General features: G+C 39.1%; 1 protein-coding gene across 1 annotated transcript; it reads left to right on the top strand.

Annotated features, from left to right (window-relative positions):
* The first annotated feature begins 12454 nt into the window (after positions 1-12454).
* Positions 12455-186942, top strand: PTCHD4 (patched domain containing 4). Its single transcript, XM_040643568.1, has 3 exons — positions 12455-12880; positions 63029-63509; positions 185309-186942. Exons 1-3 carry the CDS (start codon positions 12455-12457, stop codon positions 186940-186942), a joined length of 2541 nt encoding a protein of 846 aa, XP_040499502.1.
* The last annotated feature ends 57024 nt before the right edge of the window (positions 186943-243966 follow it).

The raw sequence follows: 243966 nt of genomic DNA, 5'->3' as shown, positions 1-243966 counted from the left end.
CGTCGTGGTGGGAATGTTCCTGTATTTCTAGATGTGTGATGTTTTTCTCCACATTCTCAGTTTCTTGATTTGACACTTTCCCTCCACTAAAGTAAGAAAACATCCAAATGTCACTTTTCATTTACATTATTCTAGTGCCCCCAACTCATACTAGACACAGAATTTAGTTTATTAGTTTGTTTGCAAGCAGACTTGCCCTGAGAAAGAAGTGTATGTGTCTTTTCCTTTCACCTCCACAGTCCCTATTCTTCCCTACTATTTCCCACTGAAATAAATCATAAAAAGACAGAGATGGTGAATATATTGTGGTTTCAGCGTATCTGAAAATTCTGATTTTCTTATTAAAACATATTCTTGTAGCATGGGCGTCTGCAAACTTCACCCCAAAGGCCAAACCCAGACTTCTCTCTGTTTTCATATAGATTATGAGCTAAGAATGAGTTTTTCCTTTTTAAATGAGTTTTTTTTTTTAAGATTTTATTTATTTATTTGAGAGAGAGAGAGACAGTGAGAGAGGGAACACAAGCAGGGGCAGTGGGAGAGGGAGAAGCAGGCTTCCCGCCGAGCAGGGAGCCCGATGCAGGGCTCGATCCCAGAACCCTGGGATCATGACCTGAGCCGAAGGCAGACACTTAATGACTGAGCCACCCAGGCACCCCTGAGTTTTTCCTTTTTAAACTGTTGAAGTAAAATCAAAAGAAAAGTAGTAATCTACAGCCTGTGAAAATTATTTGACACTTAAATGCTAGATTAAAGTTTTATTAGAACATAGCCATGCTCGTTCATTTACACATTGCCTGGGGCTGCTTTTGTGCTCCAACAGCAGAGTTGAGCGGTTGTGATGCAGACCATATGTTGCATGCTCACTGCTTTGCACAGCTTCTTGGTTCCCTACAAATGACAGTTACAATTCTACAACCTTTCTGGGGCTATGCCTATCACGGTACCACATTTGTTTTATTACTCTTGTATGTGATATACAAAGTAGGGAAAAAAGTGGACTTTGAATAATTCAGTCTTAAGGTGCAGTGGAGTGTGGATTATTTCATTATCAAATTAGATAGCAAAATATATTTGTATTAAGCAAGGACACTATAACAACGCTAAGTAAGTGTTGATATTTCCACACTATGCACTTACGTCTCCCAAATCATGGGGAAACAACAATCAGAAAAAAAGTAGAAAAATGTAAATAAAATGTCTCACTGCAACAGAATTTCTTCACAAAAATAAGAAACAAAAATGCACTATTTGATTTTACTTTGATAAAAGTATAAAAGTATGGAAATTACATATGTGTATTGGTTTATTTTATTTTTTTAAAGAATTATTTATTTATTCACTTTACAGAGAGAGAGTGAGCACCAGTCGGGGGGAGGGACAGAGGGAGAGAGAGACAAGCAGACTCCCAGTTCAGCAGGGAGCCCCACGTGGGGGCTCGGTCCCTGGACCTTGAGATCATGACCTGAGCCGAAACCAAGGGTTGGAGGCTTTAACCAACTGAGCCACCCAGATCTCCCCAATTTTACTTTGATAAAAGTGTAAAAATATGGAATTTATGCATGTGTATAAGTGTATGTGTTTTATTTTTTTAAAGAAATATATGCTGGAGGCTGTCTTTTCATCAGGAAAGCATTATTCTCCATAAAACAAGAAATGACTGAGAAATGGAGAGTAGAACTAATTACTAAGTTTGCTCCCTTTGACCAAACAGACCAGCCCGTAAATGAATGAAATGTACATTGAATGAAATCTCACAGGACCTGAAAACAATATTTTGTAGGTCATGTTTTTCTTTTTGAGTCTCCTGTTCTAATGTCTTCCTCTTACATTTATTTCCTGAAGAGACCTTTCAATTCTGCTGGTTATAGAAAGCCTTCCCTTCCCACTTAGGGAAGGGAAATACTTTAAGCAAAGGCCTTTTTCTCCTGAGGCAAATCTGACATAGGCAAGTGGAAAATTTTCCCTGGATACATGAATAGGCAAAGTAAAAAAAGTCAATAGGTAGACAATTTTTTATAACAAGGAAATATCCAAGATATGCTAAGAACACAGAAATGCAGAGCAGCCTGAATATCTGAATGAAGAGGGGCTTTGAAGGAGGCAGGCCTGCTTTCAAATTCCAGTAATTCCTAATCCTCTGAACCCCAGTTCTAGTATTTATAATAGTGAGTAAGAGATATTTATGTCAAGGATTCCTTAGTGATTAATGAATTAATAAATATAAAATAATAAGCATAGTATGTAGCTTACACTAAACATTCAACAAAGCTATTTCTCTGCCTGTTATTGTAAATTTCTCCAAACTATATCCCTTTTAGTGTCTATAATCATATGAATAATATCTAAAGATATCTATATATACTTAGGTACAGCTTTTAAATATATGCAAATTATTTTAAGTTAATTATCTATGTTTTACTTTTAAGTAATTATGTACTTCCTTTCGTTTTAGCTATTTTGAAAGTAAGAAGCACATCTAATAATTCTTATATAACCCCATATAATATGTGTCCTGCTTCTATTAATGTATTTGAATATTTACATTCAGTATCCCGCTTAATCCACACAATCATCTGCAAGGGGTGAGCTTTTCTTTTTTTTTCTTTTCTTTTTTTTTTTTTTAAAGATTTTACTTATTTATTTGACAGAGAGAGAGACAGCCAGCGAGAGAGGGAACACAAGCAGCGGGAGTGGGAGAGGAAGAAGCAGGCTCATAGCGGAGGAGCCTGATGTGGGGCTCGATCCCAGAATGCCGGGATCACGCCCTGAGCCGAAGGCAGACGTTTAACCGCTGTGCCACCCAGGCGCCCGTGGTGAGCTTTTCTTATCCCGCGATTACAGATGAGAAGACTAAAGTGTACAGTGGTTAAATAAATTGGCCAAGCTATTACCACTCGAAGGTGACAGAGTAGGGATTTGAGAGACTTGAACCTGGATGTGTCTGCGTCCAGAGTCCAGATATCTATTATGCTGTATTGCCATCACCCCTAAAAGAGAGCAGAAATGTTATTGTCATTGCTTTCTTGCTTATCTTTGAAGGCGCATTCAGGGGGTACACTATCTGTTTTTAGCATCCGCATCTGCATTGACTCCATCAGCAGATCATTTCTGTTTTCACTTGTAGGTAACTCACAAATACTTTCATTCTCCACCATCCCTGTCCGTAGGACGCTGGTCCAGGCTGCTCTTGTCATGCCTCGAACGACTGTTTCAGCCTCCTGCAGGGTCTTCAGTCTTACACTCTCTAGGTCATGCTCCACACCAGAGCCCAGCTGTATTCTAAAACCCCATCTGTTCTTGTAACAACACTTCAGTAACTCCACATACCTCTGAGGAAAATGCTCCAACTCTTTAACGCCCCCTACCACATAAGCTCCATGAAAGTAGCAACTCTGTGCACGGGGCATACGAGGGGTCTGCACATTTTGGTTATTCAGGAAGTCTCTGTTTGGTCAGCGTGTTGGAGGAAACTGATTTCCAGGCTTCTTTATATTCGTGCACCTGTTCATTCTTTCAGCCTCATCTTTGGCTCTTCCTGCCCTTGAATATACTCTCCAGCTATAATAAACTTTGTTTATGTCTTGAAAGTCATCAAGAAAAGAAACAGTTCTCAGATCCCCACGGTGCTGAGAATGAGAAAGGTCAGCTCCAAGATGCAGACAATCTGATAATACCGGGAGGGCTGAGTCTGGTGACGGGACAGCTAGAAGGGCCACGGACATACTCAGGAACAACAACAAAAAGACAACGGAAACAAGGCAAATGGTAGTACAGACCCATGTCGTCAACCACAAGAACTAAACCTCTGGCTCAGAAGTAACTTGTTGTGTCTTATCCTCAGCGACATTTTTACTTCTCCCACCTTCCTTAGTTTTTTGGGTTTTTTACATTTTTTTTAATATTTCTCTCACATTAGGAGAGCCACTCGGGGATGACTTAAGCAGCTACTGTGCTATTGTGTCTTTACTGTGGGAGGTTTCCTTCTAGAAACTGAAGGTAAGAGACCAGAGGGTAACAGGCATTGCCCTCGTGAAGACTGCAGTCTGTGTAGGAGGGAGACATAGATTCTTTCAAGACAACAGAATAAAGGCTGCCCGAAGTTTCACAGCTGCTCAGCAAAAGAGGGCCACTTTGCCAAAGACGAAGGCCCACAGAAAGGTTTCGCTGCAGTTTCTATAAATGCCTATTGATTTTGCCTATGTCGACAAGATAACTAAATCTCCAGATGCTTAGTCTACATGTGTTCTACAGACGTGTTGTTTATGTATAAATGTGAGTGGTCACAGGAAACATTTTTGTTTATTTTTTCCATTTGAATATTAACTCGTTTTGTTTATACCAATTTTCCTGGCTAAAAGGCTGAAAATTTCCCAAAGGTCACAGTGGAATTCCTCACCTAGTTTGACAGGCTGAAGACCAACTTTTTGAATGTCAAACACGCTTATAAATAGGCTGGGTTTGTCTGTTGTCTAATGCCATTTCACTTACATTTTTTCTGAAGAAACCTGTTTTCCTCAGCAAGAGAACTCTATTTGGAATTAAGTCATATGCAGGCCCTGCTACATCAGGGGTCAGGCCTTTCCATTTCTCTCCCCTCAATTTTGATACCATTCTGGGTGGGAGTGAGGGGGTCGTCATAAGGGGCAGGCGTTACAATCATAGGAGCGGAGCAACTCAGTCTTTCGTATTGTGATTCCATATTGACTGCAAACCTACTTCAATCTTTTCAGCAACATGCAGAACTGGATATGCAGGGTGGGAAGCTGCTCAGAAGTCACAGTTGCAAGGAGTGAGACCAGTGGTGTACCAAGCGTGGGAGAGGGCAGGGCGGTAGAAGAACCCTACCTCATGTGTACGCAGTAATGGCATTAGCTGTAGAAAATTTAAAGAAATGATAAAACTGACTCAAATATGGTCTGCTTTTTATTATCACCATGCATTGTCATTTTAACAATGTCAGTGGTACAGTCCTCCTCCCTGCTGAGATAGACCATGCTTTATGTGACCCTTCTGCCTCCTCCCCAAGTCCTCTTCTTGGTACTTATATATCTCTTTCTTTCTGACCCTAAGGGGCAAAGACTGCTGTTACCAGAGCTAGGGAGTGTTATCTTCTCTTGCTGTCTGTCATGATATCAATGTTGGCATCTGATGATGCAGCAGTAAACGTGGAGTTGTGACACAGGGTGACATCCCTATTGCTTTCCCATTAGAGTAGCTCTTCCACAGGAATCTGATGCTCACTTTCACTCAACGACTGGCTTCATAAAATTCTTTATTTTCCAGGATCTGATGGGAGAGCTGCCTTGTCAGGAAATAGAACGCATTTTCACAGTCAGACCTGGTTATTAATGAGCAACTTGTCCTTTAGGACAAGGTTTCTCTCTGGGTGCAGTAACAGCACCAAAATCCCAGGTCGATCACCACCAACTCGATCTGATTATGAGCACCATAATTTTGGAAAACGTGTAAGTTTATAACAAACAATATGAGAGGAGCATACTACTGAGTTCAACCAGAAGGAAGAGAGATGTTTTTCAGAGTAATTTCAAGAAGGCCTTGCTAGGAACATTGGAGAAAAAAAAAAGAATTACTACTGGAAGGAAGGCAAGAAGGGAAGACAAAAGGGAAGGAACAAAACCGGGGTAAATCCTTTAGGGTTTTTTTATGGAGCCAACTGACTGATCTGTATTATATTTGGATTTAAGAAAAAAATTAAAAGATGATAAAAAAAAAAAAAGTATGATCAGGGCTTGCCTGGGTGGCTCAGTTGGTTAAGCATCTGCCTTTGGCTCAGGTCATGATCCCAGGGTCCTGAGATCAGGCTCCTTGCTCAGCAGGGAGCCTGCTTCTCCCTCTGCCTGCTGCTCCCCCTGCTTGTGCTCTCTCTCTCTCTCTCTGACAAGTAAATAAATAAAATCTTTTTAAAAAGTATGATCTACTTCTTCCCAAATTAGAAAAGTTTTATTTAAGTGATTGAAAATGGAATGTGTACAAAGCAACATGTCATCTTTGTGCATTGTCTAATAAATGTCTGCACCGAACTGTATTTTGGCAGTCAGTTTTTCATCTTCAGTCCAGCTATTTCCCCGTAGCCACAATATTCCAAGTATTTTTCCAGCCTCTCTCTCTTTTCCCAGACCAACACCAAAGCTTGCATTCTCCCGTGTGCTGGGCCACTCCCAACCCTCAGTGACTCTGTTTGATATTATGCAAAGAGTAACTGGGAAAGCAAGGCAGGGACTCCAGCAGGGAATGGAAGTTTGCCCTTGTTAAAGTGTAGCAAACCTGGCAAATGAACCCCATGAACTCAACTTCCAGAACATTATGGAATCATAGCAGAAGGGCAATGTAATGATCACTGAGTCCAATTTTATTACTCTGCCTGAGTTTACAGATGTAAATCTAAGGCACATTGACATGGAATGATTGAACCAAAGGGACACAGAGGTGAAGCAAGAGGAGAATCTAAGTAAAAGTTAAGACAAAAGCAGAACCTTGATTGTTTGAAATCTTCTCCAGAACTTAATCTTAAATTCCACCATAGGAAAATATTAGTTCTGGCAAAAATTTGGTACTGAGGATTTATTTATAAATGGTATAATAATGAATGCCTACACTTTTGTTCCTTTTTTTGGATACACAGTGTGGATATTTTATGATCGGAATGAGAATAGTGTTTGTTTTCTGTTTCAAGCATGCAAGGTGCAACCACATGACAAGAAGACTGAACCTCTAAACCACATTTGATGCACAGTCATATATGATGAATTTTTGGTTATCAATTAAAGCAAATCCTAAATAAACTTCTTACAGCTTTTATTAAATCAAGATATTTGCATAAACTCCTCAGCGATTACCAGTCTGTCATTGCCTACCCATACAGAAATGGTGAGCAGAGATAGCGGATTTTCCCAAAGAAGAATATTTGTACCCCATGGAAATAAAGGTAACTTTTAAAATATCAAATATCATTGGACTTCCTCTGTGTCATATTATAAAGCTATTAACATAAATGGATTACAAATCAGAAAAACAATTCCTTTGTCAGATAATGAGTCTATTTTCCATTCAGAAAGTATGGTCTCCGGAAACCAATTTGCTCCAAGCAGAAAAACTCAACACCCAAGGTTAATGTCAGCTGCCCAACATCCAAACATCCCTGCCATCACATTATGCTTCTTCCTAAAGAAACTTTTGTTCAAAGCAAAACAAAACAAACTAACAAAGTAAACCCCGCATAAATTCCCACATGACAATGTTCTCAGAGAGAAGGCTGGCTCCATTCCCAGCCCCACAGTGAGTCCAGATTGGTCTAAGCCAATTACCGCGTTACCGTTCCTCTCACCAGTGATTGATTTAGACATGGGCATGAGAAATAAGACTTAAGAGGAAATGCACTGGGGGTCTTCTGGGGAAGGCTTCTTCACTCGTAGAAGAAATGCACAGAAAGAGGCAGCTTCTTCTTCCCCGGGGATCTTGTTCTGCCTCGTTGTGTGGTCCGTGGGCAAACGGGCTCATGCTCTGGGGATGGGCAAAGCAAAATGAGGAAGAGGACCTAGGTTCTTAATGACACCCCTGAACCTCTAAATTAACAAGCTCCATAACTACCATTCTTCCGAACATTGTGTTGTGTTAGATAAGACACGTCCTTACTGTGTAAATCAGTTGCAGCTGGAAACATACAAAACGATCAAGACCAAGATGGCCTTTAAAACTGCATCTGTCCAATGTGCCCTTCCTAGATACAACAGGCCCAGCTGAGAGGTACGGGTGGTGCGATGCGAACTCCTTAAAGCTACCACAGAAGAAGTACAAAGAACAGTTTCTTGAAGCCCCAAAGCCAGCATGGCTTGAGATGGCTGTGGTAGAATGAGTTCTGCGTGAAACTGCATTATTCAGCCTCTCTTGCGATGAAATTCTAACCTGAGGATGTAAGAGGAAGTGATGTATGCCATCCCAGACTGAGCCAAAAACACCTCCCCAGTGGGCTCCTCTAGGCTGTTTCCCTCTTGCAGCTGGCTGGCTGGGAAACGACCTCAGGAATGTCCTTGGAAGCCAGAAGTTAAAGGTTGATGAATGACTTGTGGAACCGAGATCTACCTTTTCCTGCTAAGCAGGAAGATCCATAATGGGCCGTTCACCTTGAACAAGATAGAAACTTGCATTGTGTTATGCTGCCAATATTTAGAGGTTAATTTGTTGCACTCGCCAGCATCACAGCATTAGTTAATACAGCAAGAATTAGCGTTTTGGTGAATGGTGATATGAATGAATTGACAAGTGGGTAAAGAACATAACCCAAGTTCATAAATAAGGAAACAGGATCAGAGAGTCAGGTGTCTTGCCCAAAACACCCAGGAAGTAACTTGTGTAACTGGCCTGGAACTCAGCTATTCTGTGTGCAAATTCATGTTCTTCTGGTGTCCTATCCTGCAAAAGGCTAAGTGGATAAATTTCAACTCGGTTCCAAGTCTTGAAAACTGATGTTGACCAACACACACCAGAAAAAAACACATCCTGTATGAACCAAACAGCAAGGAGTTTTGTGTGCTAACTGGCCTCTAAATGCACTGTTTTCAGCTTTATAGTAAACTTGAGTTTAAATCAGGTTTGCTAGAATTATCATGCGATTGATATCCAGTGATATTTTAGTGCAAATTAACTTCCTATAGGTTAATCCGGGATTTGCCAACATTTCCCTTCTCTTAAGCGTATACTTTATCTTTCTAATGAATCCATAATAGATTTGACATTAGCTTTTTACAGTATCAAAATTAAGGAACCATGCTATTCTTCTTTCCCTTATTTGTCTCCAATAAAAATATGTTTTCATTATAGAAAAGCAATTTAAAAATCACCTACTATGCTAGTTTGTCACTGTTGAAGTGAGTGGCAAGCACGGGAAAGAGGCTTCAATGATCCATGTGGCAATAGACTAAAGTCAGAGGACATAAGTATAAACTCATGTTTAGCTTAATATAGATATAGACAGCCATATAAAGAACTATTTATAGATACACATATGCACAGATTAGTATGTAGACAGTCCCCAATTCACAACGGCTCAACATATGATTTTTCAGCCAACTTCATGACGCTGTGCAAGCATTCAGTAGAAACCAGACTTTGAATTTTGCTAGCCATATGCAGTCAGACCATCTCTGGGGAGGCTGGGCAATGGCAGTGAGCCCCAGCTCCCAGTCAGCCAAGCGATCAGGAAGGTAAACAACCGATGCCCTTACTACCATGCTGTTGTTCACTTTCAGCACCCCAGTCAATCAATTTACATGCGATATTCAACACTGCATTATAAAATAGGCTTTATGTGGGGGCGCCTGGGTAGCTCAGTCGGTTGAGAGCCCCACTCTTGACGTCGGCTCAAGTCATGATCTCAGGGTTGTGAGATCAAGCCTGTGGCCAGGCTCCGTATGGACCCTGCTTAAGATTCTCTCTCACCCCCTCACTCTGTGCCCCTGCCCTCCGTACACATGTGCACTCACTCTGTCTAAAAAAATAAAAATAGGCTTCATGTTAAATGACTTTGTCCAACTGTAGGTTAATGTAAGTGTTCTCAACATCTTAAGGAAGGCTAGACTAAGCTGTAATTTTGGTAGGCTAGGCGTATTAAATGCATTTTTGAACTTACAATTATTTTCAACTTACTGTGGGTTTATTAGGACATAACCGCAGCATAAGTTAAGGAAGAGCTGTACAACCATGTATTTCCTTGTTGTCAGTTGAGAAGGCTTAGAAGTGATAACACCACAACAGCAAGTTGCCCATTTAGCACCAAATTTTTGTTCCTAATACCATTGTCTAATAAAACAAACCAGGGCTTCTTAGAGAAATGGCTGATACTGGGGCAGGAAAGGTACAAAACAAGCCTGGAATATCTTACAGTGCAAGAAAGTACGGAATGCTTTTTTTTAAAAAAAGGACCCAATAATAATAATGGGATACGTCAAAGGGAGACAGAAGCCAATGGACAGAGTTGGAACAATTTGAGCAATAAAGTAAATGAAGTGGTATTGAATTATAAACCAAACGCAATAGAAGTATTTATAAATATCCATGAGGCCATACTGATATAAAAGCATTGAGAGGCGCCTGGGTGGGCCAGTTAAGCATCTGCCCTCACATCAGTTCATGATCTCAGGGTCCTGGAATTGAGCCCCATGTTGTCAGACTCCCTGCCCATTGGAGTGTCTGCTTCTCCCTCTCCCTCTGCCCCTCCCACTCATGCTCTCTCTCAAATAAATAAATAAAACATTTTTTAAGAAAAGCATCGAATAAATGGAATGGAATAGAATAGAATAGAATAGAATAGAATAGAATAGAATAGAATAATAGAGTAGAATAGAAAAGAAATCCCATATAGAAGCATGGGCTGTGTGGAGAGCCATCAAGAATATTATAGAAGCCATTCTTGCCCACAGTGGGGATGCAAACTGAATGGTCATCAACGTCACTTTCAGTTTAAAAGGCTGGAATTTTTCTCTAACCTTATATATAACACTACCTTTAAACTATTACTCTTGCTTAATATTTTGAGCTACCTTGCCCTGATTTTGAGCTCTCTGCAATCTCATTGGTCTCCTAAATGAAAAACTGATTCCACTAGCAACAATAAAAGGCATCGTGAAGAGGATGAGTCCTTCAGCTTGTTTGTATGCATAGATGGGCACATCTCTAAGAATGTGAGGAAGAACAGGTCCTTTCACGATGATTAAGAAAGTATGAATGAATCATCTCTTGAAACTCAATCTTCTCTATGAAGTCAATGAAAAAAGAACAAAAGCTTTGGAAGGCAGGTCTCCAGTTCACAACCAAATTTAGAACTTGTCTTCAAGACTTCATATTCTTTCCAGAACATTGGGCCTCGTGAAAGGTCCCATCAGTAAAAAATAAAACACACGCATACACACACACACACACACACACACACACACACACACATTAATATTAAAGCTTTGGAAGTTGATGGGATCTGCAGGTGAGAGTTTCCCACCTTCACAGTGGTGGGTACTGAGGGCTGAACTGTACCTGGCGGGAATTTTCATTCCTCTGTGGTGAAGTAGACTCACTGCTTTACACATCAAATGACTCCAATGTGTTTCCCCCTAGCCAACTAGTCCTTTTTATTCAGGCAAAAATTGTATGATGGGTGTCCCAAAATTTTTGTTTCTGGAATTCCACTCACAAGAGAAAATGAGATAGCCTCTTGGTCCACTTCCTAGCAGAGTAAACCTGACGGAAGGGAGAGTGGAGGATGGCAACTGAAACCAGCTTTAAGAACTTTTTGTCCTAAACTTCACAAGCACAGAAAGTGAACGTAGTATTTAATGGGAAACCACACATTGCCTGTGGATCTTCACTACCAATGCACAGGACACACACACACACACACACACACACACACACACACACCAAGCCCTGGGCGACTGCTATTGGTAAATGCCTCCTCTCCAATCACCTCAGCTAGGAAAGGTTCCCTAGAGCCCCAACGCACCACCAACAGATGGGGTCTCTGGCAGCCCTGGGCTGCAGCCTGCTAGTCTGTGGAATGACAGCGTGGAAGGTGTTGCAAGGAAATCCCTTGCATGCTTTGTGGTATGTTAAAAATGCAGCATCATCCTCTCTGCTCCCTTTTCTCCAGCGGAAAAGCAGAATTCGAGGGCACAGGGAAACTGGAGGGGCAAAAACGCTGCTTGCCTTCAGGAGTTCTCGAGCTCCCTCCCTCCCCGCCCAGCCCCCCACCCCAGGCTCTAATTGCCATTGCTCCAATGGGCCAGCAACACCTTCACCCGTTTCCTCTTCCATTCACTCCAGCGAGGAGGGAAGAGGGAAAACAAAACTCTAAAAATAACTGCCAGCATCTTAAAAAAAGAAAAGCTTAGCTGCCCCCCCCCCACCGCTCCCTCCCTTCTAGTCTCTCTCCTCCCCGCCCCCCCTCCCGCCCCTTCTGGGGCACATGTCTGCTTCTTACAACACCGAGGCACATGGTTCCAGTTAGGCACCGAACCCCATCAGGACGGAGAGGAAATCCACATCTGTGGGACGCTCCGCACGGAACCACCTCCAGCGAGGGAGGCCGGGGGACTGCAGCGCCGAGATGAAGGGCTAGACCGAGGGAACGCTGCTCATGCGGTGAGAGGGGCGCTGGAGGCAGCGAGGGCGCGGGGAGGCCGGGGAGGGGTGGGCCCCGCGGTGCCCCCGCAGCGCCCGCCGCGGGCCCCCACGCGCGCTGTCGATATTTGCCCGCCTTGCTGCAACTTGCTGCAGTGTTTGAAAGAGTAGTAGGAGCGCATGGAGGTGGGGCCGGGGAAAGACCAGGCAGAGTGGTTGGGGGTGAACGCGGAGGCGGCGGGGAGGAGGCGGTGTGAGGAAGGGGGCTGGCCCCGATGGGGTGGGATGGGGGAGTGGGGGGTAGCCCGGCGCTTACACATGTCACATGTGCTTTTTAAGACGGCCGGGAGCGCCTGCGAGCTGGATCTGGTGGAGGATGCTGCGGCAGGTGCTTCGCAGAGGGCTCCAGTCGTTCTGCCACAGGCTGGGCTTGTGCGTGAGCCGGCACCCGGTCTTTTTCCTCACCGTGCCCGCAGTCCTGACCATCACCTTCGGCCTCAGCGCGCTCAACCGCTTCCAGCCCGAGGGCGACCTGGAGCGCCTGGTCGCTCCCAGCCACAGCCTGGCCAAGATCGAGCGCAGCCTGGCCAGCAGCCTTTTCCCCCTGGACCAGTCCAAAAGCCAGCTCTATTCGGACTTACACACTCCTGGGAGGTATGGCAGGGTGATCCTCCTCTCCCCACCCGGGGACAATATTTTGCTCCAGGCTGAGGGGATCCTGCAGACCCACCGAGCCGTGCTGGAAATGAAGGTGAACCACAAGGGCTATAATTATACTTTTTCCCATCTGTGTGTGTTGAAAAATCAGGATAAGAAATGCGTGCTGGATGATATTATTTCAGTGCTAGAGGATCTCAGGCAGGCTGCCGTCTCCAATAAGACAACAGCCAGGGTGCAAGTGAGGTATCCCAACACTAAATTAAAGGTATGCTCCTCCTGCATGCTTCTGCCAATTAAAGAGGCAGCACTTCATTTCTTGCCCTAAACAAGCAAAGAAAATGCAGAGGTCTCATCCTTAAGACTCAGAAGCTAATGCTTCTTTCATTTCTTGGGGGGGAAAGATGGGCAACCGAGTGAAGAAAACAGGCAATGAATGGTATGACTAGATATTGAGAAATTCAAAGCCAAACAAAACAAATGCCAAAAATGAAAAAAAAAAAAGGAAAAAAGTTGTTTCTGAGACCCTGCAATTACATCTTTGTTCAGGGTTAATAAATCAGTGAATGGAAGGGGGAGGGGGAATCCTGAACAGTTTGGGGGATTTCTTTTCATTATGGGGCTCGATGTATTTCTTATTACTGATTACACATCCACCTGGTGCCGTATCCCCCTATTCACATCTTCAGCCTGGCTTGATTTTGACATGCAGAGATTTTGTGTTTTGGTGCCTTGTGAGTGTGTGTCTGAAAGCAGTGGATGTGAATGTAGTAGAGATTCCAGGAATTATGTGTAAGTGTGTTGGCATAGCAAAAGAAGCGGAAATTTTCTATGTGTAAAAATGGGGATATGCAGCTAACTGATGTACTAGTTTACTGAGTCCTGTTATCTTCCTTTTCTATGACAAAATCCAAACCAAACCAAGATCCTTATAATAGCCTGAAAGAAAGAAAGAAAGAAAGAAAGAAAGAAAGAAAGAAAAAGAAAGAAAGAAAGAAAAAGAAAGATCTACGGTCAGCAAAAATTGCAAAAAAAAAAAGATTATTTCAGCATTAAATATATTGTGCTGTTTAAACTCTCAATTCAAATTTTGTTCCTCAAATGAGATTTCTAAACTCATTCTACACTGTCAGGATTGAGCTGCTGCAGGCAATGAGGCATGCAGTCTCCAGGTGACTGAAGTTTCAGGGACAAATGTGACTTCCAAAAGAGTCACTGCACCATTTGTATGCTCGACCCTGTGCATGCTCAGAACCGAGAACTCCCAAGACAGGTGTTTCCCAAGAAGGAGGAATTTTCTTCCTTCTAATGGATATAAGGCTATGCGTGTGCTTCCGTGGAGATAATGGAATAGGAAGGACCTCAGTTTGGGTAAATGGATGGCCTAATATAGGAAATCATTAATACTTCTGTTTATGGATTTGATATAGTCATCATCCCTACATGATTTTTAAAAAACTTTCTCAGGGTTTTGTTTTGTTTGGTTTTTCAATTAAAAGACTGTCTTTTGTACATCAAAGGAGGACTTAATGCACTTAGAAACTAGGGATTCCTCAGAAGGCCTCATAACCTGCCTCCTCTTAACATGTTGTCTTTGTTTAAATGCATCCAGAGGCTGATAGGGTTTCAGTTTTACAAAGCTGAGTAGTCCCTTGGGGTTTGCTGAACCTAGACAGATGATTCATCAGCTTGAAATCTAGGTAAGGGCTTGCCTGCTTCACACTTAGTGAAGGAAGCCTGATGACTTTATGTGGTTGGGCAGCATGCTTTTTGTTACCTGCATCTTTTGCCATCAGCATGATGACTTGCTACAGAAAAGGATGCAGTGGAGAGGTGATCTCCTCGTCTATACTCTTTTACCTGAGTTCTTAGCTAGGCCAGACGTCTGGTGTAAAGAGAGGTTTGAAACTGTTTCATACTTAAGCTTCAATTTGTTTTCCCTATGGAGGCGAGTTTGCAGATTCTTCATATGCATGATTAGTTGGGTCCCTTATTTCTTTATTCAGCAGTACTCTCCAGGTGTAAAAGCTTTGTCCAATCAGCCGCTGTGAATATTTTGTTAACCTGGAAATATCCTTATGACATTTACAGTATAAACCCCTGAGATCTCAGATTCACTCATTTAATAATTGGTTGTGCTCCCATGATTTAGGAGGGGATCTTCTAGGCCCACAAGACAGAATTTGGTGTAAGAAAAGCAAGGTTCTTATTCTCATGGGACTTAAAAGTAATACACGTCAGGATCTTCACCCAGAGTTATCTGTGAGCAGGGACTCTGCACTTTCTGGCTTCCTCATTGAGCCCCCATCACACTAGGCCTATAACTGGTGCTCCATCTAAACTTTTTGGCTGATTGGTTGGTAGATCTACACCTTGGTAGGAGTCAGCGGGTGATCATAGAAGAATGGAGTAATTGATTACAAAGGTCAGTGTAGTAATAGTAAAATTATTCCATTAACCATAAGAAGAACAGGAGAATTAGACATTGGCTCTGTAAACTGTAGACCCTATTCTGCTACATTCTAATGCCAGTGCCTCGTCCAGTGTGCTGGCTGGACGCTCTCCGCATGGCATCAGTGGGAGTTGTAGAAGCTGTTTGAGAAAAGGAATCCTTTGAGTCTCTTTTGAGAACAGTGTCCCCTCTCAAGCATCCAGAGGTAATCTCACCCATGCTAATGAAATATAAAATATAATTTGTGTAGTACCATGGACACCTAGAATCTTATCACAGTGTCTCCAAGGACTTCTAGGTTAAGAACTCCTTGTCACAGAGCACAACGAAGTGGCCTTTTGTTTGGATTACATGTTATTTGGAAATGATTTTGATTTGCGTGTGTCAGTGATTCTCAAAGGGTGTCCCTGCGATGCTGACGCGCGGTAAAGTTTGAGAACCTCTGGCGTAGGCGATTTGAGGGGAGATTTTACACTTACATTTTATGGCTCTGTAATTCATTTTGCTTTCCTCTGTCATACTTGGGTCACCGCCCTTCCCAACTCAATATGGAAAATTTTCATGGCGGAAGATGCTACTGATGGGCCAGGGAAGCAGGGTTGTGGAAAAAATGCAAAATAAATAGCACTGGCTGGATAATGTGAGTAGGAGTTGGCAGTCTCTTGACATGAAAGTAGCAGTAGGTCAGTTCTTGGAGATCCTCTGTGGATGCGTAAACACTGATTGACAGAAAGAAGTGGCCAGAAACCATTTTGACAGTTGGAAGGGCATCTTCCAACTATTATTAAGGCACCCAGGTAGTCCCGAGCACAGAAGGCTTTAGGACTTCTGATAAACATGATTATCTTGACAAGGTGATCCAGAGAAGCAGGGACATAGAAAGTTGGCTGGCACGGAAATCCAAACAGAGGCTCAAACAAATAAAGCTAGTATGAAAAAAGCAGGAGTCAGCTTAGGATACTACAGAAGAAATGAAACACACACACATTTTCAAAAACTGTGAAGATGCCAAAATCTATAATTCCTACACCTCTGTAATATGAGCTCTATAAGTGTACCTGTCAGTAAAATCTTTATATTATTATATCCATTATTATATCCCCAATTAGGCACAAAGGTCATGTCTTATATTCCTTCCATGCGTACGATTTACGTTCCCTTACTCCAACCTAATCCGATTCTTTGTAGATAGTACCCATATCCTTGATTAGCCTATTAATTTGTACACTTGTACTGTGATATCACAAAATTATCACCACTTTTCAACCTTCCGTGGCATGCTTTTATTTTTAAAGGTATTCTCTACATTCTCCAGATTTCTATAAAGTGTTTTTGGTTTAGAGGCCTTTTGTTCTCCACTTGGTAGACCTACATATTGTAAAGTTAATACAATGTGGCCAGACTGAATTTTTAAATGAAATACATAACATATTGCTGAAACCAGGCTCTTGGATAAAATGAATCAGGCACTCAAAATCCTTAAGCAAGGGCTGCTCTGGACTCCAAGGAATGTTTCCATGATTATTCAAGTGGCTCAGGTGTTTGCAGGTGGTATTTCTCAGTGTAGGCCACCATGACCTCACTTTTCCATCTGACTAATTCTAAGAAAGTAACAATTTCCATGTCCCCGGTTCTTTATTTTTACCCCAGTGAAAGGCACAGGTAAAGGAGAATTGGACAAATGCAGTCCATAGCAAATGGCGAGGAAGACATGAAGCAGATTTGATTCCCCTGCAGCCTGTCCTCCCATTAAATTTCATTAATATCACACCTATGAACCGATGTTTAACTGAAGTGTCCGTGCTTCGATACGCCACACTTAAGAACAGGAGCAAAAAAAGACTTTCCCTATTTCTGAATGAGGAGCAGTGTTTCTTTGGGTACATGTCCAGGTTTGGAAGATGTTGCCTTTGACTATTTAGTTCCAATCTCAGTGGAAGGGCAACTTAAGCCAACATGGAGAGTGAGGACCGGCATTATTTGTAGAAATTTCTAAGAAAGGTCATTCTATAGACCTCTTTCCTTAATTTGTCCTAAAATCTTGCAAGACATCCGTGTCAGGATCTTATCTCAGAGGACGTTTTGATTTAAGCTTACTTTCCTGATTCTCTCCCTTAATAGGGGAAAACACTGCTACCTTATTGAATGTTCACATTGCGTACTGTGCGTTACTGGTGCTTTATACACACCGTGTTATTTTTACAAGTTTATGAGTCAGGGGAATATTTTTATTCTCATTTGATAGGTAAAGAAACTAAAGACCAGGAGGTTAAATGGCTTCTGCAAGGTCCCCAAGGTAGTACACGTGGGAGCTGGGATTTAAATCCAAGTCTGCCTGCACCAAAGTTCATATTCTTAATCACAATACTATACTAGGTCCTGTCATACCCTGTGCCATTTCTTGTAGCAACAGGCCTTTGTACTAAGACAAATCTGGTGCCGGAATTCCCAAGCCATCTCAAATCCACATTAAAAGACCACTGCTGATCTTTCACAATAGTGCCCCGGCTCCCTCAGAGTCACCAGTCCATAAGAGGGTGAAATGAAACCTCACTTCTCTTATTCATCCCTAAGGGAATGAAACTCCTAGTCTGGACATGCTCCTACCTTCTGCCTACCGTGGAACCTGCTACAAGTTTTTCAGCAAATTTCTCACTGGCACATGGTTTCATCTTTAATAGCATTTCACATCAACTCAGAGCAAACCATGGTGAGGCTCCAGGATCAATGGCAAGTGGGAAACCTATAAGGTGGCCCCAGGATTTCAGACAGAGGATTTTGTGCCAGACAAGCTTGGGTGTTTTTGTCTTAAATGGGCATCAGGAAAAATGATTGATTAGATAGTAGGGGATAATACAATGCAGACTAAATTGAAACATGTTCAGGATATCTAAGTTCTAAACCCAGTTCTTTCAAGATTTGTGTGACAATGGACAAGTCCCATCATCAGTCTGGGCCTCAAGTTCTAGGATTCTTCTGTAACATTCCACTGTGTAGTAGGTAAATATCATCCCAGTGGATTTGGGAATATACACCAGAATATTTTTTTCCTGTGGAATGAAGTAGATGTGTTTGGTTAGATGTGAACTATGCTATTGAAGGATGTTTATCATAATATCCTAATGAAATTATTGTACATCTATTTCGTAGCCATCATGTCAGGATTAGTTAATTAAATTTTTCTGAGTGCTGGTTTAGAAACTGGTCATCACACAAAGAGGGCAAGGAGAGACCAACGAAAGAAGTAGGCCACTCTAGATTGGAAGGTGGCAGGTGTAATGAGCAAGAGAACTTACCTATGAGACTTGTCTTGGGCAGCCCCAAGATGAGTAGACCTCTATACCTGCCCGCAAGAATCTTAAAAATCTATATAGAGGCCTAACTGGATTCAGTCACATACACCGTCCAGATGGTCTCAACAACACATTGCTCTCTCAGGCCGCATCCTTGAAAACGTCTCCCACTATGAGAACAGTAGACAGAACATACATTCCATGGCCAGGGAAGGGAGTGAGGAGCCTCTGATTGCCCAGGTCCAGCTCGTGGGTCAACTGGCGGTTATGTCCTCTTGATGACCTCCTCCAACACTGAGCATTCAAATGGGCAAAAGACTTGCTTGATATGGGGGTCTATCTCCTTCCCCTTGGCGTTAACAATAAACCTATTTTTAACTAAACTAAATAATTTTCATAATTTTGTTATCCCACATGGCAGAAGCACAGGAGGAACTAAGGCCACTCGCCCCACAAAATGAACCACTCCTTTGCTTCTCCTGCCACTTTAAGCAATAATTAGCTCTAACGGTTGTTTTCTTAATCTTTTCTATGATACACATTATTTAACTGAAACAAGCTATTATATTTTGCTTTTACATTGTGTTTGGAGAGTATTTTCCATTTTAACCCGATAGCTATTACATCATTATTGAACCACATTGCTTTTAATTCAATTTTAGAGTGATCAGCATATGCTCAAACCTATTCTAGATACTTCCAAACACTTCTCTATGTGCTCAGTATAAATATTTTTAAAGAGGAAGTCTGGAAATTCCAAGGTTCTCGATTTGCATAAGACAGCTGTAGATTGGACAGCAGGTCTGTTTCTTCCCTGAGTCAAACAGATCACCCCGGGGCCCCTTCTCCAGGGTGGAGCCCTGGGAGTGACTCATTTCTCTGGATTGTTTCTGCCCTCATGCTGGTGGATGGGGTTACATTCATCACAGCCCTGGCACACAGCAACATTTAGGTAATGCTTCTGGCTTACAAGGGTGCCAAGTTGCATTGTAAACCACAAAATCAATTTCCTTTTGTTTTCTAAGACCTTGCTGCCCAAAGTGTTGCGTATGGACCAGCAGCATCAGTGTCACCTGGGAGCTTATTAAAAATGAAAACTCCTCAGGTCACACCTGACTGGAATCTGCATTTTCACAAGGCCCCAGGATGCCTCGTATGCATTTGAGAGTTTGAGAAGCTCAGGGCTAAGACACAAGATTGACCTACGTATTCCTCATTCATGGCTCAGCTTGAAGTAACATATGTCAATTCAGACCAAAAATACCCATAAGAAAATTGAGTAATTGAGCCTGTAGCCATATCATTGAGTCACGTGATAGAGACATTGAAGAAACGCCTGGAGAATTAGCGAGCAGCTATTCCACACAGAGAAACCCTCGTCCCTATCATCTGTAGTCGGGCCTGTCACCTGGCTAAGCTTAAAGCTGATTACTGTCGTTCAATATTTTCCAAAAATGTTGAAATTAAATCTAACCGTCTCTTTAAAAAAAAGCATCAGCAGCATTTTTCTCAAGCCCCTCTGCAGTTATTTCACAAGAGTAGCAACATTAAGGCCTAGTTAGCCTAATTATGTTAATATAATATGAGAACACAAGGTATAGGAACTATCCATAGGAGCAAGAGTATTTGGGAAAATGAAACACGAAATTACAGTGAAGCATATTTTTAAAGTGGCCTTGCATTCCATGCTTTTCTCAGACAGGATGATTATGGCAGAGCCATTCACGGAAATCAAGGCTTATTCTCTGTCATTCGAGGGAATTCAGGGCCTGTGAAAGGTACCTGATGAGCCGCGCTCAGAATGAATGGACTCTGTTTAGTTATAGGATTTGTGTTAGAACAGCCCATGTTTTCCCTCCAGAGCTACCCTCCCAATGAGGAGAGGCCTCACCTGGGCCGCTCTGACTTTCCTCTGCTGTGTCTCAAAGGCTGAAGGCAGAGTACAGGCTCTGGATTCTGGAAAGCGGAAATATGTTCAAAGGGTTCTCATAGCTTTGGGAGGTCCTGAATGTTCGTGTCAGATGGAGACTTGCCTGGATGGTTCAGGTTCAGCCTCAAAGTTTATACTTCCCTTTGAATGTTCAGGTCTGTGCTTTCACCTCACCAGGTTTCTTAATTACATGGAGGGAGAGTGTTCGGTTCTGATTGTCACTGCAGGTCATGCTAATATGGGCAAGATGCACATTTGATTCAAAAGCCATTGCTGTGCACACTCATTCAGGTAACGATTGTGTCGGCTATGTGCCAGGCTCTGTATTGGGCACTGAATATTCTGTGGGGTACAAAACAGATGTGCATTTGCCCTCCAGGAGCTTGAGCCTCGTAAAAAAGACAAAAGTCACATAAATGCGTAACTACAGATTATGATGGAGGAAAAAACACATGGTGCTATGAGAGTAGAATGAGTGGAATACCAATTCTTGGGGTGTTAGAAATGGTTTTCTTGAGGAGGCAATTGTGAGCCAAAAAATAAGGTGTGAGGAGGTTAACATGCGTGGGTTGGATGGTAGACACAGAGTACAAAAGGGAGGACGTGTACCTTAGAAGCATCGGATGAGAGCCACTGTGGATGGAAGTTTCCAGCAATGATGGGCAGGATGCTGAGGGCCATTGTAAGACTTCCTTGAGGGTCAGTGTAACACAAGTTAGATCCAGGTCTACGGATCTAGATTGTCTGGGTGTCGATCTTTGCTCTGCCCCATTAGCTCTCTGACTCTGTACAAATATTTTCACCTCTTTGTAACTCAGCCCCCTCTTCATAGTCCCTACCTCTTAGCATTGAGTAGGTTAAATGAGTTCATGATACCTAAAAGCAGCGTGTCTCAAGCTCTTGTGGTTACCTGGGGATCTTGTTAAAAATACAGATTCGTTTCTGAGGTCTGGTGTGGGTGACAGTCTGCATTTCTAGCAAGCGATGCTGATGCCACCGGTCCATATAGTGAGCAGGAAAGGTATACAGCAGTAGAACTGCACCCGGTTCATTGTAAATTCTTAACAGCTGCTGGTGGCTGAACTCCTTGAGCACTGATACTCGGCCCTTATCCAGATTGGGTGAAAAGCCCTTTTTGTTTCAATCCTCAAAGCTGAAAAAGCTTTCTGTCATATGGTAGTATCCTTATTTCCTTAGTAGGTACAGTATGAGGGATACAGATCCCTCTGTTTTTTGCACTAAAGACCTTAAGCTGCCTCCAGGGTTATTCTGATTGTGACCTCTCTTTGCTAAGGGTAGTAAAGAGCAGATAAGGAAAGTGTGGGTCCTTGGTTTCTGTGTTCACTGGGTTTGGAAGTATCTCGGAGGTTACATTTTTGTGATATTCTTAGTAGAGCTAGCCTTGACCACTCTCTCCCCTAGTGGCATTTGTGTCGTTCTGGTTCTCCTCCTACGTTTCTGACGGTTCCTTACTTCTTACTGGCTATTTCTTCTTACTACTCCCATATTTATAATGGCCCCTTTTCATTGTCTATTCTCCCAATCTTCTCATTCAAGCCAAACATCTATTTTCTTCTACATCTATGACTCTTTGAATGGCATCTCTATTCTGTCATTTAATCAGACTCAGAATGTCACATAATTAACTCTTTTTTCCCCTACCCCCCAACCAGCCAAGACATATATACACAGTAATAGCTAATTACTGGGTCCTGACACCAGGAATTCTCCTGGCATGGTCCTTGGAACCCATAGCATCCACACCACCTGGAAACATGTTAGAAATATGAATCCTCAGACCTCATTCCAGATCTGCCGAAACTTTAAGAGTGCCACCCAACAAGCCCTGTAGGTTGACTGAATCCTACTGAAGTGGGAGAACGTTCGTTCTACAACAATGGCGTTCAATCTTGCCTGAGTGTAGGAATCATGAGGGGGGCCTTCAAAATACTGATATGTGGGTCTCATCCCCAGAGATTCTGACTTAATAAGTCTGGAAAAGGCATGGGCATCGGGAATTTCAAAATAAACAAACAACAAACAAACAAACAAAAACCCTCCTCTGCTGATTAAAATGGATTACCACAGTTTCAGACCAATGTCTCCTTTTCATTTTTTTTTTTTTCCCTTTTCTTTCTCCTCCCTCCTTCTTGGGCCTTCATTACGCATTACCTATTTTGTGTGATAATCTAATCTCTCTCATAATTTCTCACTTGGAACATAGCCTGTGTAACAGGACTATATGCATCTCTTGATTATATTTTCTTCTAACCAGATCCTGCAGGTGTTTCCCATTGCCCAGAGAAGAAATTACAAATTCTTGACCATGGCCATGGAGAACTTTCCTTGGCCAGGCCCGCAACTCTCCCTGTAGCTTCAGGTTACAGTACATCATGTGCTCTCACCAGACCAAAGTAAGCCCACCCTGAACTTTCCTGTTTTCTTACCTCCATTTATACTGTTCTTTTTGCTTGGAATTTCTTTCACACTCTCAGACTCACCCATACTTCTTACAAGCTGAGACCCCAAAGCCACTTTTTCCATGGAATTTCTCTAAGTGCTTCTAAAGGTAGAAAACACTTGCACACACTTTAGAGGTACTTTGAAGGCAGTTCCCTTAATCACAGTCTAACTGTCATTACAGGTTTGTCACGAGTCTTTGCTAAAATAAAACTGCCTCTTCCTCATGGGCCAGTAGAGCTCGTAGCCTTCACTATAGAAATCGACTTGCTTGGGAGGAGCTAGTCAATAAGGAGATCTGTAGGGCAAGCCCTTGGGGGGAAATTCTAAGAGAACAGGGGAAAAAAGTCCACCCTGGTGAGTCCGACATTCTTAGGCTGTGTCTAAACCCTAAAGATAGACGGCCACAGAAAGACACTGAAAGCTGTTTCTGTGAGTGGTCCTGAGATGTACAAGGCATGAGCAATGTAGCTTTGGGCTAAAGGCCATCAGAAGAGGGAGAGAGAGACATTTTCCCCACCTGTACACAGCATACATGTGACTTTAGCTCAGCAGAGACTGCAGGGATGACGACATGGCTTGGGCACCTGGTAGGGTTGCCAGGTTTAGCAAATAAAAATACAAGGCACCAAGTTAAATTTGAATTTTGGATAAACAAAGGACAATTTTTTTTTAGTATAAGTGTGTCCTATATATATATTGCTTTCTTTACTAATTGGATATTCGGATTTAACTGGGTGTCCGGTATTTTATCTGGCAGCCCGGTAGTATGAAAATTCACAGAATCCCATCTGAAGACCACAGCACTGACTTGAGACAGTCCCAGGGACCAGCACCAGTGCTAACTCACGATAGTGGCAATCAACCAGGGGGCTGGAGAAGACCAGGAAAAGTCTATTTGGGATGTAGTAAAGATAGCAGAAGGACTCCCAGAGATGCATGGGCAAAGTTTTCAGGGGCCAGAGCTCCCGTCTCAAGGTGAGGACACAAGCAAGTGAAATTTAAGTTCTTCTTACTACGACCTTATTTGTGCATTCTGCCCACAGGAAACTCAAATTACATTTATCGTTTTAATAGTTCCAAGTGTTCATTTGCTAGTGAAATGAAAATCGAATGAATAAAAGAAACTTACCTGAACACTACACTGGATAAAGATTCCATTTAGCAGAAATGTCTTTTGTTTTATACTTCATGTATGAGAAGATTAAGAATATTTATACACAAGAGAAAAAATTAAAGAAAGTAAATGATGGGTGTGGATTAGTGAAAATTTGTAGCATGGGAATATCAGCAAACCAAAATTTGAACCCTAGACAGGATAGGTTACCCCTATGAAATGTCGCATTAGAAACAAAGATGAATCATGGTATTAAACGTGCATACAATAGCACGAAGGAGTATATGTGCTATTTAGAATCTGTCTTACTTTCCTTCAAGATTATAAGACTTTTAAGGGCACTGATCTTATCTGGTTCATATTTCTAGCTTTTAAAAAATGCGAGGAAATTCTAGCTTTTCATTTCTCTCTTCCCACGAACCAGGTCTTCCTGCACAGGGCAGTTGGTGGGATAATCTCTTTAGGGCCAATTCCTGGGCGGAGGAGGCAGAGCCTGAGTAATGGAACATGAGGACAGAGATGGTGGGGCACCAGTAAGTGCCCCCAGAGACAGACACACACCCTGCTAGAGCTCCCAGGGGGCTGAGAAGCTCAGGGTCTGAACTAGTTTAATGACCCCTTTTCATAGATGGAGCATATCTCTCTAAGGGAATGGCACATAAAATCAGTATTAGCAACTTGACTTTTATTATCATTTCATTCTTTCCGGCCATTTTTTTTTTTTACTTTGGGGATTATATTTAAGGAACTGGATCCTTTCTAGGCTGAGACATTTTAGACTTTTTTTTTTTAATTAAAATCACATCTTATCAGTATGTCTCTTACTAAACAATGCCCAACTTCATATTTTTAGTTAACTTTTCTCAAAAAGTTATTTATAAACTGATATTATCCTACTTAACTTTTTCCTGACAGAAGAATATTTTGGTTAATTGATAACTAAATTGATAAGAGATCCTCACTTCTCATCTTTGCTTCAGCTTAGTATCCAGAAAATATATTAATGGTGTTAAACATATAGCCTAAAGCAACAAATGTTTTTATTGAAGTGTGTCCTATTTCTTAATGCATTGAGATAGGAGGTGGGGCTCTTACTGATTAAGTCCCTCTTTTAAAATTTTTAAATAAGGATGAAGAGGGTAATAAAAAGGAAACAGACAAATCTTTGAATTCAATTTTGTCATTTACTAGCTCTGTGACTCAGACATGTTACTTAATGTCCTTGTCCTTCAGTTTTTCTGTTAAAAAATCGTATTATTAATATCCATTCTATAGATTTTCAAAATTTCTGGCACTTGGTAGTTTCTTAATAAATTATAGCTATTTTTTATATCAAACCAACAGCATAACAATACCAAGGAAATATTAGGAAACCAAGTGAAAAATCTCTCACAATCCTACTAACCAATTCTAAAACGATTTATTTCTAGTCTTTAACTATAAAATACACAGTTGTTATATACAGTATATGTCTTTTTTGATCCTGTTTATTTTCATTTTTTCATAAGCATTTTCATAATTATAATTTTACCGGTTGCTCAAAAGTTTGGCAAGTGACTGTGACATAATTTACTTAATTGTTCATTTATTGTTATCTTTAAAGTGTTTCTGGGGCAGTGTTTTGGGAACTGATTTTCACTATCTTTCATAGGCATAAGGAAGAAAGCAACATATTCTGGCTTGCAAACAGAAGCTGTAGGAAAAGAGCATTTTCTTACGTGATTTAAAATGTCTCTTTTGTAAGCATAGGCACTTACGAAAGCAAGATACAAATATAGGTCAACAAGTTCCAGGGGAGCAGGTGTGCCAAGAAAAGACCCTGGATAAAAATTAGAAGGACCTGATTTATTTATAGACCAACTCCAAAATGCTGTAAATTACTTTGTTGAGGACCACATCCAAGATTAAGCTTCTAAGAGTAGCTTGTGGCTCACCCTGTTATGAAGTAATTTTTACTGCTTTCCACTTGCTATAGTTCAGTGCTTCTCAAAAGAAACAATTCAGGAACTTTCCAATTTTATGATGCCCTAGAGCCCCTCCCCAGACATTGAATTAGAATCTCTGGGGAAAGGGCCTGAGCATTGGTGTTTTCAAAGTCTTTGTATGATTGCAGTGGATAACCAGATTGAGAAGCACTGAAGGACCTTAGACTAGAAAGATCCCGCCATCCTACCCAGCAACTTTGCAAAGGATGAAAGGATAAGGGGGAAATGCTGTTTCTCCTGAAGCCCATCCTCAAGCCTTGTCTGAGGTCCCAACGGAGAGAGCATTTGCCTTGAAATCACAGTACCATTTCCCCACCAGGTAAACTGCCTCCGTGAAAGCTCTTTAGCTAAACAAACAACTTCATCCTCTCCAATAATTCCTTAATCTCGTGTTGACTGCCCAGAAATATGATGTCTTAATCAATTTGTTATGCTCCAAAGATGTCCTGGATTGCTAGTCATTGGGAAAATATATCCCTTGACACTTCAAAAGGCATGCTTACTTAATACATTTTTGTACGGAGACTAATGAAGAAAACCTGTAGGCACATGATAAATATTATTAGGGTGATAGAGCCAAATATAATATATCATGAGAGTTCAAAGAAGTATAATACTAGGACTTGAAATAAACTTCCACTTTTTATTAAGCTGTTATTAGCTTCTTGATTTTCACCAGGATAACCAAAATGCCTTCACGTCATGAGGTGGTCATTGTTTGCTACCTTGTAACTAATTCATTAATGCTATAGATTGTTAGCCCATCCTTTTGATAAGTGCATAGTAGGAGATAACTATGTGTTGAATGAATGAAAGATCAAGTGAATTAATGATCTTTTAATTGTCACATTTTGAGTATTAAAAGCATGATATTAAAGAATTTCAAGAATATTCCCAGCCTTAGCTTAGCCAAATTTTACTTAACCTTCAGCTAAATTCCAATCTTTTCACTTGTGAAAATAATATTGTACTTCTTTTCTAGACATAAGAGTTCTGAGAAGGTTAACTACTAGTTTTAACAAGCTCGAGACTTCTAACTCATTCATAAACAGATCCCGACTTTCCCAGATCCATGTGGCAAATCAGTCCAGATTAAAACAGTATAAACACCATGTCTAATTAAAGGAAAAGCATGTTCATTAAAGTGCAATGAATATTTAAAGCAGTTCCAACTACATAGGAGCCATAACAATGTAAGTGCCCTTCTTCGGTCAGTAGAGAGCTTTTCCGTTAGCAGCCTAGTGGATTCACAAATCACATACTCCCTCTCTTATTATTTTTAGATGGCAATTATAAATCACTTGACTGAATGAGGTGAAAAGGATGTTTTCCTCGCCCATATGAATGATGCGATGTGTGCCCCTGGCCCCTGAAAACTTGAAATTATGTGTCACAAAAAGAAAGTCAAACATTTGGTACCCCACTCCTATCTTTATATTAAATACTTTATCTTTGGCAGAAACCAAAAACATTCGAGAAAGTTGAATCCATACTCATGTTTGGCAGAGGCCTATACGATAGGGAATCGATTTCTCTTTTATTCACTGTTCTAAAGAACATCCAATAATTGTAGCATGCATGTGTAAAGGAATCTGACGTAGGCATCGTATTGTGTGCATATATTTTCATATGCCTTCATTAAGAGAAATTTTAGAAGGTTATCTAATCTCCACATTTCAGAAAGCCTTGTTTATATAAATTCTTCCAGTAACCTATTCACTACTTAATGTCCCTCTCGAAGAAAATTATTCCTCATATATCTTTAAAAGAGGTATTTTTATTTGTTCTTCCTTCAGTGAAGAAGGAGAACTCTGATCGTAATGATCTTTTGTTGTTGTTTTGTTTGTTTGTTTGTTTGTTTGAACTATCGTCTACCTGTGACCTTGGAAATAGTCATTATATTCTCCTGGCCTTTTCCTCTCCGGCTGCATAATCTCCTATATGTATACTTCATTCTCCACCTCACTGCCTTTTTGTTTTCAGCAGACTTTTAAGTTGGGGAAGTTGATGTGTCTCCTGGGTCTTAAACACATAATGTTCCATTCTTTATAAAGATATGCAAGTATCTTCCGTGATCCAAACTTCCTTCTCTCTGTATCTGCCGGATCTCAATGAATAGCCTTTCTTAATAGAGATGTATTCTGTCTTTACATTGTTTCAGAAACTGCACTAGGCTGGGGCGTTACAGATAAGTTACAGATCCTTTTTTCCAGAAACCTAGTCTAGTGAAGAAGGAAGACAACTAAGTGGGAAGTAATCAGTACAGTGCGGTAACTTGAATCTTAAAGTCCAAAATGATCCAGAGCTTTGAATAATCCAGCTTTGGGGTTATATCAGATTCAGCCTGCTCAGGTGCTCTATTACAAAAAAAAAAAAGAAAGAAAAGAAAAGAAAAATTACTCTTTACTGGTGGGAGAAGTCTTTCAGAGATGCTTGTTTCAATTGGTAATACATGTTTTCTTTTCAAAGTGTATTCATTAAAATTGAGGTCAGTGGAAAGCTGCTCTCCGTAAGGAAGGAAATATTTTGCTATGATCAGTTACTCTGAAGGTTATGAAGTCAGCATAAAATCCCAATAATGTTATAGACTTAAAAAAATGAATACAAAGCAGGAAAATTTTATGGGTATGGACCAAGAAATATCAAAATGAAAAAGCATGAGGGTTATTAATCACAAATAAGACCTGGCCAGAAGATTGTGGAATAGTGGAACTTTCCATGATCCCCCAAATCTTCCCATCTTCAGGTCTTTCCTCCCCGATGCATAATAACTGTCAAGATCATCGTGAGATTATTTAACCAGCAAAAGTGAAGCATATATGCAAATACAAGACATCTTGTAGAAATCGTGAAGCAACGACGACTAAGATGTTGGAATTGTGAAGCAACCACAGCGAAAATGCTGAGCATTTTTAATAATTATAAAGAATAAGGAGTTAATTCCTACCTTTGTTTTAGGTGATACCTGATTTGATAAACATCTCTGACTTAGTGCCCACTGGGGTGGTAAATCAGCATTTTTATTCCCATTAAACAAATTAGTCACTTTTATATCATTAACAAAAGGTCACGTTGAATCTTTCCAGAGCAGAATGGGTAAATACAATCTGCAAAAGATACCTCACACTTTCACTGATCGAAGGATGTTCGATGTGTGCTTCTGAGAGTTAATGTTTATATAGAAATTGTAGGACTCCAGGTCTCCTTGTTGAGAAACATAAAATGGAACTGTGCCTTTTTCCTTTTTCATCAGGATTCTTTGTACTAGCAAAGTGAAGTGCAGCATTAAATAATTGCCCCGTGAATCCAATCTTCATAAATTGAAAACCTAGATATTTTTATCTGACTGTCCTATAGCAACACTTAGCTTTACTTATCCAGCAACGATTTCAGTTCTCTTGGTTTTTATTGTTGTTGTTTGTTTTAATTCAGAGATAGTAAGACCGCAGGGTCAGGAAGTCTCTTTCATCTCTGGAGAACTGAATGTTTTGGAGGCCAGGATGGCCCAAGGCGTGTCTGTTGTAAGTCCCTGGGAGCAGTTCTAGCACGTAATGGGGTTGTGCACCGACAGAGACTGAGTAATTGTCGAAGTCCACTCAGACTGGAGTGGAGCCAGTATTCTTACTGCAGTACCTGCATTGTTACTCCTACACCATTGACCACACATTGACCATATAGGTCCTTCAGTTGTTAGTTCGGCCTCACATAATATTTCTAAAGTTATTCCTGATGGTTTTCATGGGAAACTCAAGATTACAAGTGGAAAAGGATTCGCTGTATCATCAAATTCATCCTCACCCAGAACTAATAAAAGTATATTCCCTACAGCATTTTTTCCAAAGCAATTTAGGCAGTCTGATTAAGTTCAATTTATGTGCGCCTCACTAAATTGATCGAATTTCTGCCACTTTTCTTGGAATACTCCTCTGAAGCCCTAATAAACCTGACTAATATCATGACACTTCTCTATTATAAAACTATTTCTCTTTATTATGATATTCCATTATTCCTTTTTCTATTAACGACATAGAATGATCCTAAATAATTCTTCTTCTTCTAATAAGTCATGCTGATACCTAGTTTTTAGGAAGACCGGAAATCAAAGTCCACATCCTGGCTTTGTAGACTAGGAACCATTGTAAACAGAAACATATTTGATATAATTTTTAAATGATCTCTTCCTGCCCCAATTTAGACTGGGAAAACTGGCAGCCAAAGTCCTTCTAATTTTATTTAATAACTACCACTCTGAGGGTACTCAGAATATATGAAGATACTGAATATTCATCATCATATAATGAATAAACGATTATGGAGTTCTCACTGTGTGCAAGCTGGTAATAGATTATGGGTTTCTGAAGCAGTATCCCTGCCAGTAAGGAATTTACAATTTAGTTGACTTGGTTGGATAAGTTCACAACGTAGTTGCCTTGTCATATATGTACAATAAGTAATGAGGCAGTCATGCCCAATGAGGTATACGAGCACTACTTCCTATAGAAAGGAGTCCAGAGGAGCCATGGATCACCTTTGTCTTTCCCTCAGGCTTTTGGGATGAAGTAGGACTTGAGCTCATTCCAGAAGCAAAGGTTGGAATCAGCTGGAGCAGTAGAGGGAGAGCACCTGGGATGGAAGAAGAACCCGTCTTTAGAGTGCACTCATTTGGGTGGTAAACCAGCATTTTTATTCTCAGTAAACAAACAGGGAGAATTGTTTTATTTCCTAGAACTGGCCTGGGTGGGCTAATTAGAATTACAGAAAGCACTCTAACAGTTAATTATAATATACTAACATTACAAGAGAACTCAAACAATGTGTAAGTTCTCTAGGTCAGGGTTTCTTAACCTTGGCACTGTTGACACTTGGGGCTGGTAATTCTTTGTTGGGAGGGGCTGCCCTGTGCATTATAAAATGTTTCACAGTATCCTTGGCCCCTACCCACGAGACATAGTAGTATATTGCTCCTCTCCCCAGTTTTGGCAACCAAAAACAAATGTGTCCAGACATTGCTGAATGTCCCCTGGGTTGCAAAATTCCTCTCCATCGAGAGAATCTCAGATTCTCTTCTCCTTCTGTAATACCAGCCATCAGGAAAATTGTCTTTGCACTTAACCTAGATCCCTCCTATTGCACGTTATAAATCCTCTTCTTCAGGGGCCTCAGAGTTGTGCTTCCATATAAGGAGTAGTCTGTCCACTTGGCAAGACACTAGCCTACAATCTCTGGAGAATTTCTAAGTGCCCAGGGAAAACCACTAAGAAATGCTCACTAATATCTCTCCTCCACTTAGGAAAAACTCTCTAGTCTTGTTCACTTGTCAAAATTGTAGTCCTCTTTAGATTAGAAACCTATTTCGATTGTAAATCTCATTGGTGGGGGAAGCTCAGCTTTAGGAGAGAGCACAGCTGGTGCTTCCTGGATGTTAAATAATTCATCTTCCTCATTTTGGAGAGTCAGAAACAGCCAAGCCGAGATGCTAAATTCTCAAGGTAATATTGCAAAACCTAGTCCCTGGCACTACAGAGGGAAAAGGCCTGCTAAATCATAGAAGCCACCCTGCACAGCGTTAGGAGAAGCTGTAGAGAGAATGCTGTTTGCTCACCTGATTTTTCCCCATTTTGCTAACACAGGAAGACAGGTTGCTCTGAGAGAATTCTATGAAACTCGGTTAAGAAAAATCAGCCTTTCTACATTTCATATAGTCATGCCTGAGTCACTCATGCCTGTAGTTCATTTTTCAAGTGCAGTATTTTGACTCTTCTAAAAAATACTTCCCCCAGAAATCAAAAGGTAATCATAGAGCTGGGGGCCCACCTGCTCCATTGCAGTTTGTAGAAAATAGATGACATTTCAGCAACTGCTTGACGTTAAATATTTCTCATTAATGGTTCTGTTCTCACACTTGGCTATTTATTGCATAAGCTATTTTAGTCCAAGTTGTCCTAGTACCTGTCCCAGGCTCGTCTTAGATTTTTGTAATACTTTCAAAGCTGCACTAATTCTCCAGAACGTACAGCTTCTAGAACAGGGTTCCATAGTAGTACTAACACGTTTTCAGGGAACTAGTAATCTTAGCACTTTTATTTCTGTGCCCTGAAAGAGGTAACATTCTTAGCAGAAAACCCTTTTTACATCTTAATGGGACACTATTTTTCTTCATATATGATAGGGTCCACATGTGTGTGCTGCACCCGTATGCTCCTCTCAACCACGTTTCTTGATTGTGGGACTCTAATGAGAATCTGTAATGCTCTGTGATTGCAGCAATTTTTATGTTTTAATCTATGCTGCTGGAGTGGTTGACTGCATACGAGATAAGCAATCAAAGCTACAAAACTCCACATTTTTCCATTGGTCAGGCTCGGTAGTTTCGCATTAGCTTCACTGGGTGTAAATACAGACAAAGGCAAAAGACAATCGAAGAAGTCTGCGTGCCACCATTGCAGTTATCAAGACAACACAGATTTCTAAATGACCGTTCAGTTCTTTATCCAGGGGGATCTTCTCAGGGTACATGGATAGACAAAAATTGAATTTTCCAACTGGAAATTGGCCAGATGTAATTTGTAACAGCTATGTTCTTTTGAAAAAGACGTTGTAGTCATTAGAACAGGGGAGACGGGAAGGGAGGGTGAGTTCTATCAAACAAAATCTCAGTTTGGGTTCATTTATTAAAGTCTTTCCTCATGTCATGAGAACAAAGGGAAAAAAGCCATTTTGGTGATTAGACCCATGGGCCAGACAACTGAATGATCAGGCTCTGACTGAACCCAAGACGTCCCAAGCAATATTCGGTTTATGGAAGTGGTGCCAGGAGAGCTTTTATGAAGATCCACACTATTTTTCCCTCCATGATGTTTTCTCCAGAAGTTAGGAATATAACCTGAGCTACTCTAGCTTCCTAATAACACAGCTGGCTTTAATGTACTCTAAACAGGAGCACTTAATTCAAACAAGCCTCCATTCTATTATTGTTCAAAGCTGTCTTCCTCAGGAAACCTCAGTTCTCGTGCATCTTGTTTGATTTGAAAATTGACGACTTATATCATAAATCAGATGTGATGCTACCTGGTAAGACATGTATTATTTCGATAAGTGAAAAGACCTTTTAAAAGTAAGAACAGGGGCACCGGGGTGGGTCAGTGAGTTAAGTGCCTTCGGCTCAGGTCATGATCTCGGGGTCCTAGAATATAGCCCTGGCCTCTGGCTCCCTGCTCAGCAGGCACCTGTTCTCCCTCTCCCTCTGCTCCTCCGCCCTGCTCATGCTCGCTCACTCGCTCTCTCTTTATCTCTCTCTCAAATAAATAAATAATCTTTAAAAAAAATGAAATAAATAAAAGTCAGAACAATTGAGATAGCTGTCCCGTATAAATGTTAATAAGTTCAGAGGTATACAGTGGAAGGGAAGGGGAAATTGCTGGAGACCTTTAAAATAAGGCTCCCTAAAGATAATAACATTACCCCAGTTATAATACTAGTTTATGACTAATATTAAAAGAAAATAGAAATAGAAAATAGAAAATATTCAACCCATCGTATCAATTAAATGTATATTTGCTTAATTTAACATGAAATCATGGTACGAAGAATATGACTAACCCTTTTCATCTGCCTGGATTCCATTCAAAAGAGACTGGGAAAATTCACGCCAAACTGTTTATAGGAATAGGGCTTCCCAACAGAGCCACCTGCATCTGGAATTCTTTTATTTCTGTAAAGGAGCAGTTCCAATAGAAATGAGTGAGCTAAACAAATTTAAATGTGGGTGAATATCTGGGAACCAATAACCCAGCAATCATGAGGGAAGAGATTTGGAAATTAGCTGAGAGATGGTAAGTTTTAGATTTGTTCTCCCAAGTAACTTATATGTACTTGTTCTCTGGTACTATTTAATCTGTAAATGTGAGTATTTGCTCCTCACTTTCCATTTCTCTTGAATGTCTGAGTGGTGTTCAAACCAATTCTGAAGTTATCAGACCGGCTCAGTCACAGCTAAACTAAGACATGGCAACTGCTAAAGATATAGCTAACGTTTCTGCATAGACTTTGACGACCTCATTCAGATTTTGTTTGGTCATTCATTCATTCAACATACATTTTAGTGAGGTTATCCCATATGCCAAAACCTGTGCTGAACTCTGGAGAAACAAAGGCACATTACACTCCATCCCAGCCCTCCAGGCTGTAGAACTCAGTGGGCAACGACCCCATCTCTGGCATCAGACAGCTCGAGGACGTCATCCTGGCCTTGTCACTTACTGTGTGATCCTGGGATAAATGACATTCTCTCTCTAAGCCTTGGCTTCTTCCATTGAAAGTGGGGATAATGAAAGGAACTATCCTATAGGTCACTGGGAGGATTGAAATGAGAAATACTTTTCGGGAACTCTACAAAATAAGCAATGAGTAAAGGTTAGTGTTTATGCTCTACAGGGAAGGAATACTTTTTAAAAAATAAACATGGTCAAATTGTAAGGGTCTCTAAAGTGGGGGCACTGAAGATCTCTTAGCATCTCAAGAACAAAAAGAATGAAAATGAACCATCCATCCTGTGTGGGTGAAGCCATTGCTGAAATAATCAAGACCTGCAATTTTAGACATATTATTACTATTACAAATATTTTTAAATGACATCAAGAGAAGGCTCTCATCTCTGCTGAGTTAGTAGAGGGAAAAGGATTAAACTGCAGTAAATTATTAGGCTTGAGGAAAACTTTCAAATTCTTAAGACTGTTGGTAAAATTTATCACCCCAAAAACGTATTTTTAGAGATACGACATGCAGCATTTTTCTCCAGATGATTTGGATGCAGGGCTGACTGGAACCAGAGCTGTGAGGTCTTGAGGATATTCCTCTCCTCCTACGACTGATGGAGGGATGATATGCAGAGTTGACAACGGATAATAAACTACCATGGCAGAGATGGAAAGGCTATAGTGAGAGGTCAGGAGAAATAGGTAGCCGTTATATTTTTTAATAAGGAATGGGGCATATTCTGCAATTATGGAATCGTGTAGTTTTTTCAAGTTTCAAGGCAGAAATACCAACATATAAATTCAGATTGCAAATTCTGCTTAGAACTGCAGCTTCCAAATCTTAGGGTGCATTGAAACTTGACCGCATTGCAGTTAATAAAATGCTGTTGGACAGGATTTTGAGGACTTTGTCATTCGGAATGTGTGTCGAGAATATTTGGAAATTTTAAACCTGAAAATTCCCAAGTTCGTTTTCAAAATTCATAAGTTACTCATTTCAATAAAAATAAAATTCTAAGCACAATAAAATGTAGGAGGAAATAAAACTAGAGCGTACAGATTCCTGTGTGGCATGTTGTAGATGAGGTGTCAGTACACTTTTCTGTGAAGCTCCAGAAAACGCATATACAAATGCATTCTACTGTGTACCAATAAAACTTTCCTTACAAGGGGCGCCTGGGTGGCACAGCGGTTAAGCGTCTGCCTTCAGGGCGTGATACCGGCGTTTGTGGGATCGAGCCCCACATCAGGCTCCTCCGCTATGAGCCTGCTTCTTCCTCTCCCACTCCCCCTGCTTGTGTTCCCTCTCTCGCTGGCTGTCTCTATCTCTGTCGAATAAATAAATTAAAAAAATCTTTAAAAAAAAAAAAAACTTTCCTTACAAAAACCAGCCAGGGCCAGATTTAGTTGGTGGGCTTTAGTTTGTCAACCCTTAGTTTAGTAATTTTTAAGTCCTTTTTTTCAAAATAATTCATAACATTTTTCTTCCACTGAGTATCAGACACCCTCACTTCAAATTTGGGTTATATAGCTGTGTTTTCATTCAATCTTCAGAATGGAACATCTAAAAAAAAAAAAAAAAAAAAGGAATACAACGTCTAGAACTGCACTTAGATGAGGAAGACTCAAATCTATAAAGAAAATGAGACAAATGTATTACAGATTTGTATTACAAACTTGGATTCAGTTTAGAAAGGATCCCCACACTGAAAGAACAGATGAGAAGCGCCTAGCTCCCGGAGAGGTGGGGATATCTTTGTGGTGTGTTAAAACATTGTGGCAGCAAAGAGAAAAAATGTTATATTCTTCCTCTTCCATATCTAAAATTGCTGCCTTCATGAAAATGCCTCAGGATGCAAGCACAAAAATTAAAATATTAATGAAAATACATAAAACAGCAGCATTAAACTCCCTTTCAGAAAGGCCTCATAAAATAGGGCTACTACAGGGCCCTGCAATCAGGCTCAATCAGGAATATGAGGTTCCCCTTCTTATTCCTTTCCTTCCCCTCAAACCCATGAGTTTTGCATTCTAATTCTACATTGAAGACTAAATTTTACTTTAGATTTGGGATAAAGATCTAAGCCCCAAAACTCTGCTTCTGTCCCCCCGGGGTTAAATAGCATCTCTTCTTTCTATCCCGAAGCATTCAATATAACTGTCGCAATGCACCTGGGAAGATATATCCCCTCGAGGAGGCAGACAGCCTCACTTTTATAAATACTTGGCATTTGGAACCACGTTTTTTCATTTTAATATTGTTATGAGCTCAGCACCTATTTTTGGTGGCATTTCTTAGAGACATTTTACGTAGTGAGAAAAGCAAGCACAAGCTTTTATTTGACTTTAAGGAGTGGTAACACTGGATTTGGGATCATATCCATGGCATGCAGGACAAAGCACGCTTCATGGCAGACCTATAAGGTATCACTCTAATGACTGAAACTAATAATGAAGAAACGGACAGAAAGGGCAAGTGTGTTTGAGGCGGAGCTTTGGAACTAAGATGAACATGGTGAGGAAATAAAATCCTGACATTCCCAGTCCTAGTCTTCTGACTTGGGACTTCAGAAAATGCTGCCTCTTGGCATGAGAAGAATTATTAAATACTATGGGAGGGAATGAATCATATTTCCCTAGCGATTCTGTGAGGTGTATGGCTCAGATTGGCATCTGGACATCACTAATATTGTTATAGTTGCTGAGAAGAACAGCTTGGATCAGAAAATTATAATTGTTAGAAAACCACTCTGGGAAGACTTAGGATTGATATGGAAATTTATTTGAAATGAAAAAACCTTTAAAGACAGAAAGTGCTTGTGCATATGTATCTATATTAAAGATACGTGCATGCCTCCCTAGCAGTGAATACCTTTCATATGTGGGTTTGCTTATACCTTCAGGCTCTTTTGTAAATGTACTCGTGTTTCTCTAATTTGTCCCAGCTGTAGTATCTGCTCCCTCAGTACCTCGGATTTTCTCCTTATTCACTAATACTGTCCCTCAGTTCAGTAGACAGGAGTAGACACTCAACAAGTATATTTGATCCGTTAGCTAAGGAACTAGACCAAACGCCACTGACATTCATCAGAAATCAGAGCAGACAACAATTTGGCAGTCTTCCTTTCTGGCCACTATTCCCTGGATAAAAATTAAGCAAATTAGAAAATACAGGCAACCGTTTGTGGCGCTGGATCTTATTGGCAGTTGTTTCTGATTAATTACTTTATTGATTGATGTCATATTTATTAAGTGTCCACAGTGTCCGATGTCTGCCTAGTGTTTTGACGAAGGCAAGACCTAGAAACTGCAAAATAGAACTGCAGGGTAGAAAAATAGGAAGGAAGAAACTGCAATGCAGTGGCCTGGGGAAGTAGCCTAAAAGTGCGGTCCGGCAAACAGCATCAGAAAAAGAAGATTCGGTCAGTGATTTGGTTGGAAAGGGCAGCCGTGTTCATGCTAGTCAATTTCCATTTCTCAATCCAGAGTGCTAAACTGTTATTTCCATCACACCACTCAGCCCCCGTTGAAGGACTTGTTTTACAAGGAGTAGGGGCCAGTTAGCCCAGACTTAGGTGGGAGCTGATATTTCCCTTGTATTGAATTGCATTTGCATCAGCCATCCTCATTTCAATATCAAATAACTGAGATTCCTGGAAGTAAGTGATTTCTCCAAGGACACAAAACTAAAGAAGAGTGAACTCAAACACAGATCTGGCTCCTGGTTCGCCGTGGTTGTCTCTCTGCACTCTGCCGGATAGGAAACTATATGTGGAGCCATCCTTACTCCCATTTGGGAATCTCCTGTTTGTGGGCCTGGATCTGAGTTTAAAACTGGTCAACATGGGTGGCCGTAGTTGGAGTGACAGCTGTTCTTTTTCTTTTCTTGGAGTTAATCCACAAGAAGAGAAGAAAGTGCTTAGGTAACAACACATCTCTGGCCTCTTGTTAATATCCCCACCATTTGGTGCATGAACTTCAAGAGAGACCGGTTTGTTTGGTTCCCATAGTTACGACCTTGCCCACCAAGATTCTCGTCAATCTGTCAATGTTTCTGTGCACATCTTAAACTATACCAATCAGCAAAGCTATTTTTACAGTGTATTGCTTTTCCCCCCCAGCAATCCAAACACTCTGAGAATTTTTTCTTGTTACAAAAATATTCATAAATAATTTCAAATGGCTTTCAAAAAGATCGAAGAAACAGAATAAAAGAAGAAAATAAAGATATGTTAGCAGTTGTGATCGAATGGTTGCTAAAACTTAAACTTCAAATCCAGATCAGTTTTCTGGATCCCAAAAGATACAACTAAAAAAAGCTTGACCTTCACAGCAGGAAAGATATGGTTTCACCAGTCTTCTCTACCACTGAGTCTTAAAGGATTGATATACTGGACATTTTTGGCAAGCACAGAGAGAAAGTGTATGTAGCTGTGGCTATCAGCAACCTATGATGAAAAATGAGAGCATAACATGAAAACATTTTAATGGTGGAAGTTCTGTGAGCCTGCTAACCCATGGAGGGCCAGGCATGTAGACCTGTTGTGTTCTAACTGGTAGCAAGGAGAGATTTTAACACATTCGACAGTCAGTGGGCAGTGTGTCCCTTATGCAGTCTCCACCAAGTGTTACTTTATTTAGCTAAACATTTGGTAAGAGTTGGATTTCAGAGTGTTTGAAGTTGCATGCTTTGATAGGGAACTGAAGAGCTGATGTCCTACATTACAAAGTATGGGAGGGTGAGCACTTTTGGAAACCAGAGGAGATAGTAGCAGGGCTGATACTCTATTCTGAAAATGGATAGTCTGATTAAACTATAACTGGAAGAGACCCGTTTCCTCTCGGTTGACAGGCATACCTCATTTTATTGTGCCTCGCTGTATCGCATGTTATAGACACTGCGTTTTTTAATAAATTGCAGGTTTCTAGCAACACTTGTTGAGCAAGTCTGTTGGCACCATTTTTTCCGACAGTATTTGCTCACTTGATGTCTTTGTGTCACATTTTGGTATTTCTCACAATATTTCAAACTTTCTTATTATTATTGCATTTGTTATGGTGATCCGTGATCAGTGATTGTGGCTTATTGGAAGGTCAGATGATGGTTAGCATGTTTTAGCAATAAGATATTTTAATTAAGGTACGTCCGTTGTTCTTTGGGCATAACACTATCGCACATTTAATAGACTACAGCATGGTGCTAACATAACTTTTATTGTGCTGGGAAACGAAAAAGTTCATTTGACTCGCTGTATTGTGATATTCTCTTTATTGCAGTGATCAGGAACCAAACCCACAGTGTCTCTGAGATATGCCTTTACTCACGAGATTGGACTCGTCACCGCTAAGTTCCTTAGAAACTACTTTTTAAAACAAAGCTCATCTCACTGTTATCCAGAGAAACTAGTCATTGACTTGTAATGAACTGACATTTGGATTTTCATTAAAAAATGATATTCAGAATGGATACCTGCCATGGTCATCACCATGGATTTGTATATATATTAAAGATGCAGTTTTCAGGATATTTAAAAATAATGGTACCTCTCATCCATGCTTCACCAAAATGAGATTTTGCTTCTTTCTGGGAGCAGCAGTGAAACAGGATGGTGGGCCAAAAGGGACACTGTCTCTGAAGTTAGAAGATTGGATTCAAATCTTGACTCTATCTCTTATGAGATGTGTTGCTCTGGGCAGGCCGCTTGACTTCTCTCTGTAAAATATGAGTAAGACTTATATCCGGAGGCGCCTGGGTGGCACAGCAGTTAAGCGTCTGCCTTCGGCTCAGGGCGTGATCCCGGTGTTGTGGGATTGAGCCCCACATCAGGCTCCTCCGCTGGGAGCCTGCTTCTTCCTCTCCCACTCCCCCTGCCTGTGTTCCCTCTCTCGCTGGCTGTCTCTATCCTGTCAAATAAATAAATAAAATCTTAAAAGAAAAAAAAAAAGACATATCCGTTTCATGGAGTGGCAGAGGGAATTAAAGCCCAGGAAAGCACCTGCCAACTCCTCTGGCATATAGCGCAAACAATAAATATGCTTTATTTTTTTCTTCCTTACTCTAAACCCACTGTTTTCCAAAATATAAAGTTATTCATAAAACAGTCATTGTTCATAATTTAGAACCATCCGATTGACCCTCAAATGTATACCCGATGATTATAACTTGCTCTTTAGGAGAACTAGAAAGCAAGGCACACTTGGTATTTTTCTTCTCGTTCCTGACTCCCATGAGACAAAAAAGACCGACTCCCAGGATGGGTGCCACTGAGGGAGGGAGGGAAGGAATTGCCTGGAGATCATGCTTTCTGCTACTCTGTGTATTATAAGGACAAAGTTAGGAGAAGTACTTGTCAGGGATCCATTATTGCATCTTCAGAACAAATGAAAATAGAGTTATTGTAAATAGAAATGGAAGACAGCAAATTAAAAAGTAAGGAAAATGTGGTAAAAGAGGAAATTAGACTGCTTAAATAAATAAGCCATCCTGATTATCCTGTGAGTGGCATGGTCTTAGTTGTATGAGACTGACCCATGCAAGTTCCTCAATTAAGAATTAGAATCATAGCAAGATTAAGTTTTAGCCTTGGAAAGGACCTTAAAGATTGCCTGTTCTCTAGCTACTTAGAGTGACATCCGCTAACCCACAGCGTCGTCATGATCACTCGGAGCATGCTAGAACAGCCGAAGCTCAGTCAGCCTGACTGAGTCAGGATCTACGTTTCCACAAGCTTCCTGGGTGACTCGTATGTACACAAAAGTCTGAGAAACAATGGCCCGGTCTGTACCCATCCCATTTTCATGCAAGCTTCAAATCTGACATGCGTATCTTATAGTTTCATGAGTCCCTGATAAGAAGTGTTCATTGAAGCAATGAACGAGGTCGAAGACAGAACTCTGCAACATGCCTCTGAAAAATTCTCTCAAGCCTCATCTGATACATACCGAGCTTCTTGCTCAATAATACAAATTCATGGGATTATTGACTCTCATCCTCCAAACCATTTCCTTCATCTTTTTTGCAGTAATACCATGAGAGACATTTTCTCTAGCATTTTAATTGTGTAATAGATCATACGTATGAAAGAATGTATGGGAGATATGTATAGTTAAAGTACAATTATCAAGCAAACACCATGTAAACAGCACCAGGGTAAAAACATAAAGTACTGCCAGCAGCTCAGCATTCCTGAGGCAACTATTTCCAGCCGTGTCCCCTCACCTGGAGTAGTAATAACCACTAAGAGTATGACTTCTATGATACCCTCTTTCTCTTGTTTTCCTTCATAGTTTTCCTACCTAAGTATACATTCTTAAATAATACCATTATTTCACCTGTTTTAAGCATTATATAAATGGAATTCTATGGCATATGTTCCTCGCTAATCTCACTCAAACTTATATTTGTGTGATTTATCCATGTTGATATGTTTAGCTTTGATTAGTGTCTTTTCATTGCTGCATGAGCATACATTTCACTATTTATTCTAATATTCATAAGCGTTGGGATTGTTTGCTCTTTCAGGCCATTATAGCAGTTAGCATCGGTGTACATGCCTCCTGGTTCATGTGTGCAAGTTTTGTCCAGGCTACCTTGCTAGGAGAGGAATCCGAGAGTCATGGAGTCTGCACATCTTCGACTTTACTTAATAATGCCAAAAAGTCTTCCAAAGTAGTTTGAGCAATTTACTGTTTTTAAAGATTTTATTTATTTATTCGACAGAGACAGAGACAGCCAGGGAGAGAGGGAACACAAGCAGGGGGAGTGGGAGAGGAAGAAGCAGGCTCATAGCGGAGGAGCCCGACGTGGGGCTCAATCCCAGAACACCAGGATCGCTCCCTGAGCCAAAGGCAGATGCTTAACAACTGAGCCACCCAGGCGCCCCTTGAGCAATTTACATTTTGAAAGAATAAGTGAGAGTCCTGACACTGCCCGTAAGGACTTTTTCAGAGGCTGCCTTGATGGAGTCCACGGGCACTAGGTCCCCTGCCATTCTCTGATACATCTATCTGTAACTCTTTTAGAAAAAAATAAAAGGGGGGGGCTTTCAAAATCAATCTTTATAGATGTTTTTTTTTTCTTTTTTCAACACAAATTCCATTTGCCCCCTTGCCAAGCTTACAATCCCTCTGTGTTCACTGTGGCTGCGTCGACATCACTGTTGGCAGCTCCGGGTCTCCTTTTCATCAGTTGGAACAGTGGGTAGTAATTCACCCAGGTCAGTAGACAAACAATTTAGAGGCATCATTCAATAATGTGTTTTATCATCTGTTCCATTGTCAGCCCCGTTTCCTACCCCTTCATTCTCACGGAAAGAGAAGACAGAAACTTAGCAGTGGCTTTATTCTCCATTTTTTTTCTTTTTGGTCAGCCACCAAGAGTTACATTACTAGCCCAACACAGAGGGCCTGTTTTTTGTCTGATCTTCTTGGTCCAAACAAAGAAAAACAGAACAAGTCAAATATTCGCAACAAAAAAAGAACTTTTTTCTTGCCCTTAGAGTTTGGTGCCTTATTTTAAATTTAGCCTTCTGAACATTATTCTCATAGATCCATGACGTCCTTTTAAACTATCTTCTTACTTACATATTTGGACGTCTCCTTATAAAAGGTAAACTCATTGGAGAACATTCCTTGCCACCTCATTCCCTGAAGGATCCTCCCCTTTCCCTTCCTCAGTGCAATTATTTCTATTAGTATAGCCTGTGTGATATTTTTAAGATTTTTCCCAGAAACCTTTGAGGTTTCTTTTTCTGTAATGGAGTTACATGTCATAGCTTCTGTCAACTTTTTCCTTGAAACTCTTCAAGTCTCCTTTCTGAAGTTCATAGTGTGTGTCTGACTAAGCCCAAGCTTGATCAGACTGAGATTATTTTTTAAAAGAAGAAAAGGAAAAAAAAGACACAAATTTGTGTAACTTCCTTTATGATAAAAGGCCCCTTGGCATCTAGAGTGCAAGTCCTTCTACATTTCTTCTGTGGGACCATGTTTAAGTGCTTTCCTACTTCCTCATCTTAGCCCTTTGATGTTTTTTCCTGGGTGCCCGTGAGCCTCAATCTGTCTTGTTAGCACAACCTCTTTCTCCTTCCATTTTAATCTCTCTTGATCCCCTTCTTTTACCCATTTTTCTACTAATATACACATACTTAATTTCTTGGAAACCAAAAAAAGAAAAGAAAAATTCAACTTCTTGCCATGTTTCCAGTATAAAATTTGACTCATCGCCATCAAGCTGACATTGCAAGCTCAGGAGATAAAAGTTCTTCCAGGGCTGTGGTTCTCAAGCTTGAGTGCTCATTGGGCTCACCTAAGGGCTTATTAAAACACACATTGCTGGGCCCTACTACCTAAGCTTTTGATTCAGAGAATTTGCAGTTCTCCCAAGTTTTCAGGTGATGTTGACACTGCTGGTTCAGAGAACACACTTTGAAACCACAATGAAATATTAGAATCTTCTGAAGGATTGATTTCCTAATTCGGAGTAACCCAACTTATCCTCATACTCTATTATTATAAATGGTAGAGTTTGAGCTGTTCATGTGGAATCATATGTTGCCCTCTTCCAAATAAGTGTTTCAGGGGTGTATGTAAGAGGAAAAAATCATGATGTTCCAACATGTTTCTCTGCAAAATGAAGAGATTTATTCACCACACAGATAATAAGAAAAAATGATTTGAAGAAGAAAAGTGAAGAAAAAGCAGTTACATTTTGCATTTGATACACATTTTAGGGCACAAGAATAATACAGCATCAGAAAGAAGTGGTTTGACTCTTTGAGAAATAGGTCTTCGCCTTTTTTGCGGGGAGGGTGAATGCAGAGAGTGTGTGACAATTCTTCTGGAAAGGAAGGTGCTTCGTGTCTCTGATAAGGTAGCTCGCTGCCCAGATACCTTTAACTACATCTTATAATTACTCAGTTCTTCACGACGTTTTGTCTTCTAATCATTGTTTAGGGAGTGAGATGAATCAGTGAAAAGTAAAATTTTCATTGACTGCAAAGGGAGTTTATTCTGATAAGAGGTGGTGGTGCCGACAGTAATGAGGGCTTGAGTGATGGATCTGCTGACAGATCTGGAAAAGTGCACAGTGTGCCAACGTTCAGAAGTGAAAGAAACAGCAAAGAATGGAGAACAATTCACCCAAAGACCCTTTTTCTCCTACCCCAACACTCTCCCTGTTACACTTATCAAGTAGTTTTAATATTGCAAACCTCCATTCAAATATGAACAATACTATAATTCTCTGGAACCATAAAAATATATTTTAAAAAACGTCATGCTTTCTGGGGCGCCTGGGTGGCACAGCGGTTGGGCGTCTGCCTTCGGCTCAGGGCATGATCCCGGCGTTATGGGATCGAGCCCCACATCAGGCTCTTCTGCTATGAGCCTGCTTCTTCCTCTCCCACTCCCCCTGCTTGTGTTCCCTCTCTCGCTGGCTGTCTCTATCTCTGTCGAATAAATAAATAAAAAATAAAATCTTAAAAAAAAAAAAAAAAAAGTCATGCTTTCCAACCCTCAGCTTTGTCCTATAAGATGTTAGCCAAAACATCACTGGGTCATCTTCATTTTTCTCAAAGTGCTTTAGAGAATGCAGTACAGCTGACTGATGATCTTTATGTCCAGACCTTAATTCTACTCCCTTTTGATGAGACCCATATCCCAGGTGCTGGGTTCACAGCCACACGTGGTCACCTGGTCATGACTGTCCTTCCACATCTCTCCTTATCCTAAAGTGTCGTCACTGAGGTCAAAACCTGCCTACTAAACACTTGCCATTTTAGGTCATATGCACCTGTGGGGTTATTGTTTTGTTTTATTTGTGTTTCTTTATAAAACAATGACTACTGTGCCTGACACACGAAGGAAATCCCACAACTTATTTTAGTCAGAAGCGTACAGTATGCTTAAGCGGCCTGTTTTTCTCCAACATCCAGTATCCCAGGATTTTCTACAAGATGTAGTACCCTCGTGAGGGGGCCCAGAGTGACACAAGGGGTGCCTCAAAACCTACCTTTTTTTGATGGGTCTGTCTTTCAGGCCCGTGCTCTCTGCTTTCCAAAGTAACAGATTGCTCTTCTGGGCTGACCCGCTAGTGGGAAAGAAACAGCATCCACACTCATCATTCCCATCCAGAATTAATATTCTTTTTTTTTTTTTTAAGATTTTATTTATTTGACAGAGAGAGACACAGCAAGAGAGGGAACACAAGCAGGGGGAGTGGGAAAGGGAGAAGCAGGCTTCCCGCTGAGCAGGGAGCCCAATGCGGGGCTTGATCCCGGGACCCTGGGATCATGACCTGAGCCGAAGGCAGATGCTTAATGACTGAGCCACCCAGGTGCCTCCAGAATTAATATTCTTAAGGCTGATTTTCTGGAGAATGTTGCCCCCACTCCTTTTATTGTCTAACACAGAACAATAGCACCTCATGGTAAGAATTGCAGGCCCAAATAAGAGGTGCAAGCAAGGCTATGGAAATCAATGGAACAGCTATTTGAGAGAAGGCAGAAACCATATAAATACACTTCGGGCTTGTCCAGCCTCCATTCTGACATAAAGAAAAACATGAATTACCTGGATCCCGTCCATCTGTCTGCTACTTTAATGTCTTGCTCTTCTCTACCATTATGATCCAGTATTACAAGTCTCCACACACCTGCAGGAAGAATTTCCGGAAAGCATACTATTTCTTCATGCCCACCATGGCTGCCTGGGCATGGAGAAAGGCCATGCACATGGCCTGGGGTATTGTTTGCAATGTGAGCAAACTAACTTCACACTAAATCTACAGATGAAAAAGGGTGAAGTTCAATATCATCTGTGCAAGTGGTACAAGCAGAACAAAGCTCCTTGAGACGTTTGCTGCTCAAGTTGGATAGAGGCTGACAGTCACATGGCTGATCAGTGACGGAAGAGGAGAGACTTTGGTACAGGACTTCTAAGTTATACGGTCATTTAGTTTTCTTTAGAGTCACAGGCAGAAGAGAGCAGTGGGCTTCAAAGATTAACAGAAAGGATGGAAACAATACAAAGCATCACATTTTTCCAGGGGCCCTTGGGCTTCTCACTCCCAGCTTCCTGCCATGTCCACAAACATATAGTGGTCCCCCCCCACCCCCCCACTTCCCATCCCTGGTCTCACTACTGCAGTTTCCGTATCCCATGGTTTCAGGTCCCTGTAGTCAACCAGTCTGAAAGCAGATGATCCTTCTTCTGACAAATCATCAGAAGGTCAATAGAAGGGGCACCTGGGTGGCTCAGTCTGTTGAATGTCCAACTCTTTGATTTCAGCTCAGGTCATGATCTCAGGGTTGTGAGATTGAGCTCAGGGTGGAGCTCTGTGCTCATCAGGAAGACTGCTTGAGGTTCTCTCCTCTTTCTGTACCCCCCCCCAACTCGTGCTCACGTGTGCTCTCTCTCTCAAATAAATAAATCTTTAAAAAAAGAGAAAAGGTCAATAGCCCCCTGATGTTACATCACAATGCCTGTGTCGTTCCCCTTGCTTCATCTCATCACGAGGGCATGTTATCCTCTTACATCATCATGAGGAGAAGGGTGAGCACGGTACAGTAAGATATTTTGAGGGATAGAGCACATTCACATAACTTTTAGTATAGTATATTGTTATAACTGTTCTATTTTATTATTAGTTGTTGTTGTCGCTCTCTTACTGTACCTAATTTATGAATTAAGCTTTATCATAGGTATTTAAGCATAGGAAAAAACATAGTATATAGAGAGGTCAGTGTTATCTATGGTTTCAGGCATCCACTGGGGGTCTGAGTATGTGTCCCGTGTGGATAAGGCAGACTACTGTAAATGTAAAAGATTATCCTAATTATAACATTCTAGATCCACACAGTTTCCAGCAAATCAGATTTCCCATGATATTGGTGGGAGGTTTAGCTATATAACCTCTGAGAGATGATTAACTATATTGCCTAGAAGCCGATTTCAAACTCTGGAATTCCATATGTAAATTAGACATTTGGTTTCTTTATGTACTCATAACCCTGTCCTTTTCTATTCAGAAAAGATACACAATTCAGAACGAAAAAATTGAACTGGTAAGGCACATACCACTCTTTTTTCAACAGACGATTTTTAAGAAGCTGCTCTATCGTAGGCAATTACAAAACAAAACAAAATAAAAATATTTAACTCTTTATTCTGCCTTCAAGGATTTTCCAATAAAGAAGGGGAGAAACAAAAATAATGAAAATACCATAGAGTGAATAAAAGTGTTATTTGAGAGGGGCGCCTGGGTGGCTCAGTCGTTGGGCATCTGCCTTCGGCTCAGGGCGTGATCCCGGCGTACCGGGATCGAGCCCCACATTGGGCTCCTCCGCTGGGAGCCTGCTTCTTCCTCTCCCACTCCCCCTGCTTGTGTTCCCTCTCTCGCTGGCTGTCTCTCTGTCAAAAGAAATAAATAAAATCTTTAAAAAAAGTGTTATTTGAGAAATCTAGAAAATTCCATAAGACTTCAGAGGAAAGAACTTTCTTCCAGTTTAAGGTTCTTGAAATTTTTGATGTCGATTCTAACTTTCTGTTTACCAAATATAAGAAACTCCCTTGCAGATAAGTTGACATGTCTCAGACAATTCCGAGGTTCCCGCAGAGATATGTCTTTAATGATCATATGGGTCCAACTGGAAAAACTGACCATGTGACTATTTTATTATAAGCAGCAAATGTGTTTAGTTGTTTAAATTCTTCTTAATGCAATGTGCTATTGCTTCACAGATAGGAGATCATTTCATTATTTCTTTGTTATTTAATTTAACGTGTGTCTATCCAAGGTGCTGCTATGCCATATTAGGTTAGAATTTGGGACTCCCCCACCCCTACACACACCAACGCATGCAGCTATTTCCTTGCTTAAAATATACTGCTGACTCAGGTGGCCTTGACGATCAAGCTCCCTTTTACAAATAATTCTTAGCATTTTCAATGACTTAACCTAGCACAACTCTTCATGACTAGTTCTGTCTTCACAAAGGCCTGGCTGTGAAACAGGGAACTTGTAGGGTCACCTCTAAGTATTCTCTTTATATTGCACCCAGCAAAGGAGAGTGTGTGCGTGTGCCTGTGTGTCTGTGTGTGTGTTTTAATACTTGCTTCTTTTAACTATGCCTTTTTTCTTTTAAATGTCTGAGGTAAATTTTCTGGAAGCTGTCATTACTATATGCCACGCACATGGTCCAAAGAAGTCCCTGCTTCTGTAGAGAATAACCAAGTCAAGGACAGAGGGTACATCATTATAATGAAATGCAAATTTCTCATTAAAAGGCAAATCCTTCATCTCAAAAGGTTGAACAGGATGCAACTTCACTTGACTGGTGGGAATTTCCTATTAAAGCACTGAAAAAATATTCCAACTGAAGACTATTCTTTGGATCTGAACCACTTTCATTTCAATGAATTGGAACATTTGAGTGTACTGTAAGCCCATGTCCTACAAAAATTTGTTCTGAGATAATTAAACAAATGTCAGCAAATGGGTTGCCACCCATTATAATTCCTCCTTTCCATAATATATGTTTCCCATCAGGGTTGGTGAAATATTTCATCAACATATGTAGACTCTACAAAAAAGCTTGCTATTTTTCTGCATTGTTTGCCTTTTAATGAATTTTCTTGCCACTATTTTCCTCAGTCTTATGGACTCTTTCCTACACCCCCCCCCCCAGCGTCTTGTCTTCCCACATTGTTCACTCTCTGGACAAGTGTGGACTTAGATCAAGCTCTTAATGTGTATACCTCTGAAGTATTCATCTCTAGCCTCTGTCTTAAGCAATGTGTTCCTTTGTAAGTATCTCCAACTTGATGTTTTTCAGGTACCGAAAACTCAAAATCTAGAGCTCAATTCCAGTTCCCCTAATCCCGCACAAGGAATCTTGGGTTGGTGATTGCCACTGTGGTACACCAGGCTCCTAAGCCACACTGGGGAGTCCTCATTTACTTCTCCCTTCTTTACTTCGTTTCTCACATGGGGTCACTCACCCAGTCCTATGCACTGTACTTCTTAAATATCCCTTTATTAACTCTTTTGCTTCTCTCTGTTGCCACTTGCTCATTTTACGGATTCTTTCTCTCTCACCTGAAAGTATATTGGAACCTCCTCGTCAATCAATGTCAGTCAACACTTGCAAAATCCCAACATGTGCACACACATACACACATGCATTTCAGACTATTCATATTGTCATCAGAGGGGACTTCTAACCTCTATCTCATCAGGTTCCTTCTTTTTTTAAAGATTTTCAATGGCAACCCTTCCAGATTCCTTCAGATGGTACATGAGACCCTTCTGATGTCTCCCTTGGGTTTATCTTCTTTCCTGTTCTGGTTGAGAAATAACAAACTCATTGCTTAAACTGCTGTTGGAGGGAGGGGTAGGCCGCACTGCACTAATCAGTGCTGAGTGCCATTCCATTCCTTTAGAAACTTGCTCAGTATTTCCTTGTAAATAGCTCCCTTGTGGTCCAGACAGCTGCCAGCCCCAATTCTGAGGGAGTGTTGTTTCTGCTGTGTGTTATTATTGTTTTTTTTTTTAACAGTGCCTTGACATAGCAATATGCATTTGAAAAGTCTCCCCTAAATACCTGCTTATGTAACTGATTGCAGTGGCTTCAAATAGCTCTGATCTCTCAGTCAAAGCAGACACCCACTTACCAAGTTAATTGTGCTTCCACTAAGTACCTCCATGTAAATGAAAGATGTTAGACTGTTTTCTTTGCATAAGCCGTGTAAAAAAGAGAGCCTCTCACCTTATTCATAAGGAAGGTGTGACACAGTCGCCTCAAATTCTCTGACTACTTGCAAAATCATAGGGAATGAACCTGTGTGGCTGTAAAGTAGAGTGACGGCGAATGTTCTTTAGGACAATGAACCAGCCTTTCATATGTTTTGCCTGTAAAATAGTTTCATTTGTAGCAGGTGTTCTAAAAAACTGGTTCTGTGTTGGGTGTGTTAAGTTGGAAGCCATGTCTTTGTGTGTCCTTTTTGTATTTGCATTTCTCATTCTGTAGCTTTTTTCCTTCCTTTCACTTTAATATAATCAAGTCATTTGAATGAAAATAGCTGCTATCCTTGAGGGAGATGAAATACACTGGATTGCTATTAACACCGTGATAGACACAGCGTTCTTAGCATCCTCGAATCAGCATCAGTGATGCCTGTGAGATGTTACAGAATATTGGAGAGAGAACATGTAGTTGTAGCAAACACGAAATATTACACTGAAGCAAACATATTAAAATCAAAGTTTGCTGTAAATTATTTTGATGAAATTATATTTCTCTGAACAATCCAGTAGGGTGATAAGATAATGGGTCAACAAACACAAAAGGAAACCACGTGGACGCAAAATCACCTCAACTGGCTTTTGCGTTCTGCCCTTTTATGTATAAAACTTAAAGAGGTGATAAAATAAGGAAACTAGGAGAGGCTCCTTCACCAGGTGCCTTTAGTTACAGACGGACCTTTCTAGTCCCTTAAAGGCAAACTGCTCTTGCCAGCCATGTGGCCTGTGATACCTCTAGAATGCCTTATATATGTTGAAGAATGGGCAAGAGATCTCAGTTCATTTCTTAACACTTTGAAGGAACTGGTTCAAGAGAATTCTCTATGGTAAAGTTTTGTGCTTTAGAAAGAAAGGTAGTGATTTGTGGAAGAAAAAAAATATATTGATTGTCAGATTATGAGAAATTGGGATGCTGAAGCTTGGCACTATTTTAATAAATTCAGAAGTAAATTGAAACCAAGCTAAAACAGGAGTGCAATTTTGATTAGAAACATTGTCTCCAAACTCCATGAAACAGAGCTAGGTGATTTTAGGGATATTTATGTGTGCCTGGAAGAAGCAGCAATCATGTTTATCGAGTGGAGGCAATTAAACTCCCTAAGGCTAGAATGTGGGTCGGACTGCTTAAAATTGGCCCAATAGTAATAGTAAATTTACAGTGATGATTGCTTTCATAATAATGAGACTGTCTGCCTTAGTATTTTCCCCTATTGCATAAAAATCCCTATTGCATAAAAAATAAATCAGTTGCCAAAACAGTTTGGGAGAATCCATCATATATGCTTTTACTCACTGTAACTCACTACCACCTAACTTATTAAGGTTACCATATGTTCCAAACCAAAAATGGGCATGTGGAGTCAAATAGTGAATCTTACCAATTGAAAAACCTCACACAAGTATAAAATAAAAACACGTATAGTTGAGTGTTCATTGAATTTTCCTGAGTTAGGTAATAAAATAACATGAAATTTTACCTTCCTTTACTAAAACTAGAGTTTACAGTTACTATGCATAACTTAATATGCTTCTGACTTATTTCCTTGCTTAACTTGAGTGGGTTACTTCTTTCCTACGTCAGGCAAGTATTTGTACGTAGACATTTTTATTTAATATTAGCCTTAAAGACAACCAGGAAAGGAGTTCTTTTCCTCCCAAGAAATACAAGCAGAAAATTATTTTCTAAATCTTTCAAGATTTTTGGATAATCTTTTGCAGTGAAATTATCAAGCAAAAAACACACACTTTGGTTTTGAATCAATTTTTTACTCCAGATCTTAAAAATGTTATTAGCTTTTAAAATTTTACCTCCCAAAGGCATCCAGGTGCTCCTTTGCTAGATAACCAAGAATATAGAGTTTGACACAAAGATTAGCACGTGCACTTGAGAAAAATATGTCACATCAACCCAGAAAATGTTAACGCACTTGCAAAGGTGAGCCGTTACACCCTCATCTCCTATGCCAAGAGAAGTAATATTTCACCCACGTGGAGCTTCGTGATAGGAGAGTACTTACTTTCGGAGCTTTATCAAAAGGCTTTCCATTATTTTAATATCTTTAAGGCTGGATCTCTTGGTAGTAGTAAAGAACAATTTCATGGATCTCATTAGAATGTATATCACACATGATACTTTCAAAGCATGTCTGTCCTTTTGGGGATTAAACAGGAAAGGTAATTTAGTGAAGATAAAATGGACTTAAGAAAGCATTGTATTCTTTATCTAGCATTTTACTGACATAGTTCAATAATTATTCCTCACCGTGACTTTGAGGTAGTTGTCTTTCAAATAAAGGCAGGACAGTGATGGGAGGGAGAAGAAGAGGAAAACTGAGAGAAAGGGTCAGAAGGAAGGAGAGAGAGGGGAAAAAGGGCAGGGGAAAGAGGCCAGGAGAGGTAGAGGAGAAAGGAGAGGGAGCAAAGAAGAGGTGAGGAGGAAGTTCATATAAGATGATGAGATAGTAACATCTGCTCAGTCTTCAGTAAACTTGCAAAGGTGTCACTTTTGTTTTATCAAAGGATTAAGACCCAGCTGTGGTGAGCCCACAACTACAAATAAAGGTTACACTCTAGGTTTCTCTTTCTTCCCCAATATGTAAACTCCTCTACCTTTCCTTGAAATATGTGCCCCAAATTCATTTCATTCATTTCCTTTAGCTTAAGAAATAGATCACCTTCATTTTCTAACTTCACTGAACTTGGAAGGCTAACAGAGCAGTAAAACAGGTAACAATGATAAAAGACGGCATGTAGTAATTATCAGTAGAGGCCCCTTTGAATAAATGTTTTTTAATTTTAATGATTTTTTTTTTATTCATTTGTCGGAGAGAGAGCAGGAGCAGGGGGAACGGCGTGCAGAGCAGGCAGAGGGAGAAGCAGGCTCCCTGCTGAGCAAGGAGCCTGATGCGGGACTGGATCCCAGGACCCCGGGATCATGACCTGAGCTGAAGGCAGAGGCTTAACCAACTGACCCACCCAGGCATCCCATTGAATGAAAATTTTATACAATCTTGGAAAACAAAGAAAAATTAAAGTTAGAAGAAATTAGAAAATTGAAGTTCATAAATGGTAATACCATTCCCACACTGCAGAAATTAATGGCATATTTCCTGGAAGTTGGAACCAACCTCATAATCTAGACCTCTGTGATTACAATTACCTGGATAATTCAAGAAAGAAAGAAAGCTTTTGCTTAGAGTGATGTTTTATGTATAGCAAATACTCAAAAAACTTTTGTTTGATTAGTCAATTAATTTGGCTTCTGTTTTCGAGTAAAAAAAATGCATGGGAAGGAACAATACAAAGACAAAAATTAAGAAGAACCTCATGAGGGTCAGTTTGTAACTCAAGTTCAATGGAAGACAAGTGATACTAAGCCACCAAAGTTCTCATGATCTTTTCTTTGAAAAGCCAGTGCCAGTTAGCCAGAGCAAAGTCGGGTCAACTGGAGAGTTAAATGTCACCACTTTACCTTACCCTCACAGCCAGGAAGCTATTTATTTATCTGTAGCTTTAGATAGAATACTGCTGTTCATTACATCTCAAAGGGCAAAACCACAGTCCTTCATGGAGAAGAATGAACCATCATAACTTAAGTTGACTTAGAAGCCACAAGGCAGACTGCTTAGGACTTGAGCCCAGAAACAAGGGAGTCTTGATTCTTGGCCCACCTCCTCTTTCACTGCTTATCTAAGTGCAATTTGATTAACAGTCGAAGCTAATTTATCCTTCCCATTCCTAACTACCCGTCATGCCATTCCCTTAACATATTTATTTTTATTATTTGTGTTGATGAGTCAATAGTGTTTTTTAAAAATATATATAAAATAGCCCAAGTAACCAAGAAAGCAGATGTGACCTATAATTTTATACCAAATAAGAGCCAATGTTAAATGTTGTTGATTTCCTTTGAATATTTATGCGTGCATATTTATTTTTGCATGGTTGAGATCATGCCATATGTATATAATTTTGCAGCCCTCAGCAGTTATTTGCATTCTTCAGCAATGTCTTCAGAGTTGTAATACTCTCTGCTGCTTTATTTTCTCGCCATCTTACAGGCTTTCTTTCTATAATGAAAGTACACACTCTTCCAAGGAAGAGATATTTTTCTTCTGTTTATTTGTCCTTATCTTGTTTTCTACACACACTATCAATTTACCTTCCCAGACACTCAACACATATATTGTTTGGATTTATTAGATTTATGGGAATCATTAGAGTAACTAAATCACTTTTAGCAACTCCTGTGCCTCTAGGAAGGAAGCTTTTCTCCAAGAGTCTTGAGAACTGCAGAAGAGATGTTCTTTGGAAAAAGGCCTAGGTGTGAGGAAAATTTATTTTCCAGAATAGGTTGCATTCCATAAAATCTAAAAAAATAACTAAATAAAAATGATGCTCATATAATCCAGTAGTTCTTGCCTTAAATAAAGCTATGACGAAGGCAAGAAAACCATCCAGTGCCCCCTCTCTAGTGTCTGTCTCCATCCCAAGGCACACCGAAAGTTCATTTTTCACATTGCACTCAAAGAGAGCTTTTGAATAAGCAAATCTCCATATTCACTACCAGTACTCATCTCTGCATCACCTCTCCCCACTGTATATTCCAGTCATTCTCAAAGTCGCAGGAACACAACATGCATATTCTCCTTTCTAGGCCTTTGCACATGCTGTTCCCTCTGCGTAGAAGATCATCCTTCCCCATGTCCACCAACCAATACCCATCTTCACCTGGATAATCGTTACTCATGCTTCAGGTCTCAGCTACGATATCCCCCTTTTAAGAAAGTCTTCTTAGTTCCTGCTAGGCTAGATGATTACTTCTCACTGCTCCCTTAATACTTACATATATATTTTTAAATGCCTTTCTGCTTATTTATTTCCCCCTATCTCTCACTCCACCCCAAAGTCGTAGGCTTTCTGAATATGGAAACTGTAACTGTTCATCATTCTAACCTCGAGAGCTGGCTGACGCAAAGTATGTGTTCACTGACTAGGTCTTCAATGAATGAATGACTCTGTCCTTCTTGACTGTTTCCATCTGTATGTCACGTTCTCGAGTATGCCCAGACTTCACCACACAATGGCCCCATGTAGTTACCTGAATTACCTATGCTTTTGATCCTTCCTCTTTCCCATTTTGATTTCTCAATCAAGGGATTGAGCTCTACCGTAAGTTTGCCTCTGTAGCTTATTACTCTGATCTGCTTTTCCATACAGAGGTGCTAATGACTCAGGTATAGCATGTGGCTGTAAGCTAGAGTATATTTTGGAGAATTTCTTGCCCAAAGGAAAGGCTCTTGTGGAAGGCCTTTCGATCCCTCTCCTGAAGGGGGCACTGTATTTAGGGCCTTTGTACATTCCACAAATGGTCCAGTATGAATGATGGCCAGCTTCCTTTATGGGGAAGAGCATCAAAGATAAATGTCCTTTGATATGGCCTGTGAGTGGTTATATTGATCTCTTTGTGAAAGACTCACTTAAAATAATAATATTGCTTTCAATTGAAATTTTGGGGATATAGGGTTACTAAAACGAATCACAGAAAAACAAAAACTCATTGTTACATGCCTCACATGTAATGTAGATGTTTACTCTATTTCCACACTTCTAAAATAAATTTGCATAAAGATTTGGCATAAGTAAAGGAGAAATTAAATGTATTTATCTAATTATGTGAAAAGTAAACCAATAGAGAGGTCAGGATACTCATGAAATAGAGATCTGTAGAGAAAATGAATTTTACTGTATTAGAAATTAATCCATCTGGCTACTGAGAGATGATTTACATCTAGGTAAAATTGGGCAAATTCTCTATCTTTTTCCATTTGAGAAGAATTCTCTCTGGAAATTATTCAAAGAGAGAGAGAAAAACTACTGGGTCCAGATTTTAAAGAAGATAAAAAGTTTCTTGTTCCTATGGAAATGAACGTAGGTCATCAATATGTTTCTTCTTCCTTCTTATTGCTTTTTCCCTTAAGGTAGATTTCTCTAGCCTACTTTGCAGTGTCTAATGACTTTACCATGGATGAATCATTAAATACAGATCTAATGAAACCTTTAGAAATACTATACGCTAAGCCTTTTATTTTTGAAATGGAGTTGGTGTCCAAAGAACTCAAGCAGCATGCCCTGTCACCTTGTTGTAATAATAACAGAACTGGAAGGTGGAGCCAGATGCCTGGATTCTGTCCCCTGTGTTCTCTCATTACAGATACTTGCTGGGAAATGTAGAAAAATTTAGATGTCTAAGTGAATAAACAGTATCATTCAAATATTTAATTTATGACATATTAGTAAGAATAATATCCAACACTTTCTGATCATTATTCTAAATGCTTTATATACATTCGCACACTTGATCCTCACAATGCCTTACGATTCTTATTTTAACCCCGTAATAAGACTGACATCTAGACAGTTCCACACCTTGCCCATGTTGACACTGGGACTCCTAGTGAGACAGTTGGACTCTTGAGACTATGTACATAACTGCTATCTTATACTTCCTTTCTTTCAAATATATTCATAAATTATTTAAACACGTGCAGTTGTGTTAAGAACATGCCTGTTGGGGCGCCTGGGTGGCGCAGTCATTAAGCATCTGCCTTCGGCTCAGGGCGTGATCCCGGCGTTATGGGATCGAGCCCCACATCGGGCTCCTCTGCTATGAGCCTGCTTCTTCCTCTCCCACTCCCCTGCTGTGTTCCCTCTCTCGCTGACTGTCTCTCTGTCACATAAATAAATAAAACCTTAAAAAAAAAAAAAAAGAACATGCCTGTTGGAGTCAGAAAGAAGAATAAGCAATGGGCTATGCCACTTAGTAGCTGTGTAACCTGACATTACTTCCTCTCCTGAGGTGCCTGTGTCCTCCTTGGTGACCTGAAACTACTCCAACATAGCCCTTCCTCACAGAATGACTGGAGGAGTTACCTAGGGTGATGCAAAGAATGTTCTGAAATCTTGGAACCGAGTCTGCCACATGTGTTAAAAAGGGATATGCTAGAGTGCATTGTTAAACTTATTTTATAGTCTGGTTGGCTTAAGTTTGCATTTCATTTCAACAACATGAAGCTTATTTTTTTAACCGTCCTATTTGAAAAAAATAAAAATACACCACTGCACTCTCTTAGTTGAGTAATGTCACATAAGAAATTCAATATATTCTGTATGAGGACATTTTAATGTTTTAAAGGCTTCATTTTTTAAAAAAGATTTTATTTATTTATTTGAGAGAGAGAGGGAGAGCGTAGGGGGAGACGGAGAGGGAGAAGCAGACTCCCTGCTGAGCAGGGAGCCTGATGTGGGGCTCCCGTTCCAGGACCCTGAGATCGTGACCAGAGCCAAAGGCAGACACTTAACCGACTGAGCCACCACGGCTCCCTAAAGCCTTCATTTTTAAAATAAGTTTCGATTCTTTTTTCTTTAACTAAATACCATGTAGGAACCTGCTTTCTTATTATTTGCTTGTTTCTACTAAACATGAAGCTCTGATGAGGAAATTCAAGATAGTGGTGATTTCATTTAATCGTAGTTTATCCTACAATATTTGATATTGAGAATAACACAAAGGGATATAAGTTAGGAAATAAAGAGGGGGGAAAGTCTTATTTAAACAAAAAACAACAACAAACTTTACCATTCCTTTAGAAATGTCACCGTCTACGATACATAGGAGGATTGTCTTTTCAGCAATAAAAGACGACTGACAATCTAAAAGTTTCCAATATCCTTGCAGTGTCTGCCTCATCAATGAAAGCTGAAATACAATTGTCTTGGACAGAAGCTCTGCAGCTAAATTATCTTGCAATCTCAGAAAGTATCTTAATGGCAACCTAGCACATATATTGAGCAGATATGACACTTACTCCCCTATAATTTCAAAGCATCATTGAATATTTCTTTTCTCTGCACAGTGGTTTATGACATTAATGTCTCTTTCCTCTCCTAGCTCTTGAAGAATTTATTCTTTGATCTTGTCTCTGAGAGTTTTAATTTCCTTTTCCACCGTAAAGCTTCAGATCAGGTGGTAATTTTTAAGAGCTGCAAAATAGTAACTGTAAAAGAGATAAGACTTAAAGAACCCAAGATTTTTTTTTTTCTGGCATCACTGCTCCTGAAGAGAGAGTATGATGCCCTGCTTCCTGGCCATGAGGCAGCCTCATGACCTGTAAATGCAGCAATTCACCTTGGAACCATTCACCTACCACAGACGGCCTCAGCTGACATTTTTTTTCATGCTGCATCAAGAACTCGAAATGCTGCAGGGACTTCCTAATGGAGCTCTTTCCTTTCAAGTCACCCTGACTCCCTAAATCATCTGCCACGGTGCGATGAGCAAGCACTCCAAATAGGAAAGCATGCCGTTCGTTCCCTGCTTAAAACTCACAGTGGTTTCTTACCACAGAACAATTAAACTCCAGCTCCTTAACAAGGCTTTGCTGGTTCTTACTGAAAAGACCCTGCCTTCCTCTCTAGCCTCAGACTTCCTCATTTCCTTCAGTTCCTTGAAGGGACTTTGTCCCCAGGCCACAGTGCCTAGGAACCCTTTTCCAAGTACTCACTGAGTCCCCCTCTCAGCTGACTAGCTTTCTCCACATGTTTGGTATACAATGAAAATGGAAGAGGAAACATATTAGGGGGAAATGTTACACTAGAGTAAAGAGATCGGAAAAAAAAAAAAAAAAACAGTAATATTTGTGTGTGTGTGTGTGTGTGTGTGTGTGTGTTTCTGTACCAGCCTCTAATTTCTATATATACCTTTCTTCATCTGAGGTCTTATTGTCCTCAAACACTTTGAGCTGTCTCTTACTTTTCCTCTTCTTAGCAAAATGGTCTCTGAAAAAATAATGTAAGCTTAGTTATATATACCTCAGGGCGAACTGAATTAAATGTTACGGAATGTTCATTCTATAGCTGGCTGTGTGCTAGGCACAGGGAAATTACCAGTAAGCAAGGTAAGAAAGGTGGCAACTCTCGACAAGTACACAATCTAGTGGAGGGGCAGTTAGTTGGTTAAATAAGATCACTTCAGATAGAAATCTTTTGTAGGAAGAAGACAGCAGAGCATTATGTGACGAAGTGATGGCTGGGAAGGAGGCGCTTAGTTTAGATCATGTGGTTCCAATGGTCCCTTGAAGATAAAACCCCCAGGTGGAAGCAGCCGCGGCCATGGAAGAGTGGAGGAAGGCATTCCAGGCAGAGGGTGTGGCAGTTGCAAAGGCTACCTGGTGAAGATTAACTTGGTATGTTCAAGCAGTAGGAAGAAAGGTGGGAAAGCTGGAACAGGTTCATGGGGAGAAGAGTGCTGGGAGACAAGGTCTGAGGCTCAGCCATCAGTGGGACATGCCGGGCCTTGCAGACCTGGTAAGGAATTCTTCTTTTATTCCTAATGTAAGTGGAAGCCAGTAGGTTTGAAGTGTATAAATGGTGTAATCTCATTTAGAGCTGTGCAAGTGAGCTCTGGCTTTAAGGTGGAGAAATAGACTAAAGAAAAGCAGAAGTGGGCACAAGGATATGAGTTAGGAACTTCAATGAATCCCCTGTTAATGATGCCTGTTCAATTCAGTGAAACACTGAAACAGGAGAGTATTGGAAGTGATGTGTTACCATCTTGTCATATTTTTAAGGTTTATCTTCATGGTGACATAAATGGGATTTCTGCACTTAAAGGGACTTTGGAATTTATGTAGGAGGTTTTATTGAAAAAGGAGGAAGTTGAATCAACATAAATGGTAGGCAGTTGGTTTAGTGGAGAGTAAAATATTGGGAAAAAAGGGATCTACACATGAAATAAGTTTTAATCATAAAGAGCATTTAATGGAGACTAGGACCTAAAGTGGCTTCCCTGAAATCACCCCCATAGGATTCTAGAAAGTTCTGGATTTGGAATTAGAAGATTTGCGTTGGAAGCCTGGGTTCATCACTTTGACTAACAGGTTTCCCTTCTCTGAGCCTCTACGTTTGCTCATCTATTAAACAAAAATATCCTACCTGGCCATTGGTAAGATTGTGTTATGCCATAAAAATAATCAACTCATGGCTCTATTATAATGATATCATTTCTGACATTCAGCTCTCTTCAGAGTAACTTAATAGGTGGTATTTTCATAGAATAATAGAGCTGAAAAATAACTTCAATATTATGTAAACATTTACTCATATATTCATATCTGTTCATTTTAGAGATGATAAAATGGAAACCTACAAGGGGAAATGAACCAGCCAAGCGTTTCTTATCCAGTTAGTGTGAGACGCATGGTGCAACCCAGGTCACGTGACCTTCTGACTCCTGACAGGTCCAGGGAAGTTCTACCCAGAGGATAATTAAAATACATGTTCCATTCATTCTTTGTTTCTCCTACATAGAAGCAGCCATGAATTGGTAAAGTTGGGAATCTCTTCTACCACCCTTTACAAAATAGTAGAATTTTGCCTTAGAAATATTTCTCAGATCTATACTGAGTAGGATGATTGGGCCAATGGCTTGTGCAAAATGTGGACCTTTCAGCAGAGCTTCCTGTTCAAGGACATCTAAAGACCTTGTTTATTTTGTTCTGGTGCATGGAGTAGGCCAGATTAAGACAGAGAAATTCATTCTATTTGTTACATTCATTTCAATATAATGGGATGAAAGCATATCTCTTATGAAGTAATTTTTGTAAGAAATGGAAATTAGACAACTTCAAAATGAGGGTGAGCAGTTAGCCAAACTCAATAAAGATCAGTTATTTAAAAATCTATATATTGCCTTTGGTAGAGTTTTGACTTTTGTCCAGGCACATTATCAGCGCCCTCTTTGATCCACTATAATCTCCAAATGAGGCCTGAGGGACGCATAAATCTTTGTTCCGCTGCTAAAGATCCCTGGGAAATCTTTTTGATGACAGCCATGAGTAAAGACAGATGGAACTGCACATTGTTAAGTGAATAAATATAGCTTTTAAAATACTTTCTCTTTCAAATAATCAAAAGCACAAGTCCACATCACAGACGGGATTTCAAAGAAGTAGAAACAAGGGTGGAGCTAAAAATTATACCAAGCTTAAAACAAAAATAAACAAGCCTAACTGAGGAGCAAGAATAGAGATTATTTAAAGAATGGAAACCATATTCCAGTCTGTCAGTGCTTGGACAGGATCCCCACTCCTTCTTTGAAGCTTTCCTACCTTTTTACCTGCAGTTCATGAGAGAAGCCCACAGGTTTCAAAAGAGAGCATTGGGAACCTCCAGCTGAAATTTCAATTTTTTATATATATATGGAAAAGAAGATTTTACAAAGATGCCTTGGAAGTGGGAGATTTACCAAGCAAAGGGGGAAAAAAACTCAACTTAAATTCTTATTTAGAAATATATTGTTCATTTGGAGTTGATCAGGTTGTATTAAATAGAAAAATTGCTTTTATTGAACATGCAGGGGGAAAATGGGTATGTGAAGTGACTACAAAATTTCTTCCTCACAATTCTTAATGATCCTACTAACACTTGTACTTTCTATAAATGTCTCAAACGTTTTGTGTTTGCAACACGCTCTCGAGTATTATAATTACTTTGGTGTATGTTAAAAATACACGGGAACAAGTACCTCAGATATAGGTTTCTGGACTGAACGAGTTCACCATAACTGTTACACGTGTCTCCTTGAGTATAGAGTGCCTCACAGTTCTGTGAAAATCACCACAGTTATCAGACTGCTGGGTTTGTTGCCCTTCCACACTACCCTTCCAGAAAGGACTGTTTCTTGCTCTGACTCTACACTTTTCTCTCCTCGTGAGATAAAAGCCTTGCTTGCTGTAGCAAATGCAAATTCTCGTTAGAGCATAAATTTACCTTTGTGCCTGCGTGTTAAGCAGTCCCTGCAGCACGTTTTCAATGCTATGCTCCGTCTTGCAACCTGCTATTGGCCTCAGTATCATATCTGAAGAGCATTGCCATGGGAGTAAATGACAACTGTGGCAAAAAAGAAAATACCCGACTTGTTGAAAATTTGGTGATGGCTGCCAGGGATTTCTTTCTGAGTCTTAAGGCCCCACTGGTTGAGAGTTACTGCTCTGAATTAAGCAACTCATCGTCCGCCTCGCGTGTACCATAAAGAGAAGTGATTGCTTCTCTTATAAATATCCAACTCGTATGACCTTGGCTGCTCTGTGTCATGCGAAATTCTGAAATCAAAATGACTTTTGACCACCCCACCTGAAATCTCATCAGTTTCGTTTGGGGGATTTGTCCACTGTGTTCTGTGAGGAAAAGGTCAACCTATGACCAAGGTGGGTGTTTGGAGGGAATTTTGTAATGAGTGAACAGGTGCTCACATCATATTTAGAAAACCTTTCAACACTATTACATTAATTGTAAAACAAACAAACAAACAAACAAACAAAAAACAACCCAGTATCTTCGATTTGTTCTGCAATATACAGTTGTACCTCCAGAGTATGGCTGTTTGTGATGTTTGTGGGTGCGTGTGTTGGTGTAGTGTGTGTGTGTTAACCCTGAAAATGTTAGTGTATATTTATTAAATGAATTATTACTTTAAGTTTTAAAATGTTGTTAACTCATCCCATGCTTCACTTTTGGCTGAGACCAAATCATCAAACCTGATCCCGCGTACAGGAGTTATAACAGTTTGTTACGGAAGGAAACAGTGGGAATGGGGATACGGATGGGATAGATCGAAATAATATTTATGTACATTTTCCTATGCATGTGGAGAATCTTGTCCAGCTTCATAATCCTCTTTGCATCTTTCTAAATCTGATCATCGTGCATGGTATCCCATGACACCCTAAAGGTTGAATATAAACTCCTTCCATGCCATTCCACCCACATCGGTTCCGCAATTGCAAGAGCCTACATCTGCCTTCGTTGTGTTCCTTCATTTAGAGTAAGAATCTGTTGTTTGAAATGTGCATCCCTCCAGTAACTTTAGTCTCCCCTTTTTCTGTCTTCAAGGATGGGAGGAACAGTTTTATTGGACACCAACTGGGCGGGGTAGTGGAAGTGCCAAACAGCAAGGACCAGCGGGTCAAGTCAGCCAGAGCCATTCAAATCACCTACTACCTCCAGACCTATGGCTCTGCCACCCAAGACCTCATAGGGGAGAAGTGGGAGAATGAGTTCTGTAAGCTCATGAGGAAGCTCCAGGAGGAGCACCAGGACCTCCAGCTCTACTCTTTAGCATCCTTTAGCCTCTGGAGAGACTTTCATAAGACCAGCATCCTGGCCAGGAGCAAGGTCCTGGTGAGCCTTGTGCTGATCCTGACCACAGCCACCCTCTCCAGCTCCATGAAGGACTGTTTGCGCAGCAAGCCCTTCCTGGGCCTCCTGGGGGTGCTCACAGTGTGCATCTCCATCGTCACGGCAGCAGGGATCTTCTTCATCACCGATGGAAAGTACAACTCCACCTTGCTGGGAATCCCATTCTTCGCCATGGGTAACTATCCATCCTTGTGGTAATCGGATTCTTACCAATTTGGGGCAAGGTAGTACATTTCTTGAATTCTCAGGCAGAAATCTGTTTTAACTTTTCACTGATGTGTCTGTGTGATTATGTAGGATTTTACTTGGGGTGATGTCCGTTTCACCTTATTGGGCCTTTTGGAAATTTTAGTCTGACCAAGTCATCTTCCCATTTATGTTGGGGAATTTAATGCTGTCAGATATTTTTAAGTTACACAATATTAGAATTCTGTACTCTGCTTCTTCAAATATTATAGGTCAGGGATTATGGAGATCCAAAACTTACTTTGAACAAATTTTGTGGTTCATATTCACGGATATCTTCAAGTTGATGATGGTGAAGAGTGAATAGCATAGGATGAAAATTCAAAGAACTACTGGTATATTCTAATCTCAAAAAACTTCATTAATCTTGGTTTATTAATTCATTTCAAAGTTTTTATAGAGAATATACTCTATTTCCCCACCTCCATATAAACTAAACCTTCCTGCTACCACTTAAAGATGTATCCCCTAATTTCTTTCATCTCTGGTGAAAATAATTAATGAGCATCCTCAATCCCTTCTTGTAAGTTTTCTCCCAGGCATACATAAATGTCTAGAAAATGCTCTACAAGTGTGTGTGTGTGTGTGTGTGTGTATGTGTGTGTGTGTGTGTGTGTTCTTGCAAAAGAGAAGATCAAGTCCGGGAAGAAACGTGAGTGATGGCTCAGCAACAAGACTGATGGAATGTATCAGAAAAGCCATGATAATGGTGATATCTGTGGTTCTACAAAAGAGTTCTGTCAGATGTCTTATAATTCCCTCCATGCAGTGATTTGGAGGATGAGCTGTAATAATGGTCTGTAGGTGGTGAACTGACATGAGCGGGAGAGTCTTCAGCTGTATAGTAATTGCTTTCCACTCCCCATGCTAAAATCAGCTATAAGTTACAGTTTCATTATTAAATAAAAAAGACGCAGGTATGTGGTCAGAAAGTCTTCTAGGTGGTCCGGGCCCTTTTTGTTTTCACGTTAACAAACATCTTTGAGAACACAGCAAAACGGATTTATAGTGTAGGTTGCTGGAGTCCAACTTCTTGATCTGGAAACCCAAGTCCATTGTGGCCCTAGTAAGTTAGTTTATCTTGGTAAGCCTCAGGTTCCTCTTCTATAAAACAAGGATAATAATTTTATCACTTTGAAAGAATTGGTTTTTGAGCATAATAGAATATACCTAAAGCTTATATAGCATATAGTAAATGCTCAATAAGTGTCAACAAGCTTTAAGTGCACTGGATTCAGTGCTAAATAGGAAACAGCCCTTGGCTTCAAGAAATTGAAAGTCTTCCTGGATTTTGCATATCACCTTCAAATGCATGTTCATCTTGTTAACAAGTGTTTTTCTTTTTCCCAAAGAACTATATTAAAATTTGTTTGCACCAGTGATGAGAATGAGTCTGGATTTGAACCATTTATACTTGCTATGTTTTTTTGAGCTTGGTCTCTTGACTTGAAATAACAACATAAAATTCCTAGAATCATTCACTGTGATTCACAAATAAAACTGGCTCGTTCAAAATGACAAATTAGATACCTTAGAGCCTAGTAGGGCCTTTTCTAAAATTGTGGCAATCTAAATGGGGGAAAGATTCATCAGGAAAATTCTATAATATATAGAATTACATATTCCATACAAATAAGGAGAAAAATTGTCTCTAGTGATGCTGAATTATAACATAGACTCTACAAAATCAAAGTGGTGTTTTATTCCTTAAGGAATAACACTGAAAGCCATAACACCGAAGAAAATGCCCAGACCCTGAAACACACACATTTCTCACTTTTCTTCTGTCTCAGTGATTTTTAAGATCATAAATCAACCTTGGACAGTGTGGGTGCAGACTCTAGGACGCCTGGTGAATGGTTGCTCTTCAGTATTCTTAGAATTCAGTCCTTAAAATATTCTGAAATGAACATTCCTGGTATGTTCTGAAAACATAACAACAATAAACCTATCAATATATACTTATATAAGATATCTGGTCCATCAAGGGGGAGTTTGTTTGTTGTGTTTTGTTTTGTTTGTAAAACGATCTGTAATAACAAAGATACAAAGATCAAGAACTAGTGAAATGAAAGGGTTATCCCACAGGGCTAGGAAATCTGGGTTTTCATCCCAGCTTTTCCACTAACTTTGTATGTTTTTTTTGGCAGTTATATATAGTCCCTGGGTCCCAGTGTTTTATATACTAAATGAAGGATTTGGACTTTTTAATCTGAAATTTTGAAGATCCTACATTATTATTTATTTCATTTTCAATTGAAGTTAGAATTTGATCATTTCTTTATAAAGTCATTTAAGGTATGTGTTGTCCTCCAACCTCTAATCTCCATTCTCCTTTGTTGACTTTTAGTGTGTGTGCGTGTGCATGTGTGTGTGAGAGAGGGAGACAGAGACAGGGAGAGGGGCTTTGGAATAGAAAAATCACAACCTTGCATGCAGAGCACAACTCAATGAAGGTGATGCGGTGGAAGATGATATTGAGCATTAATAAGTTGAGTTTGGCAGGTATAGATCTTCTAGTGGTACACATGGCATTGGTTAAAAGCAGTCCTTCGATTACAGTTTACATGGTGTCAAGTCAGCGTAATCTGAAGTTAGTTGGGTGTAAGGGAAAGAAGCCCAGCTCTTCTGGTGAACTTTTATTTCTATTCCTATCTTCCCACAAGGATTTATTTGAGGCTGTGCTCCAAGATTCAAACCAATTATCTTCATCATAACCTACCCCCAAAGCTAGGTATATTGCTTATGGTATTCTGTTCTTCAGCCATCTTTTTTCTGACCACCTATCTCCCTTCTAGACTGCATCTGCTTGCTCTTTTTTCTGACCACTCATCTACTTAATATCCCTGGTGCCATTTAAGAGGCACATACACTGTATCTTGATATCCTGCATTTTTAAAACCTGTACTAATTTTTATATTTTGTTCTGGTGTCCCTGTAAGTAAATTTGTGTCTTTCAAATTGTATGTTGCAGATTTAGTTTTGGAAAAGGAGATGATTATAGGCATATGTGTTATCTCTGGGAAAGATCTGAAAGGGAAATCTAGACTTCTAATATATTTTTTAAAACAACAAAAATGATCCCATTTAGCTCCAGCTTAACATCTTTTCACTATACAAACATAAACCAGTAACGGTGCCACTAATTTAATTTATAACTCATCGTCAGCCTTTTTTTTTTTCCACTACATTCGCTTTGTGTGAATGTGCTTCCTCTTTCTGGAAGAAGAAATATGGGGTAATATTACATATAGGCACCAACTTGGCTCCTACTGTATCTTGCTGATCTTCTGTGGATAGTGGCCAAAGACATCGATAGCCATGGTTCACTATTATTTTACAGTCTATCTTGAGTTTGTTTTATATGCCAGGAGTCTTACTTTAGATATTGGTGATTTTGACAAGAACTGCTTTGGGGCAGTGCTGAGAATAATATAAAGAAGTTCAATAGAGCTTAGAAAATAAGTAGTGAAGATAGTGAGTAAAGATAATGGACACATGCCCGTGTCTTGTTTTGTTCAGGTGAACCCAGTATTTCCAGATATGAGACTTTCATTCATCAGCTAAAACTGAGCTCCATATTCATTTATTTGTTAATTCATCCAAATATTTATTGAACATCCGTATGTTCCAGGTATTTTGGATTCCAGAGTAAAGGGTATCAAACAGAACTGATCACGTGGTTGCCTGCATGGATCTTACATTGTAGGCCTGCAAAGGGGAGGCGTCCAACAATAAACAAATAAGATAAGTGATATAAAGTACAAACATAAAGCAGGAGAAGGGATAAAGAGCCTAAGGGGTAAGAGAAAAGACCTTCTGGGAAGAAAAAAAAAAAAGAAATTGAAGTAGAGTGCTAAGTGAAGTGAAGAAGTAGCCATGTGGCAACCTGGGAAAAGAGTATCTCTAACAAAGAGATTGTGCAAAGGCTTTTAGAAGGACCTCTCTTGGTGAAGTTGAGGAAGCAATAAAGGGAATGTGGCTGGAGCACAGTGGGCAACTGTGTGAATATTAGGAGATGAAGGTAGGGAGATGGTAGAGAGCCAGGTCATGTAGGGCACTGAGAACTTAATACTTTTTTTTAAAAAAGAGGTTATTTATTTATTTGGGGGGTACAGAAGGAGAGGGAATGAATCTCAAGCAGACTGCACACTGAGCACAGAGCCCAAAGGGTCTTGATCCCATGACCCTGAGATCATGGCCTGAGCCGAGGTCAGGAGTCCAGTGCTAAAGCAACTGAGCCACCCAGATGCCTAGAGTACTTAATACTTTAGATGAAAAGCTATCTGAAACATTTGTGACAGGAGAGTGTGATCCGACTTATGTTTTATGTGGTTTTTTTTTAAAGATTTTATTCATTTATTTGACAGAGAGAGAGCAAGAGGAAACAGAAGCAGGGGGAGCGGGAGAGGGAGAAGTAGGTTCCCCGCTGAGCAGGGATCCTGATGTGGGGCTTGATCCCAGGCCCTGGGATCATGACCTGAGCTGAAGGCAGACACTTAACCAACTGAGCCATCCAGGTGCCCCTGCCTTACTTTTTAAAGGCATCTTTAGCTATAACATGGAAATTAGTCTGCAGTGGAGCAAGAATAGGTACAGGGAGACTATGTAAGAGGTTACTGCAAAAATTCATGGGCTATAATGGTGGTGACTTGAAATACCGTGGGAGCAGAGACAGTGGTTAAAAGGGATTGGACTCAGGATATATATTTGAAAATAAAATTAACAGGATTTGATGCAGGACTGGATATAGTATATAAGATAAAGAGGAGTCAAGGATGACCCTGAGCTTTAAGGACTAAAAAAACTAATAGAAAGCAATTGCCATTTATTGTCATAGGGAGGTCATGAGAGGAATAAGTTGGAGAGGAAAAGATCAAGAGTTTACTTTTCTATCTGGTAGGTTAGATACACCTATTAAGCATCCAAGTGGGAAAATGTAGGGTTAGCTATAAAACAGTATGTAGATCTGGCTCAGAAGTAAAATCTGTAAGTTGGAGCTTGAAATATAAATTTTGAATTTATCATGGCATAGCTGATAATGAAAGCCATGGGATCTGATAAGATCAACTAGAAAGATAAATACAGATAAAAAAATAGAAGTCAGAGATCTGAGCCCTGGAACACTCCAATGCTTAGAGATTGGGAAGATGGAGATTCAGAAAATGACATTAACAAGGATAAAGCGGTGAGAGAGTAGGGGAATCAAAAGAGAATAGTGTCTCAGTAGCCAAGTTAAGAAGGTGTTTCCTGAACAGCTAGAACAGCTGATCAGCTGTTCCCGAAGCTGCTAAGCAGTGTGTCCAATGAGAACTGAGAATTGGTTGTTTGATTTAGCAATCTGAAGGTCATTGGTGACTTGGACAAGAGTTGCTGAGGGTAATTTAAAGAGGTTCAATAGAGCTTGGAGGATAAGAAGCGAAGACAGTGAGTAATGATAATTTTTCCAAGGAGTTTTGCATTACAGAGAAATAATGATTGTATGCTAATTGGGATGCACAGAAAGCTTCATAGTAAAGCAGAGACAGGAAGAAATTGCAGAAACAATATCATTGAGTAGGAGAGATGGGACTGGATTCAGAGCACAGCTAGAGTCATTGACTTTATATAAGAGCATAGACAGCTCATCTACAGTTAAGAGAAGAGAAGGCAAAATATATGGACAGATCCAGATAGACTGGTACATGCGGGGGTGGGAGCATGTGGAAATTCCCTTCTGTGCCTTCAACTTTGTCAGTAAAATATGAAGCAAGTCATCAGCTGAGAATAAATTTGGGGAAGGAGGTGTTGATTTGAAGAAATTGAAGAGACTTTAAAAGAGTCACTTTGGAAACTGGAGAGCAAATTGAAGAAGAAAAGTTAGGTGAACAGCTAAGAAGCACAAGGACCCACTTGAAGTTTATGTTCATGAATTTAAAAAAGAAATCAATTCAGCGTGGTTGCTGAGTCAGTGGCGCCCAGAGATAGCTGCTTGGGGGAAGAATTGAGTAAGCATTGATATGAATTTAATTGCGGGGAAAAAAAAACAAACTCTGAGGGGGAAAAAAAGGTTTATTGTGCAAAAGAGACTATAATGACAGATCATGAAAATTTTACTTGTTAGGGTCAGCTAAACCATGTTGCAATAACAAATAATGTCTTAAATCTAGTTGGATTAACACAACAAAGATTGATTTCTTGCTTACACTACAGTTTAGTGTGGATCAGGAAGCTTTCTTTGGGAACTCTCTTCTAACAGAGATTCAAGGACCTAGGATGCCTCTGTGGTGGAACATCTTGTCTTCTCACAGTTTGTGGTCCCAGCTGTGGACACAGAAAAGTGAATAGTTAGAGAAAACACACCTACTTATAACTATCTTGTACTCAAAGTTATACAGTTACTTCTCATAATATTCTCTTGACCAGAACTACACATAAGGCCATATGCTAGCTCAGAGAAAATGTAGGAGGGTAAATGGATTGTTTAATGGGTATCAACTGTCTTTCCCACATAAACTAAGTCAAACAGTAAAGGTGATGAGGATTTCTTCCCATTGTCATCATAGTGAAAAACTGATAGGGTCAAATATTATGATTTTTTGTGAAATCAGAGAATTGTTTTAGGTCGGAGTCTATTCTGGTTATCTATTGCTGTATAACAAATACCACAAGACAGTAGCGTAAAACAACTTTTTATTATTTTATTATTATTTGTTATTTATTTAACATTATTTTATTATGTTCATGGATTCTGTGGGTTAGTACCTTGGAAAGGGCACAGTGAGGTCAGTTTTTCCCATCTCCTCAAAGTCTAGAGTCTCAGCCAACGGTAACTTGAATGTCCAAAGGCTGGAACTGCTGGGGATAAAACAACCACTTCTAAGATGCTTTCTTTGCTCACATGGCTGGTACAAAGTCTGGAATTCTGAAGGAGAATCTCAGCTGGGAATTTTGAACATAGCATCTAAATGTGTCCTGTCCAGTATGGTGTTCTCAAGGCAGTCAGGTTTCTTATGTGAAGACTTAGGACTCCAAGAAAAAGTGTTGCAAGAGACCAAAGCAAAAACCGTAGGGCTGGCCTAGACGCAGAAATCGCATAGCCTCAATATAGCCTCAGCCATATTCTACTGACTGTGTACCATTCACAAAGTCTAGCCCAGATTTAAGAGCAGGGTAACGGGACCCCACCTCTCGAGAGAGTGGCAGAGAGTTGAGAGAGAGGCGGAGTCACATTGCTGAAGAACATGTGGAATGGGAGCTCTGGTTCTGGCCAGCTTTGGAAAATGCAATCTGCCACACAGTCGTAATGTGAGTTTGCTGGAAAGGAAAGAGATGGATTCTAGAGATGTTTGATGTAAAGGTTTTGAGAAGAGATTATGATTGATGAAAATGACTATGATTTGATCATTTTGAGCTGGGAGACAAGTGCAGAACTGAAGACATTATGAGTTCAAAGGACCAAGAGGCCTGAGTATAGAATGGATTTTCCTTATGGAATTTGAAGTCATGAAAAATTATGACAAGAGTTGTGATGGCCACTGACACACAGAGAGTTCCACGTTAAAACTTTGAAAATGAAAGAAATTGATCCTGAGGTCTGTAAATGAATACAAAAAAAAAAAAAAAAAGGAAAAATTTGCATAGCACATGGTCTACATTCAAAGGAGTAGGTGTTTTTAAGGGAGACAAACAACATCTTTGACTTCTCATGGGGTATAGATAACACCTGTAAAACTTTCAGGTCCAGTAGCACAGGAGGAGTGGGAGAACAAAGGTGCCTCCACTGGAGAGGGCCAGGAATGCAGTGTAATCAGCGGATGGCCAGCTTTTATTAGAGCAAGAAGCTGAAGATTATATTTGGGGAAGAGATTCTGGAGGCAGGGAATCTTGGTAATGACAAACTGAGTTCCAAAGGGCAGGGGAGGATGGGAGGGATGAGAAAATGGTCAGGTCAGGAGATGTACATAACTGTATAGGAATGAGAGTCCCCAGCAAAGCCCTGGGAATCATGGACCTTTGTGATTGCTCTGTGAGGGGACATATATGACTTGACAGCAATACCAGTGGTCCCACCTGGCAGAGTCATTCTGTTACCTTGTAAGTCAGATCATATCACTTACCTGCTCAAAATCCTTTAATAGTTTCCCATCTAAGCCAAACTTAACAGACACAAACATTCAGTGATCTCCAATGACCCAACAAAGCTGGCATCTGCTACCCCTCTGACCTCAGGTTCAACCTGTCTCTCTCTACACCTGGAAAGCTCTTCCTCAATACCTGCAGACTTGTTCCCTTACCTCCTGCAGGTTTTTATGCAAATGTCACCTTCTTCATGGGGACTCTCCTGCCACTCTGTCCCAAACCACAAGCACCTCACCAGTGCTTCTAGTACCCCTCTCTATTTCAGTTTTCTCCTTAGAACTCATGATTATCTAATATACAATATAATGTACTTTGGACTTGTTCATTATCTGTCTTCTGGTAATGGAATGTAAGCCCCCAAAGAATGTAAATTTTCATTGTTCCATTTGATGCTTTTTTCCAGCACTTGAAACACTACTTGGCCTAGGGTAGGCATTCAATAAACATATGTGGAATTAATGAATGAATGTTCTCTCAATGTTTCTCAAATGGGTTATGATCTATCAGAGTCACTAAATCAATTTATATTTCGTTTAAGGGGAAGAAAAGAAAACAGAAAGGAATAGGAGATATCAGAAGGTGTTGCACTTTGTAAAGTGTTAGTGCGTCATATTTTGTTTCAGTTTAATGTATATGTGTATAACAGATCACAATGTAAGATGCTTTCCCTAATGTGTGCCACAGTCGAACATTTTAGAAAAACACTCTAGAAAATATGTTGAACTTATGTCTTAAGTAGATCATGGTGATAGGTGGGGATTTATTGATGGGGAGCCAACTGGGAGAACTCATCAGAAGCATCCATAGCTGCTCCTCTGTGTTGGTTCTACAGGAGGCAGTATCGGGACTGAGGAAGTGGGGGGTTGCCAGGGACTTAAGGTGTTACTTCCTGGGCACTGCTATTTCCCTAGGCAAGAACCAGAATAGTATTTAGCATACAATGGGCCCTTTAAGACTTGATGGTTGGCTAAAGTTTTTTAACGATTATGTTATGGTATTGGAAATATTTCTCAGTAAATTGGTTTTACCACAAGGCCTGTTTTACATGGGGTATTAAGCCATCAAAAGCCTTCCCAGAGTAACTCTTTGCTGGAAGAGACAGGACCTATTATTATGACATCAAGAATGTTCGATTGGAGCTATTTCTTAGCCACATTAATTGCAGCCACCCTGCTTTTGGTAATTAACTGTTACTTCCTTTGGGGAAAAGGTTGGCCAATGATGTAAAAATAGCCCCATGCTTATGGCTTAGAGTCAGAAGTCTTGGAGTCCAGTTTAGTCCCTGCCTCTTTCTTATCTGCTGGGTGACTTCTCCCTGGACCTCCCATGTTTTCTCTTTCATAAGATGAAGAAGTTGGACTGATTGGTCTTTAACATCTCTTCCACCGTTATTCTTTAATTAATGAATCTTTCATTTGACACTTAGGGTAAATGTCATCTTATATTCTGGATTTAGGGTTCATCGGGAGCTAGAATGGGTCAGTGTCTAATTCAAAGCGTCCATAGTAAACATTTTGCAAACATTGACTTATTGATGGCTTTCGTGACTTTTAGAATTCATAGAGCAAGAAAAGTCTGAACTTTTGGTTGTTTTTAGCTTGGCTATTTTAATGTCCCTATTTTTTTTCTCTTATTCTTTACTTCTAATTTTCGTATATTGATATCTAGTCTTCTTTTGGAGCTTTTCAAATGGACTTCCTGGGACAGAAGTTTCTAAGTTAAGACATTGTCTCACTAATTGGTTTTCGCAGAACTTTTAAAGGAGGTGGGAAGGGAACACATTTTGGCATAACCAGTAAGAAGCTGAATTTTATGCCAAGCATTTCAGGTAGCATGGAATAGTGTGTACTTTTTATTGTACACACGTCCAACATTAGTAGTAATTATATCCTGACTCCTTTAGATTCTGCACTTTCTTTGGAATCCACCTCCATCTATTGCACTTTTTCGTGCAAACAGTCTTCCTCCAGTGGTAGTTAGAGTTTTGGATTGAGGAACGGTACTGTTACATAACACAACTTACTCAGGGTGAGAAGCATATGGACTCATTTTGGTGGTACTGTTTATCTCAAGGGTAGCTGATGCTACTTTAGACTTTAAAAATGAAAAGATTTGTAAATATGCCTCATGCTCTGCTCTTGCTTTTTACCTCTTGAATCAGATAGTGAATCAGTCTTGAGTATTGAAGCAGATAGGGAAATGGGAAAGCCATCAATTGTTCAGCATATGGCAGAACTACTACTGTGTCAGGTACAATCTTCTCCAGCATGGACATCTAAGCCTTCCTTAAATACAACTCCATCACAAGCAACCTGAGTTATCCCCATGAATTGAAGTTGACTTGACTGTCATGTCAGAATGTTCCAAGAAAAAATATTCCTAATGCCTGAAAGCTACAGTTGGCAACCAGATTTGGGATTTTCTGCAGTGCTGCATCAAGGTAAATGCTGCAATTCAAACGAGAAACTTAAAAAAATAAATAAATGAATAAATAAACTAGAAACTTGAATGGTGAAAATATATTCAGGCTATGCCATCACTTTTCTGAGGAAAAATAAAGTCCCATCCAGGAAAAAAAATCATTAAAAAAATGGACACTTACTTTCTAGATTCAATTCTTTTCAACCCAGTATTTTCATACCCAGTCACCTAACAGAAAAGGACGATTAGCAGAGAAAAATGGGAAAATCCCTCTGTTGATTTGAAGATGCTAGCGGCGAGCCTCTGGCTTCTAAATTGAAGAATCCCTTTGTACTGATTCCTACCTACCTTCCTGGAACAACGTGGTTTATGTATGCATCAAATATATGTGTCTTACTGGTTGATTTCTTTTGTAATGTTAAAACAATGCCTTCATCCAGACCCAGGCAAAACTATTATTCAGGCTTCAGTTTACAAATCCCACTGTGTACCCTTAGAGAAATTATAATCCTGAGTTTAAATTTAATGGAAAGAAGATGCTACTATTTTTCCTACTGCTTCCTCACATTGGCTTGGCCTAAATGGAATAAGACTGGGTCCTGGCCAGTGATATTTCCAGTGATTGTTTACAGAGAGTGGAACATCCTACTTAAATATTATATTTCATAATATAAATCAGTAAAGTATTAGTTGAGAATATTTCCTAATGGTATTTGAGATGACATAATAAAAAGCATGAAATATAATAGTCATATGATACACACCAAATAATGAAGAAAAGGAGATAATTTTATCAGAAAGAAGTGGGTGTTAGAATAGGTTAGTCAACGTTAAAAACAAAAACTGCCCTTTATTTTACCCGCAATAGATGGGTTTATTTAGGAGAAAAAGAGAATTGCAATCCTGGACAAACAACCTGTGGCAAAACTATAGACAAGTCCTGGGAGCAAAGGAAACGTACACTTTTTGAGGAGAGAAGTGTTAAGTTGGAAAGGCTGTTATAAACTGAAAGTCTGTTGGAGTAAACTAGGAGTTGGAAGCACGGTGACTTTTCACTGGCTGAACTATGGGGAAGGGGCAGATGAAACCATTTCTTTCTTTAACAGGCATAGTAAAGTAGTATAAGTCCACCTCTTCGTGTTGGGTCTGCAATTGACTAAGAGTGGTAAGGTATAAGAGATCTCCATGCCGAAACCTCCCGACTCCATTTTAGCGAAGTTTCCCTTACTGATTTTCACAGCCTAAGCTACTTTTTAGCAGGAAAAAAAAAAAAAAAAAAGGAAGCAGGAGAGTTAGATGGCTCATTTCACTGAAAACCAATTGAGATCACACATACACACAAAAAGAGAAAACCATACAAGGTACCTAACTTCTAGATTTTTGGGTGAAACTGTGATGACTATAATGAGGACTCATTATAATACTTAGCCGTAAATTAATGGATTCGCTCCACCACCTGCCCTTCCTTTCCTGTGTCTTGGCCAAGGGTCAGGGCAACCTTATATACTTTACTGTATTGGCACAATGTTTCAAAAACAATAAGTGCTCAATAATTATTTCTGGAATGAATGACTTGTAATCCGCTAGCTCACAGCAAAGATAAAGGTTAATTTTTAGAAATGGATATAAATCTGTGTGTGATATTGTATGTGTTCTTTTAAAATTTAGGGAATAATGATTTTTAAATGAAGACATTGAAAATGATTATGTAATGAGGGGATTTTGGATTTCCAAATATAAGAGTTTAGTTTAAATGTTGTATTATTTGGTGCTTCATGCACCTTAAAAGTATCCCCATGGCCTTTTTATCATGACGATGGCTTCTTTATTTTCCCAGAGATATGTGGGCAGTTATTTCTATTAAATAAGGAAATAAAAATAACCAGAACTGTTCTCAAGTCTGTTATGAATCCAAGATCAGAGCCTGTGTTACTTACTTTTTTCTCCCAGATTCCTTGACTCTGTTGACTGTTATCAAACTGAGCCCTCTGGACTCCTTGGGATGTGTGAGGACTATGGGTCTTGGAAAGAACTGGGCCAGCAGAACTCCTGGCTATTCCTTCCTGCTTTAGACCAGGCACTTCACTCTGATATTTTTACATGACAAGTTACCATAAAGATCCAGTTTGAGGAGAAATTCCTGTGGATTAAAAAACAAACAAGCATATGTTTGAAAACTGCCAGTTCTCTCCCATTCCACAGTGCCTCCTTCATAACATAATGGAAGGCAGCAACTAAACTTGAGATGAACTAAATTTATTTTGCAGCCTGGGTGGCTTTGCTTTGATCAACTGTTATATCCATATATTTCCTGTAGTTATCTTATTGAAGTATTTCTAGAAGTGTGATTTCTACTTACGACTTTAACTTTCTCTCCTATAGACAAGTTAACCTATTTTTAAGATTCAGAAAATCCCAAGGGATGGAGGCAATGAGATCGTATGGTTGCCAGAGGAAACTGAGTGAGACTGCCAAGAGACTCCAAAGGTAGAATTATTTGTAGTTTTACTGTATTCCAGGGTTAGAATGTCTGTCTTACAGGTCAAGAAATTGTATTGCAAAGGCACAGTGAGAAAACTAGACTCTCAATGAAAGAATCCCAGTAACTAAGTAGACAAGAGACAATATTAGCCAAAATCTCTGTTCTGGTAAACTTTCCAAAAAATGGTCTGCATATATCCCCTAACAAGGCTTTCTTTTCTCAAGATACATACAAAAGACCAATTCTTCCTCAGAAGGCTTTGTGATAACATAAATTAAAAACACAATGCTATCTGATGAATTTGAATGCTGCCAAATTGCTGACCCATGCCTTCCAGATTTGGTGTCATTCTTCCCTGGAGAGTTTTGTGTACACAGTACAGATACTCACATTGTTAGACCTTATCGTTCTATGCTGGCTACCTCCTTTGGTTGATAAGCTTTATATGATGACTCGATATCACTGAATATGTTAGTAAATGAATTAAGTAAATAGTGTTTCTGTTGGGACTAGAAATAATCTGTGGATTATTTATTGATCAGATGAGTTTAGTCCTTAGAGAGTCACCATCTTTTTATGTTTTCCAAGTGTTTGAGGTTCACCCCTTCTGTTTCCCCTGTGAACTTTCTATGATATTTTTCTTTCGTGTTGTGTTATTTATTCCAGTCTGTTTATCCCTTTACCCATTCTAATTCTTTCTAATCCTATCCTGAAAGATGAAAACCCAAGAGCAGTAGCACATTACATGAGAATTCGTATATTCACCCATCTTACCCAAACACCATTACCAACATACCATCTACTTACTCAGCTCAGCACTGCGGTGTTTTAGTCTGGCCAAGGAAGAGTGATATCTGTCAGAGGAAACCCATGGGCTTAGTTTCTATGGGCTTGTAATTCCAATCTCCTCCACATTGTTTGCTCTGACCAAAACCAAAGCGCTATGTGTCCAAACACAAAGGCCATTTCTTGTCTCATGTTGTTCCTTTTTCCAGAAATTTCCTTGTATATCTCCCTTGTTCTGATCCTCAAAGCTTAAATGTCTCTTGTTCTATGGCATTTTTTACTGACTTCAAACCCAGGAATGACTGGTTTCCTTTTTTGCGTTCTCTGTACCCTTGTTTACATGCCTATCTTCAATTCTATACTAGGCTGCAAAGCCTTCATTAGAAAGGATCAACTTACTGTTTTTGAATCCTCAGCAACTAGTAGTGGGCCTAGCGCAATGTAGGAAGTAGTTTAAAATTATTTTCAGACTGACTGAATGGAGGCCAGCTCTGCCATGTTGACCAACTACTGTATATAACTGGCCATTGCCCTGGGTTCCTCACATAGCACTTGTTCTGGTCACTCTCTGTTTCCCGCCCCTCTCCGCTCCCACCATCATCAACAACGCATTTTCTTCTCTATCCTTCTCTTCTCTGATCTTTGCTCCAGAAGGCTGACTCCTATAGACTGCCGCACTGAGGCTCCCTTGTCCTCTGGCTTTACATTGAGTTTGGCCAGCAAGAGGCATGACCAGGAGATAGTAGGGCAGAAAGAGAAAGAGGTCAAGGTCTTTCTTTCCTGCTCCTTCCCTCTCCACTGTGCCACTATTTCTTTGACAACTTTACCCTCTGACAGGTAACCACTCCATATCTACAATGTTACTGGACCTTGGTAATACTGTTTCCTCCCTTTATTCCTTTAGACTTAAAAGTGGTAACTTCTAAGAGCTTCCTGTTCTTGATGATCTCTAGACACCTCAACATCCCTTGTGTTTGGCTCTGCCCATATGTTTGTAAGTCTCTCAGTTAAGGTCTTTATATTTATACCACCTGAGGGATTTCTATGTCCTTCCAAGCCTCTTAATCTCTTGCTAGATACCATACAGCCATCCAGTATCTTGCCGGGTCTGAAGTCCTACCCTGAAGTCTATCTGCCTGCCTTAATTTGCTGCCTGACTCTTGCCAACCAAATTTCTTCAAGAGCACTGGATCCTACTTTCTTCCAGCCAACTCCTGGCCATCAATGGACCAAGGAGCAGTCTGCGTCACCCACTTGAACTTGATTATCAGTGAATACCTAGGCATCTGCTGCTATATTTGGCCATTTTGGACATCTTAAGTTCACAATGTCCTTTGGACGTTGTGCATTGTATTTTTATTTAGAGGCCAGTCTTGTATCAGGATTCATTTCTCTTACTTTTATTCCTGTATATTCCTATAATTCTTTACTTTCTCCCACAAGTTGAAGTCTTGAGGCATACAAGCTTCCTAAGCAGATTTATTTTTGTATCCTACATGGCTATTTTGATATGTCTCCTTTGAGAACGACCTTAAAGAATTTTCAAGCACGCATGTTTTTACCATCACCCTTGGTAAAACTTGGGGCTGGCGTTAATAGAGGCTATGCCCTCCATGAAGCAAGAATGAGAAATTATTTCATTGGAGAATTCCATATCGTCATAATCATTTTTAGGTCACAGTGGCTATTTTCTTCTTTGTACCTAGTTTAAGCTAAAAGCAGTTTGATATAAAATTGTTGCCTTACAGTCAGATTTTCCAAATATATATAAAAAGAGGCTTCCTGTCCTTGTTTTGTGCCATGGTGCTTATGCTTTTGCAACTGAAAATAGCATTGGCGCTCTTTCCTGGCACATTACACTGCAAGCTTCCATCTAATTTGCTGTCCACACTCACCCTGAACTCCTTTTAAGCATTGCTGCTTTCCAAGTATTTCCTTCTCACTGAGTATCTATGTCTCATTTTCCACAAAACTATTCATTTTCCATTTTCAAGGTTGACACATATCCTTCTATCAACCTCTCTTCTCTCTTTGGAACCCTATTTTACATTCCTAAGTGGTAGAGTTTTTTAATTCATTTTTTCCTTATTGCAAAAACAATATATATTATAGGAAAAGTGAAAGAGAAAGTATAAAACCACCATCCAGAGATAACTGATAAAAATTTCAAGTATGTCTTTTGACTATATCTCTGTATCTATCGATAGATAATATGTAGATCTTTACAACAAAACAATTATATATGTAATGCAATTATAATATATTTATTATGCAGTCTGCTTTTTCATTTAATAAATCAAGAATTTCCATACATGCAGAAACTGTATAAAACCTGTATGTATACTATTTTTACTAATAGTTACATGTTAACACTGGTGTGATGACTGCTCAGATTAAGAAATAGAACATCACCAGCATTCTTAAAGCCTCTTGAGTTTCTTTTTCTAGTCACACCTACCCCCCTTGTTAGAACCATTATCCTCCTGACTTCTAAGGTAATGAGCTCTTGGCTTTTCTTTATAGTTTCACCCATGTTATAATGTGCATACATATGTATATCTCAAATTGTATTATCTTGGTGAACTAAATATTTTATCAATATAAACTGATTTTCCATCTCTAGAAACGGTTTTGCTTTAAAATCTATTTTCCGATATTAATATAGCTCATCAGAATCTTCTGCTCATATTTATTAAGTATGTTTTCCTATTCCTTTAGGACCAACATTTCTGGGTTTTTTTTTCAGATTTCCATATATGTCTTGTAAATTACAGATCATTAAATGTGAAGATTTTTCTAGACTAATGACTTTTGTCTTTTAGCTAAAGAACTTAGTCCCTTCAGTCCCTTTAATACAATTTCAGATGTCTTCAGATTTAAATCTGCCATTTTATTTTGTGCTTTCTATTTGTTTCATATGTCCCACATATTTCTATCGAAACATCGTACCATCACTGAATATTATTATTTCTTCTTTATATAGCTGATGGTCTTTTATTTTTACCCACATACTTACTCTTTTTTAAAATTATTACTTCTTTTTACATTTTAAATGTTTTGTCTGAAATCCCTTTTTTCTTTCTAACAGAAATTGCTTAGTATGTTTAAAGATGTTCTGGGGCACCTGGGTAGAGCAGTCGTTAAGTGTCTGCCTTTGGTTCAGGGCGTGATCCTGGTGTTCCGGATCGAGTCCCACATCGGGCTCCTCTGCTGGGAGCCTGCTTCTTCCTCTCCCACTCCCCCTGCTTGTGTTCCTTCTCTCGCTGGCTGTCTCTCTGTCACATAAATAAATAAAATCTTAAAAAAAAAAAAAAGATGTTCTGTTAGTGAAAAATTCTCTCAATTTTTGTTTTTCTGAACATGTCTTTTTTCCCTCATATTTGAAAGTTATTTTTCCTGGGTGTAGAATTATTTCACTACCTTGAAGATGATGATTCTCCATCACTTTCATTCTATTGTTCTTTTCCCCTGACTGCTTTTAAGCCTTTTTTTTTTTTTTTTTTTTTTTGGTTTTCTGCAGTTTCACTAGGATATGTCAATATGTGACTTTCTTTGTATTCATCTCACTGACAACTCACAGAACCTTTTGATTTCATGGATTATTGTCTTTTATAAATTCTAAAAAAAACTGCCAAGCTTTTATCTACTGAACCATTATTTTATGTTATTCTTTTTTCTTCCTCTTGAACTCCAATCAGACATGTGTTATAATTCACGTCTCTTACCCTCCTTTTTGTATTTTCCCTTCATCTCTCTGTGCTACATTCTGAATAATGTCTTCTGTTGGATAGAAGAGTTTACTAATTTTTTCTTTTACTGCATGCTTCGTCCGAATGTTTGTGTCCCCTACAAACTAATATGTTGAAATCTTAACCCCCAAGGTAATGGTCAGTATTATCATTATTACCAGGGGTAGAAGGCAGGGCCCTCCTGATTGGTATTAGTGCACTTATCACAGACAACTCAGAGAACTTGCTCTTCCCCTCTACTGTGTGAGGGATGCAATGAAAAGGGGCCATATATGAACCAGGAATTTTTCTCTCCAGACACCAAATCTCCCAGTACCATGGGTTCGGACTTTCCCATCTCCAGAGGTGCAAGAAATAAATGCTTGTGGCTTATAAACCAGACAGTTTATGGGATTTTTGTTATAATGTCCTGAGTGGACTAAAACATTGTACCTAGATTGTTGCTAAAATACCCATTAAATTTTTAAATGTTTATTATTGGATTTCTTAAGAGTCTATAAGTTTGATTTTATTCTTCTTTGAGCCTCCTATGTCTAGATTTGTTTACTGTTATCTGAATATACTTTCAGGGTCATATATATTTTAATACAGTAAGCATAACCTAAACTTCATAGAATCATTCTATTTTCCAAGGTCTCTATCACTCTTCTGCTGTCTGTTATTTGTTCAAGTCTTAAATCAGTCACCTTGTTTTCTTGTGTGCCTAGTTATTTATGAGTGTGTGGTAGGCATGATTCTGGGGAAAAATATCATGGGTGTTTTCAGATTCCTGTGATGGTATTCTTTCTTCCAAAGGGGCTCTGTGTTTGTGTTTGTATCTGTCTAGCACCTGGGGACTAATTGGAAACCATCCCAAATGTAATTCATAGCTTGAGGTTCCCTGCTCCACCCAGACTATGATGTCCAGTTTGTAAATACACACAAAGACCCATCTATAAATACAACTTTTAAGATATTTTTTCCTTTATATTTTTCTTCTCCTGCTGTGCTCAGCACAGAAACAGTCTTCTCTAAAACACTCTGTGACTTGAAGTGAGAGGTGAGGGTTAGTTCTAGTGTATCATTGTTCTGAATCTATGGCCTTTGAGGTCCCAGCTCGAGGTAGAGAAGGTGTCTCAGTAAGACATCTCACTTCGTGAAGCCCATGGAATAGAATCTTTGTCTCCTCCCATGCCTTCAGGTTACTGACCTGAAGCCCATGGGTGCAGTATTATAAAATAAGTAAATACATAAAACCCTCAAGGAAGAAATGGAATTCCTATGAAATTCTGCTTATTACTCTAGGTTCAGTCTTGCCCCCAAAATGTAGCCTTAAAGTTCTCCATTATATTTGCAGCTATTTCTTGAGTTTTCAGATGATGAGCTTTATTTTTTATACATTATATTCTTATTTTCAGCTAATGGGTTGACCCAGATAACAATATTGTAATATGAGGACTCTGAAGCAGCTGCAGTATAAACTTTTAATTCCTGGATATTATTCTGAGCCCTGTTTTTAAGCCATCATCTTTTGAGTATTTTCTTGATAGATATATGTTGTATACTTAACATTAATACTAACTGCCTTCTAACTCAAATTTGCCTTTCACATAATTTCTTAGGTAGCAATTTGCTCATTATATTCAATTTCCAATTCAATAGATAATATTTAAATACAAACTTTTTCAAACTTACTTTTACTACAGACCAATTACTACTTTTTCTTTGAAACGTTGGCATTTCCTTCTGAAAGGAAAGGGTTTGCAACCACAAGAACTTTAATATGAATGTAGAAGCAAAATTCTTCAAAATACAAGGTGCAATAGAATGACTTTATCCAGAGCGTAACACCACCACATTACCAATGGGGAGTGTGAACTTAAACAAATGCTTTCCCCTTGCAAAGACTTACTCTCCTGTGCAAGTGCAGAATGTTGAGAGGGTACTAACCACTATATTATGAAACTATATTGTTGATCCTACTGACAACTTGATATACATTATGAAAGAAAACAGAAATATTGCTCATGGTGATTCTTAGAGCTTATCGTTCCAAAATACCATTCTTTGTAGTATTCTAGGTTCTAGTTTGACGAGACAGGATTGAGAGAAAGGGTGATACAGCTCTACTAGGCATAAGAGATCTACTGGTTTGAAAATGGTAGGGTATAAAGAAATTCTTATAAAGCAAATGAAGACAGTTAAGAGCAGCACATACGAATCCTTATCAAAGGGCTCTGAACTCAAATGCCTCATAGAAAGGCTGCTTACACTTGTATGTGCAATAAACGTAGGACAATAGAGAATGCTGGGGATTTGTCATCAGAGGATAAATACACTGCCAAAAAGCATTGAAATTTAATGTTTAAAAATGCATTACCTATGTAAGACACTGCTGCAAGCCAAACTGTGTGTCAGAGAGCCAGGAAAATGACCAAAGGAGTCTGAATAATAATTAAAATGTACTCAGCACTTAGAATGTCCCAATGACAATAATTTACAGGTATTAATTTACTTAATGTTCAAAATAATCCATTAAAGGAAATTTTTTTTATAGATCAAACAATGAGACAGAATTTTAATAATTGGCCAAAGGTCCTATCAGATAGTATGTGATGATGTTAGAGCACGGACACAGGAGCTCTGGCTCACCTAAGCTCTCCACCACTAAGCATATTGCCTCTCCATGTCTTTGTGGGTAGCTAACTATTAGACTAATTAAAGTTTAATAAATAAAACTAACACTGTCCCAGATTCTCTCAAAACTCAGATATATTTCTCATCTGACAAAAGGAAAAATATATATAATGTTAACATAATATTATACGATATTGATATATTAATTGTATACACATACATACATACAGTTATCCAGCTCACTATAGATGGAAACTTACCATGAGGCACGGCTGATTTGCCCTCTGATTAGAAATAATTTAGATACTGTGCGGTGCCTGGGTGGCACAGCGGTTGAGCGTCTGCCTTCGGCTCAGGGCGTGATCCCGGCGTTGTGGGATCGAGCCCCACATCGGCCTCCTCTACTATGAGCCTGCTTCTTCCTCTCCCACTCCCCCTGCTTGTGTTCCCTCTCTCGCTGGCTGTCGCTATCTCTGTCAAATAAATAAATAAAATCTTTAAAAAAAAAAAAAGAAATAATTTAGATACTGATAAACCAAACAAGCTAAAAAAGCAAACAAAATTTGAAAAAGAAAAATTCACCTCAATATAAAATAACATCACCACATGCAATTTTCACAATATCTACTCCATGGATATTGCTAAAAATATCAATGTATTTGAATGAAAATCTTTGAGATGTTAGGCTTTCTATGCCTGAAATGAACATTGAAAAATAGAACACAGCAATAAAAAGTTATCTGAATATGGATATATGATATAAATAGCAATGGAATCAGCATGAATTTTATTTAATTAAAACTGATTTTTTTCACTCTCCATTAAATAAAGGATTTCTTCTAAGACAAGAAAGTTGAATGGGAATAATTATATCATAAATTATTCTTCCTCTATTTTTACATATTTCTAACTTTATAATGCTAAAAATATTTTGACTACATAAGTGGTTTTCATACAGTGTCTTGTTATCTATGCATTTCCCTTGTTACTGAAAACCATTTTATTACAATCCAAAAATATTAGACTGTTCTAGCTAGTTACTCCATAAAATTCCATATGTCCTGATATCTGTCTTTGTACCATTTATAGGTTTTTAACATATTCTTTGTTTTGTGCTGTGAGGCCTTTTGCAATTTTTATTTATTTAAGGTGTAAAGAGTCAATCCTATCAGCATAATAATTTATTTTAATTATGTCACTTTGAAGAAGCAGGAAAAATGGGAGCTTTACATAAAGAAGGCAGGAGTCAATAAAAAGGTTCTGAGAATAATTCCGAAGAGTCACATGAAAAGATGTATTATGTTTTATGAATAAAAACCAGCTCTCATAAATAAATGAAAAGGCACTGAAAAAGTCACAATTTTATTTGAAATTCCCATATTATACATTTCATTGCAAAGAACTGAGTTAACCCTATACTCCTATTAAAGTTGTAGGGACAATGAAACATAAGAGAAGATATGAAAATTTGTCTTTAGTCACAAGCTTAAAGAAAAGCCCGATTTATAAATTACGTAATTGTTTTCCCTACCTTTGACATTTCTCCAACTTAAGTTATACTGCACATCTCTTTTATTTTAGATCATAGTTACAATTTTGACAAATTGCCTGTGCATTAAATTCTTCACTAAGTCACATTTGTAATTTATTAATATTTATTTTCCTTTCTGATGCATAACTATTGGCAAATATCTTCTGAAATCATACCCTTATGTGTACTTTCTTCAAGTATTTATTGTTCTGCACTGAACCTCTATATGAAATAGAGACTTTCCTATTTAAAAGAATCATTTTTAGTGTGATTACCCTTAAATCAACGTGTTTAAGATTTAATTTAATATGTGGCAAAGTAGGGAATCCTTGAATTTTTTTGTAGTCATCATTAATTATGAAATCAATAACAATTATCAATATCTAAGGATATTTACTTAGAAACATTACTAATGCAAATATATTTCTAATAAAACTATGGACAATTTATAGCACTTTTCATTTCTAGAATAGATATCTAGATAGCACTATTCATATCTAGAAATTATAAATTGCATCATTTCTATTTAAATATATCATAATACAAGGTGAAGGAAATAGGTCATTTTTTTTGTTTAAATCTTACATATGTGGGGTCTGTCATTAATTTACATAGGAATTGGGTTAAAATGTCATTTCGTTTACTGCCAGATGTTTAGTATTTATGATTCATAATATTTCGTAAAGGCAAAACTGGATTTCTCTTGTTTTCCTAAATTCTAACATTAGAATGACAAATTGGCCTCAATTACAATAATATTTCGAGGGTTTTTTTTTTATTTGAACTTCATAAGTTTTTAAACTATTGGCATAGTTTGCTGAGTTTCTTGGTAATTTATGCTCTTCTTTGTTATTCCTTAATATGTTAATATATCTTTAGACATTTACCAAAATTGTATCATAAAGACTGAGTTTTGTCATATGGTTGCACCATAAAAAAACTAAACTTGGAAATCTCAGTTATATCTCAGATATATCTCAGTTAATCTGGATATACCAAATGTGCCTCCTTAGATAGAAAAAAATATGTAATTTTCAAAACTGTTTTAATATCCTGCTTTTAAATTGCTCCCAGAATTTCCGTGTGAACTACAGGAAAACTAAATATTCAAGCCACTGAAAACTAAACCTTTCGCTGCTGAAATTCAAAAACATTTTTGAATCATGCATAAATCCAACACTGGCACTACAAGGCATCATTAAAACTTTCTTTAATCATATTCTTTTAAATACTGAAAACTCTTTTTTCTTCTGTAGAACCAAATAAAAGCAAATAAAAACAAACACAAACTTCGGTACCCAAACAACTTTCCTCCCTTCCTCTATTTCACCTGGAACATAGTTTTCTTGTCTTTCTCTTGTCAGTTATTTGGCATTTTGATGTCTCCTTTTTTATTTTACCTTAACTTTCAGAGATATGAAATCCATATAAGTAATCTTTCAAAAGGACCTGTATTTAACATATTTAATTATATTTACTTAATTAAATTACATTTAATTTCTTTTTAATATTGTATTTTATTTTTATTTATCTTAATCTTTTATTTAAATTCAATTTAATTCAATTAATTTAATTCAATTTAATTATTAGTTTCAGAGGTAGAATTTAGTGACTCATCAGTTGCATATAACACCTGGTGCTCATTACTTCAAGTGCCCTCCTTAATGCCCATCACCCAGTTACCCCATCACTTCACCCACCTCCCCTTCAGCAACCCTCAGTTTGTTGCCTATAATTAAGAGTCTCTTATGGTTTGCTTCCCTTTCTGCTTTCATCTTATTTTTCCTTCCCTTCCCCCATGTTCATCTGTTTTGTTTCTTAAATTCCACTTATGAGTAAAATCATATGATATCTATTTTTCTCTGACTTGTTTCACTAAACATAATACCCTCTAGTTCTATCCATATCATTGCAAATGGCAAGATTTCATTCTCTTTGATGGCTGAGTAATATTCCAGTGTGTGTGTGTGTGTGTGTGTGTGTGTGTATTCCACATCTCCTTTATCCATTCATCAGTTGATGGACATCTGGGCTCTTTCCATAGTTTGGCTATTGTGGACATAGCTGCTATAAACATTGGGGTGCATGTGCTCCTTTGAGTCATTATGTTTGTATCCTTTGGATAAATACCTAGTAGCGCAATTGCTGGGTCATAGGGTAGCTCTATTTTGAAATTTTGAGGAATCTTCATACTGTTTTCCAGAGTGCCTGCACCAGTATGCATTCCCACCAACAGGGTAAGAAGTTTCCTCTTTCTTCGCATCCTCACCAACATTTGTTGTTTCCTGAGTTGATCTTAGCCATTCTGACCAGTGTGAGGTGATATCTCATTATGTTTTTATTTGTATTTCCCTGATGCCAAGTGATGTTGAGCATATTTATTTAATTAAATTGCATTTAATTAATTTTCAATTTTCAAGTCATTAAGGGCTCATTTACTCTCTGCCATGTACTTAATATATAGTATTTTATAGTCTTTTTTTAATTACTTATTTATCTTGATATACCTTGGATGTCCTCAAAGATAATATAATCTTGTTTGGAATTTGGCTTATACTACATTCATGAATTAACTCATTCTTACATTCAGAATTTTAATTGAGCACTCATTTTGGGGAAAAAAAGAGGTAGTCCAGACTGATGTGATCCCTTTCTTCATGGATGTTAAATTCTAATTTTTATACATATAAAAATATAAGGACTGCTTTAGGATATAATCTGAGATATTTTGCAGAGATAAAACACTAAGCACCATGCTAAGCGAAATAAGTCAATCAGAGAAAGACAATTATCGTATGATCTCACTTGTGTGGAATTTAAGAAACAAAACAGGATCATAGGGGAAGAGAGGGAAAAATCAAACAAAGATGAAATCAGAGAGCGAGACAAACTCTAAGCGACTCTTAATCGTAGGAAACAAACTGAGGGTTGCTAGATAAGAGGGGGTGGGAGATGGGTAACTGGGTTGATGGACATTAAGGAGGGCATGTAATACAGTGAACACTGGGTACTATATAAGACTGATGAATCACTGACCTCTACCTCTGAAACCAATAATACATTATATGTTAATTAATTGAATTTAAATTTTAAAAAAACCCACTAAGCACCATGAAGGTTCTGTGAAGAAGAGAGATCAAGTTGTGGATTTGATGGATAAAATTCAAGGGAGATGGAACCTAATGTCAGCTTCATAAGCAGGCAGTACTTCCTATTAGAAATGCTCTACAGACATTTTTAATAGCACTCCTCTCTTACAAACCACTGAAAGCAACAACAGTCACAACCCCAATTACAAATTGTAAAGAATATCTGCTATATTGGACCAGATGAGATAGGATGAAAAAAGTCAACACTGGTCTATCTCCTTGGTTTTATGGCAGGTTGCAGATTTCCTGACATTTAAATGTTCCAATTCTGAGAAGAGCTCTCACCATCCTTCTGACAGCAGAATGAGATGTAGAAGCTGAACCATGCCTTAGGAGGTCAGAGGAATGATCCATAAGAACCCAGTCTAATACTGTGAGATGTTAGGGAAAATGGAACAAAGGAAAGAGTAGTCTTCATTGATGAAGGTAAACCTGGGTGAGGGCTGGACAGGGGGACAGTATGGACTACCTCTTATTGTTGGGAACCCATAATTTCAGGAGGGTCTCCACATGCCATATTGACCTCTTGAATGTCAAAGCTAAATGGGAGATGTGCGACCACGATAGATGACACGGATAGTTTAGCGAGGGAGATCCTAAGATGGCCAGCCCAAACCACACACCTCACTTCTGCTACCACCCCCTCAGGGTCCAGCAATAGCTGCTCCAGATAGAATTGCCTCTCCATAACTAGAGAGGCACCAGCACACAGAATGAAGGAGAAAAGAATATAAGCAAAATGAAGATGATGAAATTCCTCCTGAAGAGCAATTTATCCCAGAAAATAGAGAAACCTCAAAGCACGATCCATAGAAGATACAAACACCATGACTTCTCTGAGCGTTACAAAAATGTGGAAAATAGACACAAAAGAAAATAGAAAAACTGAAGAGACAGCAAAAAGAGGAAAAATAAACTGGCAGAACTCAGGGGAAAAAATTGAAGGAAATAAACCATTATTAGAGAGATGAGCAACTTTGAAAGCAACAAAATATAAAATAAAAAAGAACGAAAACGCATTTAGAAATCTAGAGCACAGACTTGAATAAATCATACAAAATGATATAAAAAACAAAAATAGGAAAGCAATTAGAGAGAGGATGATTGAAATGGAGACAAAGGCATCAAGATAATGATAAGCTGTGAGTGAGGAAAGATAGGGAAATATGGGACAGAAATAAAATATTCATAATTACCCCCAATTGTCCTTCAGGCATTAAGAATAAAGACAGATGATCTCCTGTGTGTAACAGCTCAGGGAATAGAACACACATGTCCCCTTCTTGAAAAAAAAGAGCTCCTTTATAAAATGTCATAAGAAAAAAAATCAAAATAAAAAATCAGAAAGGAAAAACCATGATAAAACCACTTAAATATAGAACCAAAGTTATCAATTCTGAGAATTGCAGACATATAATAGAGTGAAACTTTCAAAAACTTAAAAATGTGAAAAAAAATATATAACAAAATTGGAGAGGAGGAAAGAACTGTGTGTACCTCTTGTCTTTCACAGTGGAGAATACACAGACAGTGCTTACTGTTGAAACAAGGAATGAAAAAAATAATAATGACCTAATATTTTAATTTTTGTAACTTTTTTATCATTTTTACTTAGAATAATTATTTAGAAACTTTATAGTTGTAAACAGAATTCCATATGAAGTTAAGGAATTTATTTTGAGAGACTTATTTAAAGAAAAAAATGTGAAGACATTGCATTAGGTTACCAAAATAATTCAGTAACTGTCATTGATATTAGACAAGTGTATTTAAAACATGATTTTAAGTCAGCCATCATATAGTCAAATCTCATTTCTTTGAAAATTCATCGAAGAATAGAAGGAATTCTTAAGTAAGATGAGCAGTTAGGAAAACGAGTACCAAAAATGAGAAAAGGGATTAAGAACACAGAGAAAAAAGAAAAGAATATGAAATTTTGAATGTAACTATCCAAATACAACACGCAGTGGATTTTTCCATGATAAGTAAAAATTGCATCATACCAATATAGGAATATAAAAATGTAGTTTTGTGGTCTAAAGATCATGGGTTTACCCTTAATCTATGTAAGTACCCTAAGAAACCATCTTCTTCATGTCTTATTATTCTTATACATAAAAATAGAATTATTTCTCTTTCATGGTTTAACACATATATGATCTATAAAGATATTGTGTGGAAACATTTTGGATTTTCCACATAGAATAAACTGAATATAAACAGATATTCTTATTGGTCTACTCTAGAAGAGTCAGGTGTATTGATGTGTCCATGTTGGAGAATGGTAAAGATATAGCGTATTTTGAAACTTGGTAGAAATAAGACTATTGTCTTTAAAAATAGTATTACTTTCCAGGGGAGAGCAGATTTATAAGTAAAAGTCCATTTATTCTTTGGACATCAAAAACACAGCCATGAGTATTGTATAAATGGTGGTGGTTGATTTAAAAACTTGTAGGAAATATGAACTTAGAAGATTTCAGACTTGCGTAATGCTTTACTTAAGGATATATACACACACACAAACAGATTTAAAAATAGAATGAAGTTTTAAATATCTAACATAATTTGCTTAGTAGGCAATAAAAACCCTGCAAATTTCTGTCATTGAGAGCTTCCTTTTTTACTACCTTTTTATTATAAACACTTGAAAATATACATAAAAAGTGAAAGAATTATACCTACCACCTAGATTTTACAATTGACTTTTATCACACTTCCTTATCACGCAGCTATTCATCTACGCATCCTCTATCCATTGATCAATTACCTTATTTTTGGTGCATTTTATACTTTATCCTCAAACACTTCAGTGTACATGTCATTTACACACTAAAATTCAATGTTGTTTACAGTTTATTGCTTCTTTTGAGATAAAACTTATATATAATGAATGCACAAGTCTTAGTTATATCATTCATTAACTGTGAGAAAAAATAATACATCTGTATAAACCAAACCTCCACAAACATATAATCTCCCCTGCAAATTCCCTCATGACCCTCCCAGTAATCCTTACCCCCACCCTTGCCCCTCAGAAGTAATCACTGGTCAAATTATATCTCACCATTTATTTGTTTTGCTTTTTCCAGAACCTCATAGAAATAGACCCATATATGGGGCACCTAGGTGGCTCAGTCAGGTAAGCATCTGACATTGGCTCAGGTCATGATCTCAGAGTTCTGGGTTCGAGCCCAGTGTTGGTCTTCCCACTCAACACAGAGTCTGCTTGTCCCTCTCTCTGACTCTCTCTCTCTCTCTCTCTGGCCCTCCTTCCACATGTGTTCTCTCTCTCTCTCTCAAATAAATAAATAAAATCTTCAAAAAAAAAAAAAAAAGAAAGAAAGAAAGAAATAGACCCATATAGTCATCTTTGGTAGATGGCTCCTTTTACTGGGTGATAATATTTTTGACTATCATCTATATAAAAGTTAATTTTTTGACATTAATAAGCTCAATGTTAATATTTCTGATGAGAATGTAAAAATGAATAGAATATTCTGGTTATTTCTAAGTGCATTAGAATATTGATACAACAACAAAAATAAGAAAAACAGATGAGCTTATGTACTTCCTAAAATCATTTTACCAGTGGTACACATTTCACACTTGAAGAAACATGGAAAAATCTAGTATTGAATCCTGACTTTATTGTTCCATTGTTCTATTGCTGGATGAGTTTCCTAACTTTACTTGGCTCTAATTAACTTAGCCATCATTGGGATAATAATATCTATCTCACAGCGTTATTGTGTGGGATAAATGAGAAAACACATGTAAAGTGTTTTACATAATACCTGGAAAATAGGAAGAATAAAATAACTGGTAGCTATTATTATCATTAGAAACCTATCAATCATGAATATGAATTAGTAATCATAATAAATGTTAACATTTACTTAGCCTTTATGTGCCATTGTTCTAAATGAACTGACTAATTTAATACTCAAACTATGAAGTAGACGTAATTGTTATCCTCATTTTTATATGATGGAATTGCAATAGAGCTTAAGTTACTTTCCCAGAATCCACACTGAGTGATAAAGCCAGCTATCACTCAAGCAAAATGCTCTTGACCATCAAGTCCTACTGCCTCTTGGCAGTTAGTGGTGCTCTGTAGAGAACAGTATGGGGAGTGGTAGTAGAGGAATAACTGTGAGTAGCTGTAATAGTAGTAATGGTAGGTTACTATTAGTAGAATGGCTAATATTAGTAGAAATGAAAAGGAGCATAAAGGCGCTAAATCTCAGAATGAATTATTAAAGGACACTCTACAAAACACACAAACAGACACACACACACAAACCTCAAAAGAAAAGAAAAAAAAAAGAAAAAAGAAAAGAAAGGAAGGAGGAGAGAGGAAGGGAAGGGGAAGCAGAAAGGGAAGAGGAAGAGAAGAACAAGAGGAAGAGAAGGAGGGAGGAAGAAGCAATGAGGCCAACTTTAATCGTTTCCTAATTTTCCTATTTCTAGTTCTCTTTTAAAATATTTTATTTATGTTTTTGACAGAGAGAGAGAGAGAGCACAAGCAGGGGGAGCAGCAGGCTCAGGGAGAGGGAGAAGCAGACTCCCCGCTGAGCAGGGAGCCCAACATGGGGCTCAATCCCAGGACCCCAGGGTCATGACCTGAGCTGAAGGCAGACACTTAACTCACTGAGTCCCAGGCACCCCTATTTCGAGTTCTATCAATAAATTAATTACTTAAAGGAAGTGTAGCTTTGGAAGTTCCCCAGCTCACATGATAGAGTTGTTCTGGACACGTAGTGCCAAAGCAATTTTATCCTTTTAGGCTCCATCAGGTTACTTGAGGGGGCATGGAAGTTCTAAAATTATTAGCCAAAAGATGCATATTTTGTTGAATTATCTTTACCTTTTCTGCTCCTTCAGTATAAGGGTTTTTTCTGATTATATAAATACACTATTTATAGAAAAACTTCAAAGTATGAAATGAAGCAAAATTGAAAAGGTGTCATTCTCATCATCATAATCATATTGTTCAAAAATAACGCTATAAAAGTCTGTATATATACATGTTAGATATACACTTCATAATAAATCACCCCAAGACTTACCAGCTTAAAACAACAACAATTATTATCTATAGTTTATGGGGCCAGGACCCTGGATTTGGCTTAGCTGGATCCTCTGTTTTAGGTTCTTTTATAAGGTTGCAATTCGCTTTTAACTAGGGCAGGATCCTTCCAAACTCACTCAGTTATTATTGATAGATTCAGTTCTTCAAGGCTGTTGGATTGAGGGTCTCAGTTCCTCACTGGCTGCTGGCCAAAGACTGTTCTCAATTCCTTGTCTCACGGAATTCTTCCGAGTAACAGAGTGCTTCATGGAAGCCCACGAAAGAGTCTGCAAGCAAAATAGAAGTCATAGCCTTTCGTAACCTAATTAAAGAAGTGGGATTCCATCACTTTTGTTGTATTCTGTTTATTAAAAGCAAGTCACTATTCCAATTACTCAAAGGCAACCTATTGCAAAAGAGTGTGAATAGCAGGAGGTGGGGATTTTTGAAAGTCATCTTAGAAGTCTACCTACCACAGTAGATACACACAAATCTTAACAAAACTGGTATCATACTGTAAAACTTGTTTTTCTAGCCTGTTTTATTCACTCATCAATATATTGGGAATATTTTTCAATGTAACCAAATATTTTAAATTATTTAAAAGTCTGTATCACATTCCATCGTATGGATGTATGGTAATAAATCTACATCAGTACATACCCAGTCTTAGTGATTATGAACTTGGAGTCTAGAGATGGGTTGCCTGGGGGGGAATCTGGGTTCTACCATTTAGTATCTGTGGGCCTTGGACAGTTACTTAACTTCTTTATAACTTAATTTCTTCATTGGTAAAATGGAGGTAATAATAATACCTTCTTCATAGAGTTGAGAACAGTGCCTGGCCCATAGTAAGCACTCAATAAATACTATTACAGTGATTATCATTATTATCACTATGACTTCAGTTATTAAAATGTTGCTGTGACCATCATCGTATATGAAATTTTATTCACTTCTCTAATTATTTCCTTATGATAAATTCCTAAGTGTGAAATTGCCAGGTCAAAAGATATATATGCACTTTCAATAACATTGTTAAATTATTTTTCAACAAGATTATGCTAATTTATCCTCTCGGCAGGGCACAACAGTGTCTGTTTCCTCAAACTCTCAACAATTCTGGATAATTTCATCTTTATGATGATAACTTGATAAGCAAGAAATGCTATTACATTTTTATTTTAATTGATATATCCTCATTACTGAGGCTGAGCCTTTTTCCTTTTTTTTAAATTAACATATAATTGACATACAGCGTTACATGTCAGGTGTACAACATAATGATTCAATATTTGTACATATTGCACAATGATCACTACAATAAGTCTAGTTAGCATCAATCACTGCCCATAGTTCTAGAATATTTTATATGTGTGATGAGAATTTAAGATTTACTCTCTTAGGACTTTCAAATATTCATTACAGTATTATTAACTGTAATCACCATGCTGTGCATCATAGCCCCATGACTTATTTCTTTTGTAAATGAAAGTTTGTACCTTTTGACCCCCTTCACCTATTTCACCCACCCCCCCCACCTCTGGCAACCACCAATCTATTCTTTGTATCTATGAACTTGGGGGTTTGTTTTGCTTTTAGAACCTACATATAACAGATCATATGGTATGTATCTTTCTCCATCTGACTTACTCACTTGGCATAATCCCCTCAAGGTCCATTGATGTTGCAAAAGACAAAAATTTCATTCTTTTTTAGGGCTGAATAATATTCCATTATATATAATACTATATATATGTGCCATATTTATATATATAATATATATTAATATATATTGTTATATATTAATATATATTATATATATGCCATATTTTCTTTATCTGTTCATCTGTTCGTTTGTTGATGGACATATAGGTTGTTTCCATATCTTGACTGTTGTAAATAATTACCTTTCCAAGTCAGTGTTTTTATTTTCTTTGCATAAATACCCAGAAGGAGAATTGCTGGATCAGAGGCTGATCTTTTTTAAATTTCCTTACTCACAATACAAATTTCTTCTTTTGTGAATGACAATTCATACTTTTCCCATTTTTAAGTGGGATATATCACTTGAATTATTAATTTGTAATTATCTACCTTTTATAATGTAAATGCCTCTGGAGATATTGATGCACTGAGATTTTAGCAAACTCTCAACCAGATAGAATTCACTTTCCCATATGGGAGCAGGGAGCTGAGAAGTCTCTGAGGAAGTCACCCCTTTTCACGGGAAGGTACAATCGCGTTTTTGACCCCACTCTTGATAGATAGCCAGGAAAGCATTCATTCCCTAATGAACCATGCCTAATCAGGACTTTTTCAAGGCTTTGGGGGCTGCAGCAACAAGCTGAGTGAGGTGTATCAAATTGGTTAGCAGTTTCAGGAAGTACTTTATCCAAGTAAAGAACATAAGAAATTGGAGAGTGGTGTGGCCTATAAAAGTCCCAAAATGATATTGCCAACCTGGAAGGACAGACAAGGCACCTGAGAGCTGAAATGATGGCTGAAAGGGGGGCAGGCATGAGATCAGAGAACAGAGGAGTAGAGGGACTGTTTGGGGATCAATCTCAAAAATAAGACCCATCCCCTCTGGCATCCATTTTGTGTACAAATGGCCCAGGATGTCTGTGTAAAGTTGAAGAAGGATATGGCCCACTATGCACTTTCTAAGAGCAGGGTTTTCCTATTTATCTTTGTATGCAGAATGCTAAGCACAGTGCCAAATCCACAATAGGTACTTAAGAAATATTACTAGTTTAACTGAAGAATGAATTTGGTAGCACAGTTAGGAAAAGGCATAGATAGGTACAACGGTGATACATGGATGCTTGGAGGAAGGGAGACATGGAGAGTAGTGATTAGTGGTGGGGTAGAGTTATTGACGCCAACCTCACAAAGTAAAAAGGGTATACCAAATGCAAGGCAAGATTCGTAACTAGACAAACGGTAGGAAATTGAAGAATCAATGGAAACCAAGAAGGTTGGGAATACAAATAATATAAAACAACAAAGGGATATCTTACTTCTAGGATAAACACCTACCTCAGCCAGGATGGGTCATAAATGTTAGAATGTATAACAGGAAGCATTTTCCAAGTGGATTAGTCATGAATTTATTTATTTAATAACTATCCATCGATAACCCAATATGTGACAGAATATGATACTTACTCAGTATAGGATGGTGAGCAAAGTACATCCTACAACCTCAAGAAGCAAATAATTACAGCAGAGTATAAAGGCTGTGACGGAATAAAGAGAGGATTTTAAAGGAATTTCAGTGGGGAAGCCTACCCCAGCCTTGGAGGTGATGAAGGTTTCCCAGAGGAAATGAACAAATAGGGCCAATTGTGATGAAGGACAATTCAGAATGCACCAGTTGAGCTGAGGGAGGAGAGTTAAGGATTAAATTCCTGAAAAGAGCAGTGGAATGCACACAAAAAATGGAGTGAGAGAGAGCTCAGAAGCACTCTGGAAACCTCATGTATTTCAATGTGAAGACAAGCTGGAATCTGCAATGGAAGCAGGGACATAACTGATTGGATTTTTAGATTTCAACCACCACTCATGTCCTTTGTGGCATGACCTAAAATGTTATTTTAGAATTGTTGTGGGTACAGTGGGACATAAGAGTCATATATCAGCTAGTACATATTTAGAATTCTAGGATTTCGCCGGCATATTTGTACGCAGGCATAGAAATGTAAGTTCCATGAAGGGCCAACTTTCTTTTTTATCCCCAGTATCTAGAGCGGTGCTGAGCAAACAAATCCTAGTTGAAGGAAAAGTGAGTGAATGGTGCTGTCACAGCTTGATTATTAAATGTAGTTTACTATAACACGTTGTAAATCCCAGATTGATTTCTGGATAATAGTTTTACATTTATTGGCCAACTTCCCCGCTCACCAATAATTTCTGGTCAGCAAATAAAAGTCAGTGTTCATATTAGCCTACATTAAACACAATTAGAAAGGAAAATATGCAAGAAATAAAAACACCATGCCTTCCAAAATGAAATATTTCCTTAGATTATTGCACTGTTCCCAACTAGGGGCAATGTTGCCCCCCAAGGGATATCCAGCAATGTCTTGCTTCATTTTTTTATTGGGTCAGAAAGAAGGCTTCCTGGCATCTGGTGGGTAGCAACAGGGCTGCTGATAAAACACTGCATTGCCCACGATGGCCCCTACAACAAAGAAATGTCCCACCAAAGTGTGAATAGTAATAAGGTTAAGAAATCCTGGATTTTTGGAATCAGGGTCTCTGCTTCTTTGGTAGAGATCACCAAAACATGGTTTTGTCTTTAAATCCTTAGAACTCTTCTAACTCTCCAAATCTATATTTTTATTACAGTGAATGTATTTGGCTCCACAGTGGAACAAAATACAGTGGGAAACATGGAGGAGAAAGTGGAGTTTGGCTCCTGAACACAGTATGCATTGGAGGGTTAGCCATTTGCCTGCTGCTAAAATGAGATGAAATATTGGAGCCAACTTTTTTCTTGTTTTCTCTCCAGAATGGAGACTAGGAAAAATTAACAAGTGGAAAATGTCTGTCTCTGGCATTTCTCCTGACTTGTCTCTTATCATGATTGGCATTCCGCTCTACTTCTTTTTGTCTTCTCTTTGTGTGTTATCAACTCACCCATAAAAGGTCCCATTACTTACATTGTTCCCTGTGTCTCCCGGCTCTTCCAAAACTGCCCTTCTCTTGGTGTCCTTTTCTTAACCGCTTGAGAGAACCCCACACCTCAGTGTTACTAGCTGACAATAGTGTTGATGTTACTACTTTTAATTATCATTTAAAAAGAAAGATGGCAATGTTTAACCCAAAGTTATTGATCAATAATGGTGAGATTTTAAGCAGTGACATACTAGAGATCTTCAAAGCATGGCTTTAACTTTTGCCTTTGTTCTTGAGAAATGAATTTATGTGTAAACACTCTATAACCGTAAGAATCTCTAGTCGAGGTTGGTGTTCATTCTTAGCTAGAGTACTGCCTGTAGCTAAGCACTGGTAGTGGCTAAACAGTGATAGTGGAATTAGACATTTCCACACTGATAGATATATAGCTGCTGCCTTAAGCCTCCTGAATGCCCAACATCACCTCCTGTTGCCCACTGTGGACCCTCTTCCAACTCCCCACAATCCAGCAACTGCAGGGTTAAAACCTGCAGGTTTAGCCTGTCCTTCCCCCCATCCCCATTGTTACATAGTTTGGATAGTGTCTTGATTATATCACCAGATAGAACTTTTGTTAGATTGTTCTCATTGTTGTTCTTGGTGGAGGCGGTGCTTATTTTGTTAGATTCCGACAAGTAAAAGTAGGCAAAAAGCATCCTTTCCTTGATATTTGGATACTTCTTTGAATGTTTCAAAGAAAACAGAAAACCTCAGACATAAGCTATAATTTCATCTTTCACAATATTATTTTTCAAGTTCTGTTTAAAAAAAAAACGTGACAAAAATGTGGCCATCCTATTTGTGTCCATTTCAAATGTGAAAGGTACAGAGGATTATAAATAATGGTGTAAGTTAAGCACAGTTGTGTGACTCAGAAGGATAAAAAGCATAATGTACTGATATTTACATGGAGAAAAAAATAGCAAATGAGGAAAGGAGCAACATGAAACAAGTGGTTTAGTAATGAGGGTGCTAAAAACATTCGAGACATTATAATATAGAAGCATAATAAAAATGAATGACATCATTCAACTTCTAAGCACCGAAATTCATTAAAAGAGGTCCCTTCAGTTTCAAAATTAAAGATGTGTTAATACTGGTATCATTATTTTTTTCAAAAATTCAGTCAATACAAAAAGTACAAAGAAAAGAGTAAAAAATAATTCCAACTCTCACCACTCAGAACAGTCATCATTAATAATTGGCAAACCTTCATCTAGATAGCGATTATATACTTATGCAGGCATCAGGATGGATGGACGGATGGATGGATGGATGGAGGTTTATAGATAGATGGATAGAGTAAAAAATAAAATGAGATTATACTGTATTTTATTACTAATGATTACATTTTATTTACTTTAAATACTTTAAAAAGCAAAAGAATTTGTGGAGCTGAAAATTTGCTGAACTTTATTCAAAGTTCAACAAGCTAAGAAACATGCATTTCTAGAATTTCTGTGGATCAGAGAAAAAGATAATGCAAAACAGTAGAAACTGAAGTTTGTTAAGTATTTGCTTCCCTTTTTAGGCCACGGTTATTTCTGTCCTGGAATGGAACTCTTTTAAATTAGCATACTTGGTTTCCTTTATAGCTCCCTTTCTCCCAGCTCCTGACCTTTGTTATTGTGTAGCTTTTTTTTTGTAATGTGACCCTTATGCTCCCAATGGGTTAGTTTCAGTTCTGCGTTTCAATGGAGTACAAGCCTCTTCACTGAGTAAGTACGCAATTATACTGCTGTTTCATGATTGATTTAACAATTGCACTTGATCTGTTGACTTCCTATGATAGAGTGTGAGAATGTAGCTTAGTTACCTCACCTCAGCCAGACATGCTTCTCTCTGTACATCCTCTCATTGTGTTTATACAGTCATTTGTAGTGGATTAATGGTCAGTGCTTATATTACAATGACTATAAATATTTTTCAGATTTTATATTTTACATTTACATGTCTTTTCTGTTCATTTTTCCCTCAAATTAGTAATTGCTTTTCTTTTCTTTGTTAACATTGCTAATTCTCCCCAAATTTAGTGTTATTTCCCATACTTAAAATACTTTAAGTAATTGGTTGGGTCCTTTTTTCCCCTCTTAGAGATGTTGCTTCTGGAGCCTTCTATTTTCCTGAGACAGCCAACGGATTACCCTCGAAGTTTGCTGTACTGTTGTCACTTTGGGGGCTTCCCATGTATGTGATCCCCAGGATCCCCTTCCTTCATGCCGTGTGATGGTGGCCCCATTTCCCAAATCTGTCTTCTCTATGTGGAGTGTGTTCTGAGTAAGAGAGCTTAGGAGGTACATTTTTGAGATCTGGTAGCTCTGAAAATATCTTTCTTCCAACCTTACACGTTAATGGTTTGGCTGAGCATTAGAAACTTCTTTCTGAAATTTGGAGGCATTTCCCCCATTGTCTCCTAGGTTCCAGTGTGGCCACTGCAGTTACCAAAGGCCATTCTGATTGCCCGGGGCTTTATACGTAACTTTTCCGGGGCTTTATATGTAACTTTTTTTCACAAGCCCTGCTGTGTTAAAATATCAAGTTCCAAATTGGTGCAGCTATTTTTTTTTTTTAATTGGGCTGGGTACACAGTGGATCATTTCAGTCTGGGTGAGCTCCACACGTAACTCTTCCAGAGGGGTTTGGGGGGAGGGGGGACGTTAATTTCAGCAATCAATCATGCTTTCAATTTCCAAAGAGCTCTTTCTTATTTTCCGATTGTTCCTTTTTCTTTATCATCTTATCTGGTTTCATGAATTAAATCTTCTTTTTTCTTAACTTTCTAAAGACACCATTTATAATTTTTGAAGTTTCTTCTGCTCTCTTTAATATCACACGTCTGGCGCGGGGGGAGTTGTTGTTTTTTCCTGTTTGAGTTTCTGCATTCCCTCTCCATGACCCCCCTCAAGGATCTTGTGACCTCTGCTATATCAGGCGCTTAAAAAGCATGTTGAAAGCTCTGTGCGCATGCTCGGGTGTAGCTAACTGGCAGGTTCATGGTTGATTGATATTTGGTCGGCACAAGAGCGCTCGAGAGCAGTGGTTCTCCAATTTGAGCTTGAGATTCAAACTGAGTGCCTCAGAATCATCGGGAAGGCTTGTTAAAACACAAATTGTGAGGCACCACCCTCAGATTTTTTGATTCTGCAGGCAGAGCTTGATAATTTGCATTTGTAAAGTTTCTGAGTGATGCTGGTATCCTGATCCTCAGGCCACAGTTTAAGGACCACTGGTCTAGAGAATACTTAGTCCAATTTCCTGTCTAGTGGGAATATATCTGTTACCAGAAGTGGAGCAAAGAAGTAATACTGGGGATCTCTTCAATATTGAGCTTTCTCTAAAACTTTCAGTTTTAAGAGAGGCCTCATGCCAGACCTCCATTGTGCCTAGTATCTTGCAAGTTACCAGTCCCTCTAATAATTTCATCAGAAAAAACCTCATCTTACCTCCATCCTACCTATCTAATAAAGATTTCAACTGGACCTCGTCTTTTCAGATCAACCCGTTCCTACCTTCTGAGGTACGAATTGCCTGCAATTCCTGAATCTTTTTAAGGTTTCAGCAGCTTCAATCTTTATTGCCATCCTTCTGTTCAGGCACACAGGTTTCTTCTTCGCTGTGCTTAGTTAATTACCATTCTGCCACCTGCTTTCGTTTTCCCCATTTGTTAAAATGTTATTCATTATTGTCTCTGTTCCAATTTTTTATAGCATATATATCTTTTCAAAAAACCTATGTCATTTAATGGGGCTCCAGGAGGGAACAAATACAAATGCATGCGTTCAATCTACTATGTTTTATTAGAAATGTCCATTTCCTTCTTTACCTTCTCTCCTCCCTCACCCAGTGGCTTACCGAGCCTAGAATAAAACTAAGTCATAGACGAGGGACATAGCCATAGGTATATACGGTTTCTCTTTTATGGGAACAATTCTCTCATATCCAATGATACACTCATGTGCTCCAGATTGTATTCTTACCTCTAGGGACTAAGGTGACCTACTGAAGCTTTTGAAAGGAGTTATGTGTCAACTTTATCAGCTCTTTCATTTATTTTGGGCTATACTTGACAATATTTGAATCATAGTTTATTATTTGAGTTGTGGATATGTTCCTGTTCCATTGAGGATAAATATTTTTCTATAATGTTTATTTTCTGATAATATTGGTAAATTTCAAGGAAAGAGATTGGATTAGAAAACTACATTCTGCTATCTTCAATTGAAATTCCCATTTCTGAGAATTTTAAATACCCTGAACTTTAATGTATACTTGCTTGAAGTAAAATGAAAAATACCCACCAGACTATTCTTCAAGCTGTAGGAAAAAATCTTTTTTTAAAACTATGCAGTTTTATTTCTTTTCTTACTTTATTTTTTAAAAGTTGATCCTAGCAAAATTTAATCTGAACTGTTCAAATGTGTAACTTTAACATTGAAGTTTACAAATTATTCAGTTTAAATAGAATTTGCCAACTTTACATAGAAAGATATCTCTGATAGGTACTGAATGTAAACTTCTTCTAATCTTTTTAAGGATGAACCAAATATAATATAATAGATACATTATTCAGATTTCCTGGTGTAATGCCTGATAGTATTAGATGCTCAAAGATATTATCTGCACCAGTGAGTGCAAAATGGATCCCATCAAGTACATTCATACTTGTCAGATTTCATGCGCTGTTTTTGGTTCTGTCACCATAAGCAGGTCACTAATAGGAGTATTCAAGAGGAAAAAACAAGTACAGGAAAACAAAACAGGCTCCCTCTGTACTCCTGAGATTCTGAAGTTTAGGGGCTAAGTAGATGATCGGAAGGCCTAGTGTCTTTTATTTTGTCTAAATTTAATGGATAGTCCTGTCTTTGTTTTGTTTTCCTCAAGATCCAGTAACGTTTTCTTAAACAAGGAGTCTTACCAATGTCAAGTGGAAATTCAAACCAGAAGAGAGAAATAGCTATGGAGTGTTAGAAAGTTTATATAACTATCAGACTCTGTATTTGTCTTTTTACTAATAAGAACTTTGCAAGATAATCAGTAAAGGAAATCTAACAAGGAAATAAATCGAATCACTAGGGATTTAGAACAAGATCTAGCGAGATCATTGAAGTATGTGCAGCCCATTATTAGAAATGAATTTGTTGGGCACTTTAACATAACGAGGGTCATCAATCCCTTTCTCCTTCTTCCCCTCTTTCTCGGGGTTTTTCTTGATAGTATTTTCCCTGATTAGTTCTTAGAGTCTAGCTTGTATTTAGAGAAGAGTTTTTTCTTCCTTCGGGTTTACAAGACCTCTTTTTCTGTCCACATTCCTGCCTTCTGCAATGTATCCATAATGTCCTTTTTGAGACCATTTCCGTATGGCACTAAAGCAGCTGTATGAAAAGTGGAAGATTCGGGGAAGCATCTAGTTCACTAAGCGACAGCGTGGCAGACGGCGTAGTTACAAATACGACCAACTGAATCTTTTCATTGTGCGCACAGAGCCAGACATTTCTCATTACTAAATCCACGGTGCTGAAAAGTCTTCAAAGCAAGAAGCAACATATCATTTTTTTCCGAATTATATGATATATACTTACATTTCTTTCATCTTTATTCCCCAAAATGCACTTACTTCAGGATGAGAACTTCCTGGCACTATATTGAGTTCCCTCACACCACAACTTCATGAAATAATAGATTTCACTTTTTAAATAAATGTTGTTACTGACATCCACACTGTGGTTGACAGATAGCAGGCTCCTAGTAAATGTTAGTTCCTTTCCTTTGAATTTCTTTAATAATTAATTCAAATTATTCAGCTTCTATTAAAGCAAGGGATTCACTCTTTCTGTAATATGTTGAATTATTCTTCTTAAGGAGAGTAATGTGGAAATACTACTTTCTCCAGATCTCTTAAAAGGTACAAAGCTGCTTTTAAGTCTTCAAGAACAACAGAGCTGTGACTTGCAATTCTAAACCTGCACACCTACAAGTGATATCTTACCTTAGTAACTGGTTTTCATGAAAAAGTATCTATCTTCACATATATTCGTGTTTCAATGAAAAATCAACCAAATTTGACACATGTTCAGGGCATTCAGATTTGCTTATTGAAGCACTCAGACTGAAGGGAAATTACACCAAGGGACATTTTTTATTTAAAAACATTTTCTCATTAGTATCCCATCAAAACTCACAAAACAATGAGAGGGATAATGAGTAGATGAACTGTAATGAAGGCCAGGTATTTTTAAACAAATGATGGGCAGGGACTCTATTAGAAACAGACACGTATAATGACAGTTAGCGATAATGTACGGTCATATTCCAGAACGTAGTTCGATTCCAAAAAAGAGCCCTTCTCGTGTGCTATTTTTAAAGCTTCACAATACTCTCCAACACGGTAATGGAATACTTACCTGGAAACTGTTTGATCCTTGCGTGAACGTTTTGTTAGGTGAAACTGGAGCAGTGTTAATCTAGAGAGAATCATCTCCCGCTATTGAGGCAAGACTCTTTCTGTGCACTCTACCCAATGCCTCATGAATAAGAGGTTTTCCAGTCTGGCTGGTTGTAACAGGGACTATTCTAGTCCTTCTGTGGGCACCAGGTCCTGTTCCTTCTATTACCTTTGAATGATTCTTTCCTTAACCTGGAGGAGCTTCTTTACACACACATGTTGGTCAGTACTGCACTGAATTCTGGAGGGGGGCCTTTAGGAGATCGGCAACATTCCCTGTCATGCAGCTGTTTCCTCTCCAGTGTTCTGTTCTACAAACAACAGCCACCTTGGAGTTCCCATACTCTCAGCTCCATCTCAATGCAGGGTGTCCACCAGTCTCTGCCCATGTTCCCCCTCTCTGAACCATGGCCTGGAAACTCTGTCACGGCGGTAAGCTGGAAGCAAGAGTAGGGCTCATCTCACACATTTCCCATCTCTCAGGGATTATTGTCTTTACATGGCTGATGTCCAGTGACTTGAACACCATTGTTTCTTATCATCTGTCCAGTTGTTTTGATTATTTCAGGTTGGGTAGGGGGTGGTAAGTGTGGTTCCCTGTGACTCTATCTTGGCAAGAAGTGGAAGTCTCAACCACTAGGATTTTGAGATTAATTTGTTACCATAAAGTAATCCAGTCTATCTAATACACGTGTATTCTCCCCAAATAAGATCATTAGCAAAATGGCTATTGATTTAAAATAAAGATAAAATCCATGGTGATTTAAGACATGTTCAACACCTTTTTTTTTTTTTTTTTTTTTTTGGAGAGAGAGAGCATGCATGCATGCTGGGGGTTGGGGAGGGGCAGAAGGAGAGGGAGAGAGAAAATCTTAAGCAGACTCCACACCCAGCTCAGAGCCCAATGAGGGGCTCTATCTCCCAACCCTGAGATCATGACCTGAGCCAAATTCAAGAGTAGGACTCTTAACCAACAGAGCCACCCAGGCACCCTGTGAACATCTTCAACTTTTGAACAATGGTGATTAGAAACAACTTCAACTTTCTTGTTTTAGAAAGACATCAGATATTCTATTAGTAGTTTGAGAGAGAACTGTCTTAATGAGATTTCTACCTAATACACTTTTGAAAAATAATGTGGATTTGGCTCTCTGCAGTCCCTTTGCTTAGCATAGCATTAAAATATATGAATCTAGTCTTAAATTTGAATGGTAGAAAGCCATTTACAGTATTTCTTGGGTTGGAGTGGGTGGGGTAGAGACACAGAGTAACTAATTCAGGTTAAACTTTATAGGATATGCACCATATGTTACTTGGTCTGAAAATTTATAACAGGAATAGAACACACAGATTTAGCAATAGTATTTCTACATGGTCTTACAAATAATGGAAATTTTACCTGCAATAACAGATGTAGCTTAAGTAATAAGTCTCAAAATGGGATTTGAGAATTTATATCCTATGCAGTCAATGTCAGTTTTTCTTGAATGAAATTTGCTTATTTTTTACTGTTAACCATCAAATTCTTTGAATTTCACTTTCTTTTTTCTGTTTAAAATCATTTAATATATTATAGGCAATCTAGAAAAACAGTAAAAAGCATTAATATTCTCACTACCTAAAGACAATCACTTCAAATATTTTTATTATCTTCCAATCCTTATCTGTGCGTGTGTGTACAATTTAAACTAAAAAGTATATAGCATAGTGTTTAAGAACCATGCTCTCTGGCTTCAAATCCTTGGCAGTCACTGCCTGGCTCTTTGATCCTGGATATGATATTTATATCTCTGTGCCTCGTCTGTGTAATGTAGAGAATATTACCTACTCATGAGGATGTTTGAGGGTCCAATGGGATCATATTGATAAAGTGCTTAAAATAGAGGCTGACACACAATAAGCACTCACTTAATCTTAGCTATTGTCATGTAGATATTTACAGGTTTCTATAGATTCTTCATAATTATCTATTTTAGGGCCACATTCTATGATCTTAAAGCCTTGTAATTTACTGAATTAATCCCTAATGTTTATTCAAGTTACTTCTAAATGTCATTATAGATAATGCTAAAAGAAATCTTCATATATGTAGCTCTGATTCTGTCGGATTATGTATCAGAATGGGGTTATCATATAAAAGGATCTATATTTTATGCTGTTTTCCAAAAGGATTGTACCAATATATAATTGGTTTCTTGGATTATTAATTCTTTTAAAGAAAGAATTGACATTTTCTTTAATAATCAACCTAAAGCAGACAGTAGGTTGAAAATCACTTCAAAATCTTAAGTTCTTTAATACTTATATCACAAACTGATAAGCTTTTTCTCCGCTCATATACAATAATACCTTTCTTGATGAAGAGAACATATCCTAATGCTGCACTATTCATCTAGAAATAAGATGAATGGGAATAGAAGTAACAAAAAGAGCTAGATGGATTCTCAGATGTCAAGAACTAATACATAATGAAACTAATATATTATAAAAACTTCGTTATATTGTAATTAATACTTCCCCCTCAAAAAGAAGCATGATTCATAAATTATTTAAACAGAGTTTGATTTAGATAAAGTGTGGATGAGAGTGGGAGATGGTTCTAACCCTGGAGGAATGACAAGGTTCTGGAAGGCTAAGTAGGACCAGAAAGACTGCTGTCGCCATATTTGGGTATCTGCCACACTACTACTTCAGCGTTACTACTAATGCTACAAAATACTAATAAAGCCGTAGAGTAAAACTGCAACACCAGTACTACCACTGCAATACTTCATGCATCCTGCTGGTGGTAACGCCTCACCTGAGTGTACCTTCTGGTTTCCATGGCCATCTCATTCACTGGACACAGGTGCCCCGAGAACAGGATTTGTATCTTAGTCAGATTTTATTTCAAAATCGAGCACAAAGCTTAGTGTGGAATGGGCACTTAATGCATGTTTGTTGTATGTGTCAAAGTGAATCATTACCACTAAAAGAACCAGGATAATATAAGATATTGAATGGAAGCAGAATATACCACCCTAAAATGTGCATGTGGATTATTTTGGCATGGGGATTATTTCGAGCTGAAGGCAATTGTAATTCGCTAGTAAACTTCTTTTTTTTTTTTTTAAGATGCTATTTATTTATTTGAGGGAGAGTGAGCGAGCGAGAGAGAGAGCATGAGCGGGGTAAGGGGCAGAGGGAAGGGGAGAAGCTGAACAGGGAGCCCAACGCAGGGCTTGATTCCAGAGCCTCTGGATCATGACCCGAGCAGAAGGCAGACGCTTAGCTGACTGAGCCACGCAGGCGTCCCTCATTAGTAAACGTCTAATGACCAGCTATCCTTCACTAGCAAAGTGGAAAGGATAGTGTCATAATAGGAAACATGTAGGGGGTTAAAAAAAGTAGAATTATTCTTAAATATTGAATTAAGATGTAAAATTTTCCTACAAGAAATACCAGGGAGAAAAATCAGACATTTAGAAGTTACCATGATGTTTAGCTCCGGCTCCTGCAATCCATTTTGGCAGAAAGCGTTCAAAGCTGAAGGAAAGTTCCAGTTTAGATCAGATAGTGTTTCATCATTTAAGCAGTCAGTGTTTTCCTGGGAAATTATTTTGTAGTCTTTAGTTACATCAATACATCACCTAAATATTCTTTTTTCTTAATGGAATATTTTTACACGCAAAGCACTTTGGACAAGATATACTTGGCCTCACGCTGCTTCTCCATTAATACATTTAATGTGCTTTATGCTTTACGCTCTAATTCCAACCTTTCAATGACCACCCTCATTCCAATCTAATTATCATTTCATATAATACCATTTTGTGTTCATACTAGAATCTTTCCTGTAAGGAACCTAATGATTTTTTTTTTGCAATGTATAACGTAGAAGTGTTTTTACTTATATGCTAAATAAGATAGCGAAGGGTACAGGATCACTTCTTGATTAAAATTTCATCCAGACTCAGAGATCAGTCACTACACTAGCATGTGAGTATGCATGCTTTCTCCCACAAAGCAGAATTCTTAACTTCTTAAGAAATCCAAACGATTGGAAATGCTGATGAAAGATGAGGATCTCATCGTCAGAGGAAAAGCTAACAAACACGTACACGAAGTCACATAGTCATAATTTTTCTACATACATTTGCCAACCCTGTCACAACTCCTGGGAGAGCATTCATTATCCAGAAATTAAGAGGCACACTCTTTTCTTCTGGAGGGTGTATGCTATCATTGACTTTGTCATTATCATTATCCCCATCATCTCTCTCATCATTATCCTCCTCATGTCATCACCACAATCATTATAGGGTGTTTCTAACGTAGTTCAGAATTTTCAATGTACGTGAATCTAGACTGTTTGGTTTTCAAGACTAATTTGATGTGTGTATGTGTGTGTGTGTATCTACTTTGCATGAGGCCCTCTTTTAGAAGCTAAGAATAAATATTAAATCTGCCCTGGAGGAGCTCATATCTTTTGGTGTTGACAGACTGACAACAAATAATTACAGAGTAGTTGGAATACAAAGCCAAGAGAGCTGTAGCAAAGATAGACAAGTAAATGAGGCAGGACCACAGCCTAGAAGACAACTTATTCCTTCTTGGGGGAACTCCATCACCAAAGCTTACATTCCAGTTGACAAGGAATATCAGTATTTTGTCAATAAACTCAAGTTGCCCCTACCACGAATACTATCCATTCCATTGTCCTTTATTCTAGAAGAGGTATTTCTGTCCATTTCTTCCCATTTCTTTCCAATTTTTGTCCTAACACATGCACACATCCTACCTCCCTGACAGACCCTCTCCCATACTTGACAAACAAGATTAAAAATCTTCTGTTGTAGCATGATCAGGGAATAAATGTTGCTTTGTCCCTATTCTAAACAGTTTTCTTAAACATACAGTGTATCTTCTCACCTAGAACTTTTTGGTAACTTTAATCATTGGTATGTTATCTTGGTATGTTATATAACACCTCTAGCCTGGCTTTTTTTTTTTTCTTTTCTGGCTTGGGTAACTTTATTTAAAGACTATTATAATATATTCACACATGCATTGATCAGGTTTGTGTGTGTGTGTGTGTGTGTGTGTGTGTGTGCAGATTGTTGTCCAACTTTCCTTAATTCTCTTCAATTCTCCTTTTTTTTTCTAGCAGATTGATACCTGGTTAACAATCTTCTAGGATGTAAAGAAGGATCTTCTTAGAAAGATGGAAGGGTCATTTTAGAACTAAAAGAGATGAAAAAAAGTATCCATTTCTAGCTTTCTTGTTTGGGGTAAGGGCTATCCTTAGTTACTCAACAAATAATCACTGAGTGCAGCTCCGGCTACATAATTTGCAGAGCTCAGTGCCAAATAAAAATCTGGGCCCCCTTATCAAAAATTAAGAATTTTAAGATGACAACAGCAGAACATTAAACCAAGGGGGGGGGGACTCCTCTTCACGTGGGGCCCAGTGTGATCACGCTGGCCACATGTCCACGAAGATGGCCTTGTCTTAACATAGGCCACGTGCAAGGCACAATTAAGTGTCCAGGCTACCAAAAAAATTAAGAAGAGATCACAGCCTTACAGAGGAAACAGACAAGTAAACAGACATTTGCATTAATAAAAATTAGAACAAAGAAAACTGTACAGCCCAGATTCGCTGTCAACAGAACCACTATCCTGGCATCTAAAAAGCACTGAAGAGCAATTTAAATGTCCACTGAAGTTTCTCACTAAAGTGCCAAAAATAAATTACATAGAAATGTTAGGAATTTTATTTGTTCTATTTTCCTTTCAGTGTTCCAAACTGGAGAACCCTGACTGAATGCGTGTGTCCCCCATAATTCGTATGTTGAAACCCTTCCATCCAATATGATGGTATTAGGAGGTGGGGTCTTTGGGAAGTACTCAGGAGGTCAAGAGGACAGAGCCCTCAGGAAAGGGATTAGTGTCCCTTGTAAGAGTCACAAGATGGCTGGCTGCTCTCTGCTGTGTGAGGACGCAAGGCGAAGTCAGCTCCTGCAACCCGGAGGAGGGTGCCCACTAGAACCCAGCCATGCTGGCACCCTGATCTCAAACCTCCAATAGCTCTCTGCTGTCCATGGCACTTTGTGACTGCAGCCCGAACAGGATAAGACAGTCGCCTAAACCTTCCATCTTAGTCTCCCCAAATCTCAGAACTCTGCAAAACAGTATTGCAATACTCACCCACACTGCTCTTTTTCTCTTTCCTTTTCTCTCCTCTCTTTGTGCCTTTTTGGATCTTGTCTTTTTTTTCCTGAAAAGGGACTAGTTCTTGGCCCTACAAATGAAAATCAATCTAGCTCTCACTGACTTCCCCAGTTGTCTTCCCTCTATCTCCTTAGCCCAAAAGCAGCTCACATTAAAAAAAAAAAAAAAAAAAAAAAAAAAAAAAAAAAACAGGCGATGGTCAGGATAACACAAAAAGCTCCTTATTAGACAGGAGGCTGGTACACACAGCTGCAATGGTGCCTTTTTGCCCTGTGATCCTATGATGATATATTCATGAATATTGGCTAACTCCCCTAGATCATACCCAGCACTGCTCATATAGTTGTATGGATTCTGTGGGCTTTGGCTCTAGGAATGATAAACATGCAAAGTCACAGTCACCTAGGGTGATAGCAAGCCCTTCCTAGAATCCACAAGGCATTCCTCCTGGTGGCTCTTGGGGTCTAGGGGTGATAAAGACTTCTCACATATGAGCCTTGCAGTAATGAGCTGTTATTACTAGATCTTGTGGTTTCTCTACATCCTGCCCCCACTTAGTTTCTGGAAAAGGTCCTTAGGCTTCAAAGGACAAGAGGAGTTAGATACAAATGTGGGCAAAGGGGATCAGGCTATAGTATCCCCCATTTAAAAAGAAACTCCCCTTGACCCCTCTCCCCCTGCAGTAACCACTGTCAATTCTTTTGCTCTCGTTTATAGCAAAACTCCTTGCAAGTTTCTCTTTTGAACTCATTCCAGCCAGACATCTGTTCTCATCACTCTACAGACATTGACAAGGTCACTCTTCATTTGGCCTCTAGGATCCAGTCTCTTAGGATGCTTTCCTAACCAAGCTACTTCTTCTCATTCTCTTTTAATGGTTTTTCTTCAACATTCCCACTTCAAAAAGCCAATCTTTTTGCTATCTACCCATTCCCTAGGTGGTCTCATCTATACCCACAGCCTTCAACACCATCTAAACACTGACATTCCCACATTTATAGCTCTATTTTTTTATAGCTCTGTTCCTTATCCACTTATTCCTTCATCAGTCCTCTAGCTATCACTTCTCAGCGGACATTCCATTTAGATGTCTACGAAGCATCACAACATTCACTTCCTCAAAATCAGAATCTTTCTTCTTTCCTACATGCAAACCTGCTTTTCCTCTCATGTCATAGCTACACCATTCACTCCTATGCCTTGGCCAAATATTTAAGAGTCTGTTTTGAACCCTCTATCCTCACTCTTCTCATCCAGTCTCTCTATAATCCCAGTCGTTCCTACCTTCACGATATATCTGAATCTGACACTTCTCCGTATTTCCACTGCTTCACAAGAGGGGGACTGTAATCACTGCCCACTTGGATCCTTGCAATGTCCTCTGACCGCTGCTCTGCATCTTGTTCTCTCCCAGCTTCTTCTATTCTTCACATGAGAGGCAGGGTGATCTTTAAGATGTCATTCGGGTCATGCATCCTCCTTGCTTGAAACCCTCCAGGAGTTGCCAAGAACAATTCAAGTTCCATATTGCATGGAAAGAAAAAGACAGGAGAGAGGAAAGCGACAGTTTATTCAAATTGGGGGTTTTTGAGGGAGTTTTGGTAAAGAAATTGTTTTCAAAAGTATGAGCAGAATGTGGGGAAATCACAGCTAATGGGCCATTACTCCAGGTTCGTAAGTAGAGGAGACTGTTATTCATGGTCACTGCAAACGGCTAGCGAGGGTCTGGTATCTGCCCCTTTGGGTTTGGAGTTTGCTTTTTTTCTAGTACTTACCAGAACTGTAATAAAACATGTTTTCAAGTATTTGCTTGAATCTTCTCTCTCCCAAACAGACTTGAAGCTTCCTAATACCAGGGACAATGGGAACACATCTGTTGTTCCAGACCGCATCCCCATGTCCAGCACAGACTGGCCAGAGAGTAGTCACTCAAAAATACATCTGTTTAAAATATTTATGGATGAATGAAAGAGTGAACTACAGCAAGTTCCTGGGGCTTAAGTTCTCTAGTCCGATGTATTTCAGAGACACAGGGCAGAGAGCCCTGAGAATCTGGCTCCTGTAGACACATGCATGGTCATTTCCTAGAAGGAGCTGCTCTTATCAAGCCCAGGCCGATCTGGCTGAGCTCTAGGCAGTTGCAATTGAAAGATGATGACCTGTGAGTTTTCTTTTCTCCTTTGCCCTTTTCCAGCCTTAGCCCTTTCTGATTTAGGGGCCCTTTGTTTACCTCTTCCCACCTGTCTTTCAACCCAAGATGCATTTTCTCCAATAAGTATTGTCTTCTGTCTTTATAATGTTGGAAAGCAAAAAAAAGTAAGCCATAGACAGTGCTTCATTAATCATTCTCACATTCCTTGCTATAGTGGCAGACATGCGATCTGCCTTCTGAGTATGTCCAGTCACTCCTAAGGTCCCCACAACAGATTTCTCCATCAAAGTTCTGGGAAAATCGGCCTCAGATCTGCAGAATCAGCCTTTTGCTCATTTCCAAATCATCTTTCTTTTTTTTCCCAGAAATATGGCAGTTTAGATGTTCAGAAAAAAATTTACCTAGCACCAACACCTAAAAATATTGAATAAAACATTTTTTAAAAATCATTTTTATAGTGAAGCTGACCTGGCAGTAAAGTAATGAAAAGAATCAGAGGTTACAAATGACAAGGAAGCACAAATCCAGAAATGTAACTGTGCCTTAAAGTCAGTGTTTGCCCTGAGGGGAGCAGGTGACCCCAGAGCCTCAGGCTTGGGTTTCAGTGGGTCATCCCTGACAAGACAAAGAGGGAATCCTGGAACCTGAGTGAAGTAGGAGGCAGAACTGGGATCTCACACATATTCAGGACCCTCAAAGGGGGACACCTTTTTTGATTAAACTGACAAAAACTGATTCTGTAGAGGGAAATAGTGGAGAGTGCGTGTCTCTTTTGCTTTTGGTGCTGGGTCAAACGAAAAAGAAAATTGAAAATTCCTATCTGGAATTCTATACTGAGAAGCAAACATGGATACTCCTTCAAAGAATATGCTTTAAGTGCCATCTTCAAATAATTCCAGAAAATAAAGTTTCAAATAGAGCACATGCTCACAAACAGTGATGAGCCAGAGTCAACAGAAAGAACCAACTGCAGATTATAGATCTTTGAATGACCCAGTGCAGTATATAAACTAAGCATGTTCCACAGCTTTTAAACAAGTAAAAGAGAGAATTAAAGAATGATAAAGGGTTTCAAGATTTTTTTAAAGATTTTATTTATTTATTTATCTATTTATTTATTTATTTTAGAGATAGAGACAGAGAGAGAGAGAAAGCGTGAGCGGGGAAGGAGCAGAGCAAGAGGGAGAAGCAGACTCCATGTTGCATGTGGAGCCTGACACAGGACTTGATCCCACGACCCTGAGATTATGACCTGAGCTGAAATCAAAAGTTGGAGGCTTAACCGACTGAGCTACCCAGGTGCCCCCACCCCAGAGATTTTTAGAAATTGATAAGGCAAATTTGCAAAAGAACCAAATAAAGCTTCTGGAAATTAAAAGTATACATAATAATTAAATTTAAAACTCCAGGGGAGAGACCTAGAAAGAAGGTAAACTGAAAAATAGATTTGAAGAAACTATAGAATACTGCACTTAGAAAGAGACAAAAGTTATGAAGGAGAGGTTAAGAAACATACAGGATAGAATGAGAAGATTTAACAGACATTTACTCATAGTTCCCCCACAAGAGAATAGAAAGAATAGCAGAAAAGTCATATCCAAAGAAATAAGATAAGAATATCCTGGAATTTAAAAAGAGAAGGAAATTAAAAGAACATAAGCAGTATAAATAAAAAGATATCCAGACCCAAACACTTTATATTGAAATTATGAAACTTTAAAGACAGGGCACCTTTGGCTCAGGTCATGATCTCAGAGTCCTGAGATTGAGCCCCGCATCTGGCTCCCTGTTCAGTGGGGAGCCTGCTTCTTCCTCTGCCCCTCCCTCTGCTCGTGCCCTCTCTCTTTCTCTCTTTCACATAAATAAATAAAATCTTTTTAAAAATTATATTAAAGACAAAGAAGATTTGGGGGTTTTTTCAAAGAGAAGATTTTAAAAGCAGAAAAGCAATCAGAGAGAAAAAGAACACACAATGGAACAATATTTAAACTGACAATTCAACAACTATGAAAAGTGAAACATAATTATCTTTAATACTAAGAAAACATAACTGTTCACATGGAATTCTATGTCCAGCAAAGTATCTTTAATGAATAAGTGTAAAATACTGACTTCTCAGACCAAACACAAACAAATGAAAACAAAAGCAAACAAAACAACTGACTTTAAAAAGTGAATTAACAGTAAAGGAATAGCTAATTTTGCAATTCAAGAAGAAAGTAAATGACCCCAAAAAGTAGATGCAAGATACACAAAGAAATGTGAAAAAAGAAAATATAAATTTTTTGGTCAGTTTTATATAAACGGTAACTATATCTAATAATTATACATATTAGTAATATTTTAAAGAAAATTATTACTTTCTTTGGGAAGAGGCCAGGAGAGGGGAAGGGTGCATAAAGGTGTCGAGACAGAGCTAAATAACTTGACAAAATTAGTATATATGTGGAGAGTGCTATTACCAATACAAAATGTTCTTGCATTGTTTGGTGGAAAGGTATAGATAATAAGTTTCAGACTTTTTTTGTTTATTACAGACATTAACATCTCTAAAGGACTCGTTAAAAGTAGAGAGAATAAAGGAAAAATTAGGAAAAAGCATTTTTAATGTATTTCTTAGGCTGCGTGGGGTGTACAAAAAGGTTAGTTTTATTTTATTTTTTCTTTAAAAAGAACAAATATATTATACATGCCAGCAACACTTTCAAATAAAATTATACTTTCAAATTGGATGGCTGAACCCTATCCTGCCTTGGGAGGGATGGCTTCTCAGAATAAACAAGGTGAATTCTTAGAGCATTCATTTTACTTAAAGTTGTTTCAAACGGTATAGCATACTCCAGCTGATGAGTCTTGTACCTAACAATTATAGCAAAACATTGCTGCTCAGTTTCCATGGAAGACACATTCTGCTTTGTCTTTTGCCCATTTTATAGCATTGCCTTGCAGAAGTAAATGGATTCTGTCACCTTTAGTTTTGTCATTTTGTTTTTATTATCTGCTTAGCATTTACCTGTACCGATGATTCCTGGGGATACATGACCCCGCATTCATCCACATTCTGAAATGGCCGCTAGGTCAATTTCCTTCTTTGGATTTTGAGCAGATGTAAACAAGGAAGGATGGAAGACAGACCTAAACAGAGGGAAGGGAAGGAGCAGAGAAGAGCTGGCAGATTCCCACTTCTCTTCAGGCCTGAGGTGACCTGCGGGAAGGGCTCTGATACCTTAGCTTGGGCCAAATCAGATGGGCCGGGCACATTCTTGCAGGATTCCACACTCCCCTACCCCCACTAGCATATCATATTGTGTTATAATTGCTCGATGCCTCTCTCCGCCCTTGGAACTGGAGGCGCCATGAAGCAAGGGGCAAGTTTGCCTTTGTCTGCACCTAGCTCAGTGTTTAGCAAACAGTGGGTCTTCAATGAATGTTTGTTGAATGGATGATGGACAAGAGAGCTATTCCCAAGTTTCATAGCAAGCGCAAATGTAATTGCAGCAGCCTAAAGAACTTGAGGGCTAGTCCCCTTCGCTTCTCTCTCCCTCTCTTCTCCTCTTGGAACTGTACTTATTAGTTAAATGTAAGTCTTCTAGAGGAGGCTTCTAAATAGAGATTTTTTTCAGCCCATTCTCAGGTTAAAAGGCCCACATTACAGCTTTAACTATGTGTCTTCATGGATCATTCAGACTCGGTAATTTGAAGAGATAATTATTGCCATCAGGCTGATTTTTGTTAACTTTGTTGTCTTTTGTTCTTCAAGGGCACTTTTTCACATCGTAGGCACCTGCTAGAATCTAATGGATGTCAGAGATGCATTGAGAATGCTGCCAAGTTACTTTCATTGATGTTTTCTGAACGTTCTTTGAATCATATGTTATTGATTAAGGGTTAGCCTTATTTTTGCAAAATAAGATTTGGATTTGTCATGGTGCCGTTACAGTTAGGTTCGTCCCTGTCCTTAACTGATTTCCGTGAACCACTGTGCCGTGTGTTTGTTCCAGCCGCAGCCCTATGTTTAATTTTAGCCCGTGCAGTTACTATTATAGAAACATAGAGCTATGGGATGGTGGGGCTGGGAAGCTCTTTTGAGACAATCTAGTCCTACTCTCTCATTTTATCTCTTGCTCCCCAGCTCTGCTATACCCTCTCTGAACGGATATGTGCAAAAGTAGACACTATTTCTGAAGACTGATATTTTTTCTAGAGGTGGAGATTTATACTCTGACATCAAAAAAAATTTTTCTTCATAAAACTTTTTTAAAGAAATGTATAGAAAATATTTACTACTCATTAAAATATGGAAACTTATTAGAGAAATCTTTAGTTTTGATTCTAAAAGTCTGACAAAATAAGGTGGAAGGGGCTTTGTAGCCAGAGGGAACCGCTCTCAGACACCTCAACTGCGGCTCTAACAATCTAAACCGGGAGAAGGCAAACCTCGTCTCTAAAGGGTCAGATTGTAAATATTCTGGGTTTTGCAATCCTCTCTTTAGAAGTACTTAGCTCTGTTTTTATAACTGAAAGTAATCTATAGATTTAGATAAACGAATGAGCTTAGCTGTGTCCCAGTGAAACTTAATTTACAAAAACCAGCAGCAGGCTGGATTTAACCCAAAGCCTAGGTATTCAGACCCGTGATGAACTGTCATTTTCCGGGTTGCATGACCTTGAGAAACTTCCTTCCATTTACACATTGTAATTGACAGTCATTTGATAATTCATACACTTAACGGCCCCACCCACTTTTCACCTCTGGATGGTGATTTCCTCCGGATAAAGAACTGCGTATTTCCCAGAGCCTGTCACCATGCGAAACCACAGGAGGCAGTGTTGGTTGAATGAAGGAATGAACGCTCAGGAAAATTCCAGAAAATCACAAAAATAAAGACATTCGTGAACAATCATCAAAGAATAAAAAAAAAAATCTATAGGACTTTATAAACTTTACATTAAGCATGCAGAGCATTGTATGTGTTTGAATATGTAAAACTCAGATTTGCTTTTCTAAGTATGTTTAAATATTAAAATATATGAGGTGTTTGCAATCCTTAATCTGAGATTTTGCCTCAACTGGATAGGATTAGGAGATTAGGCATGCCTTTGGGACTCAGCTTGATAAATTACTGATATCTACATTCAGCTGAATGGAAATGGATTAATTACGTGGATCAGTTCTCACGAAACTGCATAAAAAAGATTAATTCATAAACAACTTGCAAACGGCTGGTACAGGCTTCAGGATTGCCACAGAATGCTTTCCTTCTATGTTAAAATAAATCCCTGGAAAAATATTTTTCAGGTTATCCGACATACTCTTGCTGAATTTCTCAACTGATTACTGAGACACTAAGGAACCAGAGGGAAAATTTTTACACCTGAGAGAAAAAGCAAGGCAGAGATTATTTTTTTCCTCTTTCTCCCCTGGGTGGCATCTGCCAGTAACAAAACGTATGTCTCACTTTGCAAAACTGACTAATGTATGCGGGGAAGAGCACTGAAGGGCAAACACTGGTTTGCTGGAAAATAAGGATCCCTGCTTGCTTTCTGAAACCCGATTTTCCCCACCTGCCCTAATGGGTAGGGCAACGTTGGCCACCTATGCCAGCTGTGACAGGAGGAACAGAGAAAGATCATCTTGACCTTGCAGCTTACATTTTCTGTTCTTGAAGCTGTTTGGTTATTTATTTATTTATTTATTTTGTAATTGTGCTGTGTGTTTTTACTCTCCATTCTCACTGCAATCCCTGAGAATTTATGAAGGACAACTGCCACATATTCACGGGTAGAAAAACTATTTTTCTTTAAATATAAATAAACCCAAGAGCTCTATCCTTTTCAGGAGTTATTCCGGGAGGCTCTAAGCTTATGCCAGTCACAGAGCCATTGTCCAGGACACGTTTGCAGCTGCTCGGTTGGAATCCCTTTGGATGCTCTGCCGTTTTGAACATTTTTGAGGGAAGCCATGCTTCATCTTTTGAGAGTATGTTTGATTTTGTATAAACAGCCCTAAATCATTCAGAGCTAAAGTACATGAACAAGGCAAACGGCCAAGTTGCATAATACAATTTTTCATCCAAAGCTGGGGTGGATGATTAGGGAGAAATACAGGGACTTGGGAGCCTCCTGCCCCAGGCAGAAGAACGGACCACGGTCAGAAATCACAGTTTTTTGATGTGGCTGCTGGATAGCATGTCGATACAAGTTTCAAAATGTCCACATTGCAGGAATGTTTTGAGCATTAGGGTTAGAGTCTAACTTCCCAAAGAGATCACCTTTAAGGAAATCTCAATGAATGTATTTTTTATATATATATATATATATTTTTTTTTTAATAAGAGAGAGAGCCCACAAGTGGAGGGGGAGGGGCAAAAGGCGAGGGAGAGAGAGAGAATCTTAGACAGGCTCCTCACCCAGCCTGGAGCCCAAGGCATAGCTCAGTCTCACCACCCTGAGATCATGACCTGAGCTGAAATCAAGAGTCAGATGCTTACCTGACCGAGCCACCGAGGCGCCTCTCAATGTGCCTATTTTTTAAATTAACACTTTCTTCCACAGTAATCACATAGTACTAACCATGTGCCATTCTTTTTCCTACAAATTTTACAAATGTTACCTCACTAATCCACATAGAAACCCTCTGAGATAGGTCCTGGCATTAACTACATTTCACAGATGAGCAAACTGAGGTCAAGTAATTTATTCAAAGTCAAACAGCTCGTGACAGGTTTGCGTCATCTCCCGCTCAGGTCAGCTCCCAGCTCCGGAGTATGCAGTTTGCTTCTGTATGGCATCTGTTTTCTACTTTACGGCTAGACGAACCAGGCAGCGTGGATCCTGTAGGGACCTCTGTCTCCCAGTGCGTCTCCTCCCCCTGGTCTGCAGATATCAGACAGGAGCAGGAAAAGTGGGCATTTCAAGCCAGAAGAGATTTAGTATAGGGAATCAGGAGCTTCAGAAGAGACAGAGCACACAGGAAGCTTTGAGAACGTCAGGAATTGCCATGGCGGCTTCCACGCTGCACATCTCGTGCTTGCCAGAGCACAGGTGGCTTTGGCTGTCGCCAGAAGAACATAAGAATGCCTTCTGCTTCCAGGTGTCTCAAAAGTATACATGAGTCTAGAAAATGTAGTTCTCAAGAATATGACTCCCGCCTGACATGGGAGAGGTTAGAAGGGGGAGAGTGACATCAGGTTGCCGACAGACAGACACACTGGAAGTCAGGGAAGGTTTGTTCCCAAACAATTGATATTATGGCTCATGAGGCAGACCAGATCATGAAAGGTCTGTAAGTCAGATGCAGTGTCAGAGAGTCCGTATTTCTTGGTTATCTGTTGTTAAGCAACAATGAACTAGGCGCTCTGGGAGATATTAGACTTAAGACCACCTTCTGTATTTTAATACTGATTGGGCTGTTAGCTTGGGATGGCCAGTTCCTCCCTCTTGAAATTGGGTAGAAAATGATATGAATCCTGATACTAAACAGGAGGGAATAAATAGAAGGAAAAGAACATGGAAACATGCAAATTGGTTTTTCTCTTCCCTTATTCTCTGTGTGACTCTGCTTTTAAGCCATATTTTTCAAAATGCTATTTCTCACATAAATAAGCACACTAAAGTGGCAAAGGGAAGGCCTGTTTTTACCAGCTTTCAAGGAGTGTAGGAGTTAAGGCTTTAAGTATTTATGGTTTTAATTTTAGGCTCAGATGCAATACAGTGACCTAGAAAGCCTAACTCTTTATGGTATAAAGTTTGAAAAATATTCAGCGGAGTGACTGGGTAACTCCCTTTGGAGATGAAAAAAGTCTTTTGTTAAATTGCCTCTCTCTCTGTCTCTGTCTCTCCCTCTCCCCTCCCCCCATCCCTTCCCCTCTCTCTCGGATTTTATTTTGAAAGTCATCCACTAGGGGAACAATACACAGGCAACATGCCCCCAAGCATTGCTCAGCAGCCACCTCATGCTTCTTTCTAAATCCACTGCAAGGGGCAGAACGCAGGAAACATGATACAGTCAATTTAAAATCCATATGCAGACTAGTTACAGTTGTTAGACTGGTCAGTAAGATTATATAATGAACTTAAAGATCCAATTATAATGTTTCTATATATTTCTATATAGTTTGGTTTATGATTTTCTTTGTGGTCACATATGAGATCCAAGACAAAAGATCACAAAAGAGCGGTGGTCAAGTCATTTCTACACTGAATGAGAGAGACCTTCTACAGAAAATAAAACCATTATGATTATAATTATAGTTTACGTCTGGATAATGACAGTGCTTTTGTGTTATGTCAACGTCCTTTACGACGTTCCTAGCTCCCAGGAACACATGTCTAAATCACTGCAAGTTCGATCTGTTATAGGGATGCCAATTTTAAAATTCCAAATAATATTAAGAAAAGCATAGAATGCTGCATCAAACCAGGGGTAAAAGATCAGTTTCAGAGCAAGATTGGGGATTTCAAGAGATCTTGTTTAAACAAAGAGCATGCGGAAATGAAGAAATCACAGGCACACCTGTGTTGAGTTTAGTGAGCACCACGTATCAATTCTGACCTAATTACCTGAGCAAGTATCAGCTCATTTATCCTCCCAGCAACCTCAGCGGGAAGTCTCTGATCTTCCCCCCACAAACCTGCTTCACCTGCAGCCTTCCCTATATAAGTAAATAACAAACTTCGAGCATGGAATAACCCTTGACAACTCGCTTTCGTCACCTTCCCTCGCTTTCCCTCCCTTCCGTTTAGGTATATATAAATATTCACCTGCAATCTCATTATTCTCGCCACCATCATCACCATTATCCTAGTCCAAGGCATCGTCTTCTCTCACCTGATCACTTCAGTGGCCTCCTGCTTTGTCCTCTCTGTTTCCCTATGAAATGTCCTCCCTAGCTCCCCCTAGCTATGCTGTTAAATGTAAATCACATCGAGTCACTCCTCCCCTTCAAATGACCCAGGGCTTTGCCTCTTACTCACAGTGATACCTTAACCACTCAGTATGGCCTACATGACCCAATTTATTTCTGACCTTTTCTCCTATGACTCCCACCCCCCTACTAGCTCCATCAAAACTCCTGACCGTTGGGGCACCTGGGTGGTTCAGTCGGTTAAGCATCTGACTCTTGGTTTCGGCTCAAGTCATGATCGTAGGGTTGTGGGATCGAGACTTGCATTGGGCTCTGTGCTTAGTTTAGAGTCTGATGGAAATTATCCCCTCTGCCCCTCATTCTACTTGCATTCGCTCTTCCTCTCTCTCTAAATCTTAAAAAAAAACCAAAAAACAAAAAAACAACAACTGGCTGTTCCTCCAATGTGCCAGTATGCTCTTACCTCAGGGCCTTTGCACGTACTTTTTTCGCTGCCTGAAATTTCCTTCCCCCGCATATTCACAGATCTCAATGCCCCTCACTTCTCTGCTTAAATCTCACTTCATCACCCAAATAATAAATTGATAAGTCTTTCCTCTGAACCACACTGCCACTGGCACTTTCTACTCTCCTTATCTGCTTCATTAGCCTTGTTTTACTTTATAGGATTTATCATCACCTAACATTATATACTTTGTAAAAACTTACTTACTATCTACCCCACTGGACTGTAATATCAGTAAGAGCGAGAACGCTTCTTTTTCTGTCAATCTGTCCCTGCACCTAAAACAGTGTCTGGCACCTAATCAGCAATCTATGTTTTTGTTGAAATAATGAATGGATGAAAGAAATGGAAGGTATGGTTACATGTAAATCAGATATAAGTCAGCTTATTTCAAGCAATAACAACCAAGCTAGGACATGTGAGTGCATTGGTTCTGATGAATTTCTCTCAGAATGTCTTCAGTCTTTGGGGCCTCCCAGGGTTTGGTACTTGAGGAAGAGAATATTAAGACAGCCTCTCTGGTGATGCAAACAAGAGGTGGCAGAAAGCACAGAATGTGCCAGCGCGGGTTACGCCACCTGAGCTCCTGCAGACATCTGAACCATAGCACGTGCCCCACAGCATACTCTCTTTAAAAAAAAAAAATCCAACATATGAATTCCTTTCCTAACGTAGACTTGCTATAAAAACACATCTCCAAATACAATTGAATACCTCACGTGAAGAACATAAGGATGATGTACTTGATGATATCGTTCACAGTTGATTTCATAGTCTATGTATTTAACCTAAGAACAGCCTCACCAGTAAGACTGTGTGCATTATATGAGAACGACGTAAAGGAAAATGGCTTTAATTCACTGACAAGAGACCCCTTAAAAAGACGTGATTTCTACCTCTGTGACTCTGTCACACAAAACCACTTACTAGAAATGAAATACTCACCGTGAACAATACCAAATAAGCAGTTAGATGATATCTGTTCAAGAATGTACTCTGCCACATGAACACAGCCTTATATAGTTTTAGACGTAGGTGGGGTGAAATACTTAACGTCTGAGCTAAAGAACAGTGGGCATCTCCAATAATTCGAATTGTTTAGAAGAATCAGAAATATGAAGATTGTTACTTAGAATTTACTTTCTTAAAATGGACATAGATTTTACATTGCAATACGAATTACACCTGCAACCAAGAGACAAAGATAACAAAATCACAGTGGGTGAGGGAGGAAGCGAGTCAATACCTAAATCTGGGTTTCGGAGAGGAGTGGTGGAGTGAAAAGCTGCTACTTCGTTTCGGTTCAGTCCCAAATGCTTTATGAAGAAGATGCAGCCTTAGAAGGAGTTGAAGGATGATGTTTTAGAAGAAAGAACTTTTAAAAGTGAACTGAAAGTCATACTGGTCAAGTTTACCTGTTCGTATGAGCTTTAGCAAACTGTGTCACAAACACTAAATTAAACTACTAGATTTATCTGTAAAATGTGCTGGAAATCAAGCATCATTTTAATTTTCTTTTTTCTTGACTGACTTTCCAGAAGGTTGGCATATGTACTAGCGTTCAGTGTAACAGGTTTCTGAGGGATTCGGTGGCATGGACGTATGTCTACATAATGCACACATGAATGTTTGAAGTTGTGAACAGGTGACTATGCTATTCTACAAAGAATTTTTAAAGACAACATTCTAATTGTTTATTATAATAATAAATGAATCATGGGGCGCCTGGGTGGCGCAGTCGTTAGGTGTCTGCCTTTGGCTCAGGGCGTGATCCCGGCGTTGTGGGATCGAGCCCCACGTCAGGCTCCTCCGCTGGGAGCCTGCTTCTTCCTCTCCCACTCCCCCTGCTTGTGTTCCCTCTCTCGCTGGCTGTCTCTATCTCTGTCAAATAAATAAATAAAATCTTAAAAAAATAAAATAAAAAAATAAAAAAATAAATGAATCATAACAACTTAGTCATTGGACATATGTTAGGAATAAGTCATTATCTGTTTTATAATGCATGGTAATCAAAATGAATGGGTAACAGTTCAGGAAAATAATATCATCAGGTAAATTTTTGTTGCTTGAACTGGAGAAAAAAGGAGGCATCATGATTCCCGGGGACAGGGCATTTTCCCCTCATCTATTGAGAGATTTGGCCTCAATAACTAAGTGGTGCTGATGACTTTCCAAAGAGTAGACTTATGCTAACTTCTTACAGGCTAAGCCCGTGATTTGTCAACTGTTGACTGAGTTATGTCATACTGCCCTATATAGCAAATCAAAACTCAGATACCTAAAGGTATATCTGAATCCAGTTCATCTTGCAGGACTCATTAGGAATTTGCAAGCACTTAAAATGTTTGCTGGTTCCTCCTTGACATAGAGAGATGGATAAATATTCATATTCATATTCACTTAGAAAATTCTCCAAACTAAAATTATTTGAGGCAAGCACTACCTATTGCACAGAATTAAGGCCCTTGAAGATCTATCTGTATCTTATGGACTCACAATTCTTTCCTGAGAAATATTTGGATTCCTCCATTGGTAGCCCTGCCCTGCTCATAGCTGAGGGATGGTCTTCCATCACAGATGTCAACCCAGCCTTCCACCTGGTTGACTACCAGAGTACATGGTTCTTCCTTTCATTCATCTGTATAGAATGTCTGCACGTGAGGTTTTTGTCAAAAGGTCTAATCTCAAACTCTCACTTCATATGATCAAAAATGCTGTTTATTGTGTGTGCCACTTAAGTTGCAGGTAATCTTTCTTCTAGATATTCTATACTTTTTCCTTTGATTAATAGTAGCTAACTTTGTACCAGGGTATCATTCTAAGCACTCCACATGTACAGACTAATTTAATCCTCAGAATAAACCTGTGAGGGTGGATAATATTATGATTCCCACTTTACAGATGACTATGCTGAACCAGAGAGATAAAGTAATTTGTTCAATGACACATAGCCAGGAAGTGGCAAAGTTGGATTCCAAACTCAGGCGATGGGTCTCCAAGCTCTCCGCCTTTGTACTACTCCATGGTGTCGTCTTGTACCTGTACCAGAATACGCGGGCCCCTCAAAACCATGCCTTTCTTTACCTTTGCTTTGATACTGAGCCACCTCTTACACTGAGGATCATCTTAAGTGGTAGTCTTATAAAACTCACCATTGCACTTACTGAAAAATAATACTCTGGACACAGTTCACTATATCACATCAAATACCCTTTAGGAAAGGAACTTCCTCTCAGGTGTCAGATCAAAAAAAAAAAAGTTGTGCTTTTATCACATGAATACCATTAATCTCATTCTCATAATTTATTCCAGCCACTGGAAATCTCCAAACCTAATTTTTTCTCCACCTCTATCTCCCCTCTTTGCCCTCTCAGTAAAGTACTGAGCGCACTGACCCTATATATTAGTCACCCTTATTTTCCTACACTTATTCCCCTTATTCTATTCTTTGTGCCTCTTTAAATAACTTCAAATGCATTTTTAAGAGCAAGCATGAAAAAAATTTTAATTATCATTAATAGATTTTAGTACAGATAGAAATGTTAATTTATTTGAGAGGGCACGAGTTAGTAGTTCTCTCTATAAAGATATGTATTATTACAGTGAGTGTGTAATGTTATCAATACTTGTGTTTGGCCACCAAGCATTTTAGAGTCAGCGAGCTGCGGGTAACTGCTCACTATACTTTTCATCTCTGCATTCACAGCCACTCAGGGTACCCCTTCTTTAGTGAAGGGGTCCAAGAGACATTCAAGAGCTGAAGGGAGATGGGGAAGTTTGAGGTCAAGCTCTATCTGGCCTGGAAAAGAATGGAATAGAACAAAGCCCCTTCCAAGACCATCGAGGTAGCAAGGGACTCGCTCAAGTAGAGAGATGAAAGAAAAGGATAAAATTCTGGTCTCCAACTTATAATTAATAATAAACAAAGGAATCCTGGAAGAAACCATCCAGTCTGGGCCTTACTAGAGTCAACTGAACTATATAATTTAAGAGAAATGCCTCTCCCATCACCCAAAACCCCAATATTGAAATATTTGTGCTAAAGAGAAAACGCTTCTTAGGAGAAGTGAGAAGGGCCCTTATTACATGATTCTGTCAACTTATGTAATAGTTAGATTTCCTACGACCTTCCTGAGATTGGCTGAGGGGACCAGAGTTTGGATGGAAACTGAGAGGATGTGAGGAATGAGGGGTAATTTTTGAGCATGACGTACTTCAGAGAAATACCAGGTAAGTGACATTTTTGGGGGGAGGATTTGATATGGGAGAAAAATGGAGTGCAATTCTGAACCTGTTAAGCTTTTGGTGTCTTTGGAACTTGTGAGGAAAGAGACTGTGGTAACCATTTGATTATATGGGTGAGAAACTCCAAAGAAAGATCTGGGGATGCCTAGGTGGCTCAGTTGATTAAGTATCTGCCTTTGGCTCAGGTTATAATCCCAGGGTCCTGGGATCGAGTCCCTCATCGGGCTCACTGCTCAGCGGGGAGCCTGCTTCTCCCTCTGCCTGCTGCTTCCCCTGCTTGTGCTCTCTCTCTCTCTAATAAATAAATAAAATCTTAAAACAAAAAAAGAAAGAAAGAAAGATCTGGAAATAGGTTTAGAAACGGTCAGTAAAATGGCTTTGCAGTCAGGGGAGTGAAAGAGAGCATCTAGGAGCAGAAGTACATCTAGTGAGAAAAGAAAAGGATTTAGAGCAAAGCCTTTAGGGTAGGGGGTGGAGAAGAGGCGTCCAAAAAGGCAGCTGAGATGAATTGACCAGAAAGAAAGGAGGAAACTGGGAGAGAGGTATACTGAAAGTCAAGGACCAATGTGTGCCCACTGCCACCTGGCTTCATTCTACCTGGAACTGGGACAGAATACAAGTGACGCTCTAACAGGAATACCCGTTCGGCACCGGGACCAGTCAGCCATTGGAGCCATGGAAGGAAGAGGTCTTGTCTAAGAGGGAGAAGGCTTCCAGAAAGGCAAACATCAGGAACAAAGGCATGCAAGTAAACAAGTACAAACAGTTTACTTTTGTTGGAGAATAAAATGCGAGGGAAAGCAGAAAGTGATGAGTGATTTGATTTGCTTAACAAACACATAAGGCTTGGCACGGCCCACTGTTCTAAATGCCTTATACAGATCAACACAGAATCCTTCCAGCAATCCCCGAAGTAGCTTTGATTCTAATCCCTTTTCAGATGAGGAAATGGAGTTTAAGAAAGGGTAGGTCACTTGTGTGAGGTCTCACTGCTAGCTGGGAGCAGAATAGACCTTTGCACCCAGTCAGCCTGGCTCCAGAGCTGATATTCTTAACTGCCATCCCCGGCAGCTTCTGCAGCAGATAGGAGGAAAGAGAATGTTTCCTGAAGTGATCCTGCGTAGAGAGCTAGATGAGAGTAGTCCCCTTGCTGCATGGAATTTGAGGCCCACCCTTGGATTTTCTGGCATTACATGGACTTCTAGAATATCCAGTGTGTTCCTGGGAAGCCCTCAAGTCCCTGGATCACTTGACCTTTGGACCTCCATTTCCCCACCCATAATAATCACTATGATACTAGCCGCTTTTTATCTCCCCCATGGGAAATTTGGGAGAACTTGTGATGGACCACCTAGGAAAATTCCCGGGGCCTTAGGATGAACATTATTCTTGGCCCCACTCCTGTTATGTCATTATTAGGCTATGGATGCCTTTTATCAGCTTCAGGTCAAAAGAGGAATGTATTCAGAGTATTCAGCAAAAGTGAAAATAAGAACTATTGTTTCTTCATAGCCTGCTTGGAGAATATTCTTAAAAGCAAATAACATTTTAACAGCGAGTAAAGGAGGCATTTCATTGCTCTTCAGTCAAACAGTAATGATTATACAATTACCTGTTATTCGCCATCTAAAATTACCACTATCGATGTGCCCCTTTATTCATGCATTTAATTCCTAGCCTTTCAGCAGCCCTTTGAAACACTTGGTTTTAGCTGCACATCTTCAATGCCATGTTTGTCCATCTAGAAATATTTCTCTTTCCAAAGATGGAAAAAATCATCAAAGAGAAAGCGCCAAGGGCATATACATGACTTTCATTGGATTTTGGTGAAATTTGTATGCATGGTGGAAGGCCAAAAAGCTGCTGACTGGCTGGGAACAGGGGGGCTGACTGGAGTGAGGGTGGCTGGCAGCCCTTTTAGTTGTGGGTACAGCCCCTTGTGGTGGTGGACCGGGAGCGGAAAGCAGGACACTGTCAGATTTCGCACTCAGGGACCTTAGGAGCTGATTAATGACCCTTCTGGGAGAGACGCTGTCTTAAATAAAGTGTCAAATAAACCAAAATACCCTTCATAAATCATGCGAAGTAAGGATGCTGCCATTTCCGGTAGCCCGACAAAAATCCTGTAATGCACATCAGCTGTTCATCCTGCTCAATCGAAGAGAAACAAGGGCTCTCCAGGGCAAAATCATCGGATATTGAAAACTGTCTCTCTCTTTCTCTTTTTCTCACCCCAGCCTCTTGTTTCTGGCCCCATGCACATTCCTCCATAATAGAAATTACTAGACCCAAGTCCCTTCTAGATATCCACACCGTGAAGAACCTGGTAACCTGGCATTTACAGATTGACGGACCCAATTAAGTTTTTACTAAAATCAATTCACACCACAGTGTTATCTCAGCTTTAATTCAAGCCCCATTATGGAATCTCTCTCTGTAGTTCACACACCTTCTTAAAGGTATTTTCCGAGGTATCAGCAAACAGATGAAGGTCTTGGGAAATTGAGGTGCAGATATCTTTGAAATCAGAGGAGACCCACTTGAAGGGCTCCCACCAAGGGACCTGACAGACAGTTTGTGGATGCAAAGGTGGTAGTTTAGAGGTTACAGTCTGTAATCTGCCTAGACATAGAGAAGGACGTGGTGCCCTCCCAGGAATCCCATCCAGCCTCCTCCAGCTGAGGAATAACTTCATCTCAAGAATTGCTAAGGACAAAAGAGCCCATTCCACTCATTTGTCACTTTCTCTGTTAGGACCACATCCTGCCTTATCCAGTCTTGTGGGCAAGCCTCCTCCTGGAAGCCCTTCTTTTATGCAAAAGGAACTCTTAGCCCCTCCTCCATCGCACCACCCCTAACTGAATCGGTGCTCCCCTCTGTCAACTTTCCTGGATATAAATGCTTTTAATGATGCTTGTTTGGCATACTGCTCTTGGTGGTTTTGGAACCAAACTCTCTTTGTCTGATAATCGGAAAAGCATCCTAATGATATACCTATTCCATATACACCTATTTTAAGGAAGTTCATGGTAAGAAAAAATGTTCCTAGCACTGTATTTTCCTGCTGAATAGGACTATTATAATAATACCCTTGTTATTATATTTATTGGCAGTTGTGTCCAGCTCTGTGGTGGGCTGAAAAATAGATAAAAGGCAAGGTTCCTCTCCTTAAGGAATTCACAGTTTTAAGAGGACTGCTCACACACGACACACATTTAATAAATAATATTGGCGAGTTATCTTCAGTGACATGCTCCATTGAAGAGAAAGAAGAAGAGCCTGGTGTCATTATATTTGGAAGTGGGGAAAAAAAAGTCAAATTATGTCTGCTTTTGCCTGAATTATCTGGATGATGCAAACCAGAGCCGTGTGTCCTGAGTTACACAAGTAATTGCTGCTCTCGGTCTCTGAATGTTTAACCATTTTTAAGTAACTAGGATAAAAGTAATATAGAAATCCATGTTCACATACAATTCTGTGGGATGTTTTATGGTGAAAAAAGGAATTGGAACCTCCACACTCCCCCACAAGTAGCAAAAAGGAAAGTCAGAACATTTTACACTTCATGAGTACACTAACTTCTTTATAATACCAGTGTTTATACAGGCAGATCTCATTTTGTGGCACTTTGCAGATTTTTTGGTTTTGGGTTTTGTTTTTGTTTTTGTTTTTTTTTTTTTTAACAAATGGAAGGTTTGTGGCAACCCTGTGTTGAGCAAGTCTATTGGCGCCATTTTCCCAACAACATTTGTTCGTCTCATGTCTCTTTGCCACGTTTTGTTAAATTCTCACAATATTCCAAACTTTTTCATTATTTTCATTATTATTATATTTGGTATAGTCATCTGTGATCAGTGATCGTAATTGTTTTGGGGAGCCATGAACTACACCCACACAAAATGGTAAAGATAATCATCAAGTGTTCTGTGTGTTCTGACTGCTGCACGGAGCAGCCTTCCCTCATCTCTGTCCATCTCCTCAGGCTTTACTGTTCTCTGAGACACAATACTGAAATTAGGTCAAATAATAACCCTACTGTGGCCTCTCAGTGTTCAAGTGAAAGGAAAAGTTGCACATCTCTCACCTTAAATCAAAAGCTAGAAATAATTAAGCTTAGTAAGGAAGGCATGTCAAAAGCCAAGATAGGCCAAAAGCTAAGCCTCACGTGTCTGTTAGCCAAGTTATGAATACAAAAGAGAAAAGTCTTCAGAGGAAATTAAAAGTGCTATTCCAGTGAACACACGAATGATAAGAAACTGCAATAGCCTTATCGCTGATATGGAGAAAGTTTCAGCAGTCTGGATAGAAGGTTGAACCACCACCAACGTTCCCTTAAACCAAAGCCTAATCAAGAGCAAGACCCTAAGTCTCTTCAATTCTATGAAGTTGAAGCCAGTGCTCATTTATCATTCCAAAGACCCGAGGGTCCTAAAGAATTATGTTAAATCTATTCTGCCTTTGTTCTCTAAATAGAACAACACAGTCTGGATGACAACATGTCTTTTTACAACATGGTTTACTGAATATTTTAAGCCCACTGTTGAGACTTAGTGATCAGAAGAAAAAGATTTCTTTCAAAATATTACTGCTCGTTGACAATGCAGTACACAAGACCTCTAATGAAGATGTGCGAGATTTATGTTGTTTTCATGCCTGCTAATACAACTTCCGTTCTGCAGCCCATGAATCAAGGAGTCATTTTGACTCTCAAGTCTTATTATTTAAGAAATACATTTCAGGGCATCTGGGTGGCTCAATCAGTTAAGCGTCCGACTCTTGATTTCAGCTCAGGTCATGATCTTGGGGTTGTGAGATTGAGCCCTGCATGGGGTTCTGTGCTCAGCAGGGTTGGGGGCAGGGCGAAGTCTGCTTGAGATTCTCTCTCTCCTTCTGCCCCTCCCCCAGGTTGCACGTGCATGCGTACACGTGCGCACACACACACTCTCTCTAAAATAAGTAAATCTTAAAAAAAATACATTTCATAAGGCTATAGTTGACACCAATGGGAATTTCTCCGATGGATTTGGGCAAAGAAAATTGAAAACCTCCTGGAAAGGATTTACCATTCTCGATGACATTATAAAAGTTTCATGATTCATGGGAAGAGGTCAAAATATCAATATTCACAGGAGTTTGGAAAAAGTTGATTTTAACCCTCATCTATTACTTCAAGAGGTTCAAGATGTCGGTGAAGGAAGTTACAGCAGATGGGGTGGAAAGAGCTAGAAAACTAGAATTTGAAGTAAGGCCTGAAGCTGGGACTGCACTGCTGCAATCTCACGATCAAACTCAAATGAGGAGTTGCTTCGTATGGATGAGCAGAGAAAGTGATTTCTTGAAATGGAAACTATTCCTGGAGCAGATGTTTTGAAGATAGTTGAAATGACAACAAAAGATTTAGAATATTATATAAATTAGTTGTGAAAACAGCAGCAAATTTTGAAAGGACTGACTCCAACTTGCAAAGAAGTTCTACCGTGGGTCAAAATGTTATCAAACAGCATCACAGGCTACAGAGAAATCACTCATGAAAGGAAGAGTCAACTGATGTGCCAAATGTCATTGCTATGTTGTTTTGAGAAATTGCCATCTTCAGCAACCACCATCCCGCTCAGTCAACAGACATCAGGATCTCATATTGAGGCAAGACCCTCCACTAACAGACCAATAAGGACTCTCTGAAAGCTTAAACAATGGTTAGCATTTTTTAGCAGCAGTTTTAAATTAAGGTATGTGCTTTTTTTGGACCAAATGCTGCTGCGCACTAGCAGTATAGTGTAAATGTAACTTTTATATATACTGGGAAACTGAAAAATTAATTTGACTCGCTTTATCGTGATACTCCCTTTATTTGGATATTTGTTTTATTGCACTGGTCTGAAACCAAACTCATAGTATCTCTGAGGTATGCCTATAAGATGGAACCAGAAATAGTTCCAGGGTCTTGCCTGTGCGATATGAAGTTGCTAACTCACATTAATTCTGAGATGGTGCAGAATTATCACTTGAAGTATAAATTTTGATAGGACTCTATGTATCTTCTAGGCATACGTAGCTCTTGTGAATCTTTCACTTTGGGTTTTCTGTGAAGAAAATCTCCTAAAAATATTTTCTTTACTGTGTGCTCTGGCTCCCTGGAAATATGTGCCTGGGAATACATAGAAATTTGATGATTAGGTAGACATTAATAGCCAAGGTTTTGCTCTAAGGATTGATGTTATGGAGACTAAAAGAACCTGATATGGGGAAATTCTGCTTTAAAAATCTACATCCCTGTGATAGTTTTTCTCGCAGATTTAAGACATCTCTGTGCAAAGCAAAACTTTCATCCAATTACCTGGATATGCTTGCAAGGAATCTTTGGATTTATTTAATATAGTTAAATGTAGAGGTGTAAAATATTGATATATGTCTATAAAATATCTACCCTTCTTTCACCCTTTCAAAGAGTGTGTTTTTTGTGCTGAATCCAATGTACTGCTTCATCTCTCACTCACTTCTTTTTCCTCTTTTCCTTCTTTCCCACCCACTTTAGAAAAATCATAAAAAAAAAGCAAAACAGAAACAGACTCATAAACGCAGAGAACAAATTGGTGGTTGCCAGAGGGGTGGTAGAGGGGGGGATAGATAAAATAGATGAAGGGGATTGAGAGGTATAAACTTCCAGTTATAAAATAAATAAACGATGGGGATGAAACATAGAGCATAGGGAATATAGTCAATAATATTGTAATAACTTTGAATGGCGACAGATGGTGACTACACTCACCGTGGTGAGCATTTCAGAATATACAGCGTTATCGAATCACTATGCAGTGCACTCGAAACTAGTATAACATTATCTGTCAACCATACTTCAACTAAAAAAAAAAAAATATTGTTTTCTGACAGCTGATTTAAGGATGCTGACCCAGTTTCAACTACAGGGCATGGAGGTTGATGGATTAGTCAAAACAAGTTTCCTATCTAAGACTATGGATTTTTGTCATAGGAACCTAAGAAGCTGTAGAAAACCTATAGAACAAAGAGCAGGAGGCATTCCTTTCCTCGGGCCTGGCCCCTGACTCATCAATCTGTAAGGAGTATAGGGTGCTCTTATTAGTGTGAAATGAAAAGCGAAAGAGACCAGAAAGGGACCACTGTCAACCACACACAAATACCTGGAAGCGAGCAGGATTGTCATGGTGGCTTACAGACAGTTGTTGTACCCTCTGAATGGCCATAAATCACATGCGAAACAGCACCAGAGTGTGTAAGACCCCACTTCCTAGGCAATGAGTCAAACCTCAGAGCAGCCTGAAGTTCCTCTCTGGAAATTCATGATTTCACATCTCTGGACATATGTGACATCAGGGTGTCAGAAACTAAAGCACAGTGGTGATTTGTCAGAGTTTGCAACCTTTTTACCTACTGCAAGACAAAAAGAGCCAAAGTGATGTTTTTTTCAAAATAGGCAGAGATTCAAAATGCTTGCAAGGTTCAGGGAGCAAGAATTACAATGAATTCCTACAGAAACATCCCTTTGGGCTTATCAGATACTCTTCTCTATTATGGTTTTACTAAACATAAATATAGGGATTAAAAATAATGACTTGCCGCATGGGTGCAGGTAGATTCTTGGTATTTGGTGACCTGTTGCAATGTCTTTTTTAAATGGATTTTTTTTTTTTTACTTCTGCGAAATCTTCTTCCTGAGTTCAAATTCTTAGTTCAAACGAACATTTTCATTTTGATGTGTAAATTGTCTGTTATATATGGATGACTTTACCTGCTTTGCCATTTTTTTTTTATTTAGTACTGTTTATAAAGAAGATGTTGGCTATCAAGGTGCTTACATAGCATTCGATAGGACCCTACATTAAAGTGCATATATATTAAAATTAAGTGTTAGGTACCAGTTCATAATCTTTATAAGAGCCTCATTCTAAATGGAGTTGCATTTAGAGCCTTATTATTTTAAAACAGCCTTTCTTGCCCAGATGTGGCTAAATTCAGATCACATCTTATTTTTGCTTAGAAAATTTCAGTCTAAAGTAAAAAGCACGCCACTATTTATAATACTTCTCTCAAGTACCATTATAATAGGTTTCTCATATTTGTACAATGCATATTAGTTAATTCATTCCACATTAAAAGCACATTTATTGAGTATCAACTGCACCAAGAATTGCTTTAGGCCAGGGAGGACAAAAATGATTAAGATGCGGTCCCCATCCTCAAGAAACGCACAATCAAGTAGAGTAGGCAGAAATGTAAATAGGAATTGTTATGCAGTAGGAGAGATGCTATAATGTGATAGGTAACTTTGTAAGTACAACAGCCTATAGTAATATACAAAGCATAGTGCAGTAACGAAGACAGAAAGGACAGATTCTTCATGCTTAAGAGTACACAGGGAGGTGACGTTGTTTAGGGTGAATTTTTAAAAGGGAAGATGTATATTAAATGGTAGGCTTGTTATCCATTTCTATGATTTAATCCAAATCAATGAAGACTAAAGAAAATCTAAGTTACTTTAGACTTTTTCCCTCAGTTTAGTAAGACCTTTTTTGGAATTTTGTCTAGGACTAGGACTGGTCTCTGCCTTCTGATCTACCGAATTGAAGCATCTCTTTAGATTTATTTGTTTCTTTCTCAGTCAATTTCCTATTTATGGAAATAATGGTCAGTGCCAGTTGCAGAAACAACTCTTTGTTCATCTTGGAATGAATCTTTTGCTCATCTTGGATAAGGAATGGTCCTTCAAAATTATTTGGATAGACTTTTTACAGCCATAGGAGCGGTTCTTCAAAATCAGTTACCTAGAAATCAATCTTCAAATATGTGTGTGCTTGGGAAGGACAATATCCTAGAAGAACAGAGCCACTGAATAAGGAAATTCCCCTGAACGTCACATGGGTCACAAATCGTGTATATGAAGAATGACAGACAATACAAAAGATTAAAGACCTTTTAATCTAAGTGGTTTAAGATTTTATTATTTGAAAAATGATGAATCTATAAATTTTCACAAAAATCTGTGAATTTTTCATCTCAATGCATACAAGATAAATAAGAAAAAAGAAATCATTGACTTTTAAAGAGGAAAGATAATTTAATCCAGTATTCCCATTTTTTTTAAAGGGGAATCCAAGGTCTACATTCATAAAATGAGCTGGAGAAATGAACCAGCTACTTGTATACATGGAATTAGACCCAAGTCTTTGCTCCCAGTAAAATGTTCTTTCTCCTGCTTCTTTTTATATGAGATCTAGTTCTGGTCCCTACGTCACAACATCTTGTACCATTTAGGTTAAAAGAATATAGGGCCATCTTTACCCAAATAATATAAGGCAAAGGACTCAGGTAAATGTGAGTGGCATCACTTGGGGCAAGCTGGAACTCATGACAAAAGGACCGGCAGTGAATGAGCACCTGTTAGGTAAACATCTTTCAAGAAAGGCCACAGAGAGACTACTTGGCTTCAAGGAGAGCCCCTAGCACCCACAGTTTTCCCTTTTTAATAGGGAAAATATGGGGTGGAGTATATAGAGCACATAAACATGTTGGGCTGAGGATCCAAGAAGCTGAGCTTAGGTGCCAGGGTAGTACTGGGAAATGATGGCTTCCAACACCTGGAGAACTTGGGATCCCTGGTCCCATAAAAAGTTAAATTGGGTGTGACCTCCCCTCTGGGATGTAAAGAGCCCTCTAGCCCTAGGTAGTTCATTGATAGGCAATCGGGAGGGAACTTATTAGACAATGCTCCTGGCTTTCCACCAAATAAATTTCAAATGAGTAAGAGACTTTTAAGAATTTCGGGGTGCCTGGGTGGCTTAGTTGGTTAAGCATCTGACTCTTGATCTTGGTTCAGGTCTTGATCTCAGAGTCGTGAGTTTAAACCTCACATTGGGCTCTGTGTTGGGCATGGAACCTACTTAAAAAAAAAAAAAAATCCCTGAACTGCGTGGATTTTAATGAACTAACAAGAGTAGTTATCAAGCTTTGGTACCAGACATTGTATGTGCTACACTTTACATGTATAACATTTAATCCCCATATGTATCCTGAAAGCAGATGCCATTTTCTCCACGTTACAAATTAGAAAACTGAAGTTACTTTCGCAAAGATTATTAGTGATTATTAGTGAAATCCAAATTCAGATCTATGTTCTTCCACTTCCTGCTATTGTTTGCATTTAGACCATTATATTAGTTGGTTTATTGAAACGTCATCATACTATCTCAAAATATTAGAGCTGAATATCAGTGCTTTGCAACCTGTAATATGCATATGAATCTTTTAGGAGCAGATTAAAATGCAAGTTCTAATTCAGTGGATCTTGGTTGGGGCCTGAGTCTCTGCATTTCTCACAAGATCCCAGGTCAAGTTCATGCTGTGTCTCCAAGGATCACATTTTAAGCAGAAATGTGTCAAGCGTCATGTGGATAACCTAGTTTAACTCTCTCATTCTATGAGATTTAAGTTATAGAAAATTAGAGATACTATCAATAAGAAATAAAGAATGGTTATATCTCATTCTTACCAAATACATAGCCATTTTTAAGTAGGCATATCCCTTTAGAATAATAAATTTGTACACCATTAAGCTCCTTGAGGAAAAGACTTCATATATTTCACATATATGTGTATATATATATTTTTTTTTATATGTTTGTGTATGTGTATATGTGGGTATACATATATCTTTTATATATTTGTATATGACAAACTGATAGACTTCTTTCTAAAAACTGAAGTTTCCAAGTGTCAAGAGAGACATCTGCTCATTGGTCATTGTCAACCTACAACACTCACCTTTCCACCCCACCTCCAGTAGTGACCTCCAGCCCAATGCCCATCAAGGATTTGTAGTTGCAGTGTTAGCAGGGAAGTGTAGTTGCAATGTTAGCAGGGAAGTGTAGTTGCAGTGTTAGCAGGGAAGATGTCCTTCACATGTCCTTTCATGGCCTAGATGATGTGAGCCCCAGCACCTTTGAATGCAATGTGGTATTTGGTGGCCGCTGGGCTTACTAAAGGAGGAAGAAGAACAGGTATCACGTGCATTCCTGGGTGACCTTCCCACCAGCCCCCACATAGAGCCAAAGCCTTGGCACAGCAAATTGCTCGTTAGTGCGGGAAACTCCAGTAATCAATCGCCAGGACCTGTTCTTTGCTCGGTGGAAGAACAGCGAAATAAAAAAGGCATGTGAAATGGGGAGCAAGTTGGGAAAGCAGCCCTGATCAATTGCCCCTGAGACTGAAAGCTGAATAAGCACAGTACTGCATCCGACAGGAAGGAAAAGCTGTGCAAATTTATTGGAAAGGAAAGAATGACTAAAAGTAAGCCAACAGGGAAAGTCACACATTCCTGTGAATTTCCAACTTTGCAGATCGTGACACAGGCCTTGGGTGAGACTGGCAAACAGTGAAGGAGTTGTCATGCTTCCTGCTTTCTTTCAGAACTGTGGCCAGTCTAAAAGGGACTTCAAGTCCTCTGGGAAACAAACACTTGGCTTTGATCCCATGAGTCGGAGCCACATATTGGAGAAGAAATTAAGAATTTCTTAAGAAAACTAAGAATACTACAAAAATACTCCGTCAGTCATACCTATACCTCTGTCCAAATGCAGCTGCTGCTATTCATCATAAAAACAATATATTAATAAACATGAAGTAGGAAAAAAACAACATAGCATAGTTCACTTCATAGGTGCTTATTAAATTTCTTCTTTGTCCCCGACATTTTTCTGGGTGCTAGGGATACAGGAATAAACCAAGCAAAGTCTCTTCCCTCATGAAACTTACAGACTGGGGAAGGAGACCACCACTACCAGTCACCAAAAGTCATATACTTAATATAATGTCTGGTTACAAGTACTGTACAAAAAGACAAGTCAACATGAAAGGAAAGAAATGGAGGAGAAGTACGATTTTACGTGGGATAGGCAGAGGGGTTTTCTCTCAGGAGGCAACACTGGAGCAGAAGTTTGAATTAAGTGAGTAATAGAAAAACTTAAAGGCAAAGGATTATGTTTGTGGTTTTCACTTGAAAATATATTACAATCTGCTCTCAGCTGCTTTTGAATAAAGCCTTCGTGAAAATTCCTTACAAGCACATGACCAGGGTTCTTAAACCTGTTCTTTCAAAATACCAGCCACAGACACAAGTTATGTGCCAGGCGCTGTGCTAAGCGGGTCAGTACTTTATCTCCCGTAATCCTTCACGAGTTGCCAAGGGAGATGCCATGATCCACATTTTACAGTTGAGGTAACTGACACTCATGGGGTTAAGAAACCAGCCCAAGGTACTCAAAAGCAAGTGGCAGTCTACGATTCAGCCCTCGGTCTGTCCACTTGATGTGACCTCCACACACTCTCCCTCATTTTGAATGCCTCTGTGCCACTGGCCTTCAAAATCAGCTTAATCTTCATTTTGGCAATAATCTGAAACAGGCTTCTCTTTCTCCCTCCCTTCCTCTCATGCTCATTTTATAATAAGGCTCCTCTCTCTGGTTTTTTCCACATGGTCAAGACTTCATCCTACTGGGTGGCAGTAGGACAATACTGACCAGGAGTGGCCTGGACCAACCATCTGGCCAAGCAGGTGGAGTGGGGCAAGGCTCAGAAGAACAAGTGACATTGACCACGAGATTGAATTTCATGTAGAAATCAGTCAGGGAATAAAGGATTTAGTGGGTGAAATACAGAGCCTAGATACATACAAATAGTTAAGGCAGTGTCAGTAAGAACTGGAAATGTCAGGGAGAGCTCTGACCGTCCAGAGATAGTTTTTTGCTCTCCATTCACACTTCATTGGTGATGCTAGCCTTCAGCCCAGCAATATGAAGGGTCACCTCAGAAATCAGAGGATCTCCAGGGATCACTGCCCTTGGCTGGGATAGGGAACACATGCCAAGAGTTCTGTGGTGACTTTGTTCCCCTGAGCTGATTCCAGGGAACCTCTTTATTTTTGCAATCAAGCATGTTTACATTCTCACACTCATTTTTCCATCCACAGAATAACAGTTAAGACAGGGAAAACCTAACAAGGAGTTTGTACCTTTTACAATGGCTTTATAGTCACCATTATTTTTATTGTGAAACATGAATCTCAAACTTGACATCATCTATGCTCTTTGCATTTAGGGCAAGAAAAATAATCAAATGAAGGACACAGAAACCACACTGTTATGGTTGTGGAATGTGGGGAAAATAATAATAGCATGAGTTTCATTCTTAACTCCAATAGCATCTGATTGGAAATGACAGAGAGGTCTAGCCAGCTTAGTTGTTGTTTTTTTCTTTTTTGCACTGTGTATTGTCCAACTTAAATTCATATGTGACGACCCAGAAAAAACAAGACTTAAAAAGTGTTATATAAATGCTATAACTTGGGTTGCTTGGGTGGCTCAGTCGGCTAAGTGCCCGACTTGATTTCAGCTCAGGTCATGAACACAGTGTCCTGGGATTGAGTCCTTCGAGGGGCTCCGTGCTCAGCGGAGAATCTGCTTGAAATTTTCTCCCTCTCCCTCTGCCCTCCCTGCCCCCACTCTCTCCCTGCTCACACACATGCACTTTCTCGCTCTCTCTCAAATAAATAAATAAATAAATCCTTAAAACAAATAAATAAATGCTATAACTTGGATAAGGACAAGAGAGCTTAGGTTATGTTGGTAGAAAGAATAGTAAAACAACTAGAAAGTCTAATAAAATATAATGTATACTGTACTACTAAATCCCAGGAATTAGGGAGAAGACCTGTAAAGAAAATAAGACTGAATACAGCCTAAAGTACCTATAGGAATCTCTATATCAAATATTTTTATTTCCCCTCTTAAACTTTAAATTTGGAGAATGTTTTTAAATGCCATTTCTGGGATGAAAATATTTAATTAATGGCTGATGGACTAGTCAGTAATTAACCAGTTTGATTAATTTTGTTGGTATCTGTTCCCCTCTATATCTTTGGCTAGTACCAGTCGCTAAGACATCAGCACAAGAGAAAGCTGAGAACTGAGATAATAAGAACCAAATATGTACTAAGGGCTCAGGAAAACAAAACAAATAACTAGACAGGAAAACACAGGTAATGAGAGCCACCAGAAATGGTGTCAGCGCCAATGAAGACATAATGCAGGTGAGAAATGAATCTCTGTAGGACTCTTGACTATAATCAGGAATAAAAGCCAAAAGAATCCTTTTTTAGGTTGGAATACCAGTAACATGAATGACACTTGACATTAAGTCCAAGTGTGCCCTCAATTTAGGGGACCCTTGTATATTTCTTTGCATCAGAGTCTTGCTGTAGATGAGCTGAGCCTGCTAGCAAAGGACTGGTTGGCTTCCAAACATGGGCATATAGTTCATTGCACAAGGGCACCCAGCCAAGGGAGTGAGGAAGGATTGAAATCCAGCCCAGGTTCTGCCTGCCAAACCATATGTTCTGTGTGGGGCTGGATCCAGCCAGAGAAATGGGTACCTTTTTCTAACTCCCACAGTCACGAACCAGGGGAATTTTAGCCACCTTGAAGATCGCCTCTTTCTAATTCCTGCAGAGGAGCCAGTTAGACTAGTCAAGGCCCTGGAGAAGGAAAGTAGGCACACATACCCAGAATGGGAAAGTGGTGGTGAGGAAAGAGAAGAATGGGAGAATGGGCAGGAGTAGAATGGAAAAGAATTGGGGAAAAGGGGCCAGAGGGAAGGAATTAGGTCAAGATATTAAATCTAGAACTTCTGTTTAAGTTTATTTCATAATTTCTTGCACCGAAAGAGTTTCTATCTTGCATTTCTATCTTGCATTGAAGGGGTTTCTCAAATTAACACTCTTTTGAAAATGAAGATTGGATCCAATATTTATATTAGTTAAGATTAAACTTAGCTCTGAGTAACAGAAGTCTGTCAAATAGCAACTTAAAAATAGAAATCTATTCTTCTCTCAGGTAAAAGTTTTGATGTGGACAGTCCAGGGCTGGCATGGTTACTGTCCTGTCATCTGGAACTCATTTTGCTTCCAGGGAACCAGGTACAGAAGATGCTCTTCTTCTCCTGGTCCAAGATAGAGATCATCCATCACATCGATGTTTTAAGCATCAAGATGGAAGAAGTGAGTTAGGACACCGTGCCACTGCCTCTTAAGGAAATTTCCCAGAAGCTGCTACGCTATATTCCGCCAATATACCGTTGGCTGGATTTAGTCACGTGTCACCACCTAGCTACAAGAGAGGCCAGGAAATGTCTTATTTCAAGAAGCCTTATGCACAGCTAAAAGCTAGGGTTTCAAAGAAGGGAAAAACTGTTACTCGGCTAGGAAAATAGTAGCCTGTAACACAAAGACTGATACTTGAAAACAAAGCCCAAGGGTGTGACAAATTGACAAATAATGTAACTGGGTAAAAAATAGGAGGGCAAAAGTGCAATGCATTAGAATTTAAAGGAATATAAATTAAAGCAGAAGAATGACTTTCTCCTCTCAAATTAACCCTCCAAAAAGCAATAAAATTCACTAACTAATTTATAGAAAAGCATAATAGTTAACAATAATTATCTTGGAACAGTGGAACTACAAATAATTTGTTTTTCAGACAAGCTTGTTTGAAATTTAGAATAGCGACAATAATAATCTTTTCTTTAAATGTTAGCCAGCCTTTTTTTAAAAACTAGTCTTCTTCATTTAACTTTTGCAGTAGACTATTTTAGTCCTCATCTCAGTGACCTAGAGCGACAGTGTGGTAAATGGAATTATACCTCAGCGCTCACCATTTTTTCTTTCCTCTTTCTGTAATCTCAACAACAATCAGCAGTATCTATTTAGCTGTGCTTCAGAGGTTCCCAGTCCTTGTCCTGTTCTTTTCTTTGACATTTGGGTGGGAGCCATCATTCTCTTAGGAATAGAATTTTAGCTACAACCTATGTGTCTACCCAAGGTCTAATTCCTCACACTATGTTAACTTGCTTGTCCAGCTCACATCTTCCTAACCTTCCTCTCTAACGTGACTGTGTGTGGGAATCTTTGTGAGTGTCGTGAACCCCAACAGAAGACATTGGTAAGGAGTGGGCATGCTTATAAGAAACAAGCTAGTCTGTGGACAAGTATGGTGAATGCAAATGTTGGCTGAGTCTACATCATATAATGGATGATGATTCCAAAATTGATCTTCAGCCTTTCCCTCCCCTCTGGGATACAGATTTACCCATCTCACATTTCTCATGTCGATGTCTAATTAGGTAACTAAAAATGTATCCTAACCAGAATAGAATCCTTGATTTCCCCCCACCCCGCATACACCTGCCCCTTCTAATCCCCCTACCCAACCCCCACAGTTAATGAAATTGCAAGCCACACAATTGCTCAGGTAAAAGTCCTAAGAGTCATTTCTTATATTGTTTACCTCCTGTTATCTCCATCTCATCCATCAATAACCCCTTTTTGCTCCACTTTCTAATTATACCCCAAAGCCAATCACTTCACACTGCCTCCAGTGGTGCCTTTGATCCAAGCCACAGTCATACCTTGTTCAGACCACCACACTAGCTGTCTGTATCAATCAGGTTAGGTTGACTGCTTCAGCAAACAATACCCAAACTTCAGTGGCTTACCATAAATAAAAGATTACCTTGAGTAAGGAGACTCTACTCTGTACAGTCATTCAAGGACCAGGTTCTTTCAAGTAGTGACTCCACCATCACATAGGTCCTCAGAGTGTGGCATCCAACCAGCAGATGAGGCATGAGAAATTCACAGAATCTCATGGAGATTCTCAGAAGGGTTAGGGTTCAGGCCTTGAAGTGGCCTGCATCATTTCTACATTCTGCATCATATCCCATTGGCTAGAAGTCAGTCGTATGACCCCGATTAACTGCAAGGGAGACTGGGTAATGTTGTCTTCATGTCTGGCCAGGAGGAAAATAAACCATGCTTTTGTCATACCTATTCCCTGCTTCTACAATAGTTACAGCATTTTTTCAAGTAGATTGGAAATCAGAGCCTTTCGCTGTCCTGTTTAAAGCCTTCCAATAGCTGCTTACTGTGATGACATCAAAATGCAAACCTCTTACCCTGGTTACAAAATCACATATGATCAGACACCTGCATGTCTCTCTGACCTTGGATGCTTCAACACTTCCTTTTATTTACTGTTTGCTGTTGCCCTCAGCAACTCTAAGCTCCCTCTCAGTTTAGGGCTTTGACACATGCTGGCAACCTCTGCTGGAACACTCCTCTTCCATATATTTAGATATTTAACTACTTCTTACCATTCTGTTTTTAGGTTAATTGTCACCTTACAGAGCCTGTCCATAGTCAACTCATTAAAAGTAGCCCCACCTCTAGATACCTAACATCTCACTACTAGGTTTCTATGTGCCATTTTGCTTAAGGCATTTATAATTATGAGATATTACCTTATATCTTGTTTTTTTAATTTATTATCTGAAGCTCTTCACTCTATCACAAGCAAGGACCTTTGTTCACTGTCAAATCCATCATTACGACAGTGACTGATTTAGGATATGCGTAAAATATCAATCTGTTGAATGAACAAATGAACAAATATGTATTTCACTTAGATATGAGTTTGGGTTCAGCTCTTATAAAAGGGACCCAAAATAATGAGGCTTAAATATGATTAAAGCTTATTTCTCTCACAAGTAAATAGTGACGGTGTAAGCCACCTGGATTTAGTATTTAATATACGAGCTTCACAGTCAAAGTCCCAAATCCCTTCTTCCTTGCTGCTCTGCCAGTGCTGGGGTTTGCCCTAACCTAAATGGTCCACCATGGCACACACCTCATCTACGTTCTAGCCAGCAGGTGGAAATAAGTAAATAAAAAGGTCCAACTTGTTATATCCAGACTCAGAAGTTGAACACATCATTTCCTCTTACATCCCATTGCCCAGAACTTAGTGCTGTAGTCACAGCCAGTTGTAAGAGTAGATGAAAAATTCATATTTAATCTGAGTAGCTATGTACCAAGATGAAAAATTGGGGTTCTGTTATTACGGAAGGGGAGATGCGCTGGAAGAAAACTAAAAATCTCTGCCATAATAGTTGAACTGATTTTTTTCCACTTAAAATTGTGTAAGAGAAACATTTCCATTCCACTGAAAAGAATTAAACCTTCAGGAGGGAATGACCTCTACAGTATTTGCAACAGTTAACTGCAATATATTTATAGTTAGCCAAGTGCCAAAGTGGTGCAAATATTCTGACATTAACTAAAAATCCCTTTTCATTTAATTATCTGTAACATCTTTGCAAAATTAGTGTAGGTCAATCTCTGTCCCAGCTTGGATTCAACTTCTCTGGCATTTGGTTGCCCTGGTTCCTGTGTCTTGCTTAGTCCTACGTCCCACACAGTGTTGTTTCCCCAGGCTGATCTGGATTCTTAGTGGTTTAGAACTAATACACCAATTGAAAAGAATTTTCAATTTCAGGTTAAATCTTTAAAATTCAAAAGCATTGTGTCTTTATGACTATATTGACTTTTTTTCAATGGTCTTTCCACTGAGTTAGCTGCTTCTTTTTCCCCCTTAGAGATGCACTAATCTGTGCAAATTGAAATTTTGAAAGAGTGGCTTTCTGTTACAAATATGAGCTCTCTTAGCTCCGAATGTTTGTGGATGCCATCTGCAGCTGCTATCAAAGGGAGTTCCTAGATTTTGTTGGGAAAGGTAACTCTAGCTTGAGTGTAGGCTACAAAAAGTGAACTGTGAAGTTCTTCTCTCCACGCAGTTTTCCCTGTCTTCCTCTGGTCCAGATCCTCTCCACTGCCCCACCCATCCCCACTCACCATTTGTCTTTACTACACCAGTGACTCAAGTTAAAACTTAATCTTTGAGATAAAATTCTGCTCAACTTGGGTTTTAATTTTTCTATTTAGTGTACATTATTAATGGTTACAACTCTATTACATCTTGTTACTTGGATTTACTGTTTTTCCCCCCTGGGAATGGCTTCAGCACTATCAGAAATAAATTTTTAGGCATGTCTGTCTGCAAAGAAAGTAGGATGAGCGGTGCCTGGGTGGCTCAGTCAGTTAAGCGTCTGCCTTCAGCTCAGCTCATGGTCTCGCAGGTCCTCCATTGATCTCCCTCTGCAGCAAGCAGGAAGTCTGCTTCTACTTCTTCCTCTGTGCTCTCTCTCTTGCTTTCAAATAAATAAATAAAATCTTAAAAAAAAAAAAAAGTAGGATGAGACTCCTGGAGACAAATCTTTCGAACTTCCAATAACTACATTATATATAGTATATATTATATATATATTTATAGACAAGCGTATATACTGGAGTTGCCCAGCTAGCCAAGTTGGTAAACCATCCAACTTTTTTTTTTTTAAGATTTTATTTATTTATTCGACAGAGATAGAGACAGCCAGCGAGAGAGGGAACACAAGCAGGGGGAGTGGGAGAGGAAGAAGCAGGCTCATAGCGGAGGAGCCTGATGTGGGGCTCGATCCCATAACGCCGGGATCACACCCTGAGCCGAAGGCAGACGCTTAACCGCTGTGCCACCCAGGCGCCCCAAAGCATCCAACTTTTGGTCTCAGCGTCATAAGTCCAAGCTTTAAGTTGGATGTGGAGCCTACTTAAAAATAAATAAGTAAATAAATAAATAAAGCATATATACTATATATTCATTTGGGACTTGCAAGCCTCTGAACCTCTTTTCTCCAGCAAATGTTTCAATTTAAGTTTGAGAAAATTTACAAAAGAATATATGTAGTAAAATCAAGTGTTTTCTTCAATTTTCGTTGATGATCTAAAAGGGTGTGGCATCCTTAAAGAAGGAAGTCTAAGAAGAAAGCCTTCAAGCCCAGGACGCTGCAGCTTATAGAAATACGTGTTCTTACACAGCTGCCTACTGGATCCCATGCATCACCTGTGTTTGTTAGAGTCTTTGTCTGTTTCACTGATGCATTTTCCTCAGCCTGGTATTTGTTCTTTGTGCTACGTAGGACAACTGGTGATGTATTCAAACCCAAACCAGGCTTAAGACATGACCTTGAACAATTGACTTAACTTCTTTGTGGCATAGGCATTTTGGAAGGAATGACTAGTTCTTTTATTCTAATTCTCTGAGAACACAGAACCTGTTTTATCCAAAAGTAGTACTGCAGAAAAATTAGAATACATTGAATTCTGAAAAATATATTCAATGTTTTAAATGCAGAATTGTTCACCGTATGTTACTTTATATTGTAGTTTTAGCTCAAAGAAGGGGTCTTTGTAAGACAAACAACTGGATTTTTCTTAATTCAATTTTTTAAAATCAGATAATGTCTTCAAATGTTATGTTGAGGAATGCCAACCCCAGAGAATGTGAATACAAAGTGATTATATTTTTCTCCAATTATTGTCTTCAACTTGAGACAACATTTTGGACAGATTTCATGATTTTAGGTCAATTTTAGGTATTAAAACTCAGCTTGTTTCACTATAAGTCTCTAATTCCCTGTCCCTTTAGCTGTCATCAACCAATTATGGGAAGGCTCTTGGGGTGTGAGTGTGAGTGTGTGGTGGTGGTGGTGGTGGTAGCAGTGGATGGAAGGTTTAGTGCAGAGATACCTGCTTTTGCTCCCTCTTCTAGTCTAGCTCTTCCATAATTAGGGACAGAGAAGAAGAATTAAGAGGGGCAAATCTTCTTAAGCAACTGATTACATGTAGGTGGTAGGAAGACTTCTTGCTCTGGCTCAAATATTCCCGCTTGCTGCTGTGGGTTGGGGCAGGGGAGGTCTCCACACAGATGGTGGAGGTGATTTGCTAAGGATTACCTCAAAGAGGGTCGACAGTATCTCCCCTCAGTCCCACAGCATGTAGGTTCCTAGGTGGGCTATAGCCTGCCTTGGCCAATTTAAGTGTTGGTTGCCTGTATCACGCCTCCTCCATTACCCATCCTATGCCTTCAGTGGAACTAGAGGAATTGCTAAGGTCTCCACCTACTCAGAGAGCTACAAGTCCCCACAGAAAGTTGCCACTACCCTTTCCTCCCAAGCCACGCGACACTTCAGTCTCTTGCCATTTGCTGGTGTCAGCCACTCCAGCAGCCTTCTAGCACTTTCTGGAATTGGTAGACCTCAAGGAGCCACCAGGCTCTTTGTTTACACTCACAACTGCAGTACATGCACAAGCATCACACTCTCCAAGAAACCTCTCACCATGCATTAGATGACAGCACTAGAACGGGCTTCAGGATTTGTAGCTCAGAAATCTTCCAGCTGCTGTGTAAAGGATCCTTTTAGAAAATCACCAGCCACCACCCTGCCCCTAAAAATTCCCCATTTTTCTTTCTTGATCTTAGAAACTGAGTGGTTTTCTTTCAGACTGTGTTACTGGTATTGTGCAAGTTAAGGTGGTTTTCAGGGTATTTTGTGCTGCTTTGTGCCAATATGGGGCAATTCTGAGGCAATGGGAAAAGTCCCAATCTTTGTTTCTAACAAATATAGTACTATTGACCCTTGAACAATGTGGGGGTTAGAGGCGCTGACTCCCTGCACAGTCAAATATCCACTTATAACTTTTGACTTTCCAAAAACTTAACTACGAATAGCTTACTATTGACTGGAAGCCTTACCGATAACATGCATAGTCAATTCACGCATATTTTGTATGTTATATATATTATCCACTGTGCACGTATAAAGTAAGCTAGAGAAAAGAAAATGTTAGTAAGAAAACCATAAGGAAGAGAAAATACATTTAGAGTATTGCATTGTTTTTATCCCAAAAAAGTCCCCATGTAAGTGGACCCACACAGTTCAAACCTGTTTTGTTCAAGGGTCAACTGTAATTACAAAGGCCAAGAACTATAATTTTATTATCAGATTCATTACAAATAAAATGTGTTACAAATAGAATGCATACTTCCTGTGTACACTTTTTAGCTTTCACTATTCTTTTAACTTTTGTTTTCCTGTATGCAGAAAGAACCTCCCCTGTATCTTCTAGGAGTCTATTCTACCAACTCAAAACCTTCTGGAGAGTTTCCACAACTTTAGTTTAGAAATGTTGTAACTATTATGCCGCTGTGGAAGCTGTTTAGGACTCTCAATGCCAACAGATCCTTCTCCTCTATGAATGGGCATTTGTCATCATCTCAAAGTGATCTGCATAAAGAATTTTTCTCTATTTTGGCATATACTGGAATTCTGGCTATACTTCAAGAATGATAAATACTACAATATATAATCTAATCCACAAATCAACATACCTAGTAATTTTTAAAATGATGATAAAGGACTATATGTCCTTTTCTTAAATAAATAAGAGCTTAAAGTTTTAACATCAGCTTTTAAAATCCATATTGACAGGCATTTTGAAGAGCCTGAGGCAACCCTCTTCATGGTTTTACTTTTTAAGCAGAAAAGTAGTAAAAAATCTGTGACATTTAATTAGGTTTCTTTTCCATGGAATTACCACTGTAGACCTTTTAATATGGACGCTTAATCACTACCTTAGGCAGACATATTTTATTGCCCCAAATCTGAAAGGAATTTTAATAAAGATTCAAGAAGTAGCTTTGGGAGATTTTGACAAATTTGATGAGAGAGGAAAGAAAAAAGGAACCTCATGATAAATAATGTATCGTTTTCCTGCTCTCTTTAGACTATTTTGTGCAGTATTCATTCCGTTTTTTCTTCTTCTTTCCTTTATTGATTTACGTGACTCTATGAGTCAGGGTTCGCCAAAAAACAACCAGGATATAGATACAGTGGACCCTTGAACCATGCAGAGTTTAGGGGTGTTGACCCCCATGCAGTCAAAAATCCATGTTTAACTTGCGACTCCCCAAAGACTTAACTACTACTAGCCTACCGTTGACTGGAAGCCTTACTAATAAAATAAACAATTAACACTTATTTTGTATGTTATATGCATTAGAAGCTATATTCTTACAATAAAGTAAGCTAGAGGGAAAAAAGTATTATTAAGAAAGTCATAAGGAAGTGAAAATACATTTATAGTACTGTATTTATTGAAGAAAATACATGTATAAGTGAACCCATGCAGTTCAAATTCATGTTGTTCAAGGGTCAACTGTATAAGGAAACATAAAGGAATTGTTTCATGTCATAATGGAGGCTGAAAGTTCTCACCGTATATACGACAGAAACCCAGTGGAGCTCATGGTAGAGTTCCAGTTCAAATCCATACACCTGAAAACCAGGAGAGCTGATGGCGTTAAGTTTTGTCCAAGTGCAAAAGACCGACACTCAGGCAGAGACAGTGAACAAATTTCTATGCAGTTCTTTTCAGATCTCGAATGGACTGGATGAGGTCTGCCCACATTGGGGAGGGCAATTTGCCTTAATCACTTTACTTACTTAAATGTTAATCTCATCCAGAAACACCCTCACAGACACAGCCAGAATAATGTTTAACCAAATATCTTGACACCCCTGGCCCCAGTCAAATACACATAATATTAACTTAAATAATGAAACTAAGATAATACTTAAATGGCCTCTGAAACAAACACAGAACATACTGGTGGAGAAAAATAAAAAGATCTGTCACCCATACAGATATTTTGTATGCATAATACTAAATATTCAGACATTCAAATGTATTTGAAAAACTAATGACATTTCTCCATTGTTATTCATATTTTTGGTACGGCATAGCCGGGACACTGGACAAGAACAAGAGAACAGTATCATATTAACACTTGTGAATATGGGATATTCTGAAATAATCACAGATCAGTACTCTAGATACAGAGTAGTTCAAAATCTGGTCCAGCAATAGCCTGCATTAGAATTACCTGATATTGTTTAAAATGCAAGTTTCTGAACTCAACCTACCGAAAAATCAATCTGCAGAAAAATGTCTGGGGAAGGGGCCTTAGAAGCTACATGTTAACAGCCTCTGTAGCATCAGCCCTCCTCGACCATGCTCAAGTTGGAATCTCTGCCTATAGATTCTTTCTTTGAAGTAATATGAAAGAACTGGAGTCTGAAACTGGGAAGTGGTGTGGAAGGAAGGAATTTGGGTTCGCTTTGGTTTTGAACGCTGGGCCCACTACTGATAGTAAAAAGTCATTTCCAGAAGAATATCTTCTATTTTTATCTTCACAGTCCTGTCCAGAATTTACAACATTTTCCCCACAATGAGTCATGATTTCATCTTATCAAGTACCAGTTCACCATGAAAGCGCAAAACTTTTTCTCTCAATTCTTCTGTTTTACTAGAGTGAAAAAAAGAAGAAAAAAGTTGTTAAAAAAAAAAAGAGAGAGCAGAGGATCAGTTCAGGTTCTGCAAATGAGAATTGGGACTACAGGTCACCCAGATTGAAAAGAAACTAAATCGTGTGCAATCCTTGTCCTCATTAGAAGAATGAGTAAGATTTTTCTTGGTGGCGAAAGTCATAAGAAACGGTGTCCCAGTGGGGAACATCATCAAATGAAGTTCATGGAACATATACCACCAGGATCCTCCACTAATAATAAAGCCTACTTGTGCCAACTAGAAGAAAGGAAACTAGTTGAAACAGAGAAGAGCTGGGTTAATTATCCATTACTAGAGAAGCCATTGTTTTGCAAAACTGTGCTTGCTGAGTCTGAGGTTTAGTTCGCTGCTGGGCAAAGCTACTTGCCTCTCTTTGGAAAATTCACAGAACAGAGACATGCCAAATTACAGCAACTGATGATAAAATATGAGAGTTTAAAAATGACAAAAGGCCATGCCTGGAAATTCTCGGTAAGTCACTAAATATGTGGAACAATTTCTAAACAGAAACAATTTCTAGATAGAAAATAAATGAAATTGCATTAGAGACATTTCCCAGTCCTATCACCTATCTACCTGAGTATCTCCAACAGAGAATTTCATACAGTGGATTAGGTACAAAGATCCTGGAAAAACTAGATCAAAAACAGAAGGAAGGGCCTGGAGGGACAAAGAGTAGGAAGCCGTGATATCCAGAGATGAGAGGCTGCTCTTATTTCTGGGCTGTAGCCACAGGCTTACACTTTGGAGATGCTATCATGGTTGATTCTGGATCTACCAGAATTGCCACCTGGATCAGGGCTGAAGCCATTCCCAGAAACCAGTCTGATAGCTATTGTTTCTGGAATCATTATTATCACCTCTACTACTGGGAAAACAGCCACCAGAAACCATAAGGAAGGAGGAAACCACTTCTCCCCTTCCTCCTGCCTTCCGTTCTTCCACTAGTGCCTCTGTTTCTATAAGGTCAGGGGTTGTTTTGTTTTGTTTTGTTTTGTTTTTTTATTCTACATTTACATGAGATCAAACACTATTTGTCTTTCTGTCTCTAACTTACGCACCTAGCATAATACCCTCAAGGTCTACCATGCTGTTACAAATGGAGGATTTTCCTCTAAGTACAATGTGGTTTTTGTTCTCTCCTTTTTAGCACTTTTTTTTTTTTTTTGGTCTGTATGTATTTTTTGGTTGTATGTTATTAAATGCATACAAGCCTTTCTTCTTACTACCATGTCTTTATGATTTATATCTGCCATCATAAAATAACAATCTCCTTTTGTATGCCAAGAGTTTATTAATAATGTTTGCTCATATTATACTTTAAGCTTTTCAGTATTTTTGTGCTTTTTGTACATCTCTAAATTCATCATGGATTTAAATGATCAAATAGCATGTCCTTTGGTGAGTGAATTAAATAATTTTATGTTCTTTAAAAAAAACAAATGGAGGATTTCCTTCTTCTTATGGTTGAGTAATATTCCATTATATATCTGTATCTATATCCGTATCCATAGCTACACACACACCACATTTACTTTATTCATTCATCCATCAACGGACACTTAGGTTGTTAGCATGAGTTGTTCAGAAATTGAATCTTTCTTGATTTCTAAACATTAAATTGGCTCAAGGTTCAATCCAAGGATCTCTTTGATATTTCTCTATATTTATTCCCCAGATCTCACCCAACCCTTTGACCATTTATATATTAATTATTCCTATAATTAATCTTTAACCCAGTCTTTTCTCCTGAACTCAGAGCACAAATCCAAATGCCAGCCCGGCACTGGACTTAGATATCTATTAGGCATCTCAACTTTAACAGGCCCAAAATCAAAATCTCAATTTCTGCCCACCCAGGTAACTCCCTCCAGACTTATCAAGTCTTTTCTCAATTTACTGTCCTCACTATGCATGTGGTCGATAAGGCCCAAAATCTTGACATTTCTTTCACAACCCCACATCCAATCTATCAGCAAATTTTGTTGGCTTCACCCTCAAATATACTCTGTATCTTCCATGTCTCACAATTTCTACCTCTCTCATCTTCGTCTGAAGTACTATCATATTCTACCTGGACAGATTACTGCTATAGCCTACTTATTGATCTCCGTGCATACACTCTTCCCAGAGTCATCAGCTCCAGTTATTCTCTCCAATTATTCTGATCACCTCTATCAGAAAGCCCTATATGATCTGGTCCCTATTAACTCTCTGACTCATTTTCTTATAACTCTTTCTCTCCCATATTATGCTATAATAACACTCGTCTTTTTGCTGTTACTCCAACATGCCAAGCATGTTCCCACCTGGAGTCCCATACAATTGCTATGCCCTCAGCCCAGAACATTCTCCCCTAATGGTTTATATCCTCATCTCATCCAAGTCCCTGCCCCAAAACCACCTTCCAGAGGCCTTTCCTGGCCACTTTACCAAAAACAGCACCCCCTTCCCTCTTAGTTCTCTTATCAGTTACATTTCATAGCACTATGTCAGGCAAGGTCCAACATGGGAAAAGGAGCCCACACTGAGTGGTCCAAAAGAAGAATTATAGTATAAGGAAATAGAAACAAAGTTGTTGATAGAGGCAGCACAAAGATTAGGAAGAACAGGCTGCTAGACCCTTAGAGCTAGAGGAAGAAAGTAAGAAATGGTATCACCAGAGCCCAAGAGCTGCCCCTGAAAGGAGGATAAAGGGTGAAGTGTAGGTTCACAAAGCGTCTTACACAGAGAGCTGAAGAGGCTTAGATAGAAGACACACAGCCATTTTATGATGAATTGCCTGAAGCAGAGAGAAGCGAGGAGAAATGCCCTGGATTTTCCCTGCCTCCTTTCCTCTAATTTCTTGTGAGAGCCTCCCTTTGGCCAAAACCAGAGAGGGCCAGAGGACAAGGGACTCTCAGAAATATATTTTCCAGGAGAAGGACTGGGAGTGGATCCAAGAGCAGTGAACAGTGACAAGTGACCACCACGAATACTAATCACTACTTGATTTTATTTGTTCATTCAGCTGCTTATTGTTGTTAAGTATCTGTCTTCCCCATTAGAACATAAGCTTCGTAAGAAGATGTAATTTGTCAGTTTTGGTCTCTGGCACACTGCACTGTGAATGCACTTATACATAAGTGGGGGGTGGCTATTTTTAAATCAAAACATTTAGGATATACCCTTCCATCCAAAGTCTCAGTGAAGGTCTTATCTTTCTTCAAAACCTCTTAACATCATGAAGACTATGGTTATCTCTGACCAAGAGGGAACTACATGTTTCTTAGGATAAGGGATATTTAGGGAAGGGAAACTAAGTGTTGGGAGAGAAGGCTGTGAATAAAGCCATACCAGAAAATAGAAATGGTATAGAGTCACAATGAGTTGGCAGCTCACAAGGGATATCTTGTTTTAGAGAGTGAGAAGAATTTCTAGTACAACTAAAGGAATGTATTTTTTGAACACATTCACTTTATTATTTACATGAAACATGGAGGAAGAGAAAATTGACTTAGACAGGAAAGCTTTTTCTAAAGGGTTTTATCAAGTAAAAAGCTTGATTTAGATTATGTAGGGGGAAGTAGGAAAGAAAATAAATTGTCTGACAAATGAGAAATAAAGCTCTGCTTCTAGGAATATAAATGTTCACAAGCAGTATGTCCTGCCTCTGTGCTGTGGTGGGCCACATTGCAGAGGACCGGCAAACACAGGTCTGAACTGCTCGGTTCACCATCTCGCGGAGGGGGCTCTCAGGAGCTCCAGATGGCAGCAGATATCTTGCGTGAGACAGGAGGTGAACAGTCTCGCCCCTGCTGGCCCACAATATCATAAAGTGAATAAATGATAAAAGCCAAACACCAAAATATTAGTTAATTAAGCAAGATGACATCCTGTCAAAGCCTGCAACCAGGGAAGTCTAGAGAAAATGGAAGTGCTTTACACACTCAGTAAAAAGCAATGGCAGGAGTGCCAATATCTTAATTATCCCCCACCCAGGGCTCACTGCTTCTGGTCAGATTTCATGAATATCAATTAGTTATTAATGAACTCCTAAAAGCAGCTAATTACAAAAGCATTTACTTACATTGTGATAGCAACTTATTTCAGAGTGCCCACAAAACATTGGAGACATAAGCTTAAAATGTGAATCTGGCATTTCCCAGGCCAGATCAGAGCCAGGGACTATGTTATGCATATTAGTCAGGGTTCTCCACAGATACAGAATCAAAAGGATATACATGAGATTTATTTAGAAATGGCTCCCAGGATTACAGAGTCTATGTCCACATTATCCAATCTGCAGGTTGGAGAACCTGGAAAGCCTCTATGGTATAATGCAGTCCAAGTCCAAAGGCCCAAGAATCAAGGGGCTGATAGTGCCAATGCTAGTCTGAGTCAGAAGCCCTGTCTTAGGTCAGGAAAAGTTGACTCTCTGACCTCAAGCAGAGAGACCTACTGGAGGAGCTCATCTGGGGCAAGTAATCGCTGCTTGAACTGCAAGCAAAACCTGGGCAAATAGAGGCTCCTTACCCTCTGCCGTGTCCTTGGAATGTACGTTTCCATACTAGTAGTCATTTCAAAGACGTAACTTTGAGAAAATAAGGTGTAGTTGAGAACATCTAAACTGTGTATGTGACTGAACTCAGTTAAGGCCTCTATATAAACTTTTAAGATTCTGCAGGGCGGGTGTAGAGATCTATTTGTTTTGTGGTCACCCAAGATAAGTCTCATATATAAGTTCCCTTACTTATTAAAACTGCCACCTGCCAATCTAGACTGCCTCTTTCTTTGATGTCTCCTTGACCTCCATTTATGGAGGCCAATTTGCAAACCAACACAACAAGTTTACCCTTCTTCTGCCCTTTCATTCAACTGGGGCTCTCAGTGCATTAGATAATGCCACACATAATGGTGAGGACAATCTTCTTTACTCAGTCTACCACTTCAAATGCTAATCTGTCCCAGAGACACACCTAGAAATGATGTTTTTACCAGCAATCTGAGCATCACTTAGCCCAGTGAAGTTGACACATAATAATGATCACAACATGTAAATCCTAATGTCATGAATTAGAAGAGATGGAAGGAAAGAAGGGAGGACGGAAGGAAGGAAGGAGAAAAACTTTGCCCAAAAAAATCTGAAAAGGAGTCGAAGTCAAGAAAAAATAAAATTTGGAAAAGAAAGAAAAAAAATTGCAATGTCTGAGTTCTACCTGCCATCAGTTGATGGTGTGGGGGGTATAGAGGCTGTGGTTGTTCGTCTTCTGCTGAAGTCCTTAAATACAGTGACTATAGGTGATCCTACATGGCAGAATGAGCTTGTCACTGACAGCTCCAGTTGTTTCTAATCCACAGTTGCCAGGAGTGAGTCTCCAGCTTCTGTTTTTATTTGTTTGTTTGGTGGTGGTGTTTTCTGAGACGATTGTGGAACAGTGCACTCTGAACAGAAGGATGTCACAAATGTTTGGGATCAGAAAACCACGTATTATTCAGTTTCTGTTGTTTTATTCAGCTTCCAGGACATAATGTCAAACCAAAGACATGCTTTAATGGAAAGATAAAGAGGTGGTTGACAAATAAATAAAAACCTGATTAACATAAAAGGCAAAGCAACTCCTTTAAATAAACAGAACATATATTTCTGTCTCCCAAACAAATTCCAAGTACCTGGCCAAACTTGGAATGAGTGTGTGTGTGTGTGTGCGCGCACGTGTGTGCACGCATGCCTGTGTATGTACACCCTTGCCTGTTCAGTACACTAGACCTCACCATGACATCTCAGCTACTCTTCTAGCCACACTGTCAAATTCTCATTAGGTACCCCCATTCAAAGAAAGAGACCCTCAGAACAAAGGAAGCCGTTGTCTTCTGGAGCAATTTTGGAGAATTTAATACCAGATGAGATTGTACAAACCATATGGTGCACAATTCTAGATGTGAAAACTGAAGGTCAAAAAAGTGAAGTGACTCGGGGCGCCTGGGTGGCTCAGTCGTTAAGCGTCTGCCTTTGGCTCAGGGCGTGATCCCAGAGTCCTGGGATCAAGCCCCACATCAGGGTCCTCCGCTGGGAGCCTGCTTCTTCCTCTCCTACTCCCCCTGCTTGTGTTCCCTCTCTCTCTGGCTATCTCTCTCTGTCAAATAAATAAATAAAATCTTTAAAAAAAAAAGTGAAGTGACTGCTTCCATCGCATGTGACCGGAAAGAGCAGGGCAATTTTTCCCAGTTGAGGAGGATGCTGAACCAGATTTTCCCACTGCAGTAGCCATGTCTCCCATGCGGAGAGACGATGCATCCCTAATGTTCCAAGGAACAGTTTCTGTTTTGTGTTCTGGTGTGACCCATGCTAGGCTGGCAGTGCTGCAAGGCAGCAGACGTGAGAACCCAGCAGGGGTAAGAGTTACAGAGTCCAATTACTCATCTACCTCTCCATTGATAACCTCTTGATCCAATCAGTTAATTGTTGATACTTGTTTATTCATCTGTAAAAAGGGGGAATAATATTACTGATTCGTTTCGAAGAGTCCTAGAGATGAAATAATGAAGAGTGAGAACGGAATAGTAATTGAGTTTGAAACGATGAGCTCATAAATCACGATTAGACAATTGAAGATAACAAAAATATTTGTCATTTGGCTTATCATAACTGTTTTCTTAGTTTTAAAACCCTGACCTTCAAACCAAAGAATACTGCCTTTTAACAGGAGAAAGTCTTAAAGTCTTTAAAATGTTATTTAATATTCATATTTTGAGCATATGTTTGTTGTCTTTAATGTACATATATACTAAGGAAATTCATAATGACTTCTTAGTGATTTACAGGAGTGTCATGTGAGCACACCTTTTCAATCTCCCCAGTAGGTAAGCAATACTTATTACCAATCCACTTCAGATGCTATGAACAAAATATTTAAGTAAACATCTCCCTGAGATTACAGACCTGGGAGAGCTTTGCAAAATCTGTGGTCTGAAGGTGTCTGATATGCATTCTCTGCAATATTTAAATCACTTCGTCACAAGATCACTGCCTCAAACGACAATGATAATTTCTATCTCAGGATTATAGCTCACTTCTAGATTTCTTTTGACCAGCATGATTAGAGCAGAGCAGTATTTGGACTGTCCATTAGTGTGAACAAATTCTTCAAAACATAACTTACGGTGTTAATTTCAGTAAATATATATTAGCACCCACTGTAAGCCAGGGCCCTGCTAGGTAGTTTGGCATTCAATTCAGGTAGCATTCCTGAAGGAGAGAGGTTTTTAAAATAAGGGAACCATTATGTCTTTTCTATTTACATCATTGTTATTATTTCATTATGCACATATTGTAATCTCCTCAAATGGATCATTAGCCACCTACAGTTTTACATTTGCTCTCAGGGAAAAAGTTTATTAAAATGGATATTTTATAAATTAAAGTTAGGAAAGTTGTGGGCCCTAAGTGGCTGAATTTATAGAATCATGGCACAATTAGATACGACTAAAAGATTTGATGGGTTAAATTCTCATTTCTGATAGAAAACATGGTATTTCTTTAGGAGAATATTGGCCAAAACCATGGCAAAGGCTGGCATCAGGGAAACTGATCAAGCTTAAGGGCAATTTGGGGCGTTATGTCTAAAAGCCACTCCCCTCCAAAAAACAGGGCAGCATTATATTTCCATTCAATTGATCCATCCACAAGAGTCTATTTATTGCTGGGAACGTGTGCAACAGAATCAGCTACCTCTCCTGGAAATGTCAGTCAATGTCCTAGAGGCTAGGGTTAGAATCAGGGCTCTGAGCTCTAGGCAGGAAAAGGAAGACAAAATTGCAATTCATGGATCATAGCAAATGAGCAATAGCTGAAGGGTGGGGGCAATGCTAAAACTGATTGATGGCCATCCGAGTATCCAGAGCTCACTCCAATAACAGTAAGTGGATATTTGAGGCATCAGGTGATAATGCTCTGGAGCCTAATCATTTTTTTAGCAGAGTTCCTCTTTGGGCTCATCATGCAGGTCCTGGCCTACTTTTGTGGGATGCAGTTCCAATGACAACTTGCTTTTCACGGCCGATGGAGTGCTATTGTGTCTGTGGACTGCTCAGAGGCCTGTGTTCTATACCGTATTTCTATCTCAAACCTTTTGTACTGGTAATTCTCATCCGTTTCATGTTGGGGTTCCCAGGGGTCTGCCCCTATAAAGGTAAAGAAATCCTTTCTCCAGCTCCTTCCTCTCCAAAACCACCCCACTCTCTGTAAATTGGCAGAAGGAGGAGAGCAGCTTGGGGTAAGAGTCAAGGAGGTCAGGTTTTCCCACAGTCTCTGCTAACACCACCCTGGCTGCCAAATGCTCTTCCCAGGGGGATTTGGAAATACAGGCTCTCTACTCAGTCTCTGCCAGCACCACAAGGAATGTGTTTTTTCCCATGATGTTTGGCTGTAGCAGGGTGGGTGTTGTCAAAAATATTGCCATCCTGCTGGACCACCAATTTTCTGGCCCCCTAGCTAGACAGAGCAGACGTTTGGGGGGACTTTGTGTGTGTGTGTGTGTGTGTGTGTGTGTGTGTGTGTGTGTCTTTTGGAACTTCCAAATCAAGGGCTTCTCCAGCACCTGGCCCAGGATGTATGGGAGGGAAAAAAAAAGCGTAGGGAACTCATCCCATGTTGTTAAAGTCCCAACGTCCCTAGTTAGTATGCCCTCTTCATTCCGCTTCTCTGAGTCTTTTTATGTGTGTTGTATTATGTCCAAGGTTATTAGAATAATACTTAACAGGAGATATAGCAAGAAATGAGTCTTCTCCATCTTGCCAAAACCAGTAGTCTCAGTTCAATGACAACATTAGTTGTTATAATCATTAACAAAACTGATTCTTGCCTGTGGCTGTACTCCTGGGAACCTGAAGTAATGTAAATTAAGACCAGGGCCATTTGGCTGGCAGGATCTTAGGGATGTTATTGGCTCCATAGGGAAGCGAACAGTCTTCTGTGAAAGTTTTCTGAATTCCAAAGTACAGTCATCTCCAAAATTCTTTCCCACCAGCTCTACTTGGCCGCTAGAGACCTGTACCTGCAGCCAAGGTTTGGAGGCATGTTTGTTCCAAAGGGTGTCCTACATGGAAAGAACAAAATATGGGCATTGTAATGATGTGTGCCATGCAACGTGGTGCTGCTTTGGAAAACAAAGGTGGGAGGAAACACATCAGTATGGAAAGTCTCTGTCTCTTTCCGAGATTGACATATGATTAATATCAGGTTTCTGCATGAATAATAATTTTATAGCTTAACAGATAATAACACAGTAAAACTCACCGTAACTCTCTAAGTGAAGTCCGCAAAAGTCAAGGTTACACTTTTACAAAGTTCATGAAATGACAAGGGTGAGCCTACTACGAGAAACTGCCGATCTCCCTGTCTTCAAAATTTGCACAGTGAGCCGCATGAGCCCAGAGATTTCACCACAGCTGTCACTTACCTAAGCTGATCTCTCATTGAGATTTACACGAAGGGCTTTACACTCAATGGAAGACTTCACTATTTTCCTTCTATAAATGAAGAAATTAGGATTCTGGGAATTTAAAAAATTTGCCCAAAGTCAACCAGCCTGAATATGGCAGTGTAAAGAGAGGGAATGAGAGAATCTAGTCTCTAAGTACTTGGCTTTAATCAGTACTCTCTCCTCTCCCTCAGAGAACCATCGTCTGAGCCCTAATTCAGGCTGCATGTTTTGGTGAGATTAAAGTTTATATTACATTCTCTGAGTTGGCTCATCCTGGGTGAGACTGATCCCACAAGTGGAAGTGATTCCAGCTTGGAGGGCAAGGGAAAGCATGGGCCTTGGCAGACCTAGCAGCAGAAAAAGACCCTGGAATATTCTTCATTGTGTGGAATGACTGCTGTGAACTAGCTTAACTGAAACTTCATCGCAGCTTCCTTTGTATTTTTTATTCAATTAACGTTTATTAAACACCTAGCGTGTGCAAGGCACTCTTGGAAGGGTAGGACCCCACAATGCTCATATATAGATCCCAGCAGAATCAAATAGCTCTTGGTCATAATGTAGAATAAGCTTGTCAGGTCCTAGACTTCTATAAAGTATTTTAACTTAATTTGGCATATTTGCCTCTTATTCTTGGCTCCCTTTCACACCGTGAGGCCAAACACAACTGGCGATGATCTGAATAAAGGCAAGCAAGCTGCTAGCACAGGGAGAAACACCGTTGTTTGGCAGGCTGTCTGATCATGGCATAAGGAAGGTCTGTGGCAAGGAGGAGGCCGACTGGTAGCAATAGAGCAATATAGAAGGAGCTGAGATTGGCACATCCAGTTACTGAAATTGGTGCCTTTGGAAAAAATGAACAAGACAAGAGTCCAGAGACATGATTTAGGTCATTCTCTCAATATGCCCCAAGCCTCTGTCCTGGGTGAGGTACTGAGATGTTGTGCTTAGCACTGGGGATACGGTGGTGACTCAGAGTCTTTCACCAATCAAGCCAGTAGAAATGTTCCTTCCCTCGGGCTCCAATAGTACTCTTTGGAGCACCATACAGAACTTGGAATTTATCATAGTCAACCACATACAACAAGTGTTTGTATAAGTTTCCTACTCTTCAGAGCTATAGGTTTATTGAAGGCAGACAGTCTACCATTTATTTTTGCTCCCCCAATATAGAACCAAAAATAATATTTTGTTCATAGTAAAAATATAATAAATATTTGTTGAATTAAACTATAGACACCAACTTCACGTGAGCCACATCATCATCTCTCTCCTGAGTCACTTGCAAGCCAGCTCCTAACTGGTTGCTGGACTTGAATTCTTGGCCCCTCCATTCATATTCCTCATGGGGCCAGAGTTCTGCGTAAAAGGTAAAACTAACATGACTTTTTTGCCTTATATCCTTCAATGGACTTACAATAAAATTGAAATTCCTTCACATGATCTACAAAGTCTTGGATTTTCCAACCCATTCTTTACCACCAACCACACTCCATGACTCCTTCCTCATGGCTGTCAAAGGTACAGCCAAGGGGCACCTGGGTAGCTCAGTTGGTTAAGCATCTGCCTTCATCTCAGGTCATGATCTCATGGGTTGTAAGATAGAGACCCCCATCCCCACCCGCATCGCCCTCCCTCTTCAGTGAGGAGTCTGTTTTGCCCTCTCCCTCTGCCCCTCCCCACTGCTCATGCATACTCTCTCTCTAATAAATAAATTTTTTTAAATCTTAAAAAAAAAAAAAGAATTGTAATGAAGAGACACAATGGTTCTCACCTATGTTTTTTTGCATATCCAGAAGGCAGCTCCACTGCCATAATCTCCCTCCCAGGAGATTTTAAGTCAGAGGTAAGCGAACTTTCTGTAAAAGGCCAAATACTAAATATTTTTAACTTTGCCAGCCATTTGGTCTCTGTTGCAACCACTCCACTGTGCAACGCTCCATAGGCAATATGTAAATAAATGAATGAGACCGTGTTCCCATAACATTTATTTCCAAAACAGGCAGCAAACTGATTTGGGCCCGCAGGCTGTAGCTTGCCAACCCCTGTGCTAAGTGATCAGAGTCACAGCTTTGGATAACACGTCTATATCGCCCGGATCATTGCAAAAACCTCCTAACTGGTACTGATCCTTCTCACTTGTACCCTTGCCTTCTATTCTCATCACAGCAACCAAGGTGATCTTGTCAATGTCCTCCACCCTCCCACATCTTGCTCCACATAAAAGCCAACATTCGCACCGTGATCTACAAGGCTCTGTCCCTCACCATAATCTCACTGAGCTTATTGATAATCAGTCCTCCCTCCTTTCAGTCCACTGAAGCCACACTGGCCCAGGGCTGTTCCTTGAACAAGTCAGGCAGTTTCCTGCCTCCGTGCCTTTGCACTCAAGGTTTCCTCTGCCTAGAATACTCTTCTTCTGAAGACAACATATCCAACTTCTTCACTTCTTTTTGGACATCCTTCAAAAGTCATCTTTATGGTAAGGTCTTTCTTAGCCGTCCTATCTAAAATCTCCTATAACCCCTCTTTTCTGCTTAAGTTTTTCCTAATTCACCAATATGTATTATATATCATGCTTATGTATCTTATTTACTATTTATTATTTACTATTTATATTCTTACTTACTATTATATTCTTCCCCAGAATATAAGCCCCATGAGAACAGGAGTCCCTGTTCTCTGCCTCGGTCACCACTGTATCCTTAATGCCTATAATAGCACTTAGTACATAATACACACTCAATAAATATATACTGAATGAAAGAACGAATCAATAAGGAAGCCCTCTTCTTCTGCACCAAATCAAGACACCACCACAGGTAATGTTTTCTTTCCCGTTTGAATGTTTTTAAGAAAACATGTCAAATTTCTAACTGAAAAAGTTTGTAAATATCATTGTCATCTGCACTCAAATTAAAAATGCTTAATAGTCTCATTTTAGCCACTTCTTATCTTCTGAACTCTCTCTCTCCACTGACAGGATGGAACTGGAGGGAGGGAAATTAAGTTGCAAAACTCAAAAAGCAGATGTATGTCTTTACCTCAATGCCTGGAAATTGGTTATTGGTTACTGAGAAGTTTTGCTTCAATTCTGTGGGTATTTGTGAAAGTGCTGACCAAACTCTTCTCATGGGTCATGAAAATGTCAGAAAAACTCTTCTCGGCTCCAAGAAAAACAATTCATTTTTGTGATTTTACACAGAAAGCACTATGTGAATATATGTTTCTTTTGTACTTTGGAACAAAGGAAAAATATCAAGTTTTTTAAGATTCAACAGTATGCGTGGGTTACTTATGAGCATATGAAATTGGCTCAAGTTAAGACATATTTGCCAATTACGCCATCAAAAGAGACAAAGAAATTACAATTTGGATTTATTTACATGTGATTAAAAGGAAATCAAAGTAGTTGACATTTTCTAAATTGGCTGCTTTGTTTGAAATGGAAGGGAAGACGATTGCTAATTAATATTCAGGCTGAAATCGTCATGAATGTCTCCCATTTCTTTGTCAGTCAATATTCTCATAAATTTCTGAGTTCTAAAATCATTTCCTTCATTTCAGTTTTCCCATGTATTTGTTGCCCTGAGCTCCTGTAGTTTCACCTCTAAATGTTATGCAGTGCCTTGAACACAATAGATAAATAACAAATGCTTGTTTCCCTAGCATCTTGATTCTTATGCAAGTATTTCTTAAATATATGCCTTCTTTCAATGAGACTGTAAACCCCTCAAAATAAAAAGGTATCTGAACCTACTTTCTTCCCTAATCACTCAATACTCGGAACATACTAGTTACTAAATGGTGTGGAGAACAAAAGCAAAAGAAATATAGAAGAAAAAATAGACTTCCCTACGTTATCACTTACAGCTCATTGACAAGTACCTGAGACAGGCAGAGTGACCTTCCTCAAGGAGCTTAGCTGTCTCCATGTTAATATTTTGCTAGAGGCAAAAGGCAACCTTAGCATGACATTAGCCCAACCGCCAGGATCCTGTTAAAAAATCCCTTTGGAAACTTCCTTTATCTCTACCCCCTAAGATATATGTTGGCAATCATCCTCCAAGCATATGGCCCGCTAATATACATCTGAAGGGTCTCATGACTAGGGTTTTTACTAGACAGTAGTGAATGACCTTTCCTAACAACAGCTAGCCCCCTGAAGGTCCTGGAAACCTTGCTTCCAAGTTCCTTAGAGACTGAGTTCTCCCTAACCCCCTCCCAACTTGAAAGTATGGAATGGGCCACTCCTCATGACCCTGGTGCCACTTTCTGCCCACAGGTCCTGCCCCTGTGCTTTAATAAAACCACCTTTTGGTACTGAAGATGACTCAAGAATTCTTAACCGTTCACCCCCGGACCCCAACATTTCACATCACTAAATACTTGTTAAACTTGATTTGTTAAAAAAAAAACAAAAAAAACATTGAGGGATGCCTAGATGGCTCAGTCAGTTAAGCATCTGCCTTCAGCTCAGGTCTTGATCTTGGCGTCCTGGGATTGAGTCCCGTGTCAGGCTCCCTGCTCAGCAGGGAGTCTGCTTCTCCCTTTCCCTCTGCCTCTCCACCACCACCCCCCAACTTGTGCTCTCTCTCTCTCTCTCAAATAAATAAAATATTTTTTAAAAAGAAAACGTTGATGCACAGCAGGTATTTAGGAATTAAAGGATAATATTTTTACAGCATTTAAAATTAAGCATTTCAGTAAAACGGACTGTCATGAGGAGAGCCAGAAGATGTTAATTCATCAAGAAGCAGACCTGTTGTTGTGTTGTTACTGGTTTTTTTTGTTGTTGTTTAGAATCTCTAATTCACCAGTGTTTTCACAATAATTAAGTCAGAAATATGAGCTGAGCTAAGAAAATAACACTTATTCTAACTGTACTGACCTGCTCGTATTATTTGTAAGGCATCAGTGCATTATCTCCACTGAGTTTACATGAGTTTAGAGATTTAGTTCTAAAAATATACGGGAAGGAAGGAAGGAAGGAAGGAAGGAAGGAAGGAAGGAAGGAAAGGAAGAAGGGAAGGAAGGAGGCGGGTACCTCTTCTGGAAAGGAGAAGAATAAAAGCACAATTTCAAATATTAAACATGAAGATTCCTTTCATAGGGTCTTCAAGGTGGGAAACAATCTAATGTTAGTAATAAGCAGAGTGATCTGTGAAATACTAAGATTTTATTCTCCTCTGAGAACCTAGCTCTCTGCTCCTTAGAGGGTAAGTATCCTCCACGCATTTCTTCCCTCCCTATTCTTAATGCTACGCATCTGCAAAACACACCATCTCTCTCTGTCTCCCACCTGACTTCTCTCATGGGAATACTAAATTGGTTAAATCATGTGGGCGCATTATAAATACTGTTTGGTGATTAGAATAAATTGGTTCAAATCACATAGGTACTTTCCTACGTACTGACTGATGAGGAAATTTAGATGCTATAATTTATAAACAAAATGAAGGAGGTTAACCTGGCAAACTATGAGAGGTAGGAACAACTTTTGCATTTAAGGAATCGAAAGGGAAGAGAAGGGCACATTTCCCAAATCTAGTATTTGAGGCTAGTATTACCCTGCTTCCAAAACCAGATAAAGACATCACAAGGAAAGAAAACTATAGACCAGTCTTTCCTGTGAATATAAACACAAAAATTCTTAACAAAATATTAGCAAGTCAGATCCAATAACATATAAAAAGGATTATAGGACACCTGGGTGGCTCAGTCAGTTAAGCGTCTGACTCTTGATCTCAGGGTCATGAGATTGAGCCCCGCATCAGGCTCTGTGCTAAGTATGGAGTCTGAGTGAGATTCTCTCTCTCCTCTCCCTCTGCCCCCAGCCCCTACCACTCACGTGTGTACTCTTTTTCTCAAAAAAAAAAAAAAAAAAGGATTATAAACCATGACCAAAAGGAATTTATCCCATAAATGCAAGGGTGGTTTAACATCTAAAAACCAATTAATATAAAACACCGTATCAATACAATAAAGGTCAAAAACTATATGATCATCTGAATACACACAGAAAAGGCATTCAACAAACTCCAGCACACTTTTACCATAAGAACATTCAACAAACTAAGAATAAAAAGAAACTACCTTATGGTAAAAAAAAAAAAAAAAAAAAAAAAAGCGTTTATGAAAACCCCAAAGCTAACAGCATACTTGATACTTAGTACTTTGTCCCTAAGGTCAGGAATATAAAAGGATGTCTGCCCTCACCACTTCTATTCAACATTGTACAAAAAGTTACAGCCAGGACAATTTGGCAAGAGAATGAAATAAAAGGCATTCATATTGAAAGGATGAAGCAAAACTATGTCTATTTGGAGATGACATGATCTCATCATAGAGAATTCTAAAGAATCCACCAGAAAATGGTTGGGACGAATAAATGAGTTCAGCAAGATTACAGGATACAAATTAATATATAAAAATCAATTATATTTCTATATGCTAGCAATAAACAATCCAAAAATGAAATTAAGAAAATAATACCATTTACGATAACATTAAAATCATTAGGAATAGACTTACCAAAAGAAGTACAAAATCATACTCTGAAAACTACACAACACTGTTGAAAACAAACTTTAAAACACCTAAGTAAATAGAAATACATTCCATGTTCATAGATAAGAAGAACGTCTATAACGCTACAGGAACAAAGACACAGAGGGACCGGCACGGGATAGACAAATTGATCAGCAGAATAGAATTGAGACTCCAGAAATAATTCTCATGTTTATGGTGGATTGACTTCTAACAGAAGTGCCCAAATAATTCAGTGGGCCAAGAACAGTCTTTTCAACCAATGATACCAGGACACTTGGATATCCATGTGAAAAAAAGAGAAATTGGACTTCTTCCTTATACCATAAGTAAAATTTAACTCAAATAGATCACAGACCTAAACGAAAGAGCTAGAACTGTTAAGTCTCCTAGAAGAAAACATAGGAATAACTTCTGATGTCCTTGAAGCAAAGCCTTCTCAGAAATGATACCAAAAGCAACAAAAGAAAAGGTAAATTGGACTTTCCCCAAATTAAAAACTTTTGTGTTTCAAAAGATACCATGAAGAAAGTGAAACGACAACTGACAGAGTGGTAAAAAATATTTGCAAATCACATATTTTATCTGACTTATATCCAGAATATGCAAAGAAATATTATAACTTAGGGGCGCCTGGGTGACTCATTTAAGCATCTGCCTTCGGCTCAGGTCATGATCCCAAGGTCCTGGGATCAATCCCATGTCGGGCTCCCTGCTCAGTGGAGACTCTGCTTCTCCCTCTCCCTCCGCCGCTCCCCCTGCTTGTGCTCCCTCTCTCTCTCAGGTAAGTAAATAAAATATTGGGGGAAAACAGAAATATTCTAACTTAATAATAAAAAGACAAATAACCCAGTTAAAACTTGAACAAAAGATTTGGATATCTATTCCAAGAAGATAAACAAATGGCCAAAAAACTTGAAAGATACTCAACCTCCTTAGTCCTTAGAGAAATCCAAATCAAACCCACAATGAGCTAATCATCTGTATTAGGATGGCTAAATTAAAAAGTTGGACAGTAACAAATAACAGAATAACAAATGCTGTTGATCGTAAAGGATCAGAACTATTCATACATTGCTGGTGGGAATGTAAAATGGTGCATCTCCTTTGGAAAACAGTCTGATAATTCCTGAAAATGCTAAATGTAGAGTTGTCATAAGACCCAGCAATTCTACTGATAGGTATACAACCAGGAGAAATGAAAACATATGTCCACACAAAAATTTGTACACAAATATTCATAGCAGCGTTACTCATAATAGCCAAAAAGTAGGAACAACCCAGTTATCCATCAGCTGACACATAGATAAATAAATGTGGCATAGCCATGCAGTGGAATCGTATTTGGCCATAAAAAGGGATGAAATATTGATACATACGACAATATGAGTGACACTTGAAAACGTTATACTAAATGAAAGAAGCCAGTCGCAAAAGGTTACATAGTATAATATTTCATTTACATGAAATAGACAAATCTATAGAGACAGAAAGTGGTTTAGTGGTTGCCTAGGACTGGGGGTTTAAGGGATGGAGATGGGGAATGACTATTAATGGGTATGGGGTTTCTTTTGGGGTGATGAAACGTTCTAAAATTGAATGTGTTGTTGGTTGCTCAACTCTTTAATACACTAAGAAATCATTAAATTGCATACGTTAAATGGGTGAATAGTATATCATGTATCTCAATAAGGTTGTCCAGAACAAAAGTAAGGGTTCACCTTCCATTTCTTTTTTTTTTTTTTCTATTTAATTTGCAAACCCCATTAGGACAACATGCAAAGTTATTTCAGCAAATGTTTGATCTCCAGACTCATTTTCTATACCTAACAAGGTGAATTTGAAGTCAGAAATATCTTTAGTAGCTGTACACTATTATGTCTATGTTACATTTAAGGAGTATGATTAATTATTGGTTCACAGCCATTTCACAAATACCATCCCATTTGGTGGCAGTTAGGAAAAATAATTCATTAAATTTGTCAATTATATTTCCTAAGCATCTATAATGATCATAGTATCGTGAGAACTCAGATGTTTAAAAGCCAAGAGACGTCTGATATTGTCTCAGAAGTTGGCAAAATATGTAAATTGATAAGAACAATAGAGGAACAATAAATAGTATTTAACTATGTTCATTACATGAGAGAAATTCTTGCGAGAATCCCAGGATTTGGGATTTATAGCCCGGCTATAAAGAAGAGAGGCCCTCCTAGACCTGTATCTACTTTGATGGTTTGCTTTCGTATTTAATCTCTTGTCTCTCATAGGAGCAAATACTTTTCCACTTATGGATACCTCTACTCTTCTCCATGAAGAAAAAAAATATCTAAGAGTAAATCCTTCCATTTATTCATGCAACCCCTTTACTGGATTTTTCTCCAGGAAGAAGAGTGACCTCTTTGATTGGAGAAATAAGGAGATTCTGACATCCAATGGCCCCAGGACCATTAGGGACCGAACCTAAAAAGCAAACTTGTTTCTCTTTTCCCTCCTTCTTCTCTTCTTTCCTTCCCTCCTTCCCTTGTTCTCACTCTTCTTTATTTCCCCACAGTGGCATGCCCTCCCTCCTCTTACAAGGGATGCACGTCTTCCTGAAGTGACTTTGCTTTTAACTGGAAGGACGTCTACATTGGGTTGAAAGGTAGAGGCCTCTGGTATCCTCTCATTCAGTTTTACATAAGTGAGCTGATGAATTCATTGCTGCTTCCCTCTGGTCTTTGTGTTTCCCCTTTTTAAAGTAGCCCTTGAAAAGAAATGTGAGTGCTAGCATGCGCACATTAAACTGACCCAGAATCTCCATCACGATTGTTGAGAAGTTCTTTTGTTAATCCCATGCTTCCATTCTTATTCAATGAGGAAAATTCCTTAGACAACAGTATATGTTTTACAGTTTTGCCTAATTACTGCATAGGGGAAATAGTTGAAAAGCACAGGGTCAGGTCAAATTATGGGAATGGCACTTTTTACTCAGATATTTAAAAATTAATATTAGCCAAAAAGACTCTGTAAATTACCTAAATCCTCGATGCAGGGTTATGATGGTTTAAAATGCAATTTAGAAATATAAAATGTTATTTTGGAAGGATGAAATAATAACAAATTAAATTGTAGCTTTGATATGAGTATTTACGATATGCCTACTCTATAAATAGTACCAGACTATTAAATTAAAGATATATTCTTTCACTGATCATTTCATAGCTAATGTGTAGAAATCACTCATCTCAATCAATCAGCCCTCCTCCTTGCTGGGTTCTGTGCAGTGGAGAATATATACCCAAGGAGATAAACAAAAGTCATATTTTCATCCTTATATATGGAGGGACAGTGTTTCCCAAAGTTCCTGGTAGAGCTGGAATGGAGACCTTATATGGTATCAGAGGCTAATGTGCAAAGCTCTACCTAACAAATCCTAAATCTAGATTTTTCCCCTCTCCTGCTTAGAAGGAGAGTTAGGTCTTTAAAGCAACCCCCTTAAGATTTCCTTAGCAGCCAATTGTATAGAAGACTGTGATTTTCCTCACGAATCCAGTTGCTGTCAGAAGAGAGTGTGCTGGGGACCAACAATGAGAGATGGATAACTTGCCTCCTTTTAGAACAAAAGGGCCAGAAGTGCTTCTGCACGGAATGAGAAAGCTGAGGGCAAGACCTGACCATCCTTACTCATCATTAGTGTAAGTAGTACAGGATAGAGAAATGGGGTTCAGCTTATTTCTTGTTTTCGAGGAAGAGCAGCCAGACTCCAACCACCAGATCAGCTATTGCCAGTACTTGGAAGAGTGTTTAAAGAGGAAGACAAAGAAATGGAAGTATACTCTTCAGCACTATCCGAATGACAGTAGATGAAATCCACCTATGGAAACTGGGGAGTAGGGAATGAGAAAGCTGGGGGCAAGTACTGACTCTCCCTTACTCATTAATACAAGTAGACTCTGTAGTGAGAAGGGATGGAAGCCAACTCTTCTTGGAAACTTGAGAAGTAAGTATCCCTTCCACAACATACTAGAACACCACAAATCTTGGAAGCTCAGAGGTACCCATTCACTCCTCAGTTTTATAATAATTATTTACTAAGTGCCAAGCATTGCCTTAGGAAATGATTATATAAGAATCAAAGCAGGACACAGTCACTGCTTCTAAGATCACAGTCTACTCACACTAGGGTTAAGAGGCAAAAGATTTGGATTCTGGTCCTGACCACCAAAAGAACTCTGTACGTGCTGTATGTCATGGATTCTTCTGATATGCCATTTGTTAACTCTTAAATGAGGATGGAAAAGTAATATGCACGCCTCTAGATGGGTGCATGAAATTTATATACAGTGATATTCCCCAGGACCCCCTTTGTGCACATCTGCTCATCAGTGACTCCTTCCTTTGTACCCGGCCTATTTTGTCAACACACATCTGTTTTAGGAAAGCATATGACAAACTCGTTCAGCAAAAGAATGAAGAACAGCTATGTTTACAAGATGAATCTTCCCAGAAGTATTTCTATCTGCATGGAAGACTAACTCCTCAAGTTAAATACTGAAATAATTTCCACTTGTAGATTTTCATATAGTTTAACTTTCTTCTCCTAATATAAATCTGAAGTGTCAGGCAATTCCACTGACAAATCAGGCCAGTCCTCTTAATGGAGAGCTGGTATGGAAATCTATGTGGTTTTTTGTTTTGTTTTGTTTTGTTTTTACATGTATTAGTTTATTCACAGACTTTATAAACCTAACCAAGAAGCATTCCTAGTATACGCTGCCTCATAAGACAAAAATAGATCTTACCTTTGATCGCCTCCATAGTTGGTGAAAACAGGCTTTGTGTAATACTGACTTGACCACATCTGTCACAAAATTCAACCCCACCATCAACTTACTAGAATGTCACCACCCACTACAGTACTGAAGATGGAATGAGTGTCACAATTAACAACATGTAAATTCAATCCCTCTGCTATGTTCCCTAATTATAATTAAGAGATAATCACAGGACTTACCATCTGTCACTCCTTGTAATGCCTCAACCTACTTTCGAGCTTAGCAAGTTTAACTACAAAAATGTTAACAACCTAAAACTCAAAAAAAATTTTCTGTTCTCACTGCATCCATGACACTGCTAGGTATTGAGGGACAAACAAAAATGAAGACATGATCATTGATTTCAAGGCACTTTTACTGCTATATAGTACTTCAGATTGAATCCTAGGCAGATGTCATCAGAGAAACAAAGTAATGAGATGATTGACCTGGAGAAGACTGAAGGTACCATGCTATTGTCTTCAATACTTGAAGTATGGGCATGTGGCAGAATAACTGGCACATATTCCAAAGGATACAATTAGGAGCAAATTTTGAAAATATCAGGTTGATTAATTTCAACTCTAAATATGGAAGAACTTTCCAAATTTCAGAAAGTATCTGCGCAAGATATTCACTTGTTGGACTTATAGAAAGAGTACACACATCAGGGGTGTGTTCTCATGTAGAATATGGTGGGTAGGTCCTTCATTAATATCTGCTGATTAGTTGATCAATTTCTTTGAGACGTGTGCTCTTTTATTGAAGATTCGCATACCAGTGTTAATATAATCTACCCCTTGAGAAATCTCAGAAGGTGTCAAAAAGATAATAAATTTTACAACTTGCTAACATTCTGTCATCAGCTCTTAACTTAATATTTCTGGGCCCTGAATTGTTGTCAGTTAATTATAAGTGAAAGTATTCTGGAAAAAAAATAACGTGGACCTGTTTTTTTTATATATATATATAAAATTGCTAAAATAGCCCTTGAGTTTTCATATATCTCCAAGTGCTAGAAACCTTCAGATTATCTCCCTGAACTTTCTCATGGCCACAGAACCAAAAATCATCCTTCACTAGAGTCCAGTTAGCTGTTTCATAGTCATAGCAATCTGGGAGGGTTCTCATTTGTTTCTTGTTGTTTCTTGATGAATCTTTGCCTAATGGACATGGGCAGGACAAAGTCCATAGGGATTATGATGATGGAAAGGAATAAGATTTATCACCAGAGGTCAATAAGAGTTCCCTACAAATTTCAATCATTGAAACTGTGTTTAGTGGTCTGGCATGTTGTCATGATTCATTGTCATTTCTATTGATAACTTCAGGGATGAAACACAGCCATGTGCTGTAGTATGCTACGAACACATAGCCTAAGCCCCAAATGAACGTTCATACATACAAAGTGATGGCTAATATTTACCGAGTGTTTAATATATGCCAAGGATGATGGTAAACATTTTACGTGGGTTATCTCATTTATTATTCTCAGCAACACTGCCAGACAAGTGTTTGCATTCTCTGTTCTGCATGTGAGGAAACCAACATGGAGAGTATCCATGAAGGGATCCAGTTAGGGAGTAATACAGCTGAAGTTTGACCTGGGCATGAACACAAGAGCCTGTACTCAGGACCCCCTCTGCCAGGCTACTACCCACACCACCCACTGTCCTCTATCCCCTGCCTTTGTGAATTAACACTTAACAAGAAAATTTTATGATAAGAATCAGAAAAGATATAATTCTTCTTTATAAATGTATGCTATGATAAAGCTGAGCTAAGCTGTAGACCACTAAAAGGGGAAAAAGTACTAGAAAATACAATGAGAAGCAAACCTTCTCAACTGAAAAAGAAGCCTGCATTCATTAGGGATACATTCAAATAACATCAGTTCTGTCACCTTGAGGACCTTCTGGAAATGGTCTCCTTGCCCTCCGGACTGATGGAACTCAGCCATCTTCCCAGAAGCTGTGCCGTGTAATCCCAGAAGTGACTGTGGTTTCCTCCATGAGTCACAGAAACAAACGGTGGTTGGAAAGCTCCCTTTCAGCTTCTCTCCTACTAGAGGAGACCAACTCTATTAGCTTATTCTGAATAAGAACACTCATGTAATGAATGTCACAATTAGTTGAATCCACTTAACTAAAACCCCTTATTAATCAGCGTTTTTCCACAATTAAATTCTAAGGACAGGGGCGCCTGGGTGGCGCAGTCGTTAAGCGTCTGCCTTCGGCTCAGGGCGTGATCCCAGCGTTCTGGGATCGAGTTCCACGTCGGGCTCTTCCGCTGGGAGCCTGCTTCTTCCTCTCCCACTCCCCCTGCTTGTGTTCTCTCTCTCACTGGCCGTCTCTGTCACATAAATAAAATAAAATCTTGAAAAAAAAATTTTAAGGACAAAAAAGGGCAAATTTCAAAATAATAATCAGAGAAGTAAACTTATAAACATTTCTCTAGGCCTGGTACACATTCATCCTAACTCCCACACTTCTAAGAACAGCTATATAATACTCTTCGATAATACCTAACACTTGCAGGAGCACTCACTGTGTGCCAGATATTTGTACTAAGGGATCCATGTGTCTGTTTTCCTTTAACATAGCAATCCTTTGAAGCCAATACTGGCATTCCCTCTATTTTACAGATTGCCAAACCCAGCCATGGAGTTCATTTGCGCAAGGTCATACACTTAATTGATGGTAGTGAGGAAGCGTAAACCCTCAGACTGCAACACTTAACCAATATGCCGTATTGCCTCCCGATTATCTGTGCATAATATAATGATAACTCTGATGAGTATTATTCAGTAAATAATAACAGTTCATTCATTGAATGCTTCCTGTATGCCAGGCACTGCTGTAGGCACATTGTAACTATTACCTCATTTAATCTTCACATTAACCCCTTAAAATAGGTGCCATTTTTATCCCCATTTTCTAGACTAGGAAAGTGAGGCACGTAGAGGTTAAAATAATTCATTCTTTCCACATCACACATCACACAGTTATAGAACCAGAACTGGAACCAAAATGTGTTACTCCAGAGGACATCCTTTTAATTGCTACACATTTTGCATTTTCTACTTCCCTTCTTCCTTTCTTCCTTTTTTCCTTCTGGACAGGACACAGAAGAATATAAGTCTAATGCATTTTAGAAAGATCTCTAATAAAGTTAATCAACCAATAACAGTTGAATCAAAAAGGAAGTTCAGGTTGATTAATTTAATGACTATTCAAATGATCCAATTCCTGAGCTTTCTGGTTAATTGAGTTTCTACCAGCTTTAGGCCATTCTGTTCAGAGAGAAATTCCAGCCCATGGGACGTTTTCGTTTCATCTTCATTGGTAAAAAGGGCAGAAAAACACTCAAGGATGCTCCCAGAAAACTTGCCGTTTGAAGCATTATCAAGCATTCATGCTAAAACTTTGAAATTTCTTTTGAACAATATTTATTAGGAAACTAAAATTATGCATAATTTAAGTCTGTTAAATAAATTACTTACATTTCAAATGTGTTTCCCAGTGATTGAATCAGACATTTTAAAAGCATTCTCCTGATCTCGGTGTTACAGAAATCCTTATTTATCACTATTTTTACTCTTTATAAGATAGAAGATCCCCAAAGCTTTTAATTAATGAACTGCTAAATTCAGACATGTGGATGTGATGTGGTTTTCAAGTGCGACAAATGGGAGTTCTCAAACTTCGGAAGGGTGACATTCCACCATATTTTCCTAATGGGAGACATTCAGGAAATGTCCTTCAAATGAATTAATTAATTCTTCTAACTAATTTTTGTTCTTTAAATGTCTTTACCTCGATAAACACTCTATCTTAATTTTCATTCGTTCCTACAGATTCTTGTTATTTATTATTTCTTTTTATGTGATCCCTTGATTTTTTTAAACATATGTTTGTGTTTAGTTTATAAACTGCAAATCCACTTCTGACATCAATTTTAGGATTTTCAGCCTGATCACCTATTCTTCCATTAATTGGTCTTCGTTGCTTCAAACAACGACTTCTTCGTCCCACATGGCTCCTCCTCACCTTCCCTATATTAATATCTGTGTTATCTTCCACTCAGAACACCTTCCCACTTCTTATATAGCCAACTGGCACCTTCTTTTTTCACTGATAAAGCAACCGAAATATTTCTCCCACCAGGAGGCCATCCCTTGGTTTGGAAATTCAAGTCTGCCAGGGCTTAAGTCTGACTCAATACTCCTGCTCTAACTCCTATAACAACAAAAGTTTTAATTTATTTTGTTTTCCAAATATACTTATTTATAATAAAATATCAATGCCCTCCAGCCAAAGACCAGGAATACTACTATAGTTGAACAAATTTGGGTTAATTGACTCATTACATTGAAGAAGAACACATATCACCGGGGACCATGGAGCAACATAGGAATAAGGGAGTAGAATGTACTTACATGATCTTTGCAAGTGTTAGGTGATTTAGAAGAGGGTTCAAAGCAGCATGGCTGGTTACTGTCAAGAAGAAAGGATAATTCAGTGATCAGTTATCTTAATAATTTTTATACCTAGAAGGCCAGAAGACCAGACTAAAGACCAGGAGATCAAGACTAAACTGTGATTGTTAAAGAAATGGCAATCACTCCTACCATTCTTGGTATCAGAGGACATTTGGTCCATTTTATGTTTCTTGTGTTTCGCTTATACTCAGTCATAATTATGGAGTGGCCTTCTTTTGTCTCACTCCATCCCAGTCACAGTTCTACCAGACTCTCTGGGGTCAACAGGATAGCACTACGGCCAACTGTGTATGCCAGACCAGCTCCTGACAACACCCAAGGCCAACTTGATAGCACCCAACTGTCAGGGCTGCTCTTCTAAAACCAATGTGTATTCATTTCATAGAACCTGAAAGACATGGAAAGCATTGAGAAAAAAACAAATAGCTTGCTCATAGTCTTTTTTTTCCCTGAATGGGAATACCAGAGAAAGGGAGAGGACGGGAAAGCAGGCCATCATACGCGTGCTGGTCCTACAGGGCTGCTTCATCTTTTGGCAGCACTGAGGCCCCACAGCGAGGAAAGCTGAAAGAAGAGCACTTGGGATCCCCCCTGCAAAAGCCAACTCAGCTGTGGCGGTAAAGATAGCGGTAACCAAGCTGCATTCAGAAGGTGGCATCCCAAGTCAAATGATTTGGAATGTTCTGGATGCAAACATCCTGCAGTTGCCAACACTGAACTTTTCCGTTCAATATAGCTCTTACTGTGTGCCAAGCACATACACTAGCTTATCTAAAACGCATAACAATCTTACAACGTAGGCCACATTGTCATCTCATTGCATAGATGAGGAAACTGAAACAAAGAATGTTTAAAAAAATAAGGGTCACAGAGCTAGGAAAAAAGAGACCTAGGATTTAAACTCAAGCAATCTGGGGACAGCTGCATGGCTCAGTTTATTAAACATCTGACTCTTGATTTTGGCTCAGGTCATGATCTTGGGGTCCTGGAATTGAGACCCACATCAGGCTCTGTGTTCAGCTGCTCAGTGGGAAGTCTGCTTTGGGATTCTCTCTCTTCCTCTGCCCCTCCACTTGCCCCATGCGCTCGCTCTCACTCTCTTTCTCGAACAAATAAATATTTTAAAAAATTAAAAAAATAAACTCAAGCAATCTGGCTCTGGGGATGTTCTGCTAACCACAATATCATGTGACTTACCTAGTTTTGCCCACTTTGAGTATTAAAACCTTAGCTGCAATAGGCACCAGGTTTTAGAACAACATACATGTGTATATGAGGAAACACACACACACATACACACACACACAAACACACTAGATTTTTTAAATTTAACTTCTTGCAGAACTACAAAATAAATTAGCAAAAATGTTGGAATGCAGCTCTGGAGTAGACTATCTGCCCTTTTTTTTTTCTTATAATAATTTTTTATTATGTTATGTTAGTCACCATACAGCACATCCTTAGTTTTTGATTAGTGTTCCATGATACATTAGTTGCATATAACACCCAGTGCACCATGCAATATGTGCCCTCCTTAATACCCATCACTGGCCTATCCCATTCCCCCACCCCCCTCCCCTCTGAAGCCCTCAGTTTGTTTCCCAGAGTCCACAGTCTCTCATGGTTCATTCCCCCTTCTGTTTACCCCCCCCCTTCATTTTCTATACATTAAGATACGTATAAAATACACAACATCGCTGAAAACCATACGAGAATTTGTTACTAAATTCCATTTTTTTCTTCTTAGGGACCTAATGAAATCCTCTAACCTCCTGCTAAGTGCTGAGAGATAAGTGTCTGTTCACATTCATTCTGAATTCCTCTTTTCATTGCAATATGCCACTTCTTTACCCTGAGGTTGAAGCCCCTGAGGTTGAGCCTGCTTCATTCTGTACTGGGATGGGGACGGTTCAAGAGAAGTCACTTTCTGATTCAGGGGGATATGAAGCTAGACCTCCCCTCATTGCACAATACCATCACAGTTTCAGGTAAAACAATCCGATACACTCTTGGCAACAGCAGCTTAGAAATTCCTGTTGAATAACTTCCTATCCTATGTCTTTAGGGGTCTATAGGTATCAAAAGGCACAAGCCTTGGCCATTTTTATGAATAGAGCTTGATAATCACCTATTTATTCTAGAAGAGGGTTGATTAAAAGTAGTCAGTCTACAAATACACACGGATCACCACATCTAGGTGAGACAACATGGGGATTAGAAAATGTCTAAAAAAATCTATCTCTTGGGTAGAGAGAGTACCATATAGATTCATTTGTATCCTGCCAAATAACAATTTAGAACAAGCTTTTTAATGTCATATTCCATTCCTCACAGACATTTATAATACTGAACCAGCCAAATTCATTAATTATATGCTAATTTTGCAATTGAACATCATTGATATCTATCACCACCTCTGGCATAGAATCACTGGGTAACACTCAGCAAATGTCCTTCTCAGTAAAATGCTGAATCCATATGTGCTGGAACACAGACAGGCTTCTATGCAGCTGAGTTAGGGATGAAGAGGGCAAGTGGAAGGTATTAGAGATGAGATCATATTTGAGGGGTATCTTCAGAGTAGAAGTAGGAACGGCCAAATAAGCGAAGAACAATGGAAAAGAATCCTCTATAACGCTGAACAAGTGAATGGTAACTCAAAATGTTGATTCAATATCCAGATTTTGTTGTTGTTGCTGGTGGTGGTGGTGGTTTTGTTGTTGTTAGCTGTTATACTGATTCAGTTGACTGGATTTTATTTTTTTATTCATTCTTTATTCATTTGATTGGTATGGGGAAGTCACATAGACTAAGAGCCCAGTAGAAAATCCAGGGTTTTCTGAATTCAAGGGTGATTTTCACAAACAGAATTATTGAAAGCATGGCTAACCAAAGTGGAAATAAATGTTCAGAGAAAGTGAAAAGATGTCTCTGGAGCAGGTTGTGAGAAGGAATATTATTTTTACCTTTATTTCTTATGTCACTGAACAAGAGATGTCAAGCTCTCATGACCTGCCGAAGGCTTGACATATTCAAGTATAAAGGGGGGCCCACGAGTACATCTTCTCAAGGCAAATGAAGAGAATTCTAATTCAGCTGATTAGAAAGAATTAAAAGCCCGTAGATGGTGCTTATTAGTGCAATATATCAAGAGAAGCCCAGTAGGGAGTACTAATTGAATCAGTTACAGTTAGGTCTGATTGGATCTAATCCTTGTTAAAAGTATTTTCTTTGGAATTCTGGATTTGGGAGAGATTGGGTTTTGGATGTAAATGGCAACTGTAAAATTTATATTCAATTCACAGATGAACAACATCGCTTTGAAGGAAGTCATTCTAGGCCTAGCCATGTCACCAGAATTTTCCTACAGCACTATAGGTGCAATCACAGTGTGAAGTTCACACCGGAATGCAGGGCTTTAGAGAAATGTTGTTAAGTGTGGGAAGGAATCTCTTCTCAGAGATCTATCTTATCTTAGAAGTCCTCTTTAGTTGTTGTAAAGTATTGTTTCAAGCTCAAATGGAATTATAACCAGTTCTGAATATTATTCGGTTCACTTGGGACTGAAATCAGTTTTGTTCGGTAACAAAAATACATGTTTTTAAATTTTATCCATTTAAGATTTTCCCTCTGGCTGACCTGCAATGCCATGACCAAAAGAAAAACCCATATAATCTTCTTTTTTTTTCCATATTTATCCATTGTAAATAACAGAACTTGTTAAATTCCTGTTAAATAGAGTATGTTAGCCAGATGTCATGTAAGTTTTGCTTGCTATCGCACAGTGCTTCCATTTGCTTTCATTTGGAAAGAGGCCTCCCCAACAACATCCCTGAAGACTTTTGGAATATTTAGTACACACATACACACACAAATCTTTTATTTTGATTCATTTCCCTCCTTGAATTTTTCTCCCATTTCCAACTCTGTCCAAAGCATTTTTACTCCTGAGAGTTCTCTCTCTATTCCTTCGTGAAACTTTGTCAACAGAAAGATTAGTTATCCAATAATGTCCCAGTTGAGCCACTTATTAAGGCATTCTACTATAGTTTGCAAATATAAACTAATAAAAAGGAAGGAAATCGTGATCAAAGTTTAGCAGTCATCTTCTGGAATATTAAATGCATATTCCAACAATGGCTTACCCTGCTATACCAAACAAGCTAATCCCTGCTAGGAGAAAAAATATCAATTATAAATATGAAAGTCACAACTATCTCCTCTTAACTTACAGATAAATTTGTGCCTTAATTCATGTTATTCCAAAAAAAATTAATGTATTCTATCAGTCTAGATGGCATCATACCCTGCCTATTGGAAACGTGTAGTGCGTTCCCTGATCCATCAGAAAGAACCAGGTGTCTTTTCACAGTGCATAGCATTCATCTCTACTTAGAAAGAATGCAATTATTCTTTATATGTCAGTTAACTGCTACGTATATGTCTCTCACCAGTCAGCAACTTGAATGGAGTTGTTCATAAGACAAATGGAGGCCTTAGGTAAAGATTAAGGATTTTGGTAGGAATGGGACAGAAGCAAAGAGAATAGAATAGAGTAATAGAATCAGTTCAGGTTGTTGTTCAGTGGGTCAAGCCACACTCATACATGTTCTCTCATCATCATCTGAGACGGTGGGTCACTTTCTTTTATGTGAATGTCAATGTCTTGATTTCAGGTGTCTTGTCTGAATTGTAATAGGACCCTCAGTAACGGTAGAAAAAGAGTACATATACCCTTCTAAAAAGGTATGGTACAGAGTTAGGGCTTCTCTCAAGTGAGCGGATATTCAAAAAATTGTATCAGCCTCAGAATGGAAACCAAAGTAAAAAGCAAGAAACCAAGAGACAAAATACTGCAGAGGTTGGAAAGCAGGCTCTCCGTGGTCGATGAGAGTCCTGAACAGCAGCAAGAGAAATCCCAAATTCTTATTTCTCCTTACGGGAGCTCTGTTTTGTGAAATAACTAAGTAGTTACCAAACTGGATGGATGGAAGGATGGGTGGGTGGATGCATGGATGGATGGATGGATGGATAACTTCAATACATACATATGAAACTGGAAGAAATACACAAAATCGTTAACAGCAGTTATCTGTGTTGTAGGACTTGAAATAATTTTTCACTGTTACTTTTTCCATCTTTCCAAAATTTTTGGTGGAAATATGTCCTGTTTTTATAATCCGAAAAAGGTGATTAAAATATGTGTGTGTGTGTGTGTGAGTGTGCGCACACGTGCGCGTGCTGCCTTTTTTCTTTTGACCACACCAGTAATTCTCTATCGGGAGCAATTTATCCCCAGTCGACATTTGGCAATGTCTAGAGACATATTTGGTAGTCACACTGTGGAGTGCGCTACTGCCATCTAGTTAGTAAAAGACAGGAACACTTGTGAACACTCTATGGGACTGCTTCTAAAATTCGTATGTATTAGAAGCTCTAATCACTGTCTCAGAATTACCCGAGTAAAAATGGCCTTCTGGTCTGACAGATATTGGAAAATATTGTGTTTCTTGTTTACCTTTATGTTTTGTACGTTGAGTAATGTAGGTTCTTTTGTGTAACAAATCAAAATACATATTGGGGGGCGCCTGGGTGGCACAGCGGTTGGGCGTCTGCCTTAGGCTCAGGGTGTGATCCCGGAGTCCTGGGATCGAGCCCCACATCAGGCTCCTCTGCTATGAGCCTGCTTGTTCCTCTCCCACTCCCCCTGCTTGTGTTCCCTCTCTCACTGGCTGTCTCTATCTCTGTCGAATAAATAAATAAAATCTTAAAAAAAAATACATATTGGGTTGAATTGAATTAAAAGTGGATAGCTCTTCTGGAGATATAAAGATGAATAATAAATTTTAGAAAAATAATTAAAAGATACATTTTTGACCCATCTAGAATCAAGAATTGATCGAATTCAATAAGAGATCAGTGGGCATCATCGGGCCATCTAGCACTTTGCCAGATATTCTCCAGAGTATAAAAGTAACATAAAATGTATTCCCTGACCTTGAAGAATTTAGTCTAACCAAAGAAATAGAACATATCTTAAGAAAACCGTTTTTTTCCCAGAGCAAAACAGCACTTGGCTGTGTGCCGAAATGAGTAACTAATTAGTGTGGTAAGACCTTAAGGAACAGAAAAAAATCAATATGTCTGGAATTGTCAGAGATGGCTTCTCGGCAAATTAGAGAATTGAGCTGATGCTTAACAAACAGGTGGACAGAATTTCCATGCAACCAGCAATGAGGAGAAGGTATTGTAAGGCATAGAAAATAGCATGAACAAAACTAAGAAGACAAAACTGATCACGGGCAGGTTCATGGGGGGAGGAAAGACCACCCTGAATGCAGCAGGTAATAGACCTAAGCTGCTAGGAAATAGCGAGATTATGGTGAGAATCAAATGAGTGAATATCAGTAGGAATGGCCTGTAGAATGTCTAAACCTATGAATGGGATAAAATATGCCCTCTGCAAAGTTTGGAATTTATGTGTTCAGTCTTCATCACACTTAGAGTGGTTATTTAACCTAATACGGTTTAGCATCATCTTCCCACACGTACAGAACTTTGTACTATATAAAGCAGCAATCTGGCCTACATAGCATACCTACTATTCCATAAAAGTGACCATTGGCAAAGGAAAGCCAAATTTAGCTGTGGCCCCACATAGCCTTTTCCCTCCTTATTACTACAAAGATAGCGAGAGTCCTCATTTCAGAAGAGTAGTGCTCTAATTAGAGAATTATTTTTAATTACTTCAGCTAATATCCTAGTATTATGTTTTTGTCAAGAGAATGAAAAAACAAGTATTCTGTTTGGTCAAGGAGTCTTGCAGCAGATAAAAATGAAGAATTAATGATGTTAAGAATCATTAGACTTAGGGGCGCCTGGGTGGCACAGCGGTTTAGCATCTGCCTTCGGCTCAGGGCGTGATCCCAGCGTTCTGGGATCGAGCCCCACGTCAGGCTCCTCTGCTAAGAGCCTGCTTTTTTCTCTCCCACTCCCCCTGCTTGTGTTCCCTCCCTCGCTGGCTGTCTCTATCTCTGTCGAATAAATAAATAAAAACTTAAAAAAAAAATTTTTTTTTTAAATTTAAAAAAAAAGAATCATTAGACTTAAAAACAAGAAAAATTAGATTTAACTCAATGCACATATATGTTAAGCTAGTATTTAAATGCGAGAAGTAATCGATCGTTGCCTCCAAAAAAACCACAAAAAACAAAAAAACTTACCTTATACCTAAATGGATTTGCCTAACCTTTTCTACTTGCTAGGATAAACTCATCTTTTCTGCCTGGGGACTCAGAAGAGAGAACTTTGGAGAATCAATAGGCTTTATATTTAGGATAAGAAGAACTCCAATGCAGTAACAATTAATAATTAGTAAAAATTCCCAAGATAGGTGAACCCATATATCTTTAAAATCAAATATTAGCATTATATATATTTAAACCTGCAAATACTATAGTCAAATTAACTCTAAAGCAAGAATTCTTAGAGCCTCATAAAAAAAGGTTTTGGTAATGTTAACTCACCTACAAAATTTTTTGGTTAGGAATAGGTTCAGCTGCTTGTAATAACCTTACTAACAGTGGCTTAGACAAATGGAGATTTGGCTCTCTTTAAAGAGACTCAGAGAGAAAGGTAGACCATTTCTCTTCTTGGTGGCTCCATGATGCCATTTAGGGCAAAACTCCTGGTTTTCTAACAAGGATCCTTAGGTGACTATCAGTTACATTACACAGAAATATGTCACATGAGCCACCTCTAGTTGAAAGGTAGGCTGAGAAATAAGTTTTTAATTGTGCCCATTGCAGTCCCAAATAAAATTAACAAAGAAGGGGAAAAATTATGTAGGCCAATTAGCAACTCTATCAACATCACAAAATCAGTGATTATAGTAAGACTCCAGCCATTATAATATGTTTGTTAAAGCATTACTAAGTGAATTGCTCCAATATCTAGGTGCCTCACAAAGTCCAATTTCCAAGTTTTCTTGAACTAGGTCATTTTGTGCCTTTAAGATACATTTTTGTCTAATGGATCTCTTGGAGAAGAGCCCAAACACAGCTTGTATCCATTCATAGAAAAGGTTTGTGCGTAGTATTGCTTTGCCTACAAAGGCAAGAGTGATCTATGAAGATTTTCGCTCAGAAAGTTACCAATTGATACGTTGTGGATGGTAATTGACACGTTGTGGATGGTAATTGACAGAGCTAATTCAAGGAAGTCAAAAGAGGGAAATATAAGGTATGGCATGATACCTCTACTTTCCCAGCTGCTTTCTGCTTTTGTTGATAAGGAAGCAAGGCGTAGTATCATAAGAGCTGTTAGGTTCCTGGGCCGGCGGGGGGAACAGTTCAGTATCTAACTGTATCTGGTATGTAGCAGGTGCTCAAGTAATATTTGTTGAAGGAAGCTTTTGCTTATTTACCCTTATTAAAGAGTGCACAGAAGTTGATTAAAAAGAACCATTCCCCATCCGCTTTAATGAAGCAAATGTTAGCATCCATACTGTGTGAATAAAAGCTCTGTGAGGAGCCCAGCGGAAATGCGTGTTGTGATCTCTCACCCTGAAGGTGTTACCCTGTCTTTTATGTGACCTGGCAGATTTTTTCAACTCACATCCACTGTTAATTAATCAAATTTATAGGAATTCGTTTCTAAGCCATTTGGCCACCAAGCGGATTATTAACATGGTAAAGTCAATGTAAAGTGATTTTTAAGTGTTTAAAATCATCTTATGATTTCCTAAATCAGCATGTAAGTCAGCTTGAAATGGAGTCTCGGGACTATCAGCCAATGCGTCAGTTGATCAAGCACTCAATTGGTGTTGAGGGGCACTTGAAGACGCATGAGTAACAGCCCCTGCCATTCACAACTTACGACCCATGTAGGGAGATGACATGTGTGCAGGGGGAGAAAAATCACATAATAATGTCAATTGTATTCCAGACTTGTTGAATTGATAAGACAGACAACACAGGTTTCGTTTTGCCCGGAATACCAATTAATTTGGACTTCGCTAAGGTGGACGCACAGACTAAATATATCCCGTTGCGTAACTCAAGTTTCTAGACCCTGATAGGAGGATCATAGCATTTTGCAGATTGGAGTATAAAGCACTGCTTAGCATAGAGAATAGATAATAAAACAATTATTCTCTCTCTTTTTTTAAAAAACTAGGTCATGGAACTAAAGGAGTCTTTGAGCTTCTGTCTGGATGGCGGAGAACAAGAGAGAATTTGCCCTTCAAAGACAGGGTGGCAGATGCCTATTCTGATGTGCTGGTCACCTACACCATGACCAGCTCCTTGTACTTCGTTACCTTTGGCCTGGGTGCCAGCCCATTCACAAACATAGAGGCTGTGAAGGTCTTCTGTCAGAACATGTGTGTCTCCATTCTGTTAAACTACTTCTACATTTTCTCATTCTTTGGCTCCTGTCTGGTCTTCGCTGGCCAACTCGAGCAAAACCGCTACCACAGCATCTTTTGCTGTAAGATCCCCTCGGCGGAATACCTGGACCGCAAACCTGTGTGGTTCCAGACCGTGATGAGTGATGGGCATCAACAGACATCCCATCATGAGACGAACCCCTACCAGCACCATTTTATTCAGCACTTCCTCCGTGAACATTACAACGAATGGATTACCAATATCTATGTGAAGCCATTTGTTGTCATCCTCTATCTCATCTATGCCTCCTTCTCCTTCATGGGGTGCTTGCAGATCAGTGACAGAGCCAACATCATCAATCTCCTAGCCAGTGACTCCCCAAGCGTTTCTTATGCCATGGTTCAGCAGAAATATTTCAGCAACTACAGCCCAGTGATAGGATTCTACGTCTACGAGCCCCTGGAGTACTGGAACCGGAGCGTCCAAGAGGACCTACGGAGACTCTGTAGTGGGTTCACAGCAGTGTCCTGGGTGGAGCAGTATTACCAGTTCCTGAAAGTTAGCAACATCAGTGCCAATAACAAGAGTGACTTTATCAGTGTCCTACAAAGTTCATTTTTAAAAAAGCCAGAATTCCAGCATTTTCGAAACGATATCATCTTCTCCAAGGCAGGGGATGAAAACAACATTATTGCTTCTCGCTTATATCTGGTGGCCAGGACTAGCAGAGACAAGCAGAAGGAAGTCATAGAAGTGTTGGAAAAATTGAGGCCCCTGTCCCTATCAAAGAGTATCCGATTCATTGTGTTCAACCCCTCTTTTGTGTTCATGGATCATTATGGCTTGTCTGTCACGGTGCCTGTTCTGATTGCAGGCTTTGGTGTTCTCTTGGTGTTAATCCTGACTTTTTTCCTAGTGATCCACCCTCTGGGAAACTTCTGGCTCATTCTTAGTGTCACCTCAATAGAGCTGGGCGTTCTGGGCTTAATGACATTATGGAACGTCGACATGGATTGCATTTCTATCTTGTGCCTTATCTACACTTTAAATTTTGCCATTGACCACTGTGCACCACTGCTTTACACATTTGTATTAGCAACTGAGCACACCCGAACACAATGTATAAAGAGCTCCCTACAAGAGCATGGGACAGCCATTTTGCAAAATGTTACTTCTTTTCTTATTGGGTTGGTCCCCCTCCTATTTGTGCCTTCGAACCTGACCTTCACACTGTTCAAATGCTTGCTGCTCACTGGGGGTTGCACACTTCTGCACTGTTTTGTTATCTTACCTGTGTTCCTAACCTTCTTCCCCCCTTCCAAAAAGCACCACAAGAAAAAGAAACGCGCCAAACGAAAGGAGAGAGAGGAAATTGAGTGCATAGAAATTCAAGAGAACCCTGATCATGTCACCACAGTCTGAAGGGTGTAGACAAATGGATTATTTTTCTTTTCCAGTATTGCACAACGATGCAGGGAGAGTAAAGCTCAGACCTCAGCTGCTTGGGCTGGCCAGGGGTAACAAGGAAAGTCAGATCAAGAGTGAATTGTTCATGACATATCAAGGTGTCCGCTTCTTGGGGGGAAGAGAGAATCAAAGAGGGAAATGTTCTTTGTAACCTTGTTCTCCACTAAAGATAAGTTTGTGGATGTGATCTTAGAGCTCTTCCAAAGAATGGATGAATCAATGGTGGGTTAGAAGGCCAAAAGATCTAACTGCTTTCAAAAATAAAATGCTGAAGAAGGAGGGAGAGGAGAGGAAAGGGGGCCTCTACATAGGGAAAAGGACAGGAAATGTCACAATTGGCATGGCACTTTTCTTATTTGTGTTTTGAACAGGTTGATCAAAGGAAACCTATGCACTTGGGAAGTACATATTTAATCCTGTCTAAACCAAAGGACTTCCCAATCCATTTTACGTGTACATATATATGTATATATGCTATATATACATATACTTAGATTTTTTAGTGTACATTGGTGTTTGTGTGGAAGAAGGTGTCCATTTGCAGATGGGCTGGCTTTTCTCTAGAAAGCCAAATCGGTCTTAGCCAAATATAGATGCATTAATGGCAATTCAAAATCAACTCATGTTTCAGCAGCAAGAGTATTATTCAACTGTGTGAGAAGCAAAATAAACAGAGATGTGAGTCCATTAGATTCTACATGTCACGTCAGTCTGTGAGATTCTTGCTTTGGATGACTTAGCAAAAAAACACAAAAGGCATTTAAACCAAGTACCACATGGACAAGGGTTAAAATTTCATGTTGGAGCTAAACAGTTGATAAGGCTTTTCATCTGCACTGAATGGTTCTCTGTATTTGGGAAGCCTGATTTGGCTGCTTTCAGAGAGCTTACCCACTGCAAATGAGCATTTTATACATATTGTCCGTCCGTGTGTGTATAAGGGTGCACGTGAGAGAGAGAGAGAGAGAGAGTTGGGATATACCATAGTTACAGTGCTCTTGTTTTAGATGATGAAAATATACTGCCATGGAAAACAGATAATTAACATAGGAGGAAGGAGATCTAACTAGGAAGCGTTTGTAGAATGAAACAGAGTAATGGATCATCACCACTCCTCAGGCACCATCACCTGGTTCTTAGAGTAAGGAAAATATTCTAATCCTATAAAGTGCAGTGTGCTCCTTGCATTAATATTTGGCACATTGACCCACACCATAATCACTGTAGTTGTGGTCACTAAAACTACTGTAATATTGTTTTGTAGCTTCTGGCAATATCATTGTTCTTGCTCTCTGGAAGTTGAACCGCAGCTGCCCCACCGCCTAGGGTGTTCGTAGTTTCCACAGGCGGCGTATTAACCGCAACTGTTGCTGAATTCTCTCTCAGAAAAAGTACTGAGGTAAATGTTTTCACTGAGTTAGCGTTTAAAACTATTCCCCAGCAGATAGACTTAGTCTGTTGGGTGCTTACTCAGATTAATGCTGTGCTTCCTGTCACAGAAAATTACTAGAAAATGCCTTTTCCCACGCCAAGCAGTAAAACAAGTTAATTTTCAGGTAGGACTGAACAAATGTCCAGTGATTCCAAAATCTTTTAGTAAGCTCTTTTACCTGGAAGAGAGCTACTGTTTCCCACCAACTTTGGTTCTTTATTTTAATTGAATTTAAAATATTGAATCTGGGAAAGAGGAAAAAAAAAAAAAAAGAAAATAAAAAACCTCCTGGACTCAGTTAAGTTCAGAGAAGAGATACAAACCATTCCATTCTGGTTGTGGTCTTTGGAAATGAAGTCGATAGATTAATGAAGTGACAAAACAACAAAACAAGTGTACTTTTCCAAATAAGGAGTTTATCGGGATATTAAGGGAAAGAACAGTCTCCAAAATGAAAACCGTTTAACCAAATTTTATCAAATGAAGTTTGTTTTGTCCTGCCTTGAGGTTACTGAGTTTCTACTAGAAACGATTCATGTCTTCTCAACTGTGTTCATGTGGGCAGAGTATCAATTGATCAAGTATGGAAAATAATTGTGATAAACACATAGTTATTGTTCTCACATTATTGGTTTAATTCATGTCACAGATAACCCTAGGCTTTTGCCTCCTGAACGGCTCTGCTAGAATGAAATTGTATTTGACACTAGTAGACCTGCAGACCGTGATCTCATATCTGAAGGAGAAGTTTCTGAAGAGTTGGGTTTTGGAGGGAGGGAGGAGGATTCTTCTTTCATAGTTTACTCACCATTTGTGAAGATTTGTTTTACATCCCTTTCAAAAGATGGCAGTAATCCGCTGAGAAATTCCATGAACTATTACTCCATTTCTTTCTGAGATATGCCATTCTCCATTTGCCAAGTCTTAAAAAGCTTGCCTATTTGGGTCATTTTTTTTTTCTTGATCACTTTAGACAATTCCACATACAAAGAAGATTGGCAAGCTGATTTATAAAGAAAGAATCAAGCATGCCAGTTGCCAAATACATATGAGGATGGTGGCATAGATTGCCAAGCCACCCGGTTCTAATATTGGACCTCCATCTAGACAGTCTCTTTTGGATGAGGGAAAACAGTTCTTTGTTAGGTTCTGACTTTAAGGATCAGAGTGAGTAAAATAAATACAAATTTTCCATTGGTGGAGTGACTAGAGGGGTGGAATTTTGGAAGGGACATTATCTTTTCCAGGACACCATGGTACTCTTTAGTGAACTCCAATAATTTATTGAAATGGAATTTCTTGTTCTAGAAGAGTTAATCTACCACCCAAAATGGCCCAACACGGTCCTAGGAAGTAATTTAAGCCTGGAAAGAATCTAAGCATCATCTGACCTCCCAACCTCACTGTGCAACAGATATTTCCAAAAATCCACTTACTAAATGCCAAGATACATCTTAACATATGAGATCATGATTTGCAGGTAATGCCCAACCTCTGCCTTTTTTCGGTAGCTTATGTGCAACTCTCCCTAGTTTTTCAAGTTCACTGCCGTCATTTTGCCCATTTGTGAAATACCGATGGTGTTCAAATTGGGAACTGACCTCTCTACTGCTAGAAGATGACCAATCAACTGCTGGAAGAAAAGAACCTGGGGCAAGAATCTCATCTATGTAGAATATTGTGTTTTGCTGAAATGTGTTTTTCCCTTAAAGAGAGAGATTTTAAAAGTTTGTAAAAAAGAAAAAAACACCTTTTCTGAATTTAAACTGCAATGTGGATTTGTTTTCTTCCATCAGAATACAAATTTGAAGTAGAAAGTGCCAGAAGAACTTCACTCTCCATGATGGTAAATAAGCTCCAAAGAGGTACTCACCTAAATTATGGAAAGATTTGGTTAACCCAGACCATGCCTAACTTTTTTCAATGAAAGGTGTGCTTAGATGTCATCCCATGAATTCCTCCAGGATTAGTGAACCTCTCTGACAGTTGTGCATGAATATTCTATGACAGAATTATTCTTCACTAAGGTTGTATCATGCGAATGTTCCTTTCCCATGTGATCCCTATTTATTTCCACAGAATTTGGGTTTTACTTTGTGAAGTTAGAAGAATTCTGACAAATGAAGCTCCTATGATGCTAGAATAGCCATTCTTGAATGTTGAATTTGAGAGGGTGAAAGGTTTGTCCATTTTGTAATTACCCATACACTTTCCCATGAGAATCCTCTAATCCTTCCAGGCTTGTGGTTAGAGCTAGGGATTAACTATTGCCATTCAGAATTACATGTATTTTTATAAGTTGACTGTAAATACTATAATTACAGTCACGTATTTTTATAACCAAATAGTGATGAATGCCTGGCACTATGCATGCATTATTACTAATAGTACATAGATTTTTTAAGACACTATTTTCATGGTTATTGCAACTTTTATTAAAATTCTCATATCAGCTATTCATAAATGCCTTGTAGGTTTTGGTCCCAAAGGCCTAACGTCCACAGAGAATTCCATCCCAAGGGGAACAATTTAAAAATTGCCTTCCCTGGGTGTCAATGGCAGCAACCTCTTCCAGAATGTCCTCTAGAACATCCTAGAGGCTAAACCTGGCTTCCAGGTAAATGACATAGCAGATTCTGTTTGTCCGTAATCACTCATACTTTAATATCTTGTGTTTGCTGAACTCATGGTGAACCAGAGAATACAATACCTTGAGACTAAAGTTTAGACCTTGTCTCCTGTGAATTGGAGAACTCAATGATTTGCTCAACCTCTTTCTAGAGGGATCTCTCTGCCCTGTTGGCGTTTGCCAATGGTATTGATAATCCTTTCAAATGTGAACCTGAAAACTGTCATTTTTTTCCAAAAGAGATTTAGAAGCACTTTTATTCCCTTTAAAAACAAAACAAAGAAACAAAAAATATGTCTTGCTCTTTGTGTGTTACAAAACAATTTTGTGACAAATTTTATGACATTGACTCTATAGCTGAATTGGTATGCCCTTGCAATCTCCCCATCTTGAATAAAATCCAGCATCATCACTGTGGTGCAGGCATTTACACCAACCCTTTTAAGCAATGATCTGCCAATATATCGTATAGGGGAAATGAGCTCATTTTTTTCTTACTGCGTTGTCTTCAAAATCATGACTGCAAATGTATTTATCCAAGTGAAAGCTGCAACATGATAAATGACAACAACAAAGACTCCGTGCATCAAGTCCACTGTGGGAAGAACTATCTGTAGGTTTAATAGCAGTAAATTTCTTTGATTTCTAAACGAAATGGCCAAGGGTTGACCCATCATCATGTTTTGGTTAGAAGGGTAAGTGGTGGTGTTCTGTGTTTAAAGCTTTGTGTAATTGGCTCAGGTAACATTTGAAATAAGTTTGAAGGAATCCTGAGAAATGAGCCCACATGCTTAGAAATCAAGCTGTCTATACGTAGGTGTGATAGACTAGGTGGGAAAATTCCACATATTTTAGAGTTTCGGACACAGCACAGAGAATTGCATGGTACCTCAAAAGTACAGATTCTTAAACTGCTAGCAAAACTGATCATATGCAAATATATTTCATTTGAAGATTGTCTTCTCATTTGCCAAATTCATAACCTGATCTTTGCAAGGAAAGTGCCCCTGAATTTCCATGCATGAACCAGATCTGTAGATCATTTTGTGGGTGAAAGTGGGATACTAGGGAGACTCCTTGAAAAGAAGCTTCAAGTAAGCACCCAGATAAACATTATTCATTCCCAGAGATGGCTTCTGGCATATTCTTTTGTTTTGTGCACCTTTGAGACATCACAGATAATTTTTTGATGTTTTCTCTGTACTTAATGAGGACCTCTCTCTTACTGACAGAGAAGTCACTTGCTTTTCTTATAAAATGGAAACTATTCAAAGAGAGAAATGTATATGGTCAAAAAGCATATACTAGAATCGCACAGCTGACTCGTCTGTGGATAATGGTATCTCCTCTGCACCTCTAAAGATGTTATCAAAATTAAATTGGCTTACATCCTAAACTGAGAACCTCTACAAAGTAGATATTTTTTAATATAATAGAGTATTTATTAAAAAATCATTGCTAATTTTGCACTTCTATAAATTATAGAAAGTCAGTCCCTACTATTTTTCCCAGTTGAAGTTTTCCTTAGGAAATTCTTCACAGGTCATGCTAATTACAAAGTCTTAAGAATCAGAAAGAAACTTTAGAAACAGAGGAGTGAGAACATCTACCAGGTATGTGGGATTCCTGCTCCATGTCACATGTTTGTACTTATCCAAACCAGGGTTTTTAGAAGTTATTTGTAACTGTGTTCTGGTTTCCCACATGGCTAATGGCCTGGCCAGGTAGAAGAATGTGTGGTTTCCTTTCCCTCTGTTCCCGTGGTTATTAGAGCGACCACATTACCCACAGGGTTCTGTCAAACCAGAGGAGAAATAAGAACTCTAGGAGTAACTAGGAGAGACTGCCATGGATAAAAGACAAGTGGAGTTTATTATGAATGTGTTGCTTTCCAGTCTTGTATAGATTTATCCGCTTGGATTTGGGCAGAGGCGTAACGTAAGATGGTCAGTAGGATCTCTACCTGGAAACGGAAATACCTTCCATCATTCTATTTGGTTGATTCACCGGTTATTTGGTAGCCACAGTGAGAGAGCTAGAAAGACCAAACTGTCCTACTCCCCCACACCCTGGTGCAGTGCGCAGCATCTATTTTGAGGTGGAATCGGGAAATTCTGGCACCTTTTCTTCTCAAACATGCAAGTGCTAGGTACTGATAAATTAGACCTTAACCTCACCACTGCAATTATCCCAAAGTTTTAGCAGAGTTTAATCAACAACTTTATTATCCTTTCATGTTAATTATGCATATTTTTCAGCAATAGACTTTCTTGCTCTTAAATAGGAAAACTATCACAGCTCGAAAAGGGCAGAGATCATTCCAAGCTACCTCACAATGGTATTTAAAGACAAAACGGCATGTGACCTTTGATTAAATGGCAATATATTAAAGCCACAAAGCAATATTACTTATCACACCTCCCTGATGCTCTTTCACTTTCTAGGTTTAGACCATCTAAATGTAAAGGGAATACCTCCATGTGCAGTCCTAGTTGTGCATTCTGATTAATACAGCGTCCCTTAATGTGAAATCTCTCTCAAGGCTGTTGTTTGGTTGTCTCTCTACAGACATCCTAGAACATGGAACTTGGTTCAGAAAGAGAATACCCTGACACTGACTTTGAGGCTGTGGTCTACCTAGGGAGGTGCACAATCAAATAATCTGTGAGTAACCCAGTAAAAATTCAAGTGCACTTCTCACCCATGGAAGGAAAATTCAGTTTGTCTGTTTGCTCATTTACCCTAAGCAAAGAGAGACAAAGTTACCAGTATTTGGCATTTTACTTAGGTCTTCTTTTCCACTGGATACCAGCACTATTATTTTTGCCTAAATTAGGATTCTGAATCACAGGTCACTTTTTGGAAATGTTAGAATCAGTGAGAAGAAAACTACCGGAAAGAAAGAATCTTCGCCCATGCGAAGACAGTTGGAGAAATGAAAGTAGAAGCTGGGTATTTTATTTCCTTTTCATTCCTAAAACAAAAGCCCACCTGCTCTCCTGGCTAAGCAGAATGCTAATTTCTATAACAAAAAGGAACAATGAAAAGTATATTATGAAACCCAGCATCTTATCAATACAAATCTCACAGCAAACCACCACTCTCAGATGACTTTCCCTAAAAGAACATTCTTTTTTCTAATGTTCTATGACATATAGTTTCTTACAATATCTTGTTCGTGAAAAGAGCCTCATTTCTCACTCGTAAAATCGTGCAAATACATTACTACACCATGTAAAGCTCTTTGCTCTGTGATTCGGTACCTTGCTCGCTAACACTAAAGCTACTTATTCAGGAACACTTGAAAAAGAATTTTGAACATAAATGTCAATATCCAAAAAAATTTACCTAAGTTATATTTTCATCCCAAAATATCTTCAAAGGAGGGAACTGCCTGAGTGCCCTTTTAGATCTTACTAAGAAGCAAATGTTCTTTTATGAGTCCTTCAGAAATTTCCAAATTACCTGAATTTGGCGCATTATCAAAATTTGTTTCTCTCCTCTGTAAGTGAAAAAAAATTATAAACTAGGCTTTTCTAACTATAATAAAAATAAAAACATAACAAATTATTTCCCATAGATTTGCACATGTAAACATACATTTTATAATAAATCTCATAACCGATTCAAGGTAAATTACATTGCAAATAGTTCCTTGTTAATTTTGTTATTTTCATACTTTGGATACATGGAGATATAATAACTTTAGTTAAATTCCTCAGGACTATGTTGTTTAAGAAATCTATGATCTAAAGCCTAAAGGTAAAAAACCTTAAGAAAAATAACAATAAAGTCTTAGCTGTTTGCAAAAATGTCATCTCAGTTATATTTACTACAAGGCCACTAGGCAAAGTTATTTACAGTATTTCTGGCTATGTTGACCTTTTATTTTAACAACAACAACAAAAATCTACGTCCATTAGTCATAATAAGGAACAGCTTGCATATTAAAATAGTGATAGATGACACTGGTGGTTACTCTTTAGTTCCTAGGGTCAGTTGATTGCAAGTCCTTTCTAGATTGTAATCCCAAATGCTGCAAGCTAGGTTATTCATAGATGCACTGTAGTTTCCTATTAATATTAAATGCCCCACAGAATATCATAATACATGACTTCTTCATCTAATGTCAGTGGGATCTTTGGGCTTCCTGTCCTTTAGGGAAAGATTCTTCTAGGCTACAATTAAACTTTTTAGTCCTAATATCTCATGACATCAAAATGTAACATAACAATCTATACATCTTTAGTCCTTTATTGAATCACAAGTTCTAAAAATTATAAATTTCATCCTTTAAAAATTTGTGATTACATGCATTTTAAAAATACCATGATAATATATATCAATTATTTCTATATGGTTAAGTTAGGGCATTCTGAAGCAAATACAAAATACCTTGGCATTTATGAGACATATTTTTTTGAATCTCCAAGTTCACAAATATCTATAACATATAAATTACTAATGTGTTACTGAAATATGTAGATGGTCCTTTAAAACCCCTAATAATTGTATTAACTCGTGTCTAAGGCAGTTTATAATCAGTTTAAAAAAATTTCTGCTTAAGACTTCACACTGCATTACATTGTATGACTGTAAGAACATAAATTGTAATGGCACTTGAACTGACAATTTTTCTTATCATGTGAGAGCTACAGGGATGAAGACAATAAAAAATAGGTTGGTGGCTCTCGAGCAGTCACTCACTCACAATGCACATCCCTTACCCTGCATGCACGTGAGAAAGCTCCAAGTCTGGGCAGAATTATTCATGGGCTGTCAGCACCACTTCTAAGTCATTAAAACCAAGAATGTTAAATCTTTGAGTACCCAAGTTCACGTGTGTATTCTGATGAATAATGTGGCGTGATTACAAGAAATACATAGATAACCAATGGTCACAGGATTTAAGTGCACCTGATGCCAAAATTACACTGAAACAATTTAATAATCCACGATCCACTTTAGAAAATGGTCATTTCAGACTCACTTCATTATTGACATTATTTGCATGACTAAATAAAGAACTCGGTCTAATACATTTTATTATATATAGTTTTTTAATATTTTTAAAAAGAAAAGTGCCCAAAACTTTGTACAGAAATGTTTGAATTCACTCAATAGCCATTTTCCTGTCTAAATTTAACTTTAGAGTCATTAATTTATTTTGCTTTATTCCTTTGCTTAAATACGTTCACTCTTTCTTATTTTTAAAATAATTTTTTAGAGTAACTAAAACGTATTTTTCCTTTATGTAAGAATGAGCAATGGCTAGGAAGGGGTGAAATAATACTTAACAAAATTAAGCTGAGCAGGTGAACATATTTACAAGCACTGAAATTTGGGGAAAGTATTACTCATCGTTATTTATGTGGGCAGCAGGCTGGAATTCCCTGCTGCTTTTAATAATGGCAATTGACGTGGCAAAGAGTGTATAGTATAGGTCTTTTTGCTGAGCAGACACTCATAAGTAGCTACTCAATGAAATAAATTAAAGAATCCTCCTGCTTCTGACTTGTCTGCCTGTGACCTAATGAAAAATGAGTTATTTCACAATCTCAATCAGTGAGACCTATATTTGGATGTTTTTGTTGTTTTGTTTTATTTTATTTTCTGGAATTCTTTTTTATAATCAGTTACACAGGAATAAGGCCCCATATACAGAAAAAAAGTCAGCTATGTTGAAGCTAATGTCCTTTCCAATAGGCTGAAATACTAGAACCTAGAACAATACACATCTTGACAGTGAAATAAAAAGGAACGTGATTTGACATCAAAAAAATACCAAAGGACAGGGATGATTAAAAAGGGGGGGGATCAGTAAGAAAAACAGAACCAAAAAAATGCAAACCTTTTTTTTGAGGATTTTATTTTTTAGAGAAAGAGACAGTGCGTGCATGAATGGGGGGAGGGGCAGAGGGAGAGAGAATCCTCAAGCAGACTCCCCACTGAATGCAGAGCCTGACATGAGGCTCCTTCTCACAACCGTGAGATCATGACCTGACATGAAATCAAGAGTTGGACGCTTAACCGACTCAACCACTCAGGTGCCCCCAAATGCAAAACTTTTGAAGAGGAAAATAAACGACTGAACTAAAAGTTTTTGGTTTTATTGGTTTCTGTTAGTTTGTTTAGTTATTTTGCCTTTTTAAAAAAAATAAACCCATTGGAAGGGGTCAGAAAAACGTTGACATAGCTAAATGTCCAAGAGGTTGTTGGCTGTTAACCCTTAAAGAAATAGAACCAGAAATTCATTTGTATGTTAGGATCAAGCTTTACTGTGGGTAGGTTTCTGAAGCACCTCTGGATTGCCTGGGATTATATTCATATATTCAGCCAATACTCAGAAGCACCTATCTCGGTCTCTGTGCTAGGCTCAGAGAAAAACACCAATGTCCATACCCCTGCCTTTGAGGACCTATAATCTGTTGAAGAAACTTCTGCCTGAGATGTTCAAGGAAGGAATCACGCAAAAATTCACACTGATGCTTGGATAAGATTCTAATAGAGAGAGAGAGAGTCTGGGAGAATACGGAATACACAAGGTACACACAGACCGCAAAGCAGGTTGTCTGCGTGAAGACTACTGTAGATGAGATCATTGGAACACTGAGGAGAGTGGCTACTCTATCTAGTGGCTGGCTATTAGAAAGTAAGAATCACCAGGATTGCATTTGGAAGTGGGGTCATGAAGACAAAGCTTTTCCTGAGATGTACTCTCGGGTTTGAACGCAGTGAAAGATTTACACAGTATGAACACCACAGTCCCCTTTCCCGTGCTTTACCTGTTGAGGTCACATTTCTAATCTTTGTTGCTTAGAATATAGCGTTTGCAAAAGCCAGTGTAGGGGATGAGTTTGATTCTTTTGATGGTAGAAACCATCCATATTCTGTCATAGATGCCTTGACCACCTGGTCACCTCAGAAACACCTGCTGTCCTTCAATGTGCAAGAGTAAGAGAGGGACATTGATCGGTTGGAATCCAAACCTTCCAGAAAAACAACTCAAACTAATACACTCAAACTAATCATCTCTGTCAAAATTATTAGTTTTAGTCACAATTCAAATAGCTGCTATTAAGCTAAGGGTAGGTATTATTATCCCTGCTTTATAGATTATTTTAAGAAAGAAAACATTGGTAAACAAGTACTATGTCCCCCTGGTACAATATAGCATGTTTTCGTCCTAAGTCAGGCATAGACAAGTGCCTGTACAGAGTTGTACAAATGCAAATTCTATGTGATGAGAACAGCTGCATAGATTTTTCTCCCCGCATCTGCCCTTTTCTAAATGCAAAATATAAGACAATGCTTTGGTTAACACACTTAAAACTATTTTTAAGTCATACACTTAAGATTCACCTTCCACTTTGGAAATCACGGTTAAGTGTAATATGTGTACATAGTTTTAAACTGATCAATTTATATACTAGCCTTTTATTTTTTTTATAATTAGTGTCTTAATTAAAATAATGATTGGTGCTCCCAAAAAATTAGCAAGTGAGATTATAAAGAAGTTTGGAGGAGTATATTTTAACTCTTAAGCCTGAAATAAGCATTTCCTAATAATGTTAAGAGTTAAGATAAATTTGGAGCTGGCCTGGGGAAGCCACATTTTGGAGCTGATTGAAGAGCTCATCTTCTCACAGAGTTGAGATGGACATAAATCTACCAGCCAAATGGTTATAGGAAACTGTGACCAACACACACATTCCAAAAGACATTTGAGGTAATCCCAGGGTTAGCAGAGCCATTGGTCCTCAAATTTGCTGCAAATCAGAGTGACCTAGAGATTTTTTTTTTTTATTTCAATGCCCAGACCGCTTGCGAAATTCAATCAGTATCTCTACGTGTGGGACTCAGATCTCAGTATTTCTGTACAACCACACCAGTGATTTCAGCGTGTAGTTAAATTTGAAAGGCAGTGACCACCAAGTCAACAAATTTAATAAAATAAATGCTGATAGAGCCCTTACATTGAGTGGAGATATAAAAGTCCGAAGACAAAGGCACCTATGACATCCATAACTAGGATACGAGCAAGAACTTGTTCAGAGTCCTGCGGAGAGGACCTGGAGGGCAGAGAGGTTACTTTTAGTAGAGCCAAACCTGGTAGAAATACATTTTATTTAAGACAGCACTTAAGGTGGCGTTAGATTTTTGCTTTGAGCATCCATGTGGTGTGAACAGCCTAAGCAAAGCCGTTAAAAAATAAAAGCACAGACTGTGTTCTTGGATCAATGAACTCAATTTAGCTTGAGTGCACGTTTCCAGTAGAGGATTTGAATTTGTACAAGCAGAAAGTTTAGTAGAGGAACACGTCCCACTGAAGAATTCACATTTAATTTGATGGACTTTTGAATTACTATTTTTATTATTATTAGAGTCAGGATTTAGAAATATTAGTCTGTAATAATACAAGTATAGCGTAGATTGGAGATAAGAAACCTGGACCAAAGGAAGTGTTAGGAGGATGATATAGTCACCAAGGATAAAGGTAATAATGACATGAGATAGGGTGGTAGCACTGAAGATAAAAAAGGAAGAAATGAATTCAATTACTTCTGTGGCACACATGTCAGAATCCATAGTGTAGCCTGGACACCCAAGAAACATTTGAGTTTCCAAAGCACCAGCAAATGGTGCCCTATAATTGAATATGTTAGTGGGTTTGAGAGAATATTGCAGTAGCCAGTCATTCATTCTTTGCATGATCTATTCAGTCTAATATTCTAATTTATATTTTAATAATCATATTCCTGTGGTTTTTATATACAGAATTAGCAGTTGTTACCACAAAATATCAGGAAACCACTCTTCACAGAATGATTGATTTGGTTCTCCACATTTCTAGCCTGCAAAAAAAAAAAATAATTGGTTCACCTTATTCATATAATTTAAGTACAGTAAATAAAAGATGTGTCAAAGAGGAAGAAACAAAAATTTTAGGAAAAATAATAGGTGTATCTGATCCTTTGTGCTTTTCTCTATGTTAAATTGCTGGATATTCAAGTATATGACATTTATCGATATGTATGTATCATACCTAAAGAATCCCTAAGAATATCTAGATCAATCTACAGATAGAAACACCAATTTAATTAGCAAACATCTCTTGAAATTTGTTTGTCCTTCAGGGAATTTAATATTTCCAGTAATTTGTGCATGGAAACAAGATCACTGTTCCTCCCAAAATTAGAGAGCCAGTCTTCAGTCATCTGCTCAGATAGTTTTGTGTAAGGCACATACCTTTATTTCATCATAAAGATAGGTATTGTCATTTTTAACCATCAGCATTTATTAATGTTGGATATGTACGTAAGATAAAATTTTCACAACATATTCTTACACATAGCAGTTACATAATTCAGCAGATGGCCTATCTCTAATTCAATACTTTGTGGAATAATTGAACCATCAAACATTTCACATATATAGATATACGCTTCTTAACATTAGCATATATCTATAAAATGATCAGAGATGGTAATTCATATGAACTCTTTGTATTCTTCCACAATTTGTAGAACTGATGAGTAAAGGACAAAGGAGCAAATGGTAACTTGAGAAAATGTAAAAACAGTTGGATCTTGGAGCCACAATGCCACACAATAGGATCCCAGAGAAGTTTGACTATCCACCTAGCTTTATGGTGTACACTGTGGGTTATGGCTTTTATTAGACAGCTTTCTGCAAAAGAAAAGGGAAAAGAAAGAAAGAAAGAAAGAAAGAAAGAAAGAAAGAAAAAGAAAGAAGAAAGGAAGGAAAGAGGGAAGGAAGGAAGGAAGGAAGGAAGGAAGGAAGGAAGGAAGGAAGGAAGGAAGGAAGGGGAGAGAGAGAAAGGGAGAGAGAGAGAAGGGAGTGAGAAGGAGGAAGGGAGGAAACAAAAGAAAAGAAAAAGAAAAAGAAACCACAATTATCCATTGACTCATTTACTTACCAAATCTTTCAGTCAACAAAAATTTTAAATACTCTCCATGTGCCAGGCACTGAGAACGAATAAATATAAAAAGAAATCCAAGCAGCTGCTACCCATTAAGGAATTTAGACCTGCAAACGAAAGGTAAGACAGCTGTATTTAATTATAACGAAAGTAATGGATGTTAACATAGAGTAATTATTCTCAAACTTAAGGGTACATCAGAATCACTTGGAAGGCTTGTTAAAACACCGATTATGTTTGCTGATTTGGTAGGTCTGGAACAAGGCCTGAAAGTTTGTTTCTTACAAGTTACCAGGTGATGCCGATGCTACTGGGGTGGGGAGCCATGGTTTCACTCTGAAAATTGCTACAATAGAAATCTGTAAACAACAGTAGGCATTCTGAGAGCAGCTGGATTGAGTTGGCCCAGAGAAGGGGGTGATGATAAGGGACAGCATCTTATCACTAGGGCTGAAAATATAGATGATTAGAGTGGGCAAGAACATTCCAGGCTGAGGAAACAAAAGTACCTGAATAAAGGCCATGTTTGCCAAGTTTGACTGTTGATAGGACTCACCTGGAAAGCTTGTTAAACTCATTAGGGATAGGGCTCAGAAATCTATGCTTGTAACAGGCATCCCATGACGACCTTCTCAGAAAGAAACTTTAAGAAACATTGAACCAAGTCATACAGTATGAAAGACTGTATCATTTTCAGAAAAGTCCTGATGAAGAGTGTTTTGATTAGAAGGCATAGGTTGCCAGGTAAAATACAGGATTCAATTAAGTTTGAATTTCAGATAAACAATGAACAATTTTTTTAGTGTATGTTCCATGCAACATTTGAGATATACTTATACTAAAAAAAATTTATAGTTTATCTGAAATTCAAATGTAACTGAGCACCCTGTATTTTTATTTGTTAAATCTGCCAACTCTGAGAATGTAGGACGTGTGTGGGGGGGTTGGCAAAAGGACTGGACAGAATGAGGCTGAAACCATATTATAAAATAAAATATTGTTTTCCATGTGGGATGATGCAGATTTAGCACATAACTAATGAAGCTTAAATTTCAGGGCCCTTTGCTTGCATGAGTCTTTCCAAGGCCCTGGGGCAGTCCCCAGCAGTTCGCATTGTCACAGTTTTATATAAAGTTTGTAAAAGTAGGATAATTTTCTATTCTTTCTCTTACAAAGGACTCCAAAATTGTAGACGCTTCAGGCCCTGCAAAATATTGATCTGCCTCGGCATGTGGGACTATCACGAGTATCAAATAAAACAGAAGGATGGTGGTAAATATGAACTCTAAGGTGAAAATACCAAGTACAACCAAAGTCCAGACTATTCGAAGATCTTTTTGTTCCTGTCTCTTCAAAAGGGGTTAATTGAAGTCCAAATAGCTTCACTGCTGGCAAACACGAAGCCTACTTTTCAACCTACCCTAGATGTGTGCAACGAATTTCCCAGTGGGGTAGAGAGAATATTACATTTCCCAAATATATGCGGCCATGGGACTCTCTGCTCATGGAGCACCGTTGAAACTTGTGTTCCAGGGAGCAGACTTCGGGAGATACCATGTCAGAGAAGTTCATCTTTGTCAGCAGTGTGCAGATGAATACTTATTACAATTCTAAAAGAAGCAGGATTAATAGGCCTGTATAGAAACCGGTTCTTATTTCCTAAATAATGTTACTGTTTTCTAGATAATCGGGGGATTTATGTCCTCACAGAAGAGTAAACTACTTAGGGAAAAACGACTCATCTACACGGGTAACTGTATTCAGAGTCTGGGTTTTAGTGAAAACAACACAGAGCGGATTTTGCCCTTTGGTTTTAGTAGAAATTCAGAGAAGTCAAAGTAAATACATGGAAACCAAGTTGAAAAAGACCAAAGAGAGGCAAATATAAAGGAAAAACTTTACCAAAATGGTCTAGAAAAACGGGTTATTTTGTCTCTCAGCCTTTTGAAAAATGCAATAGCATTCTAGCATAACTGGAACATTTTGGTTGTAAGTAAAACACAAAAGTCATTTCTTAGGAACTTTATAAAGTAAAAAAGGGGAAATTTGTCAACCAAAAAAAAAAAAAAAGTGTAGTGTGTGGTGAAAATGGTTGTAAGCAATCTTTGTTCTCAATATCACAGCTATTATACTGTGATGTATGCCAGACTGAAGACACTGTTTAAAAAAAAAAAAAAAAAAGCCATAGTCTAGCAAAAGCAATGGTTGATGAACCCATAATTTGTTAAAATAAAATTCACCACCACCAGACTCCCAAAAGTCCACCTTGGTCATCCAGGGAGAATAAGGAATTACCGAGACTTTAATATTAGAGTCACACATAGAATGCCTCTAAGGGTCACAGATCTCTTACCAAATATTCCAATAGCTTTTCTTTATGTGTTATATCTAAATACTTAGAGCACCCAGTTATTTTCAGTCATAGGAAGCCCCAACTAAAGGTTGACAATGGTTGGGAGAAATTTTTCAACAACTAGAAATATGGGTGGTTACCTAGGAACTAGGAAGATAAAATGGCATAATGAGCCAGCCATGTCATTCTTTCACTAATCTATCACTCAAACATTTATTAAGCACTTATAATGTGCCAAGTAATGGACCAAGTTATGTACTTGGAACACAGCAATGTTCAAATAATTCAGAGGAACATATTAAGGCTGGATAAAAAGATGGAAGTAATTATTTTCTTTAACTGAAACAATTATGTTATGAAACATTGGCAAGACCAGAGTTATTATTTGCCTGCTATTAACCTAATCTAAAAATTGTTCAAAGTTTTTAATTATTATTTGTTTGCCATAATAAATAGCAGTTACTCTTAATTTTTTTGTTTGTTGGAAATGGGTACCAATGAGTGTTAGATGTGTTTTGAACAAAATGGTAAGGTAGGAAGGCAAGGGCAGGTGATCAATTGATTCATGTTACTAATAATGCAGAAAATAAAACTATAAGGGCAGAAATCATTTTGCTTGATACTAATACAGTAAAACAAGTTAGTGACCTCAAGTATAAACAAGTGCCAAAACTCATCATTTGACCCAAGGGAAGAAATACTGATAACTAGACCGCTCAATCTAGAATTGAGACAGATTGGGGAGGGGGGGGACGGAAAAATCATTTTATGAAAGAACATCAGAAAAGAATGCTAATAAAGAGTCACTTCCTGCCAGGTTGCCACCTCCACTCACTTTTATTTAGCATGGCAATGACTAAGGCATATTCGAAAGGATGGCTTAAAGGAAGGAAAAATCATGACTAATTTAGGAAAGAAAGAGAGTCATCTATGGATGGAAGAATACAAACTTGCTCTTTCTTAACATCAGGTTCCCAAGTTTGTCCAATTTGAAATTTAACAGTGTAGGAATTGTGAGATCTCACCCAATGGCCTGAGATTCATATGTTTCACTAAAATAACAATTTGAGAGGCATCTAGTGGTATCTCCTGTTCTTGTTTGTTCAATTTAGCATGGAGCACATAAACATTTACTCTTTCATTGGACTGTATTGTCCTCTGCAGAGAACTGATAAACAATGTGTAGAGATTATTTCCAGTCTAAAAATTATAAAGGTCTTAACAGGAGAAATAATTTCTATGAAAGTGTTCTATCACTACCGTCCATCCATGACCACTCCTAGGCGACCTCAAGCAAATGGTTCAAATAAACTAGTGGCCTAGTGGGTTTTTACCCTATAGTTTATGTCTCTGATATATTTATAATCTGCCACTCCATTGATAGCCCTGAACCTGCTAGGTGATAGTATGCTGGGAAAATGGAGATATAAATTCAGAGAGAAATCTCATAAATGAAGGCAGACATTAAGGGAAATGGGTAGTAGTACTATTATAAAAAAATAAAAAAGAAGGCTGCATAAATGGAGCCCCCATTTTCTCCAGGGCAGGAAGAAGGAGTCTACAAATATACGGAGATAATCTCTAAATTAGGATCGACAATGACATAAATCATCAGACAAATCAGAAGATAACGGAGTTCTAACCTGTTTTTGTTTTCATGACAACATTCTCAAAATTTCTTGAATTTTTGAGCTGTGAATTTTTTTGTTTTTTTCTTAATTACCATAATTTTATCTATTTATTTAATTTAATTACCGTGAACTCAGTGTTATGCACTGTAAGGGATGGAAAAAATGTATTACTTGGTTTCTATGCTTAAGTTGCTTGGGATCTATTTGAAGAAGCTAACAAAGGAAACAACCATAAGTGATAAAATGCAGAAAACTGTTGATGATAATTTGCATGGTTCATACTTCAGAGTTAAGAAGATCCGGGTATCAGGGGTACACTGCAGGACGGAAATACAACTTCTTGTTGTCCTTGAAGAATGCATTGGATCTGTTCGAGTAAAGCATCCAGCTCTCCACAACCATTACCTCTGGTGGAAGATGTGTGATAAGGGGAAACCCTAGCAAATCTGTCCCCTTGCCTCCTCTTTTATCTCCTCTCCTGCCAGAATCTCCTTTGTCCTCCTGCACTTGATGTTCTTACAACCCTGAGTGCTCCCTCCCCCACCAATAGCCATTAGTCTTCTTCGCTTCTTTTCATGATATTTCCTCTTAATTTTCAGGTCATGAGAAAAGCCTTCCATAACCATACAGAAAGCCTCCTACCCTCCTTCCTTCCTTCCAATGGTATTTGTTTATTGTCTGTCTGTCCTCAGCAGGTTGAAAACTCTGTGAGGACAGAGATTTTTTTGTTGTTGATCTGTAAACTACTAAAACCCCGTAGTCTAGAACAGTGCCAGACACATATTTAGGCATTCAGTAAATACTGGGGAAGGAAGGAAAGAAGGAATGGAAGAAATAAGATCCAAGTGTCGGCCAATTTCGGGAGAATCTTGAAAGCTTCACATGTTTCAATTGTAAAGTTGAAGCCATTATCCATTGTATCTCATTGTCTAGTAAGCAACTCAGGGTAGACTTTCTTATAAATTTGAAAGTTCCTTGTCTGCGAATGCCTTGCCAGGTAATATTAACATCTAACCTTTGAGTTTTTTTTATTGTTTACCTGCAGTTTAAATTTTAACAAAAGCCATGATTTCCTTTTTTTTTTTTTTTAAGATTTTAATTATTTATTTGACAGAGATAGAGACAGCCAGCGAGAGAGGGAACACAAGCAGGGGGAGTGGGAGAGGAAGAAGCAGGCTCATGGCGGAAGATCCTGATGTGGGGCTCGATCCCATAACGCCGGGATCACGCCCTGAGCCGAAGGCAGATGCTTAACCGCTGTGCCACCCAGGCGCCCCTAAATTTTAACAAAAGCCAGGATTTCCTTTGACTCAGCAAAGACTGTCATAGCTTGTCCCTTCTTAGAGAGAGAGAGAAGGACGAGAAGGAAGGAAGGAAGGAAGGAAGGAAGGAAGGAAGGAAGGAAGGAAGGAAGGAAGTAGTGGTGGGAGGGAGGAGGGAAAAAGGGAGGAAGGAAGGGAGGGAGGAAGGGAGGAAGGAAAGAGGGAAGGAAGGAAGGAAGGAAGGAAGGAAGGAAGGAAGGAAAGAAGGAAGGAAGGAAGGAAGGGAGGAAGGGAGGGAGGGAGGAAGGAAAGAGGGAAGGAAGGAAGGAAGAAGGAAGGAAGGAAGGAAGGAAGGAAGGAAGGAAGGAAGGAAGGAAGGAAGGAAGGAAGGGAGGAAGGGAGGGAGGGAGGAAGACAGCTGAAAACATGAAAGACCATCCTGGCAACCACAAATTTGAGTGGGGGGGATTGCTATGCTATTTCTTCTTGGCTAAGAAACTCAGACACTGCCCCAAGCTATTTTCAGTGGGAACTTTAGGATTACACAAGCACCCAAAGCCAGCCTGACATGAATATAAGTAAAATATATCATCCGATGCTTGGGAACATTTCATTCTTCTCCCAAAATGAATAATTTATTGGTATTCTACCTGCTGTTTCCAAGCTTGCATTAATGGTTCATTGATTAGTCTCAAAAACAGATGCTCGTCATTAAGTCAGTTTCTGTAAGAACATTAACTAGTCCTCTGTTGGCTGAAAGAATTCAGAAGAAATTCTGTAGTTTAAATTGATCAATTCAGGAAGAAATATAGGAAGCATTTTCTGTACTATTGTGATATTTGCTGTTTTGTTTTCCTTTCTGGTAGAAATTTCTCATCTTCTGAATTTTTGTTAGTATAGAACTCGTTTTAGTTTCTTTAACATCAGCAGATTTATTGTGCAATCCCTTCCACAGAAATTCTGACTCAGATGGCTTGTTGCTTGTCCACATTTCTTATTGCTTTTTGTTTATGACTTAGTTTATCTTTCTTAGAATTTTTCCAAAATAACATAATTTATGCTGTTGAAGGAGCATTGCAGTATTTGGGCCAGAAAATGCTTTATTAATTATACCACATAGGTTTCAGCGTCTGCAAAGTTTTCCTTAAGTTTTGCAAATAATAGTTGCTTGTGAGATATGATAACTCTTTTATTTCCATTAACGTTTTCAACTCTGCCTTGTTGTCAGCTGAACTTGCTACTTATATTCTTATCCACTTCAACTGGAAGTTGAGGTCAGCTGAATATACCCAGTTTGATCTCAGACACATCACTGTCCTCCATAAGGAAATTATTTATGAAGGAAGGTGATGAACATTATAAACTAAAATCAGGTTTTCTTCTTATGTCTGCCTCTCAATCCAAAACTGGGGGTCCCTGCCACAAAATCGAGTCTATTTCTATCTGAGAATCTTTCCTCTCCTACAATTTCTGGGGCATTCATTCAGGGCTCTCACTTAGTATAACTTCCAGCAAAACACTTTCTAGGGAAGGAACAAGAGACTGAATGGACCACCCTAAAGTTTAAATGTCCATAGACAGTCTGGTTCTGCCTCTCTTTAGCTCACAAGCTAGATGACCTAAAATGTTACAGAAATCTCCATGCTTGGCTTTTAGTATGAGATGTGAAATGCCATCCTCACATGTATCATCCTCGGTCCTCAAGGGGACCAACACCGAATTGTTTCGAATCACAGTTTGCTGCAAAACTAGTATAATTAAATTAACTTTGGGATTTGTGAAAGTACCAGCTTGTAAAAGAATACTTAATGGCAACTCTTAGTGTGTTTAATATCTGTGTGCTCAACACAGTGCCATCTTTCCTAGAGGATTTACTTCACAACGTTTTCATTGCCATTCTCCAAATGAAACTAAGTCATTCGTTAACAATATACAGCTCTTATATTTGGACACTATTACAGAGACACAGAAGCACTTTTCACTCACACATGGCTAATGTGGTTTGATGATGGTATGAAATTGGGTCAGCATTGCCATGCAAGATTGAAAAAATTGGAAGGCAATAAAAAATGGAGATGTTACATGTGACTACTTCGCGCTACCCAGACTCCTCACTTATTGTTTGGACACGAGAACTATTCTTTTATCTTGCCGAAAGGCAATCAGAAGTCAACGTGATGCTGCCTTGCTCCAGAGCAGAAGTTTTAAGAAGTGAGATATTTTTAAATGATGTAGTATTATTGCAGGACCCAGGTTAACCCCAACAGGAACTCCACATTCAGATGAAACTTTGTATTGTCAACGTGCGTCTGTTCTTACTAGTCTGGGGAGAGAAAAAGATTTAGTTTCCTGTTGATCCAACCCCATTTCCGGTAGGCAGCACAATACACCAGCACATGGTTAGCACCACTCTGGTACAAAACTATTGAAAGAAAAGAAAAAGTCATTGTCCTGGGAACATATGAAGCAACACCGATCATATGGGATTTTTTTCAAGTGGGGCAAGACTACAATCATACGAATTCTTACGTCTAGGTTTTCTCCAAAAGGTCATTTTTGCTGGATCCAGAAGACTCAGAAGTTCCCTCAGCAACTTTTAACATAAATTTTTCATGCTTCGGCTTTTGGCAGTTTTGATTCATTACTGATTACTCATACTGTTATTTAAATATGAATATTGTCCCTTCTCATTATGAAAAAACTATGACAAATATGTATGGATTTATATAACGGTTGATGACTATATGCTTTTTTATATTAGAAAACTGTGTGAAAACAAAATTAATCAGATGAATGCTGTTAATTATTTTAACTTTTTTATTAGGTATAAAATGTTCATAAAATTATTCTCTCTATAACTTACCAAGATTTATCAGCTTGTGTAATTTTTATAATCAGAGGAGTCTGGTTTTCTAATTAAAGTTTTGTCAAAGAAAATGAATTGTATGGCTCTTTCCTTCCTTGGCGGCGTATTATTAAAATGCCAAAAATATTGTCCAGGTTTCTCTCCTCCACTATGTGGTATGCAAATGGGACTGTACGCAGCCAACACACCCAGTTTGGGGCTATTTTAAATTCCCATTACAGGGGAAAACAAACCAAAATACGATTATGCACATCTGAATACCATCAGAAAAAGCTAAAACCGGAAGTCCATGCAATTCAAAGGCGATCCTATCGGAGGCCTGACCACACTCATTTACAAGTCACTTGGTCCTATCTACTCCCAGCCTTGGGAAAGGGCTAACATGTTTTTTAAACATTATTACCCTTCCCTCAAACAAAGTGGGCAAATCTCTACATTTGTAAGCCTTAATTATTCCATTCCCAACCCCAAACAAAGAAATTTACTATTACTGGAAATATAATCACTGCATCTCAAATCCCTGCTAGTCCAAGAAATAAAAAGAGCAGCTAAACTGTAAGAAAAGACAAGTAGGACATCGTACACATCAGCATTGCCGTTGCCAAATTTCCCATGAAACAGATAACTAAAAAGGAAAATATTATCAGATAGAGCTTTCAGTCGAAATTTTTCTTCTCCAAGGAGTCGGCCTTCCTGAGCAGATTGTATGAGATAAATTGCAGGAGAGGCAACCAAGAAAATCATCTCCAAAATTATCAGTTTCAGGACCAGGTATCATTGTAATTTCACGCCTTTGACCTTTGATCTTGAAAACTTATCACTTTCAGGAGTTCCCCATCAAGATGCAAAAATCTCTGGAGAAAGTGATATTGTAGATGAGTAGTGGTAAAGCTTAACAGCTTGGTTATTCCTTTACTTGTCAGCTGGGGTCAGCAAGAGTGGGAGTTCCTTTTCTTTTTTCTTTTTTTTTTTCTTTTTAAATATCTGAGGGATGACGTGTTACAGTTCTATCTGGACGGAAAGGAAAGCTTAGGGAGAGATAAATTTCAGCCACTTCTTTGTTTACCAAAGTCCAGAATTCCTTTTTTTTTAGTTAATTAATTGTATTTTCAATACAAGTTATCTGTCTCAAATAACCAGATCTGCTTGATTATATGCCACGATGAGCTGCGAGGTCGCTATTTTAATACAAAAAACACAACTCAAGCTATTAGCTACTATTACTCACCTTACATAAGAACTGAGTCGTTCTGGGCTTCTATCCTCAGTCTATAACCTCTAGGTCTGTACATCAGCCCCTACACACGAAATAGCCCACGCATCACCAACAGTGAGTGCTTAGCTCGGCTGAACTGGGCTCACTGTAACCTACTGTTCAGGACCAATGGGATTCTTCCTTGGAGAGTTGGTAGCAGAGGGGAAAAAAGTGGCCTATTGTTCGAAAAAGACCTTGGTAATTGCTATTTGGTAAAGTAGCTGTTAAAGCTTGCTGAAATATAAATCCAAGTAGTAAAGAGAAAATTAATACATATCTAAGCCTTCTCAAAAAAGAGCCAGGAGGGGTCAGAGGATGGGCAAAGGGGTTAGGGAGCGTGAGAGGCAGGGGCTTCTAACTATAGAATGCATAAATCATGGGGATAAAAGGCACAAGCATGGGGAATACAGTGAAAGGTATTGTAATAGCACTGTATGGTGACTGACGGGAGCTAACACTTGGGAGCATAGCATAGCACATAGACTTGTCAAATCTTTATGCTGTACACTTGAGGGTAATGTAACACTGTGTGTCAACTACACTTCAATAGTAATTAATTAATAATAAAATGGTAAGCTATGGGGACCACACATTGATAGAAATGATTAAAATCAGGATGGAAGAGAAAATGAATGTATAAACAATATGCCCCTAGAGTCAGACTTGCAGAAAACATTTTAGGTAAGATTCCCCAAATCTTACTTGCAAATTGCTTGAGCTCGGCACATTCCCACGGTTGGAAGCCTGACAGCATCAACCAATGAACGGAAATGAATCTTGCTGAAGGGAGGTATCATCTGCAGCCCCTAGAGTCAAGCATTGTTTTGCATCTTCATTATTGATTCAGAACAACTGATAAACCAAATGTACAACTGATGAGGAAGCAGTCCATGTTCCTGAATCTCGAGGGAAGAAAGTTAAGAAGTATAGGCATAAAGATGTTAAAGATGCAAGCATTAAAGAAAGCAAATGAATTTGGTTGAGAAACACACGGGAAATTTACCAGAAACTTGGGGTTGGAGATGGGGTTGGGAGAAACATAAAAAAAGAGAGAGAGAGAGAGAGAGAAACCAACAGAGCTCCACACAGGTATGAGAAAGCACACTGAGACGACATGTGTAGTATTTATGAAAAATAAATAGGCCAGTGATACTTGAGGTGACATGCAGTATGAAATTGAGAGATGAAAATAATTTTTAAATACCACTGAAATGGGAGGATCGGCCATTTTCAATCCCAAAAAAGTTTAGGACCAATTGGAAGGATCAGTAGTGAGAGGAAAGATTGGAAGCAATTTAGATGAACACTTACAGAAACAAGCTGTGGCTCGGGAAAAATACAGCAGTGACACACAGTGGTGATGGAAATTGGGAGGAAAATAATAGATCTGAGCCAGTAAGCCCAAAATACATCCCACTTGTTCACTCTTGAGCAGTTCTCGTGGTGACAGTTGCTTGAAAAAGCAACTAATGGTGTTTCTAGAGGGAGAGAATGAGTGTTATTATCTCTACTATGAGAACTGGGGGAGAAAGAAGAAGACACTATTTGGCATCTGCCAAGGTTTCTGAATTTTTAGTTGTGGGATCCTCTCTTTCAACATCAGTGCAAACACGACTCCTAGAGCACATGAGTAGAGCAGCTCTGAAGTCAGGAGCTTGTCACACATACCACTGTGCTTCCAAGCCCTCAAGTCCCCTGGAAAAATTTGAAAGCCATGGGTAGATGAAAACACAGAGACTCTCCTTTAGTTCTGCCTCATGTGGTCGAATAACAACAGTTAGCCCTGTCTATAAAAGAAGTGGATTACATTAATGATATCTAAGACACCTTCCACTTTGGGTCCCTGCAGGTACGGCCTCTGCACATTTGGCAAATGAAAACCGTCGTATTCTGCCTTAACTCTTACTGACTGAACTGTGCCAAAAACAGAGACCCTTTTCTTCAATCTGCACTCTCTGTTACCTGACTTCCGACCCAAACTTGCAATCCTTTCTACAAACATCGAGCCTCTGCTCACACACTTCTTATAATGGCTCCCCTGTGAGCCAACACCTTCTATCTTTAGATAATTGTTAGAAAGCTTCTCTTTACACTGATCTGGTATCTGTGTCCACCTTTTGGCCCAATCAGAATACATCTAGCTGATCTTTCACATAACAGATTCTGAAATATTTGGAGAGATCTTCCTTGTTCCCCTGAGGACTCTCACCTTCCAGAAAAATAAAATGAAATATGCAGCCCTTTCAAGTACTGCTCACATGGTGTGATTTACCGACCCCTCAATGTGCTGGTTTCCCTATTTGAACATGTCTCTTTTCACCCGTAACGGGACACAGAATTCAGCTGCAGTGTGAGGGACCATTTATTACACAGTAAGAGGCGCCATTTATTACCTCGTGCATGCAGCCTAAGGTTACATTAGCTGCCTCAGCCGCCACACCACACCATTGGCACAAGCACGGTACATTATCACACGAATGGAGCACTATTACTTCTCAGAAGCTCCTCAGTGCCCCTCTTACTGATTAGACTCTGGGAACCCACTCTTCTGTGATTTACTTGTAGGAAGTGGGACAGGGAAAAGCCCTGGGTGGCCATGCTGCGGTAAGCTCCTAATTTCTTGAGAAGCCAACACCAGCCAAAGGAGAGAAGCTATTCCCTGCCAGCTTCCCTGACTCAGAGCCTATGTCATGTCCATCAGAGATTGAGCTGAGAGCAGTTGCAGAGCCCACAGCCCTATCAGAAGTGAGTTATTCAGGGCACCTGGGTGGCACAGCGGTTAAGCGTCTGCCTTCGGCTCAGGGCGTGATCCCGGCATTATGGGATCGAGCCCCATATCAGGCTCCTCCGCTATGAGCCTGCTTCTTCCTCTCCCACTCCCCCTGCTTGTGTTCCCTCTCTTGCTGGCTGTCTCTATCTCTGTCAAATACATAAATAAAATCTTTAAAAAAAAAAAAAAAGAAGTGAGTTATTCGTTTATTCAGGCAGCCAACGTTTATTGGACATCCCCACCCACCTTCCATATTTGGGGTGTTAATTCCTGATGTGAACAAATACTTTCATAATTTCTGTATAGAAGAAAATGAGCACTAGAAAAATCCCACCTTCTATTTCTATTATATGTTTACAAAATCACAGTACGTCCATCCGGTTCTCTGTAAAGCACTACTGTATGCTCCCCTTGCTATCTTGTTCACGGGAATAGACTTTACATATCATGTCTGCTGCATCTAAAACATAAGAGGTCGGTTCTGAAGTATTTGTTCTGAGATACTGAAAGATGTCATCTCCTATATATGTGAAAACTTCTCATCACAGACTTTGTCCATCATGGTGTCAGCTTTCCGGAAGACAAGTTGGCCTTCTGATTCCCCCAGACCTCAGAGCATAGCCTGACTCTATAATTTACAAGTCATGGGATAGTGGGCAAGTTGCCTAATCTCTCTGAATTTCTTTTAGTTCACAAATAACAATAGGGTTTTAATAATTACATACCTAGAACTCAGTATTCTTTTACTTATTTCTTCCTTTCTGCTACCTGGAATTTTCTTTCTCAGTGGAGTTTAACCAGGTGATGTACCTATGTCATTACAGGCCTCATAGCCTGAAGACACTATATTGTGGTTTCAAACATTCCCATCACAGCCCCGCCGCACCTTCTCATGGCCATTGCTGGGCTGTAGGATGTGGAAAACACTACAACCACCAGTAGGCCAGCTTCCAGAACTACTCCTTCTTTCCCTGGTCCAGGAGCTACCACACCAAAATGTTTATTCAGTCTTTTATCCAGCCATTTACACTCATCAATCATTAATTGAGCATTTACTTAATCATAGGCTCTGGGATAAGCACTGGAGATACGAACACTCTGCCCTAAGTAGCATACCCGTCAGCAGGAGGAGTCTAACGTACTTTCTTTCCAAAAGTGCTAAAAGGAATAATGTGTTATTTGGTTGAAATCTGCACAAACGTATGGAAGAGTACTAAGGAAAAAATGTTCCATTCTCCCTGATTGGAAGTGGGGAGTGAAAAAGACTTCATAGAAATTGTTTCTGGACTAGTCCATATTTTCTGAGGAGAGAGACCTATTTGTCCTGTTTTATATTGTTCTCCCCAGAGCCTAGCAGAAGTTTCAGGCACCAAAGGAGATTAAGACAAAGAATTTGTATACAGTTCCAGGCAAAGTTATAAGGAAAGCGAAACAGAGACTTACCAGAAGACATGGAGTCTGTGACTCTTCTCACAGGGAGAATCTGGGAAATTGTCTCCAGTCAGGGTCTCATTAGGATAACACTTGTGTAGCCACTGACACGGATCCCACTGTTAACCCTCAGCACCTTGCCCCTCGGCAGAGAGTGATACTTCCAGAAAACAAGTTTTCTGTTGTAAGCTTGGATTCAAAGGTAAGGAAATTGTGTGGCCTGAGGGATACTTCCCTCAGGCTATGACAAAATCTAGTTGGCCCTCATCTGCCACTCAAAGTAGAGCAGAGAATTACCTGGATGTCAGCTGCCCTTGCATATCTCCCTGTTCTCTCTCAGACCAAGTTCCGAGTAGGACTCAGCCCATCTTTCCATTCCTCAGAAGAAACAAAATCTGCTCACATCCAAACCATTAGTGAGTGGTAAGATCGAGGGGAGATTTAGCAAAGGGGATGAAGATTTTTTTACACTCAAACCACCGTAGCACATAAGCTTGTGGTGCTTTGAGCAATATTAGTGCTGCTCACATGGAGTTTTGTTCTCAGCCATTCCCCAAGGGGCCCCCATCCCAAATTGTGGCCTTCTCTCAGGCCTTTTCAATCCTTTGCTTCTTTTTTCACAGAGAGCAATGATTGATCTCTGTGTCATGTCCTCCAAATTCACCTGCTCTCACTCAAGCATGGACCCATAAAGAACCTCCTAGCTCCCTGGGCCTACCCCCTTAGAGGGCAGTTGGAGGTTTATAAATAACATTTGCAAGAAATGTGTGTTTACTTTATTGTATGCTACCGAATAGCATTGAAAATTTGCCTGACAGAAGTTTCTTTTTTCAGCATTTCTCATTTCCATATTTCCGATCTTTATCCTCTTACACCACTGCAGTATGTCACTCTGAGGCATAGCTTCGTGATTAGGTATATGAAGTTTGGAATGTGAAATGCAGGTTTCCCCTGCTATCTGGAAGTAGAACATTCCTATGAAAGCTTTCAGAAGCCAAAATGGTGTAGAGCAAAGAAGCAATTACCATTAATGCGTATAGAAAATTTTTTTAGCATTCTCGGACCCCAAAAATAACATCTCTTGGACTTTTCTGATGCTTTAGGACACACCTTGCTAAAGGCTGCACAAAATAAATGGAAATAAAGCCTAGTTGCTCCCAGACACAGTTCAAAGCTATGGCGGCTTGATGCTGAGATGCTGAGTGCGGTTCCTGGGGAAGGAGCTTGGTGATGCCATTCCCACTGCTCGGGGTACGCACTCCCTCTACAAAGGCTTGATGCAGAACAAATGCGGAATGCTGTTTTCACTTTTTGCCCTTTTTTGTAAAAACAAAATTCCTCTTTAGGATTTCTTTCAGATAGTGAAAACAGGTACTATTATAAGTCTTTCGTAGAAGCAAAGTGGCATAAAGAAAAAAAAAAGCAAGTGACATAACACAAACACTCACGAAGTGGGCATACCTCTATCTGGATTCATTTCAAATCTCACATCTACCACTTACCTACTTGAACACAACCTTGGGAGAGATCTTTAACCTCTCATTGCCTTGGTTCCCTAATCTCTTAAAATGTGAATGCATTCTTTCAACATATATATTTCAACACATATATTCAACATATACAAATGTTTATTCACTTGTTCATAAAATACGTATTCCATATATTCTCACTGATGTTCATAAGTTTGACGTAATTAATGTAAAATCTTAATACAGAGTTTATCATATAACTCTGAATAAGCCATTGTCATCATTACTATAGGGCTTATAAAAACTTCCATGATTTTGAAAATCTATTCTTTTTTTTTTTTTTAAAGATTTTATTTATTTATTCGACAGAGACAGAGACAGCCAGCGAGAGAGGGAACACAAGCAGGGGGAGTGGGAGAGGAAGAAGCAGGCTCATAGCGGAGGAGCCTGATGTGGGGCTCGATCCCATAACGCCAGGATCACGCCCTGAGCCGAAGGCAGACGCTTAACCGCTGTGCCACCCAGGCGCCCCTGAAAATCTATTCTTGATTTGATCTCTGAATTTGTATTCATTCAATCAATTTGCCTTCTGTTTTTCCTCCTCTGTTCACCCCAGTCTCAACCTTGAGAAAACCAGGTGTATTGAACTTCATGACTCCTTGAATTTGTTAACTCCTCTCATATTTTCAAAGAGTTAGGAGATAATAACCTTCATTTAATATCAATACTCCACTAATTATAGAGCAATTTTTCTTCAGTACCTTGAAATCATAAGCCAAACTCCAAATATCACTGTCTTGGAGAGATATGGGAGTTGAAGTATCTCATTGATTATATTACAGGTTGACTGATTTTATTGTCCATTAATTGCCAGGAAATAAAATATGTTATCAACCCTTGTGATGGGTAATGATTTAAGTAATTCCAAAAGGTCAGTTTGAATTATCCTCTCTTTCAACTTCATCTTTTCAAGCCAATCACGCCAACCCAGACGATGCAGCTGGAGCCAAAAATTAGCTTTCTCTGTGGATGCAAGCCCAGATGACAGGTTCCTGAGAAAAAATAAATTATTGTTTTTTTTAAAACCACTAAGTTTTGGAGTAGTCGTTATGCAATAATAAATAACCAGCACACCATTATACTATAACATCTAAAAATCCTACAAGGCAGGGGGCTCCTGGGTGGCACAGCAGTTAAGCGTCTGCCTTTGGCTCAGGGCGTGATCCCGGGGTTATGGGATCGAGCCCCACATCAGGCTCCTCCGCTATGAGCCTGCTTCTTCCTCTCCCACTCCCCCTGCTTGTGTTCCCTCTCTCGCTGGCTGTCTCTATCCTGTCGAATAAATAAATAAAATGTTTAAAAAAAAAAATCCTACAAGGCAGAGCACCAGTACTGAAAAACACTCTGGAGGCTATCAGGGTAGACTTTTGCTTTTTATAAATGGAATTACTAGGCTCAAAGAATTTAAGTGACTTGCCTATTGTCAAGACAATAGAAATTACACAACTATAACATATAAGTCGTATTTCCTTTCCATGATTTAGGACATTTTCATTGGCCGTCTCCATTTTTTTTTTCCCCTCTTGTTTTCTGAGATGTTTTTCACTTATTTAAAATCTCCTTCCTAAATAATTCAAGGTGTGTTTTGATTCTAGTTAAACGTTTGTAAAAGGGATAACATTCTTTGTATATGTATTTGGGTGTTTGTTTTTTTAGCCTCGGTGATCCATAGTATAACCTGTTCTGTATCACCAAAACTGGCAGAAGTTATTTTCAAATAGTTTCAAGTCAATACTTTTTCATCCTTAAGGCAAAGCCATGAAGCTTAATGTTCCCAGGAAAGAATTACGACAAAGGGGAAATAACCTGTCAGAAAGTGAGAAGCAGGGAAACCTGCTCTTTCTAGGCTAATTGAAGTGTGAAGAGAAGTAAAAGTTAAGGAAGGTCATAGAAATATGTATCTCAACTTCTCATCTTTGTGCCAGAATCCCAGTTAGGGAAAGCTTTTTACATAGCCTTAGGGAAAACTGAAAGCAAAGGAGTTTTTTCTGCTCTACTTTGAAACCTTGGGAAGAGCTTGCTGGGATGATTGACTCAAAGCCAATATGAGGCACGATAGCACAACGGAGCAGCTCAGGGAAATGACTAGAGAAATAAATTTCTTATTTCTTATTCCCCACAGCCTGCACAGGGCATGTGGAGACAGAGACGCTCCTGATTATCTTGAGGATGGAGTAAGGAGACATTGAGAGAGCCAGTGGTCTGACGGAACCTGGATATTAGGCCCAAATGACATAGACAATTCACTATTGGTAACAAATGGCCAGGACCACAGCCTCCAGCAGTCAGTATCAGATGGGACAATTTGTATTGCAGCAGTCACTAGTCCAAGAGCCAAACGAGACCAACTGCTCCCTAGCAAGAATTCAAGAAGATCCAAGGATGCTGTATGAATCCATAGTCCTCTCTCCCATCATATACTCTGAGGTCACATTGCCAGAAAGGAGAGAGAAATACCTCAAACACTGAGCATTTAAGCAAAAGAAACCAAATGATCCCAAAGAGATTATTTGAACCAACACTGATAAGGAGCTATATTTAAATTACTAGGCGTTTGACCCCAATAGGCTGTATCAATCAGAAAAGATTGACTTACTGAGTCAATGTATTCTGCTTTACAGTAAGGCACGAACTCATAAAGAAGATCAGAGATGGCCTGGGTGTATCAATCAGTTAAGCATCCGACTCTTGTTATCAGCACAAGTCATGATCTTAGGGTCAAGAGATTGAGAGATCGAGCCCTGCATCAGTCTTCACCCTGGCCTGGAGTTTGCTTAAGATTCTCTCTCTCCCCCTCCCTCTGCCCCTTCTCCCTACCTCCTCGTGCATGTGCGCACACATGCTCTCTCTCTCTCTCTCTCTCCAAAAAAAAAAGGAAGAAAAAATCAGAGACAATAAAATATCACACTTTAGATTAAGCAAGGCAGGTTTATCATACTGGTTTGTTAATTATTCCTCATGAAACCTAAAAACAAATAAAGAAGACATTTAAGGTATAAAGAAGGCATATATCCATAAGAGCAAGTAGGACCAGACAGGTAACAACAGCAGATAGGAATGTCAACAAAATTTTGGAAGCTTAAAATGAATGGAATGGAGACAGGACCATGTTATTGCAAGATTTGGCAACAGGAAGTCACTGGAAAATATGAAAACAGCCCCTTGAGTGAAGTAAGGGGAAGCAGCCAGACAGTGGTGGGCTTGACCAGTGACTGGGAAGTAAGGGAGTAGCAACGATCAAGGGAGACAAGCCTTTCAAAATCTTCAGCTGTGACAAAAAGCAGAGAAATGGGGTGGTGGATCCAGGTAGGGTGGACTCTGGGAAGGAGGACATATACTACAGAATGTTATGCTGTTGGGGAATTTCCAGTAGAGAGGGAGAAGGTGGAGACGCTCAAGACGAGTGAGTACAACTCCAATGACGTATCGTTGAAAAGAAAATAGACACAGGCATTTCACACATTGTAAAAGTGAGGGAACAACTAAGAATATGTGCACAGAAATATGTAAGTGTAGACCTGGCTTGAAAGATAAGGAAGTTTCTCTTTTGGTTTATATTTCCTCAGTGAAGAATGTGCAGAAAGAGATGGAAGGAGACATGGAAGGTTGGGGAGAAGAAAGTGTGAAGCAGTCATTTTAAAAGGTGGAGAAGTAAGTAAGGAGGGTACAAATCTCATCTTACAGCATTGTTGTATGGGACATGCAGCTTTCTATAATCTTCTACAACAGAATTTAATCTCTACCCTAGGACCCCACTCCACTAGGTGATGGGACCTTACTATTAGTTCTGGTTCTTACTCTTTTCCTGATGCTTACCTTTGATTTCTCAGATGGGCTGGGATTGAAATAGTGAGGGGGCATGAGGGGTGTGACTAAGTAGTTATGGAAAGCATCCTGGCATCCACCAAGATGTCTTTATTCCTATTTGGTTTTAAGTGTTGAGTTTACACAAACCACTGTAACATTGTCCCAGACCCCTACCTACAAAGCTCTTTCACAGCTGGATCATCCTTAGCTAACTTTCTCCCGCTGTGAAGCATGGGATTATTCTGCTGCTGGAAGTGAGGATTTTAAGAGTATTGACGCCAAGGATTGGGAGGCGGAATGGAAGAAATGATCACTTGGTGTATGGACACTAAAGAACCAATAGCTCAGGGTGTGACTGGTTCACTTATATGGATCTTGTGTCATCATAATTGTTGACAGGATAAGATAAAAATGAAGACATGAAGGTTCCATGGAAAGAGAGGAGAGACAGGGAGGCCAGTAGTCAGCAGCGAGGATAAGAAAGGAGATAGAATATTGAATGCATTCAATTTCAAAAGAACTGGGTTTTTGGTTTGGGGTGGGGGTGTTGTTTGTTTGTTTCTACTAAGGCAAGAAAGAAGAGAGATGGCTTGGAAACAGCAGTCAGGGATACAACTACACCATTTTCTGGCCTTGAGGTGATGATGTGAGAGAGAACCAGAGTCTTTATTTGAGAGTGCCACAGGAGAAACCTTGTCATTACAGAAAAACCAGGTTTGAGAAAAGGCAGGGATGTGGAGGGACCATTCAGAGAACCATTCAAAGATAAGAGAAATCAGCAAGTCAGAGACCAGTGAAGAGAGGAGGCTGGAGGTTGGGTCAGTTTCGGGGCTGGAGAGAGTAGCAGGAGATGAGCATCCGGTCAATAACGGATGACAGAGAAGGCATGAGAGCATGATGTCCCCAGACCACTTAAACTCCCTGAGCCTGAATGACTACTGTGGGAAGTGGAATGTATATAGGCAGTCCATTACACAGGGAGAGGTGAAAATTAAATGGAAGTACCGCGAGGGGGTGGCATAGAAGCAAGTGTGGGCATCCCAATCACCCAAATCAAAACAACATGAGACAAATGTTAAGATAGAATCAAGTCTCAAATTCAATGACAATGTCTGAAGGCCATGGACCTTCAGAGGGAAGAGCAGGCAAGAAAAGCTTTGGAGTCTATTGTGTGATGATTCCCACAGGAGGTAGAAAATGACCCAGGGCCAGAAAACAGGGAGGGATTAGTACAGAGAGAGAAAGAGAGAGAAGAAAGAACATTCTGTGTAAACTGTTCTGCAGGTGTCTATCTGCTCTTTGCCACTCACTTTTGAGGACTGATGCTGAACTTTTGAGCCCTCTTACATGCGGTTCTTTCCTCTGAGTGCCTTGGAATGATGCTCTCTTTTATGATTTCCACCTTTTCTCTGCATCTAATCTGCAGATCTAATTAGTTCAGCCCTTCAAAGCCAAAAAGGCTTTCTCTGTCCTCTCTTTGAATATCCGAGCATCTACCAGGAAATTTCTTTCTCACAGATCATTTTTTTATCCATAGCCCCTCTTTTCATTTATTTATTTTTAGTTATACATTTTCTATTAATACAATTAATAGGGTTTGGTGCTGCACTGATTATAGACAGACATTTGGTTTCAAATTCTAAAACAATCAGAGGCTATAAAAGCAGAAGAAAATCTTCAAATATTTCTTTCAAACCTTGAGAGTCTCTTTTCATCTTGCTCTCTTTGGAGCTCGAGATTAAATTAAAATAACTGGCTCCTGTTTTGATTTCACCGTGTGCCAGCGACTGGGTGAAATGCTTTCCACATCTCATCTTATTTAATCTTCACAAACACGCCACCAAGGAAATACCACTCTTACCTTCATTTTCCTGGTGAAGAAATTGAGGTTCATAGAAGTTAAGTAACGTTCCGAAGATCACACAGCTGGGAAAGGTTGGAGCTGAATCTTGAACCCAGAGCTGATGCCCAAGCCTATTCTCGTAACCACCCCGTGCTGCTTGAGAATCAGTACCAGCTGCAGAAATATGAGTCCCTACCTGACACCTGTGAGTTGTAGTGACTATATGAACATACCCTGGAAACTACAGGCAGCCCAGATCCATTTTCCAGATCTTCCAGGCTTTGACTAACAGGTCACAACAGGTGACTAGGATGATTGAAGGACTAGTTGAGGAGAGCGGATGGAGGAGCCACTTGGTCTTTTGAATATAGGCTGCAAGGTGTCACTCAAACTGTCAACAAGCTGAAGAGCACTGGCCTCTCTCATAATTTTTCCAATATATTCTAAAGCCACTTGGAAAGTAACACCTAAAATAAAATTACAAAATCCTAGGAAGAACATTTTTGTTCTGCATCTGAGATCATATTTTCCGGGGCATTACTATTCACGCGTTAGGCTCATTCTTATTAGTGGGAAAGAAAGAGAAATCTAGCTATGACGGGCCCTGAAACTTTTGGATCTCCTATCTGGCAGGCAATTTTGCTTTCTTAAGCATTTTGATAAGTTAACTTTGCTCTCCTGCCAAAAGGCTTCTGCTGAGAACACCCAATTATTAGTACAAATCTAAGGAGCTATCACCCTGTCCTATTTTCAATTGAACTCGACCTTGAAGAAATATTAAGTATGACTTGTTTAGAGGGGAGGAGAAGAGACTCACTTCATTCTCCTGCCTCTGTCAGCTCTTCTTAATCAGAATAATTTCACACCAAGAGGAACCTGTGACATAATGAATTACTAAAGTGTAAAATCCTCCAGAGGTGCACTGCTGCTTTACGGTTATGGGGCTGAAGATGTACTCCTGTAAATAGATTTTCATAAGACATCCCTTGTCACTTCGCCTAGTGCGATGAAGTAATTTCCCCATCACTGACTCTTTAGATTGGGCATAGGAGGAAAAAGAGAAAATACTCGGATCTTTTTATAAGGGAAGCTTATTGTATTTCACCTTCAACTCGATCTTCAAATTATATGAAATCCATATTACCTACATTTTGTAGTAAAAATGCAAGAAGCTGGAAATTTTATTGACCACGGACAGTTCTAAATTTTTTCACCTAACATTTCCATTTGAGATTTGCCAAACTCTATCAAAACTCCCTCTGTGAAGAGCTATTTCTGATCGTCTTTCAGAATCCCCCACATTTCACACCTATCAGCCCCACTCCAAACTTGCCTTCTTTTTGCTTTGTCACCGAGGACAACATCTCAGAGTCATTGAGTCTAAAGCCATCTTTAGTCAGCATTTCCAGCCAGTCCCCGGTCCCCTCCTATGTTTTTAAATGTGTCCCATACCTACCCCTCTCTCCTTTTTCCAGTACCATCACCCTTCTCCTCGAGTGATCTACAGTGATTTTTATGCAAGAGAACTTTGGCCCTCCAAGCCTCTAGTTCCCCATGTCCATCAGGATACGGGCCAATGCTTCAAATCACTTACAAAGCCCCTGGTTTGGCCCCCTCAGGTTCCATCCCCAGCGCCATCTCCTAACTCTCCCACCCCTCAGGTTCTGTCCCTATCTTCCACAATTCTGAATGCGATCTTTAATTATTCGTATACATGGAGCAGCCAATCCCTTATAAGGGAAGCTTATTGTATTTCTCTCCCTGGTACGTCTCATCTTCCACCCAAGACTCTCAGCCCCAGCCTGGCTGCCCTCGCTGCACCCAGTCCGCACTCCTGGGCTTGAGGCCACTCATTTGGGCCCCTGTAGCAGGATGTTCTGGCTTGTGCTGCTGCAGACTTGCTCGCTGTGTTTCCCCCCACAGAATCTAAGGCCCATGAGAAAAGGACACAGGGTTATTTTTGTTTGTTTGTTTTCTTTTCCAGACTTTTATCCTTAGAGCCTGGCTCAATCCCAAATACACAGTGAGCACACGATATATATTTCCTAAATAAATAAATGTGTGAATGAACGAAATAACTTCATTATCTAATACCTAACCTAAAATGTTATCCCCTTGCCAGTGTTCTCTCCCCGTTTCTTGGTATCTTTGATAGGCAGAATAATGGCCCCAAAGATGTCCGTGTCTTAATCTCTGGAACCTACGCGTATGTTACGTTATACAGCAAGGGGGGAATTAACATTACAGATGGAATTAAGCTTGTGAATCAGCTGACCTTAAGGAAATTATCTTGAATTATCCATATGACCCCAATAGAATACCATGGGGATTCAATGGGGAAGAGGGAGACAAGAAGGTCAGAACTAGAGAGATGGCATCATGAGAAATACTCAACCGTCCACTGCTGGCTTTGAAGATGGAGGGCAAGGTCCACGAGCCAAGGACGGTGGTCAGCATTGGAAGCTGGAAAAGGCAAGAAAACAAATTTTCCCCTACAGCCTCTAGAAAGGAATGCAGCCTATGCGACACCCTGATTTTAGCCCGATGAGACCCATTTTAGATAAGATAATAACTTTGCGTTGTTTCAAGGCACTACGTTTGCAGTAATTAGTTACAGCAGCAATAGGAACATAATACAGTCTCCTAACAAATTTTTATCTTGGCTTGAGTTTCCATTATGTAGAAATGTTTAGCAACCTCCTTAGTCTGGGGCAATGCTTCAGACTGTTTTATATGTAGTGTCTGTGTGTGTGTTGGGTTGACACCTTGGAGTTGAAGAATAAACATCAGATGCACCATGGAAGCTCTTTCAAAATCCATCATGCTAAAACCAGGCAGCGTTAGAACAGTGTGTCAGAAACTGTGTTGGCGACATTTTTCAAAATACACAAATACCCCTACAAAACTCCCTCCCCCCGGCCCCACCACACACACACATATACACACAATGGAGGCCCTTTGCTCTAGGATCTGTGACTAATGACCATCTAGTCGTGGAACTGAGACGATTTCCTCCTTTCAGAGATGGGAGTGCACTATAGTTCCCTATCTGATAAGCATTTTTAGGAATGAAGCCCAAAGTCAGGTTTGGAGAAGAAATTGCCCTGTCTCCTGGATTGGGTGGGGGGAGGGGGAGTAGTAAAGAATAGGGGTAGGTTTAAATGACACAAACTACTTTGGAACACAGTCTGAATGCAAGAGATGATGTGCTTTTCTATTTTAAAGAACAAGAGATTTTTTAAAAAGACAGAAACACTGATGAGAACTCAAACATTCCTAGAAATGGCAACTGCTAACTAATTTCAAACTGGCTGTCAGTACTGAACTGGTCAGGGCTCTCAGAAACCACCGAGTCCACACAACTCCATTTTGGTCAATGGGAAGTGGGCAGAAGTGATGCATAACCATTTCTGGCATAACCCGTAACACCTCACCCCTTGAGTTTCCGCTCTTACTTCCTCCTTTTGCAGTGACCTTGGAGACTTCCATTGAAGAGGGATATGTCACCAAATGGAAGGAGGCTGACTCCAAAGGACTGCGTGGAACAGGGTCCCTCTGCCCATTGGCCCTGAGTTGTGCCACGAACTTAATGTGTATTATGTTAAACGACTGAGATAGGAGGGCTGTTTGGGGTTTTTTGCTTTGTTTGGGCTTGTTTGTTCACGTGTGTCATTACTACGGCATAGCATAGCCTTTGTTTTAATAAAACTTAGCAGCAATACTGTCAAAGATTTTAAAATGGGGCTGTCACTACTTACGAGCTGATTAATGTCTATCTGTGTTAATCCCTCTTACTTGTGCAAATGTCTCTTTCTATCCCCCAGACACTTACACACATTCTCTCTCTCATACATCTGCTCTTGTTTTACTTTTCTTCAATATTCTTCCCTATATTTTTTGTTTCTTTCTTAATAGCTATAACATAGGATGGAAATGTTTCCTGTAGTATTGGGTTCATTAGATAATGTGTCTTTCTAAACTTCAGGGACCCCTGTTGCAATATGCAATCACCTCTCTACTTCTAGTCAGTGGGAACCAGCTTTTCTAAATTAGACCATGCTGCCTCCCAAGATTAAGGCAGAAAAGTTACAGTCGTATATTTATGCGTTATTCCGCTTTTAAGAGGGTGATCTTGGGGGATTTGCTTTTGTTTAGATGAGGAAATCATTGACATAATTCCCAGAGATATTCTAAGTTGCTTAGATAACTGCCAGTGCTACCAAATGTTTAGAAAAATTCCTAACCAGTGAGCATTTTTACTTAAATTTTGTAGTTTTAGAAAAGTCCACACAAATCACCATAATGGGCACATAGAAAGTTACCGAATAGTGCAATTTGGCTGGTCCCTTTAATGTAAGGTACTTTATTTCAGCTCTGTCAAAGGCTCTCATTTATTACCCGCTGTGCTGCTGAATCTTTAGATTTAAAATAAACAATACTAACAAAACCAAAATGATTCAGAGTCAGTGCAATATATTTCTTTATTGGGAAAAAAAATACACTTGACTAACACAGCTGTGGCTTAAAAAGAAAAGAGACAGAAATTATTTTAAATTTGTGGATAAAGAGAAACTGACAGAGATGAGAAGAACTAATCCATTTTTTTTTTCCCAGTGCAGGAGCCAAATGTGCCCTTCAGTTCAACACACAACTGGGTTAGAGATAATGAATCAGAAATTAAAACATCTTCTGAATATTCTCACAGAGAGTACTTACAAATGCTTTGTACAAGTTGACTTGACAGATTATGCTTCTAGAAGTTTTCCAGATAATATTCAGAATTCTAACCATCTAAAGGAAGAAGTAGTTGGTGGTTTCAAGGACATTTTTACAATAATAAATGCATCAAGAAGCTCAACTGCTGTCACAATGAATGAAAAGCTTAAGTTACCCATTGTCTTCCCATTGTTTAGAATGTTCTTTCCCTCTTGGGTCATTATTTTTAAGTCATCTCTGGATAATGAAGAGTGAGCTCTTAACAATATACGGTACATACTGATGATTCAGCTTCAGTAACAACACTTCAGCTGGCATTGGCCATGTATTATCTCAAGCTTAAAAAATAAATACAGATAACACACTAAATATTTTTTTAGAATTTCAAAAAATTATATTGGAACTTGATAATTTTTCTGAAACTGTGGTGAACAAGGTGTAGGGCTACTTGGCCTCAGAACATAGCTTCCTATTTCTTGTCACAGTCACCATTATTACCACAACCCCTCCTTCAAGATCGCGAGTACTAGTAAATTTGTACCTGCTCTGTATAGAGAATGACAGCATTTTTGAGGTGCAATGAATCCATTGATTTTATCATCTATTCAACAACAGATTTTCATATCTATTCACAGAGGACAGAACAATATGGACGCCCCCAAGCCATACTTTCTGAAGTCAGACTCTCATTTATCTATTTATTTACATTCATCTCAACAATGAACTTTGGGGTAAAGGTGGAGAGTTGTTTGATATTTTATAAGGCAGCACATTTCATTCTTAGGTAATTTTAGGTAGATTTTAAGGATGAAACCCCAATAGGAGAGAGAAATCTGCAAAGGTGATTTCTGAACACAGTTGAATTTATTAGCCAGAATAGCCTATTGTATTGTGACCCACTAAGAGACGTGTAAAAATCCTAAGCTAAGAAATGAGTGTTAAACTTTCTGTAAATAAAACCAATTGTTGCAAGAGTAAGAAATATGCAACTTTCCTATTTCAAAGAAATCCAGAAATAATGCAATTATTACTCACCACAATCTCTTTACAAAAAATTTTAGATGAGAGATAGATAGGCTTATTGGATGCAGGTGTACATATGTGCGTTTAAAGATGTATATACATGCAGAGGATTATATAAATGGAGGAATAGATGGATGAATTGATAGATGATAGAGGAAAGAAAGACAGAAAGAAAGAAAGAAAGAAAGAAAGAAAGAAAGAAAGAAAGAAAGAAAAAGAAAGAAAGAAAGAAAGAAAGAAAGAAAGAAAGAAAGGGAAAGAAAGAGGTTGTTTCCTCAAATTCTCCCATGGAGTAGACAGATAGATTTTGTACCTTTAATGGTATTTGTCATCTCACAATTTGAATAGCACATTGTAAGTCAAAAGCCCCAAATAACTAAGGCATAATGGAATTATACTCCATCGGATTCAGATTGAAATTTATCTCTGCATGAGAAATTAATTTTCATCCCAGCACTTTCCTATGTCAAATCACTATGCAGAGGTAGCTACATGTCTGAAATTGAGGCAGCCATTCCTCTCCAGGCCCATCTTGTCCAAATATTCACTGCACCAGATTCTCCTCCCTCATCATTCCACACACACCACTATTAAGTCCTTGTTTCATTCTGCTAATTTTTCACTTGTTCATCTGCTCCTTGGTCCCTGATTTCTCTTTCTGGGCTCTGAAAGTGAGGATCATGTCTCTTTAGCTTGATTTCCAAACGTTTCCACCATATAACCATGCCCACAAGAAAGGCATATTAAATACACTGTGTGATAAGAGCCTTCCTAAGTGTACATGACAGTAACTGATTGCCGTGTCACTATATGCCTCTTTCTGTGAAGCTTGGTTAAGAAAATTGCAATTGGTTGAGAAAACAAGCATTGAGAAAGGTCTGATTGCTGAGCATCAGAAATTCTGCTCAAGGCTAATTTTCTAGAAATAAATTCCTCTAGGTCGGCTTCTCTTGGTGCCCTTTTGTGACCTCTGCCTGACTCTAGCCCCAAAGCCTTCAATCTAGATCCTTCTACGTTAAGATTCAGTCCAAAAGAAGGTAATTCTGGTTGTCTTTAATCTTGCTCAAAAGTCTCAACTACTTTGGGATTCTCTGTTTTTTTTCTAAGATTTTGCCCATTTTTTTTCTCATATGGATGAATAATGATGAACATCGTATGGTTATCACTGAGATAACATTGGAGGAAAGGTGATCAATTATCTTTGCTTTTATACATCTTTGTGCAATAATGTGCAGATTGTTCCAGTGAGATTATATTACAATTTTAATTTCAAAATATCAAATAAAAAACTTAAAAAATGATTCTTTGTATTTTTTGTAATCTCTTTGGGATGAACTAAAATCTATATACCTTTTCTCTCATTTTAACATTAGTAATATAAGAGACAAACTTAATTACACAGGAAATAATCATCCCTCATGTCACCACTCAAAATATTTGTAATTTACACAGGCTTGCTCTGAAATATAACTAGAAATCATCCCTTTGGGGCTTCAGCATGGGGAGTCTCAAATGGAAAATTTACCTGAATAGTGTGATCACAACAAATGGACAGTTACTGGCAATAGAAAGGCCTCCCACTCACTGCCCCTCCTCCACCCTAACCTAAGATGAATTCCCCATTGTACCAGCTGACTCACTCTTTTCACCTCCCTCCCTACCAGATGATAAGATTCACTCTTCTACTGCTAATCCGCTGTACCCTCTGGGACTTCCAATGAGACGCCACTTGTTTTTAATTTGGAAAAATGATATACACTACCTTTTTATCTATGATTCAGTTCCTGCAGATTTTCTCATTTCTTTTACCAGAGCTCCACAAATCCCTCTGAAAGCTACCCTCAGTATATCCCAGACACTTGTACACATGCTTGTGATGTTTTATGGTCTCTTTTCCTTAACAATATTTTTTTTTGTGAAGTAACTGCCACGCTCAGGATATTGCAAAACACACATTTAACTTCCAATAGGTAAAGCAGTAGCTCTACTACTAGCTTTCTGTGCCTTTGAGGAAAGCTCTGGGACTCTCTGAGTCTCAACAGCTCCAGGAGTGAAACATGGATGGCTGGCTGACTTCAAGGGCAACGGAGTGCCTTGAACATTCATTGACTTGAAAGTTTGGTGCTAGCAGGGAACTCCCTAGGAGCACAGAATGGAGAGTTTTCATTCTGGATTATTGCAACCTAATTAAACCAACCAGAAAATAAATAAGATTTATACTCTCACATCACAGTAACCACTGACTACTATTATGTATAGCTGGAACCAGGAACCAGGTAGCCAGGTCAGGAAAAAAAGCAGCTTTCTTTCTTCCTAGTATCACAGATCCCAAAGTCAATACTTACTACATCTCATAGGTTGATACTATGTGTTGGCTCTTCTGTTATTCTCTGGCTTATTGCTCTTGGACTGGCTGAAATTCCTCTCATCAATGAAGTTGGAGGCAGCGTAATGGCTCCTGTTTCAGAAGAGCCGGTCTCCTGCTTTCATACCCCCAGATAATACACATTTTATAGGGGATTCTGTTGTCATTTTCTGCTGCCTTTCTCTTCTGGCTTTATTGCTCCATTTTTTTAACCATTATTTTTAATAATAATTTGTTTTGAAATTTGTAGGTCCATGTATCATAGTATTTGATCCCCAGAAAAACATGTTAAGGATTTACTGTTATCTCCATTTTCAAATAAGCAACCAAAGCTCAAACAAATGAAATGATTTTCCCAAGGCTATATTGTCAAATTATAAGAAGTGATTCCCTAACACTGGTTGTCTAACCCAGGGACCAATGCTCTTTTTGTTATAGCATGGTGCCTCTATATTTTAATAAGTTTTAAATTTACGCCTTCCTTAATTATGAGAGGGAATATAATAGATAATGAGATCACGGTGCTTTGCTCTGTATTTCTCCCCTTTTAATCTGTCCAGAGACATGTATTTTAATCACCTGCAATGAATGATTGTTTGTTATATAATTTTGTGCTCTAGATATAGACAGGACTAAAATGACTGAATTGCCCTTGGTAATTACAGCATGGGAGAAAAACCTATCACATTCACTTGACCTACTTTAATGAAGGGATAATGTTCAATATTACCAGCCACCCATCCAAATGTTCCTTATCTCCATGCAGGTATGTCTTAGCCAGAATAAATGTCCAGATAATCAGAGGTGTTTTAGTTTATCTCAGTAAAGCTCAAATAATGTTGGTGCTTAATTCTGTGTAGCTATTACCCAACTGTCCTATTTCCCATGACACATTTGAAAACAACCACATAATTTTTAAATTTCTCTGCATAATTTTGTACTCAGGGAAGAATACGTCAAATATGTACTCTAGAAGGCAATACTTTGACCTTGACAAGGAAAAGTGAGATCAATGATAAATAGCAGCTCTTCCCAGCTATATCGTGGTCACCTCTGTGAAGGAACCACTACAGTTCCAGAGAGCCTCTCCCACCGCTGACAAAACATGGGCCAGAGTTTCCAAAACAAGCTGGGGTTAGGGGAGTGAGGGTATCACAAGAAGGACTGGCAGAGTTCTCCCTGTTCTAAAGGTGCAAAGGGATATGATAGTCGTAGGTTGTCCTAAAAAAACTAAATCTTTAGATTCCGACTTTCCTAGCCTAAAACATGAAAACTATGATCTAGATACTGAGAGAAGCACCAGACCTTGCCTGTAGAATATTTTGAAAAGAGCATTATCACTAGTTCACTCTTCTCCATCAAGTAATTCTGGATTAAGACAGTCTCCCCAAGCACCCCATGCCTTCGCCTCCGCAGTTCACATCAACTAGAACAAGCCAGGAGTCAGGGTCATACATACCCGGAGTGTCAATGCAATATTCATGGTGCAGTCAAAATAAAATGTCCTGGACATAATATCTAGGTTCTAATTCCAGCTCTGTAATGAATCTGCAACATTGCGCAAGACATGGGCCTTCTCTGTGCTTTATTGGCTGAATAGGAATAACACTAATACTACCCTTTTTGCAAGGCATTGGGAAGTTTATATAGGACAATAGACGTGCGAATAATCTAAAAGCACAAAGCACAATGGAAATATAAAATATTATTAACATCCTTAGCCTAGTGATTCTGGCCAAATGTGTTTTGCTGTACTTTTGTTTCCCTTGTCACTACAAGAAAATAGGAGGCTATCAATGTCACTAAAGGATGCTCCTATCATCAGTTGTAACTAACACCTCCTCTCCAAATGTATATACAGCACAGGGGTTGAAAGCTCAGGTTGCAGGGGTCACACAGATCTACGAGTAAACCCCACCCCTGTCTCTTCCCTACTGTGTGACCATTGTCAACTTATTTCATATTTCTGAGCTTTAATTTCTTTATCTGAAAATGGGGTAATATATTCAGCTGTAAATCTCATCTCAAAGGATTATTATAAAAATTAAATAAAGGAATGCATATAAAATATTTTACAGAGAAGTCGGCACATAGCAAGTGCCTAGGAAATGTTGTAAATATTATCTCTTAACATTTCTTCCATCTGATGTAAATAGGATCTGCTGGAAATAAAGAGTTCCAAACTCAATTGGGTTTGGAACATACTGGTTTAAATGAGTTCTAACATGCAAACTTCTTAGAACCATTAATGTGTTAATGTATAGGGTAGACTTTCAAAAAGGAGAAATGTTGTCTAGCATTTCCCCAAAGTATTTGAATATTAGAGTCCTTTATTTCTGCAGTAGCTTTGCAGGACAGGGTTTTTGTGGATCATACCCTGGCAAATTTTGTCCTCACAAATCAGAAATTCATAAAATTGTGGTGAAATCCCAGGATGTTATTTGCTCCTAGCAGAAAGAGGAGGGAAGGAAGTGTATATTTATACATGATACAAGATGAGCCATGTCCTGATCATTATTGAAACGGGGGGAGATGGATACATAGTTCATCAATACTATTCTTTCTCTTTCATCTATGTATGAAACATTCCATAATTTTTTTTGAAAAACTATTAAGCAAACCAGAAAAAAATATGTATGTACATACACAAAGTCTAAGAGGAATGGCTAATCTCCTGAGGTTCACAGATTCACTCAAGGAAAAGTAAGTTATTTGCTTCTCTCACTTACTTGGAGATGAAGTTCTTCATATACCTGATACAACCGGAAGAGGTCACCTGTGGTGACAGTAGTCAAGGAGAATCCAGCTAGCTTAATTTTTGCTCTCATATGCTTACCAGATATGCTATTATCGTCAAAATCAACCAAAGGTTTGGCAGGAGGAAAAACAGAATCAGCCCCCATATGACAGAGAATTGAGTAAGTCAAACATTCAATTGACCTGGTACAAGAATTCATAGGCTTGACTTGCAGACTCATGAGCATATTTCATTTTAACAAAAGCTGTCTTTGGGGAATACCAAGGTTTCTAGCTGCCAGGGAATCCCAAGGGACTTACAGTTGGCCTAGCACCTGTTTCACTTGCCAAAGTGCCCAGTTGATTATATTAAGAGAATTATCTCTACTGATAACAATGAAACCACCAAGCAACTATCACTTTTTTAGCTTTTTAGACAAATTTTCCCTAATTGCTCCCTTGTTCTAAATGTCATTATTTTAAATCTACCCCGTTATTTTTAGTCATGCCCAATTAAAGGTACTTGCATATTTGCATCATTGCAAACTTTAATGGTTTAAACTCACTTTGGGGCATTAACAAAATCCTATTATTGTTCATTTAACCTTTAGAAAGTCCACAGATAGCTGACCCACCTGTCACCAAGATTTGTGTTCATGCATTAGTCATTTCCCAACTAGACCATTTCACAGTCTCCTGGCAGGCCTTTTTATTCATCTCTTCTGTGTTTACAATCCACTCAAAATTTATAAGGTGCTTAGATTTGTTTCCATCCTCCAAATTTCCTGTTTCCACTCTCCCTCTGGTCAGGCATAATGACTTTTCTCCTTACCTAAGAGTTACCTTTGAACTTAAGGTTGACAATTCTTATTTTGTTTCTATTGTTAGTCCAGAGAAAGAGAGAGAGGGGGAGAAAAGAAAGGAAAAAACAAAAGCTATCTTATTGACTTATAGGAATAATGGGTCTCCATTTTGCTCTTTACAAAAAGATTGATTCAGGTTACCCTGGTTTCATTTCTTATCCTCCAAAGAGTTCTATAAGAGGCATTCCCAAGATCCTTCAGCAGGAAGAAAAAGAGGAGGAAGTAATTCAGTTGTAAGAATCAGACCGTTTTCGCCTACATGGGATCCATATCTGGAAAACTTTAGCTGGGACAGGGCACTAACCTACACAGAAACTAAAATGAGTGGGCACATTATGAGCATAGGAGCCCCACACTATTCTCACTGAAAATGGAGTTGGTCCAAAACCCCAGAGAGGTGATCAGATACTGTGGTAAAAGCATCAGGACCACACCCTGCCTCCCTAATCCAGTGACCCTTCTTATCAGCAGAAGATCTTTTGCACTGCTTGTTCAGTTATAAAGATATTTTTTCACCAGTCCACACATTCCCCTACCCAGCACCTCATCTGTAAGAGAATAAGTCAAATTACAGATGTGGAGTGAAGCTGCCCCAGGTAGAGATTCAGACTGACCTTCTCTAACCTGAAACACATCCAGACCAGCTTTCCCAAGCTCTAGTTCAGTAGGAAATGAGTCCCTTACAGACTAGACCGACGTGTGCATCAGAGGGTGTTGGAAGCACAAGTTTCCTGCACTCTGCTGTCGTTGGTAACTCTGCCATAGAATGGGATCATTCAGCTAACATATCTGACTTCAATATTCATAGGGTGCATCATTATTTGGGTATTCCTTGTTAATTGCTTTCTCCTGACAAGGTAAATAGGGTGAGATTGGGAGGCCAGAAAACTAACATTGGTAGGCTAATTTCTCTGTATGTGCCAGACCGTATGGGAGCACTTTAGATGCACTCTTCATATCCAATAAGTGTGTCATTCTCTTGTAGAGAAGAAAAAATTGAGTTTCAGGGAGAAGCATACCACAGGGAAGTGGACAGTTTCCAAAACTAAATTCAAACCCTAATCATACCCATCCCCCCCACCACATACACACACCAGGACAGGGATTGGGGATTGTCATCAAGGACAGCTACTCAGTGAACTCCAATCTCCTTCTTCCCAGATGCAATTAGTGCTGGAGATTCAAGATTTCTGGATGCATGTCATCCTGTTCCCTTCCTGGACATTCTATTCTAGTTCAGGTCCTTTTTCTTATCCATCCACCTCCATAGTCTCCCAACTCATTTCCTTGCATTCTTCTCCGACATATCAGCTAGAATGAAATGCAACCTTCCAAGACTAACCCAGAAGGCCCTCTAGGATGTGCTCCCTAATCATTTGCACAAGCTAATTTTCTCCTACACACTCTTTGATCCAACTAATGCAAACTGTTCTCTATCCTCCAGGCATGCCTCGGCAGCCCCCTTGCCTCCCCCCTGGGCCTGAACAACTATTCTACCCTGTAAGTTTAAGCTCAAACTCTACTTCCTCCTTGAAGCCGAACTGTCTACCCATCCCCTGATTCTGCTTTTCCTGTTAGAAAATAAGCTCCTTGAGAGTTGAATTCATATATTATTCAACATCACTACCCAGGCTTGTGCTGGACCAAGGTCACACAATTAACTAGAAGAAGACCCCAGTTCTGGAAACTCCCTTAGCAATGTTCTTTCTAACAAGCATGTTGCCTGGGGCTTTGCTGGAAACATGACAGGGTTTTGTGCTATTCTCTTGTGCTATTCAGAGCAAACAAAGCAAACTACATCCTGGAAAGTGTCTCTCTCACATACATAGGAGAGGTTTCTTATACCACTTCTGGATTATCCATGGCAGATCAGCTTGTGAATTTGTGAGGTTTGAGGATTTCATTTGGTATCTGATCAACAGAAGTGTGGGAGGATAAAAACCATCAATCAAATAACATTTTCTCGGGGGGGAAAAAAAAAACTAGTATGATGTTGGTTCACAAACAAGTCTTCCCTAGTTCTCTCGTGGCCAATCTGCCCATAGATCAGACTCCCTAATTTAACTAAACTGCTTTTCTTACCAGGCTCCACATCCTTCACATAAGCATGACAACTTCAAAACATAGAACATATATTATGTATCAGGATCTCCATTCCAGTAAGTACACATTCCAGCTGACTGACTACTCCGGACATAGTTTTAGGAACACTAAACTGAGTGCTCACTTCCAGACTTTCTGGCCATTTTCGGAGTGAAAAATAGTGAAGCTTCTGAGCAAGTATCTGAATTGACTTGGGAGAGAAGGCAGAAGGAGGTGCAATTTTAGGTGGGAGAAAAATATTCTCTGTCTCATTTTAATTACTTAAGCCAGAATTTTTTAATCAGGAAGGACATTGCCTTTTCTTTTGCCACCCATTATCCACATCCAATTAACTAGAGACTCGTCATTTTTCAATTCCAAAACTTCTAAACTCCATCCCTTCCTCTGCAACCCAGGTACAACTATTCAGACCCTCTTCAGCCCAACGCTGGATTCATTTGCCCCCTACTCCTTCTTAAAACCATCTTTCAATGCTTCTCAAACTGTGGAGTATACAAAACTCACCTGTGGTGTTTATTTAAATTTGCATTTAAATGCACTAGATTTAAATATCACACCGTTTCAAATAGGTACCGCTCCACAGAGAGTCTCATGTGGGAGGTATGGAGTACGGCCAGGTGATTTACATTTTAAACAAGCATCCAAGGCAGCTCTGATACAGGTGCTCCAACCGCTGGATTTTGATGAGAATGAAGACCACATTGACCTCAAAGTATATGGTCCAAAATGGAACTCTGAAAACAACGTTCATGTACTAAAAATACTTACAAGTTTCCCACAGTCAATTGGAAACAAAAGAAGCTATTGACCCTGATGTCATGACTTTACAACCCCTTCCCCACCTCCATCCAATTACTTTGGAGTCTCTGCAATATATCATGCCTTTACATAGAGCGTACTTTTCCTCACAAAGCTCTCTGAAGTTTTGAAGACCCTTCCAGCATTTCTTCTGACCAACTCCTGTCAGAAATTTCCTCTTCCAGGGCAGGTCCCATTGCTTTCCCCACTAATCTGAGTTGGGAGAGCCCTCCTACGCCCATACAGCTCACAGTACTGCCTCTCTCATTGCACTCCCCACAAGGCAGCCATCCTTTACTCAACTGTTTTCCACCAGACCATGACCTCTTTTAATAAAAGAGCATGCATTATTTTTGCATAGCTCCGTATGTAGTAAATACTCATTAAATAATGTTTACTTGAGTTTATCCTCACTTGTTATTACCTTAACACGCCCCCACACAACTGATTCCCTTATAACATAAACATAGTTATGATTTGCACCTGGTCTGGGACCACCTGACTCTATAAAAGGAATGGAAATTGGTTCTTAATTCCCCATTACTTTTGTAAATTGAGGAAGGAAGTAAAATTATTATAAAAAACCTAGAGCAGGATTTTAATGTAAGCAAGAGGGAAAGAGAAATTTGAAATACAGAACAAAGCTCTGTCAGCCCCTACAGCAGTAAGAGGCAGAGGCTTTGGAGGCAACCTGAGAGAGCTGGAATCCCAGCTCTTCCACTGAGTGTGTGATTTTGAGCAGGTTGCCAAAATTCTCTGCACCTCAGTTTTCTCATAGGGAACAAAGAATATCCCCTGGAGTTTTTAAGACATGTAGAACAGTAGAGCAGATTTGGGTATATTTTTTCTGTGAAGTATCAGAAAACACGTATTTTAGGCTCTTAGAACAATCTCTCTCTCAACACCTCAAAAGGGGAAGCAACTATAGATAATATGTAAACAAATGAGTAGTTGTGTTCCAATAAAACTTTATTTACAAAAACAGACAGTGGGCCGGATTTGACCTGAGGGCTGTAGTTTGCTGACCTCTGCACTAGAGCAATGCTTGTGACATGTTAAACTTAGTAATATTGTGGCTGTTATTATTTCCTTCGGAGAAATTTACTTCCTGGCAAGTAACTTGAGTTTTGACCTTTTATACAACCTTTAGTCATGTAGCTCCCACTATAATGAGAACACATCTCATCTATTTGTATTAATTAGAATCAATACAAAATGGCTGCTATCTGAGACTCACAAGCCCAGATGATTTCCCACCACTACTCATATCTATTGATCAACAGAAAGAAAAAAAAAAAAACAGGAGAGTATTTTCTGGGAGAATATAGCTCCTCCTGTAATTTCAACCATTCTGAGACACGGGACTTAATTTGAAAAAACCCATCAGACACTATAACAGGAAACATGCAACAACAGTAGCAGCCTGACTGATGTGAATGATTTTGCTCCTTTGGAAATCATTGATATTGAATGATAAACTATTTTAATAGTAGCGGTGCAGGATTAAATGAAGATGCACTGAATGAAACCAAGACACTAAACTGCTGAATACGGAACAAATAACCCCCTTTCTTCACTCTAGTATCACATTTATACTTACGGTGCCAAAAATATACACATCTCTAACCTTCAGAATTATTAGTTATTTCCAAACAGCAAGTCATGGTATTGATGTCACTACCTAGAAAATGTAGCGTGCCCAAAGGGTGAGGCCAACAGCTAGATGTTCTCGTTGGGAGGCTTGTGCAACTAAATTGTGAGTATAATGATTTAACCTCTTCTGGTATTTTCTTTGGGAGCTAAAAATAAATAATATTTAATGAATTTAAAGAAGCCACACCTTCCTCCTTTCTATATCAACTTTTGCAAGCAAATTTTTTGTAGAGTTTGCCTAGAAGTTGTTGCTCTGTGCCCACAGTCACCAGCTAATTAAATCTTCTAAGGGGCTGTGTCCACCCGTAGGTCCGGAGATAGGAAATTCCCCTCCAGATCCACTCTCTCAGTGTACCTCCACTTTCTCTCTCATTTCTGCCTTTCCCACTCAACCCATCACACTCCAGGGGCTTTGACTCTTGCCACAAACACCTTTGAGCCGCTTGCTTCTTACAGAGGTGCCTGCCTGGTCTTCTGGCTCCCAGGCTAACCTGACTGCTGACTTCCAGGACTGACGTGCTACCAGTCCACACACTTTCATGGCAGGCTCTTCGTTGGTGCCTGCCAAGCTACCTCAGCTAACAATAGCAGGAAAAGGCTCAAAAGAGGAGGCTGGGTCTTTTCTCTTACCCTGAACCCACTTCTCTGTCTTCAGAGAGATATCATCTTTGGACAGTACCTGATTTCATCCCCATTCTGAGCCAAGGGCTTCCTCTATGCCCCACATTCAGGCTCAACTGCAGAATTGGATTATCTTGTGCATGGCTGCTCTGCCAGCTCCTCTCTGGCAGTGAGTTCCTGCAAAACACCAGTTTGGAAGTACTTGTATAATCTCCAGACCTGGTCCTATATTTAGAGAAGGGTGCCAGTTTCTCCACTCACTGGGAGTATTTAGAGTGACTTGCGGCTTTAATACTATTATTCCTCACTTCCAATGCTTTAAAGCTTTTTATCAGTCTGGGCTCATACATGGCTTTGCTTCTCCATGGATGGAGTGTCAAAATTTGTAGATTCAGATATAATTCTAGGCAGTGTGGATAAATCCCACATGCTTGCTGCCAAACTTGGCTCATTTTTCAAGTGGATCAGATGCTTTTCTTTTCCTCTAACAAAATTAGATTTTGTTCACTTGGGTGTGTGTGTTATGTGGGAAGGGTGGGTGTTACAAGTGGATGACTCTTTCAAAATAGAAAATACAAAAGTGTAACTCTTGGTATTAAGAAAAAATATCCTTCTCTGTGAACAAGTTAGCTTGGGGTAGCTAATCCCTACTAATACTGCTGTGTGTAAGGGATGTGCTCACTCACCCAATAGCCTCTTATTCCCCTCCCCTGGTTTCCTGGGGAGGAGAATGGGAGTCTTGTACCCAGCATTCCACAGAGCGCTGTTGTCTAATATTTCTCCCTCCAAGACGCCTGGTGCCATACTATACACTTGTTCTGAGGATAGAACACAGTTTAGAGCGTGTCCTTCTCACAGAAGACTCCTATTCCCAGTGTCCAGAGACACTTTCAAGATCCCTTCCCTGCTCTCACACCAGCTGCCCATTGGCTGGGTGCTATTACTCAGGCAAGTTCTGATTGTTACTACGTACAGTGTGGAAGGACTCACAACCACATTAGTCTTAACATAAGCACCGACTTCAACTTTAATGGACATGCAAATCACCTTGTTAAATTGCAAATTCTAACTCCATAGATCAGGGTTTGGGCCCAAGTTTTGTATATCTAACCAGCTCCAAAAAAACAAAAACAAACAAACAAACGAGCAAACAAAAAAACCCAGGCTCTGGGTCTGAAAACTACACTCTGGGCAACAAGGATTTAGACCACAGTATATACAAATCATACATAGACATTAGTAGGTTAAAATTCTAGAAGAGCTTTCAAAATGGAATATTCTCTGCTTTAAATACACTCTCCAGACAGGAACCAGGGATCAGGTAACTATTTGAGAATTTCTCTAACTAGTTCAAACCCCAGAGTTTCTGACTCTGCCTCTTTCCCACAAAGAAACATAGTGGGAAATTATAATGCTCTCACCTCTGTGAAATATCTACAAAAGGCTGATCATCTTGATCCTTCCGTTTAAGGTAATCTGGCTCCATTTGTCCAAGATGGCTCACACTGGAATAGAGCAAACCTCTACTTTCTTGATCTAAACCACTACCTGCTGCCCCCAACCATGGCTCAGATGGGCCAGCATCTTTCCAAGATGGCAGTTCTTAACATTAGCAGCTCCCTGTAGCAGAGATAACAGTGGCCACTCCCACAGAATCTTGATGTCATGTTTCTCACTTTCTCAAATAACTTGAACATCTCCCAGATCTATAGTGACAAGACATCTTGAAGAACATACTTGCATTACTTTTAGAAAAGAGTTTACAGCTATCACTACGGAACCCACTCAGAATAATTATATGATTCTTCTAATAGTGGTGATAATAATAGCTTCCATTTATTTCAATGGGCCAGAACTATACTAAGAATCTTACAAACTTTATTCAAATTACTCACAACAAATCCTAATTAGGGTAAGACTGTCCCTATTTCACAGCTAGGACGATTGAAGATACTGAGAGATCAAGGGATTTGCCCATGTCCATGCAGTAGGTAAATGACCAACCCCGACTTTGAGATCAGGTCTAGCTAACTGCTACTGTACTATACTATATGATACACTCTTTCTCTGATACGCTAGTCTTTGAGAGAAAATGTGCAATTCTCAGTGTATCAAATCACCTGGCCTGACCAATTTTGTTGTAGCCTGGAAAGAAAACAGATTTGTAAACTTTCCCTTTGCTCAAACCAATCATTCAAACTCCTAGATATTACAGGAGATCATTGCCCCAGCAATGGAAGAATTTGGTTCTAGAGGACTTGGTGGAAGCCCCATATTTCTCTCCTCATCTAGGGCACAGAGGCACATACACAAATCAGTTCCCTGGATCTGTCCTGACATTTTGCAGTTTCTCAAGGTATTCCACCAAAATAAAACCTATTGGTGTCTATAGATCCCCATCTAAAAATTATTATTATTAAAATCATTTGCAATGTAAATAAAAGTGAAGACTTTGCCAAACCCCCAGATTCTTAAAGCACACATCTTCCCCTTCTTTTGTATCTCCAAAACATTCAGGACTGTGTATACTGCAGACACTTAATAGAAGCTTCCAGAATCCAAAGCTGAATAAGTAAATGCAACATTTAGAGCAAAAGCAATAATAATGCAAATATACAATTTAGAATAATTTTTGCTCTCAAATATGTTTCATGTAACGTATATAATGTGTGTCTGCCTTTTCCAGAGCCTGTGGTACATGTGCGAGTACCATACACACGTGTGCACACGCGCACACACACGCATACACACATATATATAGTCTATGATCAAATTGGGAAGGTCCCTATATACAATTACTGTAGCATCTCATCTCTCTGGCATGGTTAAGAAAACCAGGTTCAAAGTAATCAAGAAAAGTACTTTAAAAGCCAAAGTTTATTCTGATTTAAGTCTTTTGGATAAAATTATTTTAAGTATATCTTCCTGAGAGCTCCACAACCTAATGAAAGTTGAAAGTTGTAAAATCTTTGAAAAATCATTCAAGGTCACAGTGGTGACTGCTGGTTTGCTACGTGGGTTCATGGCTTGACATTGGACATCCCTCCAATGTGTTTTCTTACCAAATCCCTTATGGCTCTTATATTTCTTGCCATTTGCTCCTTTTCACAAAAGGAGTGCAGAAAAGTCAACTCTCTGGCCTTCTGGGCAATAGGCCTGCTTCACTTTCTACAAAATTAGCTATTGAATCAAAAGTTCATGCTACCTCCACTAACCTTTTTTTGATAATGGCATATATCTTCACTCTAGGTAAATCATCCTCTGACATTTCAGCAGAATTTAAGACATTTAACTCTGCAGACATCAGTGACCCTTCAATAGTCCACTCACTCTCCACCTCTTCCTCTCTCCCTCCCCCTTCTTGTTCCTCCATCATTTGGACTAACTTAATGGACAAGCACTTCCATTGGCAGATGTGGGGTTCATATTTCTAAAGATCATTAAAGGTGGTACTGTGTTTTTCTAGGGAAACATAAATCAGACAAAAATTCTAGTTACCATTTCAGTTTTAAATAAGTATAAAGCTCGATTCTTGAAACAACTGCATATCTGAGAGTTAAATAATGGGTTTTACTGTATAATATATTCCTATTCCCTCACTCTACTTGGAAAAAAATCAAAATATTTTTGGATTTTATTATGATTCTTGAAATCCAGCCTTTGAAGGTAATCGGGCGTTTCTATTCTTAATCCCCATTTCACAAATTTATTTATTCATTCATTTATTAATGAGAGTCATATTTAAACAGATACATAGAAGCAAGTGAATTTAAAATGAAACATAAATTAGGGATCTAGGATTTTACACTCTCGATTGGGTACTCTATTCCATGCTTCCACATCTCTCCCAATTCAAACCTGAGAGCTACTGTTTTGATTTCAACCATTCAATTCCCCTGTGCCCTTCCCATGGCAGGCCCTGACCCAGCTACCAGAACCTAAAGAGACAAAGCATTGTGTCGGCTCAAGGTTTCAGAGTTACTTACACACAGCCTCACCAGCACAAAATGTAATATGTCTTTTTTCTAAGCTAAAGTAAGCTTAAATTGAATTTGTAGAAGTGTTTGGGGACTACACAGAGCTTTCTCAAATCATTGGAAGCCCCAGGAGAAGGAGCAATTATCCGCCAACAGCCTGGTATATACCAGCCAGCCCTCAAGGGCTCACTCTTTTTCTTCTCCATTCTAACTGAAAGACCAGCTTTCTCCTATCCTATCGATACTCATAACCGTTCTGGTGCCTCCCAGCTCCCAGAGTATCACCCAAAAACTGTGGAACCAGAGCGTGTGGAATCACTTTTTAAATCATATTTTTCAAATGGAAGCAGAAGTCAATTTTCAGATCTTCTCCCAAAGCTCCTAGTGCTTACTCTCTTCCCCCTGCCCCCATAACTATGCTAATCCTTTCTTATACATGCTTTTCCCAGCGGTGTAAAAGACCACATGCTAGAAACATCAATAAATGACAGGGTGTGGTCTACCTTCAGCGACTTCTGTACAATGTCAGTGTTAAATTCCTCCTTCTGGACACTAACCTGAATGTTCTTTTTTACTTGCCTCCATCATTCACTCCCGTAATTATTCCTTCCAAAACAAAACAAAAAATTCTTCACTTCATTTTCTTGAGGTCTTTTCTCCCTTAATGTTCGTTCTTTTCCTACTTGCTTAACTTGCAAATTCTAATCCCCATACATCAGGTATGATTTTAGATTATTTTTAACTATTATTTTAAATATCTTCGTCTGTGTTGTGGACACATATCGCAAATATGATTCCTTGTCTGCCCCCATCCCTCTTCCCTCCTGCATGGTGCCCCTTGGTAGATACCACTAGCCTCATTGTTTCCTAAGCAGATGCCCCCCCATGCAATCAACTACCAAGTCTGTTACCAGTCCTTACTTAATTCAGGCCTCATAAACTGTCATTTCTTTATAAGCTGCCCAAACCTGTACTCTGGAGCCCCATCCCCACATAGAACAATCCACCCTCCACACTGACCTCAGACAGGTCTTTCTGAAGTTATAAACTTCATCACTTCTTTTCCCTGCCTAAAATCCCACAGGGTTCCTATCCCCTTCGAGGTAAGATTCACATAACAGCGTCGACAACAAGGACCTGGCCTGACCACAGTTTCGTGCCTCGCTTCTGACCACCACCGCACATGTTCATAATAATGATAGCAATTGCTAATATGTAAGGGCTGCTTCCTCCATTGCAGTCATGGTGCTAAGTGATTTATGTAAATATTTTCTCGTTTCAGCCTCACAAGGACCATGTGAGCAAAATGTTACTATCCTTGTTTTACAGGTTTGTTCTGAACCTGTGTCTCCCTCCACCTGAGATGCACGCTC

This window comes from Ursus maritimus, unplaced genomic scaffold (genome assembly GCF_017311325.1).
Source record: "Ursus maritimus isolate PB19 unplaced genomic scaffold, ASM1731132v1 scaffold_29, whole genome shotgun sequence".
NCBI classification, from domain to species: domain Eukaryota; kingdom Metazoa; phylum Chordata; class Mammalia; order Carnivora; family Ursidae; genus Ursus; species Ursus maritimus.
This window is presented reverse-complemented; position numbering and strand designations above follow the sequence as displayed.

Coding starts and splice junctions, on each gene's coding strand:
- PTCHD4 (XM_040643568.1), top strand. CDS start 12,455: ATGTGCTTTTTAAGACGGCCGGGAGCGCCTGCGAGCTGGATCTGGTGG. Junction 12,881..63,028: donor GAGCCGTGCTGGAAATGAAG/GTGAACCACAAG, acceptor TCTGTCTTCAAG/GATGGGAGGAACAGTTTTAT. Junction 63,510..185,308: donor AATCCCATTCTTCGCCATGG/GTAACTATCCAT, acceptor TTAAAAAACTAG/GTCATGGAACTAAAGGAGTC.